This window comes from Sitophilus oryzae, unplaced genomic scaffold, assembly GCF_002938485.1.
Source record: "Sitophilus oryzae breed Bouriz unplaced genomic scaffold, Soryzae_2.0 scaffold_481_pilon_pilon, whole genome shotgun sequence".
Taxonomy (NCBI): domain Eukaryota; kingdom Metazoa; phylum Arthropoda; class Insecta; order Coleoptera; family Curculionidae; genus Sitophilus; species Sitophilus oryzae.
In genome coordinates this window covers 5,697-245,766 of record NW_022147064.1, presented here as the reverse complement: position 1 = coordinate 245,766, position 240,070 = coordinate 5,697, and the positions used below count along the sequence as shown (strand labels likewise).

Here is a 240,070-nt window from a genome sequence, read left to right as displayed (position 1 = left end):
TGCGGGGTTACATGTAGCTGTTGAACTCCCTTCAAAAGTGCGAGAGTCCATTCCTGCACTTTAACGCACTTTTATATTATAAGTTCATCAGCTACGCCACAGAGTCTGATCGAAACTGTTCAAATAATACGCCCGCTACAACAAAACATTCTATATTAACCGCGCAGCGCTTCCATGTAAAATGTATAAAAAAGCAAGTTAAGACGATAGATATGGAAATATTTGACGTTACCTGACAACTGCTACACGAGGCGGAAGCTCGAACATGTGCCAGGAGTGAAGCCATCAATTGAAAGTGGAATACAGTGTCTGTGGCAGCAGATATGCCTAAGTAAGTATAGTTCGCCCGCAAGCTATATACCTGATCGATACGATATTAATAAAGGAGCCGGGGAAGGTAATGGATTGACTAATTTTATCCAACTTCCTAATGTTAGGTACATTTTCAAAGAGATACAAGTTCGTGTTCCTTCTGGATAGCGAAAAATAGACGTGTCTTAGACAGGGTAAATGTGTATTAAATAAGTGCAACATTAGGGCAATATAATTGTCAGGCACACAAAATCTGACAATCCTAAAATTTGACTCGGGCCATGATTGTTTATAAACTTTCTATTTTATAATCTGATTTTAAGATTAGTAGTATCAGAAGATAAATTTATTTGCATTATTTTTTATTATTTAATGGCTTATATTCTTTGGTAAGGTGGGTTTATTCCAGGGTAAATCAAAACGGAAGCCTGGTAATTCAAACAATTCTGGGAAAAGGAAAGACATTTTGGAAAAATAAGACTTTCCTCTATTGTCGTCGTATCATTTTTCGGTTTAGGTTTAAAAAACCTGTTCCGCTTCACAATCTCTGTATTGATCGTCCAATACTTTTCCTTCCTGATATTATCGTAGTTATTTTTATATCATCTGTCATTTTTTCTACATGTTCCTTCCAATTTGTTTTCTTATATACCTCTACTTTTTTCTTAATGGCTTGTATTTGAATATATTTTCAGATGTCATTCTATTCTATCCTCTATCATTCCTTTATTTTTCAAATCGTCATCCTGTTGTTCTGAGTCTCTACTTGAACTTTTGTAGTCCAGGTTTGTCTCCATACAATAATCACATATAAATTCATTTGCGTTTCCAATGTTTGTTTTTAGAACTAGACAGTCCTTTGTAGTTCTATTATTGCATGAGATGGTGACAATTAAAATGAAAGTTCGTTAGAATACACCATAAGATTGCCAAGAAAAGGCTCTATCCAAAATATCCATCCCATTGTTCTTACATGGTAAGTTTTAAATTACGTAAAAAATCGGTAATTGCACAACGGGAAATAACTAACTAATTTCAATATTTGACTTTTATAAAAAAAAAATAATGTAAAAATAATGAAAAAAAAAAAAAAAAAAAAAAAAAAAAAAAAAAAAAAAAAAAAAAATTAAAAAGTTACAAACTTAGTCAAATCCTTTTGGTTATGACATATTAAAAAGAACAAACTTCAACCTAAAATGATTATCGGTATCATAAGAACTTAAATACAATAAAGTTAACATCTAATATTTATTGTGCCAATGCTCTTCTAAAGCTTGCCTTTCCACTACGAAAACAACAATCATCGAGAAGATGGAACTGCAAAATTGAATCTGACCAAGCAAATAGTCATAACATGTGCACAAAGCAAACGGTGAATTATTAATAAAATAATTCGAAAGCCATTTAGGACAATTTTCCACATGTATTCCATTGATTTCTATATGAAAGGATTCCACTTTTCAATTAATGAAGTGTCATATAGTATAAAACTTTTCTGTAGCCGCAAATTCTCATGAACATTTCATTTCATATTATATATTTAATTAACAAATCAAAATGGAAATGTATAAATAAAATCGACTGAATTGTATATATAAAATATAGATACTCTGGTTTTTTTCTGAAGAATTGTAACAAAAAATGAAACTATCTTAGTGACTTTATTGGAAAATTTCTTTGTGCTTCCATAAAAACTCAATAAAATTAAAAGAGATGAAAATGTATTGATTTTTCGAAAATCTGACGACTATGAAACTAAGATCCTCCTGACACAAACGGCAATACTGTGAGACAGGAAATTGTAGAGAGAAAACAAGCCCATAAATAGATTGTACAAATTTTAATGAAATATTTTTTTTTTTTTTTTTTTTTATTTTACATTCAAAATAACATACAAGTACTGATTTCTTTCTAAAATCAGATGTCCATGAAACCATGAACCTTCCGGACAAACGGCAATATCATGACAAAAATACACTTTAATGCAAATGACTAAATAATGTTAACGCTTAAATTTAGAAGAGATAAAATTTTGAACCTAACCAACAATTTTAATGAGTAGCGGTTTGTAATAATTTTGTTAAATTGAGGAATATTCTCATCGATGTTTGGTTTGGAAATAAATATGACAATGATCTCCAATGTAAATGCAAGTTACTTAACTCTAATAAATATAATTTGAGCTAGCCAATTGAGCTAAATCTACCTAGACCGTTATTCAGTAGCTACAAACCTATCGATAAAAATGTGCATGAAAATTTACTTCTTAGGACACAATTAGAGGATATTGGATATTGGTACCCAGGTAACAGTATCAAGTTTTATTATAATGCTTTTCCAGGCTTTAAAATCAAAATGGTTTTCGGTGCATTTCATATACAGGGTGCTAAATTCGAGGTACGAGCATTGGTAACTCGGTATCCTTAATAGATACGAACATGGTTAAATTAGTGCAAAGTTGCGCTTTAGATTGTTCACCAAGATGCCATCACTTCCAAAAAAGCCTTAAAAATCAGTTGGATTGCTGAGTTTCTCTTGGTAAACGGATTTTGAAAACTGAATTCATTTTTCTGTGTTCTTTACTTTGAAGAGTAACCAAAAATCAATTTCATAACTAATTTTCATATCAAATTTTATTAGGTTATTATCTGACAGTATTTCCTTTTAGATTTTCAAATTAGCTGATAATTGGTGAGATACAGAGGCCAACTTTTTTTTTTTTTTTTTTTTTTTTTTTTTTTTTTTTTTCAGTTTTTGAAAGAAATCGGTCTGCTGAGTAGAACGATGTGCTACACTTGATACTTTTTGTTTGGGTACCTTAACAACAAAAAAACCATTTAATTTTATTATTTAAAATAATTTCTGAAAAAAAAAAATGTTTCTTTTAATTTTAATCTGATTATATTTATCAAATAATATTGATCTAAAGCGCCACAATCTACCACTAGAATATGAAAATCAGGAGTTTCTCAATTAAAAGATCTGGAATAACGATATCCAGTAATGCAATTTGAAAGATATTATTTTGTTATTTTAGCTCTTTTTATTGTGAATTTGTAATTTGTGCAAGGCTCAACTTCTATAAACTAGTTTCTGTTGTTCTGTCGAAGGGTACCCTCCCATTGCACACACATTTATTTTTCATATTCCATGAACTTGTTTCCATACCTCCGAAAGCATCTCAATTTCATTGTAAATGCTGAGATGTACTGATTTGTTTCATTAGAATTGTAGAAATGTATCCATTTGTATATCATTTTCATTATTTTATTGTGCATCTGACTTTCAATATTCAATTAAAAACAATCTACTTTAGAAGTTTGAAAGCTAATGGACATTCAAAGTGTATGACATTTAGATTAAATATAGAAAAAAAAAAAAAAAAAAAAAAAAAAAAAATAAATAAATTCAGTTCAAATGTCCAAAACAAAACAAAAATATTAAGTGTGGCAATAATACACCTGGCAGGAACGTCGAGTTCTTTCAAATCTGAAATAAAAAGTCGGTAGTCCGTTTGTAAAATCTGGTTATTCTGTATCTCATACAAATTCATCGTTTAATTAAATAATCCAAAATACCGGCCGATAGCCCTTATAAAGGGTTGGCTATGATAGAGTTATGCAAAATTAGTTTTAACTTTTCTGAAAAAGTAAAGACAGGAAAAATAAATTGATTTTCTAAAAAAAAAAAACTGTTTTTTTTTTTTTTTTTTTTTTTTTTTTTAATTTTTTAAAACTTTTTCGATGGTATCTTGGTGAACATCCCAAAGTAACTTAATGTTCGTATCTATTACGGTTACTGAGATAACTCTGCTCGTACCTCGAAATTATAGCACCCTGTATACCTACTCCTTTTACTCCTATCAGCTGTAAAGAAAGTTCCCACCAAAAGTATCTTATTTACATTTACAGCTATTAACGACAAATATAACTTAATTTGATCAACGCATCACACTGGTAAATGTCAGATTTTGTTAAAACAATTAAACCGCATTAGCTTTGAAAATTAGGGAATCATGTAGTCCCAAAATAACATCTACTCTGAAATACTTTGACCTTTTAATAAAATAGTTATAAAACGTTATCTGTAGCTGAATTCACCGCATTTCCAGTAGATATATATTTGATGTAGTCCCTAACAGATTGTATAAATAGGGAAAATGCAGCAGCACAAACGGATGCGGCAGCTGTATTTTCGGTCACCGTAATCTGTATAAAGTGATTGCACAAGTCAGACAACTGCATTATCCATTTGGCGTTAGGCCTGATTGCGGTGTAGCCCCGAAGACAAATAAACTACCGAACGGGCGGCGGCACAATGGCTTAGACGTACCTGCTTTGTTTTATGTTGGTTTCTTCCATTTTCTCAATTAGAGCCTAATGAGTATTTCCGAAGCAACAGCATAAAGAGCAACGCTGAACTTTTGGTACCGTTAGACAACCAGAAATGGGTATAATGGAGAAAATTTCCGTCTAGTTCAAAGGTATAGCATTCAATTGTGTGTCGCAATTTTTAAGACGAATTAGTGGGTATAAAAAAATGAGAACAAAAAAATACCCGTGACAAATTTACCTAAACTATACAATTCCAAAAATAGCATACAAAATAAAAAGTTTGTTAATGCAAAATAATGGGCTTCTCGATACGTATTTATATTCAAATCAAAATAAGCGTTGCTAAGCAAAAGCCGGAAAATCAGAGAAGCTAAACCTCTACCAGTACACCCAAGGTGACGTTCAATTGATTCTGCTGGATATTAGGCCAGTAAAAGTCCAATAATTACCCCAGAAAAAGCATTTATTTATGAATATTGAACGATTCCATTGTACGAATAATAATTAGTAACACTTACTTTTAGAATGGACGCGTGTTTCGCTAATCACGTTAACATCATCAGCAGTAGTGATTAAAACCAAATCGGTTAGAGAAACGCGCGCGGCTGTATTGTAAAGTAAAGTAATTGCGGTGTAATAGTGGGTGAATTAGGTTTCTTATCCTGCTGTGGGTAACACTAGCTGTCTCAAAGTTACGCTATTGTAATCTGCTTTGATTTTATTGGTTTTGAAGTATTTTCATTAATACATATCAGCTAAATCCGGCAACTGGAGCGTATAGATTGGGGTAATGAAAACCATTCATCAATAATTGAGCACTGGAAAGCTCAAGGACGGTACAACTGATAGATCGCCTGAGCGAAAGTATCACCAGTATCGAAAAATAGAGCCTTTTCACCCATCGCTTCTTTGGTTGTAAGTACCTGCCAACGCCAAGCGCCGCCGCTTGTAGGTAGTGCCAGTGCGTGATGAATGGCGCGGTAAGCGGCGAGCGATTCACCTGATCGCTTGAATTAGTTTATTTCAAAGCACTGTCGATGTAGGTCGTAAAACTTTGTCCCTCAGATACGCAACAGATAAAAATATACGGCGTCGTAGCAAATTTGTTTACCGTGGCATGCCCGAAACTTTGCTTTATCGAGTAATACGCAAAGCATTAAAATCAGTAACTTCAATTTAATTTCATTCTAGGATCGCGTGCGCTCGTCGCCGAATAACAATTTTGGTAATGTTTCGTCCATAACCGAGCCATGTCATATTATTTCACGAATCGATTACTGAGCAAATCTCGCTCAGGTTATCCTTCCAATGCCAGGAGATACAGTAGCCGGTTGAAGACTTAATGACATTCAATTTCCAAAATCAAGACATTGAAAGTAATAAATGAATTTATATTGTTCTATAAAAAATAAGGTTGAAACCAAAGAAATCAAAACCCATTTAAAAATTCGGGTAGCGAGACTAAAAATGATTGATATTTTTACACAAGTGTGATGAAGTTAATGGTGGATATTAGTGGATTTGGTTACATGTCTAAGAGGGGAATCGCTGTGGCAATCTTAGAAGGAGAAAGAAAAATGCGAATTTTTTATTACATCATCCCTTAATTCGACGCTTTGGTATCTGGAAAAACATCTGTCTTCTTTCTTTGTTAAAGCATCAGCATTGTAAATTGATAAGCTAACTATACCTCTTATCGCTCAGTGTTTAAATGGTAACTTACGCCACACCTGCTGAACGATAATAAATTGAGAGTTATTTAGAGATATTATTTAAACAGAAGTTAAGCACTCTCATAAATTTAGAATTTAATTATCTTTACTCCTTTATTAATAAACCCGAAGTAATTCAAACGAAATTGCCAAATCCAAAATGCTACTTTATTTTTAAGCAATCATCTCCAACGTACAACAATTTTCCAGCTGACGGAAACAATTACGGAGGAAAACTGAATATTCAGCAGTTAGGAGGAAACTACTTCTAAAATCAATGAAAATGGGGAATGTACGAAAATTATATAAAACCTCAATCGATATATTGCATCATTTATAAAAAAAAACGTATTTGACTATCACGATGTGATATTCAATAACTTCCTTTCTGATTAAAACTGAACTAAAATAAAATAATAATATTCCTTTAAACTATGCAAAATCTAGTTACGACACTGAATCCTACGTGACAAACTCTATAGGACTCAGTTTTCAACTTTCTGACAAACTATAAGATAAACTAGGATAACATAAGGGAGGTCAAAATTTTTAAATTTGTTTTTAATTTAAAAAAACGTAACAATAGGTTGAAGAAATCTAGTAGAACTTTTGGTTTACAAAAAAAGTAGAATAACAGGGAATACTAAAACTGGCATCTCTTTGTATCTCTACTCATAAACGATAAATCCTGTAATGCACACGAAAACGAGACACTGTACGAAAGTACCAAACAAATAGTGATTTATTTGTATTGGTCTGGGACTAATCCTACTCACACCTATCCAACATCTGGTACGCCAGGTCACCATTGCATCTTCACTGATTGGAATGTAATCTGTTGGATACTACAACTGAACTCCTCCCTGCAAGCAAGCTGCCATGATAATAATGAATAAATTAATTATTTTGATAACAGACTATCCTATAACTGGTATTAAATCCATAATTTAGTCATGAAATCATATTCTATCTCATTTTGACTGATCATTAGTTTTACTTATAGTTTAGTTAAAAATATATTTTATTTAATTTAACTTTTTTTTTAAACTTGGTTTAATAACTCATGTAAGGCCAATAACGTTTCGGTCAGATCTAACTCTGTAGTAGACTCTGTAACTTTTTTATACTTGATAACATGTCAAAGTTGTAGTCGTGTATGAGTATAAAGTAACTTCTGTTGGTAAAGCAACTAAAATAGAAGAAAAATTGAAAAGAAATAGGATTTCACACTCTAATTCTATAATTTTTACGATTATATGGATGTATATAATTTAAAAATGTAATAGTTTACTTAGGTACTCAAAGTTATGATATGTTAGAAGTTTTATTTAATAATAATGAAATTCCAAAATTATTTTTAAAAAACTATTAAAAACTGTTAAAATTCAATAATATGATATAAAAAATAAAAAAAAAAAAAAAAAAAAAATTAACATTAAAAAATACAAGAAATTGAATCCTATGATGAACTTAAAGCGAGTCTTCAAACTAAAAATGTCTTAGTATATTCTACCTTTGTATGTAAGTATATATTTTGTAAAATAAATATTCTTAAGAAAAATAGTCAGTGCTATAGTAGTAGTAGATTCATAATCACTTTATAATTTAAATGATTAGTAATCATTACTTTGAGCTTGTAAAAAACATTGATTAGGGAAAAGAGAAATGATTAAAACAATATACACCAAATGCTATACAAGTTAATAAATACGGAGATGATAAAATTTTCAGAATATGAAATATATCGATGATATAAATATTTACAGACGATATATTATTAAATTTGGGTAAATAAATGAAATAAATGTGGCCATGTTAAAATATATGACGATAAATTAAAATTATTAAAAAAAAAAAAAAAAAAAAAAAAAAAAAAAAAAAAAATTAAAAAATATGTTATAATCGATAGTATTTCCGTATGCTGCCTAGACGCCGGTAAGAATGCGCTATCAAACTATGCGCAATTTTAAATTTAAGCAGATTTCATACCAATAAGCGAAACAACAATGAGCTGAATAAGCTTTCCTTTATTAATAACAATAGTAGATGTTAAATATTGATAAGGATACAATATGGTTGATGTGAAAAAATCAAAATGACAAAAAATAACATTCTGAAAAAAAAATAAAAATATTTCAAAATTAGATTTAATTACTTTATTATACAAACTGGAAAAATTTTGAGGCTTAATTCCACTTATATTTTAATTCCTCGGTCTCTTTGCAACCCAGCTACTACACCTCCTTTCTCACAAGTAATTTGGGTACATAGAGAGAAAAGAAAAAGCCAGAAATCATTGAACGCTATTACCAGTAAAAGTTTACATTCACTGATTTTCTAACACTACACCAGTAATAATCTGGAAATAATTTTGAAACAAAACTTTTCACTCAATGAATGAATACTAGAGGAAACTAGTAAATACTAGCATTCAAATTTGCTTTGCCTTTTAACAGCAGCTGCCTGTAACTTAACATCCGGCAATTACAATCAGAGCTTACTATCTCGATACAGCAGCTCGCTGATCTTTTACGTGTAACATTCACCGAATCAAGACATCAAAGTATAATCAAACCGTTTTAAATTTAAAAAGGATGGAGTCGCGAAAGTGTTATTGAAAATCAAAACAATCAAAACCGGATTCCAGACAATCCTGTGAATTAATAGTCAGTCACCCGGTAGCAGCTGTGACGCTTGATGCTTCTTTGAGGTTGCGTATAAAGACCGTATTTTATTTAGTGCTCGATCGGATCGTTTCTGCAATGGCGATGGTAAAACAACCGCCAAGCCGTGTGGAGGTGATCCAATGTTCTAAGCTCATTTATTGGTTATTTGTTGCTGCCTTCCTGCATTGTACCGTACATTCACCGAAACGGCGTCAGCGATGGCTGCGACATGAAGATCGCTGTCATTTTATATGGGGAAATGCCATCGATCGTCATTCTAGCTAAACCGAACGCCGCTCTTTCGATACAGCAATGGAAATAATAAACCGACTTTTTATATAATAAGTTTTAGTGCGATCACTATAAAGGACTGGTGTTAACAAATTATTATGATTACTGATTTCATTTCTTTCAATCTCGAACATAAAGACGATACCTAATATGAAATAATACCTAATTGCGTCAGTGATTTACCATATGTATCAATTTCAATTCTAATCAACTCTCCATGACTATACAGACAAATGTTTGGCAAAATGCCAAATCACAGCAAGTGCACAAACGAACAATTAGTAAAGCCCATCGCCAACACCAGCATTAGTACGTGATTCAAACAGGCCAAACCACCACCGCAATCGATACACCTACATGACGGACAGCCCCTCTCGTCGCTCCTGTCTGCGCAGTCGAAGATGCCGTCGCACCGCTGGTCGCCGTGGTACGAGCCGTAACCGTCTGCGCATCGCTCTACGTCGTCTGCGCGCTCGCCTCCTGTCTCTTCTTCTCCGCTGCCCTCTACCGGTGGTTCTGTGGTCGTGGTCGTGGTGGTGATGGTGATGGTAGGCGAGGGTTCAAATGTGGTGGGGGCTGCATGTATCAAGCATGACCGACTTGACTGTGGTGCAAGTTATAAAATGTTTTGTTTTATAGGTATAGAATTGTATATATTTTAAAGGTTTCATATTTATAGAAATTACACGTTAGACAAGGATACCTGTTTTGAACTGTTTTTCAATTACAATTGAGAAAGTGATCAAAATGTCTAATAAACTCATAACAAAGTTGTCACAAAGAATGTTAAATTACATTAAAGTTTTCCTATTTTTTTTAGAGATTATATATAGATATAGCTAGGCATTTATGTCAATAAACATATACCTGATATAATATGTTGTCCAGATATCTAGAAATGATAAAATACAATCTTCTTTTGAATTGAAATTGGAGGTAATAGTTGCCACTTAGTTGTAGCTTAAGATGTTACGGGTAATATTTTTCAATGTAATTTCCTATAACATATGAGAAATTACATTGACTGTTAAATTACCATAAAAATTAAGAATAAAATTGTTGTATGTGATCATTCAACACATCTGATCACATTATAATATAACCTGTCCAACGAGTCATTTCTCTCATTTTTTGAACGCCATCTGTCGAAATCTTCTTTGACTCATTGGGCAGACTATAGTTATAGTGCGTGTTATAATAAATTAAAATTTTTGATTTAGTTTTATTTAATAAAACTTCACGGTATCGAAGTCTACAAGGGTAAAACCGATTAAAAATTATGTGTAAAAAACATCACAACGAAAAATAATAAAATCATAAGTACATATTATATAGGATAAAAACAGCAAAACATATTTTTATTGGTTATATTTATATTATGTACTCCAACTGATTTTCTTCTAATTATACAGGGTGATTTACGATGTATAGTTATTTAAGATATCTACGAAGAACAGATATAATCAGATCTTTTTTAAGTCTTCTACAAAATAACCGAATTATTTTCAATTGCAATCCAGTTATTTGCGTATAAAAATACAGAACATCTATTTATTTTAATATAGAAGCACATATACCACAGTATTTTATGTTAACATTTCATTTTTGCTATCACAGCTAATATGGACGGAACCTACTTTGTAAAGACGGTATTCCAAACTCACCTAAGCCATATAGAGTATCTGAATAAAAAATCAATATTGATCATAATGGATTCTAATTTCCATAAAAACGCCTAACCTATAGTCGTTCATAAATCACCTTGTATATTAGTCACTATAATAAAGTTTAATTTACTTTATTTTAAATAAAAAAAAATCAAATTCATAAACAAATGAAATAAATAAAAAATAAATAAAAAAACATACCAGAAGGTGTTGTAATTGCGGGACAACCGTCTTCATCAGATCTGTCATTACATTCAGAAACATAATTACACCTAGCGGACAGCGGTACACATTGTTTGCTTTCACGACATGTTAGTTCGTCTTCGCTACAGTACGGTTCCCTATCTAATAAAAACAAAATAAAAATAATAAAAAATAAAAACAAAGCATAAATAAAAAAATAAAATTAATTAAACTAATAAAAAATGGTATCTCCCTTAGAAAGTTTACAGTATTTACAGTGTATTTATACACATATACTGCTTTTCAGTTTAATTGTAAATATCAGAGAGAGGTATATAGTATTAGAACTAGTAATACCTTAATAATATTTCAGTATTTTTTGGTTTATCTACTATTATATTTTTCTACTTATCCAAAAATGAAACTATGTAATAAACAAGGAAATGATAAAGTAATAAATAAAATATTTTATGCGCCAAGAATTATACAAAAATTATCAATATCTTTAGAACTTACTATACCTAAAAATATCACTGGATAAGTAGTAACATTACGATTCATGTCATAATAATATGTATTCAAAAATAATTTGAGACAAGCTAATATGAGTTCTATGACAAAAATATATAGTGTCTGGAGTGTACAAATATTTAAAATATAGGATTACAGTTTTAGAAAAGCTATCAATTATTTTTAGAGAAAATATCTTAGAATTTTGACAAAAACTTGACAAAAGTTTTTCATGCCACAGATTTAATCTCCTGAAACTTACTTACGATATGTAAATATGTTTTGCAAATTCACCTATATTTAAATAAAAATAGTTAAAATTTTTAACTAAAGTCAATATTTAGTTATTTTATGTTTTTTTTACAATTTTAAAAAATTTTAATTTTCAAAGAACTCTCCCAAATTCTTATCAGCTAGAATTACATGAAAATTTTATAAACTTACTTAAAGTATTGTCCAACGAAAGATTGATATTTTTACAGACAACATACAATAATTGACAGAAATCGCTGTCACGAATTCTTTCTTTGGACATACTAGACTTAAAAGTACAATACAATAAAATTGAAACAACTATAACTATAGAAGTTTAATTAAAAAATTACACAAATCATCAATGAATATTAAACAAGTTACTATATAGATTGAAGGTAAAATGTAGGTACCTTCAAAAGGCCTAAATATAAAATCATCAGGTACGGCCACGACGAAGTCCATCCTATGATTTCTATTCAAGTTGTTGAGAATGTGGTCCCTGACTTCATCATTGGATGAGTGACTTAAGGAAGTAAGATCTGCTGTAACTCTTACTTTGAAGTTGTCGTTCCTGTCTTTACTAAAAAAGAAAAATAAGGATTAAAATTCATAAAGATTTTCAATATTAAAATCAGCAGCTGTCTGAAAGGGTCTCAAGAATTTGTTGGTCAGGAAGGTTTCTTTGTATATCGCCTGTTGATGTCTCCTAGTTTTATTTAAAACCAGTGAAAATAATGATGAAATAAATAGACTAAGCAATCAAAATACTATTGTCTGTCATAGTAAAAATTAGAAAAACCTTGTTTTTTACTTTCATCTTGGGAATTTTTATTGTGTTCGTTGTCTTTTTTTTGTGTTTGATTTGAATTATTTTGTGTATATTTTAAAATTAACTTTATGCCATGTTTATAAGTCTTATAAAATAAAACAATATGTCAGGGCTTACACATATTATATGACGACGTCCACAGACTGAAACCATGAAAAATAATGGAACAACTTCTCAATAGTAATTAAGTATACAGTCTGGCCTTTATAAGAGGAAAATCTTTTTTACTCTCAATTTTTTATAAAAATGATGCATTCTTTATACAAGTTTTTGCTTGTTCTAAAACTAACAGCAAAAAAATTAACGCTAAGCAAAATTAATATAATCAACTTTCAAGAAATTAAACTTAAATGATATTTCCATAGAAACGCGATTTGATTTTTAGAACTTATTTTAAGTTAGGCTCTAAACTTTAAGATTTTTAGGAAATTCAACCAATTTCTTTTCTCTAAAACGGTATGGAAATTTGGACACATATAAACGGAATTAGCCATTTTAGAACAAGCCTAAACTTATGAAGAATGCATTTTTCTCAAGTTGTTAATAATAAAATAGTTTTTCCTCTTGTAAACTCAATCGGGGACTATCGTATAACATCTGTTACAAGTAGCAAACCAATCAATAAATAGGTTTTAAATTAAGTAATGGCATTTGAACCTTTACAAAATGTTTAACTTACTCTATGCTGATTACTGTAGATGACTGAGTACCAGGAAATGAATCGAACAGTTGATCCAAAGATCGCTTCACCCTATCTGCCAATTCACGGAATTCATAACTGTTGAAATTGTTGAATTCTTCTCTGTATGGTTCTTGGACGGTAATTATAAATCTGTAGTATTCTAGAAGAAAAAACAATTGATTTTCTTGTACAAACTAGTCAAATATAAACAGAAAAATGCTAGATCGCAATATAATTGTTAAAATAGTTTATTAACAGAGATCAAGGCTGTTATATATATTTTTCTTGTATATGTTGGGACAAAACAAATCATTGATTAGTTTAAATGTAAATCTATGATTTACAATAATTGAAATTATTAAGAAACGCAAATAGAACGTGTTTATTTTTTTATTTTCTTTTTTTTTTTCATATTATGGCGGAGATTGACTTCACCCAACGCTGTAATGTAACCTTTGTTCGTTGCTCGCGACAAGCGTTTCGTTCAGAAACCAGAAGCAAAAATCTCGATTCGAATGCTCAACTCGTTGTGCTCCAGCAATTTTGCAGCCTTTAAAAAAAGTCGAATCTAAAAATTAGAAATGAGAAGTGATACGTTTATTATTTTTAGCTAGTAGCTAAATTTTTAGCTATTTATTATACATATTTCTCACACAGCCAATTAACAGCAGCACTTTTAACCACAATTAAAACTATAGTATCTACTATAAATATGATTTGAATACTGACAATACTGTACGGACTTGTAATAATCAAAGAAATTCCCTAAAAACGACAGACGAGTGGAGCATCATTCGCGATTATTTCCCGGCATTGACTAGCGAATGCTCGTTGTATAACACGTTACATTAAAATGCTCGGCTCAAGTCAATCTCAGCCTTTGCACTTTAGTGAGGGTTTGGATTACAATCCATCTGACAACGGAGACGAATTAAATAAATTAAAAGGAACTTATGCCGAATAAAAACTGAGCTTACTTGGTATAGGGCGCTCTGTAGGCACGGGCACGCTTTCAACATGTCTACCTTCATCGACTTCACCTGAACCTTCTCTTCCAGACCCGAGACCAGGTAAATCCTCATCATCTCTAAAATATCAAGAAAATTATTTTTTACAAAAAAAAAGAAATCAATAAAACATTTCAAACTTACCCTAGTACCACACGAGGGTTCTCAGGGTCCTGTAACATTAAAAAATACAAATAGTATTTATATTATTTATAGAATTTTGATTAGTTAGAACCATCCAAGCTTATGATTGTAAACAAATGAAGGGTGTTATTAGATATTTAAATAATTAACCATAACAATGCCATAACATTGAATACCATTTTATATTTTATATACAGGGCGTCACTAAATAAGTTCAAGTATTTTAAGAAGTAATAGATCTGGACAAATAATTTTTTTATATTTTCCAATTTTAAAATAAACTAAAAATAAGAAAGTTATTTAATTTTAAAAATTTAATAAAATAATGCTTATATTTTGAGAAACCGCCGGTATCAACAGACAATTAGTCAGCTTTATTAGACGCCCTGTGTTGCCACGTTGAGCGATAAGAAAGTATATACTTAACTTAAAAACTACTTAGGAGAATTTGCGACAAGAAAATGTATTTTTGAGATTTGCCGGTAAACATCAAAAAACATGAAAAATTATTAAGAATATTAGCCTCATAGCCCTGTTACTGTGGTCCACCACCATACCACTACTTAAAATACTTGCATATATATAAGACACCCTGTAGATTGTGATGATGGAGCATTACAATAGTATCCTAGTGTGGAAAATCCTAAGAGTTAAAAAATATATTTCTTTATCAATTGGCAGTTCTACAAATAACAGATTTTAGAAAATAACTCTAATTCCCATATTTTAGTAATACTGCCAATTATATAAAAAAGAATATTTACAAATTATACATAGATAAGTCATGCTACTTGTCATGTTAAAATATTAATAAAATATGAAATATATGAAGAATATTTAGATAGAATAATAAAGGGGTAAATGAAAGTTTGTGTTATTTTATGTTAGTTTTTAATAGTGTCAATACAAATAGTGAAAGAAATGGTTGATGATGGAAAATACTTATCCATTATGTAAATACTTTAGTGCCGTGAACAAAAAAACACCTGATTATTCTCTAAGCTTATAAAAAACAACACGTAAAATTTGACAATATTAGTGCCACGACAATGGTACTTCACTTACATCAACATCGATATTGTCTTCGTCATAATCATTATTATTATCACCCTAAAGAAGAAATGTAAAAATTTTACAAAAACATAACATATATAGATTTTTTGTGTAAAAATATCGAAAGAGCCAATTTACTACTAAGGTAATATTCATTAAAATATTTTTAAAAAGAAATTTTAATATTTTTTGAATATTTAAAGTCTGTAAATTGAATCTTAATTATGCTGTGTCAAGCTATTTAATAATATTTATTGTACATATACAGAGTGGGTCTTAAATAAGTGCACATATTTTTAGGAGTAGTATATTTCCACTCCAGAAACACGTCTATGAAATTTATTTCACGAAAAAAAAATTGAAGATTAGGAATTATTGTAATTTTTTTAAATTTTTTGTTAAAACATAATATCTTGATAATATGGCAACATTAAAAGCAGATTAAATTTTCAAGAAAGAAAATCTAATCTAGTTCTAAAAAAATAGCTAAGTTCTAAAAGCTTCTAGCTAAAAAGATCTAGTTCACAAAATTTAAGCAAACATTATTTTTCTTAATTTTCAAAGTAAAATAACTTGGATATTTTGGACTTGAACGAAAAACGGTAAACAGAAGATATGTTTCTTTTATCGAGACCTACCAGCCCTAAAAACATTTGCGCGTATTTAAGAGACACCCTGTATTTATACTGAGAGACTTTGTACTGAGGATAAATATAAAAATTCAAATGCTTTGTAATAATACTGTGTGTAACGACATAATTTGGCTATACTAAATGCAAGAAGTGGACAACATCAAGTCAACTTACTGATCCCTCTAATTCTATTCTTCTATATGGATCTACTACGACAGTTCCCTAAGAATAAAACAATAACCTTGTAAATTTAACCACCAAAAGAAAAAACATAGCCACAACATCTATTTTAATAAGTGCAACAACATATAAAAAAATATTTTCATTTAAAAAATAAAGATTACAGATTGCAGTTACACAACACTAAGCTACTTGGATATCCCAAAATTCTATGGATATTAAACTTATTAACTATTTTTGGAATAAGTGAATTATTTCCTTTAAAACATTTGTTATCATAGCCAATTTTTTCGCACCTATTAATTTACACCATGTAAATGGTATGGTATATATGTACATATTAATATTTTGAAGATTATCAATATCTTACTGTAAATATATCGAAATAGTCATTTTTGCAAATAGTTTCTACTAATGTGCAAAGTTAAATGTGTGTTTTTTAAAAATTAAAAGAAAAAGACAACTAATTTGTTTGATATAAAAAATATAATGAAAATATCAAGTGCGCTCTTTTACAAATATTAAACGTGCTTTTAAAATACCTATCTATGTATACCGAGTGAGATGACATTCATGAAAAATTATGAAAAATTTCATGCTAACCGCGACCAGTAATGACAACTGACTTTAATTTGTGAACCAATGGTACAGTACACACAATTTGTCGTATTTTGATGAGTAACTTTTGAAAAATATTTAAAAAAATTGGTCACAGCCGATAATGACAGCCAACTATTACATAACCAATTAGTTGGGTATGTAAGAAAACCTCGGCAATAAACATACTACTTATTACACATTTTCTAGCTTTATGGTTATGGTCAATTTTTGTTATAACAAATAAATGCCACCCATCAAAATGCAACACGCTGTATATATTTTCTCATAGTCCCTATTATGTATTTATTTATTTATGAAATCATTCCCAGAATAATCAAATTTTTAATGGTTTATTTATTTAACATATTGTTGAACTCAAAAATTTACTAGAACAAAGTTTAATTAAAGCATATTCTTGACTCCTGTAAACTAAATATTAAATTAAAAACTTTTGAATAAAGAGATTAAGGAAGGAATATACCAACAAACTTAAAATGGAGGCTAATATGATTTCCGGTTCATCACTGCCGTTTTAATTTTATTTAAAACATGTAGAAATATAAAGTAGGGTAGACTCAATAATTTGTTGCTTTTGCTTAATTATATATTAAGAGTATTAGTTATTAAAAGTTGTTAAAAATATAGTTTTAATAAAAATAGATAAGATCTCTACTGAAACGTCTAAGTCAAATTGACGTATCCTTATTATTTTTGACAAGTGGTAAATAAAAGCGAAAATGCAATAAATGACATATAAGAAGCCTTGAAAAGTATCAAAAATTCAAAAAAATTGAAATCATATTAACTCTGTCAAATGAAACGTCAAATAGGACTGTCAAAAATGGGAGTTCATGATGTCGATTCCCAATTCCATCTCTAATGCATGAATACATGGATAGCATTATAATAATCCTCCTTAAAATATTTATTCAAAGTATAAAACCATTAAAAACCAGATATTATTCAAATTTAGCGCCAAATTTGATTTGCGTACAACGAATTTTAGTCACAACAAATATAGTGCATTTTCTTTAATTTTAAAGGTGCAATTAACGAATTTCGTATAAAGAGTTCACTTACTGAACCACCAAATTCTATTGGTCCGAAGAAATTTGTAGAAGAACCCTAATAAAAATAATTTTAGTAGGTCAATCTTTGTCTGACTTTTTCTTTGTATTTCAGTACTTCATTTTAGATAATTTAGTGGACTTACGTTTTCATTATAATATTTATCCTCATCTAACTCATTTATATCCTCATATTGTCCCTATAAATTCCAAAAAATTATTAACGACCTTTTTTTTATTTTTTATTTTTTTTTTATTTATTTGGTCATTATGTTCAGACTTTTAGATGGTTAAAATGTAACAGACACATTTTTAACACATCACAAAACATACATTGTACAATATTTCAAAACATTTTCACATTGAATTAAATCAAAATACCATTAGAAAAAAACGGCGTCAAATAAGGCTGAGGAATAACAATCGATGATAATTTTGGTGAGGTCAAACTCTAGATGTCATTTCCTTGGCCCGTACTCTCTTTTATTTAATGGTCCTTACTGCCAGTTGGCCATAAGAAGAACGTGATATATTTTATATTGAGTAAAAATGATTTTTAAATAGTGTAGTTTAATATTCAAAAAAAATAATATTTTAGTAACAATAAATATGTGTGTCTGAAGAAAACGTTCTATCCTTTTTAATCTTTCTATAATTAGTGATAAGTTTTTTGTCAATTTTTAATAAACGACATCTAGAGATTGACCTTGCCAAAATTATTATCGATTGTCATTCTACAGCCGTTTTTAAGCCATTTTTTTCTATACAATGTAAAAGTATAATTTTAAAATTTAGGATTTTTTAAAAAAAATCTGAAATATTTTAATGTGAATTTAAAAAGCACATAAACAAAATGATTCTAAAAGAAATTAGAATAAAGAAATTTTGATTTTGCTTCGAAAAATGTTCACTTAAACTTACATTTTGTACATCACCATAAGTATCTTCCTCTTGTCCCAACTCCTAAGACAGCAAGAAAAAATAGAAAAATATTGTTTTACTAGATTTCTAAACATTTTAAAGTAGAAAAAACATCACCAAGTAGCAGAAAATTATGCGACAAACCACAAACTTAGAATATTTAAACCAGTACCTAGAGGTTAGTTAAAAGTAGGTATAAAAAATAACCAAAAACTAGAAAACAAAGTCAAGATTGTAAGACAGAGTAAAATCGAAAGCTTTTCAAAAAGCGTATCAAAAAATTCGAATTTTTCTGACTTACTTCCTCATTTTCCTCGTCAAGGTCCTAGAAAAAGTTATATTTAAAGTATGTTTTAGAAAAAAATTACTTAAATGATATATTTAGGTTTACGTACATCGTAGTCATCGTCAGCTTGTCTGTGATTTCTTAAGAGATTCGGGTGGTGTTCATTGTTTTCGAATTTCGATTTGGAATGGTTGGGGTTCTTAATTTCTTCGCTGCTCTTGTCATGGTGTTTTAGGTTTTTACCATCCTCCCTTTTTGAAAATATATTACCTACAGGAAAAATAAAAGTAAAATAAATAAAGGACAAATAATTTATTTTTAGTGATAAACAATAAGACTGCGACTCAACTACGCAATTTTGCCTTGAGGAAAAATTCTGTGTGTAGCAACCTTTAATATGTTTATTGCTAGGTAGTGTAGCTAGAGATATTGACAGATATTCACTATTTTTCCAACTTTGTATCAAATTTTAATAAAACTATTAAAAAAAGGCATGTTATGATAATTTTATGAAAAAAAGTGCTATCTAATACCCTTCTAATACACATCTCATATAAAGGATGTCCCATTTAAAAAAAATCATAGTTTATACCAGACACCGTGGGTACTGTGGTTATAATTTATTTTATAATAAATGTTTTATAGTCAAAATAAAAAGTTATAGTCAGTAAAATGTGGGACAAAATAAGATATTGCTGAACCACTGTATAAAAATTAAAAATCTTATTTTATTTCTATATACTTGATAACTGATATATGTTATTATTATATTTCAACAAGATCAACTATTCCACGAGCTAAATGATTCACAAAAATAATCTTGAAAATTCCCCTTAGAAATTCACAAAAAAATTAGAAAAGGCTGATTCGTACAGCGTATTACATCAAAAGTTACTCCAGCTTAAAAAATATATGTATAACAACAAACTGATTAACTGAAGATTTGAATGATATGGATTGGAATAGAAAAATACAAAAATAAACAAGATTCCAAAGAACAAATTTTTGTATTCAGAAATATGCTGCAGTCACAGCCCCATGAATAAAAATATCCAAAAAATATAAAGAGTCATACTGAGGAGATACTTGGTTGGCAAAATTTGGCTTTGTAATACAAAATAAAAATTTAATTCTAAAAATCGGAGGCTTACAAAAAATAGTTTTATTGATAAACCATTTAAAGCAAAAACAACACATCTAATAAAGCGGCCCATACATTATCAAACAAATTGCTCAACGCAGGCTGTTGCGCAACGAGTTGCCAATGTATGGTGTTTGATGCGTTGCGCAATTATTTGATGAGTTTCAAGAATGTTTGAATTCTTTTGTGCAACAGGACTGTTTGAGCAACGCGTTGTGTAGTGTATGTGTGTGTTGCGCTTCGTTGTGCAATATTATAGTTCTTTCATCCAAATTATTTGTTTTCTTTTTCGTTTTTTGGTATCATCGACATCATCTAGGGTATATACGATAATAATTGACGCAATGGCAATTGAGGACATGATTGTTTCTCAAACAATGCACAACTTTTAATAAAAACTTTGATCAAAATTTTACTAATTAAAGTGCATGGGTGATGCAGTTGTGCAACGGAACGTTGCGCATCGCTTTGTTGCGCAACTTCTTTGATAGTGTATGGACCGCTGAATCAGTTGTGCAACGCAGCGTTGCGCATCGCTTTGTTGCGCAGTTTGTTTGACAATGTATGGGCCGCTTAAGTTTGTGTCGCAAATATTATGGTCTATTAAATATATAAATAGGCTATGTGTTTAATTTGCTTACCTATACTTCGTTTTATTCTATTTACAGTTCCGAACAACCAATGGTCATCTTCATTTTGACTAGATTCTGATTGACTATGACTACTCGATTCCCTTGCTATCCTATGATTTCTTAAATTTGTTGCTTCTAATGTGTCGAAAACTAAGTCTGAGTCCTCCTGTAATAAAAAGAAAATCAAAATTAATTATCATACAATTCAAAATAGATTTTCATTTCATTATATTTTCTTAATAAATACATGGTAAAAGTACACGTAATATATAATTTGCAAACAGCAAATTTCATTTTAACAATGTACCAACATGTACATGTAAATTAAGACACTTTTATGTGATACAGTATATAAAACTGTCGACAGTTCCAACAGATTCAAACAATCAAAAATGTATTTTAAAAGCTGATGTCTAAATATTTTCTCCATAAAAAAGAAATAAAAGAATCAACACGACGGAACGTGAAGCAGCTCAGCTACCGGCATAATAAACACAAACCTACAGACAGTAAATAAACTTTTAGGTATTTTACGGTATCGTTTTACTGGAAGGTCGGTAACGAAGAAAACCATAATTAAATGCCCGTGTGTATATGAGCGGGCCCTCTTAAGTTGTTTTATTAATAGAAATAGTATTAATCTTGAGCCAAAACATGTAAAACGAGAACATAGAGCCCTATTAAACCCGGTTATGTTACTATTTATCTTTAAATTGATATTAAGTTAGTAGAGCCAGCGATAGAGTTTTAATGAAAAAATAATTTTATAGACCTTTAATTAACAGTTTTCGCAGTTTTATGGTAGAGCTACATCAGTGGCTACTGTGAAACGACTGCGAAAATTCATGATTTGAATTTTACTACTGTTATTATGTATAGTTAAAATTTATTGAATAAAATAAAGGCCTCACTCGTTTTACGCGGTTTTGCTTATACGCGTTTGCGTTTTTGACACCATTGTTATTCATGCTGTTCTGAACTTTAATAAAAAAGAAACGATAATAACACAAAAACTGTCCCCATATCAAGGTTTGTAGTTTAATACATTCAAAACATGCCGCATTGATTGCATTCAAAACTGAAGAGGTTTTAGTTAGTTTAGCAGATCCCCACCCGGAGGTATGGATCTCTGGTTTCGAGTTTAGATTATGAGTTATTCTATTTATTGTTTTTGGTTGCTCATTTGTTTCCTAAGATATTCGCAAAGTCACGGTGGAAAAATGTTAGACCAAAAACATCGGCACGAATGGACAGTAAACGATTGTATTTAGATTATTTTTAAACGGAAATTATTCACAGCACAAGTCGATTCCACTAAATACCTACATGTTATGTCGTAGTCTCATAGGGTATTCCGTCTTTTCATGAAGATCCTAGTCACTTCATGAAATAAACTAACCTAATAACCTAACTATACTAACTAACCTAACCGACGCTTCATGAAGTGACTAGAATCTTCATAAAAAGACAAAATAATACACTATGAGACTACGATGTACATAATACACTTTAGCACATAACATTTCAACAGGAAAATAAAATATATGACTTAGTTAGCATTAGTTAAATAATGAGAAAACATTTACTTTACCTTTAATAACATTCTTTGTCACAGTAATCAAAATTTACAAACCAAAATAACGCCGATGTGTCTAGAACAGTAGTCTATAAGCTATTACATAACACCTATCATATCTGTTCATTGCCTGACTTCCCTCTCCCTAGTGTGCGAATATATATTTTAAAAATCAATAATGCTTTATGTATACAGAGTGTCTGAAAACATTGAAGGCTATAGAAATAAAGAAATATATGTTTATTTTTAAATAAGGGGCTCAACTCAACTACTCATTTAGGGAATTCGTTGCGTGGAGAGAGTTACTAGGTTACTCCTAATTTAACTGCTTAAAAAAACCTTGTTTATTCTATAAATAAGCAACAAACCTCGAACCACACGTCAATTATCCGACAAATATCGCAAATTTATTCGCGTATGTTGCACAACTTTAACATCTTAACAGCTTCCATGTGATTAACCATACCTACTGGTAAATTATCAGGCAAGAGTCTGTAATTCAGCTGTAATTGACTGTAAAATACCAGGATTAAGTGTCAAGTTCATGCTGAGATTGAAAATAGTTGTACTGTTTGATAAAAAATATATCTTTATTTCAAAAACACACTTCAAAGAATGCAACAACGCTATTAATCTTAAAATTAATCGAAGATATACAAATATTTTTTAAATGGCACAAAGATAGCTTTAAGAATTTAATATATTACTAAACTTGCACTGAACATGAATAATACTATACACTCATCAATATTTAGCTTACTTTAAGCGGTATTTGAGGTTTTAAGACGCTCTGTATACCGAGTATGTTCCGTATCGCGTATAGCACAAATAGGAGCTCAACTAAATATAATTCCCCATATTTTCCCGATTAATTAAAAGCAAACACGCGGTGTTATATGCAGATTGCGGGAGGAGTGGATCTAAATATAGACTCGCTATTAAAACCATAAAACTTTGATCGTTACCGGCGGTCGACGCTAGGTACTTCCAGATCGTTTGAACAGTCCCAAATTGATAGTTTAAAGCAAGTCAGAAGGAAGGGCTCGATACTATAAATTAATATACCTACAAACCTATAACTTGGAAAAGCCGTGTATTTTACCACGAATATTGATAAAGGTAACGAGAGACTGATATAATTATACGAAACGTCGTAGGCGGGTAAATAAAAAGAATAAAGACAATGGAAGTTCGACATAACAGTTCTGTTTAAAGTAAAGAATACCATATTTTTAAACAAAACTTATGATATCTGTGTTATTTTAGATCCTTTTGAATGATCAAAGATACATCTGTCATTTTAATTCATAGGTAAATCGTATTTAGTGACACTTTTTGGATGTCGTCTGTCGAAATCTTCCCTGGCTTGATGGACAGACTGTACAGGGTGGGTCAAATTCGACGCTTTTAAATGGAAACACCCTTTTCTATAGGAGATAGACAAAAACTAACATCGGTGTCTGGAGCTCAATTTTTGTCAAAAACATGATGGTGTTTCGGAGTTACGGGGTGTTTTTCAAAAATATGCATTTTTAACGAATCGCTGTAACTTTTTTGCTATGGAAAATTTTGCATTTTTATGAAAACATTTCCAAAGTACCTTTTTACGTAGAATTTAATGGTTTAAGTATAATTTTTTTAAAATTAATAATTTAAGAATTATCAACAGAAAATTTGATTTTTTATATCAGACACCCTGTATATCTTTAATTTATTGAAAAGAATTTAAAATTACCTTTCCAAAAACATAACACACTTGATATATTCCTCGATTCCTCTTCGAGAGATAGAGTATACAAAAATTCGCCCGCTTTAAATAAGTAGGCTTTGAATGGCACCGGCTGTAATGCAAAAAAATTCTAGCTGTGAGCATCAATTAAAACGAAAATAATATTTTCTATGAGAGATGCAGAATTTTATAACAATTTAAAATATATTTAACCAACATCACAACACATTTAAACTATATCTCATAACAATAAAAATAAATAGCAAACCAAGACATGAGATTTTGCTGCAGGTGTTCGACCGTCTTCTGTTATATCGACCGTCTTCTGTTATATCGACCATCTTCTGTTATGGACAGACGGGGCCGTTTCTGAACATTTCTCGCGGAATTCATTAACTCAGTGGGGGTGAAAGATACCCTCTCATAACTGCTAAGTATTTCTAATTCTTGTCTAGATTATACGGAAGAATAAGGAACCTTTATTCTTCCTCAAATATATCCATAGGATTAGATCCATGGGCACTAAGTCAGGTGGCCTCGACGGCCAACGGCTGGAATCTTGGTTAGCTATTCAATTATTCTTGAAATTGGCTGCAAAAATTTGCTGATAACTTCAGCGTTCTGAGGCGGTGACTCTTCTTGCTGGAAAAATATGTTTTCAAGATCCATTAAGGGCATATCATCAATAAGGGGTCCAAAGCCTACTAGTTAAAATTGGCGAACTTTTAAAAATTCTGTATTTCGAAGGGGAATATAACAAAATATCAAGTGTGCTATATTTTTGGAAAGGTAATTTTAAATTCTTTTCGGTTAATTAAAAATATAAAGGGTGTCCCAAATAAAAAATCAATTTCTCTGTTGATAACTCTTAAATTATTAATTTTAAAAAAATTATACTTATACCATTAAATTCAACGTAAAAAGGTGCTTTGGAAATGTTTTCATAGAAATACAAAATTTTCCATAGCAAAAAAGTTACACCGATTTATTAAAAATGCACATTTTTTAAAAACACCCTGTAACGCCTAAACGGTAACAGATATTGATGTGCGGTTTTCACCATCATGTTTTTGATGAAAATTGAGCTCCAGACACCGATATTAGTTTTCGTCTATCTGCTATAGAAAAGGGTGTTTCCATTTAAAAGCGTCGAATTTGACCCACCCTGTACATGCATACATGTTCTATTGTTCCATGAAATTATTCATATCAAATTGAACTTTAATTATAGAAAAGCAAAATGTTTTGTTTTTGTTATAAGTACCATCACAGAAACAAAAAATTAGTAGAAATAAACCTGACATCAAAGACAAATTAAGGAAGATATATTTTTTACAAATATAATCGAGTAGTTACTTAAAAAAAATCACTAACTGAAAAAAGTCTAAAAATGCGCTTCTCTCAATCTGAACAGTCAGTAATTCTGTTGATCCTGTTATACACTTACGGTAAAAATTAAAAATATGAAATTTTAGTGGCTTATGTAAGCCAAGTTATCCCTGCAAGTTTCCTAATATCATGGTCCCATCTCAGGTTTGGTCTTCCTCTAGGTCTCTCAATTCCTCGTGGGCACCATGCTCTAATTTTTGTGGTCCATCTGTTGTCTGTCCTTCTTACCAGGTATCCTATCCGTTGCCACTTGAGGGATTTGACTCTGTGTATGATATTTATTAGCTAGGTCTTTTGTCGGATCCACTCCATTCTTTTAGGATCTTTAAAACTTAGGACCTAACTTAACCTAATCTTTTAGGATCTTTGTTGCTTATTTCCAGCATATTTCATTCCATTGAAGGTTGTGCGACCTGCAGTTTCCTTATAATGTCCGTCTTCAGTCTCCAGGTTTCGCATGACAAGCCATGACTGGTAGTACACATTGGTCGAAAAAATCCAAATATATCCAAATATCCTATATATACACCAGTAATTATAATAAATAAGTAACTCAAAATGATATTCCATTCATAAAAAACATTAGAAAACCTTCAAAAAAATACTATAAGTGTGGAAAGAAGTAATAAAGAACAAAAGACATTCTTATATTTTTGGCGAATATAAAATGTAGCTGGTGCAATTGGTAATTAAATGACGTTAAATGGAATACTGTAAAGAATAGCTGGAAACGATGAGAATCGGAAAGACCGTTTAGTGGAGCATAACTGAACCGGGGGATTTGTTACCGGAATCTTTAAATAAACGTTGTTACCAGTGGCGTTGTCATGTATAGCGCTTTGCAGAAAACCTCAAAAATATTAAGAAAATATACGTATATTTACCGTAATTTTCCTATAAATAGATGTCTTGCATTGACAAAACAATAAATCTACTCTCAAATATGGATTACCTCCATTTTTAATTATAGTAAGATAGTATTGTTATTAAGATTAAGTTAATTTATTATATATGTTATTAAGATGTAGGATATATACCCATTGAGGAAAGTATATATTGTAGATATATTCCTGGTTTATAGTTTTATATTCTTGGTATTATCCTAGGTATTTACTATGCGGTCGTCGTGAAATCCCCTTATAAAATTAGGATAATCGCCTAAATTGCACAGTTGGCGTTGTTCTGTCGTGTATTTGATAGAATTTATTAGCTACTGTGCACTCTTCTATACATTACTTGACTAACTGGCTGAACCTATGACCTATATCTATAGGTCATAGGCTCGAATCCGACCAATCTTGGTAGACGAGGGCTGTAATCACAAGCCAAACTGCAAATAAATATAATACTAATCCAAAAAAGGAGTAATACTTCTTCACAAGGATTACATCCAAGAGCACAAGGAAAGGGGCCACAGGAGGATAGAGTGAATAACACAGAAGACCAAGATAACAAACGTGATCTAGAGAATTAAATTGCTCAAATGACAATAGGCAAGTCATCTACCAAAATTTACACAGTAGTACCAGAAGCGTCTAAAAAACTAATGAGATGTTCTAACTTAAGATGGGACTAACTCAGCTACAATAGGCCTTTCCGACTGAATTTTAGGGTCTTGAAAACAAATAGTCCACAAAATCCATAACAATAACTTACTTTCAAGTAAGTTAAAACTTCATATGAACTATAGATAAATTACCCTAAACTCCCTTCGTTCTTCGCCACTGGCAGCCACTTAGAAAACCCCACGAGGAGCCTTTTTCTCGCCCCCACCCTATCGACAGTCTCGGCACGCGCCCGCCATTCTCGGCCAACTTTGAGCCGCGACGCCGGCCAAAGGGCCACCACCGGCGCCCGTCGCACCCCTCCTACCCCTATTCGCCACCACTCGCTCTTCCCCTGTTTTCTCGCCAGCGACGCCTAATTTTGATGCCTATCGTCGAAGAAAGAAGAAGCGCCACACACAAATTGTAAGTTATGAGTTTGGGGGATTTCCGCTCCCGTCTATATTGAGTCTTCTTTATTGGGAATGATTTGTTAAGTTTGTTGGCGTAGATTTCGTGTTAAGTAGTTTTTGATAAAAAAAAATATGAGGAGTAATTTATCGAAAACTAATTAAGGGATGTATCCTTTCTTGATTATACCGTATGATCAAAAAAAAAAGGCGTCAAAGAGTTTTTTTCTATCGTATGGTATAAGTAAATACTTTGGAAGTTTAAAAATTCCGAAAACTTTTGAAAAACCCCAATATTTGCGATTGCGTTTTTATTTTTTATGGCAATCTGAATAGATATAACAAAATAAATTTGACATTCTCATTAGAGGATTATCAAACTGATTTTTTGTCTTTAACCATCATCGCCTTCTTTTTTTACATACAGATTACACAGCTTTGACTCATGACATTTAAGCGACTTTGTGTTTCCGAGATCCCTGTGATGAGGCTCGAATTTGAAACACTCTGTACAATAATCGCAAATCCCTAAATAAGCAGTAGAATTTTATATAATCAGTTTAACGTATACAGTATCCTGTATTTATAATAAGGAATAATTATTTACTTTTAATTAAGCATTAACGTGGAACAATATTGCACTACCGCAATTATTTAAACATGTGACTGAAAGAGACACTGCTCTTAACAGATTGTAAACGCCAATAGAGTAATAAAAATAAATAGATTTGATCTTCCTGTTGATGAAGACCGTTAACCTGTTTTTAGAAAAGCTGTCAGAAAATCTGGCAATTAGTGAATTGGCGGTTCGTTTGTTGTTAGTGTGAATAAACTTTGCAAATTTTATAGTTACAGATGTCTGAATAATTTGTACAGGCTGGTACAAATCCTGAAATATTATTATGTGATACACAGGACGAGTCTTAAATAAGAGCAAATATTTTCAGGGCTAGTAGATCTCGATAAAAGAAACATATTTTCACTTTACCGTTTTTCAAATAAGTCCAAAATAACCGATTTTTTTACATTGAAAATTTCCAAAAAAGTGATTTTTGCTTAAATTTTGAGAACCACTGGATTTTTTCTTTTTTCTGTTTTTTTTTTGTAAATTTCATCTACTACCTATGTTGCCATACCTACCATCAAGAAATTATGTTGTTCCACTAAAAACTAAAAAAAATCAAAATCTTTTTAAAAGAATTCCAAATTTTCAATTTTTTTTCGCGAAAAAACTTCATAATCGTGTTTCTTGGATTCAATTATACTACCCCTAAAAATCTTGCACTTATTTGTAGCAATAGTAGCACTATGAAAAAGAAAAACTTATTATCTTTTTAGAAAAATATAAATTAAAAAATAAAATACAAAAATTTCTAAAGATCCATAGAAGATGGAAAAGATATGGCGAGTATTTACGTTACCGAATATATTATACATATTTTGCATGTCATAATAAATTCATCAACAAAAACTGATTTCAGTTCTGATTCGTTAAAATCGACATATTACAGAAATATATTTTAAATCGTCGCAATATGTAAATCACGATTTTAGTTATATTAGCTTTCGAAATATATGCAAATATATCGTAGTAATAGAATTAAATTCGAATGATTAAAAATTAATTTCGGAAAACAAATTTAGGCATTCGGATTTAAATTTCAAATACAATTTCTTGTATATATAAAATTGATTATTAATTTACGTAAAATAATTATCACGTAAATGATTTAAACAATCTATATTAAATAATAATCTAAAATAAGTGTTAAATTTCATCATCAGTGCCAGTCCAAAAAGATATTTTATTTCGTAACTCAACATTTACCACTTACAATTTGATTGTTCGTGGTAACTATCGGCCTGATCCACTGCGACCTTCTCAGATCTATTGTGGTTCTCTTCTGATCCTTAGATTACATTCTCCAGTCCTATCCTTTTCACAAAGTCTAGCAACTTGGAGACTGAACTCTCCATGTAGCTCTCGTATATTACCAAGAACCGCATCACCACAGGGTCATCATTTCTTACAATGCCCTGTTAGTAAACCCACTGAAATTTTGACTAAATTTCTGTCTTTGCTTATCAGGTCTACCGTGAATTTTGGGGAATGTTCTACTATGAACTTTTTCTTCTGTCTCCACCCAAGAGAGTTTCTGCAGCATTCTAGAGATTTGTTGGCCAACCATCGTTCCGTAGACATTCTCATGACTTGCACAAGGGTTCTGGACCTATGAATGGCATTGATAAGCCTTGATTGGCCCTCTCATCTGCCTTTCCGTTATTCTTGTGACCATCCTGCCCTGGTATCCAGGCTAACGTAACATTGCTAAGTACACTCACCCAAAGTATTTAAAGGACGCCACACAATCCCACAGTAGTTTCTAACATAGTATAAATTATTTACTTAAACGTCAGTAACTAAATATACATACTAGGCACAAAAAAAAAATTAAAATGTTCGTTACTCTGTAGATAGATGTACAGGGTAGTCGAAATTGGTCTGTTTAACAGAGAAAACCTATTTCTTGGCTAGATAGAGCAAAAGCGACATAGATGTCATGGGCTCGATTTTTGAGACTGAGAAATATCTGATTCGATTTCTGAGAAATAACTGTCGAACACTCAGAAATGCTTTTTTAAAAATTGGCTCTTCTTATTAAGGATAGGAATCTTCTGATATATTTCACGTTTAATGAGATACGGGGTCTTTTTGAATTTTTTACCATTTGGAAAATTGCCTATTTCGCGGAATAAAACAATTCTGTAAAAACGTTTTTAAGGCACTTTTTTAAGCACACTCCAGTGGTGTAGTCAGATTTTTTCTACGCTTACTCTTTTGGTCAAAAATAATAAAAAATATAATTTTTTAAATGGAAATCACAGTTGGCTATGAACTTAAAAAAATGCTGGCATTTAACCCTTTCCAACGATATATAGTTATGGATATCTATTTCTAGGAATGAGATAAATATGTATTAGGTTTTTTATCATTATATCGAAGCTGGCCTCGATTTTGTGTTGACCTATTTGCCTAATTATTTTTTATCACAATTTAATATTTATACTATCATTTATCTGCATAATTAAAGACTTTTGAAAAGGTAAATTAACATTCTATATTAATATTAGTAATTACAATCGAAATCGGTACAATAAACGAATAAACAAAGGACAAAACAAAAAAAAACGTATTTTTTGAGTGACGAATATAGTTTTCTAAAAAAATCACCAAAGATGTTCAAAATGAGCACCTTCTTGTTGAGCACCTTCAATGGGCAAAAATGGTTAATTTTCCAAATAGTAAAAAATTCAAAAAGACCCCGTATCTCAGTTGGTAGTGAAAATCTCAACAGGCGGTTTACGCCATTAAACGTGTCTCAGAAATCGAGCCCATGACATCTATGTCGGTTTTACTCTATCTAGACAGAAAATAGATTTTCTCTGTTAAAACAGACCAATTTCGACCACCCTGTAGTCAAACTAAAAAAAAATAATAAATTTACTACATAATCCAACCCTGTAGTGTTATTTATTGGATGCTACTAATCCTGGAAAAACTAGGGAAAGAGCGCGGCGCATCCAAAAACGAATCAAACTTAATAAGCAAACCGGTCCGTACGGAAGATGATAAAAAATTCAAGAATTAACTGAAAACGTATGCATCCGGCTCGAAAAACGTCGAGTCTGCCGGCTTGCACGTCTTGCACTGCTTTCATCCAAGGAGATTACATGTCGTGTAATAAAATTAAATAATTTATACGGACGGAGTCTATAAAATTTTCATTCGGAAACTAAAAATATAAGCCGGTGAGCCGGATACGTACTACATATATACGTACACCATACGTTTGGAAGTAAGAAGTCACGTTCCAGGCCGGGGCAAAACGATTTTCGAAATCTGGGCGATATTATGGCGAATTTTCGCGCATATCTGCAGATTTTTACTTTTACGCTATCTCTCCAGACAGCCGTTCGATAATTATATACTATATTTTGTAAAAAATATGTGTGTGCACTACGTAAAGGATTTGAAGAACATGTTTGGAAAAATTGTGGTTTGAAATGTTGAAAAAGTAATAAATTTAAAAATAATTTGATTCAATTTCACAAAATTTATATTAAAATGACCGTCTGTCCGTCTAAAGACTTCATTCGGGTACCTCTATCCGAGTGCCGAGTTTGGTTCCAATCGACCCATAATTAAGAAAAATCCTAATGATTCCGTCCATTTAGAGGCATTGGTTCGAAACGTTGATGGCGTCATTCTGTAACCCGTTCCCAATTATGCCGAAATCGACCCACATTTTTCTTCAATATCAAATCCTTAGTCCCACCCTGATGAAGATGTAAACGAAACGTCGTAGATATCGTCGTATCCTAACCTAACCAAACCAAATTATAAGAATATAAGGACATGTAACGCCTCTATACGGACTGCAGCAGAATTTGTGACCTCAGAGACCTTTTTTTTTTGGTGGCAAACAATGAGTCATCATTTTTTGGTCACCAGCGACAATTTTAGCGATTTTTAATAGTTTGTGTGTAGTAAACTTTGTATAAACTTTATTACAACGGTGATTAGTTGTTCAGCTTTCAAGTGTAAAAGCAACAGCTATAAGAAAGAGCCAGGAGTTACGTTTCATAGGTAAATAAACAGTTCACTCCAACTTTTTAGCGTTTTCTTATTGAATTCGATAATTATTCTTCAATTTCAATTAACATCTATAGGTGCTATACGTCGATACTAGTTTTGTATCTTTTGTTAATATTTTAACACGTTATTTTCGTAATTAATTAGGATGATACCACAGATAACACATAATTATGTGTTATCTGTGATGATACATCATAGGCGTAGTCAAAACAATTATCAAAAAATATAAATATCGCTTCAAACAGCTAGGTTAAGAAAAATATGTGCCACGGCAGTGTTTGGTGACATCGTCACAATTTGCTCTCGGGTGTTATTTGTCCTTGGATTCTTTAGTCATTGTTTAAATCGGACGATTTTTTGATTTGATTCATTGATGATGGGATTTCGTAGTGCACGAAACGTCAAAATAAAGGATGGTCCAAACTGTATTCCGGAAACTTCGGCAGCATATTCTGCAGATAAAAATAAGTGAAAAAGTTCGTATAAATGTATGTCCTAAAATGCTTAGTTTCAGAGATATAGGGTGTAGAAATTTCATTTTTATTTCGATTTTTTCCAAATAGTTTCTGAAGTAACGTCAATATTTGGATGAAAATTAGCATATATTATGATCTGGGAGTTTTTTGACATTTTGATTTTGATGTCAATATGAGTCCTACTTGTAGAGGGCGCCACTTACATATTTTTAACTGGTTTGAAGACTAATAACATTTGAAGACTTTTCGTCCGTACCTGTATAAAACCACTGAGTAAAAAAATATAGATTTATCTCTTGATAAAAATCGCTACAAGTAAATTCTCGTGATAATTTGAATCTAAATGATCAATACCTGTCATCATTGACATAAATTAAACATGTTGACTGAATATAGTTATTAGACCGAAATCGTAAATTTGAAATGTTTTTGTGCCAAAAAGTTGTTCTTAAACAATTGTCTTTATCTACGTGTTTCTTCCAAGATCATTGTTAAAGTAACAATATCAATATACCAATATATTTCTATAATTTATGAAATTCTTCTAGACACTGTAATAACTACTTAAAGTAATAACTACTAACACTTCTAGACACTAATTTTCTGTAATAATTTTGTATAAAACAATTCCTTTTTGCAATTTGACATGTCTGTCAAAAATACAGTAAAATACAGTCTAAAAGAGGTACAGAAGAACGAGTTTGAGCTACATCGAATCGAAATATAAAATTTTAAGAAAAAATCTCACTATCTTTAAGAGTATTATATTACTCTGTACTGTTCGAGTCGCTCTCAGGGGTCGGGTAAAGCGGGTGTGTGGCCGAAGGAAATATATATTATATTTCAAAAATCTGCCTACAGCTTAGTCCGATCCTGTCGTGCTAAGACACATCTAAAATTCCAAACACAAGTACTTGAATTAAGGTTTGCAGAGCTTCGGCATTTGCCGAATACCGAGGAATTTGTTACAAAACCATATAAATTATATATCACTGTAATCCCAAAACCTCAATATATCTCCGTATTGTAACGGAATTTTAAATTATGTCTTTATGTTCGAGAAATTTTAGTCCAAACATAAGGAATATTTTGTTGATGTTGATTGACCATCAAAATCAAGAAAAATAAAAATAAAGAAGTTGTCTAAAAATGTGCTACAATACTTAAATTTCCTTCTTCATTTGTGTAAAAATACATAGCCAGTTTACATAAAACGTTAAACGACCAACGCTTATTTTCCTACTTTTTTGGACTACTGAAATGGACTCTTAAGGTCTCTCGACTATTTTTAACTCCGTATCAAACCAAAAACTCCATCTTTTCGCCGCTTTTCGCCCATTTCTTCTCTCACCCTCTAAAACCGGGACGTTATCATCCGGAACAACCTAAATATTCAACGACCTATTTCGGCACTCTGTATGTATGGGACGCGGTCCGATCGCGGATCTCTTCATCTTTCTTATATCAACACATCTTCGTGTGTGCGTTTTGACACGCCGATCTCAAAACATTGTTCCGACGTGGAATGGTAAATAAAGCCCCTGCCGTGATTTGTGGGGATTTACAGCCGACAAATATTTTACGATGAAATAAAGTGGGAGGATATATATAACTGGGAAGGAAGAAGTGGAGAACGTGCGCCAGTGGAGGAAAGAACAAGTTCACGTGGGATCGCGCTGTTTAGGGCTGCCTTTCTCTCGCAAACAAGTGGGGAAATAAAGGGATTTAATGAAAATATATGGGGAATTATGTTGGGAAAAAAGGATAAGAATCCTGGTTATTTAGGCTCGATGTTATATAACTCATTAAAGTGTAATGAATACATTAATTTAGGATGTTTCTTTATATAGGATAGAATAAAGAAGTACTGACTAAGTACTGCGTTGTCATCTAAGCACATCATCTAAGCCAGTAGACAACATGATTTTGTATAGAAGGTAATATCTTCTTCTTCTTCTAGTGCAGATCCATTAATGGATGTTTGCGATAACATTTTCCATTGCTTCTCTGTTCCGGGCGGTGTGTATTAAGGACTGAACATCGAGTAGCCCTGTGGCACTGTCTAATATTCCTCAGCCAAGACATTTTCTTCCTTCCGATACCCCTCCGGCCTTCGATCTTGCCTTCTATCAACAAATACAAGAATTGATATTTGGGGTTTCGCATTATGTGCCCCAGGTATGCGGTCTTTTTCTTTTTAATCAATTCAAATAATTCACGCTCTTTGTCAACGCTTCTGAGAACTTCCTCATTTGTCAATCTATAAGGTAATATCGCATCCCGTAAACTAATCACAGTAATCTAGATTCATTCACCACTGTGACCAGTTTACTGATTCCTCCAGGATCAAAGCAGGAACCGGAATCACGAGGATAATATACGAGTATTTGGGTCGAAAACTATATACTCCAAATCAATGGGTACCTACCTCAGCATCCTTCAGGCAGAAATCTACACTATAAAAGATGCGTACAACTTATCAGATAGGAATTATCGAAAACAAAAATAGCCATCCTATCCAATAGTCAAGCAGTCTTAAGAGCGATCTACTCAGTAACCATCAATTCGACTTTGGTCCAAGAATGCCAATGCCTAGAAAAGCTGAACAAATTAGACAAAGAAAACTAAAGTCCTCCAATTCAGGAAAAGGGGAAAACACCAGAACACCTCTCCGTCGAGACGACAACCATTCGTGCTATAAACTTTGGTACGACTGATGTCTAAGATGGAGAGCTGTAAAACCGTCTGAAATACTGACTTTAGTCAAAGCCCTGAGACTGTATGATAAGTTTTAACTGGAAAAGGAAACACAATAGATCTATGAGGTTGCAGTGATTTAACTTCCTCCCTCCCATACAATCTACCACGATAGGCCCCCAAAGTGCTGCATGAGTGTCATGATATTCCAATGGACACCAGGCAGCTATTTGAGTTTTCAAGAACTTAAAAGGTTCCTACTATTTGTCAATATTCTGATGCCCAATGCTTTTAGTTTTGTACAAGAAATTTAATTGGCTTCTATAATAACGCCTGCCACTCCTGTCAGTTCATTTGAGGATACTGGCGTCCTTGTCCATAATCCATATACATCCTGAATTTTCGGGCTTAGTAAAAATATTTCACAACTCATTCCTTCTTTTTTGTTTCACTTGTGAATACATTATTGCTGTGAGTCATGTAGTGCTCCACAAAGATAACCCTTGGTGAACCAAGCATTTATGTGAAAGTGTCGTTTTCACAACCAACAAGATGGTTCACATCAAATTTTCAAATCTTATACAATCTCAGTTATCTAAAGATATTCCAGCAGAAAAATTGTAACTGTTCCAATATCGTAATATATTTCAGTCAGATTTTAACCATAATACACCAACATTCAAATTATCATTATTAAGACACGTTTTAGTATTTAAAAATTGTATTTTTCTGGAAATATTACGATAATGTTGTCATTCTCGCTCGAAACGACATACTTTGCCCCAAAAACTTCCTCCTTTTTTTCGCTTCCTCTCCCAATCTGGGAGTAGATCCCCTCCCCGTCATATATACAGTTTAGTTGGTAAGAGTCTAGCGACGATGGCCTCAGTCAGGGGCTACGTGCCGGTCTTTACCGGAGTCGGATCGTCGAATTTAAAGAAGCCCCTTCGCCACCAGCCAACTCTTTTATATTCCGCTTTCGGAAAGTCCTCTCCGCAAATTATATCTCGTTTTTAAAATGCTAATTTATCGAGAGGGAAGGAGTGGCGGAGATTTGGAGGGTGAAAGGTGAACAGGGTGGAGAAAATTTGGCACGCGTATGTTTAGATCTGAATGATAGAAAATAGGAGTAAGTTATACATATCACACAAGTTCCAAATGGTATATCTTTTATGTTTGTAGATTGTATGGGAGGGAGGAAGTTATCTATTGTATCCCTATCTCTTGAGTTATAACTCATCATAGAACATGAGGACTTTGGCAAAAGGCAGTATCTGAGACAGATTTACAGAGGTTAGTTCTCCATCTCCAATATCATTCGTACAAAAGTTTATAGCACAAATGGTTGTCGTCTCGGCGCACTCAGTGATGAAGTGTTATTTGAGATTTTTTTTTGAAGTGTTATTTCAGAATATGTATTACCCTTATTTCTTAGCTTCAATCTACTGAAGTGTTCATTGAGGAGATAGTGTCCTGTCAAAAACCCCATGTCAATCCGAACATTGTTCTTACTTCGATTAAGAAAAATTAAGTCCTGCGAAATTTCTACGAGTGTCTTAGACCATTGGAGGATTTCTATTCCAGGTTACGAAGTGGAAGGTTCCAGGTTCTTGAAGTCAGCTTTAAGTTGGTTGTTTTTAGAAAAGGTTCTGGTCCAGTTAGAGAGTGTTCGCTCCTTTTCTAGCTAGATTGATTGCTTTTTTATTACCTTCTATCCTAACCTAACCTATCCTAACCAGAGTAGAAGGACTTTTTTGCCAAATTTTTTGAAATTCTCTAGGCATTCTTTGATCCACTTCGAGTTGATTTAATTGAGTTGATGGCTATTTCTTGTTTCCAATAGCTTCTATCTAAGATACGTACACATCCTTCGATATCGTAGATTTCTGCCTGAAGGATACTGAGGTGGGTACACATTGGTTCGTATATAGTATTTAGTTTTCGGGCCAAATACTCCTATCCTTGTTCCTGCTTTGGTTTTGGAAGTTGGTATGGAAGAATACAATCTACTTACCTGGTTGGTTCGAAGTCGCTATGGTATGGTCTTTTACTTTTTACTGTTGGGCAAACGTTACTATTGGATACACATTGGTTCGTAGTATTTAGTTTTCAGTCCAAATACTCCTATCCTTGTTCTTGCTTTGGTTTTAGAAGATGGTATGGAAGAATACAATCTACCTGGATGGTTGGAAGTCGCTATGGTATGGTCTTTTACTTTTTACTGTTGGGCAAACGTTTCTCTCTTCCAGTTTTTTTATTACTCAGTACTACAGTGAGGTGTTTCTCAAAGATATACATTCTTGGTATGTTATCCACTGGGAATTGGAGGTGTGAAATTATCGTGAATTGTTGAATAAAATTACGTTAAATCTTCAATAAAAAATCCCAAATACTTTCAAAAGTATTTAAAAAAAAACGATAAATTGATAATTGATTTTGAAATAATGTAATAGATTAAAATTACTCTATTGTTCCCCTGTAATTAATATATAGAAGAATAAATTATAACAAATTTTATAGTAAGAGTAAGGTCTTTATTTAGATTTTTCAAAATTTAGATTTACTTTATTACAAGAGATATTAACGGATTTCTATACAAATCAACCAAAATTGGTGTTTTGTAATAGGTTAGAAGTGATAATAAACTTTAGCGAATGTCCCCGTTTTGTTTAAGTCCCAGGATATTTTCCACATTACGCTCTAATTTACAAGCTCACTTGCTTTATGTATTAGAGACAATTAGGAGTTTAAAAGTTTTTCTCTTGACCCACAGATATATCATAATTTAGTGAATGCACCCATTTTCGCTCTGGTTAAGATTTACTCATGTAGAATAAAAGCTAACATCCCTCTACAATAATTTCTGGATATTTTTATGTGTATCTAAGTCTGAAAAATCAGTATAGTTCCTTTTTATTCTTTCTATTTGCAAATTAATTGCATTATTCTTCCTGAATTAATATAAGCTTATATCGTTTTGGTTACGCTAACCGTAAATAGAGTCATAAATCCCTGGGAACATTATTAACGGGTATTAAGATGCCATAATTCCCTCTACCTTTTATAGGTAATAACCGTAAAATACAATAGAGAGAGATTTTGAGTAATAATATTAAATGAAAATGGACACTTAGATGAGTGTTTTTTCTACTACTATAATAATTTATTTACATCATTAATATCACATATAATAAATTTACAAGAGAACTATTTTCTCTTTACCGTTTTTCAAATAGGTCCAAAATAACCAAGCTATTTTACTTTAAAAATTTCCAAAAAAAATAATTTTTGGTTTAAATTTTGAGAATCACTGGATCCAAAAATTTTTTTCAAGAAAATTGGCCAAATTTTCCAAAAAAAAATTTCGCCAAGAAAAATCATGATCGTGATTCTGGGGTCAAAAAAATATACTACCCCTAAAAATATTTACACTTATTTAAGACTCACCCTGTATAGACAGAAACTTTACCCGCGATAATTACCACCCTTATAATTCCCTTGATACATAAGTAACTACCGTATGATCGAAAAAAAAACGGCGTCCAGTTGGCTGGAAAATTACGATCGGTGATGACTTTTCCATATAAAATGATAGCGATCTTCATTTCATAGCCATCGCTGACGCCGATTTTTTTTGATCATACGGTATAATCACAACAAAAAAAGATTGGTGATTACATATAACGACCGACCGAACAACCTAAACGATATTAAGCCATCGAATCATCGGCCACCCAAGATGCATCCGTGACATTTTTCACGAAAAAAAAAAAGAGATAATAAAGTTTGGGAAACTCGATTTTGATAAATTTCGATATCGACCCGATATCGTTATAAAAATGGCCGGTAAGTGGGTATAACGGTGAGCGGGAGAGATGGACCATCTGGTCGTCATTTTTCAGGCCATTTGACATCGTTCATGGGATGAGGGAGACCGCGAGAGATGTTGTAATTCGGATGGCGTACGCGGCGGATTTATTGGAAAATTCGAAAAGAAGAATGGAAAATGTACGAGGGAAAGTAAAAGTTAAGTAATGTACAGGGTGGTCCGAATTGTATTCGGGAAAGTTCGGCAGCATATTGTGCCAGATAAAGATAAGTAAAAAATTTCGTATAAATGTATGTATTAAAATGCTTCGTTTCGGAGATACAGGGTGTAGAAGTTTCATTTTTATTTCGACTTTTTCCAAAAAATTTCTGAATTAACGTCGATATTTTGATGAAAATTGGTGTGTGGTAGAGATGAGCAAAACTGCAATTTTCTCCAGTCGCAATTGAAACTGCGATTGCAATTTTTCCATCGCAGCAACTGTAACCTGAGATTGCGATTTTAATATTTATCAAACCAAATTATTCGTAAAAAGTGCTTTTTCTCAATATGCCAATGAGCCACCCTCGCTCCATTTGAAAAACATGAGATATGTTTAAAAATATGATTTGGACATCTTTTAATTGGCCATGACATTCTAGATTGAAATTTAAAATATGTTATATATATTTTTTTAAGCGAAAATGTCAAAACTTGCCATATGTCATTTAAAAATCAAAAGTTGTAGTCATTTCCGGTGAAACAGTTACAAATACGTCAATCAATCCTAAGTTATGTCATATACTAACATACCAAATCTCGGTTTTCCTCAGAAAAAATAAAAGAGTTATAGGGGGTGAACCACTGTTGAGAAACACCCGGTATATTATGATCGTGGCCCTAGAAAATAATACCGCATGATCGAAAAAAAATGGTGTCCAGTTGACCGGGAAATAACGATCATTGACATTTCCCTTATAAATTTACATATAAAATGACAGCGCGCGATTTTCATTTCATTGCCATCGCTGACGCCTTTTTTTCGATCATAAGGTACCTTGTCTATAAATAAATAATATCAGAGAGAAAATGCAATCGCAGTTTACTATAAAATCCTTCAATAGACCACAAAATTACATTCGAAACAATATCGCAAATAGCGACTCCTAAAAATTCAAACTCGCAGAAAGAAATCACGGTCCCAGTTTACAAAATCACAAATCGCAACAAAATCGCAAATTGCAGCAAAGTCGCAAATCGCTATAATAATACTGGTTGCCTAAATTGAAACTCGCAAATAGAAGAAATCTCAATAGCAGTTTCCTATGAGAGCCAAACGCAGGTTGCGATTGCGATTTTAGAATTGCTGCGATTGAATAGCAGTTTGCGATTTCTTGCTCATCTCTAGTGAGCAAAATAAAACACTAAATCAACACAATACACCAAAACACTTTTACTTTTACACTGGACGCGCGTTTCGCTAACCATGTTAGCATCATCAGCAGATGATTATAAACTCTGCTGATGATGCTAACATAGTTAGCGAAACGCGCGTCCAGTGTAAAAGTAAAAGTGTTTTGGTGTATTGTGGTGATTTAGTGTTTTATTTTGCTGTGTCACACCAAAGGTTCCAACCCTCAACTGTAATCATCTCTAGTATCTAGTTTTTTTGACATGATAAATTCGATTTCGATGTCAATATGACTCCTAGTTGTAGGAGGCGCCAGCTACAAGTTTTTTTCACAGATTCGAAGAGTAATAACTCTTCGTCCGTACCTGTATAAAACTACTGAGTGAAAAAATATACATTTCCGTAACTTTTTATGTAAAAATTGTCCCTTGGTAAAAATCGTTACGAGCAAACATATTAAGATTTTTCGAATGAAAATAGTCAATTCATGTCATTATTGCCAAAGAATAAACATATTGACTAGATAGTTATTTGACTGAAATGATAAATTTGGGAATTTTATATGTTTTTAAGTTAATCATCAATTTTTCTAGGAAAAATACTGTCGTATCTTTGACACAAAACATTACAAATTTATTAATAAACTTTGGTTCCCAAAGTTTGCCCAATAAACATTTTCAATGATAAATAATTACCATTAACGTGTTGACAATGGAATAAGGTGATACAAAGCTCGGTATCTTTGGTGGTCTATTCCGTTGCACAATTTCGCCGAATAAAAATGAATTTATTAAACGCTGCAGAATTTGCAACGCCTCGGAATGCAAGTCCCATTAAAACTATCTACGTCATTAATTCGAAGAGATTGAATAGGGTCACAATTATTTATCATTTCTGATGATTTAGTAATAACGCACGAAACAGGGTCAGGCCTTATTTAATTAGACTATAAATACGCAGAAATTAAAAGACCACATTTGGTCAATTCAGCCTTATTATGTATGGATAATATTTATTGCTAGTTTATAAAGGGTTCTAAAACACATGCACTAAATATTATGTTTATTGGCTAACTGACACTAACCGGCAAGAAAACGGACACTTTAAAATAGGGTTGCCAACTTTCAAAATAAAAAATTGAGTTAAAAAAGTGCCACAGGCGAAACATTTTTTGAAACCTCTCCCAAATATTGTCAAGATTAAAGTTTTTCAGTCAGCCAGATTTTGAATTTGGTATGTAAAAAAAGAGGACTTTTCCAATTCGTTAAGGCGGATTCTGACGACTCGTGTACTTGGCAAGTTCGCCAATATTTGCGTACTTGGCAAGTATGCTATCTTTGTAAAAAACATTTTTTGCAACAAGCTTGGTGCTCACGCGGCTCAACTAGTGGCAAATAATTATACAAGGGAAGCATTCACACCACATGGCAAGTGTATCCCAATAACAAATGTTTGTACAAGTACACGAGTCGTCAGAAGCGGCTTTAAGAGAAAAGAGTAGCGGTAGTAAGCGCTACTATTCCAGCTCCGCCCTAACACCTTCTGACATTCTTGAGCCATTTGTATACCAGGTTGTCTTAGCTTGAATAGGTAAACCATTTTGCAGAACCTGGTAGAGTTCTTTTAAATTTATTGAATATTTAAAATTTCTTATGGAACCTTTTGTGGCTGTTGCCTATATCATCTATGTCATCTTCATCGTCATCATCATCATCATTTTCAGCTTCCTCAACCATTTCCAATTATGGTGTAGCCTCCCTCACATACTCTCTTTGTAGTTGGGCACATTGTTGTCCATTATTGGCTATGCGGGCCCAAGTTATCCCTGCTAATATCCAAATATCATGGTCCCATCTCAGGTTCGGTCTTCCTCTAGGTCTCTTAATTCCTCGTGGGTACCATGTTGTAATTTTTGTGGTCCATCTGGTGTCCGTTCACAGCTTCCTGCCAGGTGTCCTGACCATTGCTATTTGAAGGATTTGACTCTGTGGATGATATCTATTACCTGGGTCTTTAGTCGTATCCACTCTATTCTTTTACGGTCTCTCTTCATTGAATAACCAAAAGAGATCGTATATGTAACAGTAAAAAAACACTGAGAGCTTTGTGTCCATGGATTATAAACCTCGACCATTAAAGATTTTTTTAGTCATTAAAAAAACAAGGTTTTTAGAACAAACTTATATATTTAAAGGTCACTTGCAGGAAAATCCTCAAAAGATGACTTAATAATTAGGATGTTTATTTTTGAAATTTACGATGTGTTTCGACGTGCGTCAATAAAAATGCAACCATAAAAGTAAACAAAGCTCAAACAATAGTCCGTACCTAGTATGTGGATCGTTTGCAAACTATTTCCGAATAATACAATGGGTGTAGAGGTCACCAGCGATATCGCAATAGCTCACATAATTTTTCCACGTTTTTATGTTCCCAGATACAATCAGATTTTTAATTTTTATTGTGGAAAAGCGCATTTTAACTTTTTATAGTAGCTATTATAATTAAGGCCCTATTACAATTATCTCTCGTTATATTATAGTATAACAAATCAAATAAGTTTTAGTGTATATTTAGGCATTGTAAAGGTTCCAGTAAAAAGTTATACATAAGATATTACAAAAAAAACGAATGCAATGGCTGAACTGGCTGATAATTTTCCAAAATATCGATTCAGTGAAAAATGAGAAGGATAGTTAAAACAACTATATCATTGTTTATCCATTTATCTTTAGTATAAACTTTGGATGAAACAAAAATTACAAACAATCTTTACTTTTCACTTTGTATGATTTTTCCAGACCTCAGTGCGGAACTCAGAACTCGAACGGCCAGATGATGCTTCTCTGTGTTACTCTATTGATGTGAGAGCTGGACACTGGATTCACAGACCAAAAAGAGAATAGAAGCCTTTGAAATGTATGTATACGACGGATGCTGCGAATCTCATGGGTACAAAGGATCACCAACGATGAAGTACTCCAGCGCATGCAGAGAAACAAAAAGAGATACTGAACACCATCAAGGAAAGAAAAATGCAATGCCTGGGTCATGTGATGAGAGGTGGTAGATACGAAATACTGCGCCTCATAATAGAGGGCAAAGTGCAAGGGAAAAGATCAGTAGGAAGACGCCAGAACTCATGGCTAAAATATTTGAGGAGATAGTTTGAACGATCGTCTGCGGAAATCTTCCAGGCTGTAGTTTCCAGAGCCACAATTGCCATCTGGATCACCAACCTTCGACAGGAGAGGGCATGATAAGAAGAAGATGATTTTTCCAAAGTGAGCGTTGAAAGTTATAATGTCATCATCATCATCATCATCATCATCCTCAGCTTATTCAGCCATTTCCATTTATGGTGTACTGTTAAACTCTTTTAAATGTGCCCATTGTTGTCTATTGTTGGCTATGCGGGTGCAAGTTATCTCTAGCTAATTTCCTAATATCATGGTCCCATCTCAGGTTCTTCTTCTAAGTCTCTTAATTCGTTGCGGATACTATGCTGTAATTTTTGAAAGTGATAAATGTAAATGAACCTTTTCATAAAAAAAGAGAATAATATTTGGAAATCTTATGAAAGTACAAATATTAAAGTATTATAGTATCTCGATTTCGCACAAAACAATCAATATATTTAAATTTGTTATTGATTCTGATCGTAAGGTACAATTATTAAAGCTGTGTTGTGTTCGATTTTTGCATTAATTACAGCTTTATCATCTCCCTGTAGATGTGGTCGTAATTGTCGAAAGGCACTCCCTTTCCACCCTCCGATTACATCTTCGATTCTCGTGAGGTTAATACCTGCTTATTTGCATTGCATTACCTGTATTTAAATACTTCTTTAGTCCTTGATTCTCTCGACTGTTGTTTTTAATCGAGACAAGTAACACTTTAATATAACGATTATGTGTAACATTATAACTTGGTCAAAGTAAAGTTACATTTTTTCATACCATTTTATTTTTAGAAATATTATTATTTAATATTGTTTTATCGACTCTACGAGTATATGTATCTATCCTAATCATCTACTTGTAGACAGATTTAGTTTGCTATACTTTAAAGTTTTTTTTAAGTTTTTAAAATGGCATTGTTTAGGTTTTTTTCTTTTCCTTTACAACATTTACTTTAGCTAATAACCTATTAAAGTATACATATTTATTAAAAATAGATTTAATAATGCATTTTCGATGTAGTATATTATCCGTTTGCAAATTTTCATAATTATTAATTTATGTTCTCCGATTGCCAGTACGTATTTATTCAATTATGAACAATCCGTTTGTTCAAAAATAGATTTATGGTCTAAAAGCTATGGCAATACGAGTCCGCATTTTGATTAATCTGCCACAAAGAATGTCATTTCCTGTTCTTTTGGTTTAATTTAAAACTTTTCACTTCGTAGTATACAGGTAAAACAAAATCGTTATAAAAGCACTTTTGTGACCGTCAGTCCCGGGATTTTTTTTCCTGAAAACTATATAACGTAGGTCAGGAAATAGAAAAAATAAGCGTTTCAAAATTAAATTTGATTTCTCTGGTTATTTTACCTTTCTTTTATACAGAGTGCGGTCCCTCATAGTAGTGGGAACTATCGAATGAATACTATCGAAACATTCGATAGTTGCAATTCATTCGAATAATTCGATAGTTAGTAAGAAAACATTCGTTGAAAACTATTCGAATAAAAATTATCGAATAGATCCGTCATCTGCCTTGAAATATTGTATTCTAGTAATTCGGCAGCAAAAACCATTCATTTATAAAATTCATTCATTTATAAAATTCATTCATTTATAAAATTCATTCATTTATAAAATTCATTCATTTATACAATTCATTCATTTATGAAATTCATTTATTCGTCAGGATCGATTATAATAAAATATTAACTGAATTTTAGTTGTCGCCCGGCGACGTAGGTTTCTTTCCGAGAAACCCGACAGCAGTCGGTGGCAATGCTATGAAAGAAGCCGGCATCTTTGATTTTTTGCGGAGTCAGATATAGATAAGGACACATTATTTTTTTTATTGAGGTGCTAGTATTTACACAGAAAATACATTATGAAGGGCGCTGTTGCCATATTTTGGCATTAGTTGATATTAGCAAAGAATATTATTGTTTGGCTTTAGTTAGTTAGGGATAGTATGTCTATATATTCTGCATTTTTTTTTATTAATATTCTGTTGTTACACTGCAATAATACTTGTTATTTTGGATGTAAGAACATGAAAGTGATTTTTAATGTTTTTAAGCAAAGACTGGTTTAATAAATAATAATAACAGTAATAATTTGTTATACCTATTAACAACAAAATTTAAAATGATTTAATATCAATATTTTTTTAAGTAGTAGCAAAATATAAACAACAAATTAGATGTCAAAATTATTTATATTAGATCCTATTTAAAAATAATATAGTCTTTAAATTTTTTGGCAACGTTGGTTTGTTAAATAATAATAATTACAGAACTAATTTGTTATATTAACAACAAATTTTAAAATCATGAAATATAAACATTTATTAATTTTCTAAGCATGCAGTGTAATGGAACGAAAATATAAATAAAAAATTAGAAATCAAAATTATTTATATTAGGTGCTTTATATCTCTATTTAAAAATTATATTAATTAATTATATTACTTTTACTGGCATTTACTTTAAAAAATAAATGAAATATTTCTTCGCAAAAAACTACATGTAAGAGAATTAGCATAAACAAAATACAAACATCGTTAACTTTTTTTTTAAATTGGCACGTGTAAAACTTTCATTTTAATTTTCTCACCCCATAGTTTGAGTTCGATAACCATTTACTTAACCACATTACTTTAATATGATTATTAAGTTCAACTAATTCATATTATTAAAACATCTAAAATACAAATATGTACTTTTAAAATTAATTTAAGTTCATCTCATCTCTCTTAAAAATTGCTACTTCTCAAAATTTCCCATTAAAAAATAGACCATATACCATATAAAATTAAATAATTGAAAGATCGGACTACGGAAAACCACACAACTTTTCGGAAAAATTTTGACCACCTGCACATGCACACAATCGTCAATAAATAAAATTAAAAAATAACTACTATTTTAGTATTTTAACTATTTTAGTAAACGCAAAAATAGCACAGTATTTATACGGTGAAGTTATAAAAATTTGGAAGAACTAATAATGCACTGACGCATACAAAAATCAAACGAATACTAAATTTCATTTATCAAAAGCATTCGATAGTCGTGGCTCAACGATAACCATTTAGTCGCACGGCGAGGTTGTCACATATGCTTTAGTTTACAAATGAATGAATGATTTTATTCGAATAAAACCATTCGATAGTTGAAATCATTCATTCATTAACCATTCGATACTCTAATTCATTCGATAGTTCCCATCGCTAGTCCCTCATAAAAAATATGCAAAACATGAGTCCGAAAATGTGTAGTTTTAAAGACACCGATTGTTATGTGGCGGTGCATTTTTCGCACACCCTGTATAACAACGAAATTATAAGATATTTTTTTCAAATTAAGTATTCTATAGTTCGAACTTAAATAATGACACTCTGAGCGTTGGTTGTGACGTTCACAATTTATGATTCTATTGTAATATGACGCTACATTATTTCAGACAAGTTCGTAACTATATACAGTTCGTAGGAGATGTAGGAGAAAAAAACAAGCTTGTACAAGTTATTGCACGGGAATGTTTTATTGATACGACGCTGAGATCGAGGCAATAAATTTCATGCAACATTATGAGACAAAGGCTTTAGTAAATCAGAGAAACTTGGTACCAAGATTATAGTACCCTATTATTTGTAGATATTCAGTTACTTTAAAATTGTAATATTTTCTTTTATATAGGAAATGTCATCGATTCATAGCCAACTAGACGGTGTTTTTTTTCGATCATACATTACTCGTTTCATTATATATTAGGACCATATATTAGGAACCGTTCCTTGTTGCTGAAACTAGGAGCTTGGGGATTCCCCAGTATTTTATTTCATAACTACTCTATTATATTCCTCTAGCAGATGAGAGACCTTGTCGTTGGTGGGGAAGCTCCTCGTCAGGTGCTAGGGGGAATCCCCTCTCGCATTTTGGCTGGGTCTAAGGAGCATCTCACTGTCTTCTGGCTGTAGAGTCGTGGCCAGGAAATTGCACCAAGACGAATAACGATGCCAAATGGAACTACTCTGTCCGTCATACCAGGCATCCTCTACTATCTGTGGTCATTTATCCAGGACGGAGGGTGTAGGGGTTCTTGGCTTAACCTAAGTCACCAAAAACCTAAATCCTACGATGGTGGGACCAAATCAAGGGGATGCGTGGCTAGATAGGAGACTAGGCTCTACTGGTCTCAACCCAGGAGGCAACCCTTTGTATTCTCGTCTTAATTCTACATGCAGGGCTCTGTAGAAGTGGAACGACTAACCCTTGCGGTGTATCACCAGCTTTGCCAGAACTCCAATATAAGGAAATCAGAAAATCGAGTTGGCAAGTCATCAACTCGAGGGAGGAGGGCCATGGTCAGGTCCTCTCAATAGAAATTGACGTCAAATACAAGGAGACAATAGAAAAAGAAAGATATACCCCTCTATTATAGATCCGGGACAACACCGGTGTCAGGTCTAAGGAGAGACCAAGTTAAAGAGGTGGAGAAAATGAAGACTCTTGAAGAAAATGATTCTTCAGCCTCCACCTCAAGGGTATCTCAGCCGGAGACAAACTCGACTGTGAAGGGCACGGAGGACTAAACCCCAACGGTGGAAAAGTGTATGTATACCAGTATACCCGTATAGAAGGTAGATGTCCACTCCGTTGTCAGAGGAGGACAGGAAATACTCTGTCACACTACAACAGAAAGATCCCCATGTATGATGAGTTATAGACTGTATGATGAGTTATAACTCAAGAAAAAGGGCACAATAGATCTTTAAGAGGGCGGTGATTAACCCCCTTCCACTGATTCTACATTCTACCTGTACTATTTAGATTTAGGTAGTATTTTGCCAATTTAATTCGCAAATTATAGTATGTAGTGATGTTCAAAAAGAAGAGTGACGTGTTCTCAAAATCAATTAAGTTCTCTTGATTGAATTTCCATATTTCAAGTTATTTGCTCGTTTTTGTCCATTAATTCTCGTTTGTTCTCGGGGAGCGTTCTCCAGAAATAAATTCTCGAACATTTTAAAACACCACATACTATTGTTTAAAGTCTGCCCAACAAGAGAACAATGACAGTAACAGTTAAATTCACAGTTAAATTGTATTTTCTGTAATTTTTTGAATGTCGTCTGTCGAAATCTTCCCTCACTCGTTCGACAGACTATAGCAGTCAATTATTTCATAGCAAATATTGAAATGTAAATATGAATACCTTCTAATAACCCCCTAATACCCAACCATCTGCACCATCGACTGGGAAAAGCCATCGGCACACATTTAAATACGGAACAGACACCAGCCAAGATCCGTTCCTAACGTCTGTCTGCTTTAAGCGGCTTCGGGCACCGATTTAGTCGGGCGTTATAAATATTTATGTGAATTAAGAATTAAAACCCTTAAGAAGGAGAAACTTCGCCTTCGTCGCCGTCACCGTAAGAGATATGTAGGCGCGACACAAAGTACGTAATCCCGAATGATTCTCGCCAAAAATTCCACCGTCGAGAGTATTTTCTCAGATTTCTGATGGAGGTTTAGTGGCAGATGTTCGTTGCAACTAATCAGACTATCGTAAAGAATAGTATCGACGTGTTTTGTTATTTCTACACGGATCTTCTGCTATCTAAGATAAGTTGTACGCATCTTTCGATAGCGTAGATTTCTGCCTAAAGAAAGCTAGGGTAGATACCTAAAGGTACTCCTAAACCTGTTCCTGATGCGTTATGGTATGATTTTTTGAGATGAGCAAACATTCCTCTTTCAATTATTATGAAAAGCAAAAATTTATGATTTTTACCTTCAGAATGCAACTCCGTCTAAGTAAAAGACCCTTCCTTATCATAGTTCATATTTACTTAGAATCACGACAGACGGATGTGAAATCTGGGCACTAAAACAAGAATTCATAAGTATGAAACTATAAAGAGGGTAGAGTGGACAAGACAGAAAACTCAAGTAACAGCGATCTACAAAATTCAATATCTTAAATGACAGTAGACAGATGAAATAAAAAAATAGACAGAAAAGGATTGACGAAAAATTGTGAACTAATATTAGACAGTGGTGACTAAGAAACGTTAAAAGTTCAATAAGATACCTTAATCAGCACGTTTGATGATGATGTCGGTGATTCCTTGATATTCTTTAAAATTCGCGCGCATACCCTGTACATCCCCTTGTCCCATTTTTCAAGCGAGCATACTTTTCAAGCCATTTCGCGCCTAATAAAAATGTAAAGCACACTTTCTACATAATTTGTTTGGGTATTAAGTCTTTTTCGCCTCTCTGGTGGCGCCGCGACGGGACCAACTTCTCGACGACTCTCAAATTTAGATAAATTCGCGGCAGCGACGCCGAGGCTTTACACTGCCATCCATGCCGACGAGTTTTTAAAGCGCAAGACATGACCCGGGGATCAAAAAAAAAGGAAGATAGGAAGGAAAAGGTGAGGAAAAGAGTGGACATGTTTTTATATTATGCACTTTTCATGTAACGATTATGGTCCGTTTTAAGTACTGGATACGTCATAAATTCGTATTTTTTCGTCGTTTTTGCAACGAAAAATATAAATTAGATTTTATGAGGCCTATTCTGATTTGGAGTCATAATGGAATGTGTTCATAATGGAATGAATCCTGTTACTTTAAAACTATATATTTCCGCGCCTATGTTTAAAGGAACTTTTTTCATATATTTTGATGAAAAATCAATGAGTACTTATTTAACACTTTGGCCACTTAATGACATTAATTGTTTTAAAGGTTGCTATTAGAACTGGATTAAGGCAAATTAATAAAATTGCGTTTATCTTATCAAAAAGACTCAAATTGACAAAATATCAAGAGACAGCTAATAATTGGTATTAAACATTCTACACAATGTTGCTAACAAGATAAAAAATGTCAGTGCCACACATGTTTTTTTAGAAAAATATTCTAGGGATAACCCATATGCACGTCCCTGGTGAACTTTTTTTATCATTAAAATATGTAACACTTATAGTAACTTTCACCCTCACAATTTCATTCGAATCGCTAAAAACACATGGAAGAAAATTATAATAAACCAAAAAAAAATTAAGATTTTAACCCCCTGTATCTACGAAACAAAATAAAATAGGACCTATGTTAAAGCACATATTTTTTGAAACACCCTGTATATAAATCCGTCAAAAATGCAAGAAGAAATTATTCAAGCTGTCAGAAATTGTCTCTTCTATTTTGTTATGCACTTTATTTAACTTTTGTACGATATTTATCTATCTACGCATCATTTAGACTGCGCAATATCATGCTGGACAATACGAGTAACTATTTCCTTAAATAAAATAAATATAATTTCTTCTATACCTATAACTAATATTGTATTCTATTAGCAGATGATAATTATTTTATTTTCATACATTTTTGTATCATTGTTTAATAAATAATTTAATATCATTTGCTTTAGTACTTTGCTATGAGACCTACATCCTCCTAAAACAGTAGGTAACTTCCAGGTTAAACGTGTTACACAAATTACCGGTTCTGTTGTCTGTTCGGAGGCTGCTGCTAATTAACACTTCAATTAACATATGTTATCGGATAAATGCACAGCGTCATAAACTATATTCCGAATAGAGCCAGCTAATATATTGTATATGTTTTAGACTACCAGGACCGTTCAAAAATTAACTGAAAATACTTATATACTCTTCCTTGTTTCTGTCTCAATAATTTCATTTTAAATAAAATATAAAAAAATATTTGAATATAGTATTGTTGAAAAACAATACTACTTAGTATTAATTAAAAAAATATACTAAACAAATTATTCATTCAAAAGATTTTATTTGGATTATTTATCGCAATGCCTACTCAAGATCATTATCAATTGAAGGCATTTTTTCAGCTAATGCCCATAAATATTCAAATAAGCAATAAATGTTTAATATTTATTTTGCTCGATAAATCAGTTTAATAGAATAAACGTATTTATTAGTCATTAATTATTAATTGTATTGAAACTCTAATCAAAATCGAAATATAATGAATATTTAGCGATCGGTAATGTGTTGTATAATAGATTTATTTTCGAAAATATGAAATTAAGATTAATATTTCGTTGCAGTATCATTTAAAATATGTTTTCCTTTTTTTGTTTTTTAGTATAGATATATACAGGTTGAGTCTTAAATAAGTACAAATATTTTCAGGGGTGGTAGATCTCGATAAAAGAATCATATTTTCTCTTTACCGTTTTTCAAATAAGTCCAAAATAACAGAGTTATTTCACTTTGAAAATTTAAAAAAATATTTTTTGTTTGAATTTTGAGAACCACTGGATCTTTTCTCGGTTTTCTTTCTTGTTACTTTAATCTACTAGCTATGTTGCCATATTATCAAGAAATTATGTTTTTTACTTAAAACTAAAAAAAATGTTTAGTTTTAGACGTGTTTCTGGGGCAAAAATTTACTACCGCTAAAAATATTTGCACTTATTTGAGACTCGCCCTGTATATTAAGCTAATATAAGTATTGGCTATATGTATAGTATAGAATTATAGAAATTATCGTATCATTAATATTTTTTTTTTCATAGCGACTGTTAAAATTGACTTGCTATGGAAAAAAATATTGTTTTATACACGACGATAAAATTACAGTAAAATATTTCCAAAAAAGTAATATACCTAACTAGATAAAAATAATCTAAAATGCACTACTCTCAAGCTTGCATCCTCGCCGCATCTATCCTTGTCTGTTTTTGCGCAAACGCCATCCTTGCTGAATTATGAATAAGAGACCCTGCATATCGTTTATGACACAATTGGGAGATCTTGGGAGAAAAATCACACTTTCCTCACTTCTTTATTTTGCATTTTTAACGGAATTGTTCAATGTTGCATCGGACGTTGCGGTCCGAAAGGTTTTATTAAGGCCAAATTTGTAGTGCGGATAGTTTTATTAGGCCATTAAAAAGAACGATAATTTGGTGTTTTATGAACAACAAGTAACTGCTTTTTATACTGGCGTTTTTATATTAACAAATCGCTGTTTAAAACAAGAAATTTATGAGCTGGGGAAACTATAAACTCATTTGAAATAAAGATTTACGACTATTAAAATTTACACTATCAAAAAGGTGATTTTCTAGCATGAATATTTATGATGCAGTGCAGGATATTTATTATAAAGGGTGAGTCTTAAATAAGACCACATATTTTAGGTATGAAATATCTAGATCCCAGGTACAAGCCTATGAATTTTTTTCGGGGAAAAAAATTAGTCAAATTTGTAGGTAAACCAAACCTTTCGAAAAAAAATTTGAAATATTTTTTAATTTTCAGTTAAAAAACATAATATCTGGATAATATCATAATATGCCAACATACATAGATAAAAAATTAAATTTAGATGAAACGAAAACAGAAAGAATCGAGTGGTTCTCAAAATTTAAGTAAAAAACTTTTTTCTAATTTTCGAAGTAAAATATCTCAGTTATTTTTTACTAAAAATGTACACACTTATTTAAGACTCACCCTGTATATTTAATGTATATTTCTGGTATACAAAGTCAGGCATCTATAGCTACTGTAACTTTACTGCTACTGTAACAAATTTAACTTGTACAAGGTGTCTGAAAAAAATGTGGGTATGTATCAACTTTTTTAAATGGAACACCCTGTATTTTATTGCATTTTTCGGTTCCTTCTTGACCACTTCATATAAATATAGATTATTGATTAAATTAGTTTTGATAGTTCTAGAGAAATAAAGTAATGAACAAAAAGGTCTATTTTGCCTAATTTTTATAAAATAAATTAAAAATATCAATCGATGTCTTGAAATCAAAACCCTCACATAAATACTATGATCCTAAATTGTACAGGGTTCTTAAAATTTAATTTCAAAATTATTAAAATATAAAGTATTTTTCTTGATTTATTTTAAAACGGAACGCTCTGTATGTTATTTTTTTATTATATCCATTTTGTGTATTCAAAGTGCGTACATATTTAACGGTTTCGCAAATATTCTAGGCATTATATTGCATATGGTTCTTTCAACGGTAAAATACAATACAAAAAATCATTGGCCATATGAAATATTACCTGGAATGTCTGAACACCGTTAAAAATTTAAAACACTTTGATTGCAATGTTCCATTTTTAATTCTGCATCTAAAAGAAAAGTAATATACAGAGCGTTCCATTTATTTTATATTTTAATAAATTCGACATTTAAATTTTCAGCACCTGTACAATTCTCGATTACAATTTTTATAATAAAGTACGAACAGACCAACTGTAGTAAATATAGGGCGTTGTTTTTAGATTTTTTTTATTTCCTAAATCATTTTTCTCAAAATGCCAAAAAACAAATTTAAAAATTTAATAATAATGTAGGATTAAAAATGTAAAAAATTCATTACCCATTCACTACTTTTTTTCTAGACATCCTGTATTAGATAGAGATAATATATTTGGCTAAAATACATCATAGTATATTTTAGGTCTGCAAGAAAAGGAAACTCCAAACTTATACAGGGTGAGCCTTAAATAAGTGCAAATATTTTTTTTTATATATTTTCGACCCCAACAACACGTCTATATTATGAGGTTTTTGCACGAAAAAAAAAACATTTGAGAAATTTAATCTATTTAAAATAAAAAAAAACATTTTCTTTTAAGTTTCAGTTAAATAACATTATAGCTTCATAATATGGCAATATAGCTAGTAGATTAAATTTACAAGAAAGAAAACCCAGAAGACGTCGAAGTGGTTCTCAAAATTTAAGTAAAAAGTATTTTTTCCTAAATTTTCACAGTAAAATAACTCGATTATTTTGGAGTTATTTGAGGGTGACAAGAAAATATGTTTCTTTTATCGAAATCTACAAGTCCTGAAAATATTTGCACTTATTTAAGACCCACCCTGTATATTATAGGAGCTGTAGATGCCCAACGGCACTGTTGCAGGACCCTATATAAATAAAAATAGTTCTCAAAAACATATCTCGCATACCTAGGTATTTCGAATCTGAATACATTAAAGAACTTTTTATTTCTTTATTGAATATATTTAATATCAACAGAAGTTATTAAAAATTATTATTTTTGTTATCTCTTCAGATAAATACCGATATCGATAAAATTTCAGCACGAAAAAAGTCGGATAATTTTGGAAACAAACACTTATTTCGATCCTAATCACATTATAGCCTCGAAAACTTTTTGAACAACTTGCGCCAATTCCAACACCAATCGGCACACAATTTATAAAACAAACAGAACCCTCAAACAAAGACCGCAGCAGCTAAGCCATTTCACAAAATATAAAAGATCAAACAAAACGGTTTGTTTATTGTTGACGATGATATAAAGACAAACAGAGGTACACATTAACCGCATTAAGCTACTTCTTTTCGCTTCGAGGGGTCCGATATGGCGCCTCCCCTGAGATTGTAAGGGAGGATCTGTAAATATCCCTTGAGATGGTAGAGTGGGTTAAATTCCTCACGTTGAGGGTGCATTATCAAATTTGTAGGTATTTTAAAAGTTTATCAAGTTATAATAAAGCTTATTATAATCAGTGACAGTTCCTCAATAAAAATGCGCACATGTGCACGTAAAGCACCAGATTTAATCCTACTTTTTCGGAAAAATAAATAAATTGTACCGTATGATCGAAAAAAACCGGCGTCCAGTTGGCTGGGAAATGACGATCGATGATAGTTCCCATATAAATTTACATGTAAAATGACAGCGATCTTCATTTCAAAGCCATCGCTGACGCCGTTTTTATTCGATCGTACGGTATTATTCTTTCATTCATTATACAGGGTGTCCCAATATTCCGTAGACATAGAACTACTTCGTATTTTTGAAATCGAAACACGTTCATTGGACACAATTTGCCTCTATATAAAAGTGCCTCGATGGACCTTAAAAGACACCAAAAAAAAATAAACACATTATTTTCATTAGATCACACTGCTCATTCTGTAGGTATGTTTCACAAACATTTTGAAAGAGATTAAAAAAACATAATAAAATTACGGCAAAAACCACTACTGTTACTGTTAGTAACAACAATTCAGTTATCTATCGTAAATATGGAACGCAAATATTTATTCCACGTACAACAATATATTTATTTTAGATGTAAGAAATTCACCGACGCGACGAGTTAATAAGATTTTAATTGGATCATAGGAATACAATTTTATGATCATCCTTTTTGTTTAACTTCCGTCATTGGATATGTAGCGAGTGTCCCAAATTCCGTACACAAAATTTTTCCAGAATATTGTTTGGTTAAAGATAAGACTTTTTAAGGAGTTGTTAAACTTGCATTTTGAGAACCGTCGAATGTCAAATTATACAGGGCGAATCTGAAATAAGTGCAAATATTTTCAGGGGTGGTATATTTCGACCCCAGGAACACGTCTGTGTTTTTTTTGCAAAAAAAAGATGTTGAAAATCGTGCATTTTCTTTTAAACTTCCCTGTATATTTTTCGAAATTTTTTTAGAACTGCCTGTTCACCGCAAATTTTCCCACGGTATATGGAGTCTTCCAGATTCTTCAGTCCCGATGATTAACTTCCTCCCTCCCATACAATCGACAAAATACACATAATATTGCTATGAGCAATTATAGAATAAAAATTTCCTAAAAGTCAGACAATCCAAATCTTCTGATGCGCAAATATTGACCTGGATAAAACAAAAAAAAATTAAAACTGCTAATAAACATTTGCTATTATAAACAAACTAGTTGAAGCCTGGCGCATCCGCCATGACATCAGGAAAAAAATACTTTTTATTTTTGTTTAGTTAAATGAAAAACAAAAAATCCGGCGACGACAATTTTTAGAAGAGCCAATTAGCTATCTTTTAGTAAAAAAAGCAACTTTCTAGAGCAAGTCGTTTTACTTCAGTAGAGACGACACAGATAAACATTAGCATTTTATATATGTAGATAATATAAGAGTTCAAAATAGCATTAACAAAACATAAAACCCCTGTAGAACAGCCCAACTGACATTACTATCTAATTTAGCCTATCGCATAATCTTTTAAAGTACAGAGATATTCATCTCCTACACTGTATCACTTTTGCTACTTGACATTACCCCGAAAATCAAACAACACAAGTCTGAAGAGAGGTCAAAGCTGATATTGAATGGATTTAACGCCACCATATCTCGCAATAGCCTCGTCGGAACCAATTTCTCTAATTACCTCCCTCCGTCAGCCCTCGCAGCTTCCTCTTTCACTCACTTTTACCCTCGTTACACTATCATCCCCTGTCCTTTTCTTCTCGCACCTCTTTCCACACCTGTACGTGTTATTTTTCCGACCGGATAGTGTCGATACAAACGTAGACCATGAAGGAATGGAGATGAGTGTTTCCCCTTTGAATTAAAATATTAGATTGTAGATAGTATGGGAAAGAGGAAGTTAATAACCGCGACCTTATAGAATATATATTGTGTCCGTCTTTCTCGAGTTATAACTCATCATACAGTCTCAGGCTCAGTGTTGCCAACTTTCCGAAATAAGAATAATTTCCAACGAAGGCGGTCAAAAAACTCGATCCACGAGTTCTCAAATCCAATATAGTGTCGTCAACATAATACAGATATGTTTTTAACTGAAAATTTCAAACTAATTTCGAAATATAGGTACTTTTCAATTTTTTGTCGCGCAAAAATAAACTCATAGACGTGTTAATGAAATATACCATCCCTAGAAATATTTGCACTTATATACAGGATGGGTCTTAAATAAGTGTAAGTATTATATTCCGACCCGAGAAACACGTTTATGAGATTTTTTCGCAAATTTTTTTTTCAAAATTTGGAATTTTTTGGAAAAAAAAAGAATTCCTTTTAGTTTTTATTAAAAAAATATAATTTTTCATAATATGGCAGCATAGGTAGTAGATTAAATTTACAAGAAAGAAAATCCAGAAAAGATAGTCTCAAAATGTCAGCAAAAAAACTTTTTTTTTATTTTTTTTTAATTTTCAAAGTATAATAACTCGGTTATTTTGGACTTATTTAAGAAACGGTAAAGAGAAAATATGTTTTTTTTATCGATATCTACCAGCCCTGAAAATATTTGCACTTATTTAAGACTCACCCTGTATAATTTACCATGTATTCGAGAGGAGCGGATACAAGAATAATGTCTGATGCTAACCGAAAATCTGTATGTAGTTGCGATAATGCCTAGTTTGAATTTACCTACTTTGCTGAGAAATACATATACGAACTATTTTTTTACGAATAATACATGAATTTAGAATTTGCCACGAAAATTGTGTTTTGAGAGAAAAATTCCCTTTTCCTTTTGGATTTCTAAATTTCCCACAAATGGAAAAATTTCCCACTTTCACACCAATTTCCCGGAGTTGGCATCACTGGTCTTGATAAATCATCTGGTTTTGACAAACCACAGTTTGACACAGGACAGTTCAGGATAATTCTCCATCTTCGATCCCAAAATTTTTGATTCGATCGTAAGTCCTGAGAAATTTCTCCGAGTGTCTTAGACCGTTGGAGGATTCCCATTCCAGGTTACGAATGGAGATTTCAAGGTTCTTCAATTCTGCTTTAAGTTGATTTCCACTTGGAAAGCTGGTCCAGTTAGTGGAGTATTCACTCCTTTTCTAGTATTTTCTAGTCGAAGTATTTAGTTCTCGGCCCAAATAAATCCCTAATGAAGCCTAAATTCTGTAGTCTTTTTCAAGTGTACTTTCTCTATCGAAGAAAACAGATCAAGACAGAAACAGCAACATATTTGCTTGTAACAACCCTCTTTAAAATTTTATTTCCTTCGATTTTGGATTCAAAATAAACACTAGTTAGACTCTCGTTACTCTACTCATGGTCCAAGGATACAAATCTGTATCTCTCTGTATCACTGCTCGCCCTCATCTTCGACTATCGTCCTATCTCACCATCTCGTTTCCCCTACAACATTATCTATCTCTCTGTCTTTACCGTGCGCTGGCCCCTAGTCGCAAATTCCCGGCATGTTCAAAGGATCTCGCCGGCAAACTATCGGGGGGCGCCGCGCCGCTTATCTTTTGTAAACGATGGGGATTATTGGGGCCGCAGCGCCCCGTTTCTCGAATGGGCCTCACGTCCTCTAATATCGAGTTTACAAAACTTAGTTTTATGTCGGGGCTGGATTAAAATCGCGGCGAGCCGAAAGAAAAAGGAGAAGAAGGGGGAAGAAGCTAAAGAAGAAGAGGGTAAAGGGTAAATTTTGTCACACAAAATAGGGGTTAACTAAAATAAAATGTGGTAATAATCCAGGATAAAGTCCTTTCAAAAAATAGTGCTTCTACATACGACTTTATTTAGATTAGATTAGATTTGTTTTGAGGTGGTTATCACTGTGAGCCCATTCGAGAATATGTTGAAATGGAAGTTTGCCGGTCACAATGTCAGACAGAAGGATGATCGATGGAACAAATGCATCGTAAACTGGACGCCCTGGGAGAATAGAAGAAGTAGAGGAAGACCTCAGATGAGATGGGCGGAGGATCTGAGGAAACATGCAGGCACAAGATGGATGAGCACGGCGACAGAGAGGGAAGAGTGTAAGAGATTGGGGGAGGCCTATGTCCAACGATGGACCGAAGAGGCTGAATAGATAAATAGATAGATCACTGTGTTCCACTGTGACTTTTTCAGATCTATGGTGGTCCTCTACTAATCTTTAATTAACATTCTCTAATCTATAATATATTATAGTGTAATATTCATGTTTAAGAGGCTTCTAAAACCTTGCGGAGGAACAAAATACCAATATTATGTCGCGCCTGCCTTAAATACCCTCTTATCCCACTTACTACATACACTAATAATACACATATGGACTTTATAACATGATATAAGTAATTACTTTAAAGTGGCATTTAATACTTTCCTGAATTTTGTTAATGAAGTGTTAAAACACCTTAATGTTATATACGCTGACTGACACTGCTCCAGACATAATCTTAAGGCAGTAATTAGTCTTGAAGCAATTTATTTAAAAAGTATTTTTACTCAGTCACTTATTGAGAAACAAATAAACATTATTTCCTAAATCACGATTTTTTTCTACCCTCCTTCTAATATCTTTGCGTGTTCCTATACTTAATAATAAAAAATACAAATTATACTTAATACTGAAGAAATTTAAAGATTATAGTTCGAAATTCTGCCAAAACTAAAATAAAAGCATGCCAAACGTAAGTTCGTGAGCGCGGTTTTGGGCGATTTTCTATGAAATCGAACCGCTCCGATATTATGTTCCCACTTTAATTACCTAAATTAAGGTGGTCGGCTGTTTACGAGATAAACTTTGCTGCTCGGAGTGGAGAGTTACCTACTTTACCGACTCGCGATATAATCTTCTTATCGGCCCTATGGGCAGGGAACTTGTCATGGAGATGAAAATTATCTTAGGAATATAAAGAAGAATCTGAATAAGTTCGTGCCTTCCATTTCATTAGACGTGAGCTTGTATTTACTATTTTATTTAATAAAATATCTTCTTCAAATGACTCTGTCTATGGTTTTGAAATTTTTGCAGATGTTCCACTGACCATCATCAAATGTGAAGTAAGTGAAGACGAACAAGGCAGAGATCCTAGGTATCAGAAGAGGACCACAATAGGTCTGAAAGTAAGAGGTCGCAGTAGTTATGTCACCTCAACAAAAATAGGTAGTTTGATAACAGTTAACTTTCTGTTTCAATCAACAAGGTGGTATTAATTCCATTATTCTAACCAAAAACAAATGCTTTAACCGAAATATTTCAATTAACCATCAACATAAAACAACAGGAAGCACGACAAACATTCGCACTGTCTAAACACAAAAGCCGAACAGAAAAAAAAACATAATTAACAGAAACGCATCAGCTAACGGGGGATATTCTATTTTGTCTGGCTACTAGTTTCAATATGTTTTCAATTTCGTCTCATTCATTTTTCAGGATCCGATCCTGTCATTGTTTGTAAATACGTGGACCGATTCTCAATTTAGATAAGCGAATAGTGAATGGACACCATAAGAACAGGGCTCTAACGAAACGTCATTAAAAATTTAATCCGTCAACAATGATCTTTTCGATTTTCGCTAGTAATTGATTCGGCGGTCGTCCGACTGAGTGATCGAAAATTAACCGGATTTTGAAAAAAACACGAAAAAAGTAAACTTGGTCAGTGCATAATGGAAAACTACTACTAATTATGTAATAAAAATAATTAAAAGTTAATATAATCTCAATTTTTATAATTTTTTATTGGAGTTTTTCATTTTTGTTGCAGCTGGCTTCTTCAGAAATTACAAGAGCACAGCTTATATTAGGTTGTATTCCGTTTCTAACCATGGTTATGGTTTTCTGTACTGTTTCTGAAAGATGTTTAAATTTCTATAATAAAAATTTGCAGTTTAAAAAACGTCAACATTTTTTTCAAATGTTATTTTTGTAAAAACTCAGTGCTTGGACCTTTCGGGATGTTAGACTTTTTATCAAAGTATAAAACAGATCTTAACAAAATAAGACAAAGATTCTGTGAAATAAAATATAATAGTTATTTATGATATAAGTTCTAAAAGTGGTATTTTATTTCGTGAGAAGGAAAGATCCCTTCGAACAAAATAAAATCACTTTTAGCACACATATCATACACTATTTTTTCTATAAACAAGTTTATGCTCGTATATATCAAGGTATTATTACTTTTTACGTTAATAAATAATTCATAATTATGTCATTCTGAAATCAAATTAATTATGAAGTTTATGGTTACTATGATAATAGTATCGCTTCAGTGTTAAAAGTAAATCACGTGACTTAGTAAGACACAAATGACTTTTACCATCAGTGACATAATGTCACATTTTAGGCACTGACAGCATGCGTTAAAAATTACATTTTTACTGACGTTTGTAGAAAAATAATTATAATTTTTGATAGTCACATGATCACAAAAAATGACATATATAACTTTTACTGGTAGTGAAATTTCATCGTACATTATCTGAAGTATTGAAGCAAGATTTACATGAATGACAATATAATGGGGCATTCAATTTCACATACAGAAGGCATATCCATTTAAAACAAAAACTAAAAAATTATTAACAATAAATTAGCATTTGCACAGATAATTATCCGATATAGCTTAGACATATCAGTTAGACATATCATCTGATGATATGTCATCGTATTGTCGGTCACTTCCTAGAAATTTCTGTTTCATTACAAGGTCTATCAACTGCAACATCAAATAAGGAAGTGAATTTAATCCAAAAGTGTTAAAAATTAATTGGTCAAATAAAAGCTTCAAAGCTTATTTAAGCAAGGCACTTTGTTACCGAAAGTAATAAAAACATTCTCGATAACTCCATAGCTCTTCGAATTGGCCAGTTCTATTTTCGAGCGAAAAGTTTAAAGATCGTAAAATCGAAATCCGAAGAAATAAAAACATTTCGAACCAGTAATGCCTTTTAACCTAAATTTGTAATCGATGGGGAATAAAACGCCGTTTTTAACAGACATATTATTTGTCGTTTTCAAACCGATAAAAAAACTTCTATTTAACACAATAAGGTGCATAATCAACCTCAGAAAAGGCTGAAAAATGTTAAAAACTAAAGCTGAACTAAAAAATAATCAGATTAAAAATATGAAAAATAAACAGTTTTTTACTAAAGAGCGATCAGCAAAAAAAAGGAGCCTGTTTGGGTCTTGGAAGTTGCTAGATCTCTTACGTGCTTCTCGATTGACAGGATGCATGGGGATCAGGAAAGTTTCCTCCAATAGTCTTATCTGTTCAGCGACAGTTATGCATCTGAGGAAGCCTAAACTTATTTCCGGTGAAACTAGGTAGTGGTCGAAGATGATATAATATTCACTTTTATATTCCTAAGTTTTTATTTCAATGATTAACGTTAAATATTTGACCTATAATTATAAATCACCAAACCACTGTGAAATAATAACTGATCATGATCAAATATCGATTGATCAGCAAATAAAACGTTGAAATTCATATATTAAATAAAAAAATTACTGATTGATTTATTATTTAAGAAGAAAAAATAAATATTCCTTGGAAAGAAAAAAATTGAGGAATTCGTTAAATTCAGGATTTTATTTTGCAAGAAAGGAACGCGCTAAAATAAAAATGTTGCTACTCTTTTAAGATATAGAGTCCATATTTTTGCTTTGGGTTTGCAGAATGTACATACAAAAGATAATGCAAGTTTTTAGTATGTAACCCTGTTTGCGAGGAACTAAAAGCCCTGACGTTGCCAGATTTTATTCGATTTATTAGCGGCTCCCCTCGAAACGTCGCCTCTGATTACTGAACCTAAAATATGGTACTTACTACTTCGGTTGCGGTTTTAGCACTCACTCAATATGTTTGGGAAATTTTTAATGGTTTACCTGAAATAAAAACAAAAAAATATATAATATAAATTTTTATAACGACGATCAAAAATTATTTAAAAAAATAACGAATAAAAGTATATAAGTATGTATGTATGGTTAGAGCAAAGGTGCAAGAAAATCAAGGTGAATAAATATTCTTATCTTGGCGACTCCAAGTTCGCTGAACTTCTCAGTGAGTCACACTTAAAGACTAAATCCGTCCATGCCTTTATAACACGTTTGATCTACATATACAGGGTGTTTCCCAAATAATATGACATATTTTAATGTTGTTATGAAAAAAAATCTATAAAAATAAGGGTGTATAACATTTTTGTGTACATACTCGGATCAGAGTGAGTTCAGGTTTAAACCACTTTTTATCGTTGAAATTAGTTCAAAAATTACGTTTTTGACTATTGCAATTGATCCAACCCTTTGTGAATGGTAAAAAAAGTTGAGAAAAACTCGAGATTACCTTCAAAATGCCAAAGGACAGAGTGTTGTAAATATTTAATGAATAAAATAAAAGGATTTAAAAACTGTTATAAAAACAAATAATGTAAACATAAATCCCCCAATATGTCTTTGTATGACAGCATATATTGTAAGTTGCCAAACAGAAATTATTAAATAATAATATACAAATTAATAAACACAAAAGGTAAACAGTTAAACAGACAGATAAACGTCAATAAATTTTGACTTAAATATCTTTTATGTGACAAGAAATACTGATTAATTAAATTTGTTTATTATCACGTTGGCCTTGAGAGACCTTTTGCAATCTTTAATACTCATTATAATTTAAAATTTAATAATTATGAATAAATTAAAAAGTTTATTTATACAAATGATACAAATTTCTACTACAAATATTGATTACACAAAACACTCTGCCAGAGAATTTCTTCTTCACACATTGTATACAGTATCGTCGAAAAAAACGGCGTCAAAGATGGCTGGGAAATGACAATTGATGATAATTTTGGCGAAGCCAATCTCTAGACGTCATTTGCTAAAACCTGTCAAAAATTAACAAAAATAATTGATTTAAGGATGCTTAGAACATTTCCAAACACACAAATCTATTTCCAAAAGTATATATTTTTTCTTGAGATTTAAACTACACCATTTAAAAATAATTTTTAACGCTATAATACTAATTCCACGTTTATAATACAAATAAAAATCAATTTAGGCAAAAAAAAATATATTGAGTATTCGATATCTATGGAGACCACTTTCTCAATGCTTCATTGATTAAACAGAAACTAGTCTAATGAACAGCTAACTCTTTGACAACTCAATACACCAAGCCATATAATAGCTATAAAACTTATAAAACGATTAAGTAAATTAGTGTGTAACACTTTTTTGGCTAATTATACACATCACGCACCATCTATTTTCGTGTATTACCCAGAGCATCCTTGGCTGGCAATTACCGTCTTTATATAATAAAAAATTGACGCTATTAAATGCATGTCGTTAACCCACTAAAACATGTAAATTGTTTGAATCAATCGCTTTTATATAGTTTTATCTTTTTATTAGTTTGCAAGTTCTGGCGCCAAAAATTTCTACAATAAATATACATATGAAAGAATTTAGTGTTTAGTAAACGTTTCTCAATATATTTTCTATTATTTTATACTCCTATAACAAATAATTCTTTATAAAATTTCTTCACTTAATTTTTGTTGTTGGCCTTTATATGAACAATCGTCTAAAAAGAAATTACTAAACTTATTTTTAACGTCAAATAAATCATTTGTTTATTGATATGACCCAATGTTTAGACTACAGTTTATTGATACCACACCTACATCAAAAGAATGGAGCCAGTACACAATATAAAAATTTTAGTGTCTTGATATAAAAATAGAAATTTTGCATGAAAAATAACGTCAACGAAGAATACACCGGATGGCGATAAAGCCCCATCTACACATAACGTTTTACCTGTCAGGTAAAACGGAAAACCGTCTAGAAACCTGACGGCAGTTCTCAAGACGATCTTGGGCTTTTACGGGTCAACACAAAAAACAAGACATAGAATAGTTCTGTCAAAGTCATGTGTCAAAACATAGAATAGTTATCGGTGCTGCCAGTTAAAAAGGTCAGGTAAGACAGAAGGCTAGGAAGCGTATATACTGGAAGTTTACCTATACTGGCGGTTTTAGCATAATGGCAAAAGACCTGAAGCTTTTATCACTAATATAGGGCTTCAGAGGACAGTCCTCTTTTTGATTGTAGTGTTCTCTATTCTCTCACTTATTGGGAAAGTCCTCTTCAACCCCCACATCAAACTCAAAGTCTACAAAATAATCATTTATCACCACAATGCTTACTATAACTGTTAATCTAAAAACAATGCGTCTTTTTCACTACGCTTAAGACGGACTTTGATGTTGTTTACAAAAGGCGCATTCTCACGACTCGTGGATTTGACAAACATTTGTAATTGGTATACAGGGTATACACGGTACATCGGGCATTTATACAGAATTTCTAAGTTATTTATTATAGGAGCTATACGCCGCACTCCCGCCAGACCCTGTATGCCAATAAAAAATACTTGCCAAGTACGCAAATATTGGCGTACTTGCCAAGTACACAAATCGTCAGAATCCGCCTTTAGTCTGGGAACAATGTGTCTTTTTCGCTACTCCTAAAGGCGGATTCTGACAACTGGTACACTTGGCAAGTACGCAAATATTTACGCACTTGCCAAGTATACTATCTTTGTAAACAACATTTTTTTCAACAAGCTTGGCGCTAACGCGGCACGGCCAGTGACAAACAATTGCACAAGGAAAGCGCTCACACAACATGGCAAGTATATTTGTTGTATATTGTTTGTCAAGCACCTATCCTGTATTTATGATGGAACTTTGACGCAATACAATAATAATCCATTACAAACTCTCAAACAATATTAAAATGCTTACAACTTCAATACAATTTTACAATATGAATTACAAAATTCAAAAATAGCATCTGTAAGTTATCCTATAATATCTGATTCACAATACCCCTTCGGTACTGTTTTGAATGACATAATCATATTCCGGAAGTAACAAATACCTTTTCCTTTGTTTTTCTTTCGTGTCACCGCTTTACCATCAGTAATTCATTAATGAATGCACCGCACGCGCAGTTTATCGATCTAATCTCTAGACAGAATCCCGCTAATTCATTCAAAGGAAATAATTTATCCCATCACACTAGAATAACGCAAAACGCAGCTATCGGACTTTACATACATTGTTATTGGCTCCTGCCTGTACACATTCGATTGATTGAACCGTTTCGATAATATTAATCCATCTCCAATTTAAAACGTGCGTATATATTCGTTCGTCAATTTCATTGTTGAGGAAACGAAGTTACAAGCCGTGGTAACTATCGAACACGTTCTAGCTATATTTTTTATAGAAATTAAACCATAACGCAATCTTTAATTGAAAAATATGAGAAACAACCTATGTTCAATAAGATGTAGATAAAAAAAGTATTCAAAATATTAAACCAATGATAAAAATTTTAGTTTTAAAGTTGGGTTAATATAAAAAGTTATATAGGGTGTAGAATGTTTAGGAGGGGAGTTAATCACCGCGACCTCACAGATCTATTGTATGTTCCCCTTTCTTGAGTTATAACGAGTTATAACTCATCATACAGTCTCAGGGCTTTCATAAAAGCCAGTATCTGAGACGGCTCCACTTCATGGCACGAATGATCGTCGTCTCGGCGCACTCAGTGATACGGTGTTCTGGTGCTTCCTCATTTTCCCCACAGAATCTGCATTCGCCGTTGTTTCTCAGCTTCAGCCTACCGAGATGTTCGTTGAGAAGACAGTGTCTTGTTACAAACCCCGTGACAATCCGAAGATTGTTTTTACTTAAATCAAGGAAAACCTTTGATTTTTCTCGGTCGTAAGTTCTGAGGAACTTTTTCGAGTGTCTTAGACCGTTCGAGGACACCCATTCCAAGTTACGGATGAAGTCTTCCAGATTCTTCAGTTCCGCTTTCAGTTGGTTCCCGCTTGAAAAACAGAACGGTTCTGGTCCAGTTAGTGAAGTGTTCGCTCCTTTTCTAGCTAGATCACTTGCTTTTTCATTGCCTTCTATCCCTTGGTGAGCAGGCACCCAGAGTAGGAGGACTTTATTTTCTTTGCCTAATTTGTGATGAGCTTCTGTAGGCATTCTTTGACCAACTTCGAATTCTATATAGGGTGGTTGACGGCGATGGTACGTTTCCTGGAGAACCGGTAATAGAATTTTTTGGAAAAATTGGAATTTTACACATTGGAATACACCTGCTCCATCTCTCTAAAATATTTTCACCTTCCTGTTTGCTATCCAATCAGTTGATTTAGACAAACCGAATATGTCGACTTTCCTTAACCCAGACACCAAATTTTAACTTTCAATATGCCGAATTTATGATATAACCTATGCTTATTCATGATCATGTTTTTTTTTCCATTTTACACATGTTGTATTTTTTATCTCGAAAGCTATTAGTGATTGGTATAGGTTAGTATAATAGAAAAGGGCTGAGATATAGAAGTAATTTCGAAAAAATATAATAATATTACAGTTGAGGGTTGGACATAGGGTGTTACACAGCAAAATAAAACACTAAATCACCACAATACACCAAAACACTTTTACTTTTACACTGAAGGCGCGTTTCGCTAACCATGTTAGCATCATCAGCAGATGATTAAAAACTACTAGTTTTTAATGATGGTGATTCAGTGTTTTATTTTGCTACAATAACATATCAGATGTTCCATTTAAAATAACAAAAATGCTACCACTTTTAGTATGAAGCGGCAACACTGCAATGCTGAAAATAATTTAGACAGATAGAGCCAGGTGCATTTATGCAAAAATCCAAATTTTCATAAAAAATCCAATCACCATAATCACCAATCCTATCATATTTCGACTTCGTCTCGAGCTGCAAAACTCATGCCTCGTGCAACAAATATGTCCTCTTTGCACTAGTTACACAAATAACTATTTTAGAACTCCCATTCATAAATAACTATTTTAAGACCATTTTTTATGTCGTTCTCTGTTAAATGAACTCCAAGGTGATCTTAAACCTATCTATTGTTAAGTATCTACGACCAAACGACAACACCGATATTTTTTCCGGTGGATTTCGATGGAACACGCTATTTTAAGAGCAACAAGTGCATTTCTCCCCTCTTTTCCATTGTGCTGCTCTTTTGCCGCCCGTAATGCATTAATTTATGCAGCGTACGTGCAGCTTATCGATCTAATCTTTAGTCAAAGCCGCGCTAATTCGTTCAAAGGAAACGATTTAGCCGATCGCACTGGAAATACGCAAAACGCCCCGCTAACCGCCATCGCCATAGGCTAAACCTTGTTGCTTCTGCTTATATACATGTAATTAATTGAATCCTTTCGATTACGTTATTCGATCTCTAATACAAATCGTGCGTGTTCTAATTTTATAGAATGGAGAGAAGAATAGAGGTCTAAATTACAATTTGGTAATCTGTAAAACTATGATTATATCTGGATTAGATTTTATGAGTTTGCTTTTAACCAATAATACTGCTGCGATTTTTGTAAATCTCTATTGGGATCTTTTTCTTACCTCTAAATTATACTCTCCAGTCGTATCCTTTTCAAAATGTCTAATTGAACTTCAGAACATTCCATATAGCTCTCATGATATAGAAAAAAAAATGGTTTTGTAGTAAAAGTCTTTTTAAATGCATACAAAGAATGCTTACATAATACTTTTCATCAAAAATTTAATTATTGACTCATATAAAATAAAAAAAATATAAATATGTTTTCTCTATGTCACTATACTTCTCTATGGCAGATGGCCATATTATTATTCCAATCAATCTTTACCAACCCCCCGCAGCAAATATCTGGTTTCTTTATATTTACTGTTCCATACATTATCCCATAAAATCATTAATTTGATGTCATCATAAAAGTTACATTGCAAAATATCTCATACATAAAAGAAAAGTATCTTTTTTCGGCATTTTAATTAATTATAGTTACCTATTCTAATCTTCCCATGCGCTTGTTATATTTAACTAACGGGTCCTTTTGTAGAAGGCATACAAGAAAGCAAATATAAAACCAGTACCTAATACGGTACTGGAATTTGAAACACCTTTAATCATTTCTCCGATAGATTCACAAAAGAATTCTCCCAAGCGTAGGTGTACCATCGACATTAAAAGACATAGATAGGAAACGTTTTAAAAAATATTCAGAAATTATTATTTCATGGAATTTACTACGAATAGAAAAAATATTGTGCTGGGTGACAAATAAATAAAGCTGTCTCTTTAGTTGTCAGTTTTGAGTCAATGTTTTTTAATTCTCTTTCGTGTCGATTGCTGATTGAATTGGAGCCAGAAATGGCTCAAAACGAAATAACTAAGTTACTAACAGATATTCAGGCTGAGGCGACAAAAACCATATCCAAACTACTTCCATTTAAATCCCGAATAACTTATGAAAAGGAATACAAAAATTTTCAAAAATGAAAGCAATTAAAAAACGTGGAGAAGAAATAAAGTTTTTATCCTATCCTCGCTGTTAAAGTATCATTAATCTACCCTTGCCGTTAAAGTACTATTTTATCTACTATTTTTGATAGATATAAGGCAATTTTAACAGTTGCTATGGAAAAAAATAAAAATTTGCATCATACAATTATTTTTTCTTCCTTTAAAATAAAATTTCCTATAAATTCCTTAAAATACTACTTATTTAAATATTTTCTATGTAGAAATTGTATCTAGTAAAAATTTAATGAAAAGTGCAATACATGTACGAGTCTTGCAATAAGACCAAGACCAAGACTGAATTCTGCAAGACCGAACCTAAGACCAAGACATTTTAATTATTAGTAACAGAAAGTAGGTAGTAAAATAAGAAAATTATTAGCTATTTAAAAATTTACGTGTAAAGTGTTATTATATTAATTTTAGAATTTTTTTAGAAAGGAATCCAATATTCCATCTCCAGTGTATGAATTTTATCTCTTGTTTTCTTGTTTACCTAAATTTGAACCTAAATTTCTGTTCAACATTCTGGATAAATTTCTAAAAAAGAGAGGAACAAAATCCGATAAAATTCAAATCGCAGTGCTCCACTGGAAATGATAAAAAACAATCTAAAAAAGTTTACTCCATACGTGAGTACCTTATTTTTCCCAAACGAATCGGCATTCTCCAACTTTTAATCTCTATGGACCGTAGAGATGGTTGCAGTGTGGAGTGCGGTGGCGTTTGGGCCTTTTGTGATAAACAAGTACGCGCATCGAAAAATCGCACTGCACACACTCACTTTGTTCGGACCGCCGAAAACTTTTCAACAATTAAAATGCAGAACGAATCGATAGATAGGGCCGTTTTTACGGTAGAACGGCATTTTGGAAAAATTGAATTGAAAAACGAATATCGAATCGAATGAAACCGAGCTTGAAGTTTTCGTTGTGCCACTTTGTGCGCTATTTTTACAAATTAATCAAGGACGCCAGTTTCATTTGTTTCCCCTTTGTTTTCTTGATAGAAGCTAAATTGAGAAAAAAAATAATAGTATAGGCTTGGTAAGTATTACCCGCCGGTGCTGCCACCATCGGAGAATGTCGTAAACAATTAGTACTTATACACGGGTTTAAATAGCGAGAATACGAAAAATTTATTATTTAATTATTCTAAAAGTGTTAGGGACTATAATTTGTGAAAATTCTAAAAATAAAAATAAAAAAGGAAATATTTTGATATCTTTATAAGGTCTAACTTGTAAACTTGTATTATAATTTATTATTACAGCTAAAAAAACTTTTTAGATGAGTTCAACTATCGTAGCGAGCATAGTTTTACGTACCGTTTTTGCTACTGGGTCATAATTCGGGCTATTTCGGCTATAACGGAATTTTTTAAAGATACGTGATTATAATTTTAGAAGATCTTCATAAAACATTTAATCTCAAGTTGATTAAAAAAAGCAAACCATTAATATTGCAAATTATATTCTCATAGTATAGTCTATTTTATTTTTTGATTTTGTAACGAGCACTTTAAAAAAAATTTAAAATTTCAAAAATTATTTTTTCTCGAATTTTAAACTACACCATTTAGAAATCATTTTTACTCAATATAAAAATAAATTACGACCTTCTAAGGACTTGGCAACCGCCGTTTTTTTTTTTCGATCCTATGGTAGTTTCCGTAATCCCAATGATATAAGGCTCGAAACGAGACACCCTGTACAGGGTGGGTCAAATTCGACGCTTTTAAATGGAAACATCCTTTTCTATAGGAGATAGACAAAAACTAATATCGGTGTCTGGAGCTCAATTTTTGTCAAAAACATGATGGTGAAAACCGCATATCGATATCTATTACCGTTTCGGAGTTACGGGGTGTTTTTCAAAAATATGTATTTTTAACAAATCTCTGTAACTTTTTTGCTATGAAAAATTTTGTATTTTTATGAAAACATTTCCAAAGCACCTTTTTACGTAGAATTTAATGGTTTAAGTATATTTTTTTAAAAATTAATAATTTAAGAATTATCACCAAAAAATTTGATTTTTTATATGGGACACCCTGTATATTTTTAATTTATTGAAAAGAATTTAAAATTACCTTTCCAAAAATATAACACAATTGATATTTTGCTCGATTCCTCTTCGAGATATAGAGTATATAAAAATTCGCCCGCTTTAAATAAGTATGCTTTGAACGGCACCGGCTGTAATACAAAAACATTCTAGCTGTGAGCATCAATTAAAACGAAAATAATATTTGCAATGAGAGATACAGAATTTTATAACAATTTAAAATATATTTAACCAATATCAACACATTTAAACTATATCTAATAACAATAAAAATAAATAGCAAACCAAGACATGAGATTTTGCTACAGGTGTTCGACATATCAACCGTCTTCTGTTATGGACAGACGGGGCAGTTTTTGAACATTTCTCGCGGAATTCATTAACTCAGTGGGGGTGAAAGATACCCTCTCATAACTGCTAAGTATTTCTAATTCTTGTCTAAATTATACCGAAAAATAAGGAACATTTATTCTTCTGCAAATATATCAATATGATTAGATCCATGGGCACTAAGTCAGGCGACCTCGACGGCCAACGGCTGGGATCTTGGTTAGCTATTCAATTATTCATGAAATTGGCTGCAAAAATTTGCTGATAACTTCAGCGTTCAGAGGCGGTGCGTCGTCTTGCTGGAAACATATGTTTTTCGAGTTCCATTAAGGGCATATCATCAATAAGGGGTCCAAAGCCTACTAGTTAAAAGTGGCGAACTTTTAAAAATTCTGTATTTCGAAGGGGATTATAGCAAAATATCAAGTGTGCTATATTTTTGAAAGGTAATTTTAAATTCTTTTTGTTAATTAAAATATAGAGGGTGTCCCAAATAAAAAATCAATTTTTCTGTTGATAACTCTTAAATTATTAATTTTAAAAAAATTATACTTAAACCATTAAATTCTACGTGAAAAAGGTGCTTTGGAAATGTTTTCATAGAAATACAAAATTTTCCATAGCAAAAAAGTTACAGCGATTTGTTAAAAATGCATATTTTTGAAAAACACCCCGTAACTCCGAAACGGTAACAGATATCGATGTGCGGTTTTCACCATCATGTTTTTGATGAAAATTGAGCTCAGACACCGATATTAGTTTTCGTCTATCTCCTATAGAAAAGGATGTTTCCATTTAAAAGCGTCGAATTTGACCCACCCTGTACAATAAAGTTTGTCTATTTATATTGTTTCGTTGACAGACTTTTAACACGCAAGCTTTTATTCAAAGTTACATAATTACCCCCGATTTCCCTACGCTGTTATGTCGCCTATAAATCAACCAAGATTAAAAAGTTAAATATCGCATAGATCCCAAACAAAACATTCGATGTATAGCACAGTGTGAGGTAAGACAGCTGAAAATATATTAACTACATTTTGCAGTATTTAGTTTACCGACAATGACACACGGCTTTATTTTCAGCATCTGCATGCACTCCGCCAGTAGTGTGCCTAAATAAATTCGTAAGTGAAAGAAAAACGATCATTTCTCTTTGAAATATAAATATCGATAAATATCACAAACAGAAGTAGTTGCTATTAAAGTTGCTGCATTTCCAAAGCACCTTTTTACGTAGAATTTAATGGTTTAAGTATATTTTTTTAAAAATTAATAATTTAAGAATTATCACCAAAAAATTTGATTTTTTATATGGGACACCCTGTATATTTTTAATTTATTGAAAAGAATTTAAAATTACCTTTCCAAAAATATAACACACTTGATATTTTGCTCGATTCCTCTTCGAGATATAGAGTATATAAAAATTCGCCCGCTTTAAATAAGTAGGCTTTGAACGGCACCGGCTGTAATGCAAAAAAAGTTTAGCTGTGAGCATCAATTAAAACGAAAATAATATTTGCAATGAGAGATACAGAATTTTATAACAATTTAAAATATATTTAACAACATCAACACATTTAAACTATATCTAATAACAATAAAAATAAATAGCAAACCAAGACATGAGATTTTGCTACAGGCGTTCGACATATCGACCGTCTTCTGTTATGGACAGACGGGGCAGTTTTTGAACATTTCTCGCCGAATTCATTAACTCAATGGGGGTGAAAGATACCCTCTTATAACTGCAAAAGTATTTCTAATTCTTGTCTAGATTATACGGAAGAATAAGGAACATTTATTCTTCCGAAAATATATCCATAGGATTAGATCCGTGGGCACTAAGTCAGGCGGCCTCGACGGCCAACGGCTGGGATCTTGGTTAGCTATTCAATTATTCTTGAAATTGGTTGCAAAAATTTGCTGATAACTTCAGCGTTCAGAGGTGGTGCGTCGTCTTGCTGGAAAAATATGTTTTCCAGTTCCATTAAGGGCATATCATCAGTAAGGGGTCCAAAGCCTACTAGTTAAAAGTGGCAAATTTTTAAAAATTCTGTATTTCGAAGGGGATTATAACAAAATATCAAGTATGCTATATTTTTGGAAAGTTAATTTTAAATTCTTTTCAGTTAATTAAAAATATACAGTGTGTCCCATATAAAAAATCAATTTTTCTGTTGATAACTCTTAAATTATTAATTTTAAAAAAATTATACTAAAACAATTAAATTCTTCGTAAAAAGGTGCTTTGGAAATGTTTTCATAGAAATACAAAATTTTCCATAGCAAAAAAGTTACAGCGATTTGTTAAAAATGCATATTTTTGAAAAACACCCCGTAACTCCGAAACGGTAACAGATATCGATGTGCGGTTTTCACCATCATGTTTTTGATGAAAATTGAGCTCCAGACACCGATATTAGTTTTCGTCTATCTCCTATAGAAAAGGATGTTTCCATTTAAAAGCGTCGAATTTGACCCACCCTGTACAATAAAGTTTGTCTATTTATATTGTTTCGTTGACAGACTTTTTAACACGCAAGCTTTTATTCAAAGTTACATAATTACCCCGATTTCCCTACGCTGTTATGTCGCCTATAAATCAACCAAGATTAAAAGTTAAATATCGCATAGATCCCAAACAAAACATTCGATGTATAGCACAGTGTGAGGTAAGACAGCTGAAAATATATTAACTACATTTTGCAGTATTTAGTTTACCGACAATGACACACGGCTTTATTTTCAGCATCTGCATGCACTCCGCCAGTAGTGTGCCTAAATAAATTCGTAAGTGAAAGAAAAACGATCATTTCTCTTTGAAATATAAATATCGATAAATATCACAAACAGAAGTAGTTGCTATTAAAGTTGCTGCAATAAAGTGTTAAAATAATGTAATGTATACTTATGCAAACTATACAGCTAAGACAATCCAGAGCAATATAAAACATAAATGTCGTGTAGCGAATTCAAATAAATATATATTTCCTGTATTTAAATGCTTTGAAGTGAAGTTTTGGAGCAACAAAAGAAAGACTATTTTTATTCCAGTTTTAGAACACGTAATAAAGTAATGACACACATCTCAGTATAGGCTTCTTAGAAAACATGTTGTATTGTAAGATTAAATAGATTTAATCATCGTGAAGCTGAACGCATGATGTACACCTTTCCCTAGAACTTTAAGTACTGACAGAGGTACTGATTGGGTCGACCGGTCAGCTGCGATAAATCTGCTATATCCCCTTCCACGTCTCTTAGCAATGTGCACAGTTTCTCGATTAATTTCGTATGTTTGGCAACATGTTTACTGTTCTCTCTTTGTTCAGTACATTATAAACGCATTGTACTCTTCTTACATACGAAAATCTCGACCCAAAACTAACCTTTGCCAGCCCTTAGTATATGAACGAAAAAGAACGAAAAAAATCCAGTGCCTTTGAAATATTAGAAACATTTTTTTTTTTATTTTCAAACTAAAAACAAACTCCCAGTGGATGACATACCAAGATTATACAACTTTGAAGAACACCTCACTGTAGACTTCGCAAAAGAGCATTCACAGAGAGCAACAAAAAGAAGACAGAAATGTTTGCTCAGCAGTTAAAAAACCATGTGGTATACTGATGCTTTCAAACCCAAAGGAGGAACAGAGATAGGAGTATTTGGGCCCAAAAATGAAATACTCCAAAGCAATGGGCACCTACCCCAGCATCCTCCAAGCAGAAATCTACGCTATTGGAAAATGCGTAAAACTTATCTTAAATAGGAACTATCAAAAACAATAAACAGTCATCTTATGCGATAATTAAGCTGACTTAGAGGAATCTACTGAGTAACCATCAATTTGAAGTTGGCCAAAGAATGCCTAGAGAAGCTAAACAAATTAGACGAAGAAAATAAAGTCCTCCTACTGTGGGTGCCAGCTCACCAAGGGATAGAAGGTAATGAAAAAAGCAAACAATCTAGCTAGAAGAAGAGCGAACACTCCACTAACTGAAACCAACTTAAAGCAGAACTAAGTAACCTGGAAGACTCCAACTGTAACCTGGACTGTGAATCCTCCAACGGTCTAAGACACTCGAATAAATTTCTCAGGACTTGCGACCGAGAAAAATCAAAGAGATTTTCCTTGATTTAAGTAAGAACAGTCTTCGGATTGTCATGGAGTTTTTAACACTGTCTCCTAAATGAACACCTCAGTAAAGTGAAGCTAAGAAACAACGGCGAATGCAGATTTTGTGGTGAAAATGAGAAAGTACCAGGACGCCTCATAACTGAGTGTGCTGACACAACAACCATTCATGTCATAAGAAAGAAAGAAAGAAAGAAATTGCTTTATTGTCATAAAAAATTTTACAATTTTGTTGACAAAGCTTAAAAAAAAGAATATAAAAAACATACAAAACTTCACTTAACAATAGAAAAACATATAAAACTAACAGCAAACATACAAAACTAAAACAATACTTTATACAATTATAGAAATTGTACATTGTCAAAAATTTATTTAATTAAATATAAATAAAATATAAACATACATGTAAATAAACAACTGTATATAATGTCAATACTAAATTTAAATGGATAGAAAACAAAATCATTTCTTAAATTTAGTGAATGTGTGTTAAATTTAGAACCCTAGATATTAATAAAAAAATCGTTAACCGCGTAAAAGGCTTTCTCCAGTAAGTATGATCTCAAGGCTCTGCGAAATGCAGGAAAGGATGAAATGGAATTAATTTCAGATGGCAGATGATAGTGCATTTTTTTTTGCATTGTACAATTGGGAACTCTTTACTAACTCAGAGTGAGGGGTTGGCAGATACATGTTATGCTCTGCGTTCCTAATTGGATAGCCATGAACTGGCTCTAGAGAAATACTCGATACGTGCTTGCGAACTAGGCAGACGGATTCGAGTATGAATAGGGAAGGAAGAGTTAATATTTTATATCTTCTAAACAAGTCCCGGCAGTGAGCACAACTGGTTAGCCTCAGTGAATATCGCACAGCTCTCTTTTGTAATTTGAAGATACGCTCAAATTGAGTCGCACAACACGCACCCCAGAATGGAAGTGCGTATCGGAGATGCGACTCATAAAGGGCATAATAGACTGTCCTAGATGTTGACAAATTAAGCACATTAGCAACTGATCTAAGTGCGAAACAGGCAGAACTTAATTTTTTAGCTAAAGCATCGATTGCAAATCCCATTTTAAATAGTTGTCCACAACAAGGCCTAAAATTTCACAGAATCAACGACGTCAATGGTGGTATTATCAAGTTGAAAAGGTAGCAACGTACTTTTATATGATAAGACTTTAGTTTTAGAGACGTTGAGACACAGATAATTAGAATCGCACCATGTTTTTATGTTGATTAAGTCACTGGAAATGGTTCTATGAAGTGCCGTGGCATAAACTTTAGTGCGACTGATATCGGAGATGGAGAACTAACCTCTGTAAAATCGTCTGAAATACTGACTTTTTCCAAAGCCCTGATGAGTTATAACTCAAAAAAAGGGGATATAATAGATTTATAAGGTCGCGGTGATTAACTTCCCCCCTCGCATACAATTTACTTAATATTCTGGTCTACTTTTAAAGCCGATATTTAGATATAATTATATTCAGAAAAATCAAAAACTACAAAAAAGTTTAATCTTTTATAATAATTACTGTACCACCCAGTCACCGATTTTTATAAATTCATCAACAGAAACCTAATAAATTCGTATTAAGAACTCGTTTCGATGGAAATTCTAGCCCGCAGCTCAAAGCTTTACAACCTGTCGTCTTAAAATGAGCGGACAAATTTATAGATAAAAATAAAAACGTTAAAGTTGTGTTAAAGGTGGGCTGAATCACACCATCCGCGGCTCACTCGCTGTTTTAACTCGTTATATCTAAATTATAGCCGATAGACAAGCAGGCCCGTATAGTGGGTGTTCAATAAAAATGGACGTTTTTGAACGCGCCATAAAGATATCTAATTTTATTCTTATAAATCGATTTATGCCGTATTCGGTTTTTCAACTAGCATAAAATAATATTACCGGTAATATTACCGATAATATTACGGTAACATTGGTAGTTTATAAAAAACAGCTTTGTAAATAATATTTTTTTTACTTCAAAACTGTACAAAAAAGACAAGAACGTCTTTTAAGCTTCTTTTTTTTTCATTAATTGAGTCAAGTCTGTTACTTCGAAATCGTTATCTTCTTCTTCCATTTCTTTCTCAGCAGCCTCTGCCATTCTTGGACGTTCATCTCCATTTAGTAAATTATAATTATGGGCATTTTACGACGGTAAATTTAAATTGTCTACAGCCAACATACTTATTTTAGAGCTAGAGCAAATTTCTACCCACTAGACCGGTCCAGACATAGATTTTTTGCTGGAAAGGACGAATTCTTTAGCAAATTATTATTACCTATAATTTCGTATTGTGCCAATCAGTGCTTCCATAATGAGATCTACTTGTGAAAAATACTTTGGATGATGCCTTGCAGATTCATAGATGCAATTAATTATTCAGCTGCAGTCAAATTTTCGCTGTGTAAATTTGGTTATAATAGGAAGATGAGCAGGTCTTAAATATTTACTTGCCCGTTTTTCCAGAATGGCACCCATATTCTTATTTTCCGACCTAGAAAAGGATGGTATCTGATACTTTAATACATAATACATATCGTATTTCAAAAAAGCAGGTAATACCTTTTGAAATTGTTGGCCCGTCAGCTTCAAAAAATCGTTATCCACTAAAGCTGAGGCCGCAGTGCTAGCAAGTTACCTGGAGGGTAGTGGGTATCGAGGCGCCAAGCGACCCTTCAAGAAACCCGCGAGGTACGTTTCCGTAACATGCGATTTTAACCAAACCGGCCGCAGTGCAATCCCCCACCAACTTAAGCCACAAAGCAACTCGCCAAGCGAGCCACTTGAGGATCAGTCTTGTTCGGTATTTTCAGCTAGGCGTAAAGTAGATTTGGTCTAAAAATGGAAGAAAAATTGTAATGCACAAGCACACAAATTGTAATGCATTGTTCTGCAGAAATTGCCTCTCTGAAGTTTGTAGACATCCTTTCTAATTTGTCTTGAACTTTATTATGTAGAAAATCAAACGATTTTACACTCATACGTGCATAATTAAAAAATTTGTCAGGGTAATTTCGCATTTTCTTGTAAACTCGCAAAAATTTTCCATCATGGTCTCTATGCAAGTTATACTCATTCACCCACATCTTCTTATTTTCCATATTTACAAAGTTCACATAAGAATTGTCACAGAGCAGAAGCCTTCTGGCAAATTTTGAAAGGGGCGTGATACTAAAGTCACTCATGGGAGCTACAATTTGCAACTGAACTTGATTAGATTGGTCATTGTTTTAATAATTTTCCGTCCACTACTGCGTACAAGGTATATTACCCTCTACCCATTAACCTTCACCCTCTTCCCTCCACCCGTCTATAGTGCGGGCTTGGCTTTAGAGATTGGCTTAGAAGTTATAAGTTGTTTCTATTTGTAGCCGAAATTCGTTTCGAAGCAGAAGGCTTATACTGTGTTTGGTGAAAGAACAACGGAAATATCTGGGCTATCATCGACTGCTAAGCTTTTTAATAAGTGTTTAGTGCCCAAAAAGATTTTTAGACAAGAAACAAAGTAGCCCCATCTTGTTTTCACCAAAAAAAAAGGAAAAGAGAAGAGCGGAAAAACATCTTGCGGTAATATTACGTAATATTACCAAAATTACCGGTAATATTACCTTTTTCATCACTAGTTTTTACATCCCTACGTCTTACCTATTCAGTCTTATCCGATAGTCACACAGCATTAAAAGCGATCAACCTGAACCATCAATTCGAAGTCTGGTCAGAGAATGCCTAAGAACAACAGGCAAAGATAATAAAGTGCTCCAACTCTGAGTGCCAGCCTACCAAGGGATAGAAGGCAATGAAAAAGCAAACGATCTAGCTAGGAAAGAAGCGAACACTCCACAACTGGAACAGAATCGTTCTTTTTCCCAAGCAGAAACCAACTTAAAGCGGAACTCCAGAGTCTAGAGGACTACATCCATTGCCTAGAACGAGAATGAGCGCTTTACATAAGTTTGTTGGTTAAGGAACTTTTACAAAGGATATTTTACAAATAAAACATGACAAACTGATTTTTTTGGTACTTATAGAGCATTATTTACACCAAGACTTCCATTTTCATAGCCATTATACCTATTTATTTGTACTCTTTCAAAGCTAAAATGCTTTTTTGAACAATAAAGCCAAAATGTTCTATAACATATTTCTAATTTAAATTATTAAAGCCTCTGCTGTTGTTATTCGAGTTCGCAAACATTTAAAATATATTGAAACTTGTCACCCCGTGTTGCCAGGCCCGATTTTACATAATAATAAATTTAAAATAGGCTTTAAATAGAAAACAGACTGTACCTATGGATTCTATAGATTGCAAAAGCGCTCAATTACCATATGCCTTTGTTTGAAATTCTAAAAAAAGCATAATACATAATATACAATACCGGGTGCGTCTCAAAAGTGGCTCACCCCTATAACTTTTTTATTTTTACGATTAAAAAACGAGATTTGGTATGTTAGTATATGATATAAATGGATAAACAGTGGTTCTCAAAACTTAAGCGAAAAACTGTATGAAATTCACGTGACATTGACATTTTTCATCGTTTTAACCACATTTGACTATTAGATACCTGAGAAATGACGATGCTGCCAATGTATGCTCAACGCATATCCAGGAAACGATTCGCACGGCAACGAGAATTTACCAAAATCGACTGCTTGGCGTTCCACTAATCGAATACTTTCGCTTACCGTTTTGAACGCGTAACGTTTCTATGTCAAAATTCCAGAATTCGGGCTCTGGACTTCTTCCCTGAAAAATTAGGAGCAGTCTCGGATGAACACGAGGAACGGTTCCATTATGATGTCGCTAAGCTGGAGAAGATATTTTTAGGGAAGCAGAACGCAAAAATTTATAAAGCGATTAATAGTTACTCAAGAAGAACTATATCTTCTGCATCTAAATAAACAATTCCCTAACAAAAAATTATGATTTTTATATGAATATTCTCAACTCGACCTTTTCTTTCCTAAAGGACACGGTGTTCAGTCAGCGCCTATCCGGGGCTGCGTTAATATTTGATCAGTTTACCATTCGCGACTTGATAACGTCTCAACGTTTGACAAGGCAGACATCGTCGTGTGCAAGCGGCCCCCCATCCCCCAGCCTCAAAATGTCAACTCCGGTGCACTTTCCCCAACTGTCCTTCAGCGTGTTCCCCCGCCCTCGTCAACTTCTCCTATTTCTTTTATTCTACAGTCGCGTTTCTCGAAACTTACGTCGATGAAATATTCAGAAATGTTCGCGATATTACGTTGGGAACCTTTGGCCCTGCTCAAGAAATAATATAGAAATGCTCCATCACCTGCGAAACGCTGTATAACGGTAAATAAATGCTTACAGGGTATTTCCACACAACTTCAATAAAAGTAGATACTTTCAAAATGTTTTCTATTTTCCTGCATTTTCGGTTTAACAGGTTAATTTTTGACAATATTTATGTCAATTTTTAATAAATGGCATCTAGAGATTAACCTCGCCAAAATTCAGCGATTTTCATTCCCCAACCATCTATGACGCCGTTTTTGGTTTGGTTGGATTGGTTTAGTTATTTGGCGGGTTGGTTAGCGTGGTTATTTGGAGGGTGTTAATTCATTGGTTAGTTGGTTATTTGGTGGGGTTGGTTGATTTTTACTAATTTATATTTGTTTTTTATATTTTTTATCAGTGTCGAGGTTAAGTTGGTTATTTGGTGGGGTGGATAGCGTTGGTTAGTCCTTATAAAATTCCTATATTTCATAAAGCCGTCAAGTGCGTCACATCAACGACGTCATACCTATTAACGGCATTTTAGTAAGCTACCGTTTAACGGCAGTTTAAGTACAGCCTTTTTATTAATCTGGGTTGAAGATATTTTAATTAAAAAGCTAATTAAAGTAAAATAAAAGAAATTAAAAGTAAACGTTCTAAAGACAAAAGAGTCGGTGTATGAGGCATCTGCTAACCCGAAAAAGATCGTAAATCTTTGGCTTCTCACATCATCGCATGATTTAATGAAGAACCTCGAAGATTTGTCTAGAAAGAGGCTTATTTCGGAATCCACGACAAAAATTTATTATCTTATAACTGTCAAGACGGTGCAGGACGACGATCGTATTTACAATGATAGAGGAAGAAAATAGCGGCGGAAAACCGTTTATATAACTTTATTTTATGTCGCCTGTCTATCTGGAAAGTCGACAAACAACGTTCAAAGAAAATTATTGTATAGTTCCAAATATTATCGTGGTCATCTATACCGTATGTTCGTTAATAAATTTATTTGGACCACGTGAGGAAAGTTTTATTTTCAAATTGGTCTAGTTTTTGTTTGCCGGTTCTTTACAATGACAGTTATCGTTTTTGGACAAATATTTGTAAGTATTACAAGAATATTCCGAAGATATAATTCTTTTAAGCACAGAATGAATAATTTATTTCAGAATATGAATTCTATTCCTATAAGAAACATATGATGTAAAAAGGGACCTAATTGCACGACAACAATTTTTTTTTCTACTTTCTAAGATATTCTGTTGCATTATCTGAAGATACTCTATGAAACGCTCGTCCAGTGTTTAAAAGTAAACAGTTTTGGTGTATAGCGGTTAATTAGTGTTTTATTTTGCCGATAATTGCCGTATAAATACTTGACCAAAAGTACTGTCTTCACTAGGGCTTATCAAGGAGTCTTGGAAAAACAGGTTTGATCGTCTAAAGTTTTTCGTGCCTTGTCCTGGCTGGTTAAAAGATACCCAAATCGTATTTTTAATACTATTTCAATTTTTTCAAATGGAACAAGGGTGGCTCATTAGCATATTTGGAAAAAGTATTTGTTTACGAATAATTTGGTACCACACACTTGGTATTTCGAGTCAAATTGTCCTTATGAACCGCATGTTACCATTTCAAATAAACCACATGAGAAAATGTCAAAAGTTGATATACGATATGTCATTCTATTCAGAGTGTCATTTAAAAATCAAAAGTTGTAGTAATTTCTGGTGAAACAGGAAGTGACCAAGAACTATTGAAAACGTCAATCAATCCTAATTTAAATCATACCTATACTAACATACCACTTTTGAGCCACTTTTGAGACGCACCCGGTATGTTCGACTTGGCGATAAATACAAGATATAAAAAGCTCGATAATGCGAAAAAGAATTATATTGTTCAAAGAATACCACTTAATGTATAGATATTGTTCATGAAAGTTTAGGTTTTGAGGACTATGGCTCTATCACTCATTATATAAAAATATTAAACTTTAGAATTTATCTTTTTTAAAAGTTTGGTTCATTATAAAGTTTACTGAAGCTCAAAAGCTTAGATAAAAAGTGTTGTAGGCATTTTTATTTAAATTAAGGTAAAAAATCTATAACTTTACGGTAAATCATGAAATGCTTGTTGTAAATTGCTTTTACTTATATTCATAAAATATACACTCACCATAAGTATTTCCTTTATGTTTATATTACGCCAATAGTCGAATTCGGGCAATGCCCAAGAAAAATACGCAAATCTAGTTTTGAGCAAGGAATATTTCCCAAACCCGAAAAATTAATTTTATTCAATTATTTTTTTTGCTTATAGTGTGATTTGATTGCATTGGTTTCACTCTTTTTGGTTGGATTGGTTTAGTTATTTGGCGAGTTGGTTAGCGTGGGTATTTGGAGGGTGTTAATTCATTGGTTAGTTGGGTTTTCAGGTTTGGGAAATATTCCTTGCTCAAAACTAGATTTGCGTATTTTTTTCGGGCATTGCCCGAATTCGACTATTGAGCATAACATTTATAATTAGTCAGTTGTTTATAATTATTTTAGGGGTAAATTCTAAGTAAAATAATTTTTTAGAACTAAATATATGGCAACTTAGTATGCCTCTGTAACTTCTTGCAGATACTGCTGTTTTATACAGTAAGGTTTCTTTATTTATATTCTTTTTCGTTTATTATTATTAGAGTTTATTATATTTAATATTCTTTTTATTTTTTTAATTAAACTATTGCTGAATGGATAAATTTATCATTAATCGAAAACCATTACGCGCTAAGTTTACACATTTGATATCGCATAATAATAAAATGAAGTTCAGAGACCTCGATTGCAAATATTTAGTTATCGCGGATATGCTTATCATGTGCGTCGGTTTTTAAGCGTCCTGAAATTTATTTTAATATCTTAAAAAGTACCGCAAATACACATTTTTGGATTAGAAAAATATACTATGCTCTAAAATTAGAAATTTGAGATTAGAGTGTGAGCCTTAAAACAATTAAATATTCGGACAAACAAAAATTGAATTTACGAAACAAACTGAATTATTAAATTTAAGATCTACATTAACAATATGTTAAAATCTATCATTAAAACAATAAATTTGTATACAGTTACGTTTTAAGGTATAAACAAAAATCTTTAACTAGCTAGTTTTTTAGCCCTTCAGAGACTCATCAAGCGGCAGAACTTCTCCAATCGATATTATCCCGCGACCTAATAGGCATAGAAAAAAGCGCTCATATTACAAGTTGGTAAAAGTTGCAAGCCATGTGTTACTTGCAACTTTAAAATTATACTTTGGCGGTGTGTTTGCGCCTGTGTATGTGTTTTTAAAATCCTGCTAGCTACTGCTGTTGCTACTGCTGCTGCCGCTGCTTGGCACCCGGTAAAAGTTTGAGCGTTAAAAGTTGTTCGGCGGCGGCAGACATGCAGACGAAAATTCGGCTACTTTTTATAATGGTTTCTTTTCCTTTTTTCTTCGCTCCCTCTCTCGATTTAACAAAATATTTTCCGGGAAATTTACGGTTCCGGCAGACCGAAACACGCCAATTCAATTTTAAACTTATCTAGGCAAGAAGTGGTTTTGGGGTATGGGTGGCGTATGGCCAGTGATAAAGCTTCATCAGAAATTTCTATTAATTTGTTTGAATCTGATGAATTTACTACAAATTTCTGGTATTATAGAATTGATAATATCACCCAGACTCTAATATAACTGAATCAATGAAGGAGTTTAATAATATCCTTGTTTAAAGGATACTATGTATAACTTATAATAATAGATTCATGGAGTAGAGTATTTCTTTTTTACTTTATAATATAACAACTAATTTCATGCAAAAGTGTACAAATTTGAAAAGACATTCTGTAAGGTTTTTGTTCTAAAGAGTTTCACTTCTTTCTCTTCTGCTCGGGAGCGAGCAATGCTTACGATCTTCTGGAATGTGCATCAGCAAAGTGGATTGCCCCAACTCGATATTATGTGTCGAAGCCAAATTCTTGTAATCATTCAATCCATCTAACTACCTACCCTTCAGGATTCTTAAACTGCACCAGCCATTTCAAATCAGCATGGTCTCTTCTTAACAAGAACTTTCTTCCATACAGGTACTTATAGAAGTGTTTCTCTGCTTTGACTACTAGTAATTCTCGTCTGATCACACAGTATTTCCTTTCTGGTTTTGGCAAGGTCTTACTAAAATATCTAATTATTTTTTCGTGGCCATCCTGGATCTGAGACAGAACAGCGCCTAATCTAACATTACTAACGTCGGTATCCAATATAAGGTTTCCGTTGCCATGAGGGTAGCTAAGTATGGGCGAATTAATCAAGATCATCTTCAAACTTGGTATACCTCGTCACAATCTGAATCCCAAGAGAAACACCTCTTGGTAAGTTTGGTCGATTGTTTAGCGATGGTAGCGAAACCCTGTACATATCGGCGATAGTATGTAGAGGGTGGCTCGAATCGACGCTCATCATTGAGATTTCGGAAACCGTAAAACGGATCGGTTAAACGGAGGCAAAGTTGCGCAATTTGCTCAATAAAATGCCGTATTGCATTTTTATTTTTTATTTTTTTTGCATAAAATAATCTGGTGATGGAATTTTCTGTACGAAACGTCCGTCGGCAAATATCAAAGTGACTATATATAGTGTTTTAAGAGTGATGAAAGGATTTAATTAAATTGAAACAAAAATCAGGTCCGTTTTTAAAAAAATTAAGTTGATGATGGTCGCCAGAATCCGAAACGTCAAAGTCAATATTTAATCACACAGAGTTATAGAGCAGAAAGAGTGGCCATGAAAATGTGTTTTTCATTTTAAGTTATCTTAATAAATAAAGCCAGGAAACAATAGAAAACAAAATTGAAAATTAAATTTGGTTCATTTTATTGATTTTATGGAAAGCACTGTTCATTAAAATGTTGTATCCTATGTTATAGGGCTTGTTTCTCTCTACAATTTCCTGTCTCACAATGTACCGTTTGTGTCCAGGAAGAGTTCATATTTTCATAGTTGTCGATTTTCGAAAGAAATCAATACATTTATTTCATTTCGTATATTTTTCATTTTATTGATTTTATGGAAAGCACTGTTCATTAAAATGTTGTATCCTATGTTATAGGGCTTGTTTCTCTCTACAATTTCCTGTCTCACAATGTACCGTTTGTGTCCAGGAAGGGTTCATAGTTTCATAGATGTCGATTTTCGAAAGAAATCAGAACATGTATATTATTTCGTATATTTTTCATTTTATTGATTTTATGGAAAACACTGTTCATTAAAATGTTGTATCCTATGTTATAGGGCTTGTTTCTCTCTACAATTTCCTGTCTCACAATGTACCGTGTGTGTCCAGGAAGGGTTCATAGTTTCATAGATGTCGATTTTTGAAAGAAATCAGAGAACATGTATATTATTTCGTATATTTTTCATTTTATTGATTTTATGGAAAACACTGTTCATTAAAATGTTGTATCCTATGTTATAGGGCTTGTTTCTCTCTACAATTTCCTGTCTCACAATGTACCGTTTGTGTCCAGGAAGGGTTCATAGTTTCATAGATGTCGATTTTCGAAAGAAATCAGATCATGTATATTATTTCGTATATTTTTCATTTTATTGATTTTATGGACAGCACTGTTCATTAAAATGTTGTAAAATTTTTCAAAATGCAATACGGCATTTTATTGAGCATGAAATTGCGCAACTTTGCCTCCATTTAACCGATCCTGCATCTCTTACGGTTTCCGAAATCCGAATGATGATCGTCGAATTCGAGCAACCCTGTATATAATCCCAAAAAGCTCCATAGTTTATGTTTGTCCTTGGGTATCGCCCATTCTTCCACTGTCTTAGTCTTCTGTGGGACCAATTTAAATTAGAATAAGATTATTTTGTATCATATAAAAAGGCTTGATCTATTATAGAAGAGGCATTTTGCCAGTGAATTAAAAACACAAGAGAAAATTAATTAATTTAATGAAGCCGTTTTTACAGAAAACAACATCTTAGCAATCCAGATGAGGAAATTTTCTGAATATGGCAACAACTTATAAAACGTACCAATACAAAATTTCGGTTTCATCACATGCAATACGTTTAAAATGTTTGTAGGGGGATGTCTGCCTATTAAGTCATTTATAATAAAAATATCGTTCTCTCGTCAATACCCTGTATCACTGGCATTTGAAACTTTAAAGTAGTAATGGTTTTCTTAGTATAATATTACTGTAACGAAGGCATTAAATATTTAATGTTTTGTTGTAACAACAATAATATCGTAGAAGCCATATACTTTAAATGAGAGTTTATGTCGCTCAAATGAAAAGCACTATAAAATTACAACAAAGAAGCGTACATAATAAAAAGTAATTCAGGTCAAGAGATTGTTTTGCAGAGTTTGTAACGTCTTAAGTCGTAAAACCGTTTTGGAACATTTAACTCATATTAATAGAGATATATTATGCATCTCAGTTTTCCGATATTACAAAATCCATGAAGCAGAATCTTTACAAAACAATAATGTTTTTCTTAACCCTTTCAAGACTAATGGGTTCTATTTATCCCAATAAAAAAATTGTTCAAGAGACGACTTTTTTTGAACCACTACACCGTCCTTTTCTTTGTCTACCCTATCTTATTACGTCCTGTATTCCACATTGTCTTACATGTGTGTTTTTAATTTTGTCTCTTCTAGTCTTCCCCACAAGAACACCGTTCTTAGGTTCTTCATTTCAGCTACCCTTAACATGCTATTGATTTTGTTTGTTTCCTTGGATTTCTTTGCCTTCCGTCATTATTGGTCTGATGCCACAACTTATCTGCAAATTAAAATATCACGAGAACTATCACTGTCATCATTGTCCTATTGTTGGATCAGTGTCCTATTGTTGGATCAGTGTCCTATTGTTGGATTGCGTAGACCTAACTTCTAAAATGTTAAATGTTATTTATATGATAAATATTTTAAAAAAGAGTACACCATTGCTTTCAATTAACTGCTTGTTTTTCATAAGTCAAATAAAATGCACAAAAAAGTTTTTTGTATTTTGTCACAAAAATGTTCATTATTAAAAATATCTTCTTGCTTATTATGACTCCATTACAAAAAAACCTATTTATATTCATCGTTACGTCAAACAATAAAGGTTCATTAAACAATAAAGAAGTTGCTAAGAATTTTTTAAAGCTTAACAAGATGAGGATTACTGTTACATGGCGTAAAACATAAAAGAAGTTTCTTCTATTTCTAGATGAAGTGACATGAAATCAATATATTATATTGGTTACAGATGTCTGTCCAAATATTATATAAAATATTTAAAAACAACATCAGTAATATGCACTAAAGAGATTGAATTAATTTATTCTCTTTTAAAAATTATATTTTATTGTAACTTTTTTTATATAAAACATACATCAAATTATTGAATTTTAAATTTAAAAACGGTTTCTTACCGAATACCACGCAAGCTTAAATTATTCCTGGAAATTTTCTTTCGGGCACGAATATTTTAGGAAAATTATCCCTCGTCTTCGACTCGGGATAATTTTCAAAATATTCGTGCCCTCAAAAAAATTTCCGAAAATAATTTAAGCTCTTGTGATATTATAAGTGAAAATATTTTATATATTTTTATACAGGGTGTCCCAGAAATAAGTGCAAATATTTTAAGGGGTGGTAGATCTCGATAAAAGAAACATATTTTCTCATCGTGTTTCAAATAAGTCCAAAATAACAGAGTTATTTTACTTTTCAAAAACTTAAATTTTCAAAACAAATTATTTTTTGCTAAAATGTTGAGTACCTCTGGACCTTTTCTAGATTTTCTTTCTTGTAAATTTAATCTAATACGTTTCAAAAATTTTTTTTTCGCGAAAAAAACCTCATAGGCGTGTTTCTGGGGTTGAACTATACTACCAGTTAAAATATTTGCACTTATTTCTGGGACACCCTGTATAATAGAATTAATAAGAAAATAAAATATACAGGATGATCCGAACTGTATTCCGGAAACTTCGGCAGTATATTCTGCAGATAAAAATAAGTAAAAAAGTTCGTATAAGTGTATGTCCTAAAATGCTTAATTTCGGAAATACAGGGTGTAGAAGTTTCATTTTTATTTCGATTTTTTCTAAATAATTTCTGAAGTAACGTCAATATTTTGATGAAAATTAGTGTATGGGGTTTTTTGACATGATAAATTTGATTTTGTTGTCCATATGACTACTAATTATAGGGGGCGCCACCTACATGTGTTTTAACTGTTTTGAAGAGTAATAACGTTTCTCTCTCATCCGTACCTGCATAAAACTACTGAGTGAAAAAATATACATTTTATATACAAAATATTTCATAACATAAAGAAAAAACATAAATATCTTTTAAAAGACTTATTTTATGATTATATACCAAGGAACTGTATTTTATTTAATCTTAATAAAAATCGCTTAGGTTTTACGATAAAACAACATGTTATTTAGAACAAAGAAAGCGATAAAAAGGAAGTGTTGCGGAAATACACACTCCCAGACAATCCAATTTTAAAGTATTCAAAGCTCGGCCCGTTTCTTTCCTGTTTTCACCGCGCCGCAATCATACAAATGCAACAGCGACTCTGCCAAATATTCCCATTTGTATTCGTAGTGTCGTAAGTTTGAAAAGGTGAATGAAAATTTGCCTGTTGCTTATGAACGTGACGTGGACATGTGGGTAGACACGGAAAATACTCGATTATATTTGTATAGTATACTACTATGAGATTACTTAAAACTGAAAATTAGTTTGGTCGTGGTTTGGTCTCAAATTTAACCCCATAGCATAAATAAATTAAATAAATATTTTTTTTCCATAGCAACTGTTAAAATTGCCTTATATCTATCAAAAATAGTTGATAAAATAGTACTTTAACGCAAGGGTGGATTAAATGATACTTTAACAGCGAGGATAGGTTAAAAACTTTATTTCTTCTGGCACGTTTTTTAATTGCTTCCATTTTTGAGAATTTTTGTATTCCTTTTCATAAGTTATTCGGGATTTTAATGGAAGTAGTTTGGATATGCCGTTTGTCGCCTCAGCCTGAATATCTGTTGTTAATTTACTTATTTCCTTTTGAGCCATTTCTGGCTCCTTTCTGAATATTTTTTAAAACGTAACTCGCTATGGAAAAAATATTGTTTTATACACGACGACAAAATTGCATTATGGTCTCCCGAAATTAATTCACTGGTGATTTCATCGCTCGTGAATTAATCTTTTAGGTCGACTCGACGGTAAAATACCATTTTATCGTTTTGTATAAAAAATAACTATGATTTTCTAAAATCAGTTTCATATAGGTCTTGTGGGTTGATTTTATTTACTATTTGCTTTAAATAAAATATCTTCAGTGAATATTAGCGTATTTCGCTGATATTTTAAGAATGCAGCATTAAGAATGGTAAATTTGACGGAATAATTTCATGAATTGAGTCTTATTCGATTTACTATAATTTTCTTCCAAATATTTTTAGTGATTCGAATGAAATTTTGAGGATAAAAGTACTATATATTTTAACTCTAAAAAAGTGTCATAAGTGATAAATTTATCAGGGACGTGCATATAGTTTACCACTGGAATATTTTTAAAAAAAGCATGTGCGCCACTGACTTTTTTTCTTTTGATATCAAAATTGTGTAGGCCGTTTAGTGCCAATTAAAAATTATCTCTTGATATTTTGTCGAATTCGGCCTCCTTGATGAGATAAACGCAAATATATTAGATAATCACAATTATTAATAAAATTAAAATAAAAATAAAATTAATAAATTATAACTTTTTTAAATTCATATTTTTTGATGAGGAATCCATTTACTGTAGTAGAGTACTTATTTAAAACTTTCGCAAGATAATGATATTAAAAATTTTTAAAGGTTGCTATTAGTATTGGATTAAGGCAAATTAATAAAATTGCGTTCATCTGCATCACTGCATCTGCAACCTAACCTAACTAAACAAGAGAAAAAAAATGTCAGTGGCGTACATGCTTTTTTTAGAATCATATTCTAGCGATAACCCATATGCACGTCCCTGGTAAATATGTCGACACTTTTTTAGCTTTAAAATATGTCGCATTTATAGTAACTTTTACCCTCAAAATTTTATTCGAAACGCTAAAAGTACTTGGAGGAAAATTATAATAAATCGAAAAAATATTTAACACCAGACTTCAACACCCTGTAACTACAAAACAAAGCAGAATATGTTGATAAGAAAAATAAATCTTATTTTTACGTGAGGACTCTCCCCATGACAGATGGCACATGTTTTTTGAAATACCCTCTATATTAGGCCAGATTTTAGGTTTGACGACTTGATTTGCACTGAGTTCAAGAAAAGGAGACGTTTACTTAAAACATTTTACTAAAACCACTCAAAATTTTATACATATTAGGGGACAAAAGTATTTTAAAAAGCCTTAGATGAGGCGCGAAACAAAAAACGCTGGGAAAAAATGCCCCTCAAGGTACTTAAAGATCATTTCCATCTCTATTTCAACCCTCAAAAACCTCGATCTGTACAGAATTAAGCACTTTTCTCTCCCCACGCGTGAATCAAATCCGTGACGTTTAAAATCCTCCTTACCCGGCGACATCCTGCCAAAGAACTGATTCTCCCTGCTCTCGTATTACAATACACAGGTCCTTAACTTTGCCATCTTTGAGCGAACTTTGAGCCGCTCAGCTCTCTCTTTTTGCCTTTTGATGTGGGATTACGGAGGTATTGTAATGAGAAAAATTGTTGTTTGTTTTCTGTGCGCGTATGTCGTGAGGAGGTTTTAGATCCTAAACGACGGGGTGTTTTTTCGACTTTTTTTTGATAAGGTTAAATGAAAGGCAAAATAAAGCGGGAAGGAAAAAAATCAAGTAAATATTTATTTCTTTAAGTTTTTCTTTTGTATACTACATGTTTTTTAGAATTTTTTCCGGCTGTATAAGTTTATTATTGTGTTCTGATGTTTGCTGGAAATGTAGAGAATGATAAATTATAAAATAAAATATTTTATTTGAAAATTATATAGGGTGCTACAAATTCGAGGTATGAGCATTGGTATCTCGGAAACCGTAATAGATATGAAGATGGTTAAATTGGGACAAAGTTGCCCTTTGGGATATTCACCAAGATGCCATCAAAAAAGTTTTAAAAATTTGTAAAGGATTGCGTGATTGCGATTGAGTTTTTTGCAAAAAAAAGATTTTTTTTGAAATTCAATTTTATTTTTTTGATTTTAAGCCACTTTATTAGGGCTATCTAATAGTATTTTTAGATTTTCAAATTAGCTGATAGTTTGTGAGATACAGAGGCCAACTTATTTTTTTTTAAATACAGACCTGCATTTTTTATGTTAGGTTTTGAAAGAACTCGGTCTCCTGAGTACAATGGCATGCCATACTTTATACTTATTTTTATTTTGGGTACCTTAACAACAACAAAACTATTTAATTATTATTTAAAGTAATTTCAACTCCGACTCTGGTTTTTTGAATTATTTAATCTGATTATATTCATCGCAACATATTGATCAGCGTTAATTAACATTGAATAAGGGGCCAATTGAAAGATTCAAATAAATTATATCCAGGTCGGCAATTTAAAGATATTATTTTTAATTTTTTTTATTGTGAATTTGAAATTCTCACTGTATACGATCGACCTAATAATATGCATAATATTAATCCTAGTTATTATAAATAAACCACCTACAAATTAGTTTCTAATGCTCTACATGTTCGAAAGGATTACCACCCACCCTATTGCAATTTTTTTTTTAAATTCCAAATTTTCAAAAAAAAAACTCATAAACTTTCTGGGGTCGAAATATACTACTCCTAAAATTATTTGCACTTATTTAAGATTCACCCTGTATACTAGAACAAGACTTTGGGCTCAAATCAAAAATACGTACGAAGTCTTATTTCCTCCAACGAGACGGCTTCAATTGATAAGGATTCCAATAAGAATTTAATGCAACCCATTTTTTCTAATAAAAATTAGATAGACCACTCTGTATCTTAAATATAATTGTTATTAATTTCTCTAAATAAAATTTAATGTCCAATAAACCATGTCTGAATTATCATTTGCTTCCAATTTTGCAAGAACCGCAAATCGCATGGCGACTAAAATAAGACCAGTCATCATTTCCGGTGCATATCAGTCTCCTCGCGCAGACATGTGTTAATATTTGATTTGCAAAGCGTCACAATGGTTATACTTTATCATAATATGTCTGGTCGAAAGGTATTTTTTTATCCCTAAAAAAATACCACACGCTTTTTTTATTTACACGTTATACAGGATGGTCCTGTTACATCAAAGGTTCCCAAAATTTGTCATTACTTAATGGTGAAACTGACTGAGTATTAAACAGACGTAAGATTTAAATCTTTCCGATTTTACATACGACTTAAGACTTAAGATTGTTTTTTGAAATTGACTTGTTTCAGCTCTATTAGGTAACTACTATTATTATTATCTAATTGTCCTATTATTACTAAATTAATTAGCGACACCCTGTATTTATCCAACAAATAATTTGTACCACTTTTTCTACTTAACTAAAATATACCTAATAGAAATAAATTACTGTTAACACACAAAACAATGTCGATTACACTCGTATATTTCCAATAGAAATGTATACAAATAAATGAGTTTCAAACATACAGCACATAAATACCAATAGATTTTTCCGAAAGCCTACTCCAGTGATTTACAAGCTTTTTTTTCGTGGGGCCAATTATTTTTTTACAAAACTGTCGATCGACACCGAACCATACATTAACAAAATTAGTGTTAAAAACACTGTGCGCTTCTGCGTCATAAAAAGCGATTTTAATTTCCACTATATCAAAATTTATTGCCAGAAATTGAATTGAATGAGCAGATTTTTTGTAGTAGTAACTGGACAAAAAAATATCTATTCACATCATACCTTTAATTAAACTATATTTATTGAACCTTTTTTTTCTTCAAAGAACAGTTAGTAGCCTTAAATGACAGAAAAAATGGTGTCAAAGGGGTCTTTGAAATGGCAATTTATTATTAATAATTGACATATTATATTGGTGGGCCCATTTATGATTTTCAAGTTCACTACGACATCCTTTTTTAGATCGTATGGTATATTTGAAGAGATTCATTATAATATAAATAGAACTGGTCTTTAAGTTCATTAACATTGATTTTTTATGTTTATTTCATTAACTACCTTTATGTCACATGCATACCATATAAAACTGGTAAATGTCAGTTAAATATAGAAACCGGTCTTTGTGAGTGAAGAAATCAAAGGTCTGTTAAACAGTACACTGCATAATTAAGTATCACTTAAAACAATAAACATATACAGCGTCATTGTTTTTTTTTAGTTGCACTAAGAAATAATAGAAATTCTAGTTTTAAGAAGAATATATTATGTTATATCAAAATATGCTTAATTTTAAAGACACCGCTAAAATTTTCAAAAAAAGTTTTAAAACTTTTTATAATACCTCAACTTTATACGAAAAAAAAAGATAATTTATTTAGTATATAGTCTGACCAATGACAGTGACTGTTATGTCTGTTAATGTCTGTTAATAATAAATAACCCTAAGTATCATTTAATCTACCCTTGCGGTTAAAGTACTATTTTATCTACTATTTTTGACAGATATAAGGCAATTTTAACAGTTGCTAAGGAAAAAAGAAAATAGACTGTGTCTAAAATATTTAAAACAAAAATCGAAAGCCAATTTGCAAATTTATATCCAATTTTCTTAAAAATACACCTTTTAGTATAATCCTATCTGCTTAAGGACGAGTATAAAACATACATCTTCATTAACATAATCTTTATTCTGCTTCTAATAGGATTAGAGTATAATTTAAGAAATTTTAGTGCCATCTAATGGTAATAAAACAAATATTTACAAAACAATAATAACCTCTATTATATTTTTACGACCAATTGAGCACCAAAACTTCTGCGTCTGATCCAATTAAGATAAATTTAATACTTTGGATAAAAGGAAAAAAATTAAAATACCGACGCTGGTACTTGTAGAAGCCGTTTAAGAATCAAACCTGTTCTAAGCAGTACAAACAACTATCATGAAGATACAGTTTTATTAAGTATCTAGTTCTGTGTGCTCTAAAAAAACTAACATGAAAAGTTACTTATATTTGCGTTATTTAAAATCAGATCAATTATTTCAATGCCTACTTTGACACTCTTTTTATTTGAAGGCATAGGAAATGTTATATAAAATTGGATTTATTGATAAACAAACCATATATTTCCTTTTATATATTATTTAAATAGCGTAACATTTGTTTTAATTTTACCGATATTGTTTTTATTCTCGCCAATGCCTGTGCGGAAACTATTATTATTTGACACATTTTTAGCTTAATAAATCGAAAGCAAATAAATGTTAAACAATGTATCGCGTCCCACTAAATAAATCAGTTCCGAACGCGCGCCATTTTTGCGTCAATTTCTAGGTTGGGAATGTACATTTTATGAAAAATTATCGACAGGTATACGAATTTATCCTATAGATAATTTCTAATTTTCAAAATTTCTAAAGGTAATTCCATTCACACTGAATTTTTTTGCCCGCTATTATTTATTGTCACTGATCCTATACTATACAGAGTGAATCTTAAATAAGTGCAAATATTTTTAAGGTTGGTACCTATAGGTATTTCGACCCCAAAAACACGTCTATGAAGTTTTATCGCAATTTTTTTTTTGGAAAATTCGACATTTTTAGAAAAAAGAAACTTCATAGTATGATAACATGTAGATTAAATTTACAAGAAAGAAAACCCAGAAAAAATCCAGCGGTTCTCAAAATGTAAGCGAAAAATAATTTTTCATATTTTTTTAAATTTACTTGGTTTAGTGCAGCGGTAAAGGTGATTAATACATTTCATACTTCTTTAACTAAAATCAAAGAATGAAAACTAAATTATTACGTATAATACCATAGAAACGCCTTTTGATTTTTAGGACTATAGGAAAGATGAAAAAACTCAACTATAGGGAAATTAAAATAACTTTGGTTGCACATCATAATACGACCACAAGCAAACTCCATAAGACGACGCATGGTGTCATTGATGACGTGCAACCAAAGTTGGTTAGGTTAGTTAGTTAGTTAATATGAAGAATGCATTTTTTTCAAAATGTTAATAATAAAAAAAAATCCTCTTGTAAAGACAGCCCGGCGAGGACATACTGTATATTTTTTGGGCCATTGTACGACTCGGGAAGTGGTAAGCTTTTAAGAAATTTTAAATAGAAAATCCAGATATGTGTTTAAAAAAAAGTTGATGGTTGTATCCCGAAAAAAAACATCTATCGTATGATCGAAAAAAACGGCATCAAGTTGGCTTGGCAATGACGATCAATGACATTCCCCAATTTTACATAATAAAATGACAGCGATCTTCATAGCCATCGCTGACGCCGTTTTTTTTTTCGATAATATTGTACTTGTAGAGCAGTAGCAATGGAAATGTGAAAATTGTCTTTTAATATGTTTGTATCTCTTCTAATTTACTAAATCCTACCGTATGTGCATTCTTTTATGGGACACCATGTATATTTTATTAAAATATCGATATCTCGTTAAATCGATCTTTTTGGACGTCCCTATTCTACGCTCGACCGACGCAAATAAAACAAAATAACACCAACAGCAAATTGTTGTCAGCAATTACCAATAACAATAAATTTGACGATCTCGAAGTGCAATAAACTCGTTTGTTCGGTTATGACCATTTTTTTTCGTTCGTATGTAGTTTTCGCGTAGTCAGTAAATATATATGTATCTATGTATTACATATACAGAGTGTCCTGAAATATCTGAGCCAAATTTAACAAATATCACAAATTTCGATTATCAATTTTTAATTTTAATACACAGGATAGTTTAAAAAATGTTGTAATCTTTAAATTACAGTATATATATTATGTCACTGCATCAATAGAATTTGTTTTAAAAACATCGTAATCATAATATCACATTTATTTTATTATACAAGGTCCTCCAAGAGTGCGTCTGACATCTATAGCTCATTTTTAAAAAAATAGGGGTTTTGATTAAGCGCATGTCTACACTGAAAATGGGTTTTAGCAAAATACGTGAGTCAGTGAGGGTCTTTTTTTAATTTAGCACACTGTATATTACTAGATTTTTGGATTCCTTTCTTCAAGAGAAATAAATTTTATAAATAAAAAATCTGTTTTGTAGTATTTTTCGTGATTTCTTCTACACTATAATAGATGCAGAAAGAAGAAATTATAGTAATTATAAATGTAACTTTTAATGATGCTTAATAATACAATCTCTCAAAAACTATCTTTACATTTTGAGACATCCTGTACAAGATACGTTTGTTGAAGAATGAGCTTCGACTGGCTGGTGATAATTGACATGAAAGCTCGCGTAATTGCTTCTGATTAAAATCAAAGCTAAGGCCCAACAGAACGTGCACTTACACCATTAATTCAACACTCCAAACATAATATTATCTGATTATAATTATAATGTATATTTTATAATAACCCTGTTATTAAACGGAAATAAACATGATCTCCAGAAAAAAACACGTTCTTCAGAGAAAAAAACATAAATTTGCTTTGAATCTTTCCCATTTTATTTCTCTATATTTATTTTATTATTTTATTTTTTTATTATTTATTTTATAATATTTATTTATTTTATTATTTTATTATTCTACATTTTGTAATTGTCTAGTTCTCTTATTTTTTATATTAGACAAATTTAGATATAGTGCATGTATGATATTTCATTTATAGTATATACAGTATGACAAAAAAACAATGGCGTCAAGCTGGTTTGGAAATGACGATCGATGTCATTGAGTTACGAGTTTAAAAATATAAATACTCAGAAAACTTTCCTAAGAACTGATACACAACTATAAAACTCTTCTTCTTCTTCTCCTTTCTCAGCCTGGTTCCATCCAGTGTTGGATATAGGCCTCTTCTAGGTTTTGCCATGCTTCGCGATCTCTAGCCAATCTTATCCATTGTCTTCCCGCCACTGCCCTGACGTCATCGACCCATCTCTTTTTTGGTCGGCCCACACTTCTTGTTGTTCCCCTAGGTCTCCATAGGATTATTTTTTGGGGCCATCGGTCTGGATCCTGTCTTGCCACATGTCCTATCCATTGCCACTACAGACTTGCCACTCTTTTAACGACATCTATTAATTTTGGTTTTTGACGTATGTGGGTATTCCGTATTTTTTCCCTAATGGTGACTCCCAACATGATTCTTTCATGGCTCTTTGTGCTACTCGTAGTTGTTCTGCTGTTTTTCGAGTAATTGCCATAGTCTCTAAGCCATACGTAAGCACAGGTAGAATTCAGCTGTTGTAAGCCTTTTTCTTTAGGTTCATGGGCACCTTTTTATCCTTGAAAATATCGCTCATATTTCCAAATGCTACCCATGCCAAATGGATCCTGCGTTTGATCTCCGTATTCTGGTTTTCCTTGCCCAGCTTGATTTTATGACCTAAATATATATAATGGTCTACGTTTTCAATAATAACGTTTCCACGGTAATGTTATGGATATTGTTGCTCATTATCTTGGTCTTCTTCAAGTTCATTTTAAGGCCAATTTTCTGGGATTGCTCATTTAGCTCATTTAGCATGGTGTTTAGTTCTTGAATGTCGGTGCTCAGCAAGACAATATCGTCTGCGAACCTCAGATGGCTAAGGTGTACCCCATCGATGTTTAGACCTTTATAAAACTAGCTTGCTTTAATAGATAGATTAATGAAACTAAAAATAAGGTTCCATAGAATTATAAAAATTCCAAATAATAGAGAAATTTAAAATTAGAAATTTCCAAATTATGCGATAACGAATTGGCTTTTCCAATTATTGAATTAAATACATATAATAAATACAATTTTCAGGAAATAAAACAATTTATTGAGATAGATGCACAAGAATTATACAAAATGCATGTTTTGCGTAAAAAGTCACTGGATTGAGAATCAACAAAAACAAATTTCTCAGTAGCTTTTGCTGGTCCAGTTTTATACAGGGTGGTCTGAACTATATTCCGGAAACTTCGTCAGCATATTATGCAAATAAAAATAAGTAAAAAAGTTCGTATAAATGTATGTTCTAAAATGCTTAGTTTCCGAGATACAGGGTGTAGAAGTTTCATTTTTATTTCGATTTTTTCCAAATAATTTCTGGAAAAAATAATAATTTCTGAAATCAATATTTGGATGAAAATTGTTGTCTGAGAGTTTTTTGACATAAGAAATTTGATTTAGATGTCAATATGACTCCTACTTGTAGAGGGCGCCACCTACAGATTTTTAACTGTTTTGAACAGTAATAACTCTTCGTCCAACATCTTTATTTCTTCTTTAATTTCTGCTCATTTTATACGTTTGTTTTCTGTTTTTGGTAATAACATAAAAATTTTCGTATCAAGCCATTTTTTTATGTCAATTTTAGACTACACCTGACTTTCACTGTCAGTGGAATATAGTATGCGATAAACGGATTCGAAGTATTCAAATTTCGATTCGTGTTAAATGCATCTACGTATATTTATACAGCACGTGGAATATCATTTCACGAGCTCGTAAAGGATAACGAACTAGGGAAACGTTTGCTTTACAAGCCTCTCTTTATTTTGGCGGATCTTTATAATAAAACGCGTTAAAAGTCATTATTATAGCGGCATAAAAAGTATACATAGCCTGGATAGAATCAAAACACAGGAAATTTCAAAATACTGAAAAAGTGTTAAAAGTTATAAATGTTTATTTTCATTTTCATAGAAACGGAATATGTTTAAGTAATCCAAGATCAATTTATATACTTTTCAAAATATATATTTTTGAATCATTGAGCCCATAAGGTACCTGGTAGATGATACACCTTTACATAAATAGAAACCACAGAATAAGAAATGTAGAAACTATAGGTATGTAGGATGTATGTACCTACTTTATTACATCCAGTCACTTCACATAGGTATTGTATTATGTCATCAATTCGACTAACCATTTGGTAACGTTGGTGTAAAATGTTTACTTACTTATTTTCTTGATAAATATATTATTTTAACAACGCTAATAAGTACCTGTCAAAGTGTGTGGGTACTAAACTAAGTATTTGTCAATAATTCCAAAAATGAGTGATACCTAAAATATACATAAATCAAATATTTTCAAATTTAACATATTAATGTATAAATATTAATTTTATTAGAAATATCTACTATTTCTCTTCTCTAAAATAATCATAATGTTTTTGAGTCGTTTCTTTAAAACATATTTTATTATTTTGACAATATATAAGTTTTGTATATTTACTAGCAGAACAGGCTCTATATACCATATCGGCAAGTAACAGTCTTGGGTCGTATTTACATGTCTATGATCTATGAGTGAATCGCTATTTACAGTGAAGACTAAGTGTATTGAATATACCTACTCTTCCGTACACACGGAAATCGGTACCCAAAAGCCAGAGCTTGCCAACCCTGTATATTACTTATTTTGTATATTTTTGAACTAACCAAGTAATTCTCTGAAATTACACATTGTTAAAATATTTTAAAATTAAAAATACCAATTTAACCTTTATCGAGTAAATATTTTATCAATTATTCAGTCTGGGGTTTTACATCTTGGGGATTTCTAAAAATAAATTTCAAAGATAATAAGAACCTTCAAACCATGACATAATTTTGGCAAAACTTATCGCCAAAATTTGCAGTTCTTATTAATACAATCATATTGGTAACCAATATCCGTTTTTTTTTATCACCGAGAGCTGATAAAAATTTTATGTACGAAAATCTAATAATAAAATTTTAAACCTCGATAAAACCCCACACTTTAAGATAACCATAATTATTGTATTTTTATTTTTTTTTACCATTTAAAAGTAGCTAAAATATAAGAAGCGTATGCATCTGATAGGATATGAAAATTGATTAATACAATCATCATTATCATCATCATCTTTTTCAACTTATTCAACCATTTCCAATTATGGTGGAGCCTTCCTCACATATTTAGGTACCTACCCTCTTTGTCGTTGGGCCCATTGTCTATTTTTGGCTATTCGAACCCAAGTAATCCCTGCTAATCTCCTAATATCATGGTCCCATCTCAGGTTCGGTCTTCCTCTAGGTCTCTTAATTCCTGGTAGCTACCATGCTCTAATTTTTGTGATCCATCTGTGGTCCGTTCTTCTTGCCAAATATCCTGCCCATTGCCATCTGAGGGATTTTGTCGTACCTGGATCTATTGTTGTTACGGTTTCTCTGGGTTATTCCCAGCATATTTCGTTCCATTGAGCGTTGTGCGACCTGCAAAGTTTCCTTATGATGTCCGTTTTAAGTGTCCAGGTATCGCATGCATAGGTCATGACTGGTAGCACACATTGGTCGAATGTTTTCTTCTTTATATAGATTAATGCATTTTGACCCTGACATTTTATGATCAAGAATACCTTGCCAATATTTCAGTGAAATTTTTTTTATGGAAAATATACTTAGAATTTTTTGAACTATCAAAATCAAGCAATTTGATCGCATGGTAATTCTTGAAATTATCAAATTTACAATAAACTTCTACGTTAACAGAAATCAAACTAAGCCAGAACAGTTTTAGCTCGAGCTTTCTAATGACTAATGCTCGTGTAAAAGCGAATAAAATTTACAGCCTCGTAAACGCCGCCTTTTTTATTTTCTAAAATAACAAATTTACAACAAAAATAATAAACTGCTTGGCAGTATAGGTACGGGAGGGAATTTACGATCATCGCCCGTGCTTTTTTATTAACTTCAACTGACAAGACATTTGTAAATACATTAAATTTTTTTTACTATTGCAATTTTTCGAAGCGAAGTGGACGTCATCACTAAACTGAAACTAGTTACACAGTCAATTACGTAGCTCCTCTTAGTTGGTCATTCATTCACACACAAGGAATAGAAGGTAATGAGAAAGCAAATGATCTAGCTAAAAAAGGAGCGAACACTCCATTAACTGGGCTAGAATCGTTCTGACTGAAGCTAAAGGTGCGTATTCATTATCCGAATGAACGAACGAACGAACGAACGAATGAAAGTGCGGTATATTTAGACGGGGACCGAACGCATGCGGCCGTTCGTTCGTTCGCTCGACCATCCGTTTCGAGTCGGTACATCAAAGGCGTTCGCCAACAAATGCCTCCGGTCTTCTCGTGCGGTCCTATCGTGCGGTCCCCGTCCATACCACTAGCGTACGTTCGTTCGTTCGTTCGTTCGTTCGTGCGGATAATGAATACGCACCTTAAGAAACAACGGCGAATGCAGATTCTGCGGGGAAAATTTGCGGTTTAGCGATTTTTGAGTTATCGTGTTACAGATGGACAGACAGACAGTCACAATTTTGAGTGAAATTAAAAAAACTTTTTTTTGCCGATCTTAATAGCCTACCATACCTATTGGTATGGTCGGCTAAAAATTGAAAAGGTATTTTTAAGATCAAAATGCGTAAAAATAAAGCCTAAAATCATTCGAGATTAAACATCGCCTATTCTAAACAAGAAACATTTATTTTTAAGTTTTATAACATGTTTAAATTAAATTTGGACGAAAATAATATTTCTCTTTGGTGTAGATAATTTTCTCAGGGAAAATACGTAAATAAAAAGGACTTTTTAGGCCAAAAAAAAGTCAAAGAACAAGTTATTCTAAAAATGTCATTGAACAGGTCCTTTTCAAAAAATGACAGGTGGCAACCCTAACCTAGATACCATATTACCGAAAGAAAAAGGGCGTCAGAGTTAGCTTGGAAATAAAAATTGCTGTAATTTTATATGTAAAAATAAATTATGTACTGAATGTCATCGATTTTGCGATATTTTATTTTAATAGTTATTCTGCTATTCGGGGCGGAGAGGAATATTTTTTATTTATTTAGATATAATTATGTAGTTGAAAATACACACTGTATATGCAATGAAAAAAAAAATAAAAACTTACACCCAAAAAATATATAGAAAATTATTGAAGGTAATAACGTTAAACGAGTATTTCCTAATATGGATAACGGCAATCTGATGATATTGCAATATATTTATTTAATGTTCGTATTAAAAATATTCCACTTTGCTGTAAAAATTAACATAAAACATCGTTTTACTTAATAGTCTCAATTATTTATAGGATAAGTACATATTGAACACATTTATTTTCCGCACTAATAGAGTTGTTGAATCACTAATAAATCTAACTTTAAAATCAGTGACTACTAATGAATATGTTTTTACAAAAATATCACAAAATTGATATTTATAATAACTATCTCAAAAACATACTTTTTCGTGATAAATTTTCAACAGAGTATTTTAAAATTTTGTGATAGAATCTTACAATAAATACTTACAAATTTTTGGATTTTTTTTAAAGTGGTTGTGAAATCTGGTATTTACCTGAAATAAAAAAAGAAAATATTAAAATATATAAACATTAAATATTTAATATGAAAAATTAACTTTATTATAGATGTTTTGACCTTAGATGATCGAATTTTTAAAACTATTCTTAACCCCATCTTAAATTTATTTTAGATACAAAACAATAAAACTCTGTATATCAAATGTAAAAATTCATACCAAGAATCTGATTAAACTGAATATAAACCATAAATATTATACCAAACAATAGAAAAAAAAACGACATCAGAGTTGGCTTGGAAAGTAAGATCATTGTAATTTTATTGTAAAATGTCATCGATCGAGTTATCTCACATCAAGAATTTAGAGTAGCAAAAATTTGCCAGAAAAACTTGTTTTAATTCAAATATAGCATCTTGGTCAGAACTTACTACTATCCTGATGATTTCATATAATTTTCTGTCATCGATTACAATAATAAAATCTTGAACATGTTCCAACAAAATGTTGCAACGAATAAATTGAATTTGCTAAGTGTTTACTTTTAAATTTCTAGTATACTATAATATTTTTCCTCCTAATATTAGATTATTATACAAAAATTTAAAAAAACCTGTTTGTACAAAAAAATTCAAATTATTTCACTGATAAATACGATGGACAAGATGGATGTATGTACATGAAATCTCTAAATCAAGCTGCTTTCTAGTTAAGCACTGAATATTTGATTCAACTATTTAATTTGTGATTTATGCGTTTATTGTGATTTATGCAAAACCAGATGTATTTTTAAGTTCCAGCAAATAAATAAATAAACTGTATGAGTTTACATTATTAAGATCACTTGAATAGTTCTCTTAGATGAATAAAATCATCTGAATTATTCTCCAAAAAGATTCATTATCCAAGATACCATGCGATAAAAAAAACGGCGTCAGAGTTAGCTTGAAAAACAACTTTTGTCTCATTTAACCAAATTCGTATCTCTTACAGTTTCCAAAATACAATTGAGCATCGAAATTTTTACCACCCTATATACTATATACAAAGAAGAACGATTTGAACTAATGGGCTGCATTATAAAAAAACAAATTTCAAATATATTAAGGTGCGTTCACACCGGCTGCGCCGCTCCGTGCCGCGCCACACAAATATTTTTTATAACATATATTTTTGTGCGCGCTAAAAAATACACTTCAAAAGTACCTGTTAAAAAAACGTTTTGTGCGGCGCGGCGCAGCCGGTATGAACGCGCCTTTATTTTACTATAACTATTCTCAAAGTAAACTACTCAATATCTGATTATCGCACTAAACTTAGAAAGTATTTATGCTAAAAAGTGCTTTTCACAGAAAATCGTCTATCATCTATCCTACTCAGTTTATTTATTGAAAGTGAATTATTAACACACGTTTTCAATATTTCGATCCAATTGGGAGGCTCATGTAGAACTTACATACAAACAAAATAATCCTTGCCAGTAGATTTTTTTAGAAATTTCAATAGAGGTTTATTTATACGCCAATATAAATGAAAATGCAATGAAACTAATTGTTTTAAATATTTATGCGTTCGGGGAAAATTTACGGGTAAAAGTGAAATTAATTACAAACATTCGATCCAGATCTCAGTTTTTTCACTTTCAAAATTCGGGTGTTTAGGAGCAGTGCCAAAAAAGCTTGCAGTTTCAAGTACAGCCAGCTATACACAGTACAGTTCTGAAAAATAAATTAAAACCAGTTCAATATAGGTCTCTTGAAACCATTAAACAACAATTTTACACATTTAACACAATTTAACATCCTGTATCTTTAAAAATATGCCTACTAGGATACCCCTTCTAAGTAAAAAAAATATTCTAAAATAATGTATTTTGACGAGGTCGTGCAACGTAGTTTTTCGAACACTCTGTATATTTTACTAGTTTTCGCGTTATTAAAAAATATATATGCAAAATTGAACATGTCCAATAACAGAAATATTCGCAATATTTCATGCGGACACTGTCATTTCAAATGATTTTCAAAAAATCACGTTTTTACAATTTTTAATATACCATTTTCTGTAAACACAACAAGCTTAAAGCTACATAAATCATTTTTAATAAATCTAACCTCCGGTTTTATTCAATTTTAGTTTAGGACACAATTTTTTGCTAGGACAAAAAAATGACATAATATAGTAAGGTTCAGGGCTGAGCATTTAAACTGATTGAACAACTCAAAAAATTGGTTGTTTGTGTGTTGTTTAGGGGCACATGTGCCAGGATGCAAACCGCAACCGTTTCATTTACACTAACGAACACCGTCATCGGTATAAACCAGACATAAACAGCTAGGAAATATTTTTTGTCTTTCGGGAAGGTACCTAGTTTCTAGTTTTTGTCTGTATAACTCTTTACTTTTCTTTATCATTTAAACCAGTAAAGCACAAAAAATATATAAGGGTTGATATAGCAACAAGGATAAGTATATTACAGATTTTTTTTAACTTGAATGAATATAACAAAAAAATTTAGTATAAATTTTATTGATATTCGTTATTTATGTCTGAAAATATTAGGCATAATAGTTAACCTTTCCATCTAATCAAATAAAAATAAAACAATCTAAAAATAGTTTAGAATTAATTTTTAGACGTTTTAAAAATACATTAATATACTCAGAGATGTCCATTCAAAAAATACAACCTTTATATTTTTATTTATTTGGGACACTCTGTACTATACGAAAATAATTCTAAATTGTAGCTCTAATAGTCCTTCTAATAGTTCCCCATTACACACAATTTCTAAAATGTATTTAGTTATATTTGTAGAAATGTTTAGAAAAAAGTGGATAATCCTCTTATGACCTTTTATGTTTGAACACCCTATATTAATATAGCGCCATGTTCAACATAATCTCACTTCACATTTATCGTAACCTATGCAGTTCAAGGTAGCTGATTTTATTGCAAATAAAAGCAACTATTATGTATTATGTCAAACGCTACGATTTAATGAAATGTTTTATGTTTGTTTATCGCATCCATGAATTTAATTTATGCTGGGCCTAAAAATAAATGGTTAGTCAGATGCAAATCCATAAAAAGCTTATTTAACAGGTACTCGAAGAATAAGTACAAAACATAAAAATAATAATTACACTTCACAAGTGATATAGGACACAGTTGAATTATAAAAAATGTTAATAAAGGTTGTTCAACAAAGTTGCAGAGGTAAAACGGGCCACACATTATACAATTTATCGTACTGCAGGTTGTACAACACAAATTTGATGCAACCGTTTGAACGACAGATCGGATGCACTCTTGTCCACAAACTTAAACTACTAGATTAATGTCTGTCGTACAATAAATCGCTTCCCAGTTGATTTTGTCTTGTTCGCCATGGCTTCGTAGTAGTCAAATAGGACAATAGCTGCAATTGTGGTAGTTTTTTTAGTCGAAGATGAAAAACCTTCCCAAAAATTATAATTTTAAATATTCCAAAATAGCATCTGCCTTTATTTATTTTAATTTTTCCAATAGATTCTCATAACATGTACTTCTTTAATTCTTGTTTAAGTATTCGTAATTTTTTACATTCCACATACCCATGCATGGAAACGATATTTATATTTTTGTAAATTCTGACCAAAACTTTTTATTTTCAATTTTTATGAACTGTATTGTACTTCATTTGCCACGTAAAATGTTTAGATTTCGTTTCAACAAGAAGTACTTACACACAAACTATCTATCGTATCTACTACTGCGTTGTACTACAGATTTTATGCATTCTGTACTTCCGTACGATACGACAGAGTCGAGCTGCAAGTTGTACTACAATGCCACTAACTATCCAACCATTGATTCAACGGTCGAAACGATTTGGTGTTGTACAACTTGTAGTACGATAAATCGTATAATGTGTAGCCCGTTTAAAACTTTCAGTTTTTTTTTTCATAGTTTTTCAAGTCATACTGAACCAAAAACATCGACAACAAACATAGTATAAACTATAAGTACCACGGAATGTTGCACTTATTCTTGTTTATTATTAAAGCTTTATGTAAATAGGGCTGATTCAAATCAAAAAAATATTGGATCATGCAGTTTTCTTTATATATTATAATAATTAACTGTGATTTTGCAAAAATATTATTAGATTGGTTAGGATTTGGGTTGCTTTGGTTAGCTTTTCTTTGTGGAAGGTGTTAAGCTGTTGTTTTTATATTTTAATAATTAACTGTGATTTTGTAAAAATATTATTAGAGTGGTTAGCATTTTAGACACTTTTAAATGAATTTTTTTGGTTCAAAAATGCTTCATCCAAGGATTTTTTTCTTTTAAACTGTTCTATAAGCATGGGACTTTCGGCTAAAAATGTTTTCGCTAAATTCGTGGGTACTTATACTTTATTAGACCCTGTATTTAGATTTAATTTTCAACTAGAAATAATTTGCAACATATCGATTTCATTAAATACATATAAGTTAGATCAAAGGCCAGATAAAATAAATCAAGAATAGCTATAACACAGATTATTTAAGTAAGTTTTAGCTTACACAAGTTAAATAATAAGGAAACATTTACTTTACCTTGGTACTCTTCACAATGTCACAAAACTTACAAACACAACTAAAACAAAATCAATGTATCTTCAACCGTATTCTAGAAGCTATTACCTAATATCTATCATCTCTCCGTTTTTCTTCCGATTTCCCCCTCTCTAACTTTCGTATAAATATTTTAAAAATCAATAATTATTATTTATGTATACAGGGTGTCTTAGAATTAATGGCATAAACCTAAAAAAATATTAACTTTTAAATAGACGGTTCACCTCAATACCAACTGGATAATTTAGTTATATTAAAATGTGGTACCAGGAGGCTAGAGATTCGAAAATCTTGAAGATGTTGCGGGAAAGAGCATAATGGAAGTCATCGGTTTCCTCAATGTCACCGAATGGTTATAAACACTATATGTATAGATGGAGTCTCAGAATTAGTGTTATCAAAATGGCAATTCTGCTAGTTGGAGTTCGACAATAACTGGTCGTATTCGCCACTTTAACCATCTCACAAAATATAGAAGATAGGTATACATAGATAGCCCTAAGACTCATTTATCAAATGGGTAAAAGGTAAAAACTTTCCTCGTTATTTCATTTCATTTATAATGAAATTGAAAGATATTCATCAAACTATAAAAATATCTTTAATTACTTCTCAGAAATAAAGAGTCTACAGGAAGTTAAAAATATTAATATTCGGTCGATATAATGTTGATTTTATAAAAACAGAATGCCAGAATCCCATGGAAAAAATACAGTTCTTATTATTTATCCAAATAATACCAAGAGAAGCAGTTAAGAACCGACTGGCATGATGACCAAAAGCGACGTTTTATTTAGGGCAACAATTTATTTCCAACTGAAGCCAGACGAACGGTCCAGACCGGCACGTCTGGAAAAACTGGATAATTTATTGTGTTTTAACTTTCGCTGACGAAGGCTTAGTTAATTCCTCATTAGGCCCGAATTAAAATATATAATATGCGAATGCAGCGACAGACAGCGTTTTTCATGATTTAATTAAATAATTTACAGTGTCAATTAAAATATAAATAGCATGTGAATTGAGACATTCAAAAAACATACATGATGTTATCTCTCTTCCACACTCCGGGCATTCAAAAATCTAATTGCTTTGTTGCTTCTTTACCTTTTGGTTGTCGCTCTTAACTGACTTTACAATTCTTCTCCATTGAGTTCTATTGTGAGCTGCTTGTTCCCACTCATTCTCCATGTTTATCCCCCTTAAGTTTTCGTGGAAAATATCCTTGTACTTTTTTAGTTGTCCACCTGGTTTCCTCTTACCGTCTAGAAGCTCACCGTAAAGCAGAGACTTTGGTAGGCGATTTTCTTGCATTCTGCATACGTGACCAGCCCATCTTAAGCGGGAATTTGTAATCATGACTTCAACGCTCTCGCAGCTAGCTTTTTGAAGGACCGATACGTTTGAAACATGGTGGCACCATTTTATCATTAAGAGTTGTCTAAGGTGTCTCTGTTGCAACTTGTTTAATTCGTTCATGTGTCGGCGATACGGCATCCAGGTTTCGCTTCCATATAACATGGTGGGGATTATTATTACACTGCAAGTTTCGTTTTTGTGAATGCAGAAAATTGTGTTTCCAGAATGCTCTTGAGGCGCTGCCAATCCTGTGCTGAATTTCAGAATCGATATCTTTTCCCAAAACAAAATATACCTATGACCGCTTGATGAACATATTACTGATAAATGACTCGCAAAAATAACTAAGTTTCGCTTGGTAGAAGCAAAAATCAGTAATGTTTCCTTCTGCCACGAGAAACAGCTGTTATTGATTCAAAATGAGGAAAAAATAACACTTAAGTAAAATTAGAAAATAAACTCCTTTTGCAAATATTTTTGCCCAGGAAATCCCCATTTAAACCACTTATTTCTTTAAATGTCAAATTTGACAGATATCCAAAAGCAACAATATCTAAAGTAAAATTTTACACTTGGCAATACGTACAGCTCTACATTTCCTTATTTCTCTGAGGGAGGAAACAAACATAGAAAGAGACAGAGGATGCGATGTGAGGGTAGACTAACCGCGACGTGGTTCGGAATTGTCGCTCGATAAAGACAATTGAGTGTTAGTGGAGAGGGGGCTTAATGCCTTTTAAATTTAACGCATGGGGTGTGTTACGTTGTTGATACGTAGTAAAGGGAATCGGTTTCCAGTTGTTTTCTACTTAACAGATTGACGAAATTTATTTGTTTGCGAATGGACGGTACTCGTATAACTCCTTTGTAAATTAAATACGTTTGAAATGAATTAGTTCGTAAAGAGTTTTGTAAATATAGAATAAACTCTAGATTAACATTTTTTTTAAATTTCATCATACAGTCTGTTTTATAGAATGTAGAATGTAGAATGTAGAATGAGTAAGAGGGAGGGTTAATCATTACGACCTTAAAGATCTATTGTGCCCCCCTTCCTTGAGTCATCACACAATCTATAACCCATCATACCCCTGTTGTATAGGGGACAGGGTATTTCCCATCCTCCATCCTCCTCTGACAACAGTTTTTCCTCCGAGAGTACACACCTTTCCTGACGGTTGGAGTTTGGCCCTCCGTGCAGCCGCTCTTCACAGTCGAGGAGCTTGCCTCCGGCTGAGGAACCCGTGAGGTGGAAGCTGGAGGATCTATCTCCATTTTCTCCACCTCTTTAACTTGGTCTCTCCTGAGACCTGATACCGGTGTTGTCCCGTATCTATAATAGAGGATATGTCCCTCTTTCTATATTGCCTCCTTGGATTTGAGGTCAATTCCTATTGTGAGGACGTGACCATGACCCTCCTCCCTCGAGCTGATGACTCGCCAACTCGATGTCCTTACATTAAAGTTCTGACCTTGGATAAGGCTCAGCAGGTAAGTGGTGTCTTTCCCCTTGCTCCTCGGCAGAAAGACCGTTATGGCCGCCCCTTTAGGGATGTTTTCTCCCTTCACTGCAACCAGTTTCGGCCCTTGCCAATTTTTAAGTTTAGGTGCGATTTCTACCAACCAATTCGCCGATTCCTGAGATACACAATCTATGAGGATCATGCCCACCCGAAAGTGTATCCCCGCAAAACGCAGCTGACCCACATTTTGTAGATCGTTGTATTGCGATCCAATCCGAAGAGTCTGTTTTATAACTCATCATATAGTCCAGAATTTTGACAAAAGCCAGTATCTGAGACGGTTTTGCAGAGGTTAGTTCTCCATTTCCGATATCAATCGTACCAAAGTTTATAGCACGAATGGTTGTCGTCTCGACGCACTCGGTGATGAGATGTTCAGGTGTTCCCCATTTTCTCATCAAAATCTGCATTCGCAGTTGTCTCTTAGCTTCAACCTACTGAAGTGTTCATTGAGAAGAGAGACAGTGTCTTCCTGTGACAATTCGAAGATTGTTCTTACTAAAATCAAGGAAAATATTTTATTTTTCTCATTCGTAAGTTCTTATATGTATATGTGGATAAAACAATAATTCCAAGAAATTAAAAAAAGTCTCAATGTAACGAATCTTCGGGTAATTACAAATATTTTTTTTTTCAGTTTTATCATAATTAAAAATTGCTTTGAAAATGAGAAAAATATTCGTTATATTTTAATATTCTATGAATAAATAACCGCATTTCGGATAATATATTTCTAAGTACTATTATTCCAACATAAAACCATTAGATAACAATGCGTAAAATACTACATGCGGGTCGAGATATCATTTATGAAATTAACGCAGTTATTATCAAATCGTCGGCCTTGTCCTTGTGACACAGACGCTATAAATTCTATTGTGTTTGTAAGTTTCCTGTTAATCGTTCCATAGATAAAACCAATTGAAATGCTTTTTAATTTAATATGAACAAATTGATGTACAAAATACTATACATTTTAATGCTTAATTTATTATTAATTCTTGCGATTTTTTCATCTTCATATCTATCCTTCTTTCCCACATTGGCTTCGTGCATTTCAGATGATTTTAAAAATTCCGACCGCAGAGCTCGATACGGCAGAAATCAGAAGTTTTCGGCTTTGTATTTCACGCACTGCCAAGGCCTGATTTCGAAAATTAAATAGGCATACTCGTATGCGATAAGGGTAAAATATAATTTAATCAATATTAATATAAAATTATAATTATGTACCTTTAAAAAAAATTGTTACAATCCAGATAGCTCCAGTTAGGTCCCAACTCGCAAATTTTTTATTTTTATTTAAATTATTATATAACATGTGTGAAGAAGAAATAGGTATGTTATTTTTGAAAATTATATTTTCAGAATTTTAGTGATATTTCGCCGTGAATTTAACAACAAAAGTTGCAAAAGGTAATCGGCTCATATTTTCGGTCTAAGGATGTTTTGTGTTTGTAATTTATTAATGCATAATGGTTTACAGTTGTATTAACTTCCGCATTAAATGGAAATTTATAGAGATAATTTACTGATCATGTTATCCTTTCGCCAAATACGTTTTTACCTAATAAAGTTGTTTTTGTATTTTTGGAATAAACGTGTTTATGATGTTACATTTTTATATTTTTAACATACTATACAAAAAATAATACAATATAATAACACTTTAACTATTTTTAAAAAATATATTATTTAAAACATTGATACGAATGAAAAATAAAACATTTTGTTGCCAAGAACTATGGCCCGGCGCCCAGAATAATTGAACTAAAATATCTTAAAACTGATTGAAATATGATCTTGGATGGAGAATGACTTGGATGGAGAAAATATATATTTTTTAATGGGAATATTAAAAATTTCGCATTTTGAAAATATCTTTATTTTCATCATTCAATTTTTTTTCTATTTTCCGAAATTTCAACAAACATTCTTTGAGAAATAGGCACGATTTTATAATTAGATACGTATAAACAACATTGTTATAATAATTAGAAATCCAACACTGTTTCATTATATTTTCAGAAATTCGTAAACTTTACAACAGTGCGATTTTTAAAAAGATCTGCGAAAATATAAGTATTCCATTTTATTTTCATTTTTATCCCGGTTATATTTGAAGGAAAATTTGAGATTTAGCATCTCCGACTGCAAGGAAAATATTAGTTTTAGTTGAGTGGTTGGTCGTGTAAGAAGTGAGATATAGAATTTCAACATAAACGTATCGCTTTTAAAGAGCTATCTGATGTGATTTTTGACCTTTTGTCACTTTTAGATATTTCTACTAACTTCCGGGATATAGCCAATAAAATATGAATTAAAAATAATTGATACAAGACTTCTCTCGTCAAAAAATTGATAAACTCGTTAGTAAACGATTACAAAGCGATGGGTGGCCAACAGATCTCTAGAATGGTGAAAAATTTACCAGGGCAGACACAGGCGAAAAAGTTCATAGTAGAACATTCGCAAAAAGACCTGATAAGCAAAGATAGAAAGACAGTCAACGCTCTACTGGGTCTATTAACAAAGCATTGTAAGCTGAATAGGTATCTAAAGGTAATTGGGTTGACAGACGAAGCCATGTGCAGGTTCTGTCAATCTGAAGAAGAAACGACAGAACATATTTTATGTCGGTGCAACAGCCTGGCAAATGTGCGGTTCTCTGTAATCGGCAATGATAGACAGGCGAAGATAGATAGACTTTTTAAAAAGGGACAATCAACCAAACTGGACAATGTAACCTAGGGATCAAAAGAGGACCACAATATAATAAAAGAGGACCAAAAATATAAATTGTCAATTTCTAATTATTTTCAAAAGCTATATTCTAGGTATTATATCAGCAAGATTGTGGTATACTACTAAGTAATATTTTTATGGAAGATTTTAAAAATGAGACAATACTTATTGTGGACAATTGGCTCACTCTTTTCCATGCTTAGAAAAATAGAAAAACAATAAACAAAATTACTTTGAATGACATATTTGATAAAAATGCAATGATAAAAACAGAATAAACAACCACTTAAAATCACAAAATTATTTATCTATCGCTTAACAAATTTAGAATGGATGTTAAATAATGGGAGTATGGGCCAAAAAAACTTTTAATTAAAAAATGCACTGAAATGATGTTTACATTTTCTGTTAGTGTAGCTCCAGCCTTTCAATTTACAATTTTCAAGGCATTTGTATCGCAATATTTGGCATGTCTGTGCATTAAACTCATACCTGTCTGGCAATTGTCACTGTCAAATAGGATTTTTCAATTTTTTGATGAGTTTACTTATCACGTACAAATACAGGATGAATCAACAGTTATAAAGTGTGGTTTATACAGGGTTAGTGTTAAATAGATAAGTGCAAATATTTTCACGGCTGGTAGATCTCGATAAAAGAAACATATTTTCTCTTTATCGTTTCCCAAATTTATCCAAAATAACCGAGTTATTTTACTTTGAAATTTTCCAAAAAAAATGATTTGATTGAACTGGACCTTTTCTGGGTTTCCTCGCTTGTAAATTGAATCTACTACCTATGTTGCCATATTATCAAGAAATTATGGTTTTTAACTAAAAACTAAAAAAAATTCCAAAACCTCCTCACCAAACCTTACGCATGCCTACGAGTAAAATTTTTGATTTCATCCGTCAAAAATCACTATTGAATACAAAATAAAATGAAGTACTAAAATACAGCATCTACTTGCTATACATAAACTCATCACTTGGTTTTGACTTCTGCCTGATTTGACGTGTGAAGTGCAGCTGTTGACTTGCTCAATACAATAATGAATATTATTACAATAAATGTCAACCGATAATAAAGAAAAACTGAAAATCATAGTTATTTGAAAATGTCCGTGTAGAATGCAAAAAGGTCAATTACTGTGATGATGTTAAACAATTAGTAATTTACCAAAGATTCTTGGAGAAGATTTATAAATAAACCACTCTAATTAATCACTTAAAATGGCGTGCTGTTCTTATTAAGACTTTAATGCTAATGAATAATAACCACAGCAGACTGGTTCCAAGACGTGACATTGAACTGTCAACCGGTCGTGACCACTGGTTCTCAGAGACAAAATTTGCTTAAAATAGCAATGTCTCTCTGTATCAGTCAGTGTTACTAAATAAAATTTATTGCATATGGTGTTTGCTCGATGACCAAGTTTTAAGTATTCCTTTCTCAGTTGTATTAGATACGCTGTACTTTCGGGTCGCTATCAGGGGTTGGGTAAAGCGGGTGTGTGGCCGAAGGAAATATACAGGGTGTTTCAAAACAAATGCGAAAAACTTCAGGGGGTGATTCCTTGTTCAAAATAAAGGGTAGTTTGCTTCATAAACGTTGGGTCAAAAGTCAACCATTAGGGAGATATCGCGGTACAAAGATGGCGGAAAAATAATGTTTTTATTTTTTATCTTGAAACTAAAAGAGCTCGAAAATAAGGACATAATTTAAAAGCTAACAATACAGAAATAGATTGAAGTTTTACTGATTACAGTGGTATATAATTTATATGGTTTTTAACACTTTGCTCGCTATTTTATGGCAAATGTTGAAGCTCTGCAAGCCTTAATCAAGCCTTTAAAGAAAAAGCACACATGTTTGGAATTTGTCTGTGGCTTAACACGACAGAAACGGGCTAAGCCTTAGACAGATTTCTGAAATAAAATATACAGGTCCGGTAATACAATATCTAGGCATAAAGGAATTACATGTCATTGGAAAGAAACGTCTATAGAAAGTCTAAGCTTAAAGTGATATGGACAACAACTTCCCCTGTTTCCACTTTCACACACGACTGTCGAATTAGACAAACTCCAATAAGATAACAAATTTTGGAAATTCCGCTGCCTCCCATCCACCCGAGTAAAAAGATTTTTTCTAAAAAAATTACCCTTTATTAGGCGCGGTATTGGCGATATGCCCGAAGATGTTGATATCTTTTGACAAGTTTTGTTTCATTTTATCTACCAATTTCAAACCCATGATATTCCCAAAAAAATATAAGAGAAAAAAAAATCTAAGTTAAGAAACAAACTGAATACGGATAAATATTTTAGTGCTTTTGTGTCAATAAAATATATTAATATGAACAAAATGAGTTGTAGTTTATTGCAACAGCTTTCCCATTGAAAGTGAAATTAATTTTAGATATCACTATAACAAAATTTGTACAAAGGTAAAATGACTGCTATCTACTTTATAGTTTTCAAGATAATATATAAAATATTATTTTTTTCGCCATCTTTGTACCGCGAATAATATCCCTAATCCTTGACTTTTTCACCCAACGTTTATGAGTCTCAAACTATCCTTTATTTTGAACAAGGAATCTTTTGAAACACGTGTATATTTCCTTCGGCCACACACCCGCTTTAACCAACCCCTGAGAGCGACCCGAAAGTACAGCGTATCTAATAGATTCTTAGGTACTGTACCATCTGTGTCGGTTTTCTATATGCAGAAGTGTGTTTATTGATCCTTCATTTCTACAAACAAGAACATCTAGAAAAGACAAAATGAAAAATCTGTAAAACATTAAGAATGCATCGAGTTACAACACTCCATCCGAAATACATTCAAACCAGGAAAAATATTACTTTGTAATATAAGTCTCTCGACTTTGTACTAATCGTTATTTATATAAAACGCCATATTTCTCGAACCGTTGCACGGCGCGCTGGCCGACAAAAACCCGGCCACTTTACAGCTTTTTTCTGATTTACGTCCGTCCAGATAAATCTACGGCGTGCGTAACTACCCATAAACTGCTTTAATTCGTCTCCCTCTGTAAAAAGCGCCTCGTAAACCGCGTAATGGTATGTAAATAGACTTTCGTTGCGACATTAAGCAGGCGACCCTGTCAGAGGGCGTTAGCGACGCTGCCGCCGCCACCGGCGCCCTCTACCGACCGGAAAGTGGCCGCTCGTGACGTATTTCCGGTCGGCTCTTTGTCGGCGCGGTTTTCAAAATTTTCCTGGGGTTATTAAGGCCTATTTGTGGCGATAATGCGGCGCGGATGACTGGGATAAACTGGACAGATTGTGCTCTTTGTGGCGGCGGAAATAGCTTTTGATGTGGACAGTAATAAAGTTGCGATAATAAATGGCAGTAAAAGATTGAACATATAATTCCTTAATTTGGACTATTAAAAGAACTGTATTATATTAAAAGTCTTTAGTATTATTTTGTAATATTAAAATAAAGTCAATAGCTGCAATAAGTGGTATAACTTTTCTTTTTATTTTGTGCAAGGCAATATTGATTTTACGTCGAAACACCGGTTCCCATTAGAACACCGAAGTTAAGCGACGTAAAGCGATACTAGTGGATGACGGGTGACCGGTTCGAAACGCTGTATCGTGCTGTTGTCCAATAAAGGCAAAAGTGTAAAATCTATGCAGATAAAAAAAATCGTGGGTGTTTGGGAAGGCTTGAAAGGAAACAATGTTTTTGCGACGTTTCGCGACTTTATTGTCGCTTCTTCAGGCACTATAGGAGAAGCAGTTTTTTTAAAAATATCAAAATAAGATTAACTGACCACTTACCCAAAACATACAGGGTTGTTCACCACATACGACCGGAGTATTGAAGCTAAACGGTTAGATTTTTACAAATTGTAAGTTTTGGGTTCGTTGAAGGACTATTAAGAGCTACTATTTAAAAATATTTTTACAAGATACAGAGTGTCCCAAATAAATAAAAATATCAAAGTTGTATTTTTTTTTCAAATGGAACACCCTGTATATTATTACATTTTTAGTTTCTACGATTAAAATAAAGGTAAACTCGATAAAGGTTTATTACACTTAAACCTTACCGTTTTTGAAATATTTTCAATTTTGTGAAATTGCAGTCAAAATTTTAAGGCTTCATTTCACCAAAAGTATCAAAGTTTTTAATACATTTACTGAAGTTTATTTATGGATCAGTTATTGTGTTGCAATAATAAAAATTATACTACCTTGTACAGAGTGTCTAAAATTTTATTTTAAATAATTACTAGCTTTAAACAGCAATAACTTGTTTAATTTAAATGGAACACCCTATATATTTTATTAGAATCAGATGCACAATTTAATTGTCTATCAAATTGTATTATACCATTTTTTTACCTATAGCTTCAAGTTACCGTAGAAAATGCATTTTCTTGTAATTTTAAATTCATTTATCAATATACCCGTGGAATACTGTCATTTTAGACTATTTTTAAAGATGTACCAAATTTTTAAAGAGTACAGATACTAATATTGTCGATTATTTCATTAAAATAAAAAACCCGTTTAAATAGTTGTTAAAGAGAACCAATTAATATGATTCCAATATTCAAATTACATTAATTGACTGTTTGCGTTGATTAACAATAATCGCTCCAAAAACTAAAAAACTGAATTTTTATGTGTATTAGACAGTGTGGTAAAAGTAATACCTTAAAATGATATTTCATTTTTAAATGCTTATTTGTAACAACAGAGACATTCATTTTAATAACTTATTATTATATTGATTTCTGATTCAAATCCACATTTATTTAGAATAATTTATTCACGAACATAATTAAGTATGTAAATAATTAGTATTTGGGCGGAAATAATGGTGGTATATTTAATTAATGGTATACTCTTTTATGAAGATTTAAGTAGTTTTCTTTTTGCATACAAATGGGCTAGTAATATTATCATTTTGTTAAAAACGATAATACTAGCCTGTATATTTTGTACATTTGTTGCTTTAAAAACAATCTAAAATGTCAATATTCCATATGGGTATATTGATAAATTAGGTCTAAATTATAAGAAAATGCATTTTCTACAAAAACTTGCAGGGATAGGTAAAAAATGATATTGTACAATTTGATAGACAATTAAATTATGCATCTAGTTCTCATAAAATGTACAGGGCGTTCCATTTAAATTAAACAAGTTATTGCCGTTTAAAGCAAGAAATTATTTAAAATAAATTTTTAGACACTCTGTATGAGGTAGTATTCTTTTTATTATTCTAACACAATAACTGATCAATAAATAAACTTCAGTAAATATTTTATATTAAAACTTTGATACCCTTGGAGAAATGAAGCCTTAAAATTTTTACTGCAATTTCACAAAATTGAAAATATTTCAAAAACGGGAAGGTTTAAGTGTTATAAACCTTAATAAAATTTACCTTTATTTCAATCGTAGAATCTAAAAATAGAATAATATACAGGGTGTTCCATTTAAAAAAATACAACTATAGCATTTTTTACTTATTTGGGACACTCTGTATCTTGTAAAATTATTTCTAAATTGTAGCTCTAACAGTCCTTCAACGAACCCAATATTACAATTTGTAAAAATCTAATCGTTTAGCTACAATACTCCGTGTCGTATGTGGTGAACAACCCTGTATATTAATCCACATTATGCCTACAAACATTCATGGCGACTCCAACCGCCAACACTAAGACACATACAGACGAATCGAACAGAAACTTGACAGGTGACACCAGTTAAATTAATTTCGGTACCAAAAAAAGATTGATTTTTTGTGTTTCCTTTATCATTAATTTCTCTCTCGTTGCTCTTAAGAGCCCTAGTCAATTCTCTATATGTGCAGGTCGGTTGGCATCGCCATAAACAAACAAACGGAATCATAATGTGGACCCGATAGTAATCAAAATTAAATAATTTTTTAAAATTATTCGTCAACAAATAAAGGATACAAGACTAAAAAAATATTAAAAATTAAAGAAACATAATATAAAAGAAGCAAAAAAATTCGTTTAGATAAAATCGAATGAAAACTAAAATAAATAATACATTGAGTACACAAGTATAAACACATTGAGCATATTGTATAAACAAAATAATTAACAGGTGTAGATAAAACAACCACAAAACTTCAATGTGGCAATATCAATACTGACAATATTGCCATAACAATAACTCTGTACAAGGAAGAAACACACAATTGCGACGGAAAAAAAGCTCTTTAAAGCTCTCTTACTTTTTCCGTACAAAAAATGGTCTGTAAGCCCTGTCTAACAAAGATTTTCTCAGACGAGATCCAAAAAATGAGAGAAAATACAGTTTACGTGTGAACTTTAACATTGATATTAAGTGAAAATACTTCTTTCAACATTCCTTATATTTTTCTTTCAACACACCTCAACTAGAAAAATTTCAGTATTCAAATTAACCGTGATTTCAAGTATCAGATTTTCCCCGGTCGATTTTTTCAATTTTCCATTCCCTAAAGATCTTGTGGGTGATTTTGCGACAAAACCACCACTACAACTAGAAATCAATGAATGCCATAATACCAGCGGACGGAATAAAAAGAATGAAACATGGTTTTGTTAAATTTACAACAGCCATAAAAGATTTTACTACTGAGTCAAACTGCCTGATAGTATCTAGGCCACAATAAAATTAAAAATAACTGGAACGTCGATTGTACACAGATTTGCGAACTTAAAATAAAAATATCCCGATGTATACAGGAAGTCGAATCGATATCTTTACTCTCCTAAGAATAAAAACATTAAACATTTTTTTAATATGGTGTATATCTGAAACCTTGTCTAAAACTATTTAATTATTACCACAACTCATTCGGTACCAGCTTGTCATCATTGCTTGCTGAATTGCTTGTTTTTCGGTAGTAGGTATTTTTACACAAATTAACGAAGAAGGGAATTAAAGATAAAGGATTATACTATATCCGTATTGTAGCACTTTTTAAACAACTTCTTTATTTTTAAGATTTTGATGGTCAAACATCAACAAAATATTCCTTATGTTTGGACTAAATTTTCTCGAAAATAAAGACATAATTTAAAATTCCGTTACAATACGGAAATAGACTGAAGTTTTGTGATTACAGTGATATATAATTTATATAGTTTCGTAACAAATTGCTCCCTATTTTATGGCAAATGCTGAAGCTCTACAAACCTTAATCAAGCCTTAATCAAAGCACGTGTGTTTGGAATTTTGGGTGTGGCTTAACACGATAGGATCGGGCTAAGCCTTAGGCAGATTTCTGAAATATAATATATATTTCCTTCGGCCACACACCCGCTTTACCCGACCCCTGAGTCCCCTCCTGAGTACCCCTTACCACTATCAGTTATCAATAGTTCCTCAAAACTTGATTGAAGAAGATACGTTCTCACACTTTAATTTGTATTATTTGTGCTAGTTATTTATGCTGTTACATTATTTCAAGACTGCGCAAAATTATAAGTAAGAAAATATTCTCAGAAATAATACCTATTTTATTGTCTTGGCCTTCTTTCTGTCTTTTAAAAGAAAATTAAATAATCTTTGGGTTATTTACTCATCCTACGCATATGTTTACATGAAACTGTTGCGTATTCAAGCAATTTGTCAACAGAATCACGGCAATAATTGTCATTAAACAACTTTCCCTTTAAAGTAAAATGTATGCTTCATCCCAAATCGCAAGATGTAGAAACTGGACATTATAATAACAAAAACCTGATAATTGACATAACGTATTACACAAGAAAGTTAAATTTTATATATTAGTATAGATCTATAAACTCCACTTAACAAACCAATTAGACCATCCCTAAGGATAGAGTTTCAGAGTGAGTGGTATCAAAACCACTTTAACCTACCAATCCAACCATGTCTTAAATGTTTGTTTTGTCTAGAACGTGATACGACATTTTAAAGATCCTATCCTGTAATTTAAAAATTGCATCCATTTATAAAATATATGTCTTATTTAATTGAAAACAATCTGGCAACTAAAATTCATCAAACTATACACACCCAGGCCTATAAACGCACAATTTAACAGCATCTGTACGTCTATATTCGTCCCGATTATAGCCTCCAGCAAAAAGCTGTAATATCCCCAGTTATATCGGCTCCTGTTCGTCTTTTTCTCGATTATAGTTTATAATAAAATCTATCGCTATGCATAACGCGAGGATTTAGCAGAAGGAGTTGGCGGGATATCCCCCTAGGCGTCTTGTCTCACTTTGATCTATCTCCGACGATGGTTTAGCGTCTGAGTGAAAGTAAAACCGATTTGGAGCCGACGACGACGATGCTCTTGACCGTAGATCGGCCAATTTTCGTAACCGATCCGACCAGTTTTTTCTTTCTCAAGCCGAATTATATTTAGTTCGGGTATTATTTAATAAGGTTATGTAATTGGATGTCCGCTATTCAAATGTTAATGCCATCTGTTTAGACCGGTTCACGATATTTTGAACAAGTTTAAAAATACCAATTTTTATGTTACTAAAAACTCATACATATCTACGAAAGCATAGAGCTGCCATCGCAACATTGAAAAATACTTTAGCAAATTTTTTATTTAATTTACGTTTCCTTGTATATAAAACTGCACCGGGGATATTTTTTCTTTTTCTGGTCAGTAATACTGCTTCAGTTTTATGTGAAGCTATGGTTACTAGATTATTCTCCATCCAGTTTACAACTCGCTGGATTGCCAAGTTGACGGTGTTCATCAGTATATCTTCATCCTTTGCACATGATACAATGGCAAGGTCATCTGCAAAGGTAACTAAAGTTGTTTTATCTGGCATTTCTATCCTCAGTAGTTTATCATAGAGTACGTTCCAGAGCATAGGTCCCAAGACTGATCCCTGTGGTACACCGCTATTTACCATCACAGTTTTTTGTACCCCTTCAGCCTCTATTATGATTCTTTCTCTGATAGGTAGGATACTATAATATCAATTAGACATTGATATATTTTCCTCTTTTGCAGATTAATTATGATATAACCTATTGTTAGCTATGCGGGCCCAAATTATCCATCCTAATTGCCTAATATCATGGTATATATCTCTTAATTCCTCGTAAGTACCATGCTGTAATTTTTCTGGTCTATCTTTTGTGTTATACATCCTTCTTGCCAAATGTCTTGTCCATTGCCACTTGTGCAATTTGATTCTGTGGATGACATCTATTATCGGGGTCTTTTGTCGTAACCACTCTATTTTTTTACGGTCTCTCTTGGCTATTCCTAGTATAGATCGGTCCATCGAAACCGTTTCAAGTGTCCGCATGCATAGGTCATGACTGGGAGTGCACATTGGTCGAATGTTTTCTTCTTTAGAAAAAGTAACAATTTAGATTGGAATATGATTGAGTTTCTTCCATGCCAACTTAAGTCTTTTGTTGGTATCTAGTAGTAGAGATCTCTTGAGATGTGTATTAGTTGTCCCAAATATATAAATTCTTCTACTATTTCCAGTGTTATGTTACTTATTTCTGTCTACTAGTTGGCCTGTATTACATTATTAATTCAGCTTTATTGAAGTCTTGAAAAGATCTAAAGAGCAATTAATCAGTATCTGCCAGTTTCCAAAAATAAAATCCGAACCTGTCTACATTTTTGATTACTATTAAATAGGTCAATAAATTTACGATTAAACAGTGGCGTGCACAAGCAACAAATAAACCTCAACTTTAAAAGAAGCTACAGGACTTTTGAAAACATACTCCAGTGGTATATTTATTCAACATAATTTAACGAGTTAATATTTTGAATATTTTCTTAAAATAGAACATTATCTAATTTTCAAACTGTAATAAGTTTTCGTAAAAAGATTTCAGCCAACCTATATTTGGACACGACACTGTTTCCTGGTATAATTTTGCAATCATATTTCTGGATATTGCTAATACCTGGGAGTAACCACAACATAAACAAACAAAAATATTACAAAAATCCAAAACATGTGGCGTTTCAATGGTTTTGAATTTATGTTAATTGTGGTGGGCCAAAAACCAGATCAAGATGTTTCGTATAGTATTATGAAATAAAGATGACTGTCAGTCATAAAATTTTATATTACTCCTAAAATACATGTATAGGACACGTGAAATAAATATTAATTTATGTGAAATTGAAAGTAGAAAATATATATAAAGGAAAGAATGTTTCTATTACATAAATAAAAATGTAAACTTGTAATGTAACTTGTAAAAATATAATGTTGGTTTTAACGCCTTTACATGAAATGTTTAACTTAAAAGTCCATGATACCAAAAAAAAACTATAGAGAAAAAATTCAACTTGATGATGAGTTCTTTTTAAATTGTTCACTTTATTAAACCATTCCACAGGGTGTTTCAAACTTACGCTAAATGGGGGCTTTATCTTTTAATTTAAAAAGAGTCTACAAAGTCAAATCATTTAGCTACAAATTGCTTAAAAATCATCAAAAATCGACCAATTAGAACAGCATATATTGAACATTAAAATACATGAAAATTTTAACGTTTTTCATTTTAAAATTATTATTTTTTATAACTGTACATACAGATGTAGGTATATTAGATAATATATAAAATAAATCCCCATGGTTGGTTGACTCTCTAAACACTGTCATAGCTACTTTTAAGGCGTTGACTTTACCATACGAGTGATACTATATATGGACAAAATATATTGTAAGATTTATATTTGCCATGATGTGAGACCACTACCGTGCATACTAATGCCATATTTTAACGATACCTTTTGCATTACTGTACTAAAGTACTAATTTTAGCACTTGGTTGGGACACGTTCGAAACCGAGGTATAAAGTTTATTGATTGAATTACTAATATTACTTTCCTGTTTGATCAGCACTATTATTAAGGCTCAGTCGTCACTCGATAAAATTATTATGTAATGATCTGATTCAGTCATTAATTCGAGAAAATTTAAAACAAATACTTAATATGTATGAACTAATCGACTAAAAGACAACCACTGCTTTGATTATTTTATTGGTATTCATACTCGATCACAGAAAATAGCTGAAATATACAAAATTTAATACGGAACGTCAAATAAGAATTTACAAAAGGTGAGGTGTCTCAAGATGATATTCTCAAGGTGTTATTTTCAAGAAATCGGGTTACTTACAGCATTTATAACTGAAGAAGGCTGGACCGATTTTAATAATCTCTGATTTGTTGTATTCGTCCCCATCCCCATTAGCAAAATAACAATTAAATCGGAAAATTTACGGAAAAAATAATTATGCAGAAAATAGAATTTTAAATAAATTAGATTTGAAATTTCTTCATCCTCAGTAACTAACAGCTCATGACACGTACTCTTATAGCTTATTTGTAATAATTGATGTCCGCAGCAAACCAGTGGCATTTTAGAACATAAAATCTACGGAAAATAGTGGGAATATCTCTCATTTCATTTAGTCCTAAGATTTTAGTAAAACCTTGTTATTTCCCAGTTTTTGGTTTATTAACTTATTGATGGATCACCCTGTATACTTCTGACAGGCGTGCTAAATATTCAGACCTAGAAGCTTGTTAAATCAAAGATTAAACAAACCATTTAATGTCAACTGGTCGATTAAAAATAAATATTTAAACATATGCTTTCGTACGCCTTCACACCGCATGTGAACAATAACACACACTGTGAACAATAAAGTTACCAAAAGTAATATAATTTTGTATAATTATACAGGGTGGTCCATCTGTTGTCCGTTCTTCTTGCCAGGTGTCCTGCCCATTACCATTTGAGGGATTTGACTCTGTGGATGGCATTTATTACCTGGGTCTTTTGTCGTATCCACTCTATTCTTTTACGATCTCTCTTGGTTATTCCCGGCATATTTCGTTCCACGGAGCGTTGTGCGACCTGCAGTTTCCTTATGACGTCCGTTTTAAGTATCCAGGTTTCGCATGCATAGGTCATGACTGGTAGTACACATTGTTCTGGTATTACAGAATGTTTTCTTCTTTGGATAGAGTGGCATTCTAGATTTCAATATGATTGAGTCTCTTCCATAAGTACTCCATGCTAATTTAATTAAATAGTTGACACTATTTCCAACAGATGGACTACAAAAATTACAGGATGGTACCCACGAAGAATTAAGAGACCTAGAGGAAGACCGATAGAAGGTAGAAGGATGACCGTCTTGAGAACTGTCGTCAGTTTTCTAGAGAGTCTTCCGTTTTGCTTGACATTCAAAACTGACAGGTAAAACTTGGTGTGTAGACGGGGCTTTACAAAACGTAATGTCACCTTCTCATAATGAACTATGTATATTAAGTTAACAAAAAATAAATCAAATAACTAGTATACACAAATAACAAATCGGGATTAGGATTACTATTGACTCTTTTGGGACAAAAACGTTATTGACAAAAACTGAAAAAAAAGATTGATCGACAGTCAATAAACATTCATTTATAAAACGAAACCTTTCTGCACGTTACTAACATGTTACAGAGTCAAGTTAGAAAATATACAAGCGTGTGTCCATATTCCATTTTTAATATTTCGTATTGACTTAGCTGTTGAATTAGTAATACCGTTTTGTTGCAAATGGAATCGTAATTAAATATACATTTGTTTCAAAACGCTCCCGAACTACAGATACCTCCGTGTATGTATACACGAATATACACAAATGTACACCGTATAGACGAACTGTTATTTTGTAAATAAACCGTGTTTGTAGAATGGCAAAAAACGGTCTAGTTTATTTAATGAAAAACCATTAATGGTATAAGTTATAGATGAGGATGTCCATCAAATCCTTGATGGGTATTATATTCTATTTAACTGTTGAGTAAATATAGCTATCGCTCGAACGCCATCATGATCAGTTTTTAATATTACAATACTTGGATTGACTGGGCAAAAATAATAATACAGGATGACCCACTCTTTGGAAAAAATCCATATTAGGTTTTCTGTTTCATTAGATTGCTTTTAAATACGTGTCAGAATATAGTCAAAGCAGGGTTGTTATGTCATAAACATTTTGTTTAAAAACAAGTGATTTAAACGTGTTTAAACACATCATTACTTGTTTTAAACATGTTCGGTGTGTAAGTGCTTCTCTCAATAAACAGATAAAAAGAAATCTTTCTTCAAGTATTTAATAAAAAAACACGACTAATAGAAAAGGAATAAAAAAAAACAATCTAATATACTATTTGTCAAAAAAATAGTATATCTTACTTTGGTGAGTGATTCTACAGATACAAATAAAACAAAAATGCCCTAAAATGCTTCCCGAAGTTACAGCCCTGGAAAGGTTAATAATTATTTTTTATACAAGACGATAAAATGGTATTTTATGAGAGAGAAGATTAATTAGAAGTGAATTAATTTCGGGAGACGATAATGCAATTTTATCATGGTGTATAAAACAATATTTTTTTTTCCATAGTTAGTTACGTTTTAAAAAATATTCAGAAATTATTATTTCAAGGAATTTATTACGAGTACAAAAAATATTGTGCTGGGTTGGCGTTGGTTTCTATGTAATTTGACAAATAAATAAAGCTGTCTCTTTAGTTGTCAGTTTTGAGTCAATATTTTTTATTACCCTTTCATGTCGATTGCTGATTGATTTGGAGCCAGAAATGGCTCAAAACGAAATAAGTAAATTACCAACAGATATTCAGGCTGAGGCGACAAACGCCATATCCAAACTACTTCCATTTAAATCCCGAATAACTTATGAAAACGAATACAAAAATTTTCAAAAATGGAAGCAATTAAAAAACGTGCAAGAAGAAAGATCAAGTGAAAACATACTTTTAGCATATTTTTCTGAAAAATCAAAGAAAATGCAGCCGTCCAGTTTATGGTCGTACTATTCCATGATACAAAGAATACAAGGTATGATATTGCGCAGGTTGGTCACTACGTCACAGGTGATAAACGGCACCATTGGTCGGCAAGCTCTGCGCGCCAATTTCAAATTGTCAAACAGATTGTGTCATCTGTGAAATTTGATTGTGTCAAAATGTGAAAATAATTTTTCAAATGTAAGCCATATACGTATTATTTACAAATATACTCAGAGTTCCCTATTTAACCCCGTGTGCAGTTCCTGTGCCGTAAGAGAAAGACAACATAACCCAGCTCCATATTAAAACTGCATAAGTCTATTTCATCCGGATATGGATTGAACTGCGATTGCGTCAAACTCCGATTGATTGTTGTTTTAGTTCTGTTTGGATTACTTTTTATTTGTGCGCGTAAAAGAGTGATTTTGTTTAGTTTATTGTTTCCAACTATTTTTTGATATTTTTCCAACTCCATGATAATGTGTTATAAATAATAAAAATATAAATAAAATTGAAGGTTAGGTGAAATGTCAGTCAACCACTTCCCTTTAAAAACATCGACCAATGAAAACTTCTTCAGGTGAGGCATGCGCAGTTAAATGAATATCCGGGTGAAATAGACTTATGCAGAATTCCATATTGTTCTTTCACTGTTTGGGCTTCACTTTTTGGAGATTAGGCTGAGTATATTTGTAAATAATACGTATATGATGTAAGCTCGATGTCAAAACATAACTTTTAGGGTTATGTTCTAATTCTTCCCTATTTTAGGTCGTTTTTTATTAGTGGCAATTGAACAATATGGATATTTTTTTGTATGGCGTATGACGTCACAGGTGGTATGCGCAAACTTAACGAAATTGGAGCCGCTATCGATCATACCTTGTTTTCTTTGTACCATGGTACTATTCAATGCTAAAAAGTGCAATACTGGCCAATGAAAATATAAAACAATGATATTTCAAGGTTAAGGATAGGTAAGCTTTAAATTTCCGTAGTAGCATTAACATCTAAACTTTGTAGATATAGCAATACAAGCTCATAACTTTCATGAATACAAATAATAATGATGATTCTTTGTAATCTCAATATTTTTAATACAGGATTGCAGTTTTTAAGCTATCCTCGCTGTTAAAGTATCATTTAATCTACCCTTGCGGTTAAAGTACTATTTTATCTACTATTTTTGATAGATATAAGGCAATTTTAACAGTTGCTATAGAAAAAACTAATAAAAAACGGGAGATCAACGAATCTTCGGATTGTCACGGGGTCTTTAACTGTCTCCTCAATGAACACCTCAGTAAATTGAAGCTAAAAAACAACGGCGAATGCAGATTCTGTGAGAAAGTGTGGGGGAAATACCAGAAAACCTCATCACTGACTGTGTCGAGACACAACCATCATTCGTGCTATAAACTTTGCTACGACTGATATAGGAGATGTAAAACCGTTCCAGATGCTGGCTACTATCAAAGCTCTAAAACTGAACGATGAGTTATAAGCCAAGAGGTCGCAGTGATTAACCCCCGCCCCCTCCTATACATTCTACATTATAATGTTTCCTCGCGTTGAACAGACTATAGAAGTAAAAATCCTCAAATAAAAGTTTTATACATTCATATAAACAAAGTTCATATTTACAGTTTTCGTCTATTTGAGCCTGTACTTTCATACTTTTATCTAATATAACCGGGACAAATCGGTGTATCTCTATCGTATATCGTACGTATCGCAATTCTCGAACTTGTGTATAATGTAAAACAGGCCCAGCAGGGCGTGAACCCAAAGCGAATAATGTCTCGAAAATATATCAAAAACCGTTTTATATACTTTTTGAATACGTTGGAAAGTTCTGCTCAAAGCGGCCCTAAGTCGTTTTCAATACGGCGAAATAAAGGACGGAACAGAGCCCTTTTCCATATATATACGCGTACGAATATGGTACGAAAGCGACTTTAAATATTAAATAAATAACCAGCAAATATACGTATACGAAAATAGACGAAAAGACATTAAAGGTATATGTTGAATAACACAAACAGAACTATTATTTATAAATCTGTACTTTAGTTCTTTGTACATTTTATTGAAGACTAATCTAAAATTAATTTCCAAATTATTTCTTCTCTTTTTTTTGCAATTCAGCAATTCCACTTGATCATTTTTATTTTCTTCTATCTTTTCTCATTAATCATCATCATCCTTTTCAGCTTATTCAACCATTTCCAATAATGGTGTAGCCTCCATCACATGTTTAGATACTCTTTTTGTAGTTAGACCCATTGGCTATCTATTGTTGGTTATGCGGGCCTAAATTAACCCTCCTAATCACGGTCCCATCTCAAGTTTGGTCTTCCTCTAGGTCTCTTGATTCGTCGTGGGTACCATGCTGTAATTTTTGTGGCCCATCTGTTGTCTCTCCTTCTTGCCAGGTGTCCTACATTGCCACTTGAGGGATTTAATTATGTGGCTGACATCTGTTGACTGGGTCTTTTGTCGTATCCACTCTATTCTTTTATGGTCTCTCTTGGTTATTCCCAGCATATTTCGTTCCCTTGAGCGTTGTGCGACCTGCAGTTTCCTTATAATGTCCGTTTTAAGTGTCCAGGTTTCGCATTAGAATAACATCGCTATATATAACCTACTTACAACTGCCGGGGCTGGTTTGAAAACACTTTCAAACCAGCCCAAGTTAATTGAGCTGGAAACAGAGGCATAAAATATAAAGTGTGGTTCATTTCACACTGGTTCGTTTTTCAAATGTACGTGGCTGTATATCAATGAAAAGTAATGCATCGCTTTATTAAGTAAACAAACCACTGCGCACGTCGCGCTAGGAAATCAAACCTTAAGACGGAAAGTTAAATTAAACAAATTATTGCCGTTTGAAGCTGGTAATTATTTAATATACCTAAATTTTTAGACACTCTGTATAAAGTAGTTTTTTGTTTATTATTGCATCACAATATCTGATCAATAAATAAACTTCAGTAAATATTTAGTATTAAAAACTTTGATACCCTTGGAGAAATGAAGCCTTAAAATGTTTACTGCAATTTCACAAAATTGAAAATATTTCAAAAACGGTAAGGTTTAAGTGTGATAAACCTTAATCAAATTTACCTTTATTTCAATCGTAGAACCTAAAAATAGAATAATATATAGGGTGTTCCATTTAAAAAAAAATACAACTATAATATTTTTTACTTATTTGGGACAATAATAGTCCTTCAACGAACCCAAAACTTTTGTAAAAATCTTATAAAAAATATGGCGAACAACCCTGTATATAGAATTTGATATTTCAAAATAAAGCATGAACAACTGTCACCTAAAAAATGTCAAGATAAACAAAAAAACTGTAAAACTCGAACCGAAATGTAATTACAACGCGTACTTTGACGTTGTTAATGATTTTCATTCTATCCTAATGTATTGATCTGTGGTATTGATAAATACATAGGGTATATAAGCTTGTCAATCAATGTCAAGATTGTGAATGAAATGTCACAATTACCTATATCTATAGAACATTTTTCAATTACAAAATTATTCAGTTACAAATCCCGATAAAATCTATGTTAAATTCAAACCAATCCTAATATAAAAAGTCGAAATGTTTGAACGGCTTGAAGATGAGGAGGACAATGACGAATCCGAAGATTCTGAAGAATATATTAAGCCCCCAAGATTGATTGCTATCATCGGCGATGAAGACACTTGCGTTGGATTCGTGCTCGGTAGAGATACTTAAAATTCTGTGATGAAATCCTGATTTTAATCTATACGATATTATACGTTTTAGCTGGTATTGGAGAGGTAGACGAATTTGAAAATCCGAATTACTTTATAGTGGACCAAAAAACCAATGAATACACCTTGGAGAAGATCTTCAATAATTTTACTCACCGAGAAGATATCGGTTTGATTCTGATCACTAAAGAAGCCGCAGATAAAATTAGTACGGTAGTTAAGCACTACAAATCTGTGGACCCTGCTGTTTTGGTTAGTTTGTGATACCTTCGGAATCATACAGTTTCGGAAGATTCATATTGTATAATCATACCTTCGGAAAATTCAAGATAAAAGCACTATTTTACCTTGAATCGTGTAATAGTACCACTTTATGATTTCATTTTTTAAAGGAAAATTCATTAACTTTCAAAAACTAACAACTTATGAGAGTCATTTCAAAAACGATACCACACTTTTTAACTGCTAAATGTAATTTAATACAATAATTAATGTTTTTTAGGTTATCCCAGGACATAATGGGCCCTACGAAATACAGCTACCTCCAGGCGTTCAGGAAATAGAAGATAGGAGAGAAGCCCAGCGTAGCAGACGTGGCAGCCTAGGATCCGTGGCATCCTTGGCTTCGTTAAAAACCCTCGCGTCGCACCACAGCAGCGTCCATACTATAAAAAGTTCAAAATTAGATACAAACTTGAATAAAAAATAAGAACCAAAATTTCTAAAAATTACACATTTGGCAAATGTAATACATTCAAATAAATTGTACGGATTACATTCAATACACTATACTTTATCATTTTTAGATATAAAAAAGATTAATAAATATGACCTATATTCTTTGTATGATAACATATAGAAAGATAAAAATAAGTCTAGAGATAAATACATTTTTATCCTATAACATGCTTGAAGAAAACCGTTTAAAATGACAGATATATAGAGCTAATAATTAAAAATTAATATAAACAATAATTTGAAGCTTTTAAACTATTATTAAGTCTTAAAATTTGGCATAGTGCCACTGGTTCCATAAGTAAGGTGTGCCCTAAGAATTAAAGAACGTCTGTGAAATGTTGCACTTAAGTGGTATAATTGAGCACTAAGAGGCGATTTTTTAAATTCACCCCAAAAGGGGTGAAATTAAGAAAAGTTTGTATACAAAATGCAAATCGAGTACCTATGTATTGAATGAAATCTTGTCCAAAGGTTTCGTAATAAACGCAACCATAACCACTATAAAACGATTCTTGAAAATTCATCCCCTAATTTTATAATTAGGGGTGAATATTAATGTGAAAATATTAAGGGGAAACAAATATGCTTGAGTGAACGACCAGTACAGAGCAGACACGTGAGAGTAGATACTTAATTAGGTTACTTATTAATAGGGCGAATTAATTTATCCTTAATTAGAGTAAAATTAAGGATAAAAGTTTGTATAAAAAAAGCAAATCGAGTGCCTATGTATTGAATGAAATCTTTTCCAAAGATTTCGTAAGAAACGGAACAATAACCACTATAAAGCGATTCTTGAAATTTACCCCCTAATTTTAAAATTAGGGGTGAATGTTAATATGAAAATATTAAGAGGGAACGAATATGCTTGAGTGAACGACCAGTACAGAGTAGACACGTGAGAGCAGATACTTAATTAGGTTATTTATTAATAGGGCTAATTAATTTATCCTTAATTAGGGTAAAATTAAGAATAAAAGTTTGTATAAAAAAATGCAAATTGAGTACCTATGTATTGAATGAAATCTTGTCCAAAGGTTTCGTAAGAAACGCAACCATAACCACTATAAAGCGATTCTTGAAAATTCACCCCCTAATTTTAAAATTAGGGGTGAATGTTAATATGAATATATTAAGAGAGAACGAATATGCTTGAGTGAACGGCCAGTACAGAGCAGACACGTGAGAGCAGATACTTAATTCAATTATTTATTAATATGGCGAATTAATTTATCCTTAATCAGGGTAAAATTAAGGATAAAAATTTGTATAAAAAAATGCAAATTGAGTACCTATATATTGAATGAAATCTTGTCCAAAGGTTTCGTAAGGAACGCAACCATAACCACTATAAAGCGATTATATAGTGGTTAATAAAGCGATTCTTGAAAATTCACTCCCTAATTTTAAAATTAGGGGTGAATGTTAACATGAAAATACTAAGAGGGACGAATATGCAGTACAGAGCAGATATGTAAGAGCAGATACTTGATTAGGTTATGATTTTCCAGGTTAAAATCAATCTTTTGTCAAAGATAGTTCTTAGATTACAGTTGAGGGTTGGAACCTTTGGTGTTAAACAGCAAAATAAAAACACTAAATCACCACAATACACCAAAACACTTTTACTTTTACACTGGACGCGCGTTTCGCTAACCATGTTAGCATCATCAGCAGATGATTAAAACTCAAAAGTTAGTTTTAATCATCTGCTGATGATACTAACATGGTTAGCGAAACGCGCGTCCAGTGTAAAAGTAAAAGTGTTTTGGTGTATTGTGGTGATTTAGTGTTTTTATTTTGAAAGATAGTTCTACTACGAATGTATCAACTATAATTTTCTTTGCTATTGTCCATTTCTTATGACAGTAAAATAGTATGAAATTCGGAATACCTGTATTTTTTCACGTTCAAATTATAAAGGAAATGTGCAATTCGAATAATAGGTTTTTTTTTCGAAGTCGAGGAACAAAGCTAGAGTATTTATTTATAAACACATTTTTTAAAGAGTTTTGGTGACAAAATGTTTCACCAATAAATATCTAACTTAAGTATCTATATTTATAGTTCTCCCTATAAAAGGTAGGTAGAGAGAAATTTCTAAATGAGTCTCAATACTCCTTATAGTGGCTTCCCGTTATATATACATATATATTGTATTTTTAAGGCTTTCTTAATACGTATCTGTACAAGGTCTCGTTCAGTTTCAAGTTCGCATTTGATAATACAGGAATGCATGTGTAATACAAAAAATACATACGTAAAATGCTATATAAACAAAATATTAAGATGTTATTTTATATTATCCCTTAGAAATTCAGGAAATTACACATGTTTGGCTTTAATTTTATTTACTAATTGTATAAATTATACTGTTAAATCTTATTTTTTACACATCACAACGATACTTGTTATTAGTATTGTTGAATTTGTGTAAAAAGTAAGAGCCAACAATCAAATTTAATTATTTTAGACTAAAATTCAATAAATACGCTCATTTAAAAAGCCCGCGCTTCGATCCATTTAAAATAAGCCCTACTCAATAGATGCCTACTCAAAATAAGCCCTACTCACTTCTGTAGGACCATTTTTCAGTATGGCAGAGTCCATTCTTTTTCTAGCTAGGTATATTCTTTGTTTTAATTCTCTTTATATGTAAAAAAAGTTTTTACCTACTCAATATAAAAATAATTTACAACCTTCTTAAGGCCAACTAGAAAAAATAAGAGAAGAAAAATAGAAAGAAGAGAGTAAAGAGAGTACGGGTCAAATAATGACGTCTAGGGCTTGACCTCGCCAAAGTTATCATCGATTGTCATTCCCCAGCCGTCTTCGACGCCGTTTTTTCTCGATCGTATGGTATTATCATTATTTTTTAATGTTGTTGTCACTCAGTACGCGAGAAATAATCTAGTGTCACTTTTAAATGTTCAAAATTGAAATTTTCGAATATCTTTCAGTAAATTGTCATCATAAATATTCACATGGCATGAATATTTCATTACGTACGCTAAGCTCTTACATAAAGAAAAAAGTGTTCTATATTTAAAGCTTCCAAGACGTGTTACGATAATAACGCTGATGTCACTGGCTGTCATACAGTTGTCGAACGTATGTCGTTCTCAATTTCGGTGTTTTTTTTTATCGGAATGCCACAAATTTACACACAATGGTTTACATTCCGGGCTCGTATTTTTGAGAAAGCATCAAAAATAGACCGAGATAGTGATAGATCGTTTGTATCTGTTTGATTCTTCTGTTTTTGTTAAGATAGTGTGGTATATATTTATTTGACAGGTAAAAAAGGTCCTGATCAAGACTGAACGTTTTTCGTGCCGGTGAGCATAAATTAGATATCCGTTAAATATATAAACTGTAATCAAACTAACATTAACACGATAACGCTCGAATTCAACAACTCAATTCTCGAATTCTTTCAACCTTATTTTGTGCCCTGCTCCAAATAAGGCTCAATAAAATAAACGTTCTCCTTTTAACGTGTGTCACTTCCCATTCGAACAGAGCGAGCGGCACTATTTACATATAAGCTCGCAGTGGAGATTGGGACAAGCAGGGTCAAAGTGAATAAATTATGGAGTCAACAATACGTAATTCACGTGTCCAAACTTTCAAATCGACTTTCGCTAGAATGAGGGTCCGGGTTGCTTTGAGAACTTCATGAAATTTTTATGCGAGCCCGTAGTACGTCTATGAATGGCAAAAATACCGATTACTGTAAACAAATATTGGAAATAAATAGAAAAAAGTCATTTATGTCAAAATTGGGACATTGCTTGAAGAATTATTTTATGTAAAAATGTGGTTAAACATTTATTTCATGGCTTTTTTGCAAATATCATACGATAAAAACTGATTTGAAGGCATAAATAAGGTTATATTTATCAAAAATGGTAATAAAGAGTATCTTATATCAGCAAAACATATGTTCTTATTTTTCTATATTAATTTGAATATCTACGATCTATAAACTCTTTATTTTCATTGATTTCTTCATCATCTTAAGCTTGATCTTGATCTTTGTTCTTTCTACATCTTGATTCACTTATTCTATTTCGCTTGGTGGTAACCAAAATGGGTTGTGCAAGGAAGTGTGTAGTAATCATACCTTCAACGCTCTCGTAGCTAGCTTTTCCAAGGACAGATACGTTTAAAACACGGTAGAACCATTTGATTCTTAAGAGTTGTCTAAGGTGTCTCAGTTGCAACATGTTCAGGATCAAGGTAAGGATCATAGCAATTCTATCTTGGTCCAGAGCCAGTACTAAAAATACCCAAATGTATAACCTGTGCTATGGATCATAGAAAAGCAGACCGTCCACTGGAAAAACAGACAGGATCACAGGCGTAGCAAAACCTTCATCCAAAAGCCTAATTCTAAAACCAGAAAGGAACTGCTAATGCTCATCAGGAATAAAATGCGAATTACAACAAGCCCCTTGACAGATAATATGGCTGTCAAGTGCTTCCCGATCAAGCTGAATCTATATCACGGAAGTCTTTGCTGCAGACACTGCGATAAAAAACCTGAAAAAGCAGGGCACATAATATGTCACTGCCAGACCTTGGCGGAACTATACTCCCTTTCTATCAAGGACCTGCAGAAGCTGATGCAGGGCACAGGGATAGGAGACTTGATGTAGAAAAGGGGACAAACATAATAGGCCTTGCAGGTCACAGTATTTCCGGTATAGAACAGTCCTTTAATACTGACGAACAAAAATACCTCTGTGGGGAATTCAAAACTGAAAATTCCAGGTATTTTACATATATAAAAATTGCTTTTAAAACGTCCTCCGACGTTGTGCGATGGCTAGTCGCGATTGGTCTCGTTCATCCCAGTCTCCACCACACAGATCCCTTGAGCTCATCGCCTTCTTAAAACCCTCCATCCAGTTTGTTCTTGGTCTTCCCCGTTTCCTTCTCTTTTGTAGAAGCCAGTTTAGTACCTTCTGAGGCAGTCGCGTGTTGTCCATCCTTCTCACATGTCCATACCACTTCAGTGGGACACTCTCTATTTCCTCTACTATAGTTTTCTGTCTACCCATTTTGTCCCTGATTGTCTCGTTTCGTACTCTATCCAGCCTTGATGTTTGTGCTGATCTCCTTATCGCGTCAATTTCTACCGCCAGTAATTTTCGTTTGTTATTCTCCGTTAACCTCCATGTTTCCGCCCCATATAACAGATTGTTCTTGACTATCGCATCATAAATCCTTAGTTTTCTGTCTTTACCTATTTCGTTACTCCAGAGTCTATTATTCAGACATTTTATTACATTTCTGGCCTTGACTATTCTTGAGCTTATTTCGTTGTCGTCTTTCCCGGATTTATCGAAAGTAACGCCTAGGTATTTGTATTCGTTACATGTTTGTATATGTTCATTATCCAGTTTTATTGCTGCTTGATCCGATCCAACGCAGAATTATTTAGTTTCTTTGATATTCATCTCCAGTCCCCAAACTTGGTATTCCTCTTTAAGTTTTCTTGTCATATAGTCATATATTCCAAGTCATCTTTGTCTCCTGCACAAATAACCTGGTCGTCAGCGAATTGCAAAGTGTATAACCAGGAATCTTCACTTATTTGTATGCCCATGCTTCTACACTTGCTTTCCCAATACTTTAAAACTTGGTTGACGGACATTTTAAATAAAGTTGGTGACAGGCCACACCCTTGTCTTAATCCTTTTGCTTTTGATATTTCAAATGGTTTTGATATTTTATTTCCAGTTTTTATTGAGGAACAAGAATTTTTATATATCTTCCTTTATGATATTTTACAACTTTTCTAATTATATCCGCTTGATAAATGAATCACCGGGTATACTCTTTACAAAAGACTTATTAGGTTTTTGTACCACTCGGGCGTATTAAATCTCCTCCCGTACATAAATAAATGTTTAAATAACATTGTACAGTAAAACAGCGGCTGCGATTATATTTAGCATAAATGTAAATCGGCTTCGACCTACACTCTTCGAGATGCCACATAAATATTTGTTCAGTCATTGGGAAAGTGAGAAATTAAAAGAAAAATCGTATGACTCGTGTGTTGTTGTATTGTACGTCTGCTTACATGAATGGACACGGTATTGGGTAATTGTTATGAATTATCGTTAAAATCGTTGCCGTTACGTAAGCGATCGTTATAAAAACGATAAAATGTCCGACTGACGGTAATAAACTTGGATATTTATAAGCCCCCTTTAAATGTTAATTATACCCCGTGTTCGTATTTACATGGCTTTATCTAATTATTCGGAAAATTATATTTTATGGCATATTAAAATTTAAAAGCTTTAAATAAGGTATGAATTATTTTCTCTCAACATTTGCTTTAGATAATGCATTATAACACACCACACCAACGACTTGCCATCTTCAAAAATAGTTTGTATGTATTCATTTTAGTTTTATATTATTGTGAGTTACTAATAATTCTAAAAATAATCAACAGATATCATATTAACGATTGAGAAAGAGGAAAACTTCTGTCTCTCGTTTCTACAAAGTCTGGAGTCTTGAATAAAAAACTTCGGAATTTTGTTTAAGTGCACACCTAAAGTATGTACGGGGAACGGGGATGTATTTCGGGAAGATATTTTAATTTCTATAGGGTGGCTCAAGAATGTGAGTGGATCGGGATGATTTTTTTAAATGGAACACCCTCTATATTATTGCATTTTTGGCTTCCTTTCAAATCCGTTTACATAATCCCAAGATATGAGTAAATATCTATACTAATATATAAAATCCTTAAGTGACTGACATACTGATAAGAAGCTCAATTTTGGCATACAGGTTGATTCTAGGGTGTAGAGGTTCGATAAGAAGGGATTTCTCGAAATTCCAGTTCCAAGAGGGTAAAACCACCCCTCAAATATTACAATATTTTTTATTTAAAAAACGGTCAAGTTTCCGAAAAACGCTTAAACACATATATTTTATTTTGTTTTTTACATATTTTAAGATTTTTTAAAAACGTATACAGGGTGTTTCGAAAAATCTGGTCGTTGATTAATCACGATCCTGCTTAAAGCGCTTGACGTAAAAAGCTGATTTTTGGAAAACAGGTTGACTTTAGGGTGTAGAGGTTCGATAAGAAGAGATTTTTCGAAACTCGAATTCTAAGGGGGTGAAACTGTGAAGTGAGAAAATGTTATCCAGTTTGTATGTCAATGGAAATTCTTGCTTTGCTTTATCATCACCATTACAAATGATTAATTCGACGTCAACGAAGTCGCTGGTACACGCTAGTATTTCAATAATTTCAGAGATATTAATGAATAAATAAAAAATATATTTTTTTTAAACTTCTTTAAAAAAATTATTACAAATACAAGAATTGTCCTGAAGTCAAGACTATATTAGGTGTTTACTTTGAATGGTCTATACTTACCAAATATCGTAATCATAAATCATACAGGGTATTTATCATATCATCTAAAATATACATTTTAACACGTCTTCATAATAGTAAATTACAATATTTATCTAGTTAATTATTAAAATATTTTACAACAAATACAACTCATTGAAACATCTATTGACACATATTATTGTATACATCTATTTATAGAACAAATCTAATTTAAGCGATGTAACAACTTCATTTGACAAATTCATATTTTCTTCTTACTATCCTGACCTCTAACATTATTATTCATGTAATTAGGCCTATCTCTTATTTTAATAAATACCCGTACTTTGTTTATATACCGACAAATTTGTGTAATTGGTTAATAAACTAATAAAGGATTTTTGACACATGTATAGAGGAGATTAGAAGGCTCTGTTGCAATCCAAAAGTTTAGTTGTGTAACAATGTAACCGTAATATAATTATTTAGAAAAATCTATACAATATATTTTTTACCAACACTCACGAACAAAAAGTTACAATTTACGTCAGTTTGAATTGGCAGTATGTAAATTCCACATTCAAACAATAAATTAATGTAAAACATTAGACCACAGCCATTAAAAAAATAGATCAATTGAAAATTAAAAGCCAATAAATCATAAACTCCTCTATCGTTTTCAATGAAATTAATATTAGTACGGGATCACAAGACAAGCAACACATCTAGTGTGTCCCTCTTTCTTGAGTCTTCCAGATTCTTAAATTCAACTTTAAGTTTAGCCATCTTGAGCTCTCCTACTATATCGTTTTCTACTAAATTAATATCGTATGTTCATAAAGAGATAAAAAAAAACTTTTATGAACCATTCCAGGTCATCGAAATATATTTTTTTAATTATCTAAAACACATCACGTCATTATCGGCAAAGTAAAGCCATAAGAAAAGTTGATAAGGTTTCGGGCAATAAAATCCAAAAACCAATTCTTTATTTAATTGCCTTCGTATGGAGGGAATATAGTTGCTAATTGAAATTGATGTGCCGATGGAAGTTTTTGATAGAGCGCACAATAAAAAGTGAAAGGAGGAGAAAAGAAGAATATCTTCGTTGAAAAATGGGCTTTGTATATCGTAACGCCCGAAGTGTTAATTATCACTTGGTAAAAGCTTGTCATTATTACATATTATTACACAATTATGCAGAGTTTTTCACGGTAAGTGTCTTATATACAGGGTGGTCCAAACTGTATTCCGGAAACTTCGGCAGCATATTCTGCATATAAAAATAAGTAAAAAAGTTCGTATAAATGTATGTCCTAAAACGCTTAGTTTTGGAGATACAGGGTGTAGAAGTTTCATTTTTATTTCGATTTTTTTTCAAATAATTTCTGAAGTAACGTCAATATTTGGATGAAAATTGGTGTCTGGGAGTTTTTTGACATGAGAAATTTGATTTTATTGTTTTATCATTTTTTCGAAAAAAAATTATGGTTAATTTAAAAAAATAAAAAGTTCCCAAATTTATCAATTCGGTCAAATAACTATTTACTCAACATGTTTATTTTTTGTCAATAATGACATGTATTGACTACTTCCATTCTAAGTATCTTGAGAACGGTTGCTCGTAGCGATTTTTACCAAGAAACATCTTTTGTGTAAAAATCACAGAAATGTATATGTTTTCACCCAGTAGTTTTATACAGGTACGGACAAAAAGTTATTACTGTTCAAAACAGTAAGTGATACAAATAGCAGTCATATTGACATCAAAATCCAAATTTATCATGTCAAAAAACTCCCAGACACCAATTTTCATCCAAATATTGGATGATATATTTACGTTACTTCAGAAATTATTTAGAGAAAATCAAAATAAAAATGAAACTTCTACACAAGATAAACTCCGAAATCTCCGAAACTAAGCAATTTAAAACATACATTTATACGAACTTTTTTACTTATTTTTATCTGCAGAATATGCTGCCGAAGTTTCCGGAATACAGTTCACCCTGTATATTAGACATTTATGAAGAATATCTTATACAGGGTGAGTCTTAAACCGTTTCCTAAATGCCACACATGAACACTTAACGATCCAATTGTACCATCCTATGGGAAAAGGCTCAGAGCGAGTGCTGTGTCAAAACGCTCATTTTACGAATCGGAGTTTACAGTTGAAGGTTGGAACTTTTGGTGTTACACGGCAAGACAAACAAAAAAACACTGATTCACCACAATTCACCAAAACACTTTTACTTTTGCACTGGACGCGCGTTTCGCTAACCATGTTAGCATCATCAGCAGATGATTAAAACTACGAGCGAACCGCGCGTCGAGTGTAAAAATAAAAGTGTTTTGTTGTATTGTGGTGATTTAGTGTTTTATTTTGCTAATCGGAGTTTGACAAACCGTCGTATTCGCCACTTTAACCAACCACTATCAGACACTTGGTAAGTTCAAGTCAGTAGGCTATTATATAGAGTGGATCAACAAAAAACCAATAACAAAGAAGTTTCCGTCCGGATTAGCCTTGACAGCAAAAAGAAGACATTAACCTACAATACCTTACTCTTTCATATTCATTACATTTTTAATATCATCTATATTCATACAGATAAATCCGTACTTTTCCAAGCTAACATGCTGTCGTCCTTCGTTCATTTTATCGAACTATTTAAAGACTTGATATACATTTCGCGATCGGTCGCTACCTCAATTATCACATCAGGTCCATGCCAACGACCAATCTTTAGAAGGAGAGAAAAACGCGCGGAGATAAAAAGTCGAGTCCAGTTTTAAATAATCGACAATAACGGCACGGTTGCGGCGTTTAAATTATATGCGCCGCTTGATTAAATCGGCCGGTTCCAATTTCATGGTCCGCCGCCCCATTCGTACAGATCGCCAGCGAAGCCCCCCTGACCGGTATAATTCTGCTTTATCTGTCCAGAAACACGGGCTATTTTCGATTTAGCCTAATTAAAACGCCGCTTCTTCGCATGGTAAAACGTTAAGATTGTGGAGTTTTTATTTAACTTGCATTGAAATTCGTATGTATAAGTTGCCAGTTTCAAATCATTCGACTAAAACCACAGATAACACAGAATATGTTACCTGTGCTAGAACCAACATAACAGTATGTTTCCAGTTCTAAAATCCCTAAACCGAGATAATACAATTTTTCCTCCACAACCTTTTTTCTACGCTTGTAAAGTGTTTTAACGTCTCTTTTTTGCTGTTATGTCTAATCTAGGATTACTGACGATTTGGATCAGGATATGTAAAGATTAAAACCAAGATAAACGACATTCCTCGAAAACCAAGCCAGTAGCACATTCCTCGAAATAAAACAATTCTTTTATAATAACATGCAGAATGTGCTACACTTATTTTGCCCTCTTATTTGGAATGGAATGTGCCTTAAAAGTGATTACAATCAGAAAAATCGAACCCTTTGAAATGTGGTTATTTCTTCGGATGATGAGGATACCTTGAACAAAGTACAAATCGAATGAATTCGTATTACATCGCATGAACCAAGAGAGTGAGCTTCTAAGAATAATGTAAAAGCAAACCAGCATACTTTTTTACCAGCGGACATGTTATCAGGAACGAAAACTACCAGCTAGTACATATTATCATCAAAGATAAACTGAAGGGAAGCAAAGTCCAGGTAGTAGACTCGTCATGAATAAAAAAACATAAGAGATTGGATAGGAATAAAAGTTCAAACACTCATCAGAGGCGAAGAATTCGTTGAAGTTATCGCCAATCTTTATTGAAAAAAGACATCTGAACAAGAATGGCTAGTCTACACGAGATCTCTCTTATTTACGCGGTCTTCGAACCGCAGTTCTGAGCCATATAATAGCTTACTGATTTAGAAAGTGTCTAAATCGACTTTTACTCATGAGATATCCGATGGCGTCCAAAATCAGAGGAAACAAAACTTTCCAAAAGCTGTTTTTATTTTGAATAAGGTTCTTCAGCCAACTAAGCGTTGAGGTACTTGAGAGTTGAAAACTCTAAAGAAAACCAATGCAGCAAATCCTTGTGGCACAATATCATGTCAAAAAACATCCTAACTTACAAATTAGAAAATAATGACAATAAAATTAAACTTAACAGTTTTTTCATTTAAATAAAATATCATCTTCACAATCTGTTTTACATAAATTTTAGATCCAATTTAATGATATTTATTTACAATTGAATATATTAAAACATACATCAAAACTACAATTTTGAGTATAATATTCAAATATATAAATATCTACACAAACTATCACCAATAGACCACCAAAAGCACGTCTTTTACATACATTAGGATCCAGTGGCGTATCCAGGATTCATGCCTGGGGGGGTCAATAACTCAATATTATACCTAAATAAATATTTTTTTACATTATATAGTAAGTATCTATCTAATTACAGCTAGGTATTATGGTAAATACTAGGTATAAATTAAATAAATAAAAAAATATTTTTCTTAGGAAAATGGTTTAATAAATAACATTACATCATAAAACAACAAAAAATAATCATTAACATAAAAATTAACCAAAAATTAAAGAAACAAATAACAAAAAAAGAGGAAACAAACAAAAGGCCAAGTGAATAAATAAAAAGCACAAATACAAATAAAATTAAATAACAATATCCAGCTTTTTGGCTTTTGCCTGCATTTCATTAAGTACATCTCCTGTACTAAGAGATATTTCTGGATACATATACAAAAGACAAGCCATTTAGCCTGTCCTCATTTACGGTGTTACGTAGGTAGGACTTTAACAATTTTAAGGTTAAAAATGTTTTTTTTTATTTAAGGAAGGAATAAGAGAGCTAAATGACCGTAGTATGTCTTTGTGTTTAACAAATCGTTCTTCCAAGTGTAATACTACGTAATTTAAAAAAGGAATAAAGATTGATAATCTGTAATAATCTTGAGCAGTTTCAGGTTTAAAATTCGGCCTGTTTTTTTATCTACTAGTTATTCGGTTTTTTTATTTCCTGTCCAAATAATTCGTTCATGTTTCTGTTTGTTTCTATAAAAATATCTGCGAAGCTGGTATTTAAATTATTGTTTAACATATAAATTGGACCGACGCGGCGCGCGTCGTGTCTGGAGGGGGCAATTGCCCCCTTTGCCCCCCCCCCTGGATACGCCACTGTTAGGATCATAAATATGTCCAATTTAGTTCTATTTTTATACATAGCCACCCAGACTTCACGAGCTGCTCTATTAGCCCCAACATTAAGGCCTCAAATAAAAACTAACCTTTTAGTTTGTATTTGTGTTGTACTAAAGTAGCTAATACAGAAAAACAGCTGTTTAAAATCGGGAAATGCCTTTTTATGACTAGTCTATACTAAATTTAAACACTATTTAACAAGCTTCACCTTAATCATGTTTTTTACTCCTTAAACCATAATGAAATAAAATAAAAGCAACAAATACAAATGTAGTTGAATCGTTAATTGTGATGATAAAGTTTTAGTTATTTTTTATATTTAGCCCAATTGTAATAATCTTACCTTAAATAATTATGTATGAGTCTTGCAATACCAATGAAAAGTTCAATCTTACCTAAAACAAAAAAGAAAATATATTTAAAAATGTATAAAAATGTTCTGCAAAATCTAGAGGTTAGAATATTTAGTGTTACAACAGCAAAATAAAATAGTAATTCAATACACCAAAATACTACTTTGACTACTTTGCTAACCATGTTAGCCTCATCAGCAGAAAATTAAATGTTTTGGTGTATCGTGATAAATTAGTGTTTTATTTTGCTATTTTTTATTAACCAAAATTCATTAATTTTCTAAAATGAATGAAATATTGTATATGTATCGAGGCAGTTACAGTTCATAAATATTATTTTTACAAACATTTAATTCCAATTAAAAAATAATTTCTTATGAATTTACATACTTTTATTACATTTTTATATCATGTTGTTTTATTTAATGAACAACAAACAAAACTTTCTCCGATTTATCAAACCACAATGACCTGCATTATATCATCGTGATTAAAGGATTACACTAACAAGAAATGTCATTAATAAATATCGCATCACGCTGTTTAATGTCTGCAATCACCTCAAGAAAATTCTTATAAAATAAAATATATTTTTTATATATATAAAATATCTCTTTTGGAGTAAAAAGTCGCTAGATTCCGAATCCACAAACAATTTTTAACATGTTTTAAACAAACATTTACAACGAGAAATGGTGTTTTAAACAGATGTTTTGAAACAAAATATTTAAAACATTTTTTTATAACATCATTTATCTTTATTAAATTGAATTAGGTAATAATTTTTTGTTTAAAAACAAAAAAAATATTTTTGAAGCTACTTTTTTCCATTACAGTTCTTCTGCTATTCCAATTTGTTTTCTTTCTTGCAAGTCCAAAACCAGATCTTGCAAAAATGTTCATTTTTAAATTAATTTTGTTTTCATTCAATCAATTTCGTTTACATAAAAAGTACATTACAGTTGAGGTTTGGAACTTTTGGTGTTCCAAGAGCAAAATAAATCACCAATTCACCACACTACATCAAAACGATCTATACAGGGTGTCCCAGTAGTAAGTGCAAATATTTTAACTGGTAGTATAGTTTAAGCCCAGAAACACGCCTATGAGGTTTTTTCGCGAAAAAAAAAATTTGAAAATTCCAAATTTTTTGAAAAAATTTTTGGAATTTTTTTTAGTTTTTAGTTAAAAAACATAATTTCTTGATAAAATGGCAACGTAGGTATTAGATTAAATTTACAAGAAAGAAAATCCAGAATAGATCCAGTTCTCAAAATTTTAGCAAAAAATCATTTTTTTGGAAATTTTCAAAGTAAAATAATTCCGTTATTTTGGACTTATTTGAAAAACGATAAAGAGAAAATATGTGTCTTTTATCGATATCTACCACTCCTTAAAATACTTGCACTTATTTCTGGGACGCCCTGTATAAAACTAGTTTTCATTATCTCCTGATAATGCTAAAATGGTTAGCGAAATGCACGTCCAGTGCGAAAGTAACCTGTTTTGGTGTATTGTGGTGAATTAGAGCTTTAGTTTGCAATTAAAAGTATAAGTTTAATTTTCACGTTACAATTTTTCTTTCTTTAATTAATAAGAAAATGAAATTAAAAATAAAAGCTAAACTTGAAAGAAAATAAACGAACTAAAATAAAATACAAGTCATTTCAATAAACTAAAATTGCCCAATATTTAATGAAAAAAAAATAACAAAATTTGAATATAAAAAGAAATTTCGTCATTTTACATGAATCATCATCCTAGATCATAAAACCAAAGCAGATAAAGTCTGCTTTAAAAATACAAGTTACTAAAAGCCATCATGAAATATGATATTCATTTCAATTGTAATATGGATCAAAAATAGCACGTCCTAGTTTATAATTCCATATTACTTCTACCTAGAAAAAATCGTTAATTTTATAAACTGTTTAGTCTAAATTCTGATCTCAATTCGCGGGTTTATTTTAAGATTTTTTTCAGTGCATCTGACCTACAAACTGGTATTGTATGTACAACATCACTGAAAATAGATCATCATCTAAAAAAATGGTACATAAAATTTGGTTTCTTAAAAAAATAGTTCTTTAACAACATACTTTTAATTTTTAATCTTAATATTATCCAATTATTTTTTTTGTTTCAAACGTATTGCTATGGTAGATTGGTTACAACTGACAAGTAGTGACATCAGTATCAATTACTATCACATATCGTCACACAAAACAATAATTTTGATATGTAATACCTTCAAACTATTTGTTTATCTATCGCTATCATTTCTATTTGTGTAAAAGAAAATATTCTACGTAATCATCTATTCTATGAACCACAATAAAGTATTCGTCATTATTTAATGCCAAGCTACTAGAAACACATTTTATCTCTATCATATTCATTGCCAAAAACGTGTATTTACATAGTCAAAATTTTAATTTATAGTTGCCCAATTAACACATATTTATCAGAGAGTTACTAAAAATATAAGCAAATAGTAAACGTTATTTATTCTCCATACCAATGACAAACCAAGTAAAGACAGGAAAGTACCCATTCTATCTTTAATTTTGTAGGAATACTATCATCAAATTAATAAAATTTTATTAACATTTCGTGCAATTTTAATATCATAATTTACAGTTATCAATAATTTTATTATATTATATCCACAATTTACTACAAGAATTTGATTTATAATTTTAATATTAAATACCACAAATTAATATTTTAATATCCACGAACATACGTTTCCATAAATGCAACAAATCACACTATACATATATACACCGATATAAATATATAATACATAACACAACCCGAAAAACAAATATTTATAAACCAGAGCAAATATATTTTAAATATGAATCACTTTAAATAAGAAAAACAATGACGCTATGCATAAATCGAACAGAAAAATGGACCAATCAATGTTCCGCGGCGTTGCGGATATTTACCGAGAAATTTGACCGGCAATAATAAAATCGGTACGTTTAAGTAAAATTTCGTCAACGTGACAACGGCGCTAAAAATAAAATTAATTTTTAACATCTGTGCGGGTGTTCTCTTTCTGGCAGAATCCGCGTCATTGCCAAATTTCATCTGTTACGATGTTTCAAGGCAGATAACTCGCACAGAAAGACAAGTCAATGTAGAAAATAAGAAAAGATGTGAAGATGCAGTGACCTAGAAACATGGTACATAATCTGTCCTATCTTATCTTATAAAAAATGCAGGAGTTCATTGACCAACACAGATTTAAAATAAGACAAGGAATGGGATATGAATATCGTATTTGTTTAATCTTAATTAGGAATGCAGGTTCCAGCTAATCTAGATAATAGAAAGCAGTAGCTGTATTTTTTACATAAGAAAAGGTACAAACAAACCTTACTCTATATTTTAAATGGAAAATAATGTTCTAAAGCATCATTTTTATTGCTAGTTTATACAATATGATGGCTATGAAATGAAGATCGCAGTCATTTTATACGTAAAATTATATGGGGAAACGTCGTTATTTTTTCGATCATCATCATCATCATTTTCAGCTTATTTAACCATTTCCAATTATGGTGTAGCCTCCCTCACGTACTCCCTGCTAATTTCCTAATATCATGGTCCCACCTCATGTTCGGTGTTCTTCTAGGTCTCTTAATTCCTCGTGGATACAATGCTGTAATTTTTGTGGTCCATCTGTTGTCCGTTCTACTTGCCAGGTGTCCTGCCCATTGCCATTTGCGGGATTTGACTCTGTGGATGACATCTATTATTTGTGTCTTTTGTCGTATCCACTCTATTCTTTTAGGGCCTCTCTTGGTTATTCCCAGCATAATTTCGTTCCATTGAACGTTGTGCGATCTGCAGTTTCCTTATGATGTCCGTTTTAAGTGTCCAGGTTTTGCATGCATAGGTCATGACTGGTAGTACACATTAGTTGAATGGTTTCTTCTTTCAATAGAGTGGCATTCTAGATTTGAATCTGATTGAGTTTATTCCATAAGTACTCCATGCTAACTCTTCTGTTGATTTCTGGTAGTAGAGATCCCGAGCTGAGTATTAGTTGTCCCAAATATATATATTCTTTTACTATTTGTGTTGTGTTATTTATCAGAATGCCTTTTCTTTCCACTAGTTTGTTGTACAATACTTTAGTTTTTGCTAAATTCATTTTAAGACCATTTATTGCCAATTCGTTTATTGCTGGCTGTATTTCGTTCATTAATTTGCCTGTAATTCTTCAGGACTATTGGCAATTATGGGACTATGTCATCAACGAAACTTAGATGGTTAAGATTCGCTGATAACATAGTCCTAACCAGTGGAATGGGAGTCCTCCAACGGTCTAATACATTCGAAAAAGTTTCTAAGAACTTACGACCGAGAAAAATTAAAGATAAGTAGTAAGTATAAATAATAATTAAAAAAAAATCTTCGGATTGTCACGGGGCTTCTAACAGGACACTGTCTCCTCAACGAACACCTCAGTAGGCTGAAACTAAAGAACAACGGCGAATGCAGATTCTGTGGGGAAAATGGGGAAACACCAGAACACATTATCACTGAGTGCACCGAGACGACGACCGTTTGTACCGTGAACTTTGATACGGCTGATGTCGAGGATGGAGAGCTGGCCTCTGTGGAGCCGTCTCAGATACTGGCTTTTGTTAAAGCCCTGAGACTGTATGATGAGTTATAACTCGTTATAACTCAAGAAACGGGAACACAAAATAGAGATCTGTAAGGTCGCAGTGATTAACTCTCCTGATAAACATTCTATATTCTACATTCTAGTCCTAATTGGTAATTGATTTTCGATCATACGGCATTATATTTCATTAAAATCTTCACCAGTCAAAATTTAAACTACAATAAATTTTCCAAATTAAAATATTATCCAAATTTACTATAGTTTGTCCAACGAGAGAATCCATGACAGATTAACCTGTCATGTGACTAAACGTTTAATTTTTAAGGATTCAAATCAAATTTTTGTAGTTTGTAAACCTGAAAATGTAAATCTTACTTTAACCGGCATCTCGAGACTTCCTACAGTCATTTTTTTTCTTACAAAACGCTCTACATTGTTCTGTTTACATTATGAATATTTCCGTACGCTGATAACCTAATTTCTCCCGATAATAAACTGGCATATAAATAAATATCTACGTATAATACACACAGACGCGACGGTGTATATATAAAATCAGTTGGATCTAGAACGGTGTGTTTACCCAACCATTATGGAAAAGTTGTCCAGCAGAAGTTAAAACAGGGGATATATATATACCTACCTACCCGTACTATAACGTGTTTGTCTTCTGAAATTTTAATAAGCTTCCTTAGTAGAGCGCGTTAGGTAGAAAATATTGCTTATGAACAATCAATAAAAGACGTAAGATTTTCTTTATTGATTAATAACCCTTCTTAACAATATGTATGATTGCAATTATTACATTACTATATTCCCACTACTCCATTATCTGTATTTTTTAATTTGTAATTTATTAATTTTATATGAGACTAGCGTGTACCCGCGACTTCGTTCGCGTCGAATTAATCATTTGTAATGGTGATGATGAAGCAAAGCAAGAATTTCCATTAACATACAAACTGGATAAAATTTTCTCACATATATGTCAGCATGAGGAAAAACAATATGGCGATATTATTATATAACTTGGTAATATTTGAGGGGTAGTTCTCGTTGAAATTTGACTTTCGAAAAATCCGTTTGCCAAAAATGAGCTTTTTACGTCAAGCAGTTTATGCAGAATCGTGGTTAATCAATTACCCAATTTTTTGGAACACCGTGTATGATTTTTTAAAAAATTTCAAAATATGTAAAAAAAAACGAAATAAATTATGCGTGTCCCAGCGTTTTCCCGAAAGACTAACCGTTTTTTAAATAACAAATATTGTAATATTCGAAAGGCGTTTTCACCCTCTTGGAATTTGAAATTCGAGAAACCCCTCCTTATCGAACCTCTACACCCCACAGTCAATCCGTTTGTCAAAAATCAGCTTTAAACATCAAGCAGTTTAAGCAGAATCGTGATTACTCAATGGTCATATTTTATGAAACACCCTATATAAATTTTTAAAAAATCTTAAAATATGTAAAACAACAAAATAAAATATACGTGTTTAAGAGTTTTTTCCGAAAAACTGACCGGTGTTTAAATAAAAAATATTCTAATATTTGAGGGGTGGTTTCACCCCCTTAGAATTCGAGTTTCGAAAAATCCATTTTTATCGAACCTCTACACCCTAAAGTCAATCCGATTTCCAAAAATCAGCTTTTTACGACAAGCGCTTCAAGCAGGATCGTGATTAATCAATGACCAGATTTTTCGAAACACCGTGTATAGATTTTTTAAAAATCTTAAAATATATAAAAAAACAAAATAAAATATACGTGTTTAAGCATTTTTTCGGAAACTTGACCGTTTTTTAAATAAAAAATGTAATATTTGAGGGGTGGTTTCACCCCCTTGGAACTGGAATTTCGAAACCCTAGAAACCCTAGAATCAACCTGTATGCCAAAATTGAGCTTCTTACTTTGAGTGGTTTGAGCAGGATCGTGATTAATCAGTGAGTCACTTAAGGATTTTATATATTAGTATAGATTTTGATAAGTTTGCAGCAAACCCATTCCACATACACACTGGCCAAGAGCCTGGACAAGAGGTTGAGGTATTACCGATTTTTTTTTTCGATCTCATGAATGTTTTGAAAATATTCGCGAGTCAGAGACGAGGGATAGTTTTCTAAAAATATTCCTGAGCTAATATTTAGTTTCATCTCTTCCACATCTCATACAGAGTGTCCAAATATTCCGTTGACATAGAACTACTACGTATTTTTGGAATCAAAATAAGTTCATTGGGCCAAATTTACCTCAATTCAAAAATGCTTCATTTATCCGTTAGAGGGCATCAAACCTTTAATAAAATAAACACATTTTTTAACTTTTGTACTGCCCTACAACTGTTTTCCAATCCAAGATTGTACTTAGTACTATTCACTCTCTTTTTTTTTCTATACTAAATTAGAATTTAATATAACAATGGCGTAAATACACCAAACAGTATTTAAATGCGTTAGCAAAAGCTTTAAAATTATGAATGAATTTTTAAAATATAAAAGTTAATATTTTTGCTATTTATTCAAGTATACAAAAAAATATCAAATAAAACATTTCCCAATGACTCTCGAAGTCATAGCTCGAGATGTCAACAAACAATACACTCAAAGACGCTAAAAATAATTACTAAAATTTATTTTTTCTGTTTGCATATCACAGGGGCAATGAGTTCTAAAGGTCACCACTTATATACACTCACACAAGTCTAATATCTTTTATAATGATGACATAATGAACAAAGTTTTACGACTTGTTAATTGACTAGAAAAAAAAACTAAATTATGTCATTCGTATTTAAATACCAGCAATAGGTCATCATTATATTTGATGCTCCATATAAAATGATAGTGATGACTAAAATAAAACTATAGGATAATAGAAGAGGCATCAAATATATAAGATGACTAATATATTTTTTAATATGTATTAAAATATCCAGAAAAAAAAAAACATAAAATTACAAGACTTTTTTTGAGCAGTGTTTAATACTTTTCGATGTCCAACTATACCGATCTGGTCATGGTAAAAGCATGGTCTAGATTTTAACGTATAAGACAGTGATATAGACAGCTTAATGAAAAATCAAATGTATTAAAAAGAGATAAAAGTTAGGTTGATACATTTCTTCTATGTGGTATTGCCGGATTTTGCATCAAAATTTCAAACCGCACAAGTAGGCGTACGAAAAAAAATGTTGCATCTAGGGCTGGAACTTTATTTTTCACAATTAGTTACACATTTTTCTACAACTGTAATAGATTATATTTAGCTTAGATATATTATCTTCATTTCAGTAGTATACATGAAAGTTTTTAAAATAGTTGATACATTTATATTTATTGATCTCTGTCGCATGCATTAAAATACAGACCACGCAGATGAAGTGTCCGGGATGTCTAACTTGAAACAAATAAACACATTTGTCTGTCATTTTAATTAACAGGTAACTTGTATTTTCTGTCATTTTTAGAGTTCCGTACCTCCGTAAAGGAAAAAAAGAACCCTTTTATAGAATCGCCTTGTTGTCCGTCCGGCAATCTGCCTGTCAAAACCCTTTACCTCGGGAACGCGTGGAATTATCGAGTCGCAGTTAAAACCATATACTCAGGTCTACAGTCCCTTGAAACACTCAAAAAATCAAACTTCTAAATTAACGTAAAAATAAGATACGGCCGTTTTTTGTTCAAATAAAAGTCTGTTAAAGGTGAGATAAATTAAAATGCTTCCACTGTATACCTAATTTATTTTTTATATCTCATAACCACATATGCACCAATTATAGTTGATGTAAAATTTGAAATAATTCATATAGGTATTAAATGAAAACAAGCCGATGTCAATCTGTTTTAAACATTTAATAATTAGTCGTTAACCACAGCTGAACTGTTTTAATTGCGCGTAAATCATAATCTCCCCTACTACTCTGCTAAACGTTAAATTTTCGTAAAAGCGTCGTATTATTTTAGGGGTATTAATTTTTTATAAGTCAAAATTAGGTGTTTGTTATGTATTATTAATTTTTATTATGTACTTATAATGTATGTTATTTTTATTTAGGTATTTAATAATGAATTGTATATTATGTACCTTAATTATTACAAAGATTCTAGCACTGTATATACCCACACACAGGGCTGGTAGATCTCGATAAAAAAACATATTTTCTCTTTCCCGTTTTTCAAATAAGTCCAAAATAACTTAAGTTAAAGTTATTTTACTTTAAAAACTTAAAATAAAAAATGATTTTTTGCTTATTACTTATTAATAAATTTACGGGTATATTTTGATCCCAGAAATTTAATATTTTTTACAAAAATTTTTAGAAATTTCTTTAATTTTTAGTTAAAAAACATAATATCTTCGTAATATGGCAACATAAGTAATAAATTAAATTTTCAAGAAAGAAAACTCGAAAAAGATGTTTTCAAAATTTAAGCTAAAAATCAATTTATTTTGAAATTTTCAAAGAAAAATATCTCAGTTATTTTTTATTTTGAATTTATTTGAAAAACGGTAAAGAGAAAATATGTTTCATTTATCGAGATCTACCAACCCTGAAAATATTTGCACCTATTAACCTCACCCTGTATAAATATTTCCTATCCAAAATTAAAAATTAATAATACCAAGTATAAATGAACCGCGTAAAATAAAACACTGGTGTCAAAAGTAAAAAACCATATAAATATGCTGCGTAAAACGAGGGTATTCATTACTCCTGTATTCATTACGCATAGAAAGTTAAATTATTTTGTATAAACTGTAGTTCCATACAAAATTTGGATAACATTCAACTCAATTTTAAAACAAACTAAATCCGCATAATTTAGAACATGATATTAAAGACGACACAAAAAAAAAGAAAAAACTTCCGAATAGTTCAAACGTTATACGCGGCGCGGCGGTTCTTCCGACTTCGCCAACTTTTCGAACTTTGCACCGAAAATTGACTGGATATTAAGTTTGTTATTTCATTAAAATAGGGTTAACTTGTAAATTCGCTCTGCCGGGTAATTCGATATACAAATTCGTGATTTTGCCCATTTATTAAGTTACACAAGTTCTGCTTTGTACTGTAGGGATAGAGGGCGCGCGGTCAAATATCCCGTTTCAACTTGGCGAGATTGTTTGTAATAATTATATCGAGATACGTACAGCCCTAATGCTAGTTGCATTAAAACGATAATGTACCTATGCCGTTCGGCCACTTTGCGACTTCTTCCAAAACATCACAATTCAGGTAGAGAAAAAAATTAATGTTTTTTGTTCACATCTCTCTCTCTCTCTCTCTCTAGTTTTAAGTCTCAATATAATTTAATGCGATCTATGGTATCTATGAATCCGAACGGTCTAACGATCTATGTATCCGGTCTATATGTACCTGAACAAATTCTTCTTTTTCTCGTCCGTTAACTCTCAAATAATATGGTCGTTTCCAAATCATCTTGATGCTTTTTTAATCAAATATTTATCCGTCAATAAACAGTAAAATAATATTTTAATAATAAGATATCGAGATATAATTCACAGGTCTTGTACATCAAAATATGAATATCAAAAAGCAAAAAACAAACATCAGGGTTTGGCTATACCCTTCCATAATTTCTGCCCACCAAAATCAGCTACTGTAGGAAGATGTTAATAAACAAGATAAATTGGTCAGTTGTAAACCGCAAAACTGTTAAGCAAATTACGCCAACAGATTAGCTTTTACAGCATTTCTTTCAAGTTGTCACGTTTAAAACGATTTCGGTGAATATAGGATGGGCTTGAACAAATATTGGCTTGCCTTGACAATATCTGTGACAATGACCAAACCAATGAGAAATAGGAATGTCCATTTTAAGAAAATATCGATAGAGTTGATTCTTTTCCATATTGGTTTGGTTTTAATTAAATAAAAGTCGCTTTCTATTGATTGAAAAAAAACGACGTTGGTGATGGCTATGAAATGAAGATCGCTGCATTTTATACCGGGTGCGTCTCAAAAGTAGCTCACCCCTAACCTAACTTTTTTTATTTTTTCAGATAAAATAACGAGATTTAGTATGTTATTATATGACATAAATTAGAATTGATTAACGTATTCAATTGTTTTTGGTCACAACCTGTTTCGCCGGAAATGACTACCACTTTTAATTTTTAAATGGCACCCTCGGTATATTTTTACTTTATTCGATAGAAAATGACACTCTGAATAGAATGACATATTATATGTCAACTTTTGACATTTTCGCTTTAAAAAAAATCGCATTGAGTAGGGTTGTCTTAAAAAGTACAAAAGTACACACTAAAACACTAATTTTTAATCAAGGAGCTTTGGAAAAAGATATTTACTCATCTCATGTTTTTCGTGTCTTGTCCTGGCCGGTTAAAAGATGCCCAAATCGTATTTTTAATCATATCTCAATTTTTCAAATGAAACAAGGGTGTTTCATTAGCATATTTGGGAAAAGCATTTTTTTACGAATAATTTGGTACCTCATACTTGGTATTACGAGTCAAATTGCCGTTATGAACCATATGTTACAATTTCAAATAAACCATATACAAAAATGTCAAAATTTGACATATGATATGTCATTCTATTCAGAGTGTCATTTTTTATCGAATCGGTATGTAAAATTATACTGTCATCGATCATCATTTCTAAGCCAACTAGACGCCGTTTTTTTTTCGATAATAAGGTATTTGGCTCTATAATATAGCCTGACCATTTAGATTTAATTTGTGCGAAACAATATTATAATTGAAGAAAAAAATGATTAGTGGAAAAAATAGCACATGTCAGAAAAAATAACATTAGAGAATAGAATACGTCGATAAGTTTTTTTTTCGAAAATTATCGATGTTTCAATATATCGATAAGTTTGAACGTTCCTAGTGAGAAGGATATTAAGAGAAAAAATACAGAGACGAAACAGAGGCTGGAATGGATTAATATTTTGTCAGAAATATTAATAAATGCATGAATATTCATAGGAAACTATCTGTTAGATTTCATTAATCCACGTTTGAGACTTATCAATGAGTGGGCCGTATCAAAAATGTGAAGGCCGCAGAATTTTAATTCGCTTTTCATAATAAACATTTGATTTATGAGTTGTACTAACAATTTATGTTTGAAATAAAAAAATGAAATCACACCTTATTGTTAAAAATTCAGTTGTTGAATATCTTTGAAATTGTTTTAAATTTTGTTCTGTTTTAAAATCAATAAATCAACAGCTGCATAATATACAGGGCGAGTCTTAAATAATTGCAAATATTGTCAGGGCTAGTAGATCTCGATGAAAGAAACATATTTTCTCTTTACCGTTTTTCAAATAAGTCCAAAATAACCAAGTTATTTTACTTTAAAAATTTCCAAAAAAAAAAGTATTTTTTTCTTTTAAATTTAATCTATTACCTATGTTGCCATATTATCAAAAAATTATGTTTTTTAACTAAAAAATTTCCAAATTTTTTTTCAAAAAATTCCAATTTTTCAAAAAAAAATTTCGCGAAAAAAATCCTTATAATCGTGTATCTGGAATTGAAATATGCTACCCATAAAATACCCCCTAATTGCACCTATTTAAGACTCATCCTGTATGTATACAGAAAAAAATATCCAGACAATATAAAATGCGTCTTTCAAAGTTCCCCTAAAGAAATGATTAAATAAACTTTCATGCCTTGCATATGGAATCCATATTTAATATCATAAAGTGTAGACTTGCTACATAAATAAAATGTAATACGTATTTGTTTTGCATATGATGCTAACATGACGTGTTTATCTTATTCCCTTGTGTCTGACATTGGCATTATTACCATGTCATCTATTACATTTCTTGTTCTTTGGAATATTATATTGCAAATTTTAATTGGTTGCATTTAAGGGCAAATAATCATGTTTATTAGAAATTAAGAATTTTTTACTCCGAATAGAAAATAGAACATGCTAATTTGTTTCAAACGCCACAAATAATTTTTTAAGCAATTTCAAACATTCCAATTAAACGTAATACCTTGTAAGTAATTTTATATCGAGAAACTATGGTTACGCTCGTTGAATTTGACACTTTATGTCAGTTTAATAATATATTTTCTTGCTTTACTTTTATGCCTAGGCGTTAATTTTTTTTTAGACAATGAAATTTTTTTCATGTTCTCAAAATTTGGTTTCACTTGGCAGACGGGTGTATTAATAATGATCTTGGTCCCTCCGATCAAAGAACCATATAATTTTTGAACCGAACATAGAATTAAAAATAGAACCAGACAAACCTTGAATAAAAATGATTATTCAGCCATAACTTCCTTTTTTTTCTACTGTTAACTAGAACAAATCACTTTAGACGACGACAGTCTCGACTCTAAGTCATAAAAATTTATGTATTTATTTATTTATTCATAAGTCGGAAGGTAATAAGAAAATATAGCTGAATAGACAACGTTGCGAAAAAAATCGATGAGTTTCAATTACTTAATCTTTGTAGCACAAACGTTATCGGCATAAAAATGAGAAAGATTTGTCGTGTAGTTGAATAAATTATTTTTGATCCAATTAGTTGTAATTAAAGTGCTTGAAAAGTTGCCGTATTTAAGTATTGTCAATAATATGTTACATTGTATACAAAAATAATATATAAAAAGGGATAACAATATGATTTTTTTTGGACCAAGTGCGATACATCATCGATTTTGGGACTTAGAAACTCTTAAAATGTATTTAAAAAAAATAAAGTTGATGATGGCAGGTCAAACACAAAACATCAGTTTAAAAGTTTGATAACACCATCTTGTAAAACTATAAATGTACCAATGAGAATGTGAAATTTATTTTCATATATTTCAATAATTCCAATAGAGTCATACAAAATAAAAATAGGAATTTTTCAAAAAAATTCGAAAAATCTTCGAAAGTATTCTGGATTTTTTTATACTTTCTCTTGTAGTTTCCGAGAAAATGATGATGATGATGCCTTGTGCTGATTCAGTTCATATCAATTAAAAATCTTCAATGCATATCTGGTTTTTGAAAACTTAAATGCGCTTAAAGAAAAGGATTAGCACCATTTTCACAAATTTACCTTCTTTATTTTAATCGTAGAAACTAAAATAAATAAATCGTAAATTCTCGTTCAAAAATCATTTTTCTTTATAAAATTATTATTAGAAACGATTTTAAACCAAATCAAATAAAAATTTGATCTTTGGGCTTATCAAAAATAGGCACTTTACGGCTCTTTTTAAACGTCAAACCAATTCAATATATTGTATAACTCAATGGCATTAATTACTTACAGAACACAGTCAATTTAACTTAATTATGTGGAATTTGATACGATCATTATATAAAATTATTGGCGCCAATAGACTCTCCCTAAACATATATTTATTCAAATGTTGTAAACAATTTTGTTATAGAATTGATTGTTCGTATATCATTATTTATAACAGATCTTTACACTGAAAACTTGACTAAACAATAAGTACTTATTCTTAAGTACTTATTATATTAGTTATTTTCTATAATTTTTAATAAAATATACTAAAGAAGTAAATTGTTGTAATTTTAAGATATGTGAATCACCTTGAATATTGAAGTGATCCAATATTCTTAAAAGTTTTATTTCTTCTAACTTCCACCAACATTCGACCTGTGCAATAGAATAACTTTTACTGGAAACCTTTAGTAAATGTTACTTTCACTATATAGTGAATGTTAGAAATTACTAGGAAAAGTCGACAAATCTCTTTAAAATGCCACATTCACTAGTCCAATGCGTAAGTGTTAGCATTTCCTAGTGAATGTTAACAATCACTGAATTTCCGACTTTCACTGTATCACATATACAATATCCAATAAAAATATATCGCTTTATAGTATCGCTTCTTTGATTTTTCACAAAATATTGTAAATCTTAGTAAAAAAATTTCAGTCAGGGAAGATTCGGTTAAGTATTTTGTTCATAATTTTCATATTTATCTGCTATAAAATAAGGCATTATTCTATTTTTCCTTCCAACAAAGTAATACATTTTATAAAAGTTATAGTGCATTTCCTCTTGGTTTAGTTATAGTGTTGTTATTTATCATCAGCAATAATTTCAAGTACTAGGTACTAGTTTACAAATGATCTTCACTTACATGAATATAAATTAACAGTATCGCTAAAGCTCTTAAAACTACATGCACACATATAGCAATAAAACTAACGGTTATGGCAACTATAAAAGTTATATTTTCTTATGTTCTTAGAAGTCTTCAATGATAAGAACGTAAAATGAATAGTAAAGATTCCATTTTGAATCCTGAGTAGGTTTATTTATTTACCAATTTACCAAATTTGTTTAATGAAGTATTTATGGATCTGTCAATTAACATGGTGACAGAATATTTAAAATGTTAAATCGACACAGAATTTTACTTTATGAACTAGTATTAACTTGATGGTATGATCAGAGAATGAAAAACGCTGAACTTGATGGTATGATTAGAAGAAAAACGCTAAGAAATCCCTCATGATCCGAAAGAATCGAACACACATTAGAATAACAGACAAAAATGAAGTAATAAGCCTGGGTCCCAACCCATAACGCCGGCCGGTAAGAGAACTTAAAAATCTTAGCAAATATACAGGGAACAACAACAACAACCCTAGTTTAAAATAAAACCTTTGATTGTATTTTTTCTTAGTATTCTTCATTTACTATTTATATACCCTTCTAAATTTTTTTCACACATTATACCTGAAAACGACAAGATCGTTCATTTAAATGTTCCGAAATTCTTGGGCGCTTCGTAACCAGTTCGAAAAAAAGGGAACAAAGAAACCGGAGGTCAATTTACCCAAAATGAGTGTGAATGCACTCTTAGCCCAGCTGCATCATTGGCCAAAAATCACAACGGTACCGTACCCGACCGGACAGAGAATATATATGTATATTCCAATCAGTACTTCCCGTCGTTGGGTACCCATAAAAACCGCATTGAGTCAGATATTTTTTATTTATTCTCGTTGATTTGTATGTTTTATTTATTGGTTTTAAACCTATACTTCATATTTTGGAAAAAAAATTGTTCACAATTGAATAATTCATCTTTTAATTAATTTCATATTTTTAGTTTTTACATTATATTTTAGTTTCATATTTTAATTAATATTTTTAAATGGACTTTTTCTAATTTAAAAAGTAGTTTTATTGATGTTTTTTCGTTGGAAGTTGCTTGTTTGTAACATATTTTAGAAAAATTCAAAATTAAAAAAAAACTATAAAGTAAAATAAAAAAAAAATCAAAATTTAAAAAAGCTTAACGAAAAACGCCTTATCTATGAGTTGAACAAGTTAAGATCTTTGCTATTATTATTTCTGAATAGGGCACCCTCTTGTTATTTTGTACTCAATTGAAAAACGGCAAAGAGAAAATATGATTCTTTTATCGAGATCCACCAGCCCTGAAGATATTTGCATTTATTTAAGACTCACCCTGTATAACACTCGTCAGATTTACACCCCCTTGAAATTAAGATATATTTAATTAATAAACATTAATTAATTAACGATAAGATATTAAATAATTAGTATGATAATTATTGTAAATCAGTAACTTTATTATTTATTGGAAAATAGATAATTATCTAAAACTAATTTTAGGGTCATTAGATGTAGTGCGATAAAATAATCGCGAAAAAACTAGATAAAAAAAGAATTATTTTTTTTCGAAAATATAAATGCCGCAATTAAATTCAACATAAAAATTATGTCACCTGATTTTCTAGTAAATTGGTATGGTTACAGGATGACAAGTACGTTTTAAAAAGTGCTGTGCCTTACAAATAGTTACACACAAAACGAAATTCCTGTTATACGAAACGTAAGACAAAACACGTCATTTATTTATTCATATTACATATTTTAAAACGATTTAGTCGCCTCATAGCATTGGCGTAACATGCGAACAGTGTCCAGCAATATTTTACTTTGATATTTTTGCAACATTAAAATATCGTACTTGGCTATGAAAATTTTGTCTATGCTTAATTCCTAATATTACAGTTGAGGGTTGGAACCTTTGGTGTTACACAGCAAAATAAACTATTAGTTTATAATCATCTGCTGATGATGCTAACATGGTTAGCGAAACGCGCGTCCAGTGTAAAAGTAAAAGTGTTTTGGTGTATTGTGGTGATTTAGTGTAATTTTATTTTGCTTAATTCCTAATAATAACATTTCATTATAAAATCATGATAAATATGAAGTAATGAATATCTATCCTAATAAAACAAATACCAAGTAATCGAGTAAAAAATAATTTCTGTCAAGCTGACTACTATATGACATTTATTAAAAACTCACTGTCCTGTCAACACGTTTGACTGTCTGTCAACGCGTTTTTTTTTTATTAATAAACTGCAATCTTTGAATAAGAAGACTAAGGAAGGAGCATAATGCTATCCATGTATTCATGCATGGTGGGCGGAAAAAGCGCCATAAAAGCACTCTAGGGTGGGGATCCTTGACAGTTCTGTTTGATGATTCATTTGACACATTTGAATTTGATTTGAAATTTTGTGGATTTGTCAGTCTTTACGGAGCTTATTTTATGTTATTTATTATTTATTTTACTACTGATAGTTGTATAAAGGTAGTAAATCTAGATGGAAATTGTGGCAGCACTCAAATTAACAGTGACACTATCGCGATTTATCGAAAAAGACTCTAAAATAGTTGGTTGTGTAGCGTGCGGTAGATCTCGGCAAAAATTGAGTGAAATAATGGAACAACTTTTCGCTAGTAAGTGACTATATAATATACATACGTGTAATAAACCGATCATTTATGAAATTCACTTAAATTAACTAAATTATATATTTTTCTTGCATTTTAGCTTTTATTTATTACTTGTCAAAGATTAGATGTCAAAGAATTTAGATACGTTAATTTGACTTACCTGCTTCAGTAGCGTATCGGATGTTTCTGGTAATAAATACTTATTATAACTTATCTATTTTTATTAGAATTATATATTTTTATAACAATTTTAATAACTACCAACATTTATTCACAACGTAAAATAAAACAACAAATTATTGAGTCTACCCCACGTCTACCTTACATCATAGTTTTACATTTTTTAAATAAAATTAGAACGACACTGATAAACCGGAATTTAAGTCGGCCATATTTGAGGCCCATCGCGGTGTACCTAAGATTTTTGATATGCTCCTTCCTTAGTCTTCTTATTCAAAGACTGCAATCTAATCCAATTAATTGCCATTTAATGAATAAACGACACACAATAAACAAATAAAAAAACACGGATAAAATCAAATTTGAGAATGCAACTTTTTCCTACTACTACTCCTTCTTCAATGTGACTCTTTAACCCAAACATATTGACAGAATCATGAGTGAAAGTGATGGCAGATTACAAGATATATATTGCCCTCAGTAATTAACACCCTTATAAATCCCTTGATACATAAATAACTATAAAAAACCCAAGATTTTCTTATTTGGGAGATAATTTCTATCAATTAAAATCAAACGAGAATATTATATTGTCGCGCCACTGATCTAGATTTACGTTTTTGCAGAAATGTGGCATGGACAGGCAATGAACTTTAGAGACTTCAACCGTACTTTACGGCAGAAACTTTTTTCGCGTTGCCAACTTTACGCGCTATACGCGACCACATTTTTGTCTAATTAATGAACGATTTTAGTTGGAGTGCTCTTTGTAATCCTTATCTTTATGATGTAACGATATTATCTAGAGATTAAAAAACGGGAATTTGTGTTCGGTCTAAGTATAGAAACGGTGCTTTAGAAGATGTGTTAAAATAACTATTTAAAAAAAATATATATATATCAATAACAAAATACCATAGTTTTAAGATGTATGAACAATATTAGGGGATTATTTTGCTTGGCATTTAACAGGCTATAACTCTCTTATTTTTGATGATAGAATAGATAAAAAGATATATAGATAGATTAGCGATATATGTAAGTAAACCAAGATGATTGTAAACTAACTAAATGTTGAATTACACGGCCCTTAGCTTGAAATTAATAAATATATTAACATTTTATAAATATATTAACATATTAAATTACAGTATGGTACCCACGAGGAATCAAGAGACCTAGAGGAAGATCAAATTTGAGATGGGATTAACTTGGGCCCACATAGCCAACAATAGCCAACTATGGACCCAACTACAAAGAGAATATCCATATATAAGGGAGTCTACACCATAATTGAAAATGGTTGAATAAGCTGAAAATGATAATGATGATGATAGTTTTTTTAGTAGTAATTATTTTTAGTTTGTACTAGTTTTCTTTATTATGTTCATTGTTCAATTTTAAATGAGAAAATAAAGTTTTAGAAAATGAGTATGGTAGATATAAAAAGAATTTTATATTTTAGTTTCTTTTTATTATAACTACTATACTATTTTATCTTTATAAGAAAAAAAAATGTTATACGAGTATTTTTCAAAAATTTTAAAAGTTCCGTTAAAAATAAAAAGTTTCTTCTGGATTTTAGAATAACTTAAATTTAAAATGTAATAAAAATATTTTTAAACGGAATGAAACATAATTTAAACATATTCTTCGTTCAAGAACGAGGACAAATACCGTATGATCGAGAAAAAAACGCCGTCAGCGATGGCTATGAAATGAAGATGACTGTAACTTTATATGTAAAATTTTACAGAGAATATCATTGATGATCATTTTCAAGCCAACTGGACGCCGGTTTTTTTTTGGATCATACGGTATATACAAAGCAATTTTATTCAGTTTCTTATAAGTTTGGGTCTTTATTTTTAACAACAAGAAAAAAAGTCTTGATGTTTATACGAGTATTTTTGAAAAAGTTGAAAAGTTCTATAAAAAATAAAGTTTCTTCTTGGATTAGAATATCATAAATTTAAAATAATTTAAAATACAGGGTGGTCCGGACTGTATTCCGGAAACTTCGGCAGCATATTCTGCAAATAAAAATAGGTAAAAAAGTTCTTCTAAATGTATGTCCTAAAACGCTTAGTTTTGGAGATACAAGGTGTACAAGTTTCATATTTTTGTCGATTTTTTCTAAATAATTTATGAAGTAACGTCAATATTTGGAGAAAAATTGGTATCTGGGAGTTTTTTGGCACGAAACACGAAATTTAATTTTGATGTCAATATAACTCCTACATTAAGTTATTACTCTTAATACATAAAGTTATTACTCTTCAAAACAGTTAAAACATAATAGTAGGTGGCACCCCCTACAAATAGGAGTCATATTGGCATCAAAATCAAATTTTTCATGTCAAAAAACCCCCAGACACCAATTTTGATCCAAATATTGACGTTACTTCAGAAATTATTTGGAAAAAATCGAAATAAAAATGAAATGTTTACACCCTGTATCTCCGAAAGTAAGCATATTAGGGCATACATTCATACAAACTTTGGTATTGCCCCCAAACTTTTTTAATTATTTTTATCTGCATAATATGCTGCCGAAATTTCCAGAATACAATTCGGGCCACCCTGTATAATAAGAATATTTTCAAACTGTATCAAACATAATTTAAACAACGTATTCTTCACCAAGAACAAATCCTACAGCCGTAGCGCAAAAAAATAAAGAAAGCGCGCGGCATCCTTTTTTCAGAACCGCGTCTGGGTCCGATTCGCAGAAAAGCTCTTAAAATACCTCAAAGTCTTCCGTTGCCAGCGCCGTGCCCAGCAGCACACCACAAAAAAGTACAACTCCCAAACACACCCACACATTCCGACGACTTAGTACAGCCATCGCGAAAAAAGTTTTTCTTTCTCAAAACTCCAACAGTTCACTTAAAACTTTCCAAAGTCATACTCCCGCGGAAAAGTCTCGTTTGCGATGGTGTCAAGCCCGAAAAAAATCAGAGATGGTGACAGAGATTACTGGGACCACCGACGATATTATTATACGTGAGATGGACCAGAGATGCTGGGGGTCTCACACACACACGCTGCTCTTGGTGCTAGTTGCGAGCGCTAGCTGAGCGGCACAGAACTGAATATGCCGGTCGCGCCACAACTTTTTCAAAAGTCCGAAACACATGCCGCGCAAATGCGACGTTGCCGCGCTTCGCGGCCGTCGGCGGCGGGATATTTTGGCGCCTCGCGACGCAGTGGGACAGTGTCGTAAAGTGCGTAAGCTGGGGAAAAAGTCAAATAAGTTGCGTCGACTTTAAAGCCCGCGTCTACACGTAACGTTTTACCTGTCAGATATGACGGACTAAAAATCAGCGTAGACACTGGAATAATAAATAAATGGAATATAAAATAAAATAACTCGTTATTTTGGACTTATTTGAAAAACGGTAAAAAGAAAATATATTTCTTTAATCGAGATCTGCCAGCCCTGAAAATATTTGCACTTATTCAAAACTGACCCTGTATATATGCAAATATTTTTGAAATGTGTGCTGCTATTGCTCTCTGCATGCATAAAAAGTTTAAAATACGAAATTTGATATCGAGATTTTCAGACTATTGTATCACCCTGTATACAAACTGCTAGCATGCATGTAGAACTGTGCCGTGTAAATATATTTAATATGAAAAAAAAAAGAAGCAACAGAATAATGACGGGCTATTGCATAAATGAAACAGCGAAAATTTACTGTATATTTTGCAAATTTCTAGAAAAATCTCACCTATATACAGTATGATCGAATATAAATTACATCAAGTTGACTGATTATAGAAGACATTCACTGTATAATTTTACATAGAGAATGAATCGTCATTTCTACGCTCCCTCTGACGCCTATTTTTTTGAAAATTTAAAAAAAAATCTTTACATTTCAAAAACTTTCTTTTATCTCCGTTGCCAGAAACAAGAAAACAAATTTTCAATTGATTTGACATAGAAAAAAATCTCGAAAAAACTTAAAATAGCCTTTGAAATATTTTTTGTCTAATCGGCAGCTTTGTTCAACATATTACTTTAAAGCCTTATTATAATAATTAACTCATTTATTTTATCATATTATACAATATAGCTCATAAGAATTAGACTGACTTATTAATCAGGAGCAGCAAAAAGTAATTAAAATGTGTATAATAATACGCAAATACCTAGTTCCAAACAATTTGATTACGTACCACAAAATATTATAAATATTTCATATTTTTGTCATTATTAATTTTATTGATGGCGTCGAAACCCGTCGAAATTCCATAAGCAATATTCAGTATTTTCAATATCACTCATTTATATGACCTAACTGATCTAAAATTACCACAGTTTACATATAAAACGGAACATAAAAAACTGATCTGGATCATTTTTAGATCAGTTAGATCACTTAAATGAATACATCCAAAAAATAATGTAGGATTATAAAAAATATCTATATTTAATCTTATATATAATATTACCAGCCTTATAAAGTGACATGTTTAAGCCAATTTTGTAATAATAAAATATATATTCTTTATTTAAAATGTTCTAAATTATTATATCAATTAGAGGGTAGGCGTCTTCAGAGGCGTCTTCTAGAAAATTCATTAAATTTCTAACTTTTGCTTACCTTAATCAAGATCAGACGACGAGATCATATTTCTTCAATCGCCCGCACTATTTTTCACAAATATTCGAAGTTTTAAATCGATTTTATTAAAAAAAAACTAAAAAAAACTTTTCTTTTACGGAATATTACCACGCGCTTCACCATCGCGTCACGAAAAGAATGCCTGCTAACAACTTTCGAGCGCTTCTGTTTTTCCATAGCCTATTCTGTATTTTTCTTAATTTTTTTATTGTGATTCAGCGTCGCATTGTAAAATAATATGAAAATATAAAAAAGTGCGCCTGCTTGCAACTTTCAGAGCGCGTCAGATTTTCCATGGCCTATTCTGTATTTTTATTATTCTTGTCAAAGATTCTTGTCATTAAGCTGGCTTTACACTACTCGTATATCAGTAAGTTTGTCTTAACAAAAATTAGTTATTACATCCTATACGAGATTTTTTTTAGAAAAAAGAGCTTTCAAATGTTCGCGCGATTATTTTTGTCGAGTCTGATGCATTTTTAAATATAGAACTCCCCTAAACATTGAAAATTCAGTATAAAAATATTCTATACGGCTGTACCGATGTATTCCCAATGAAATCATTTTTTATTTTTGTTTCGTATCAATTTAATCGATCTATAAATAAATTTATAGTTTAAACAGTTATAGGAAGTCGTATTATTGTTGAACAACACGTGTTTCAAGAACCATGAAATTCTATATATCTATTTTCGATCTAGGTTACGAGTCGGCGATTTATGCTATTGGAAAATTAATTTGCATTCAAAATAATAGATATTTTCGTCAAGATGTAAAAAGATCAGCCTATAAATGATTTTTGATTGAAGAAACACTTAAAAAAATATGTATTTAAACTGTTGTTTGACTGACAACAGTATGCAACTTATTAAATTTGCTTGTAATTTTAGTTGCCTACATTCGATAAATGAAATATTTCAAATTTAAAGGTTATAATAGGTGGAAGAATTGCGGAAATTATAAGAATTTACGTATTATTCATAAATATAAATAGTATACTGACCGCATCTCTGGACGCGTTTATTTACTACGAGAAAAACGCTATCATTCGTATTTTTATATCCCGAATAGTGGTTTTTATAATATTTAATTAAAAAAAAAATACAGGTACTCCTTTTACTTCAAGAGAATAAAGTTTATTACCTAGGAATTACACGTAAGTATGCTATAATGCCTCATTTAATAAGGTAATTAATTATATATTGTGTATTTTATTTAAGGAAATACCTTAAAAACACTTTTTTAAATGGCACCAATAACGAAAACCCCTGTAATGGTCTTACAAGAGCTAACAATTCAAAAGGGTTTTGCTCCTCCCGATTTTCAGATTGTCTTCAGTAATTCTGGAACGCACGAAAATCGCTTCGATTATATGGTAGCTGTAGCTGGAATTACAGCCAGTGGAACTGGACCCTCGAAACAGGTAGGGAAACATGATGCCGCACATAACGCACTGAAAATCCTGGAAGAAATGGGCATCTATAAGCCGTCTGAAAATCCAGTGGCCGAATTTAAAGTCCCTTTTAAAGAAAGTGGTGGGAGTCCTTTTAAAACTGCATTAAATTGCATAGGTTTGTATCATTTTATATCGGATTTTATTCTCACTGTGCTTTTGCAATGTTACTAAATATATATTCCTTACTAATATCTTGGCATGGTATCAAAAATATTTGAATACAAACGTGCACTTCTGTTTTTAGTTGAATTGCAAAACATATGCATAGAAAAAAAAATTCCGGCACCTGAATTTAATGAAGTTTCCAGTGTGGGACCTCCTCACGCCAAGGAATTTACTTTTGAATGTAAAATTGCCTCGATAATGACGGAAGCTAAAGCCAATACCAAGAAACTGGCGAAACAGTTGGCAGCAAAAGAGATGCTAGAAAGGTGCATTGATAAAAAAATATTTTTTTAGTATTAAATATAAATTTATGTTTTATAATCATTTTTCCAGAATGAAGGATTTAATACCAGATTTAATAGATGAATTTAGCGAAGTAGATAGAGCTTTAAAAGATAAGGACTCAGAAGCTATATCAAGTTATAATGAGATGATGGACATAATTCCCGATAAAAGTGTAAAGATGGATGAGCTACCTTATACTTTGAAGAAGCTGATGGATATAAAAAATCTTAGATACGAGGATTTTCGAGAGGTAAAAACAGTTTCACTTTGATTATTATACAATATGATCGAAAAAAACTTGTCAGCGATGGCTATGAAATAAAGATATCTTTTATATATAAAATTATATGGGGAATGTCATTGATTATCGTTTCCAAGCCAACTGGATGCCGTTTTTTTTTCGATCATACTGAACAGGAAAGACTGACAGGCCGGGTTGGGTAGGTAGAATTTTTTTTATTTTCTACCATATTTTCTACACGTAAAAAATTAATTTTCTACACCAACTAATTTTCTCCATTTTTTACATGTCCAGACGTAGAAAATTAGTTTTGTAATTACAACCCTGCTGACAGGTAAAATTTTACATGTAGGCGGAGCTTTAATCAGCTGTTTTAAATAGTTTCAACCCTCCATTCCATTTTATTATTAATTTTTCAGGATCTTCAAACTCCGTCTGAAGAAAATTTAAAGAAAATTTTAGACAGGCTAGAAGTGGGCTATGAAATTTTACCTTTTCAAGAAAACCCACCACTGGCTGCACTAATTCTCAAAATCGACACTCCGTTTGTTATAATTGGAAAGGGCGAGTCTTTTGAAAAAGCAAAAGAGAAAGCGTTGAGTGATGCATTTATCAAAATGGATTTCTTTATGCAACTCGATTAATAAAATATGGTTGGCTAGCTTGTAATATTAAAAAATGTGATTTCTAACGAAGTTTGTTGGTGTTATTAGTTTCCGCCACAATCTGATCGGTAGGTAAAATAGGTATGTTTAATTTTTATAACAGACAATTATCAAATACATTTGAAAATGTCTTCAGTTTGTTACAAAAAAAAAGATATTAGAGTTATTTATATACTTGAGGTTTTCATTTTTTGATACGCCTACAGAAGATTGTTTTTTAATTTTGCAAAATAATATTTATAATAATATAATACATACACCGGAAAAATCTAGGGATTTCGTTTTATTAAAGTTAAAAATAAATGTTTTGAATAAACAACCACATATTTGTAGGCCGATTCTTTCTACTTCGATTGAAAGAAGTAGTCACACTAGTTATTTCTAAATTTGGGATATTTGCAGAAGTGTTTGTGCATTTTTTGTCAAATGTATAAAAAGCACCTAGCATCAATTGTTCGAACTTAACCTGTACTGGCTATGTTTTTATGATAACTGGCCAGAATTTATTCAAATAACTCTGTTTAGTATTAAACGACATTATGGAGCGTAGACATCTTAACAGAGACGAAATGCTAAGGGCCATGGGTATGCTCGAAGCTGGAATGCGCCAAATCGACGTAGCTAGAGCATTAAATACAACGCCAGATTATTTTTACAATTAAATGCTCGACGCCGACCGACTCTTACAGCACCAGAGCTTAGTTTAAAGCCGGAGTCTCATGCATCCGAAATCGATGGTACGACATCCGAAATTTGAAGTTATCGTGTGAAATTAAAAAGCCTGTCACATACATCCGAAAGTTCGTTCCGAAATTTGACAGTTTGGACATTTAGACCTGTAATTACTATGTATTATTATTATGTATTATTCCATGAATTATTGGAGTACTTCCTCGCCAAATATCCCGAAATTGCCCACTTCCCACTAAACCTGATTTTAAAAACCAATGTTTTAAAAAAAAAGTGAGGTTAAAAAAAGCACACGATATCGTACAAAAGTTAAACAAAATTTAACTTTATACGACGTCGGATGATTAGTTAAAATTATCGGATAAAAATTGTTGTCAAAATATTTCGACCAATAGGAGCACCGTCGGATCGTCGTGTCATCGGATTCAATTCTCCAGGAAACACATAATGTAACCATTAGTCCTGACGCTGTTCATAATAGATTAAGAGAGGTCAACTTAAGAAGCAGACGCCCCTGGATAGCTCAACCCTTAACGAGAGGAAATCGAGAGGTACGATATTTGTGGGCTCAAGATCATGTTCAGTGGTTGAATGAACAATGGGCCAATGTTCTCTTCACGGATGAGTCACGCTTGGGAATTCATCCGGATTCGAGAAGGCTTAGGGTATGGAGAGAACCGGGAAATCTTATTCGGTTGGATCATGTTCAGGAAGTGCACCCTTATCAAGGTGGAACAGTTATGGTCTGGGGAGGAGTCCAGTTAGGCCGAAAAACCGATCTCGTTTTTCTTGAAAGATTTCTAAAAGGAATCACATATCGTGATTTAATTCTTGAGCCTGTCGTGTTACCATATGCCAATGATTTTGGGAGAAACTTCATTCTCATGCATGACAATGCTCGGCCTCATACAGCCAGAGTGGTAAGTGAGTTTATCAATGCTCATCAATTAAACATCTTACCCTGGCCGGCACAATCTCCTGACTTCAACCCCATCGAGTACGTATGGGACGTCATCCAAAGAAGAATTTTGAGAATGGACATGCCTCGTGAAACTCGTAGGGATCTGGTTCGGGCCGTGAATGCAGCGTGGCAGGCTGTACCTCAAGAAGAGATCGACAACCTGATCAGGAGCATGGAGAGACGATGTAGGGCTGTAATGAACAGTAGAGGAGGCTATACCCTTTGTTAAGTAAAAATAGTTTTATCTTTTTTTTTTAATTCACAGTTTAAAATAAAAAAAAATGTGTGTATTTTTTTGAGTTCAATAAAAATCAAGGTAAATTTGAAAAATTCGGTAAATTTCGCATTTTTATTTCCAATACGTCCTGTAAACTATTTGTTTTTTTTTTAATTTTATTATATCAGAAATGCAAATAATAAAATTACTGACGATGGCTGGATAAAATTGTAATATCCCTAGACTTTTCCGGTGTGTGTATTTAAGTGTTAAATTAATATTAACTGATTTAGAATAATTAAATACATTTTGACTGTGTCTTTAATTAATTATTATAATAAGAAATAAAATGTTTTTTACGCTACTAATATTTGTTAATAAAACTATTGAAAAATTGCTTATTTTTAATATGAATATCTGTGTTCCAAAAATCGTGCATGTGAATTTAATTAATTATTGCATTTTGGGGAATGGAATTTTGTAGCAGATCCACCAAGCAAAAAATATAAACATTCTAGTTAAAAGAAAATAAAAGTTTTGTGCAATAATATATTCGAAACACCCCGTATATCTATGAAAATATTAAATACTGTATGATCTGAAAGAAACGACGTCAAACGGGCTGGGGAATGACAATCGATGATGATTTTGACGAGGTCAATCTCTAGACGTCGTTTACTAAAAATTGACATAAAATTTGTCAAAAATTTCACTAATTATAGAAAGATTAAAAAAGAATTGAACGTTTGCACACACAAATCTATTCTCAAAAAATATATTATAAAATATTTTTCGAATTTTAAATTACACAGTATAATGATATATTTCCTGTATAATTTTATATATAAAATGACAGCTATCTTGGGTGGTCATACATTATAGGAGTATTATATTTTCAATTAAGATATGTTAACTAGAAAATTTGCAGCTATTTTTGTATTTCTTTTCTGCGAATAGATATGAAATATAGAAGAAATTAATACCTGTGCAATAAATTAACTCAAGAATTCACTATAAAATTATGTTTACTCCTTACTTTTTGATATTTAATAATACACAATGAGTAAAATCATATTTTAATTAAAACCGCGACATTGTAAATAAAAATTGTATAATTAAATAAATAAATTACAAAAAAATTATTACTGACTACCAAACTGCTCACATGCGTCTTTAAACTCTTCTATCATTCGGTAAATCCCCGGATTCCTCGTAATATCATCATGACCGTGTCCCAAATCATCCGAAAATCCATGAAAAACTACATCACCTTGATTCGCCGTTCGTGTTTTATTAGCAATCTCCGCCAAAAGCACCCCCAATTTGTACGGCACCACAGAGTCATCTTCAGCATGTAAAATCATAATAGGACAGTCAATAGACGTGATATGTTGATAGGAAAGGAACACCAGTTGATTATCTCTAAGAGGTTGTAATATCGTACTTTCGAAATACGCCAACCATTCAAATATTTTACCGAAAACTATGTTCCTTATCACATCTTCCATTGAAGTAAACGGGCTTTCCAGAATCAGACCTTTTGGCACCACATTCTGTTCTTCCTTTAGCACTTTTAACGTGTGAGTAGTTAGGGCAGTGCCCAAAGAATGACCCCAGTAGTATATATCTACCGTGGGGTTCAGAGAGCGTACCCAATTGTATAACTGCACGTGATCTCTCACTATACCTGTCTCGGTCATGTCAACATTACCACCCGAATCACCATATCCTCTGTGATCGATAGCAATAACGAGGAAGTATTTCCTGAACACGCTGTATTGGTGAAGAGGTTTTGCTCTGTTGGCGTATACTCCATGGAGGTAGATCAAGATATCTCGAGAACTGTCACTGATCACGTCTTCAACAGATAAAGTATTGGTAATATCATCTTCATGTAAAATTAACCACATCCCTATGGATGTCTGGGCATTTCTTGGTTCGTCATGGACAGTTTTATAAAAATTCTGTACTCCCTGAATGCTATAGACCTCTTCGGGCTGAGAGAATTGCGGATTTCTTGGCGATTCTATGGGAATGAAGACCATAAAAGTTTGAAAAGGCAGCGACCACCTAAATGAGAGGGGTATTATAATCCATATTATGGAAAAAGCTACGAATGTTGAAGCTAATGTCGTTGTCAAACATCCAGCGTAAAGCTTTTTGTACATTCGCATATTTATTCCCTATAAAACGATACTGTTATTTGTATATTTCTAGTTGCAACATTTATAATACTTACACTAAATCATACACAAATAATGATATAATATATTAATTAATTATATTAGTAATGTAAGTTTAAATATATCGAGATAATTTGTTAAATTCATTCTTTATCAGTCTGCAAACTGGTACAATGACGAGCAGTATGAGTAAACTGAGCTGTTGTATATTATTACCGTCTAGCACGTTATCAAACTGTTTAAGAAGCTTAATAGATATCTGAGATAAAAAGTAGATGAATATATGGCATATTCCCATACACAGTTTGCTAAAACAGTAGCTTACAGTACGTCTGTCCGTTCTGTAGCTACGTGGTATCCGTGAGGGGAAAAGATATTTACTCAAAGTTTTTCGTAAAAAATTAGACGACGCGTCCCATCAATAAAAATTCGACAAATTTGCAAGTAGCCAATAAAATGAGTGGGCGGAGCGATTTGCGGTGACGTACTCGCCAAGTCGACGTATAAAATATATTGCTATTTATTTAAATGTTTTTTGTCCGCATTCCTTTCATAGACACAGATCCAGCCCAAACCTCTATGGATCCAGCAGACGGACTGTACTTCACAATTTTTCAAGAGTATTTGTAGAGACTATCATCTCTTGGTATAAAATATACAGGGTGGACCGAATTGTATTCCGGAAACTTCGACAGCATATTCTGCAGATAAAAATAAGTAAAAAAGTTCGTATAAATGTATGTCCTAAAATGCTTAGTTTCGGAAATACAAGGTGTAGAAGTTTCATTTTTATTTCGATTTTTTTTCAAATAATTTATGAACTAACATCAATATTTGGATGAAAATAGGTGTCTGAGAGTTTTTAGAATTTAGGAAATTTTCAGAATATGTTGCCGAAGTTTCCGGAATACAGTTCTGACCACCCTGTATACCGATCTGGTCATCGAAACTGCGTGGTCTGGAATTTAACGTGTAAGACAATGATGTCGATGTCGACGGCTTAATGGAAAATCAAATGTATTAAAAAGAGATAAATGCTGGGTTGATACGTTTCTCCTATCCGGTATTTTGCATCAAAATTTCAAACCGCACAAGTAGGCGTTTATAAATAATATTAAATGTAGGGTTCAAACTTTATTTTTCACAATTAGTTACTCATTTTTTCTACAGCTGTAATAGATTATATTTAGCTTAGATTTATTATCTTCATTTCAGTAGTATACATGAAAGTTTTTAAAATAATTTATTTTTTTACGCACATTTTTCTACAAACGTAAAAACTGGCAACACTGTATGCCGGTTTTTATTTTGTCTCTCTGTCTGTCAACCGGCCATTTATATCTATCTCTGTTACATGCATTAAAATACAGACCATGCAGATGAAGTGATCAGGGTTAGACGATGTTCAAAAATTGACAGAAAAACAATTTACTTTTGAATTTAAACGGCAGACCCTTACTTTTGAATTTAAACTGAAGTCCCTGGCATATATTCTCATTGGGCAGATTGTAGCTACAATGTACACGATCGGCAACGTCTAACTTTAGGTGCTGATTTTGTTGCGCAACTTTTTTGCAGCCGATGCAAAAGTTGCATACAGTGTTCATACACCAGCAGAAAGTAGCCCAAAACGCGCAGTTTTTATGCAGCAGCTGACTAAAAAAGTTGCAGGTCGACACTACATGCTTTTCATATGTTCACACCATGGCGCTACTTTTGCAACATATTTTGGTAGCCGCAGCCTTGGAGGGGCAACATTCAACAGTACACCACCCACAGCTCAAGGTATCGTGTGTACCTTTTAGGAGAGCAAACCGGATTTGGCACTTTTCATTTTTGAACGTTCCTTCGAACATTGTGCACGCAACATGTGAATTTTCTTTTTTATGTCTTCATCGGGTATATGTAATTCAGAAGAAATTTCCGAAATAGCGGCTAGTGTCTTTTCTTTTGGTTGTGATAGAATGGGCTTTTTACGTTCCATAAACACTCCCTTGCTTCTACCGCTTCTATTAAACATTTTACTTGTTCTCTGTTCCAAATCGCTTGTTTTGACTTCGACATCGCAATTTGTCTCGGTTAATTCTTTACTAAATACCTACATATAAATCCTGGTACAACAGAATACTGCACCAATGTGTGTGCACAATAAAAGTTTCAACTGATTAGTAATCTTTTGCTGCACTCGCAACCTTCCTCAACAACTGTTCACACACGGCTATTTCTTAAACTGCGCGCAACAAAAAAGTAGCCTACGCAACCAAGCTGCGACCGCAACGTTGTATTCACACTTGCAGCATATCAAGTTGCGCAGTTTTTTAATGTGCTGCGCAACAAAAGTAGCTATGTCTGATACTACCTTTAATGGGATCTAAAAAATGGAAAAACCTAATAAAACACTAAATTTTCAAGTAAAAAACTTTTATTCTGAATTGACTAGACGTAATTTTTCGTTAATAAACTGCGTGATTTCCAATTCGTATCTACCTATCTGAAACTTACATAACTTCTATTGAAGAGAACGATAGTGTACTATCTAACAGATTTCTACAAAAAGAAACATTTCCGGTATCACTAACATAAACTTGATATATCACAACTTAAATACGATCGATAGTCTTCGATGGTATTCGGAATTTTCACGTCGTTAAGTACCCAGTCTTTACAATTTATTAACAGATATACAGGGTATCCCAAATATAATTACACTAATAAGTAATCTAGCAACTCCACAAGACGTATAATTCTCATTTCAATGAACTTTGCAACATGAAATTTTAAATTTCTAAAAAAAATGTTTTTTGATATCTCTCAAAAGATTTCTTAGAGTTCTACTGAAAATAAAATGACAGTTTTTAACCAAACAATATTAGGTTCAAATTAAACGCAATTTTATTTGGGATATTCTGTATGAATAACGTAATTACACAATACATGTAACTTTTCAAAACTACCTATTTCGACAATAAAGAATAGAAATGCGATTTAAACTTAAATACATAAGTATGCCTTCTGGTACAATTTTTTTATAATAAAAGCAGAATAAGATAAGTATACTACAAGAATGTGCTAATTATAAAAATAGTAATATTATTTTAGGCAAAATCGCAGAAATCTTTAGAAAAATCATTTTGTCTTTTTTATGCATTATATAGGGTGTAATCATAAATAAATATGATCAAGCAGGCCATGAAATCACATTTTATGTTCAAATAAACGTTACATTGCTATCATCTATCACTAGAACTAAGTGATTAAAAATTATTTCTATATTTAAAATTAGGAAATATAAACATATAATTTTTTTTAAAGATTTCTGCTTCAAATATATGCGTTTTTACCCGACATTAGCACAATATAAGAACTTATATTATTTCATAAAATTATAGACCTATCTATTTACTGTAATCTTTGGCACCTTTTACAGAGAATTTACCTTCACACACTACACTGCCAAACAGATAATGAAATTGAGCTTTTTATGAACAAATTTAACTAATGACCTACTATGATAAAGAAAAAAAAAATGTTTGATTATTTATTATTATTGTCATCTAGACAAGTCTGTATCGCCTGATAGATATATGTATATATAAATATGAATTAAATAAATTTTAATAAATAAATTAAGTATGTATCTGCAGAAGAAGAAAACGTTTTCAATGTTTGTACGTACACGTAATTAGGAATATTTTAAGATATGTTTTTTTTTGTTTGACACAAAACATAGAAAAAAAACTTAAAAAAATAAACACTTTAACATTAAAGAGAAACATGTAAAACGATTAGAGGCTAAATATTTTTTGGTTTCTATATTCCACAAGTCTTTTTTAAGTGTTTTACATGCCTACTCTTATAATCGATTTAAAAAATATCTAAAAATAACATTGTCTTTTTTAAACACAAAGAAAGATACAGTGAAAAATTTAATATGAATTGGCAACAGTTATTAAGTTGTTTCCCATAAAAAGGAACGATTTTTAAAGATCTATTTCATCAAGTTTGCTTAGAATTGTATTTGAAATATTTACAAACTCACACTGTTATCAAGTCATATTAACAAACTTTACAAAACACAAAAAATGTACTACATAGTTCTAAACTGAATTTTTCGATTTATTTTTTATAAAAACGTACGAAAAAATAAATAAATACATATATAAATGAGAACGCTTAAAATGGAAAAATATAGCTGAGCTTTTATGCCTACTTATAACTAAATTTGGTAAATATAAAATAATGAATGTAAAAAATAATAACGAGAAACAAAACATCTAAACAACTGTCGATATGGCGACAGGATGCAACGGAGATCTGGGCGAATGAAATCGAAGAAGTTCTGTCACGGTGATCGCGACTTGGACCAATCCCTTTCCTTCTAAAACGTCAGCAGCGCAGCATACAAGGTTCTTAAAATAAAATAAAAAAAAAACATTATTAATAATTATACTATATCCTACTGGTTTCTGGCGTATTTAATCATCTGAGGATATCGCCATTACTGAATAAAACAATGCTAAAGAGAGAAGTCAAATAGTTGATTGAAAGAATTGGGAAGATACGCAACCTAAAAGGTAAATTCGCAACAAGGAGGACTTTGATTGCCCCCTGCGTCTCAAGTGCTGTACGGTGGAGCCTTTACTCGTTCTGCGGCTAACGCAAAAAACACTAATTTTCTCTAATTCGGCTAGCGAAGGCATATCGAAGACGCTGTGGAACTGAAAGCGACAGTGTTGCCATATTAAAATGTGTAATATTATCTGTAATACGTTTGACGAAAATTTTCTTTGGATGAAAAATCCGCGTTTATGTATTGAAAATTTATTCGTGTTAAACATAGAATAAACATCAAAAATAAAAATTCTTTTATAGGTGCTGATTATTTTGTATGATCGAAAAAAGTCGTTTAGTTGGCTTGGAAATTTGGAAATGACGATTATTGACATTTAGCATAATATTTTACATATGAAGTAACAGCGATCTTCATTTCTAAGCCAACTGTGACGCCGTTCTTTGTTTAATCATATAATATTATATTAAATTGTTTAATGATAGAAAATCCGTATTATTAATGTACTGTACGCAAAAATCCGTAAATCTACTGATTAATCCGTTGTTCTGGCAACACTGTCTCCGGCAACCACCCACTCTGCCGACTGAAAGCAGAACTACGATACAGTATTATTTATCCGCTGCGCTGTAAACGACTATCAGCGCGCAGCGACGCGACGCAGAGCTAAACTAAATCTCGGACAGGGTCAGTAGCGGCGACGGTATCATCAGCCCATAAGGTTGCGCCTCTTCTTATTTCTTTAATCAACGATCAAATACTATTTTTATATTCACACACTCAAGACAGAAATTACGTCATGGAAGCCATCTTGAGACACCTCGTTTGTCTAGGGTGTTCATATAAGTTTCTGGAAATTCTGGACAAGTGAGCTCTGAAATCCGGATAAAATCCGAACTTTGTCGAAAAATAAATTTGAATAAATTTATTTATGTAAAGCATCTAACTAGACAATACATGACAGTGAGAGGTGTTATCTGTCAATTTATTAAATTTTCTGTCATTGTTTGAATGTCATCTGACGTGCACACTTTACTTTAAAGGAGAAATTAAAGGTAATTGAAGAAATGTTAAGTATTCTCTTTTGCCTTTGTGAGCGGTACTAAGATTTAGGCAAAACTAAATATTGCACGTTATACTTCCAAACCAATTTACCCGTTGTATATACTATAATTAGCAAAGTCTGTCCAACTAGCCATGGAAGATTTCGACATTAAAAAAATGACAGAAAATACAATTGACTTGTGAATTAAAATGACAGGCACAACTCTTACTGTCGTGGATCGTTGTATAGACCTGTATTCATAAAGCGCACGTTTATTTTACAACTAGTTTTATGCAACGTCTATAAATCATGAAAGTCATTGTTTCTGAAATGAAAAAAGTATATCATTATATTAAACAAACTTTTTTACTTCGTAACTATTTATTGGAAAAGCCAATAAACAACACCAAATGGCATAAAATAAAATAAATATTCCTATGACTATACCAAGAAAAACACCAATATAAAATTAAAATAAACATTTCAATTTAAAAAAATACGCTAAAAATCTACAAAAATAATTATCAACAAAAAAAAAAGAAATACATAAGCTTAAGTTTTGAACTCGGGTTAGCGTCTCGTACCATCGCCAGTCTTTGTTTTTCTAATAATACTGAAAATGTTAGTATAATGACTAGAACAGCTTAAAATAAACAAGAGATTCTTAAATATTACACTTATATGCGAATATTAAGCTTAATTAATGTGTATAATACAAAAATACACCTAAATTGTTTGTTTTGCCGTACGTATTAAATTACTTAATTATTAAATTTTCATGGAAACTAAAATATCTAAATCAATAACACAACTACCTTAGCTATATAGAAGCGACAGTACAGTCGGCTCCTTTGAAGTATGTGTTCCTAATTTTTGACCTTGAGGTCACATATTTTGACAATAATAAGTCTTACTTGTACGCTGAATAAAATGTTTAATAAAAGCAATTTATAAATACATTGAGAAAAATTATTTCTTTATAATACTATAGCTCTTAAAATATTGTGAATTTTTTGGTCTAGAAACGATTGACGTTAATTCACAAATAAATGAATGTTATCATTGTAAAAATGAGTCTCTCTAGTTAGACATTCTAAAAATATTTGTGAAGCTAGGTTAGCTCAAAACGTGTCGTGTTAGCTTCTTTGGCGATACATAGAGGCCAAGATAGCATAACCTCAAATACACTATCTAATGTATATTTTCGTGTTTTTTAAATATTAAAATAGGTTTCTCCAAACATCACTTAAATAACATTTTAGAGAATACCCATCTGGTCATCGAAACTGCGTGGTCTTGATTTTAAAGTGTAAGACAGTGATGTCGACAGCTTAATGAAAAATAAATGTATTAAAAAGAGATAAAAGTTAGGTTGATACATTTCTTCTATGCGATATTGCCGGATTTTTCCAAAATTTCAAACCTCACAAGTAGGCGTTTACGAAAAATGGTGCATCTAGGGTTGGAACTTTATTTTTCACAATTAGTTACTCATTTTACTACAGCTGTAATAGATTAAATTTAGCTTAGATGTATTATATTCAATTCAGTAGTATACATGAAAGTTTTTAAAATAGTTTATTTTTTTCTACACACATTTTCCTACAAACGTAAAAACCGGCAACACTGTATGCCGCTATTTATTTTGTCTCTCTGTCTGTCAACCGGTCATTTATATTTATCTCTGTCGTATGCATTAAAATACTAGTCTTAGAGCTAGCAACGTTTTCGAGAAAGTATTTTAAGACGTCTGCCTCTTTGATATATCTTTTACTATGCTCTCTGGAACAGCATGCGGCCCGTCTGGCTGCCGATACCCGTTGGGTTTACTACTGCGCATCGGAAGAAGATCCTATATTTTTTATTAATTTAGTCCTATAAATTCTAGTATTGAATATAAATCGAACATGTCTCCATAGCGCAGTGCGTAGACTTTTCGACCGCGAACCGATAATTCAGAGTTCGAATTCGGGTCAGGCCAAAGACTTTTTTATTTTATTTTCGTTTATATTCTGATAGTAAAGTATTAAATAATTCTGGTAATTAAAAAAAACAAATATTTAATACTTTACTATCAGAATATAAACGAAAATAAAATAAAAAAGTTTTTACCCTCACCCGGATTCGATCTCTCAATCATCGGTTCGTGGTCGGAAACTCTACGCACTGCGCTATGGAGACATGTTCGATTTATATTCAATACTAGAATTTATAGGACTAATAAAAATATAGGATCTTCTTTCAATGCGCAGTAGAGAACGCAACGTTTACGGGCAGCCAGACGGGCCGCATGCTGTTCTAGAGAGCATAGTAAAAGATATATCAAAGAGCCAGACGTCTTAAAATACTTGTTTTTCCGACGTTGCTAGCTCTCGTACTATACAGACCACACAGATGAAGTGACGGGCTAGTTTAATTTTGGTTTATTATATTTCCATATGGTAGGTTTTTAGTATTTTGTTTGAGAGATGTCGTAGGACTGAGGAGAACATAAGAAAAATTTTCAAATTTAGTTTCCATGAAAACGCAGCAATGTCCTTTATCACTATAAATTTTGAAAGATTTTGAAAGATATGTCTAATATATAATTTAAAAGCTAATATATATGAGAAATAAATTTTATATGTTAGAGAATGACAACACTCACTCTTGGGTTAATTCAGTTTTAGTTGGCTTGGAAATGACGATCGATGGCATTAACTACATAAAATGACAGCGATCTTTATTTCCAAGCCAACTCTGATGCACTTTTTTTTTCGAAATGTATCTTTATTATATCATTAGTAATTTTGATAATAAGTTAGAATAAGGCAATGTTCAAAAGAGGGAATAGTTTACATAGTAAAACATAAGCTAGACATGTAAAACTTGGTTAACATAAAAAATGCAATTAAAGGCATTATTAGTACAGCATTATCTAATTAAACAGGTCATTAGACAGAAACGCATACTCTAAATATAAAACTTATTAATCATAGGCCACATATAAAATTTACAAGACCTAATATAAGATGGCTATTGTCTTTATGTTTGTAACCAATCAATAGCATTTATCAAAATCACCCTCTTTATTTATTTAGCACCTTGAAAAATCAACTTTAATTAAACCTATCTATTACGTAGGCACTGAGAGAGGTTAGGTTTTTGTTATTTCTCGTTATCTTTTACATTTTAAACGAAAATCTACGCTTACAATATTAGTTTTGAATCTCTAAAGCTTAATTAATTTTAGTTGTAGCACCTAAGAAAATTTTAGAAAATGATTTAAGGTTAGAAATACTTTTGAGGCACTAATAGTAACGTTATCGTAAAGCAACCAACTAATCACAACTTCGCGAAGCATTTAAAGCGAAAATAATACAATATTTAAGTACAACCAATGTTGCAATTTTAGATAGTATCTGCCTTTGGCACAACACACTGAATTATAATTATAATCACTGGATTTAATTTAAACTGATTTATAATAGATTGATGATATTCAGGATTTAAATGATTAAAAAAATTGTAAGGTTATTGCTTTTTAGAAAACATTTTTTTTGTAAACAATTTTTCAATTTAGGGTTTGGCCATTATATGGAAAAATCAAATCGATTTTTTACAAAAAAAAACTTCATTAAACATGTTCCTTCGTTTTCAAAAATACCTTCGGAATTTTTTCATTTACACCCTTTATAATTATTCACAAAAATTTGGAAAAATGCTTAAAACACTTTTTTTATATGATTTTCTTACTATATTAATTCTGCACTAATTTTTTTCGTCAATATACTGATTGACAAATCATTATGTAGGTATAAAGACCTATAATTAATTATAATTTTTAAAAACAATTCAAATCAAAATTATAGTATAGATATAAATATATACATACAATATGATCGAAAAAAACGGTGTCAGCGATGGCTATGAAGCGAAGATCGCTGTCATTTTCTATGTCAATTTGTAATGAAAATGTCATTAATCGTCATTTCCAAGCCAACTAGACGGTGTTTTTTTTTCGATCATACGGTACGTTTACCCACACTTAAGAACGTGGAAAGATTTTAAAAATATTTGTTCCAAAAAAGAATACATTTAAAAATCACACATAATATAAAAATTGAATAATAAATTTTGGTTGTAAATGGAATGTGTCCTTAAATACTTTTTTATAAATAGTTAAATGCCATAAGTATATTTACGCACACAATATAATTGTTACATTAATTTTATATAATGAATATATCAAGCCTTGTTTCCACAGATGATAACTTACTATAATAATATAAAACTATTGACTAACGTAAAACAGCTTCTAAAACCAAAAATTAATTCTCAGAATATTAATTTATTATCACACGCATTATTTGTATACTCTGTACAACCATCATTCAACTCTTAACAGATATCGATTAGTTCAAAATTAAAAATCGGTTGTGCTGTCAAACAAAATTTAAATCCGTTGCCAAACATATTTGACAACGTTAAGTTGGAACGCACTCAACTAGTAACTTCCGAACGCAGTTTAAATTTTTTAACCAATATGAACTGATCTCAGATATACCCTAAAACGGATATTAGATAAATAATAACGAAGTAAAGTTGTACGACGACTGTACATGCTTTAAGAACTTTCAATACTTACTCAAAAAACCATGATTAACTGAAATTATTATGTATAAAGTTAGAGTCAATTCATAAAGAAAGTAAAGCTGAATACAAAATTCAACTTCATGACTTGAATTTTAACTATATTGAGTGCGTAAATCAAAATTTCCTTTATAAAATAACCAATTCCTTAGAGAAAATACTGTTTGTTTTTAATTAGGCGGTGGGAACAGAATCAGTAGCACCACAGTGCCGAGAAACACTGACAGAAGCACAAGTGAGACTGCGGTATCCCACATCGTAGGAGGCCCCCTCACTTTGCTAACGTTAATTTTATCGAGCTTCGATTCTTCTGCAGTATATTTCTTAGCCAATCGTTGTTGTTCTTCTATTCTACACAGATCTTCGACTGTGTCGACCAAACGAGACAGTCCTCTGCCGTTTAGGCCCTCGGTGACGTCAAGGGTGGTGCACAGGAACGCCTGCAACCAACCACAGTCTCACTCTTACTGTCTGTCAGTGTTTTTGGCAGGAGTAACGCTAAAAAGACAGTTCCATAACGTGTTATGAATGGAGAGAGAGAAGTGGAAGAGATAGTTAATAAGTCTAATACTAAGATAGAACTTTTTAAAAGAGTAAGATTTACATGGAAGAAAGTGAACATGTACAATTCAGTTGATATATTATTTATTAAACTATTTTATAGTATACATTACGTTATAACTTCTTTAAATGCTGGACTTAATATAGTGTTTGCATTATGAAAACTACTAGGGTCTCTAGTCTAGGGCTCTATAAGTTTAAACATGACACTACATGAGAAGTTGTGATATTTTATGTAACAATGCCTAATCATTATGAATCTGATTTCTTTTTTTAACAGTTTTGCTGTCATATATGCTTATTAAATAATTTTGGATGTATTTCAATCACTCATGATTTTTTGCGTCAACGTACTGTATCAAATAAAAACAACGTTACAGTAGGTGCAAATATTACCATTTCTGTTCGCGCTTTAGTATGTTTATAGTCGAAGTTTTTAACAGTGTCAAATGATCTCGTGAGTTATTAGAACTTCTTGTTAAACTACAGAACAACTTTGCTATACAGAAGCGACAGTAAGCATAGGCTCCTTTGAAGTGTCCCAAATTTTTTGACCTTGAAAATATACCGGGTGCGTCTCAAAAGTGACTCACCCCTATAACTTTTTTATTTTTTCAGATAAAAAAACGAGATTTAGTACGTTAGTATATGACATAAATTAGGATTGATTGACGTATTCAATTGTTTTCGGTCACTTCCTGTTTCACCGGAAATGACTACAACTCCTGGTTTTTAAATGAAGACCCCTCGGTATTTTTTTACTTTATTCAATAGAAAATTGCAGGTCTTCTTCATTCATTCAGACATTCTGAATAGAATGACATATCATATGTCAACTTTTAACATATTCGCTTTAAAAACATTGTATTTTAAATTTCAATCTTGTGTGTCTCCTAGATAAAAAATTAGTGCCAACACTATTTTTTTATGAAGGAGTGCCGAGGAACACTGATTAAGGAGCCTTAGAAAAATATATTTGATCGTGTAATCTTTTTAGTGTCTTGTTCAGGTCAGTTAAAAGATGACCAAATCGTATTTTTAATCATATCTCGATTTTTCCTTAGAACGAGGGTGGATCATTAGCATATTTGGAAAAAGCATTTTTTTACGAATAATTTTATACCACACAATTTGTATTTGTAGTCAAATTGTCGTTATGAACCGCATGTTACAATTTCAAATAAACCATATGCGAAAATGTCAAAAGTTGACATATGATATGTCATTCTATTCAGTGTCATTTTCTATCGAACAAAGTCAAAAAAATACCGAGGATGCCATTTAAAAATATTTAATAAAAATTTCAAATGAATCACAGAGAGATGTCATTGTTCATCTCAAGTAATAATAAACATAGTAAAGCTTCAACAGATATGAGAATTCCGCACCCATTATGACATCTTTTTAATTCAGTCACAAGGCATATCGTCAAAAAAGTCTACTATGGGTATTTTGCCACCCTAAAAAAATCTACAAAATAAAATAGTTATTTTTTGTAAACAGTGCTACGTTAATACAAAAAATAATTATATTATTTTGTAGATTTTCTTACAGTCGCAAAATACCCATAGGACTTTTTCGAAGAGATGAATCCGCCACAGAGGTCCAAAAAAGTCCTTTTATTTTCAATTTTCTTCGGTACACAATATACTAAATATATTAACTGTTTAAATTTATGATATATAACAAAAACTATGGTTTTTCGAACTCCAAATCATCTATTACTATTATTTTTACCGATAAGATCTTTGTAACTGAAGATAAATCAGAGGAAAAGAATGATTAAAACAATGTAATTATAAGTAATGTTCTTAATTTACTTAGGTTAGTGTAAGGCATGAAGCGAAAAATTGTTATTAGTCAAAAATAGTTGGTTAGTCATGCAGGATAAAACTCATATATGTATATGAAATATCTTTAAAGCGTCCACCTACTAACACTAACACAGACCGTCAATAAGAGTAAATTCATAATAAAATATCAGAAAATAATTCATAAAATGTATAAAAATAAAGCAGACAAAACAAAAAGTACTAAAATATCTTTAAAATTCAAAATAATTGAGTCTAATAGAGTAAATTTAGTCTACACTATCATGCATGTTAGTGTTCAATATATTATGTATCTATTGAAAACTGACATAATGCTTAAAAAATATCTATATTTTTTTTCTAAAATCTAATAAAATAAATTGTACTTTTTTAAAAATTAAGTCGTATTTTTGACAAATTTAATCAAAATAATGCACACTAATAAAATTTAAACATCGCTTTAACAAAAATTATAACACATTAAACACTTAAAGTGCTGACTTACCTCATCTACACCAATCTTGCGACAAGCTTCGATAAAATTATCTACATTCCTTCGACACCTGGCCATTGTTAATTTAGGCTAGAAAAAGAAAATTACATTAATATAGCATACTTTCGAAAATATGAAATTACTTACAACTGCTGGGGAAGGAACGTGTATGCTCGCCACCGATCTAGGCTTAATATGATTGGCCAAATGACATAACACGACGCCATCTGTCAACGCTGAAGCTAGGTCCTCTGGAAGCGCCATCTTCAGTCTGGTTTCGATAATCTAATCAAATAAAAATAAGGTTAAGCTCTGTTACTTCGTTGTCGTTAATGTTAGTCAAACATTAATGGTTTTAATAGACACGTCTATGCAGAATTTGAAGAACAGACTTACGTTTCTTAGTTGGTTGATGAGATCAGTTTCTTCTCTCGCCTTGTCTATCTCTCTTCTCATCGTGAACGACATTTTTTCGTTAAGTATGGTGTCTTTGGTCCAGGTAATGGTCCGCGTTGTTTTTATACCATTCGATGTTTTAGGAGTTGTATTACTACCATTTACGTATCCACTTGGTGATAGTCTGGCACTAATATTGTTACCCTTACCTGTAATAATCAGATATCAACGAAAATTATTATTGTTATAGCCGGAACATTTGTAATATTTTACGGTAGTTCTTTGATATTACCATTAAAAATCCTTGTTATTATTTTGATTTCGAGAAATTAATAAAATTTATGTATTCTTAATTTTAAATTTTAAAATATCGTGTGGAGTGAAGACTACACATCCTGTAGTATAGGCCAAAAAAAAATGGAAATATTGTCATTAAGTAAGTCTAACCCCGTTTAGACTTACTAGTAAGTCTAACCTAGGTTAGACTTACTACTTCTAGTAAGTCCAATCCAGATCAGACTTCCCAAATCTTGTGATATTAAGGAATGTGTAAGGGTAACTTCAGAGATAGATTTTATTGGTCCAGGACTTGCTACAGGTATACCAAAGAGTACAATTTGAAGCTATAAAAAATTGGTTCTGAGATCAACAACACTAATGGGACACTAATAGTCAGCCAACCAGACGACAAAAAAGTTTAAAAACTTCTTTGCTCCAAGTAGAAATCGGGTGCTATCATATGACGACCTCCATTTGTGTCAGATGCGTCTATTCAATAAAAGCCTTCACTACAGACTATTCAACTAGCAGGAATTTTTAATAGCCAACCAGTGAAGAAGTAAAGAATAACCAGCAAAGGTTGATTTCGACAGACAACCTATTCTTTCATTGAATATAGGCTATAGTGCCATGATAGTGATGAACACTATACTATAGTGACATGATAAACATGATAGTCAAATACTAGAGAGGTTGTAATGGGTAAAAATTAAGCATAATAAACCTTAAGACTGCAGTGTTACGTGGAAGAGTGATCAAACGACTGTTTGGGTTAAAAAATATTATTAGACTGGAAGGGAAATCCCCCAAAGGTCTAAGACAGTTGAGATTTCTTAGGACTTCTTCGCGATCGAGAAAAATCAAAGATTTTCCTTGAATTAAGTAAAAACAATCTTCGGATTGTTACAGGTTTTTAACAGGACACTGTCTCCCTCAATGGACGTCTCAGTACAATGAAGCTAAGAAGCAACGGCGAATACAGATTCAGTGGGGAAAATGAGGAAACACCTTATCACTGAGTGCGCCGAGACGACAACCATTGGTGCCATAAATTTTGGTAGGGCTGATATCGGAGATGGAGAACTAACCTCTATTAATCCGTCTCAGAGACTGGCTTTAGTCAAAGCCCTGAGACTGTATGATGAGATACAAATCCTCAACTTACCATTGACTATAGGAGTTAGATTACTAACAGGCACATTGTCATGCGACAGTATCCCCGTCGATCCTTTAGTAGGCGACTTTGGCTTGACGTAGTCCTGAATCAGTCTTGGTTTCCCTTCCACACCGTTGTTCCCGTTCATATAAAGGTGCGTTGGAGAAAAACTCGTGTTCCTCGATGGTGTAACCTTCTGCACCGGCTTCTTCGTGGTCGACGTGTCGTCGAATATGTGCTTGGGGCTGCTGAAGGCCGAGTTCAAGGGCGTGGGGTCCGACTTGGACGTGGCCATGGTCTGATGCGAGAGAGCCGGTTGGTGGGTGGGCGTGTTTGGTTCGGTTTTGTAGCTTTGGTCGTCGGAGTCTTTTGTACGGTATATCGAAGGCACGTCTTGCGCGCGTTGCTGTTTTAACGCTTCTTTGTATTCTCTAAAAAAAGTTAAAAAAGGAGCGTTATAATCAAATTAAATATCGAAAAGACTTTTCTCATAATTTAATACATGTTCAACTTTATTTAACTCTCTGGTTATACCACTACTTTAGGGAACTACATTCTAAAATATGTCCAAAGAGTCAGAAAATATTTAGACAGATTAAAATACGAATAGGTTTCTTTTACTTAAATTGTATTAAGTCGGATCAACTTTTACTAATACCAATTAATTTTTATTTAATTTTTTATAAAAGACTTTTGACATTAAGATTTTTGACAGATTGTGCTTGTGATTTTAACAGTTTGTACGTAGCCAAGCCGGGAAAAGGTTCGTGATGACTATTTTATTTAACTATTTTTTTAAGCTGGTTAACATTTATATGTAATCACTATCTGTAGTACATGTGGTTAATTTTAAAGAAGAAAGATTTCATGATCAAAAAATTACTTTAAACTTAACAAGAATCACAATGAAATGAATGTCTGACAATAACTTTCTAAAAAAGCGAATAAAAAAAATACATCAATATCGTGCAAAATCCCGTATCATCGAAAAAAAAACGGCGTCAAAGACGGCTGGGAATGACAATCGATGATAATTTTAGCGAGGTCATTCTCTAGACATCATTTACTAGCAATTCATTAAACTTGTCAAAAATTAACACTACTAATAATTACAGAGATAAAAAAGGAAAGAATTTTACCAGACATACAAATCTATTTCCAAAAAAATATTTTTCTCGAATTTTAAACTAGGTACACCATTTAAAAATCATTTTTACTCAACATAAAAATAAATTACGTTCTTAATTCCAACTGGCAATAAGCGGCTTTGAAAAGTAAAGAAGAGTATGGGACAAATAACGACTTCTAGGGCTTGACCTCGCCAAAATTATCATCGACTGTCATTCCCCAGCCGTCCTTGACGCCGTTTTTTTTTCGATCGTATGTTATCTTTACCTGTATGTCTGAATCTGTTGCAGAGGTTTCGTTTTGTCTTCAATTCCGTTTCCATTTGAATAATTATCGGCACACGGACTAAGGCGAACACTGGAAAGAAAAAATTAGCGCTATTTCAAAGCTAAACACATAAAAAACTAAAAAAAACACACTCAAGTCATCAGGCCAAAGAATCAAAAACCAACACATTACCTACTTCAACCTAATGATATTTTCATGTTGGATAAACGAAATTTGATATTGATATTGTTCAATGCGAATTTTCTCGACTTATGTTTATATCATGAAAAGACACACAAATTATTTGTGTGCCAATTCTTTAGGATCTGAATTTTGACACGATCTGGATCGATATGCAATATCAATATCATTAAAAGTTAAAAGTAACATGCATCGCTACTTCAACCTAGGTTTATTAAAAAAAAACACCATAAAGAAAGCAGAATCACCATCAATATCGCTAACAAGACTTATTTAGTCTTGCTCTTACAGCAAACATAAAACACCAATAATTTCTTTTATCTTTTAACACAGAAAATAAAAGCCACAAATTCACATTTTTATTTTACACTTAGTTTTACCTGGAATAATCTTTGATATTCTTTTGGCCGTCAAATCTGTCATAATCGCCGTTGCTCGATTTAACGTAGTCTTCGTCAGGTATCTCAGGTGGCGCTGGTGATATGGTCGAAGGCGTTGAAGTTGCCGATCTAGTAGCTAATTGGTCAATTGTCCTACCTAATATGGGAGTTGAAGGCCATGGTTTCTCGTCTCCTAGAATAGATAAATTATAATTATTCCAATCGCTTTAGTTTTAGTAAATTTGACGAAAGAATTAAAATAATTTTTATACTCTGTTTTACGACAAAAAGGCAGATGATTAATATTTTTTAAGTTAACTATGGATGGGTAATAATTTGTTTTAATATTGTCAAAAAGCTCCCTAAGAGTTACTTAAGCAATGAACTTATTATGTACTAAATTTACCTGTCATTTCCTGAGACCACCGCTTGTCGTACCCTACATCACTACTGGTACTGTATCCGCTGTCGACGTTGTGCCTTTTCTGTTTCAGTCTATTTGCCAGGTGGGGAGGTCCTGGTGATCCCGCACCGCCCTTTCTGGATCTCCTACCCAGCGTTCCCGTACCGCCTCCCGTTTTACTAATTATTTTCATCGCTTCAGTCTCCAGGTATTTGAATATGTGATACCTTTTTTACATTTTAGTAAACTGAAATAATGAACAATTATAGCAGCTTTTCAACAGTTCAGAACAAGCGCCCTCTATTAGATATTATGTAAATAGTCAACTATTTCTAGGTTTAGCGAAAAAAATTGAAAATTTTATATTAACTAATTATGAGAATATCAGAAATAAATGCAAGTATTTTAACTGGTAGTATAGTTCGATCCCAGAAACACGTCCATGAGGTTTTTTAGCGAAAAAAATTGAAAATTTTATATTTTTCTTGACATTTTCCTTTAAATATTGAAAAACTTTTGAGTGCCGCTTGTTCAGCTCCGGAAATTTGTTTATAGTGCTTCGAGAGAATGCAATGTTGCCACCTCCTACGTTATCCTCATTCTATATGTCTATAAGTTATAAGTTCACATTTTTAAATTTCTACAAAAAAATACATAAATTAATTTTATTCACTGTAGATTTTTTAATCATTGCAGATTATTATTAAGTATTGTGTAACGTTTACTATATTTTAAATACCTTTTTTACATTTTAGTAAACTGAAATAATGAACAATTATAGCAGCTTTTCAACAGTTCAGAACAAGCGCCCTCTATTAGATATTATGTAAATAGTCAACTAGTTTAACCTACATTTAAACAGACCAATTGATTGAATTTTTAGGTTATCCAATTCGTTTGAGATTTTACTCAAAACAGTAAATCTCTGACAAAACAAAAAAAAATAGGCAAATGTTACGTAAACCTCTAAATATACTTTTATTATTCGAATAGAAATATCAATTATTTTGGTGTTTATTCACAAAAACAATAGTGTGAGATAAAAAAACAGGGGAGTTTAAATTCTCAAAAAATAATCCTAAATAATTCAGATGGCATATGTATTTTGTGCTAAATATACGTATGCGTGTAGTGCTGTCAAGAATCGCAGTGAAATGTAGTGCTGTTAAGTGTACAGTTGCGGTTTTAGGTAAAGTGATAAAATGACGCTCTAAGCTAATTACATCGATTTGCTATCGTTTTCTAAAGTTATGTAAGTTTTTTACTTTTAACCTGAATTTTTCAAATCGTTTTTAAATCTTTCTAGTCAATATGTCAACACTGGGCGCCAAACAAGCTCAAATTCTGGTAATTGCTTGGTATTCGCGGCTGATTATCGATTGCTGCCGGCGGCTCTCAAAAGGTTGCCATTATTTTTTTAAAATTTCAAAGTTAAATAACTCTCTTGTAATATTAACTTGCAAATTCAAACATAAGCTGTCTAAATTTCCATGTCAAACGTGTGGCATACACATATTACAATGAAGTTATAAGCTGAGGCGCTTGTGAAACAAGTATACAGCTGCTTACAAACCAGCATACATGCCATAATTGTGATTTAACCACATACAGTATTGTCACCGGATTATCTTTACAAGAGGAAAAAGTAATATAATTTCGATATCATTCTTTGATAGATGGTTATTATTAATTGAGAGTAACGTCATATTTTTGCTGTTGTTAAAATATCACATTTTCTGATAACTATTGTCTCCCTTTCCGTAGCGTTGAATTAAATTAATATTGTCCTTTAACATTTTAAAACAGCAAAAATTATGACGTTAATTAAAATCTATCATTATATCAAATATCAAAGAATAAAAACGAAATTAAATTACCATAGAAACGCATTTTGATTTTTAGGACTTCTTTCAAAAACTTCTTTCAAATTTCAAAAATTCAACTGTATTTTCATGTTTTTCTTAATTTTCTCTAAATCGGTATAGAAATTTGCAAAAGTATAAAAGGGATCAATTGACTCCTTTCTTAGTATTTCCATTCAATTGGGTTTTGCAACTATTTTCAGTATTTTAATGTTTAAAAATTACTTACACTTGCCGGTGGACTGGTCAAAGGATTCTCGTCCACGTACAAATCGATTAACGTCTCCATTTCTCTCATTTCTATGGGCAAAGTGCCGATCCTGTTCGCTCTAAGGTCCAGCCTCATCAGTCTTAAATTCGTAATCTCTATAGGTACGGCCAAAAGTAGGTTGTTTCTCAACACCAGCGACTGCAACGATTTCAGTTCGCCCATCCTCGGTGGAAAATGGCTAATTTGGTTGCAGGAGGCGTCCAATTCCGTCAAATTGGACATTTTGCAGAGATCGTCCGGCAGGGAAGACAAACGGTTATTGGAAACTAACAAAATCTGAAAAAAAAAGAGAAAGACATTATAAAGATAAGTATAGTCATAGAAATTTTCAATAAATTATCCTCTCTAAGGATTTATTTTATTAAGTAGAAGTTGTTACATAAAAACAATTATTGGTATCTGGTAACAAATAAAATCAATAAAAAATAATCAACTTCTACATCCAAACTTTGACGTAATCTCCAAGTAATTAGATCAAAATAAAATCTATTCTAATATATAAAATCCTTAAGTGACTGACATACTGATTAATCACGATCCTGCTCAAAGCACTCAACGTAAGAAGCTCAATTTTGGCATACAGGTTGATTTTAGAGTGCAGAGGTTCGATAAGAAGGGATTTTTCGAAATCCCAGTTCCAAGGGGGTGAAACCACCCCTCAAATATTACAAGTTTCCGAAAAAACGCTTAAACACGTATATTTTATTTTGTTTTTTACATATTTTAAGATTTTTTAAAAATGTATACAGGGTGTTTCGAAAAATCTGGTCATTGATTAATCACGATCCTGCTTAAAGCGCTTGACGTAAAAAGCTGATTTTTGGAAAACAGATTGACTTTAGGGTGTAGAAACCGGTGAGTTTTTCTCTTAAAGAGAAAAACTCTTAAACACGTATATTTTATTTTGTTGTTTTACATATTTTAAGATTTTATATAAATTTATACAGGGTGTTTCATAAAATATGACCATTGAGTAATCACGATTCTGCTTAAACTGCTTGACGTTTAAAGCTGATTTTTGGCAAACGGATTGACTGTGGGGTGTAGAGGTTCGATAAGGAGAGGTTTCTCGAATCTCAAATTCCAAATGGGTGAAAACGCCCCTCCAATATTACAATATTTGTTATTTAAAAAACGGTTAGTCTTTCGGGAAAACGTTTGGACAAGCATAATTTATTTGGTTTTTTTAACATATTTTGAAATTTTTTAAAAAATCATACAGGGTGTTCCAAAAAGTTGGGTAACTTCTTAACCACGATTCTGCTTAAACTGCTTGACGTAAAAAGCTTATTTTTGGCAAACGGATTTTTCGAAAGTCAAATTCCAACGAGATGAAACTACCCCTCAAATATTACCAAGTTATATAATAATATCGCCATATTGTTTTTTCTCATGCTGACATAAATGTGAGAAAATTTTATCCAGTTTGTATGTTAATAGAAATTCTTGCTTTGCTTTATCATCACCATTACAAATGATTAATTCGACGCGAACGAAGTCGCTGGTACACGCAGGTACACGCTAGTATTATTATAATTATATTAAACAGATCTGAATGAAATCCACTAATTATTATATCAGGAAGCGTTGCAAGGTCGTGAAAAAAACCTTTTTGCATTTGGTTGAACACAAATGATAATAGTTCAAACGGATGTAATTTGAACTCGAACATTTTACTATGAATAATTTGAATAAAAAATAAGTACGTATATATAATTAATTAACAATTTAATAAACCTATTATTATTCTAAACATTTTAGATTGTTTAGGGAACTATAAATAATTGGCTATATTCTATATTCAAGTAATTAACAATTAATAATCAGTAAACAACTTAAAAATGCAAATAAGGTACCTACTATTAATAAAATGACCAACAAAATTACAAACCAAACCAAATCAGCCTTTTCTTACCATTATTAAAATAATTATAAAATATCAAAATATTACTGATTAAAAAAAAATGCGAATTTTATGGAATATCTAGAAAATATCAATAAGTTTTAATAAAAACATACTTTATCAAAAACCGCAAAATATCAGCATTGTAGGTTTTAAACTGTTGAAAAATATATACGGCCCAGTCCAGTGTTTCTAATTTTAGCAGTCGCTGCCACTAAATAAATTAATAGAATCGAAATACATGGAACAAATGTAAAGTTTATTCATATTTCAACAAACATGTCAAGGACAAGAGTTGACACAATCTGGTACTCTACTTTAAACGTCGGCATTTATTTAACAGTCAAAAAGTCCAAAGCTTTAACGTTATTTTATCCATTAATAATGTTTATTTTATTTAAAAGAAAAAAAATAATGATATGCAATAAATTATCTTTAAGTATGTATGTACTGTAGAGCAATTAAACTTAATGAAATAATTTATCGTTTAAATGAATATAAAAAGCATTACAAATCATTCAACAAACTCTTATAAATATTAATCTGGTTCATTGTTAAGGATGCAATTGAACATACGGTATATTATTCTTAAAAAGAGAAACCGTATAAGATCTACTGACAATTTTAGGTTAAGACTGTATTACAATATCACGCATCTCCATACGTTTATTCGAGTATAATCCTATTTAAAAAAGCGTGTCTTACAAGGCAAGTAACATAGAAATATTTATTGTTAACTATGTTTACTTAAGTATGCTAAGATCAACAATAATTGTTGCAATAATTTAGACTTTTTGTTATATCAATAGAAACAGTTCTTGATGAGAAACCCTATACAGGGTGGTCCGAACTGCAATCGGAAAACTTCAGCAACATATACTACAGATAAACATAAGTAAAAAAGTTCGTATAAAATTATGTCCCATAATGCTTCGTTTCGGAGATACAGGGTGTACAAGTTTCATTTATGTTTTTTTTCAAGTAGTTTCTAAACTAACGTGTTTTTGGACATGGGAAACTTGATTTCGATGTGGACTATCCCGTCAACATGTATAATTTTTGTCAATCATGACAAATATTGACTATTTTGATTAAGTAGTGTAGTGATATTATTTGTTTGAGTTTTAGTTTGTGCAATGTAAATTGCAAAGAACCGTTTAATAATATATTCTGTCTATTTATAAGTTATACATCATAACAGAATAAGAATACCATACCAACTAAGTGAAATTAGCCAAGAAAGATAAGAATTGGCAATAACTCAGTCATTTTTCGAAAAAAAACATATTATAGCTTATATCGTTGAAAAGCTTAAAAAATTGCGCCTTTTATGAAGTCATGGCCAACTATGATTTCCATTTAAAAAAACATATGTTTGTGTCGTATGTCAAAAATGACAGGCTTTAGAAAAAATCGAGGAACACAAACTCATTATAAATGTGATTATCTACAACTTTTATCTAAAAACTTTCTGTCTAAAATCGATTATAATGGAATAAGGGACAATTTTTAACATATCGGGCAAGCCCACAGTTACAGTAAGATTAGCCATTAGCCATGACTAAAACATGACTACCCGACCTACCCGTAGACACTCAGTGCTGCTGCCTTCCGGCTTCATCAATACGGGAAGGAAGGAAGAAACACTGAGTGTCTACGGGTAGCCATGTTTTAGTCATGTCTCATCATGGCTAATCTTACTGTAGGCTTGCCCGATAAATTCTTTCTTCTTTTTTATTACAATCCCCACGATAACATCTTTTGTTTATTGTGGCCAATGGCCATTTTTAATTTAAATTTTTTGCCTCTCCTCTAAGTAATATAAATAAATTAAATTGCGTCGTTGTTCCTCCAGAGCGGCGATATAAATTTCAAAAAAAAATCAAAACTAACCTGTATAGGAAGCTGACATAATTCTCTTGGCAATGCGGCGAGCTGATTCCGACTCAAATCCAAATAACTCAAACATTGTAAACTACTTATAGAATCGGGTATGAAGCGTATAGCGTTGTGGTAGCACTGGAGCCTTTCCAGAAAATGAAAATCAGTCACTTCTTCGGGCAGTTCGCTGAACCGGTTCTTGGAGAGATCTGAAAAGGAAAAACGAAAATGATAAATCTATCTAAAAAATTCATACATTAATTTTTTAAGTTTAATATTTTATAGTAATTCATAATTATATTTATTCTTTCTGAGCCGTTATGCATAGTATGAAAACTAGTGTCCTGTGACAATCCAATGCATGTGCAAGCATTGCAAGCAAAAGCACAAATTTATGCAAAACATAGAAACAAGTTTATTAAACAAGTACAAATTAATTAACACGAAAAAATTAAGATAATAAAGAGTTTTAAATATTTTCTCTTCATCTTGAGGCATGCCAACGCTTACATAACTTTATGGCACCATAAAAAGCAAGGCTTTTATTGAAGGTACCTACTTTGTAGATTATCATTACTTAAGAAGGATGTTTTATTGCTCATTAACAAACACTTAACAAATCCGTTAACTTTAATTTTGTTATCTTGCAAGATTGTTGAGAAACTCGTATATAACGTCAAATTATCTCGTAGGTATAAAAAATACATATAAGCACTTCTTTTGGTACGTGTACACGGAATATTCATTATATTTTATTGTATGTTATTTCAAAACCTTTATTAAACCCACAATATGTTATTATTTTAATCTGTTTGCTATTTTTAAAGCAATTAAACTAATCAGCAGTACAACAGTTTCGTGTTTCATTCCGTTTTTTATTTTATTTAATCCAATATGGTACACTTTTCTAATCATTTAAAAAAATACAGTTATAGTTGTTTAAAAGGCATCGCTAATTTGCAATGATTGAACGGTACGCCACCAAGCAATTAAGAACCGCAATTAGGTTCAGTTAGGTTTTGACACACATTTTCCATTATAGGATTATTTCCGGTAAAATTATTATTAACAACAATAATATTTCTCCTAATTCCTAATTAATTCATATTATAATACAATTTCGTCGGTTTTGGTTCAACAGCTGATTCATTCCAAATACAGGCTTCATCACCACTGACAATACTGTATATATTTTTTGAGTTTCCTGCCTTAAAACGGTAAAATAAAATTACACTAAATCACCACAATACACCAAAACACTTTTACTTTTACACTGGACGCGCGTTTCGCTAACCATGTTAGCATCATCAGCAGATGATTATAAACTAAAGTACAATCTACAAGTTGAGCGTTTATATACTCGCCCAGTAGGTACCGAGTGGGCGTGGCAAAATCTAGCCAACCGAGTCAGAGCCAACTGAGCGTAACAGTTAATTTCCGTCACTAGAGTAGTAGGAACAAAGAACTTGAAGGAATTGGACCGATGACTCTGTTCATACTATCTTTACATTTATTAATTCTGATGCTTTCCTATGCATCTAATTGCCTGTAATTTGAGACTTGTTTAATTAATTTTAAATTATTAAGATCTATACAATGGTCTTTATCAACAAAATGTTCGGCAACGCAAGATTTATCCGGTCTACCATATCTTATCTGAGCTAAATGTTCTTAGAATCTAGTTAATATTGATCTTCTAGTTTGCCCAACATATTTCTGATTACAATCTTTACAAGAAATTTCATAAATACCCGACCTTTCCAGTGGAGGTGTTTTATCCTTTGGATTACCTAATAATTGTTGTAATTTATTATTAGCACTATACACAAGTTTATAATTGACATTCTTAAAAAATCCTTTTTGACCACGGGATAACTCTCTATCAAACGGTATTGAAAAATATTTAGACGTATCTTTCTCCACTTGAAAAGTCGAATTTTCAGAAATCATTAACCTATACCTACGTTTTCTAATTAATTTATCAACTAGTGAAGGAGAATATCCATTACACTCAGCTACATTCCTAATGTAATCTCTTTCTATTTCATATCTTTCGTTGGAAAGTGGGAAACTAAGTAATCTATGAACTAAGCCATTTTATGTTCAACACTATGATGTGATTCATTAGGAATATATCTGCGTGTGGTGGTATTTTTCCTATAGATATCAAATTCCAGGCAATTATTAGTATTTCTAATAACTAATACATCTAGAAATGGTAATCTATCGTTGTTCTCAATTTCATGCGTAAATTTAATGGAAGGAAAACGATTATTTAACTTAGAAATAAAATTATCTATGGTGTCTGAATGTGTGTCAAAAACAGCAAAAATATCATCCACATACCTAAACCATACTCTTGGAAAATACTCAAACTGATTCTTAGCCTCCACTTCAAACCTGCTCATGAATAAATTAGCCAAAAATGGAGACAATGGATTACCCATTGCTGTACCTTCCCGCTACAGTTACAAAATAAAAAACTACTTTGAAATTAAATCGACAGACATATCTACTACTGTCAAAAATGTTGTCGTCGGAAGACTAAGACTACCACAATTTAAAGAATACATACTATATATACTAGAATACATACTACATAGAATATATTTATATTCCTTAAACTGTGATACTACGTTTCTATATGCAAAATATAAAAGACAACCCTCGTACAAAATTCAATTTCTAATTCGAATTGCTGAGAACGTTATAAAAACGTGAAAAAAAATTTCACAATCCACATTTTTCATTTTTTTTTCTTGAACCTTTAGACAGGTGCACTAAAACACCTTAAGCCTCAACAACAATTAAGCCGAAACCGAAAGCGAGCCGATTTTATTCGCCGCGCCGCAGGTGGGCGGTGTGGAACCGGCTTCAAAGGATGATAAAAAGGGCCCATTTCGAGGGCTACGACATCGAATGGTAGGCGAGACGTCGCGTCGTCCGTCGTCTAGAGTCGCGGTCGGCAAAGATGAATGAACTTTATTATTCCGTCCTTCCTAAGTTTTAGAACAGTCGGTCTAGGAAACAATCATTATAGACCGTTTATTTACTCGAAATTCTAGACAGATCGAAAAGTGAGCAGTTTGTTTGATAGATGGTTTGGGGTTTCACCCCAGCTAGTTAAACAAAAGCACCCTAAATATGAGTATTTGGTTTAGTTCTGTTAAACCCTTATGTTCTCTTCTTTTCTGCAGTGATGGATAAATACGATTGTTTAAGTGATATTTTCAAAAGTCAATAGCTCGGGAACGGTTGGTTTGAGGTGTACCTCAAACCTCAAACACAATGTGTATCTCGATTTTTGCTTAGAATTGAAAGAAGAATTGAAATATGCAATAATATACAGGGGGTTCCATTTAAAAAATGAAACTTTGATGTGCTACGACTTTATGACCGACCCTGTATAGTTAAATTTATTACCCGCTAATAGATATTTAAAACCCCATATTAACATACATATCAGCGACCCTGTATATTGATAATTAGCTTAACCAAGACAAAATATAAGCCTATACCGTATGATCGAATAAAAACGGCGTCAGCGAAGGCTATGAAATGAGGATCGCTGTCATTTTACATGTAAATTTATATGGGAAATGTATTAATATCGATTGTCATTTCATAGCCATCGCTGACGCCGTTTTTATTCGATCATAGGGTATTAACTCAGTAAGAAATAAAATCAATATTAAAATCGATTTTTAAGCCTGCACGAAGCTGTAGTTTTTCGGACCACATATGGTTTCGCACATTCAGAAAGGGGGCAAAAACATCCCCTTGTAACATCTGGCAATGACATATTTTTAATCGATAGAAGACATGGGTTGTGAGGGCACGCGTAGGAAAGTTTTGCGGGGTGGCACCACTTTTTACCCTAATCCAAAGTGCCGGCACCCCTCATTTTCAGCGAAAAGCAGGAAACAATATATCTCCTTTAACGCGAATTTCGGAAATTTTAACCGGCAAATACTGTAACTTAATACATAAAACAGTAGCATCAGTTTCGCACTGATACAATCAATACATACATATATGTAGTATTGATTTTTTAAATTTTTCGTGGTTTGTTTAAAGCCAAAACATAATGTACTGAGGCTCTAATTTGGGTGAGAATACATCAGTTTTATTCCTATTTAAAGTATTTTGAGTATAATAGGTAGTTTATGTTATCAACTCCTTGCTGGACAGGATCTACTTTGTTTACGCGGTGTCCGAACCGCGGTCTTCAGCCATATTACAGCCTGCTGACTAAACGAGTTTCTAAATCTCATCAAATTATCAATAAAAAATGCGATCTCATCCGATCTCTAACCGGCATGAATGAGATTAATTCATGTCTCAATTTCCACTAGATTTTACACATTTGTCTTGGAACAATGGAGATTCCCAGATATCCTAAAACCGGTGTTTTATATTATTGACACATTCTCATTACCCAAGAATTTTTTATTGAAATAAAATAGAATCAAATAGGTTAAAAAGGCCAATTTCTTTATTGTTTATGCTGGCTTTATTTTATGCAACAAAGTAACAAGCTCTACTTCATAATTTCTGAAATTAATTTACATGAAAAGCATGCAACTCAAGTCAGATAATAAAGTACCTAGCAACATCGGAAGTGAAATTTGATATCTTAACTTTTCTATACCTAATTGTTGCCTAACAATAATTACACGGTAATTATCCAGTTAGGTTTAGGTTAATAAGGGGAAATCAGGTAAATAAGTCAGTAATTGTAAACTGTGTATGTACTAAGAGCATACTATCTAATTTAGTTAAAAAAAACATGAAAATAGTATGTCGATTATTACATGGAATTTTTTTTACTAAAAATTAATTAGATAGTTAAAATGTTTCAATTTCAATCGAGCTACCTCTGTACAAAAAAACTTCTTTGTCAATGCCCTCTCTCCAGCTCTTGTGTGGTCTTCTTTTTTCCTCTTAATCTTGGAGGTGCCCATTTAATACTTTCTTTGGAATTCGATATTCTTCCATTCTTTGTACGTGTCTATACCATATTAATCCTTGGTTTCTGATGTCTACATTGTCGTGTTTCATTTCCATTTAGCGGCTTATCATTTCATTTGGTATTTTATCTTTCCTGGATTTTCCACTCTTCTCCAAAACTCCATCTCCGTGGCGTTTAGCGTTCTTTCAGCTTACTCTTTCAAGGGCCATACAATGAAATCATTGAAAAAAAACATAAATTTCTCTCTAATATTGCCTCATCTATTGTTCCCCAGAATCTGCATTCGCCGCTGTTTCTCAGAGTTAATCTACTGACGTGTTCGTTAAGGAGATAGTGTCCTGTTAGAAACCCCGCAACAATCTAAAGATTGTTCTTACTTAAATCAAAGAAAATCTTTGATATTTCTCGGTCGTAAGTTCTGAGAAACTTTTTCGAGTGTCTTAGACCGTTGGAGAATTCCCATTCCAGGTTACCGATGGAGTCTTCCAGGTTCTTGTGTTCCGTTTTTAAATTGGTTTCCGCTTGGAAAGCAGAACGATTCTGGTCCAATTAGTGTAATGTTCGCTCCTTTTCTAGCTAGATCGTTTGCTTTTTCATTGCCTTCTATCCCTTGGTGAGCGGACACCCAGAGTAATTCTTTGACCAACTTCGAACTGATTGTTACTAAGTTGATCGCTTTTAGTGCTGCTTGACTGTTGAATAAGATAGCTATTTCCTGTTTTTGTTAGTTCCTATCTAAGATAAATTGTACGCATCTTTCGAAGGATACTGGGGCAGGTGCCCATTGGTTCGGACTGTTTAGTTTTCGGCCCAAATACTTCTATCCCTGTCGCTGCTTTGGTTTTGGAAGCATCAGTATACATGCTGAGCAAACGTTTCTCTCTTCCAATTCTTTTTACTGCTCAACACTACAGTGAGGTGTACATTCTTGGCATGTCATCCACTGGAAGTTGGAGGATCATGAGCGGATAAGCAACATCTTAAAATCCTTATCCTAAATCCCGTTGTTAAGCCTTGGTTTGTCTCAAGTATCGGTAAAACAATTTAACAGCCTTTATTATTATTTTTAATTATTGAAATAATATTACTTTTTTTTACGGCGGACATTTAAAATGGAATAACCCACCTACAAAAATCGCTGAAAAAAGAAAATAAGTCATCAGAAAACGAACAAGTGTTATTTATAACCCCATTTATATAATTAGATTAACAAGAAATGATCCTTTAAAACTCGATCGTAAAACCCGAGGAGATATCATCAGCTGTCGATTTAAATGGTCGCGAGCTTCACAATTTATGTAACGCGCGCCTTCGGGATAGACCCATTTATAACACTGGCGGCCGCACCTAATTTGAAGAGTTAGAAGTTGAAAATAGCTCATTTCAGGTCATCCAACCCTTAGGAACATGACGTTTGGTGTAAATGTGTGTCGTAAATTCCGAACGAAGCCCATTTTAGAGCGCTATAAAGACTATTTTAGAGTTCCGATTCGGTGGCTAGATTAAATAGATTTATACGGGAATATATTTGCTTTGATCGAGATTTGACCCATAATGGTAATGTACGTCTACTGTGTAACAGTCTTTTTTTCTAGAGAGCTATTACTAACGCCTAACAGTCGGTCTTTTTGTACTCGGGCGCCACCCCCAAAGTTTAAAGTGTTTGAGAGACCACCTCGGCCAATACGGGTAGCTTTTCTACAGTGGACAATCCAGGGAAATGGGGTAAAAGCCAGTTAAAGTCGAATATATTCCATAACGAGGTTTATTTAAATAAATTAATTATGAATCCAATATCTTCAAATAAATAAAATATGAAGAAAATACTAAAACATGAAATATCGCAAAATCTAACACAGAGAAATTAAATCAGTTAATTACAATAGCAAATAATTAAGTAATTAATTAATAAATTAAATTACGTTGAAAATTACGTTGACGACACTCCGCCCAATCATAGAACGGTAGCAGACCGAGCTTGGAGAACAGTGCAGTCGTTATAATACGGTAAAATAGTTGCGTGATTTTATTATTTTTTATTGTTTTTCTTCTAATTTTTTTTTTTAATTTTTATAAAGATTATGTCAGAAGTAACAAATTTAATCTTTTTGGGAATATTGGAGAAGACAATAAAAATAATAATAATACAACAATAAATTTTAAGTACAAATTATTCGGAACGTGTAAATCTAGCTTTGAATTTAAATAACGTGTATGCTATTAATTTTAAAGAGAAAAATTTCATGGATATGAGGAGTGAAACGTTAATATTCAAAACCCAAATGGCCCAAACGGATTTTTATTGCGGCGTGACTAATGAAGTCAAAAGGCCAGAAACAGGCGTCACCGACTAATACCATAACTAACACACATGGTCCTAGGATACGTTCATAAATCAAAGAAACTTCACACTAAATTTAAATCTACGTTTTTAACATGTTGCCTGTTGAATTCTTGTGTATTCAAAAATGAACAAAAGTAGAACTATAGGTGTGACTTTTACTGACAGTATGAATATACTGATCAGTTTGAATAAAAAAACTTGTTCTCACGTTCATTATTAGCTCAGTAACACTGAATCAGTCAAACTCTTTCAATGAGACTGAATAAGGTTGATTAGCTGAGAACACACCTTGAGATTGAACTCGTTTTGCAATACGGGGTGAGTCGTTTTGTTTATTTTTCCGACAAGGCGCTCGAATTAAAAATTAAGCTCTTGGCACGCAATGCAAATCTAACGAGCTATATAGAATAATCGCTTTACGCGAACACTGCCTTTTGGCACGCAATGGCCTTCGATTGATCCAAATGAATCATTTGGATCAATCGAAGGTATCGAGAAACATTTATTTTATTACTTAACAACTTCGTTTAATGGGAAGTAAGGAAGCCAGTCTAAAAAATATTTAATCCAAGTAAAAACCATTAGTTAGTAAGTTACTAATAGTAAAACTAGCTAACTTTGTACCGCTTAACAGTGAAGTGAAGTTAAGTAATCACGGTAATGTATTTTTTTATTCAGTAGTTTTATACGAGTACGGACGAAAAGTTATTTCTCTTCAAACCAGTTAAAAAATATGTGGGTGGCGCCCCCTTATGTAAGTAGGAGTCATATTAACATCAAAATAAAATTTCCCATGTCAAAAAACTTCTAGACAAATATCGACGTTACTTCAGAAATTATTTGGAAAAAATCGAAATAAAAATGAAACGTCTACACCCCGTATTTCCGAAACTGAGCATTTCAGGACATACATTATTTATACGAACTTTTGTACTTATCTTTATATTCAGAATATGGTGCCGAAGTTTCCAAAATACAGTTCGAACCACCCTATGGTACATTTGCGATCAAAAAAAAAGTAGTACAAAAATTAGTAGTCCCAGATAGAACTCCTGGTCTATAAGGATATTTAAATTATAATATTGATTTTTTTTTGGATTTAGCCAACAACACTGTTTTTTTGTTTATCCCTAATGCATCTGCAATGTCCCCCCTTATGGGAACCCCATCCCTTAATCGCGTAAATATAATCGATTTTTGCTCTGAAGGCATTTTTTTAAAAATTACGTGACACTGAAACAAGAATTCTGATAACACTGAGTTATCAGTTTGAAAGAAAATATTTTATTACAAAGCAGCAGATTAAATCATATTTTGTTGTACTACTTTTTTTTATCGCAATGGTACATATATCTTATATCACATGAAATATATCTTCCGAACCCTAATTTTTATTTAGATTAAAAGTTAATATTTTACAAGAAGTAAACAAAAGAGACTATTTTTTTTAATGTAGCAGAACAATAACAAGACTTCAACAAGATGAGATATATTATACAGGTATAAGCACACTAAAAGCTGCTTTTTTTCTTTGTTTAGAGTTTGGTGAATGCACGTTCCCACAGAATAAGTAGTTCCACTTGGCCTATTTAAGTACTTCTCGGTGTTTATCTTCCCCGGGTGATCACGAAAAGGACGCTCTCTAATAGTAGGCTCGGGTCATTATAAAAGTGCATCATTTCCTCCAGCCCAAACAATGGCTTTCTCGTTTACGCCTCTGAATTTTTACTAGAGAGCTTGAAGAAACTCTCTTTTATGATATAAAGTATTAACTTAGATCGGCAAAATTTTAGAATTGAATAAAAAAGTAGTAGTTAACAAATTAAGAGTAATGAACAAACTAAATTTTCGAAAGTTTTGTTATACAGCAATATCGTCACAAACTCAAACAATTAATATAAATTGTCAAAAACTGATAAAAATCTTACTGTACAAGACGAAAAATGACTTATTAAAGAAGATTGTATATGATTAGTATTGTATACAGGGTTGTTCACCACATACGACACGGAGTATTGTAGCTAAACGATTAGATTTTTACAAATTTTAAGTTTTGGGTTCGTTGAAGGACTATTAGAGCTACAATTTAAAAATATTTTTACAAGATACAGATTGTCCCACACGATCTCGAGCCGTGGACGATTAGGTTAAGTTAACGAAAAACTCCGGCTCGTCAACATCGTGAAATGCCGTAAGCTGCAATATCTACGCCACGTGATAAGGAACCAATGATGGCATGAGCTGCTCCAGTGCATCCTCCAAGGCAAGATCCAGGAAAAACAGTGTCCATGGCGCAGGAGAATTTCCTGGCTCGCGAACCTCAGATCCTGGTTCGGAAAGACGTCCACTCAGCTTTTCCGGATTACCAACAACAAAATCATCAAAATCATGATCGTAGCGGACAGACACTCTAAGAAGAAGAGGAATCCTTTTCAAAAAGCCTGGCAACTTGAAGATTGAGTCCATATAGCTTTGTCATAATAGCTTATTATTACCTAATACAAAGAACGGCACATTAGTTTCTTCTTGAGATTGACAAAACTTGCGCATGGCTTCGTCCTTCAATCCCATCAGCTTTAGTCTACTAAGCGTTCAATGCCCTGTTAGTGGATCGATTACAGCTTTCAATTTTTTTGTGCTTGCTTATCAGGTCTGCTGTAAATTTTTGCGAATGTTCTGTTATGATTTTTTTTCGCCAGTCTCTACACTGTTGCATTTCTTCACCAGATTTTTCGGAAACCCACTGTTTTGTGACCACTGTGACTGATTTTGTAGCGTCGCAATACGGTACAACCACCATTTTACAGCATTAATGTAGATAGTTTCTTCACATATTTAACCATTACGATGTTATATCTATTACTATTACAAACATTGACTCACTCTGTATATGACCAAAAATTTCCTCAAGATAACAAAAAAATAAATTAAATTAACTAGCTTGCCCAAGGTCCTTAAATTCTTCCACACTCATTTTTTATTATAAACAATTTTTAACACAAGTAACAATAGAACGTATTGAACTGATTTTTTAAACATAGAACCCTGTTAATGTCAATAATTACCAAAATACTTTATGTATATGTATGACCATAAATATTGATGTTAGCATAGTAATTCACGCGGGTTTCATTGTATTAACTACCTAGTAATGTAATTTAACAGTTTGCGAGCGTAAACAGAGAGGCATTTGATAACTCGACAATATTTCCGGCATCTGTGGCTGTTCTAATTTCCGTATGATTTTTGCAATATGTTCGGCATACTGCACAGCCAGTTGGACTAATTAATTTCACAATGCTCCTATTTTTCTCTAATAATTGTATTTACACATACCGAATAGTATAGTTGCGGATACCGTAGGTCCTTAATTTAAACATACAATAAAACCACCTAATTACACGATTACTACTAATTTCAGCATCAACACTACTTAATTCATCATCATAATTTTCAACTTATTCAACCCTTTCCAATTATGATGTAGCCTCATTTATTTACCAAAAGGAATATAAAAAATACCTTCAGTGGCTGGGACAGAAAAATATTTTAGGAGGGAATATTGGTGAAACTATTCTCTTGTAAATGTATTCAACTTCACCATTGAAATTTTCAGAAAAAATCACTATTATTTAAAAATTTCCTAAAAAACGCCATCTAGTGAATAGTAGTAACAAAGCCAGTACATACAGTTATAAGCCCACGAGTGAAGCAATACTTTTAGTAGTACATTTTTGACAATAAGTTCAATAAAATCAGTTTATCCTAAACAAGAGACAATTCATCACTTGACAGTAAAAATGACTTCACCAACCACTTTTTTTCGAAAATTGACAAAAAATGTCCAAAGCATTGTCTCGTACGCAAATAATAGTACTTGCGTTTTCAACATACATTAATTAGAAGAAAATATGGGAGAAAACTAGAAACATTTTTTACTTTTGTGTTGGGTTGTCAATTGTTATCGAGCTACAATCATCCTCCCATTATCGGACCACTCTGTACAGTATCCCACCAAATACCGGGTTCGTCTCAAAAATGGCTCACCCCCTATAAATTTTTTATTTTTTCAGATAAAAAACGGAATTTGGTATGTTAATAAATGACATAAATTAGGAATGATTGACGTATTCAATTGTTTTCAGTGACTTCCTGTTTCACCGGAAATGACTACAACTTTTGATTTTTAAATGGCACCTTCAGTATTTTTTACTTTATTCGATAGAAAATGACACTCTGAATAGAATGACATATCATATGTCAACTTTTGACCGAGCTTTTGGCATTCTCGCTTAAAAAATCATATTTTAAATTTCAATCTAGAATGCCATGGCTGCTTGATTATATTAGTGTTTTTAACACTAATATTTAATCAAGGTGCCTTGGAAAAATAAGTTTGATCGTCTAATGGTTTCGTGTCTTGTCCTGACTCCTGACCGGTTAAAGATGCCCAAATCGAATTTTAATCATATCTCAATCTTTTCAAATGGAACGAGGGTTGCTCATGAGCATATTTGGAGAAAGAATTTTTTTACGAATAATTTGGTACCACATACTTGGTATTTCGAGTAATACTGTCATTATGAACCGCTTCAGACCGCACCCGGTATATAAACTATAAACCGTACTGAATTATATTATCGGTTATCGTTGGTGGTCGGGATATCCCTTCACGTCAAATATGAATTCTCATAAAATATATTTTCGTATGAATCAAACGTGACGAGAATGGGTAATGCTGGAATAATACCGGAAATATACAGGGTGGACGAATCAGGAATTGATTATAGATTGTTATCGTGATAATGGTAAATTTTGTGAGAAACTATTTGCAAAATGAAATATGTCTTTTTGGATAGATATTGTCTTTAATTTTGAAATATTTCACGAAAAGAATTGTATGAATGTATATCATTAGTCGTAATCAAGTAAAAGCTAATGTCACTAGTATTTACACAAAACAGACTCAATTGCGACAAATTTTCTTTTCAATTTGGAAAATTATTATTGATTATTATTTAAATTTATTAACTCTGTATAGAAAAACACAGAAGATACTTCTTTCCGCCTAGTTGCGGGACTTTTCGTTCTTGCCGAAAACAGGCGACTATCCGAATTATCCAAAATGTTCCTCATTGCTGCATCTCCAGTTGTTGTTTTGTTGAATACGACAGAATGACGGCTTCACTGTAACAGCATCAACTACTCTAGGTTACTGATAAGAAGCTTCAACTTGTTCTCATGTCAATGCTGAGCTGCTTCTTCAGAGTCTATTAATCAAAGCATTGAACTCTTATTTACTAGACAAGGCTTTCTACGCCGTAAATGACTTATATTTTGATAATCGAATTTGATCGTGTAAACACTGGTCTAATGTTTGCTATTGGTATATTTACCAATGACATCGAAGTAAATTTATTTAGAGGTCATTGATATTTACTATAAAATAACTAAATATTTATAAGACTGACAATGTTTTTGTATAATGTTTTGTATTATCTTTTGCTTGTTTGTTTGTGTACCTGTTTGTGTACCTTGTTTGTTTACTTTGTTTGTTTAGTTTACCTTTGTCTACAAATTGTAAAAATTTTTTGACAATAAAGGCATTTATTTATTTGTATTACGCTGTACTGTTCCGGTCGCTCTCAGGGATGGGGCAAAGCGGGCGCGTGGCCGAAGGAAATATATATTATATTTCAGAAATCCGCTAAAGTTTAGCCCGATTCTGTCGTGTTAATCCACACCCAAAATTCCAAACACACGTGCTTTGATTAAGGCTTGATTATGGTTTGCGGAGCTGCAGCATTTGCCATAAAATAGCGAACAATTTGTTACAAAACCATATAAATTACATATCACTGTAATCACAAAACTTCAATCTATTTCCGTATTGTAACGGAATTTTAAATTGGCTTTATTTTTGAGAAAATTTAGCCCAAACATAAGGAATATTCTGTTGATGTTTGACCATCAAAATGTTAAAAATTAAGAAGTTGTCTAAAAATGTGCTACAATACGGATATAGTATAATCCTTTATCTTTAATTTCCTTTTGCATTTGTGTAAAAATACCTAACCAGTTTTACACAAAACGTTATATGCCGAACGCTTATTTTGCTACTTTTTTTGGACTAGTGAAATAGACTCTTAATTTTTCATCCTAAACCAGTGTTACTCACAATTAATTATTTTAGCAGCAGATCACTGTATCTAGTGTAGATTTTTTCTGATATTCCTTGTCTTTGATTGGTAGGATGCACGTTATTTTACAAAAGAGTTAGTACAAAGACCTACAGGCCGCCTCAGAGAACACCTCTTTTCAACAACAGTAAATTACAGAAATGAAATCGTGATTTATGTTGGTTACAAGGTACCGGCGATAGAACGTGTCTAGAAATTATTATGGCCTAAGGTCAGGCCGTAAAAAGGTAATAGACTCAACGGCGACGTATGTACGTATCTTCGACATATTCGTATCTGGATATTCGAATATATCCGCTTTATTATTGAAGACAACAATGGACGCTGTATGCAAATGGAGACGTTACAGACGAAGAATTTAAATTAGACACACGAACGTAAGTTATTTATATAAAGAGAGGTAAATCCGACTATTTGCTTGTGCTGCGAGCTGGATAGGCTTTGAAATAGAAATGTATTGAATATATCGACATGTTTCTCAGCTTCAATCTACTGAGGTGTTCGTTGAGGAGAGGTTCTTCTTACTTAAATCAGTGGTATATTCTGAGATATTTTTTTGAGTGTCTTAAATCGTTTGATTCGTCCCGGTTACGGATGGAGTCTTCCAGGTTCTTGAGTTCTGCCTTAAGTTGGTTTCCACTTTGGAAGCAGAATGGTTCTGGTCCAGTTAAAGGAGTGTTCTCTCCTTTTCTAGCTAGATCGTTTGCTTTTTTATTACCTTCTACCCCTAAGTAGGAGGACTTTATTTTCTATGCCTGATTTGTCCTCTAACAATACTTACACATGGCATACTTGTTTGATTTGCCACTTAATTTGTTGGAATAATAATACAGAGTTGTTCACTACATACGACACAGAGTATTGTGGCTAAACGATTAGATTTTTACAAATTGTAAGTTTTGGGTTCGTTAAAGGACTATTGGAGCCACAATTTAAAAATAATTTTACAAGACACAGAGTGTACCAAATAAGTAAAAAATATTATAGTTGTATTTTTTTAATGGAACACCCTGTATATTATTCTATTTTTAGATTCTACGATTGAAATAAAGGTAAATTTGATTAAGGTTTAACACATTTAACCCTTACCGTTTTTGAAATATTTTCAATTTTGTGAAATTGCAGTAAAAAAATTGAGACTTCATTTCTCCAAGGGCATCAAAGCTTTTAATACTAAATATTTACCGAAGATTATTTATTGATCGGATATTGTGTTGCAATAATAAAAATTATACTAGCTTATACAGAGTGTCCAAAAATTTATATAAAATAATTACTAGCCTTAAACGGCGAGAACTGTATATTTTACGTGAATCAGATGCATAATTTAATTGTCTATAAATTGTGTTATACCATTTTTTACCTATCTCTTCAAGTTTTCGTAGAAAATGCGTTTTCTTATAATTTAGACCTCATCAATATACCCAGGAATATTGACATTTCAGATTTTTTTTAAATATGTAACAAATTTTCAAAGAGTACAAATACTTGTTATTACACTATACTTATTGTCGATATAGTGCCCTTGTTTCATTAAAAAAAATTAAAAAAATTGTTTAAACATTTTTGTTAAAGGAGACCAATTAATATGATCCCAGTATTCAAACTACATTAATTGACTGTTTACGTTGATTAATAATAATTGCTCCAAATACTAAAAAACTGAATTTTGTGTGTTAGACAGTGTGGCAAAAAGTAACACCTTACAAATTTTATTTAATTTTTTTACGAATGCTTATTTATAACAACAGAGACGTTCATTTTCATAACTTATTATTATATTGATTTTTCTAAGTCAAATCCATATTTATTTAGAATTATTTATTAATTAAAACAATTAAGTATGTAATTTAACTAATTTTTGGGCGGAAATAATGGTGGTATACTCTTTTAGAAATATTTAAATAGCTTTCTTTTTGGGAAATAAATGGGCTTGCAAAATTATTATTTTTACCACCTGCACATTTTGTACATAAATATATTGCTTTAAAGAAAATCTAAAATGTCAATATTCCATGGGTATAGTGATAAATGAGGTATAAATTATAATCAAATGCATTTTCTACGAAAACTTGAAGAGATAGTAGAAAATGGTATAATACAATTTGATAGACAATTAAATTGTGCATCTGATTCTCATAAAATATACAGGGTGTTCCATTTAAATTAAACAAGTTATTGCCGTTTAAAGCTAGTAATTATTTAATATAAATTTTTGGACACTCTGTATAAGGTAGTATAATTTTTATTACTGCAACACAATATCTGATAAATAAATAATCTTCGGTAAATATTTAGAATTAAAAACTTTGATACCCTTGGAGAAATAAAACCTGCTTACTACAATTTCACAAAATTGAAAATTTTTCCAAAACAGTAAGGTTTAAGTGTGATAAACCTTAATCAAATTTACCTTTATTTCAATCGTAGGGTCTAAAGATAGAATAATATACAGGGTGTTCCATTTAAAAAAATACAACTATAATATTTTTTACTTATTTGGGACACTCTGTATCTTGTAAAATTATTTTTAAATTGTGGCTCCAATAGTCCTTTAACGAACCCAAAACTTACAATTTGTAAAAATCTAATCGTTTAGCTACAATACGTGTCGTATGTGGTGAACAACCCTGCATAATAATTTTACAAACTTGACGACGATTATGGTACCGTTCGTTTGTCAAAACATTGGTAAAACTATTAAATATCGATATTTTTTCAAATATCCTCATCCTTACTTTGAAAAAGGTCCAAAACGACGAAAATCCAAATGTGCGAGTCACATAGGTGCCAGATTCTTGGCGCCAAATCAAGTTATTTGTTCCCCCAAAAATATTACAACATTTTTGGATTAAGATAATCGAGATATTTTCGGCTCCTGTAATTAACTTCACCTTTATCTTCCTTTGTGATTATCCTTATTTATTATAACGATTAATTGGCGCATAAAAGAAAAATTTGTGTTGTATAATGAACAAAGATGGATGAATGAAGCATTTCCGCATAGTTTCGAACTGGTAAGACATTCAATGAATATTTATAAATATTCGTGTTTAGTTGTAAGAAGATTTTTGTTGGTTATGCTAATAAAATAACTAACTATTAAAAGTAACATGTCAAGAAATATGATTAAATCTGCGTTAAATGAAGAAAACAAAATTCTTCTATTAAAAATCAGTTCCCTGAAATTTAGTCATACAGTGTTTATAAATATTTGATAGAGGAAGTAAGTTAAAGGTCTGGAATTTATATTTTACACTACTTATACCTGAAAATATTCAATAGTAATGTATATTCTACGAATTTTGATAAGCAGAATATGTAACTCATCAATTGTATTCATATAATCATATATCCACATAAAATTGATTATTAGATTATTATAAAAAATAAAACTACACAAATATAAACTGATATAACAAAGAGCTGACCCAAAGATTTTCAAACAACAGCTTAAAAAAATTATTTTCCATGTTGAATACATTTAAATATTTAATTCCAAAAATAGCTACTATTATTAAGTTGATGTATTCTAGAAATGATGTAACAGGGAATATTTTATTTAATAATGACTGGCGCTTATAATACTATACTACTACACCGTTTTAATAACAATTCCTTAGACATATAGTAACAAAATAGTTAAAAATTCTAATAATCTATTTAAAGTATTAAAATAATAATAATTATTTCAAAAATACGAAAAATCCTCATTTTACGAATTTAATTATTCCTAACAAGGTTTTAAAAATCACTCTGTATATCAAAGAAAATAAAATCGTTTAGAACTTCATATAAAATATACCCCATGTCATACATAAAAACTACATTATTCATAACTAGAACGTAGAAGTTCTATTTCTCTCTCTATGGGAATAAGGGCCATTATTAGACAAGATGGCCTATCAGGAAACAAAATGGCTTAGTCCGAAAGATTTTATAAATCTTAAACTGACTGGCTCAAACTTCATAATATAAGTGCTATGGCGCCATGAGATTTTGACAGTCCGGAACAAGCTACTTGAAACATAAATTTATAATAGTGCAAGAAATATTTGAGAGCTAATTTTGTCGACTCTGTATTATTTTGGAGCCTTCAATTATGAAAAAAATACTCTTTTTATTGGATAGACATTAAATCATGTTTTTTTTAGCAAATCTCTAGAATGGTGGAAAATCACTGGTCAACATTTACGACAGATATGATAAATAAAGACAGGAAAGCTGTCAAAACTGTATATGGGTCTACTATCAGGACATTGCAAGTTCAATAAGAATCTAGGTATTATAATAGGGTTGATAGACGAAGCCATGAGTATATTTCGTCAATCAGAAAAACATATTTTATGCTAATGCAATCACAACTATCGCCCAAATGTGCGGTTCTTTGTATTAGACAATGATATGACATCGACAAAGAGCCATTGACAAAGACCTTTTGAAAAGGATAAGAATGGGAAATGTAACCTAGAGATCAGAAGAGGACAACGATATATCTCAAAAGTGTTGCACTGTTGCACTTCTAATAGCCACCAGAAAAAATCTACTCTAATCTGAAACCAATAATAGTTGTTTGTAATTTTGAGCAGTTCGACAACGCCGCACTTAAACTTCACGCAAACTCCAAGCGCCAGCGCAGTGAAAGATTTTTGTTTTTACTGACAGCAGACCGACAGGGCTGTTTGCAGTTGCATAAAAACGAGAGGAAAACTAGGGAAATAATTTTTGTTCACGTCATAGGGGCTTAATTTGTTGTATTTTTCGTCATTTAATTGTAATAAATTAAAGCAGTGTCGCCTCAGCACTTCATTTCCAGTGATTACATATTGAGTAGAGAAATGTTTCAGTAAAAACTTTTATGTGAGGTAGAACATCATCGTACCATAATACCTGTAAATTAAAATGACAGACAACACACTGTCATCGTTGGACAGACTTTACACGAACCTCTTTCTTCATTTTTTCAAAGAGTTTTAATAAAGAACCTTATCAAAATCGAATCTGACTTTTCTTCTTTCTACTGGCTTTACCGTTCTTCTACCTGGTTATCTTATCCTGCATCACGTGCCTTATGACAAACAGTTGTCTGTGTAATTCGAGCGTACGGACGCCAAGAGTTGTTTAACAACTTCTCAAAGTAAACACCACTCGACTGGGGCTATGGCTTTTAAAACTGGTACCTACATTATTTCTTCGAACTGGATTATACTGCACTGAAAATGCAGTTTACTTTTCTTAACCACTCTCTAATTAAGTTACTCAATATGTATAGAGAAGCACTGTTACAAATAATATCTTATCGAATACTGATCGTGACTCTAATTTACTTCACATTTCTCTTCGTATTTCCACAAATATGATACACAATCTTTTTTTTACTCTTTACTTTTGTGATGTGTGACACGCCACGAAAATTGTGTTTCGACTTTTCAAAATTTTGACATCGAGCTCAAAAAGTCCGACATCACTGCTCTAAAACGACAAAACTTGTAGGAAAAAATATTTTAATAAAATTTAAACATTCCAGAGCAAAATTACATTATTTTTAGTAAAATACCGTATGATCGAAAAAAAAATGGCGTCCAGTTGGCTTGGAAATGACGATCGATGATGTTTCCCATATAATTTTACATATAAAATGACAGCGATCTTCATTTCATAGCCATCGCTGACGCCGTTTTTATTCGATCATACGGTATTTTAAAAACGCAATACTTTATTTTTAAAGCCAGTGTGTTAGTTTATGCCCTATTTAGAAAATGCATTTCTAAATATGCTCTGCCTATAAAACGTGTCTATATGGATTCGATTTAACCGTACTGCATAGTTGGAACATAGTAAACCTCTTTTAGTTGAATGTAAACAACGCTTGTTTACATTACTGTCTTCGGTTAATTGGCACGTCTGATGTGTCTGAAGTCGCTTTGGGAAAGTTCTTTTTGAACTCTAGCCAAGACCGAGTGGCACCAGCCTGTTCCACAAGGGACAGCTTGGTACTAGCTAAGAAAAATAAATAATTTCTTTTTGATGTCATTCAAAATTTTTTATTTAAGAGAAAAATTTTACTTACTTGTAATCTAATAAAAACTATTTTTTCTACGACTAGCCTAGAAAATGCAGTTTGACACACGGAAAACTCGATCTGAAATTGACGTTTTGCAAACTGTCGTGTGATAAGGATTCAGCGCCTGACATGTGTCTTAGTGCACACGTCAATTGTAACGTTTTTAACCTCCAATATTTCGTTGAAACACCAAACACAACGCAGCAGTCAGAAAAGTGAGTCTGCTGCTAATTTGCAGTCGTAGAAAAAATCGCGTAAAAAACTCGTTCGAAAACTTCTTTGTACAATCGTTCGACTTGTGGCTCTTGCCTGCGGCTCGAGCCAACAAACTGTCGAACTCGTGTGCAAAACATCGTTTTCGAAACTCGTTGTTTAATATACTATTTTCTGATTTAAGATTAGGCTTTAAGATTGTAAACAGAAAGTAAATTTTTGCAATGAAAAGTTACACCCTCTCAAGAAACACATCAACACAAAAAGTATCATTTTTAGATTAAAGATTTGTTCCAACATAGCAGGTAACCGTTCTTGGTACAGTTACCTATGCGCAGTAGAGAAAATGCGTTCCATCAACGAGAGAATCGTTAGGGTTTACAAATTTCTGTGTTGCAAGTTGGAACAAACCTTAAGATTTCAAGCAACAATAACTGGAATTCAGTACTCGTCTAAATATATGTTAAAATGATTTTCATAAAGAGCGTGAGCGTACCATTTATCAAATGTTACGACATTTAACAGATTGAAGTGCTTATCACACAGCAGAAATATGGCGGCGCGGTTAGATAACGCTAGTACGAACGCACATATCCGAACAAAACAAATATCGCTTGTAAATGAAGAAAAAGAAATCGATATGAAAAGTACATATTCATTATCTTCTCTTTGTTATCTACTAATGCACATAATGTTAATTAACTAATATTACTTATTTAGAGAAATACTTGTTGGGAGTGAGTTCCATGTTGTACAGAGTGTCCATTTAGATTTGAAGCCATCTTTAGTTTCTATTTCTAGTTATTATTTTTCATGTTTTTTTTTGTCTGGAACCGATTTTTTTGTCTTTAAAGCTTCTTTCTAAGATACACAATATCAGCCTATTCAAGTCCTGAGACAAAGGCATTTGTAAAATAAACAAGAGCTTATTCAAAGGTATCGTCGAGACTCGTCTGGGAATGCCTAGGTGCGAACTGGAAGCTCTGGCACGAAGTAACAAGAACTAAATTATTCTGTGTGCCGGGCCACAGCGGCATCCAAAGCAACAAAAAAGCCGCTGAGCTAGCTAGGCAAGGATCATCGGCATCCTATATTGGTCCAGAGCCAGTATTCGGAATACCCAAATGTATAGCCCGTAGTGCACTAAAATTCTGGATCAAGGAAAAGCAGAATGTCCATTGGAGTAACAGAGACGGGCACAGGCACAGCAAGGCCTTTATCCAAGGACCTAGCTTTAAAACCACTGCTAATGGTTACCTGGAATAAAGTTCGGATTACAATAGGCCCCTTGACATGGCTGTCAAGTGTTACCTGAACAAGCTCAACCTGTATCAAGGAAGTCTTTGCTGTGGACTCTGCGATATAGATCCTGAAACAGCGGAGCACATAATATGTCACTGCAAGTGACACTGTTTATTTGGGAAAGCTAGGCTAGAACCGGAGGAACTATGCTCCCATCCTATCAAGGACCTGATAAGTTAGTGCAGGGTAGAGGGATAGATATAGAAAGGAGACAAACACAACAGGTCTCACAGGTCGCAGTGTTTCCGGCAGTGGACAGCCCCTTGTCATTGGAAAAAAAATAAACAAGAAATAATACAATTCAATTTTAAGTCCAGTGAAACGTCAAACAAAAGTGTCAAAATATGGTGTATATGATAACGATTCCGTCTGTAATTCATGAATATAAAGAGTATTACACGTACTCTGTAGGTATCACATTAGAAAAGGGTTACTAATTGAGACTACCCCTTTAGTACTTGATGATAATATCTTTAAAACCAGACTTTGTAAAAATAAACAATTTTTAACTGAAAAAATCGAATTCTAAAAAAATCTTAACAGAAGCTTGTGTGAATTTTAGGCGTTAATTTTGCATACACAATACACGTAGTTTGGCTGTTTCTGGTTGGTACCGATTTAGAACGTCTGCAGTACTCCGTAATTTCGTCTGCGGTGAGTTATTAAAGTGCAATAACATCAAAACATCCGCAAACGCCTAAATATACACGAAAATCCGATTAAAATAAATAAAGTGGTTCGAGTGTTAAACGAGCTCGTAAATTAGTAATAAATCTTTGGAATAAGATATTTATTGGTAAAGTGCTATTCGGAGATAAGTAATGAGTTAATTGAGCTAGTGCCACAAAGCCATGTACTGCCCTATTTCTCTTAAAAGACTTATTATTTACCTTCAGTTTTTTTTATTGCATCCAGGCAAATATATTATAAGACTATATTGCTAGTAAGGAACAGAAATTGAAGCCAAATTTTTGAGATGGAGCTATACAAAATCCACATAAGTCGGTCCTTTTCGTTCAACAGCTTTGAACTACGCAAGCGTGAGAAGTGCTTCGCGATTACTTGATTTATTTTATACTAACCAATAGAAGTGGTTTTCTAAGTTTCTATCTACCATGTACATCAATTTAGCGTCTGACTATTCGAGCCTTTATTTATAAATTTAAATTTAATCTCTGACATATTTAAACAAAAACAAGAAGAAACGGATAGATATGATGAATATTCAAAATAACAGGTTGAAATAATGTTATTACCAATACAAAAAATAATATATTGTACGTTATTAATATTTAGAGTTTAAAATAGTGCGCGGGCAGGTGTCCAACCCAGGTGTCTGTTGAACCAAAAGGAAAGACTTATGCAAGATTGATATTCCTATTTCTTTTCTTTGGCTTCACTTTTCGCTTTTTTTCAGTGGCGCATTGCGCATCCTATTTACTTATTGCACTTGAACAAATTAAAATGTCATTTGATCTACTTCAAAAACAAAACAACTTGCGAAATTAATCAACATACGACGTAAAAAGTATGAAATTAAATAACGAAGGTCAGTCTTGGTCATGTTGGCTGTACTTGTACGATGGTGGACAACTGTTCTTTCATAAAATATCGTTTCTGAGAAGCGGTTACGACGGATACGTACACACAAACAAAAAGACCATTATGCAATGATCGTAAAACTGAAATAAACTCAATTTCCTTTAAGGCGACTTTATACGACGCACGCCATGAGCAGAACCAGGCCTAACTTTTTATTGATTTGAAAATCGAAAAGAAAGTCACCCAATAAAAAATTCTTAGGGACATATGAAAAAACTAGATGAAACACCTGTGTTGTCTTCCATTCCAAATGAATGACGCTGTCCAAAGAACCTTTGGTGTTACAACAGCAAAATAAAACACTAAATCACCACAATACACCAAAAACACTTTTACTTTTACACTGGACGCTCGTTCCGCTAACCATGTTAGCATCATCAGCAGATGATTAAAACTCAGTTTTAATCATTAAGTGTATTGTGGTGATTTAGTGTTTTATTTTGCTGTAAATATGATCCAACATTAGCATGTTCTTCTAGAATAACCGAAGATGTACCATATTTATTTTTGAGTTTTCTGGAGAGAGAACTTGAATATAACCTAAATTGGAAGATTGCTGCGTGTCTAACTGACTAAAAGGTGATTTTTTTTAAAGAAAATAGAAATGAATGAAAGGAAAAACTCAATATTTTTTAATTCCTTTTAAGTTACGCGTGTCGTATATTTTTTCAAGAATAACTCTCCTCTAATGAGGAATATATCACACTAATTTATGTAATTATACGCAATTAGCCGAGAGAACCTCAGCGAGAACCGGTATAATAAATACTCCACTTCTTTTTAAACGCTCTATATATGGCGTACCGGTTACGATTTCACACAAATAGGCAGTTATTATTCCAAGCCAAACAATATAAAAGGAAAACTTGATAGATTGGCAATTAAATAATACGATATTAGGAACACTGGGTCTTTCATCTTTTAAACCAAAAAAACTAAAAAAATATTGATATAATCAAAGAACAAAAACAGTTTAAAATGTCAATATCTCACGAGGGTTCAGGGTTAAATCTATTTGATTCTTGTGTATTTTGATCAAATATTTAAGTGAAAAACACAATAGAAATGTATAGAAATTATATATTTTACCTATTTTTGGTAAACCAGTCTAAATATATTCTACTTAATTTAAGAGACAACCTTCTAGGTAATCTGCCGAAATTATAGTGTTTCTTAGGTGCGATTGATCGATCTGGATTTGCTGACGGCATATCCGCTACAAATCGGCCAACTGTAAAGGTCAAAGGACCAGGTGAAGCCTTTTAATGTTCGAGTGACCTTTCTGAGGCGTCTTGCGTCACGGACTGCTACCCCCCGTTTCCTGCGGAAATTCGATTTTTCCTATTTTTGATAGAAATTAAAGGCTTGAAGTTCACACAGTCTTACTTGCAAAAAGAGCAATTTTAATTGCAGCAATTTTAGTAAAAACTTACGTTTTACTAAAATAAATATTTAGGCCCTTTAATTTAAACATCATAAACACACACATACTCTAACAAATAATGTGACTGAAAAAAATAAATAATTGCATTTGCTGTGAATTTAGCTGAGTTGCAGTTATTTTCCCGTATTCTAAGCATACTTACATACTCCGTGTGTGCATTTAAATCTAAAATAAAAGCATGACTGTATTGTGCGGCATTTAATAATCCAGTCATGTACTTATCTAATATGTAAACATAAATATCTCCACACCCATGTAATAAACTGAAATCAAACAGAATTCAGAAAAACAAGAGGAAGGTACTTCTAAAAATAAACGTAGAACAACGGTAGAATTTTATGGTATAATTCCATGCGGGGTTTATTAGAAGAAAAAAAACAGAAAGTTTAACAAAAACGAAATTAGTCAAAATTATTCTACACCAATCATTGTTATCAATAAAATTCATTTTTTTTAATTTGTCCGCATTTGGTTCATTTTTGAAACATACCGCGTGCGTCTCAAAAGTGGCTCACCTCTATAACTTTTTTATTTTTTCACATAAAAAAAACGAGATTTGATATATGTGAGTACATGACATAAATTAGAATTGAGATTGACGTATTCAATTGTTTTGGTCACTGTTTTACAGGAAATTACTACAACTCATGATTTTTAAATTACACCCTCGGTATTTTTTTAGTTTATTCGATAGAAAATAACACTCTGAATAGAATGACATATCATATGTCAACTTTTGACATTTTCTGATATGGTTTATTTGAAATTGTAAAATGCGGTTCATAACGATAACCTGACTCGAAATATCAAGTGTGTGGTACCTAATTATTCGTAAAAAGATGCTTTTTCCAAATATGCTAATGATCCACCCTCGTTCCATTTGCAAAAAAATAGATATGATTAAAAATACAATTTGGGCATCTTTTAACCGGCCAGGACAAGACTATTTTGAAATTGTTCGAGACTATTATTGAAATTGACTCGGAAATTGACTTAAATGTTTTTTTTTGGAACTTTTATTTACAGCAGTTTACTTTAAACCATATCCTGTATTGACATTGATTTCATAGATTGTTCTTGACTTCTGTTATCATAAAGAGTACTTTTCTAATAGAGGAATTTATCAATCTGTAAATTCCGACTTCATTCTTTGATTTACTTATTCTGATAAGAATGATTTATAAGACTACTAGCGTGTACCAGCGACTTCGTTCGCGTCGAATTAATCATTTGTAATGGTGATGATAAAGCAAAGCAAGAATTTCCATTAACATACAAACTGAATAAAATTTTTCCACATTTATGTCAGCATGAAAAAAAACAACATGGCGATATTATTATATAACTTGGTAATATTTGAGGGGTAGTTTCATCTCGTTGGAATTTGACTTTCGAAAAATTCGTTTGCCAAAAATAAGCTTTTTACGTCAAGCAGTTTAAGCAGAATCGTGGTTAAGAAATTAACCAAACTTTTTGGAACACCCTGTACGATTTTTGAAAAAATTTCAAAATATGTAAAAAAACAAATAAATTATGCTTGTCCAAGCGTTTTCCCGAAAGACTAACCGTTTTTTAAATAACAAATATTGTAATATTTGAGGGGCGTTTTCCCTCTTGGAATTTGAGATTCGAGAAACCCCTCCTTATCGAACCTCTACACCCCACAGTCAATCCGTTTGACAAAAATCAGCTTTAAACGTCAAGCAGTTTAAGCAGAATCGTGATTACTCAATGGTCATATTTTATGAAACACCCTGTATAAATTTATAAAAAATCTTAAAATATGTAAAACAACAAAATAAAATATACGTGTTTAAGAGTTTTTCCGAAAAACTCACAGGTTTTTAAATAACAAATATTCTAATATTTGAGGGATAGTTGAGGCTGGAGGATCTGTCTCCATTTTCTCCACCTCCCTCTCTGTTTCTCTCTGTCTCCCCTTAGACCCGATCCCGGTATTATCCCGAATCTATAATAGAGGATATATCCACCTTTCTCAATTGCCTCCTTGGATTTGATGTATTTCAGAGGGTACTTACTTATACATCTCCCTCCTTCGCCAGAAGCAAAAAACAAAAATAATAAAGAAAAATCTAAGACTATTATTTAAAATATCTAAATATATCTACAACCAAAAGACTAGTGTTTTGAGACAGTCCTACACGATGCGTCCAACGTTGGAAGCAGCGTTGGAACCACCGTTGGATTGGTTCCAACGTTGGAACCAACGTTGAACTGCCATCGTTTGGCATATGTTTCGACAATATTGCAATTGACAAGTGTGTCTCCTACACAATGTGGCAAATGTTCATGTGTCCAACGTTGGAAGGTGTTTGCCACATCGTGTGGGACCGGCTTTAGAACATACACGTCTATTAGAATCATCGGCGTTCTGATAAACTTAGTTAAATAGCAAATTTTATGATACGTATGCATCTATGTTTACATATTTCCATGATTTCCACGATTTCCACAGTAATTTCAGAAAACCGTATAAAAATGTAAAACAAACAAACTAGTGTTATCATTATTAACACACTTTCCTGAATGAATAGCGTATACTATACAATATAGAGCAAAGCTGAGATAAAATTAAAATTTCACAACCTGCCAAATTATATTTATTTATGATTAAACGAATTTTACATTTTTCACCATATCAATGAACAAATTTGACGAAATCTTGTAATTTCAGAGCTTTAACTCTTTTATCTCTAGGTAGATAGGTGCCTATTATAAGTCGCCATTTCACAATTCGACAATATAAGAACTGCAACATAAAATTTATTACTCATAAGGAACGTTGTACCATTACCTAGATTTTATCCATAAAATACAGCCGGTACCACCGGCTTATCTACGTACTTTCTAATAAATCGTTGTATAATAGCGATAGGTAATAATGGCACTGAGTACTTGCTTGCCCAATACCAATCCATTGTGAAGGAATTAAATGCGTGATCGATTTTACTAATTAAAAAATAATTTAAAACAATTGGCGAACATTTTTGCTCGAAATGGTAACATGCCCTTGAATAACGGCATTCCGATGATCGGTTTTAGATGCAGGAAACTCTGAAATGCACTTTATAACATGACAATAGATAGCTTTTAAAATTAATCAAAATATTTTATAGTACTGAGGGCCAGTTTTATAGGTAATTTTCAGGTAGTAGTTAATCTTAAGATTTCCAAGCCTAAAAATTGCAAAGCCAGTAAACTGCAATCTATAGTTTAAACCTTAGTCTATGGTTTAAACTCCAACTGGTGGATATATACAGGGTGAGTTTCCTACGATGTTCTCTATAGGTATCTCGGAAACTACTGGAGATAGAGAGTCGGTTAAATGGGGATAGAATTGCAGTTTTGGTTTGGTTTGGTTTGGTTTGGCTTCATGGCTTAAAAAAATGGAGGACACAAACTCATTAGGGATGTGATTTTCTACAACTTTTATCTGAAAACTTTTTGTCTAAAATAGATTATAATGGAATTAAGAACAATTTTTAAAATAGCCGAAATCTGTTTTCTTCGAAATATCTAGTAAGCCATGAACTTTTTCAAAAATCTGAAAAGCGCATATTAAAATTTATGAGCCCACAAAACTGCAATTCTTTCCCCATTTAACCGACTCTCTATCTCTAGTAGTTTCCGAGATACCCATAGAGAACATCGCAGAAAACTCACCCTGTATTTGTTTAGTCTGAAAGTGTTTTTTTTTATTTTTATGTACCTATTATGTCTTTTTATTATTAGTTAATTTGTCTCATTCATTTAATTTTGATTTATTGATAAGTGTTTTTTTTTGACACCCTGTATAGTCGTATGTTCAGTCTTCGTTGTTAGGCAGTGGGCCCTTTTCAATTACTTGGTGTGTTGTGTTTTCTGGAGTTGGAACCCTAAATTTAGGGGGAATATCTGCGGGATCAATACGACCCGTGAACAAGGAGAAACATCATAACCTTGGCCAACGCGAGGGGACAAGATCCCCGACTGTTAAGGCCTTTTTGGTAATAATTGGACGTAGGTTGTTGTGTGGGCTATTCCTTAACTATAAAAACTGATTTATTAGTGTCAAAATAGTAGTTCTCATAATTTTTCGGAAGTTCAAAGACTACGACTACATTAACATAAATAAATATTTAGTATCAAATAGCGAAGCTCTATTATTAGAAGAATCATTTAAATTTATTATTTACCTATCATATAACCAGTTAACGGCTCTGTTATAATATTTTTTTAATACTGAATAATCGAAATAAAAAAGTGGACAATTATGTAATATTGCTTTGTATTAATAAAATATTAGATTTTGTTTTGATAATAATAATTGGTTAAATAGGTACAGTAGAGTAGAACCATTTATTAAAAAAAGCATAGGCAGACAGGTCGAGATACAACATACAAACTATTAATTTATAAAAAGATCTGAAAAGGTAAATAAATGTCCAGGAAATTCACAATAAATTACTACTACTCTTGATAATATGCAATTAGTGAAATTACTAAGCTCTTCGTTGTACAAAACAGCATTAAATGTAATTAAGCAAAAGCATTATACCTTTTTGTACATAAATCTTCTTTCACACGTTATATTATCGGGCACAATGTTTTAATATTGTAGCAGGCTGTTAATCATTGTTATAACATACACACATTAACAGAATAACGAATAAAAAAGAATTTAACAGGTGTTAGATTTTGAGATAAACCCAATTATCACTTTTTTATACAAAAATTTCATAATTAAAAAATATACCTTAGAATTAAAACGTTTTATAATCAAGATTCAAGTGTACTTTCAGGAAGACTTTGACAGATAAAAATATTCAAATGTGATTTCCTACAAGAATTTTGTTTATCTGTCATAATACAAAGCACTCTTATAACTTGTGATCCTAATCTTTTACCACCTTGTTTATTATTGTTAAAACAATAATATATCTAAATTGATGTAGAACATTAAAATATTTCCATATGAAAGATTTGAGTCTATATGATAAAAAAATGCTGCAAACTGTTTTGGGCTTTTGGTTTGGTTTGGTTGATAAAATTATGTCTTCCAAAAGAAATTATGCAGGTACTTATATGGTATTGTCGGTGGTATTCTTTAAGAGGTCTAAATTTTGAATAAAAATGTGTAAATGATGATTTATCACAGATTTTATAAATAATATAATTAAAAAGAAGCATGAGTATAAATAAGAACTAGGAACTTCAAATAAATATAGGTAGATACTCAATCCAGTGATGTTAGCAACATTACTAAGTACCTAACTATTTTAATGTATTAATAATTAATGGGTATCTACTTCAGTAAAAGGCCAGTTGTGTACAACCAACACACTATTTTGGTCTATTTTATAAGCAATATGTTGGAAATTTTAAACAAATGTGTTCATTGTTTTGATTCTGTATATTTAACCTAATTAATATATTAAATTTTGAATTATCACTTAAATAAATATGCATGTGCTTACTTAAATACAAAAGTCGGTTCGAATATTCAAATAAAACTGAAGTTAACCGATTGAAAGAATCAAATGACCACCTCTGTTGACAATACATTTTTCTCATAAATATTTTGAGCTGAACAGCTATTTTTATTAGATCATATCTAGCATTTTATCCCTGCTATATCCATTAAAACATCTGTTTTATTATATCATAATAATGTAACTGTATCTATTGCAGACCGTAGATGTATACAAACAAATATCTTAATGAATCATACCTGCAATAACTGTATCGCTCAAATTATATTTATCCTTCGCCTTGGGAAAGTCCTTAAGTTTCCTGTTGCTCAATTTTAGCTCGCCACTTTGGTTTGCCTCTTCCAATATTCTCTCCAGCGATCTGGTCAAATGGTTTTGAATGTGTCCGTTTATGTGCGGAACTAACACTGCCATCGTGCATTTCACAGACACAGCGCGCTACTTCGTTGCCCTCGAACTTTTAAACAATGCATTCGATTTTTTTATAAACAAAACGCGAAAATTATCACCGACTGTGTTGCATTGAAACGAACCGATCTAGAGATATCACACCGCAGCGAACCGCCTGCTCTCCGTGCAAGTTGAAAATGACAAAAATAACTTGACAAATGACAATGCGCGTTATGTCTGATTTGACATAAGGCGCAAGAATATTAATGAATAACTGGTTGCCTATAAAAATTCATATACAGCCAAATACGTTTAAATTTAAACATATTTGTATACAGTAGAGATATACAGGCAAATACGTTTAAATAATCTTTATTTTAAACGTATTTGTATACAGGATAAATTTTTATTAATTTTCTCCTGCAGTCCTGGGACTCTGTTTTGCCCTCAAACCAGGGAAAAAAAGGTTTCAAGAACCGCAAACCAATTATATCTATACACCATATGATAAAAAAAACGCCAATAAGGTAAAATCAATCAGAATAAATGATCTAAAATGTAAAATGTTTAGGAGGGGGTACTTTTTTTCTGCTCCACAGGGTGTTTTGGATTTTAAAAAATCGATTTTATCGTCAGTACTTACAGTAGATATTTACGTACATCACTGCTTGCTTTCCATTTTTTTTCTTGATTGTTATTCATGATACAATAATTGTTGTAAATAATTGTCAATATGTTTCTAACAAAATTAATCTTTTAGTTTTTCAGACAATTTTTTGCAATACTTATTTTTTAACAGGCAATTTGTTTTAACAAGGTTTTAACTAATACATTTTTCTTATGTTACAAAAAAATGATATAATGAATTTTGCCCTATTGTTGACTCACCCTATATATTATGTTGCCTTGCATAATATTACAAAAAATAATTTTCTATTTTTATTTCATAAATTATATACAAAAATGACATATTTATATTACATTGCCAATAAAAAAGTACAATTTTTTTCAGTTATTTTGTTATTTACTGTTTAATAACAAAATAACTGTAAATAATTTAAGAACCAATCTTTAACACATCATACATTCCTCTTTGAACTTAAATATCATACAAATTATATACTATTTATGTTTAATATTAATTTCTTTTTCTTTTCTGATCTTTTCTCTTGTATCGACCTGTGGCTTTTTTGGTAATTGAGTATCAGTTGTTCTTGAACTTCTGGTAAACATGGTGTGTATCTACTATATTCCATTGTATATTCTCCCTTGCCCTGTGTACTCGACCTTAACTCTCCAACGTATCCAAACATTTCGTTTAAGGGAACTTCCGCGTGGAGTGTAAACCAGCCTTCAGTTCCTTCTACACCAGTAATTATACCGTGCCTTTTATTTAGTTGGGTCATCACCGCACCTTGGAACTCATCGGGGGCATTTATTTCCACAGTCATAATTGGTTCCAAAATTTGCCAGCTGCCTTTTTCAAACACTAAAAAAATTCATCGTTAAAACAAATAAAGTACTACAATACTGGGTGATACAAAGTTATTGAACATTTGAGTCCTTTTTATAGAGTGACTCAGCGTGTCAGTGTGTATACTGAGATATTTTTTTACTTACTTTTACACTTTACAATTTACAATGTTGGTTTATCGATTTGAAATTTATTTAATAAATGTGACATATATCTCTTACCTTCTTTAAGAGCTCCCTGAGCAGCTAAAAAGAACGCCAATTCGCTGGAATCCACAATATGATGATCACCATCAAGGAGTCTGAACTTTACACCGGCCAATTTCTGTCCTGCCAACAAACCTTTTTCCGCCATCGTCAAAAATCCTCTTTGTACTCCAGGAACGAACTGCCTAGGTACGTTAGTACCAACTGTTTCATCAACAAATTCTAACACAGTGTTCTTATGCGCGGGTAATGGTTCCAATACACCTATAACTCTGGCATACTGTCCTTGTCCACCTGTCTGCTTCCTATGCAGATAATCAAATTCACATGATGATACAAGGGTTTCCCTGAATGCCACTTTGGGCTTTCCCAAGAGTACTGGACAATTGTATTCCCTTTCCATTCTTTGAGCATAGATTTCCAAATGTAATTCACCCATTCCAGACACAAGAGTTTCTTTATTGTCACTATCGAAATAAAAGTGGAACGTGGGGTCTTCCTTAGTGAAACGAGCTATGGCTTTTGAAAAATTGTCTCTGTCCTTACTATTTACAGGGCTAATAGCCATTGAAACGACAGGTTCAGGCACAAATATTGACTCTAATGATAAGTGATGTTTCAGATCTGTTACAAATGTGTCTCCACTGGCACAATCCACTCCAAACAAGGCAAAAATATCGCCAGCATAAACCTCAGTAACATCCTCCATTTGATTTGAATGCATTCTGACTAACCTAGCAATTCTAATTTTTCTTTGGGTACGAGCATTAAAGATTGTGTCTCCTTTTGATAACTGGCCTTGATAGCATCTCATATATGTTAACTGGCCAAATCTTCCAGCTTCTAATTTGAAAGCTAAAGCCACAAATGGTTTATCATTAGAACGTGCCGGATCCAATAAAACTTTTTCTGGTTCTGAGTCTTCTGCAGTTTCCTTAATAGCATAGTTCTCTACTTCTCCAGGGTTTGGTAAATAATCGAGAATGGCATCTAAAAGTGGCTGTACACCCTTGTTTTTCAATGCTGTGCCTGTCATAACTGGGGTAAAAGTTCTCTTTAAGCATGTCCTTCTTATAGCACCTTTAATATCTGATTCAGTTATTTCTTTTTCCTCTAAATACAATTCACCCAAAACGTCATCAACATTTGAGAGGTGCTCTATGAGCTCATGGCGTCTCTCTTTAACTTCTGTTTTCATATCAGCAGGAATGTCCTCATACCGCAGTTGGTCTCCATAATCTCCATCAAAATAAATCGCTTTTTGAGTTACAATATCTATTATACCTTTACAGTCACTTTCCAAACCAATAGGCAACTGAATAAATGCAGCATTGTGGCGAAGTTTTGACCTACAAAAAAACTTTCAAGTATTTTTTATTGTATTTCTTTGACCTACCTCATTTGAGACAATACTCTATTTGGATTTGCTCCCATTCTGTCTAATTTATTAATGAAAGCTATACAAGGAACATTGTATCTCTTCATTTGCCTATTTACCGTCAATGACTGACTCTGTACTCCGCCAACCGCACATAAAACTAAGACAGCACCATCTAATACCCTAAGAGCTCTTTCTACTTCAACAGTAAAATCTACACATGACCCGATTATCAATTATATTAATATTGTGATCCTTCCAAAGAGTGTATGTAGCGGCAGACTGAATAGTTATTCCCCTTTGCCTTTCAAGTTCCATAGAGTCCATCGTTGCCCCAACATTGTCTTTACCTCTAACTTCATGCATAGAATCTATGCGACCAGTATAGAATAAAATTCTTTCAGTTAATGTAGTTTTTCCAGAATCTATGTGAGCGGATATTCCAATATTTCTTATTTTTGTGATATCTTTGTGGTCTGCAAACTTTGCATTGCTTGACATAGACCTTACTGGACACTAAAATTTTTACATATACAAAATAAAAGTGAGAGTTTAAAAATATATAATACTTACTATTATAATACTGTTTGTGTGCAATGACTGTCTAGAGACGGTTTTTAAAGCTCTTAGAATATTAAAAACAGTCATATTTAAGGAAGAGTAATGCTGGATTCAGAGTTCCGTAGCCGTAAGACGTAAGCCGTATCGTTAGCCGTAAGACTTAAGACGCAGGGAAAGCAATTCATAGTTGTCGTAAGACGTAACGATAACTTCATCGTAAGCGTGCGCATTACCGTTTTTAATAGGTTATGTTGTTGTTTGGGTTGTGAATGTTGTGAATAAAACTATAATACTCCTTATTTATTTTTGTGTATTAATTTAATTGGTAAATGGACACGGACAATTATATTTTCGTTGCCGAAGTGAAATATCTGTGAAATATATTATAAAAGTTGTAGAGATGGCTACCGAGTACCACCGAACCTAGCCGACAACACCCGATTCGATAAGACGTAACGTAAGAATTTAAAATTGGTTCATTTCTTACGTCTTACGGCATACGGCTTACGGCATACGGAGATCTATGAACGCAATCATATGATTGTGAAGGTCGATATCCCTTACGTCTTAACGATACGGCTTACGTCTTACGGCTACGGAACTCTGAATCCAGCATAAAGAGTAAAGATTTTGTCGTAAAATCTAAGGTTATGTAAGGCATAAAAGTAGGGTTACTTCCAAATGACACAAAATTCGTCTTTTAGAATAGTTTGGTTTTTCCTCTGGTAGTTCAAAATTAAGCCAATTGGACTATGAAATGTCATTATTTTATGATTTATATATGATGCAAGGCTGATAATAGCGGTCCTAGCAGCTTAGGCCCATAAAATATATAAAAAAGAAGAAGTGAGTTGTCAAAATTTCTGTCATTTTTGGCTAGTAGTGTTTTGTTTTGGTGGTTTGAAAATTATATTTATAAATGCTTATAAAAATAGCTATGAAGTCAACATAAAGTTTATGCATTAATTTAAAGAACACAAATGTGAGCTTATATTTATTCATGATAAACTTGCAGGATATAGTTAAAGGGCGTGATTCGATATTAAGATGCGCGGTCATTTACCTTAAAGGCTGTAAACATTGATCTGTTTAAACGCCTATAAATCTATGAAAATGAAAAAATCTAGTGATGATTAATTTATTCCTTATATTATAAGAGTTCGAAAATATCTATAAAACATCAAAGATGCAGAAGAAGGAAGAGAGTTTTGAACAGAAAAAGTTAGATCTGGAGGTAATGTATTATTTATAGATATCCTGTATTAAAATTATTCTAAAGTTTTTTTTTTTTTTTAAATTAAATTTACATAACTATTACGCTTGCAGAATTAATTAAAGTGTTTTAAGAATGACACTAATAAATTAATTAAAATATGAGTTGACACAGTTTTGCATTACAACTAAATTTAACCCTTTAAAATTACAGTTTTCTAGCTTCTATTATTTTAACTGAGTTAATTTTATTGTTAAAATAAAATAGGGTATGGCTACAAAGGATGGAATCAAGAATTGCCAGTATTGCTCCAGTGGGTCATACAGCTGATGTTTTAGAGTTACAGATAAGGGAACAAAAAGGTTTACATGCCGAATTGCATCAATTTAAAGCACAAATAGAGTCATTTCAACAAATTACTCAAAGACTGATTACTGCACATCAACATGAAGATATAAGTCGCTACAAAAAGGTTGTGTAATTAATATTTCCATAGATAAAATAATATCTATTTTGGCATAATTTTGTAGGCAGCTGAATATATCAATCAACATTACTTACGCTTAGATGCTTGTATTGTTAATCGCGGAAAACTATTACATTCAGCTTTAAGCTCGCTACAAAACTTTGATAGATCATTAGATAAATTCTTAGCGTGGCTTAGTGAAGTTGAATCTGTTGTGGAAACCTTGGAGGGGGATACAGAATCAAGAAGAGCAGCCCATCAGCTTAAAGAAATTCAAGCTGATATTGAACGACAAGCACCAACTCATGCTGCTTTAAGATCATCGAATTTAGCTCTTTTAGGTACTTTATCTCCTGAAGATGCTCTTATGGTACAATTGCGTGGAGATGAGATGGAGAGAAGATGGCAGGTATTAAAAAACAACTAACTATAAAGGTAATGTAAAAGTGTTATGGTAATTAATTCAATATCTAGGCTCTGAAGACTCATACAGCTGACCTAAGGAACCGTTTGGAGCACAATGCTGATTATTGGAACACAGTATTATTATCACTAAGAGAACTCACAGAATGGGTTATCAGAAAAGATACTGAACTTGGTTTAGCTGCTAGACAAGATGATCACAGGGCTTTTAGGCAAGGAAATTATTCTTTTTCTGTTGGTTTAATATCTTAATTTTTTTATAAATTGTAGACAACAACTTGAGGACAAGAGGCCTTTGGTTGAGGCCAGTTTAAGAAGTGCAAGACAGTTTGTTGCAGGTGATCCATCAGGAGAGTTAGCTAGAAACTTGAGGAGAGAACTTGTTAAGCTTTCCGATAAATGGAATGCTCTCATTGACAAATCTGATAAATTAGCAGCTAAATTTGAACAAAACTCTATTGTAAAATACATTTTCTATTACTTAATTACAAGTTTGCAAATTTATTTCTAACAGAAACTCAAGCAGCTGACCCTCAATCTGGAAGAAGCTTGTTCAGCAGTCTCACGTTTGGAAAGAGCTACATTAACTTGGAGTGGTCCAAGAAGTGCAGCAGAGGCTAGAGAATTACTGAGCAATTTGAGAATTTTGGAGCAACAGTTGCCCCCTCTTCAAAGGTCTTTGGAGGAGGCTAGAATTCAGGCCACAAGTTTAAGTAATGCTTTGCCCAATAATTTAGCTAGCCAATTGGAGGACTGTGCTGCCAGGTGTAGAGCATTACAAGCTGCAATAAGGGAAAGGAGAGAAGTTTTAACTAGCAGTTCTCAAGGTAATTATTTTTATTTTTTGTGTCATTAAATTTACTCTTCAGAAAACTGACAGATTTAATATTCTTGAGGACAGCTGTATTTATGACAAGAAGATACTGTATATTCTTAATTAAAAATTAAAAATTTTTTAAATAAAATTCTACCCTAAAAATTCTATTTAGATCTCAAGGTTTAACATTTGTAAACATTTTGAAATATTATGTTCATACTATTGTGGCCTTAGCTCCTTATTTTCTCTACACTTTTTTTTTAAACCCTGTATATTGAACTGAAAATCTTGATGGTACATTATTGTAGGAGAAATATCACCTGGACCTTCCAGTGTCCAACCACCATGGGAACGCGCTACAACACCCAACAAAGTACCATACTACATAAACCACAGCACTGAAACTACACACTGGGATCATCCGCAAATGTTGGAGTTGGCGATATGTTTGTTACAATTAAACGAAGTCAGATATTCTGCGTACAGGACAGCTTTAAAATTACGGACAATACAAAAGAAGCTGTGTCTGGACATAGTCAATATTAGTACAGTGTCTGAAGCTTTTGATTTGCATGGATTGAGGGCACAAAATGACAAAATTTTAGGTTAGTTTTTCTAGAAGGAAAAAATCTTTAATTCGTAAATTATAGTTTTTAATATATTTTTTCAGATGTGGCAGATATGATACTAGTTCTCAGAGCAATTTATGGAAATATTGCATCACAAGAACAAGCTATTATAGATGTTCCACTATGTGTAGATTTAGCTTTAAACTGGCTGCTAAATGTTTATGATAGTCAGCGCACAGGGCAACTTAGAGTACTTAGTTTTAAGGTACATGATAAACAATCTTTTTACTCGAAAAAATATTAATTTGAAAGTTATTTATACAGGTTGGGTTAACATTGCTGTCAAGAGGTCACTTGGAAGACAAATACAGATATTTATTTAGGCTGATTGCTGATCCCCAGCAAAAAGCTGATCAAAGGAAGCTGGGACTGCTTCTACATGATATTTTGCAGGTACCCAGACAGCTTGGAGAGGTCGCTGCTTTTGGTGGGTCTAATATTGAACCCAGCGTCAGAAGTTGTTTAGGTAAGTACTTTAACTGTAATGTAATTTTTTTACTATATATGTTTCTTTACTTCACTGCTTGCCATAACTGGAAATTTAAGAGAAAAGTTGACATTTGTTTATATTTAAAAAGCATAGTATCTCAATCAATGACTAAAGAATCCAAGAACAAATAAACACACGAGAGCAAATTGTGCCGATGTCACCAAACAGTGCCGTGGCACATATTTTTTCTTAACCTAGCTGTTTGAAGCAATGTTATATTTTTGATGTTTGACTACGCCTATGGTGTATCATCCTAATTAATTACGAAAAAACGTATTAAAATGTTAACAAATTACAAACTAGTATCGACGTATAGCACATATCAAGTACATATAGATGTTAATTGAAATTGAAAAATAATTATCCGAATTCAATAAGAAAACGCTAAAAGTTGGAGTGGACTGTTTACTTACCTATGAAACGTAACTCTAATGTCTTATCGTTGCTGCTTTTACATTTGAAAGCTGAACAACTAATCACCTTTGTAATAAAGTTTATACAAACTTTACTACACACAAACTATTAAAAATCCCTAAAATTGTCGCTGGTGACAAAATGATGACTCATTGTTTGCCACCAAAAGAAAGGTCTGTAAGGTCACAAATTCTGCTGTAGCCCGTATAGGGGCGTTACATGTCCTTATATTCTTTAGTCATTGATACGCGTCTTCTCTACACAAATAGCAACATGGGGTTATGTTATTAGCGCAAAGACGTTTATTATGAAAATTCGCTCGAGTACTCGATTATCGAAATAACCGACATCGTTCGATTATGAATGAGCGATGCAAGTGACGAGCTACGAGCGACAAACGCAAGCGATGCTAGAATGAAATAAATTGATATCCAATTTTAATGTGACATACTCTATAAAAAGCCTAGCAAATTTTTTACATACATTGCAGATAGCAAAGTTATACGACGTTATCCGTTGCGTATCTGAGAGACAAATTTTACGACCTACATCGACAATGCTTTGGAATAAACTAAATCAAGCGATCAAGCGAATCGCTCGTCGCTTGCTACTTGCCATTCATCACCGAAAGAATATATGCTCTGCGCACGCAACTTACTGCTTGGCGTTAACGAGTACTCACAACAAGCGACGGGTGAAAAACTGTATTTTGAAATACGAGCGATATTTCGCTCGACTATTGAAATCGCTTGAAAGTCGAGTGCTCGATTATTGAAATTAATCGGTTTTTCCCATCACTAGAATTAACCAACCATAACTTTTTCGTTCTGATAGATATCAACGAATTTAAAATAACCTTTTGATGCTTACCGAATCTCATATCTTGTAATTACTGATATATTATCATAAACGATTTAAGCAAAATAATTAATTCCCAACAGGAGAGAGGGAAGACTTAGAAGCAGCACATTTCTTAGCCTGGTTAAAACAAGAGCCACAATCCTTGGTCTGGCTTCCGGTTCTACACCGAATCGCAGCAGCGGAAAGTGCACGTCACCAAGCGAAATGCAACTCCTGCAAGCAGTATCCCATCACCGGTCTGCGATACCGCTGCTTGAAGTGCTTCAATTTCGACATGTGTCAGACCTGCTTCTTTTCCGGAAAGTTGACCAAGGGACACAAGTTGACCCATCCGATGCACGAGTATTGCGCCGCAACGACTTCTATAGAGGATATGAGAGATTTTACGAAAGCTCTGAAGAACAAGTTTAAGAGTAAAAGGTACTTTATGAAGCACCCTCGTATGGGATATCTTCCTGTTAGGTCGGTATTGGAAGGGGATGAGTTGGAGAGTCCCGTGGCTTCACCTCAGCATAATGATATGCATTCAAGGTAACTTGGTAAAGTTTATAGATTGCATGTAGGTAATACAGTTTGTTACGTTTCAGAATGAACAATCGCCATATTCTTGTATTGTTAAACAAGAATTTTAAATGTCTTTAAAGCACTTTTAATAATTATTTTTGAAACTATTTAAAACTTTTTAAAACTAAAATAAAAAACTTTTGGGAAATGAATACTTTTAGGATTTCGCCACTAGAAGAAAATCTACAAAATGAAAAATAAAACAAATTTAGCTAATCAACAAAAAAAATGCTTAAAATTTCAGGAGGTATATACCGGGTATATACCAAAAGTGGCTCACCCCTATAAAAAAACGAGACTTGGTATGTTAGTATATGACATAAATTGGAATTAATTGACGTATTCAATTGTTTTTGGTCACTTCCTGTTTCACCAAAAATGACTACAACTTTTGATTTTTAAGTGAGACTCTCGGAATTTTTTTTCTGTATTCGATATAGAAAATGACACTCTGAATAGAATGACATATCATATGTCAACTTTTGACATTTTCGCATATGGTTTATTTGAAATTGTAACATGCGGTTCATAACGACAATTTGACTCGAAATACCAAGTGTGTGGTATCAAATTATTCGTAAAATTTTTTTTTTCAAATATGCTAATGACCTACACTTGTTCCATTTCAAAAAATTAAGATATGATTAAAAATACGATTTGGGCATCGTTTAGCCGGCCAGAACAAGACACGAAAAGCATTAGATGATCAAATCTATTCTTCTTGATTAAAAATTAGTGTTTTTAATACATCCATGGCGCTCTAGATTGAAATACGATTTTTTTTAAAGCTAAAATGTCAAAAATTGACATATGGTATGTCATTCAGAGTGTCATTTTCTATCGAATAAAGTAGAAATATACCGAGGGTGCCATTTAAAGATTAAAAGTTGTAGTAATTTCCGGTGAAACAGGAAGTGACCAAAAACAATTGATTACGTCAATCAATCCTAATTTATGTCATATATTAACATACCAAATCTCGTTTTTTTTTATCTGAAAAAATAGAAAAGTTATTAGGGTGGACCACTTTTGAGACGCCACCTGGTATAGTCAATCTTTTTAAATGTTTTTAACATAGTACAAAACAAAAATAAAAAGTTTTTAACAAGTTTTAAACATTACTAAATAATATTTTTTAGATAACTGTACTGAAAGGTTACTTTTAAATTCAGCATATAATAATTCAAACATGACCAACTTTATTAATTTGTTTCACGTTGAATACTGAAAAAATGTCCTTGCTTTAAATTATTTTAATTTTGTGTGATTGAGTAGGACATTAAACTGTCATAATACTATATTACAGGTTGGAAATATACGCTTCACGATTGGCGGAAGTGGAACTGAGGGCCGCATCTCCAGATGACGAACACAGACTTATTGCGGACTACTGTCACTCGCTAGAGGGCGCACCTGCTAGTCCTGGGCAATTAATGCTGGTCATCGACGAAGAACAACGAGCTGAACTTCAGGAAATGATCAGAGAACTGGAGGTGGAGAATCAGGCTCTGAGATCAGAATACGAACAACTTCAGGTATTCAGAATTAATTTTGTATGCCTGTGTATGGCAGATTTATTTGGAATTTTAGAAAAAGTTTTTTTTTAATTTAGTTTTCTTATTCTCAAAATTTAAAATTTGGGATATTCTACAAAATCTTTTTTCAACCTCTTTTCTTTGTGTTAATTATAAGTTCTTAAATATAGACATTAAGTTCTTAGGTATAGACATTTTTTTATAAGTTCTTGTTTATTTTCGTTTATTCGAAAAACGTATATTAACGGTATGTATCTTCAATATTTCAGAGAGGTGCCAATCCTCATCCTCCTCAACAGCCTCATCACGATGTTTTGGCTGAAGCCAGGCTTTTAAGACAACACAAAGGCCGTCTAGAAGCCCGTATGCAAATTCTAGAAGACCACAACAGACAGCTTGAGGCCCAGTTGCAAAGATTGAGACAGCTACTCGACGAAACACCTACAGCAACTCTCCAAACCAGAAGCGTCACTGCCTCCCAACTAAACCAGGACATACCAGGTAGGGTAAACCAGCCACCACCACCAGCAGACCTACGCTAAATTTTATGAAATTATAGATAAAAAATTTGAAAAAGATGATATTTATACTTGAAAATAATTTATGAAATGAAGACGAACCTTACATGTGAGTAAAATGTTTTCTCTGGACGAAATCTCTGTATAAAAATAAAAATAGTTAGGAGCTTTTAGGCTAAGCTAACATTGGAAGACCTAAGATAGCTTGTAGATATTGCTGATGTAACTACGAAAAAAAGGAAATAAACGAAATTTCATATCAGTGTGAAGTTAAGGCTATTATCATCTTGATAAATTAATGAATGTTTTTAAAATAT

The 240,070-nt window shown here is 32.1% G+C and overlaps 7 protein-coding genes across 7 annotated transcripts; 3 read left to right on the top strand and 4 right to left on the bottom strand.

The window, feature by feature from the left end:
* Positions 1 to 9,568: 9,568 nt before the first annotated feature.
* LOC115886280 lies at positions 9,569 to 166,533 on the bottom strand. The gene is made up of 15 exons (XM_030905371.1): positions 166,192 to 166,533; positions 21,114 to 21,270; positions 19,441 to 19,601; positions 19,347 to 19,370; positions 19,046 to 19,087; positions 18,271 to 18,324; positions 18,138 to 18,182; positions 16,452 to 16,499; positions 15,658 to 15,702; positions 14,593 to 14,621; positions 14,419 to 14,528; positions 13,439 to 13,601; positions 12,341 to 12,510; positions 11,184 to 11,327; positions 9,569 to 9,891 (listed from the first exon to the last, which is right to left on the bottom strand). Exons 1-15 carry the CDS (start codon positions 166,288 to 166,290, stop codon positions 9,569 to 9,571), a joined length of 1,614 nt encoding a protein of 537 aa, XP_030761231.1. The 5' UTR covers positions 166,291 to 166,533.
* LOC115886283 (V-type proton ATPase subunit F-like) lies at positions 131,904 to 132,975 on the top strand. Its single transcript, XM_030905373.1, has 3 exons — positions 131,904 to 132,160; positions 132,226 to 132,425; positions 132,676 to 132,975. The coding sequence occupies exons 1-3, from the start codon at positions 132,037 to 132,039 to the stop codon at positions 132,880 to 132,882; spliced, it is 531 nt and encodes a 176-aa protein (XP_030761233.1). The 5' UTR covers positions 131,904 to 132,036; the 3' UTR covers positions 132,883 to 132,975.
* Positions 166,534 to 169,019: 2,486 nt separating the features above from the next.
* LOC115886285 (RISC-loading complex subunit tarbp2-like) lies at positions 169,020 to 171,148 on the top strand. Its single transcript, XM_030905376.1, has 5 exons — positions 169,020 to 169,235; positions 169,300 to 169,650; positions 169,780 to 169,966; positions 170,034 to 170,235; positions 170,646 to 171,148. Exons 2-5 carry the CDS (start codon positions 169,326 to 169,328, stop codon positions 170,868 to 170,870), a joined length of 939 nt encoding a protein of 312 aa, XP_030761236.1. The 5' UTR covers positions 169,020 to 169,235; positions 169,300 to 169,325; the 3' UTR covers positions 170,871 to 171,148.
* A 2,674-nt stretch (positions 171,149 to 173,822) lies between these two features.
* On the bottom strand, positions 173,823 to 175,198 carry LOC115886286 (lysophosphatidylserine lipase ABHD12-like). Its single transcript, XM_030905377.1, has 2 exons — positions 174,999 to 175,198; positions 173,823 to 174,942 (listed from the first exon to the last, which is right to left on the bottom strand). Exon 2 carries the CDS (start codon positions 174,931 to 174,933, stop codon positions 173,902 to 173,904), a length of 1,032 nt encoding a protein of 343 aa, XP_030761237.1. The 5' UTR covers positions 174,934 to 174,942; positions 174,999 to 175,198; the 3' UTR covers positions 173,823 to 173,901.
* Positions 175,199 to 185,239: 10,041 nt separating this feature from the next.
* On the bottom strand, positions 185,240 to 228,383 carry LOC115886282 (leucine-rich repeat and calponin homology domain-containing protein 1-like). Its single transcript, XM_030905372.1, is given in 11 exon segments — positions 185,240 to 185,629; positions 188,067 to 188,144; positions 188,202 to 188,339; positions 188,451 to 188,659; positions 189,895 to 190,316; positions 191,281 to 191,370; positions 191,862 to 192,054; positions 192,268 to 192,511; positions 194,356 to 194,673; positions 198,194 to 198,390; positions 228,054 to 228,383. Coding segments are annotated over 11 exon segments (2,334 nt in total). The 5' UTR covers positions 228,229 to 228,383; the 3' UTR covers positions 185,240 to 185,359.
* A 936-nt stretch (positions 228,384 to 229,319) lies between these two features.
* LOC115886279 (elongation factor G, mitochondrial-like) lies at positions 229,320 to 232,475 on the bottom strand. Its single transcript, XM_030905370.1, is given in 6 exon segments — positions 229,320 to 229,693; positions 229,900 to 231,233; positions 231,281 to 231,489; positions 231,491 to 231,778; positions 231,836 to 231,926; positions 232,442 to 232,475. Coding segments are annotated over 5 exon segments (2,280 nt in total). The 5' UTR covers positions 231,911 to 231,926; positions 232,442 to 232,475.
* A 228-nt stretch (positions 232,476 to 232,703) lies between these two features.
* LOC115886284 (dystrophin-like) lies at positions 232,704 to 239,991 on the top strand. Its single transcript, XM_030905374.1, has 12 exons — positions 232,704 to 233,057; positions 233,305 to 233,508; positions 233,567 to 233,911; positions 233,977 to 234,137; positions 234,196 to 234,385; positions 234,440 to 234,752; positions 235,051 to 235,347; positions 235,413 to 235,576; positions 235,636 to 235,837; positions 237,217 to 237,667; positions 239,007 to 239,235; positions 239,505 to 239,991. Exons 1-12 carry the CDS (start codon positions 233,010 to 233,012, stop codon positions 239,775 to 239,777), a joined length of 2,877 nt encoding a protein of 958 aa, XP_030761234.1. The 5' UTR covers positions 232,704 to 233,009; the 3' UTR covers positions 239,778 to 239,991.
* Positions 239,992 to 240,070: the final 79 nt, after the last annotated feature.

What these genes read in the sequence shown, in the direction of transcription:
- LOC115886285 (XM_030905376.1), top strand. Translation starts at nt 169,326, where the DNA reads ATGGCACCAATAACGAAAACCCCTGTAATGGTCTTACAAGAGCTAACA. An exon ending in AACTGCATTAAATTGCATAG is followed by an intron (nt 169,651 to 169,779) that starts GTTTGTATCATT and finishes TTCTGTTTTTAG; the next exon opens with TTGAATTGCAAAACATATGC. An exon ending in GCAAAAGAGATGCTAGAAAG is followed by an intron (nt 169,967 to 170,033) that starts GTGCATTGATAA and finishes TCATTTTTCCAG; the next exon opens with AATGAAGGATTTAATACCAG.
- LOC115886286 (XM_030905377.1), bottom strand. Translation starts at nt 174,933, where the DNA reads ATGCGAATGTACAAAAAGCTTTACGCTGGATGTTTGACAACGACATTA.
- LOC115886284 (XM_030905374.1), top strand. Translation starts at nt 233,010, where the DNA reads ATGCAGAAGAAGGAAGAGAGTTTTGAACAGAAAAAGTTAGATCTGGAG. An exon ending in AATTTGAACAAAACTCTATT is followed by an intron (nt 234,386 to 234,439) that starts GTAAAATACATT and finishes TATTTCTAACAG; the next exon opens with AAACTCAAGCAGCTGACCCT. An exon ending in TTTAACTAGCAGTTCTCAAG is followed by an intron (nt 234,753 to 235,050) that starts GTAATTATTTTT and finishes ACATTATTGTAG; the next exon opens with GAGAAATATCACCTGGACCT.
- LOC115886283 (XM_030905373.1), top strand. Translation starts at nt 132,037, where the DNA reads ATGTTTGAACGGCTTGAAGATGAGGAGGACAATGACGAATCCGAAGAT. An exon ending in TTGCGTTGGATTCGTGCTCG is followed by an intron (nt 132,161 to 132,225) that starts GTAGAGATACTT and finishes TATACGTTTTAG; the next exon opens with CTGGTATTGGAGAGGTAGAC. An exon ending in CTGTGGACCCTGCTGTTTTG is followed by an intron (nt 132,426 to 132,675) that starts GTTAGTTTGTGA and finishes AATGTTTTTTAG; the next exon opens with GTTATCCCAGGACATAATGG.
- LOC115886280 (XM_030905371.1), bottom strand. Translation starts at nt 166,290, where the DNA reads ATGGCTGTACTAAGTCGTCGGAATGTGTGGGTGTGTTTGGGAGTTGTA. An exon ending in CAATAGAATTTGGTGGTTCA is followed by an intron (nt 16,500 to 18,137) that starts GTAAGTGAACTC and finishes TTTTATTCTTAG; the next exon opens with GGAACTGTCGTAGTAGATCC. An exon ending in AACCCTCGTGTGGTACTAGG is followed by an intron (nt 14,529 to 14,592) that starts GTAAGTTTGAAA and finishes TTGATATTTTAG; the next exon opens with AGATGATGAGGATTTACCTG.